The sequence below is a fragment of the Microcaecilia unicolor genome, chromosome 1, assembly GCF_901765095.1.
Source record: "Microcaecilia unicolor chromosome 1, aMicUni1.1, whole genome shotgun sequence".
NCBI lineage: Eukaryota > Metazoa > Chordata > Amphibia > Gymnophiona > Siphonopidae > Microcaecilia > Microcaecilia unicolor.
In genome coordinates this window covers 519328859-519617216 of record NC_044031.1, presented here as the reverse complement: position 1 = coordinate 519617216, position 288358 = coordinate 519328859, and the positions used below count along the sequence as shown (strand labels likewise).

The following is a 288358-nucleotide window of genomic DNA, read 5'->3' as shown; positions in this document are numbered from 1 at the left end:
TGACGCTAACAGAGACCACTACGCTACAACTAATTTTGAGGAAAAGAAGTAATAAGGTGCATCTAACACAGACCATATCCCCAAGTCATAGGTTAAGTCTTAATAACAAACTCTATTTTATATCTAATATCTTGTTTGCGGGACAAAATTGTATACAGAGAAAACATTGATATTTTGTATAACATCTTTCATGCAAATATAGAAAAAAAAACATTGTTTTGCTTTCATGGTGGGAAATTGAACAAAATTAATCAATATATGTCAAGGAGAGGGTGGTAAGAAAGGGAAGATGCACAGTGGAGTTGATTAAGAGGTTGAATACTAGACAGTGCAAGATTTTGATAATGATAATCAAGATGAATCACAGGCAGGGGACGAACTGATGATCTTGTAACTGAGATTTGGAAATAAAGAAAAATCAGGAATGCAAAGGGGAAAAGGGTGTCTGTTCCGAGGTTTTAACAGCCTTACACTAATAGTGGCTAAGGTAGCTAATCATGAACTGGTGATCAGATCTCTCTGGAAAATTAGGAGGAATAGGAGAAATTTTGAATTAGTAGCCCTGGATTCTCAAGTACTTGCCAAAAGGGATTTAGAACACACTTTTTTCACTTAGCTCGAGGCAAGTTATATTCGGGTACAATAGGTCAAATTCTGTCCCCAGGGGGGCTTACAATCTAAGTTTTATCTGAGTTAGAGGAAGGTTAAGTGACTTGCCCAAGATCATAAGGAGTTATGGTGGGGTTTGAACTGGGCTTCCCAAGGAGCTCTTTTACTAAGCTGTGGTAAAAGGGGTCCTGCGCTAGCAGCAGTGGTCAGTTTTACTGTGAACTGAGGCCCTTTTTACCACAGTGTGTAAAAAGCCCCCCCCCCCCCCAAAAAAAAAAAGAAATGGCCATGTGGTGAGATTGCACTTACCGTGTGGCCATGAGGGGGAGGGGGGGAGCACTTACCGCCACCCATTGAGGTGGCGGTAAGGGCTCCTGTTCTAACCTGGTGGTAACCAGCCAGCACACAGCACTGCCTGATTATCCCCGGGTACCCCCTACAGAAAAAATATTTTTCAAATATTTCCACTAGCACTGGAAATGTCGCGCACTGGGAGTGTAACTACCACCGGCGCCTGTGTTGGGTGAACGGTAGTTCCGGATTGCTATGCGGTAAGGTTGCGGTGAGCTTACCGATGCTTAGTATAAGGGCCCCCGAGTTTGCAACCTGTTGTTCTAATCAGGAGGTTATTCTCCTACTCCAGCTAGGATTATGGAAGAGAAAAGAACTTCACAATATGCCTTTCCTCAGCTGAGAGGTACCCAGCTCTACCACCGGCTGCCTTTCAGGTGCTGTGGAGGACTTGCAGCTCATCTGCATATCCTTACAGCCTTCTCCGGGGTGACACCCAGGTGCACTCTGATCCACTCAGGGCCTCCGCTCTAGGTGCCGCGAGCCGGGGCATTTTTCTCTTTACATCTAATCTTCTTCCCAGTTGCTAAAGTTCCTCAGTCGTTTATGGCCCCTATTCACATTCTCTTCCTAGCCCTGTCCCTTCCTAATATTTTCCCACCCCCCTACCTCTTTCCGCTACAGGAACTCACTGCCCATCCATCGACTTCATCACCTCACCTTTTCTCCTACCCTCTCCTCCCTCTTGGCTTTTAATCTCCGTCTCTTTCTTCCCTCCATTTTGCCTTCCCCTTTCCACCTAAATACCTCTCGCCTTCGATGCCTTCATGGCCACACCTCTCCTACTCTCCTCCGCTCTCTTTTACTCCTTCTCTTACTCTCAGCCGGCTACATCAATCCCAATCCTGGCCCTCCTCACCAACTATTATCCCAACTCTACAGATCTCACCGCGACCTCTCTAACCTCATCTCTATTCCTCTACTCCCCTCCTCTTCTCTGCCCTTCTCTTGCGCCCTATGGAATGCCCGCTCTATCTGTAACAAACTCCCCTATATCCAGGACCTCTTTATCTCACGTCACCTCCATCTGCTCATCATAACAGAAACCTGGCTCTGCCCTGATGACTCTGCTTCAGTCGCAGCCCTCTGCCATGGCAGTTATCTTTTTTCACATACTCCTCGCCCTGCTGGTCGCGGGGGTGGTGTTGGACTACTTCTCTCTCCCTCCTCCAGATTTCAACCCCTTCTTCCACCTCAATCTCACTGTTTTTCCTCCTTTGAAGTCCACTCTATCCGCCTTTTCTCTCCTCTGCCTCTTCGAATAGCGGTCATTTATCATCCCCCTGATAAGTCCCATTCATCCTTTCTCAGTGACTTTGATGCCTGGCTTGCCTTCTTCCATGATCCTTCCTCCCCCTCTCTCATCCTTGGTGACTTTAATATTCCTGCTAATGATCCTTCCAACTCTTATATTTCCAAGTTACTCGCTTTAACATCCTCCTTTAATCTCCAACTATGCTCCACCTCCCCCACTCATCAAAATGATCACTGTCTTGATCTCATCTTCTCCTCCAACTGTTCACCCTCTAGTTTCCTTGCCTCTGATCTTCCCCTCTCTGATCACCATCTTATAACTTTCACACTTAAATCTCCTCCCTCCCAGTCCCATCCTATCTTATCTAATTTATCTAGGAATCTTCACGATATTGACCCTTCATCTCTATCCTCCCATGTTTCAAACCTCCTCTCTACTGTGGCACCATCCACGTCTGTCAACGAGGCTGTTTCTTCTTACAACAATACTCTATCCTCTGCCTTAGACACTCTTGCACCTTTGATGACCCACCCTATAAGGCGTACCAAACCCCAACCTTGGCTGACTTCTAATATCCGCTACCTACGTTCCTGTACCCGCTCCGCCGATCGCCTCTGGCGGAAATCTCGGGCCCTTGCTGATTTCTTACACTTTAAGTTCATGCTGACCTCCTTCCAATCTGCTCTTTTACGTGCCAAACAGGATTATTATATCCAACTGACCAACTCTCTTGGCTCTAACCCTCGACTTCTCTTCACCACATTGAACTCTCTACTCAAGGAGCCCCCTCCCCCAACTCCCCCTTCATTATCTCCTCAGACCCTTGCTGAATTCTTTCACGACAAGGTTCAAAAGATAAACCTTGAATTCTCTACCTCGCCACCTCTCCCTCCACTAGTCCGTTCCCCTCTCTCTCCTTCCCATTCCTTTTCCTCCTTTCCTGAAGTTACTATAGAGGAAACTACACTTCTCCTTTCTTCCTCTGTTCCCATTCCCACCCACCTTCTTAATGCCATCTCACCTGCTCTTATTCCTTTTATCTGTCACATTCTCAACCTTTCACTTTCCACTGCAACTGTCCCCTACTGCCTTTAAACATGCTGTGGTCACACCTCTCCTTAAGAAGCCTTCACTTGACCCTACTTGTCCCTCTAATTACCGACCCATCTCCCTCCTCCCTTTTCACTCCAAATTACTTGAGCGTGCTGTTCACCACCGCTGCCTTGATTTTCTCTCCTCACATGCTATTCTTGACCCACTACAATCTGGTTTTCTCCACTCAACCGAAACTGCGCTTACTAAAGTCTCCAACAGGGGCGTAGCCAGACATCCAAATTTGGATGGGCCTGGGCCCAAGATGGGTGGGCAGAAGAACTCCGCCTTGTCCCACATGTGATTTGGTCTCTCCCTCTCTTGCCTGCATCCATATAGTCTCTCAAACATCTGTCCTTCCCTGAATACCTTTTAAATAGCAGATTTTCACCAACAGCGAGCTGCAACTAATACACACTGCTCATGCTAGCCCCACAGCCTTTCCTCTGATGCAACTTCCTGTTTCAGCATAGGCGGGAATACATCAGAGGGAAGGCCTCGGGGCTGGTGCGAACAGTGTGTATCAGTCGCTGCTTGCTGCAGGCAAAGATCTGCTATTTAAAAGGTATGCAGGAGGGACAGTTGGGAGTTTTCGGCTGGTGGGGCTGGAGAATCCCTGCCAGCCACATTATAGATGTGCTGCTACTGGGTGGACCTGAACCCAAAGTGGATGGGCCTGGGCCCACCCGAGACCACCCTTGGCTACGCCATTGGTCTCCAATGACCTGTTACTGGCTAAATCCAGAGGTCTCTATTCCATCCTCATTCTTCTTGATCTTTCCGCTGCTTTTGACACTGTCGATCACAGCATACTCCTCGATATCCTGTCCTCACTTGGATTCCAGGGCTCTGTCCTTTCCTGGTTCTCTTCCTACCTCTCCCTCCGCACCTTCAGTGTTCACTCTGGTGGATCCTATTCTACTTCTATCCCTCTGCCTGTCGGCGTACCTCATTGTTCTGTTCTTGGTCCCCTCCTCTTTTCTATCTACACTTCTTCCTTTGGTTCATTAATCTCATCCCATGGCTTTTCCTACCATCTCTATGCTGATGACTCCCAAATCTACCTTTCTACCCCTGATATCTCACCTTGCATCCAAACCAAAGTTTCAGCGTGCTTGTCTGACATTGCTGTCTGGATGTCTCAATGCCACCTGAAATTAAACATGACCAAAACCGAGCTTCTCATTTTTCCCCCTAAACCCACCTCCCCACTCCCCCCGTTTTCTATTTCTGTTGATGGCTCTCTCATTCTTCCTGTCTCCTCAGCTCGAAACTTTGGGGTCATCTTTGACTCTCCTTCTCTGCTCATATCCAGCAGATCGCCAAGACCATATTATAGATGTGCTGCTACTGGGTGGGCCTGAACAATGTCTGATTTTTTTGCTAGATCGAAGGACTTCAGATAATGCTCATTACTGTTCTTTAATCTTGTTACCTGAATGGCTGGGCTGAAGCAACAGACATTGGTCGTCAACATGGACATCAAAAAGGCATTTGATAGAGTTGAATGGCACTATTTGTTTCATTTATTAGCCTAGTTTGGTTTTGGGGAATAGTGTATATGAAAGGTCAAATTTCAATATGGTTTTCCAGAAGCTAGAGTTTATCTCATTGCATTGCTTTCCATTAAGATATTGCTGTCATGTGGTACTCAGAAAGAGTTGCCCTATGCCCCTTCTTTTGTTTGACCTGACCATTTAGCCATTAGCTCTAGCAATAAGACAGCAGCCTGGAATGTTGGGGATAAAGGATTCAACCTTGGAATGCAAGGTCTCTATGCAGGTGACCTCGTAGTTTCTACTACAGTGAATTCTAGTCCAAGTTTATTGTCTATTATAGATTACTTTTCTGTAATATCTGGTTATAAAATTAATAAATAGAAAATTAATTCCCTCCCTTTGAATGATAAGATGCTTCCTGTAGATATTCAGTATTATTCCTTCAATTGGTATGAAGATTACCTAAAGTATCTCAGAGTCTACCAGAAGAGACAATTTAAAAAAATATATTAAAATACTTATTTCTCTAGTTACTAAAGGGTAAATTCTATAAGTGGTGCCTAAAAATCTGCATGCTTAGTGTAATTCTACAAAAGGAGTGTGCCATATATAGAATTGCACTCAACACGAAAGTCAGCGTGAGCACTGACCAGAAGAGCTAAGTAATTGTGCCAACTTTCACGCTAAATGCGATTCTATATATTTAGCGTGAAAGTTTTGATCCATGCTGAAACTGAGCACTGACATAAGTGTGCAAAATCTGATGATGTCATCTAAGTGGATACAGTGTGAAAAATGGCCACTGTGAGGAGGCAGCCACACTTTTCTGATGAGGAAACCGGCCAGATATTTTATTATACTGGTCACAGAAAGAGGAGCTACAACTCTTAAGGGAGGGCCTGGCTATGTCTCTCTGAGACATACAATGAGTAATCCTCCTATCTCAGGGAGGTAACTGCAAGCAAGGGCGTAAGGAACAGGGCTGGAGAAACACTGGTTCATTAGGAAGTCAGAATTATCAACTAATGCTCAACACTAATTATACTCTTCACAAAAAACCACCAAAAGAGAAGATGTGGGGACTAGATCGCAGGAGCGTTTGCAGGATGGAAAGATATGTTAGTAGAAAGTTGGTGTAAGATGTTTTATTAATATTTTTGATAATGGGGGTTGTTAAATTTAAATCTTTGGTTTATTTTGGCTGTTTTATATTTCAGTGAGCCTCTTCCTTGAAAAAGCTTCACGCGAAACTTGGCCATGTCGGCGGGGGTTCTCTGATATCTCTGATATCTTCAAGCTGCTGCCTTTTAAGATAAGTGTTCTTAGAAACACTAGTTTTTTTCATGAGATTATATACTGTTTAAAAAAAGAAAAATAAGAATGAAACAAACAGTTGTAAAATAATGAGGAGAGCTCATGAGGATTTGCATCACACCATTTCGCTTATTGTGATGGAACAAATGTTTGTTCTGATGGTTGTGTGAGGCCGTTAGATCTGATGTTCTCCAGATACTAGAATGTTACTTATTATGACCTGTGCTCCATATTGATGTCTGGGACATGTTCATGTACAACACTAATTATATGCATCCAGTTAGTATTGAGCATTGGTCATTAAAAGGGTCCAAACGTTCCTGGCACATGCCCCCAAGAGCTGTGCAGTTGGTACAGCTCTTGTGGGCATGTCCAGGGATGATCAGACCCTGACTCCCAACCCCCTCTAACCTCCCTGATAGTCCAGCAGACCCCCTCCAGACCCCCGCACCCCTGCAGAACCCCCCCTAAAAATCCCTGGTGATCTAGTAGACCCCCTCCCAAGCTACCCCATGCAACTCAAATGCCATGGTGGTCTAGTGACTTTACCCCTTCCCCTGTCCTCCACATAAATTGTAAGGATTGGAGGTAGGAGCAATGTCTACTCCCTCCTGCCTGTGGGCCCGCCCTCATGTAGTGCTTAGCCTTTCCCAGTGCATGCACCGAGCATGGGCTGGGCACTGTCATTTTGAGAAGGGCAGGCCCACTTGCAGGAGGGAGTAGGCATTGCTCCTGTTCTCTTGCCTCCAAGACTTTCAAGGTATGTGGAGGGGGGTGGAGGTGAGGGGGTAGGGTCATTAGATCACCACAGAATTTGAGTTGCACAGTGGTGGGGAACTTGATAGGAATTGTTTTGTTCTGCAGGGGTATGGGGGAAGGGGGTCCACTGGACCACGAGGGATACCATGTCAAACTTCATGAGAGCTCCAGACCTGCTGTTAAGTTTTGAACGTTAAAGGTAGGTGCTCGGTGATTAAGAATGTTTATGCATCAGCCGGAATGCTCATTTTAATAATGATCACCTTGTAATAGATTTCCATAGAATTATTGATAGCTGCTATGGGAATCGTAAAAGGGATGCGGAACTCCTTTGCGCATTAGTTGTTAAATAACATTTGCTTTAGACTGGCTAAAGCAAATGTTGCAAGCATGGTAAACTTTGTGCATTGGCCCATACGTTTCATGAGAGCATCATACAGTTGTGACTCCTGTACACAAATACACACTTTTACATGCTACTTCTCTAACTTAGGCAATGGAGGATGAAGTGAATGACTGTGAGTGATAGGCCCTGGTGGGAGGATTTGAACCCATCATACCTGAATAATAAGTCAAATGTTTTAACCACTAGGCTATATCATCTTGTATGCAACTCTCAGACTCGGTCTTCTATACTGAATCTATTGGGGGACTGCCTGTTTATGTATAGTTCACTGAAAGCACCTCAACAGCCTTTTCCCTCCATGATGCCACTCCCTTATATAAAGCTCCACCTCAAATAGCAATGTAGCATTCTGAAACATCTATGATGTACCTGCAACTCAACCTTCTCCCTCTCACCCTCTGTCTCCATATAGACAGAAGATCTGAGAAAAAGGGGACAGTACCTGTGGCAGCAGAAGCTGTAGTACCTACTGGGTTGAGATGCCAAATGCAGGCGGAGCAAGGTGAATAATATTGTATTGTCCTATGAGCACACTACTGACTCCCTCTCCACTTTGTGCTCATAATGGTCCACAGTGTAACTGAGGAACAGCATGACTGTAACCTATGTCCATATTCTCCACCTTTGTAGCTTATCCACCAGCTATATCACCCCTCAAACCGGCTGCTGCAGGGCCGGCTCAAGCAGCCTCTGGAGAGATGGAGGAAGAAGAAGAAGGAGAGGAGGAGGAAGAAGAAGAACAAGAGGGAGGGTGAAATAGAAGAATAAGAATAAGAACGAGAGGAGGGGGAGAAAGAGGCAGCAGCTAACTCCTTAGCCCAACATCTCATACACCCTGTACTACCCCAGGAGCATCAAGACGTCCCTCAGGATGGGGATATCTCTGCAGGAGAGGACAATGGCATCCTGCATGTCTCTCCATCTTCCCCAAAATCAAGCATGGAACCAGAAGATTGGAGGGTGGTCAATGTAATGCCAATATTTAAAAAAGGTTCCAGAGGTGAGCCTGACATGAATGCTGAGCAAAATGGTAGAGACTATTATAAAGAACAAAATTACAGAACATATTCAAAAACATGGATTAATGAGACAAAGCCAACATGGATTTAGTGAAGGGAAATCTTGCCTCACCAATCTATTACATTTCTTCGAAGGGGTGAACAAACTTCATGAAAGACTCCAGAGGAAAATGGAGAGTCATGGGATAGACGGCAGTGTTCTATTGTGGATTAAAAATTGGTTAAAAAATAAAAAACAGAGAGTAGGGTTAAATGATCAGTATTCTCAATGGAGAGGGGTAGATAGTGGTGTTCCCCATGGGTCTGTGCTGGGACTGCTGTTTTTTTAAATATATTTATAAATGATCTAGAGATGGGAGTAACTAATGAGGTAATTAAATTTGCTGATAACACAAAGGAATTCAAAGTTGTTAAATCGCAAGAGGATTGTGAAAAATTACAAGAGGACCATAGCTAGAAGGTTGCTAGGCTGTATAGAGAGAGATGTGACCAGCAGAAGAAAGGAGGTGTTGATGCCCCTGTATAAGTCATTGGTGAGGCCCCACCTGGAGTATTGTGTTTAGTTTTGGAGGCCGTATCTTGCTAAATATGTAAAAAGAATTGAAGTGGTGCAAAGAAAAGCTACAAGAATGGTATGGGATTTGCGTTACAAGATGTATGAGGAGATGCTTGCTGACTTGAACATCTATACCCTGGAGGAAAGGAGAAATAGGGGTGATATGATACAGACGTTCAAATATTTGAAAGGTATTAATCCGCAAATGAACCTTTTCCGTAGATGGGAAGGCGGTAGAACTAGAGGACATGAAATGAGATTGAAGGGGGGCAGACTCAAGAATGCGTGGGATAAACATAAAGGAATCTTGTTCAGAAGCAAGGGATCCTCAGAAGCTTAGAGGAGATTGTGTGGCAGAGCCGATGATGGGAGGCGGGCTAGTGGTTGGGAGGTGGGGCTAGTGCTGGGCAGACTTCTACGGTCTGTGCCCTGAAAATGACAGATACAAATCAAGGTCAGGTATACACATAAAGTAGCACATATGAGTTTATCTTGTTGGGCAGACTGGATGGACCGTGTGGGTCTTTCTCTGCCATCATCTACTATGTTACTATCCTGCTTATTTTCGAAGGAGATGGGCGGCCATCTTCCGACACAAATCGGGAGATGGGCGGCCATCTTCCGACACAAATCGGGAGATGGCCGGCCCCGTTTGATTATGCCCCTCCATGTTACCTTTTGAGACTGGGAAACTGGGCATCCAAATGGCAGATGACATTTAATGTGTGTGAGTGCAAAGTGATGCATGTGGGAAAGAAGAACCCTATCTATAGATACATAATGCAAGGTTCTACATTAGGGGTCACTGACCAGAAAAGGGATCTAGGCGTCATTGTTGATGATATGTTGAAACCTTCTGCTCAGTGTGTGGCGGTGGCTAAGAAAACAAATAGAATGTTAGGTATTATTATAAAAGGAATGGAAAACCAAAATGAGGATGTTATAATGCCTTTGTATCACTCCATGGTGCAACTGCGCCTTGAATATTGTATGCAATTCTGGTCACCCCATCTCAAAAAAGATATAGTGGAATTTGAAAAGGTAGAGAAGGGCGACGGAAATGATGACTTCCCTATGATGAAAAGCTAAAGTGATTAGGAGAAAAAAACAGCTGAGGGGATATATGTTAGAGGTCTATAAAATAATGACTGGATTGGAACAGGTAAATGTGAATCACTTGTTTACTCTTTCCAAAAATACTAGGACTAGGGGGCATGGAATGAAACTACAAAGTACTACATTTAAAATGAATCAGATAAAATATTTCTTCACTCATTGTGTAATTAAACTCTGGAATTTGTTGGCAGAGAATATTGTAAAAGAAGTTAGCTCAGCGGGGTTTAAAAAAGGTTTCGATAGCTTCCCAAAAGAAAAGTTCATAAGCCCTTATTAAAATGAACTTGGGGAAAATTCACCGCTTATGTCTAGGATAAGCAGCATAAAATGTATTGTACTGTTCTAGGATCTTGCCAGGATTGGCAACTATTGGAAACAGGATGCTGAGCTTGATGTAGGCTTATGTAGTGGCAAGAGTGCACATCCAAGGGGACCAATTAAGGAATGAAGCTGCAAAACTCAAGTTTTTTTACATTTCAAGTTACCTTTTTATCCTCAAGAGAGATAAAAACAATTCTCCCCTCAAGTTCTCCTTCAACACCCAGTTCCAAATCAGTAGTTTGCTAACACCCATCCACAACTGACATTTTCTCAGCTATAAATACATTATTTGAAAATACAGATTATGCATATAGTTCAAAGGCTCGACCTATGCACACCTATAATATTTCTCCTTGAAATCCATGCCTGCCACACATATACCTAAAAGTAGTGCCTGTTCTAAAATTGCTACTTATATATACAGCCAAATGCACTCATGCAAATGGCCTTTGTTACATATTTAGGGCTAAATTCTAAATATGGCACCTGAAAATTCAGCATAGAAAAAAAATGCATCTAGGCACATTCTCTAAAGTACTCCTAAATTTTATATAATAAGCTTACAATTTTTGCACGGTATGTGGAATACACTGAATGCCTCTCCACATGACCAAGTTTAGTCACAGTCATTTACGCCATATTTTCCTTGGTGTAAATCCCGATGCCTAAATTAGGCACAGAATGGGTGTATTCTATAACAACACATACAGATTTTAGAAATGCCTATGTTCTTCCCATGGCCATGCCCCCATTTTAACTATGCAACTTAGAATTTACATGCACCACGTTAAAGAATATATCTAGCAAATTGTGCGTATAAATCTTAATGCCAATTTGTGCTGATAATTGCTTGTTAACATCCAATTGACAGTGCTGATTAGCTACTTAACCAATTAAGTTATGCTCATAGCTATAGAATGCACTTTGATTTCCACATGGAAATGAGGCGCAAAATATAGAATCCGGCAGATAACTCTTCTAAAATTGCCTCCAATGAATTTTGCTCAGTAAGAATTTCTCTACATACATAGGATGAGAACTGTTCTTTTCGTATAAGTCCCAATATCTTGTATTTCATTTTGCCACTAGTAGTAAGAATGTTTATTTCAAGATTACTTTTATAAAGCAAACCAAATATCAAAGCATATCCAATGCTGCGGGAAAGCTGAGTGCCTAAGGATTTGAGAAAGATCATTTTTGTTTGTTTTGATCAGTCCAAAAAATGTTTCTAGCATTCTCAACTCAGCAGACTCAGCATCCCAAATCTATGTTTAATTTAAACTATTGCCGCTCCACTCAAAACCTTTCAACATCCTTGATATAAAGAACAGGGGCAGAGGGACCTGTTTACAAGAAGCCCCCTTTATGTGCCTAAAGGCATCTTGCTATAGTCTAAATGCTTTTTGTCAGAAAATTATACTGACAATGTTCTGTAACCCAACAATATAAACATGTGCAATGTGGTTAACACAATTTACATACTGTATAATGATTTTTTTAAATTTATCGACAGATTTTATTGAGAATCCAGACACAATACAACAGGTAGAAAACAATAAAGTACAAAAAACAGTGTCCAAACAGTCAAGCAGCCGGAAAGAAAATGGCAATAGTTAAGAAAATTCCATGAGGTTAGAAGAAATGTCAGGTATTTAAAGAAAAAAAAATATTCTAAAGGACTCCATTGCTACATTTTTAAAATAATATTTATTTTAGTTTAACAGAATACTTCAACTCCTTCAAATTAAAGACTTCAAAATAATCTATCTATTTATCTATAACTGATGATTGAGAATGCTTGTTTCTAGGAAGGGCAGCGTAGGATGTATTATACTGTTTTGGATCTTGCCTGGTACTTGTGACCTGGCTTGGCCAGTGTTGGAAACAGGATGCTGGGCATGATGGACCTTCAGTCTGTCCCAGTATGGCAACATTTATGTACTTATGTACTTATTTCCATTTCCCTATTTCCTTAAGGGAAAGGGGATGAGTGGGTGGGTAAGAGCTCAGATGTTTGGGTTGCCAAATCCCTTTTATTCCCTTTATTGGGAGGGATGAAATTCGGAACTACAAAATTTCATCATTTAGGGGTCCTTTCGCCAAGCTGCGGTAAAAGGACCCCTGCGGTGGCATCAGCACATGGGTTTGCCCTGTGCCAAGGCCCCCTTTTACCACGGCAGGTAAAAGGAGTTTTTAGTTTTAAAGAAGGAAATGGCCATACTGTAAGTTAAGCACTTACCCCTATTCAGGAGGCGGTAACAGCTGGCGCTAACCCGGTAGTAACCATTCAGTGCTGCCTAATTACCGCCAGCTAAGCCCCCAGTGCTAAAAATATATATTTTCTGAGCACCAGAAATGGCATATGGCATATGCCAGAACTACTGCTGGACTCCTGTGATATCCTAGTGGTAGGGCCAATTTGCCATGTGCCATTGCTGTGATAGCCCTACCGCATCTTTGTAAAAGGACCCCTTATTTATTTATTAGGATCTATTTACTGTCTTTTTATAGAAATTTACCCAAAATGGTACACAGCAAGAACCATAGGCAATAGGCAATTACAGCAGTAAAAATATTCAAATTACGTATTATGGCATATTATGCTACTTACAGTATCAACACAATACACCTTAAAATATCTTATCAGATAGTATAGGGTATAAGCAGAGGAGGTACATACAGATAGATAAGATAGATTAAGAGGAGGGACTAATGTAAAGAAAGTTGCAGGTGAAGTCAGAAAGGCGTATGAATATGATCACAGCTACAGTAGGAATGGATAAGCAAGTACTTGCACAATATTTTCAGCTGTTACCAGTTATTGTGTGTGTGTGTGTGTGTGTGTGTGTGCGTGTGTGTGTGCGTGTGTGTGTGTGTGTGTGCGTGTGCGTGTGCATGTGTGTGTGTGTGTGTGTGTGTGTGTGTGTGCAACTATCTAGTTAGTTGGTGCTTCCATTAAAGGCTTGGCAGAAGAGCCTTCACTTGCTTTCTGAAGAAGAGATTGTCTGGCATTAAACAAAGCTTTTTGAGAAGTGCGTTCCAGATTTGTGTGTAGTGAGGATTAAGGACTATGAGGTATGTTAGGACCTTCATCTTTGTTGCAGGACTTAAAAGGAGGAGCACCCCCTTTCCTAAACAGTCCTTTGCTTTTGGACTAGTTAACATTCAGCATTTTTCTGACCGCTAAAATGGACATTACACTTTTTTGTGTGTGTTAACATCCATATTTGCATCAAAGCAACATAATTGAGGCAACATTTTAGTGTGACCTCTGTAAAATATTTGACATAGTAAAAAACAAGATGCAGGTGCTTTTCACTTCGCAGACTCTGCTGTATTTTCAAAATTAATGTCCATGCATTCTTTCATTTTGAAAATTACCTAAGGAAATTAGAAGTGCTATTTGGGAACATAAGCTTTCTGGTTTAAAATATGGCTCCTTTAAAGGGTGGTATTTATTGATAAAAAAGCACCAACATCTTTTCTGTTGTTTGAAAAGAAAAGAAAACTGCAACATCCCTAGAGTTAGGTTCTTGCAACCTGGATTGGCCAGGATACTGGGCTATGTGGCCCCTTGGTTTGACCCAGTAAGGCAACTCTTATATTACTATCACGTTTGCAAAAATGAACCACCGTCCATACGTATTAATCAAAGAGCACAAGCCCTGCACACTCCATACACACAGAGAGGGTGCTGCCCTTTGGAGAAGCAGTATTTTCAGTCAGTCCTTGCAGGATCACAGATGGATCTACGCTTCCTATATGAAAATGCGGAGGGCATGATGCGACCGACACATTATACGCCAGCTCCTGAAAACAGAGGGAGAATAGGCTGCAGAGGCTCAGCTGTCCAGCAATAAGAGGATAATTGTATAACAGGGTACTTGGTTTAAGAGAGCTAGAAGGAACCTATTTAAGCATTATTTTATAAAGGCAAATAGATGTGTCTTTGTTTTATTTCTAGTTATTCCTTTAAAGTGGACTACTATAGCAACCACCACTTTATAAAATAGTAGCATAAGCAGTAGAAATTGTTTCAGGCATGAATATTTATACCCGCTTCTGTCTAAAATATCCAAAGATTCATATGGAGGTCATTTTACTAAGGTGCACTGAAAAATGGCTTGCGGTAGTGTAGACGCGAGTTTTGGGTGCGTGCTGATCCATTATTCAGCGCACCTGTAAAAAATGGACATGCGGCAAAATCAAAATTGCAGCGCGTCCATTTTGAGTCTGCGACCTTAGCGCCAGCCATTGACCTAATGATAAAGTCTTATGCGGTAACTGGGCGGTAATGACCTATGCGCACCAAAAGCCACTTGGCACGCGGGCGATATTCATGTCAGAAAACAAAAAATTATTTTTCGGCAGCGCGTATTGGACGTGTGCCAAAAATTAAATCACTGCAAGAGCCACAGGGTAGCTGGGCAGTAACTCCATTTTGCCGCACGTTGGGCGCACTTATGCAGCTTAGCAAAAGGGCCCCATAAATTAGTACATTTTGGAGCCCTTTTACTAAGCTGTGCTAAGAGGTGGCCTATGCTATGACTAGCATATGGGTTTACTTGTACGCTAAGGATGATTTTCATTTTTGAAATTATTAGCCATGCTCTAATTTCCCAATTAGCATGAGGCCATTAGTGTGTGAGCCCTTACTGACCTATTTAGTAGGCAGAAAGGACTCAAGTGCTAATAATGTTCTAATTGGTAGGCAAATAGCAATTTAGCTGCGCTAACCGATTAGCGCTAAGTACACCTACTCTGCTCCCAAAACACGCCCCAGTGCTAAAAATGAAAAGTATTGGGTTTATAAAATTGCTTCTTTAGAAAATTTAGTTTTGGTTTAGTGATTTGAATTTGCCAGCTTGGGGATCTGAATGTGCCTCTTCTCTAGTATCTTTGTATTTTGCAGAGTAGAGGAGGAAATGCTTTTGTGTTTCTCTTTCGCTAGTGTTGTATTGAATGCAGAGTCTGGTTTCTTCAAGTTTCTTGTGTGATTTTGTCTGCACATTTCTATTTCTAATTTGTGGTTATTTATTCTGCATTTGGTGAAGCTCTTTTCCTGTTACATTATCCCCCAAATTCTATAAATGGAGTTTAAAAATTGTGTGTGCAAATTAATTGAGTAACAAGCCATTTAGCACTGTTAATTGAGCCCTAAGAATAAATAATCAGTGCTAATTGGCATTAATTTAAATTTAATCACACATATTTATGCGCCGCTCCAAGAAGGTAATGTGGCCATGGGAGCATCAGGGGCATTCTTCCAATTTATGCTCACTTTTAAAGAATAAAGGGGATTCATGTCTAATTTAGGCATGATGATTTACACTAGGATTTAGTTTATAAAGGGGTCCTTTTACCAAGCTGCAAGAAAAAGGGCCCTGCCCTAGTGGAGGGGATCGTTTTTCTGGTGCACCAGGGCCCTTTTTATCATAGCAGGTAAAAAGACCTCAGGCACACATGGCCATGCGGTAAGAGAACTCTTACCGCATGGCCATGTGATGGGGAGTCCTTGCCACCACCCACTGGAGGTGGCAATAAGGGCTCCCGCGCTTACCTGGCTGTAACCCTGGCAATACACGGCATTGCCCAATTACCCCCGGGTTACTGCCACTCAAGCCATTTCTGGGGGTTTTCTTTTTCCTCCCAGAAATGGAACACACTCTGGGAGAGGCTTGGGCTTACGTTGGGCTTACCGCCGCTCTGTAAAAGGGCCCCAGAATTTGGTCCTATATGTGACTAAGGTGAGGTATTTTGTAGTTCCTGTGCAGGGATTGCAGAGGTCTGCCATGTTTTATTCTCTGAACAAGTGCCATAGAATGCAGGGGGCCTGGCACCGGCACCTTTTTTGCTAGAACAAAATGCGCTGCATATATATATATATATATATATATATATATATATATATATATATATATATATATATATATATATATAACCCGGCGGTAATTGGGCATCACCACACTTATATATATACAGTATTTAAAGAGACAAAATGACAAAGAAGCTGGTGGCATTTATAGACTAACCAATTTATCGTAGCATGAGCTTCAAAGGACCAGAGAGGACTACAATACCTTAGATTGAGATGAATGTCAATAGATAAGGCTAATTGATCCTCACAGTCTATGGCAGTGATGGCGAACCTATGGCACGCGTGCCAGAGAGGGCACACAGAGCCCTCTCTGTTGGCACGTGTGCCGCCGGTCGCCTCAGCCCGTTCCAGCCCTCCGTCGTCCCTCCTACCCCACCCACCCAAACTCTGGTCCCGCCCTCATTTCCTGTTAGGGCAGGACCAGAGTTTGAGAGACGGAAGGCTGAAGGCGAGCCGAACCAGCAGCACGCTTTTCGCTGCTACTGCTGATGCCGCCTTAACTTGGACAAGGGAAGACTTTTAAATTTCGTGCTCGGAGGGAGGGAGAGATGGAGGCCAGGCAGGCTGGTGCCAGGTGGGTGGGAGGGAGGGAGGGAGGAAGGAATGCTTGATGCCGGGTGGGTGGGTGGCCTGGTGCCTGCTGCCGGGTGGGTGGGAGGGAGGGAGGCCTGCTGCTGCCTGCTGCTGCCTGCTGCTGGGTGGGAGGGAGGCCTGGATGGGTGGCCTGGTGCTTGGGTGCAAGGGAGGGAGGCAGGCCTGGTGCTTGGGTGCGAGGGAGGGAGACCTGGTGCTTGGGAGGGAGGCCTGGTGTTTGGGTGGGAGTACGGCCTGGTGCTTGGGTGGGAGTGCGGCCTGGTGCTTGGGTGGGAGTGCTGGTTGGGTGGCCTGGTGCTGGGTGGGAGGGAGGCAGGCCTGGTGCCTGGTGCTGGGTGGGAGGCCTGGTGCTGGGTAGGTGGGAGCGCTGGGTGGGTGGGAGGCCTGGTGCTTGGTGCTGGGTGGCAGGCCTGGGTGGGTGGCCTGGTGCTGGGTGGGAGGGAGGCCTGCCTGCCTGCCTGGTGCTGGGTGGGAGGGAGGCCTGCTGCTGGGAGGGCAGGGGAAGAGGAGGGTGGCTGGAGGGCAGGGGAGAGAGGAGGGTGGCTGGAGGGGAGGGCAGGGGAGAAAGGAGGGTGGCTGGATATTTGTGGCTGGAGGGGAGAGGAGGGTGGCTGGACATGGATGGAGGGAAAGAAATGAAAAAGAAAGGAGGAAAGTAAAGAAATAAATTGAAAGGAAACCCTGGAAACGGAGTTAAGAGAACAGATAGAGAGCAGCAGAATCAGTGACTAGGACCAATATGGATAGAAAAACAAAATCACCAGACAACAAAGGTAGAAAAAATCATTTTATTTTCATTTTAGTGTTTGGAATATGTCCAATTTGAGAATTTACATCTGCTGTCTTATTTTGCACTGGGTATACTGGAGCTGTAACAACTTACAGAAATGATTTATAATGAAAGAAAATCGTGTTATTTTTTTTTCTCCTATAGTAGTATAATATTTTCAATGATGTCTGTTTATATGTGCCATGGCTGGTGTAAGGGGGTGTGGCTATCATAGGGGTGGTCATATGTGGTTACCTCACCCATAATGAGTACCGGCACTTCGCAATAAATAATTAGATTTTGGGTTGCTGTTTGGGCACTCGGTCTCTGAAAGGTTTGCCATCACTGGTCTATGGTGATAACATAGGCCTAGGCAGTTCTTAAATGGGTCAGTGAATGAGAAAACTTACCCAAGGGCCCATGCAGAAAGTTCTGCAGTAGAGCCAACACTACTACAAAATTAGTGCTAGAAAAATCATGGCAGTAATCCTTAACTCATTGCTAAACATTGCAGCAACAGAACAGTGGAGATGACCAAAGAATCAGTGTGTAGGCAAGGGTATCTTCAAATAGGGTCCTTTACTATCAACTGCTCACATAACATTATTCCCTAATGGACTCGACATGGACCGTGTTTCGGCTATACTGCCTGCATCAGGAGTCCAAATATAAATCGTTATTTCTAAGTGCCCTAAATTGTCTTCAGTGGTTTCTCAGGGATCCAGGATAAAGCAGGATTACAATTCAGACATCCATGCTCTTCAGTGTCTTCAGCCCCTCTCAACTGCCATCCAAGCCATTGCTAATTGAAAGGGTGGTTAGAGAGGTTAAACAGAGTCACTATTTCCCTTAGCGATGGTTTGACTGGCAGTTGAGAGGGGCTAAAGAGAATTAATGTGTGAATTGTAATCCTGCTTTATCCTGGATCCCCCTGAGAAACCACTGAAGACAATTTAGGGCACTTAGAAATCACGATTTATATTTGGACTCCTGATGTAGGCAGCATAGCTGAAACACGGTCCATGCCAAATTCATTCAGCATGTGCTTTCTCATGTGTGTTATGTGAGCAGTTGTTAATAAAGGACTTTTTCAAAGATACCTTTGGCTGCACACTGGTTCTTTGGTTATCTCCACTGTTCGGTTGCTGTGCTTTGAGTTGTAGAGACTGGTTCCTCTTCTTTTTTTCCCTTCATTGCAAAAAATCACCTTTTCTGTCAGTGCCTGAGCGGAGATTGGCTTAGACATTGATAGGAAGGGTGACATCTTAAAAAAAAAAACCACAAGTATGCCATAGCATTTTGCATCAGCTCCTCACCCGATGCCCTGACAAACATCCTATCTCCCGGAAAATGTATCCCCTGGTGTCTAGTAACACCCACCCACCGATCACACACATGACTGACCCCTGGAAAATTCCCGGGCAGTCTAGTAACCCCCTCCCTCCCCCTATTTGCAAAAAGTTTCTCTGGTAGTCTAGTAGGACCCTGTGCCTTAAATGATGCCAATTCGCTCCTGCCTCTATCACCACCATCTGCAAAATGGAAGTGCCCTGCCCACAGGATGCACCAGGTAGGGGTCAATTTGCCATATAAGGGAATGTGTATACCCCCTTGCTATTATGCAGCATAGCACTTAGGAGCTACTTTATAGAATAGTGCCTAGTGCATATACCTGTGCCAATTATTGGCGCCAATGACATATGCAAGTGGCATGTACTACTTACTAGGTGTCCATTTATAGAATTGCAAGGGGATATACAGAAGAGTGGTCCATGGAAGGAGCATGGGCAGGGCTGCTACTAATGCACACAACTTACAGAATACTCTAAGTTATGTGCATTGTATGCTGCATTCAGACTTGCCCATTTACAGCTTCCATTGACTTTACATAAATGGGTCCGCATATATTTAGGTCTGACACTGAACCTTTACAGCTGTATTCTATAATGGAATCTAGGTGCCTAAGTGCCATTGTAAATAAGTGATTCTTATGCAATATTGGGCTATGTACACATGGTCATCCAGTTATAGAATTGCCCTATTAATGCTTAAGATATTTATATAAAAAGGACCAGAAATTGGCTAATCCTACTCCATATTTCAAGTACTTTTTCCAAGCCATGACAAAATATTTTATTTTTCTGCAAGCACCTCCCTCCTTGAAATATTTGCATATAGAACAGTTATTGTTTTTGTCAAAGGCCAAAAAAGATTGAGGATGAGCTGAATTATATGCTATTATGTCATAGCAATGTCTCTAAAATATACAATGTAAATGTAGTTTGCCAACCCAAGATCCAGCCTTACTTATAGTGCTCGCATAGAGGAACTAAAAAGTCATTTAGGTTTGTTGGTAAAGTGCAACTAATATATAACCCCAGATTTGGATTTCATTTGCCAGAACTGCATAAAACAGATTGACCAGTCATGCATTTTGTGGCAAATGAAACCCCGATATGAGATAGCACCTTTGCACATATTACAGTGTATTTTAATTGAGAACTTCCCAGGCAGCTCCTTGTGACTCTGGGCAAGTCACTTAACCCTCCATTGCCCCATGTAAGCCGCATTGAGCCTGCCATGAGTGGGAAAGCGTGGGGTACAAATGTAACAAAAAAAAAATATATATATATAGCTACTACCTGTCAGACTGGTGATAATGTTCTTTGTAGAGTTGAACAGCAGCTATATTTCAGCATTACAACAGAATGGGTTAAATGCTGGCACAAAAGCAATTCTAAAGTAGCTCATTTAAACTGTGCACTTATCTTGGCCTTTTAAACACCTTGATTTTGGAGGGTATGGAATGTCTAACAGAAGATACATAAGTAAGAAAAAACGTGCAGAAGGCAGGAAATAAGCTTTCAAACTGTAAAGATAAGTGCACAGGTAGGCTAATTGCTTTTACATTTGTTTTGTTCTCTTTTCAAAATAGAATCTGATATGGTTGGTCTTTTAATCAGTTGCATGCTATCGACTGTAGCAAGTTGCATGCTATAATACATAACAGGGTTGTATATGTTGCATGTTCTAATACCTGTTAAAATTAATATGTGACATCAATGACATGGGTGCCTTCATAGATAAACCATGTGGAAATTTATTGTTTAATCTTTTTCTTTTTAGTTTTTAAGGCACTGTAAGCAGCTGTGAAAAGAATCACAGCATTCCAAATATTTCTGTTGTAACTGAACAGGGTCTTCTTCTGGAAACTTCTCTGTGAGTTGTAGTCTGGGTAATTAATCATTAATTTTTGCAAATTTGACTAATAGGAATGAAACTGAACAAAACCAGCTGCCCAGTGAAAAGCTACACATTTTTTTTTCCGCCAGCTTTCCCATTCCAGATAGACAGTTAGTCTGAATGATGTCAACTGATTCATGTGTGCAATAGTGCTGGGGGTGAAGTGGAAGGTTAAGAGGATACTGGAACTGCAGTGCTACTCCTGTCCCCAGCTGGAATTGCTTCCATACCGACACTTTTTCTCCTTTCATTTTCTGACTCTTTGTTTTGTTTTGTTTTTCGTGTGTGTGTGTGTGTGTGTGTGTGTGAGTGAGAGAGAGAGAGAGAGAGCATCTGAGATCTGAGATGGTATTAGAACTCACATACCACTTATACCTTCATTAGATACCATCCATCTACATGGTTTGATAATATGAAAGCTGCATATAGTATTTAACTATTTGAAATATTAAGCTAAAGTCAAATGCAATTTATATACTGTATTACAGTGTATCTAATCCAACCCACTATACCTTTGTATCTAGTAGAATTGTTCATATTTACAATATGGATTACAGTTTCACTATTAACTGGTGCAATTTCTTTTTGATCTATATCATTTAAACAGCAACTTTCATCTTGAATCCAAGTTTTATGAAAATGCTTACAGCAATTTGCAGGATACTCAACATAGATCTTATGCAGTAAAATGCTTTTACGCTTAGGTATATGATGTTATGTGTGTGCATACATTACCTTCATTTAAAAGCCTATTTATGCAAATGCAAGATAGAGGGAAACTAATGCCTTCTTTAAAAGGATACCCTTTCATGAGAGTAAAGTGACAACTATCACAACATGCTACCTATACATGTGTATTGTAACTTCTAAAAATAGAAAACACTCTTTATTGTCTAGAATGGTTTTCTTTTGTCTTTTTTAAAACCACGCCTCGGTGCTTATAGCTTGTTGTTGTTATTATTTGTTCTTAAATTGTTTTCCCGCATCTGTTGTATTTCTTTTATCTTCCCAGTACTGCATATAATTTTTTTAACAGCAGCAACTGGTTGAGACTACAAATCTATGTAGTTTCATGAGATTCCTTTAACTTTCTTTGTTCAAGGGACATGTGGAAATAATTTTGCCTTGCCAAAAATCTGGGTTTGATTGCAGATGTTTAGAAGGTAAGTGAATAATATGCTTATCGTTACCCCGTATCCAGCAAGGTAAAATAATGATAGCAGCGCGGCTAGGAGCCAACGTTTTCCAGATGCAGTGATGTGATAACCAGCAAGCCAGAAAGTCCAGGACTCTCTGTTTTGTCTTCTTCCCGAGTTATTCAGTATTTATCACAATTACATTCTGAAAATGAATTTTTTTGACATTATCCAAAGTGGAACAAAAGTCTGGAATTTGATAATGCAGTTGTAAGCAGGGTAAAACTGAGACCATTAGAAACATCTTCATTTTTAATTAAATTCAACAAAGCACATAAGAAAAGCATGGCATGTGAAAACCCTTTGTTTGTTTTCTGAAATCAGTTCATTGTTGTGGTGAAATAGATTTCATATCTGATGGTTATACATGGTCTATGTCTGTTGGGTATGGTATTGTTCTTGTGTATTTTTACAAAAGAAAAGACGACTGTCATTGAAGCCAGATTCGAAAAAAGGGAAACTGTGAGGCTGTACTATGCGAAGGGCTGGTGAGATTTCTCAGGCAGACACACTGTGCTACATGGAAATCAAAGGCACAGGTGTGGGAAAGCATTCCTTGGTCACATGGCAACAAATGAATTTACATTTTCCATAAAATATAATAGACACCATTTTGCTGCATTCCCACAGCAGCAACAAAATGGTGGCAGAAAGAAGAACTGAGGCACCAGAAACACTCTAAACATCCCCTCTACCTCTCACTCTTTTGATCCCAAGAATATACATTCTTCAACTGCTTGCCTGATTACAAGGAATATTTTTTTTGTTTTGTTAAAAAAAAAAAAAAACAAGCACTAATAAATTATACACTTCCAGTGTTCAAGGTTAAGTGTGAAGCTGTGAAAATCATGCAGATGTTATTTGTCAGCTGTTACAGAGATGTGGCATATTATCAGTACATGTGGCAAATTCCGGCTGCAGATAAATTTCCCAGTTGTTGCTTAAAAATCAAGGGCCCAATATTCAAAAGGATTTAACTGAACAGGAGAGGGTCCTGTCAGATTCAATCATGCCGAATGCCTCAGGAAGGGTATTCAGCAGTACGTAACTGAGCAGTGCCACTGAATAAACCCTCTTACTAACGCAGCTCTATCCAGGCAGAGCAGGAGTGGTCTGTGAGCAGAGTCGGATTTGTCCCAGAAGTTATGTGGGCGCTGGCAGCATTCAGTGTCAGTGGTTGCATAGCTAACCTGGCAAGTAGGACCATTTAAATATCGGTCTTAACTTTTCCTGTGGGTACTGCATTCAATATCAGACGTGTGCATAACTTTCAGGTGTTGCCACTGACCTGTATGTTCAATGCTGCTGCCCGTACATGGACTGATATCACTATATATAGGTCTGACTTAATAGTGGTCAGCATTTTTTAAAAAATGCTCACTGCTGCTGGCTCAATATTAACCTACAAGATTCTATACATTGCATTTACTAGTAGTGAGATAAGAAATATAAACTTAATTTGTTCCACCATCTTACCTTAAAGTGAAAAAAATAGGCCAACGTATAAGACAGGATGCACATTTTCAACACCACATCTTAAGAAAAACCACAAGGGGGATCTCAAACCTTAACAAAATAGCAGGCATTAAACATACATTTTGGGGTTTTGGATTTAGCTCATGCTTTTTTTTTTCAGTTGTTCAAACAAGTTATATTCATGTTCAGTAGATACTTCCCTGTTCTCAAGGGCTTACATTCTGAGGAGTCATTTTACTAAGGTGTGCTGAAAAATGGCCTGTGGTAGTGTAGACACATGTTTTGAGCACGCATAGAATTATTTTTCAGCACACCTACAAAAAATGTATTTTTTAAATTTTTGCCGAAAAAGGACGTGGGGCAAAATGAAAATTGCTGAGACCTTACCGCCAGCCATTGGCTTAACAGTAAGGTCTCACACGGACCTATGCGTGTCAAATTCCACTTGACACGCGTAGCTGACACACGCCAGAAATTTACAAAATATTTTTCAGATGCACTTAGCAGATGCACACCAAAATTGAAATTACCACAAGGGCCACGTGATAACCGGGCAGTAACTCCAATTTGACGCACGTTGGATGCACGCAGGCATCTACACAGCTTAGTAAAAGGGTCCCTGAGGCAATGGAGGGTTAAGTGACTTGCCCAAGAACACAAGGAGCAACAGTGGGATTGAACCAGGCTTTCCTGGTTCTTAGTCCACTACTTTAACTATCAGGCTAAATAGTCAATAGGGAGTCTTCGAATACACTTTTGTTTATGGTTTTACTTCTTTTGTTGCCCCCATGAATATTGTGGGTCTGTCGATGATAATACAGATAGATCTGAGGACACAAGACAAAGAAACCAATGTACTAAAGTGTACTAATTCTCTCTCCAGCAGTAGCATGTGTTAAAGTGCTGTCAGCACGTGCAGTCTAGTTTATGAGGTATATTAGTGCTTTTAACCTGCATCGATTCATTTGTGAGTTTTAATGTGAAATGAGGTAATAGGACGCAAAACTGTAGAAAGCAGCTCATTATCTCTTAGTACACAGAAAAACAATGTACATTAAAATATACAAAAGTGAATGCAGACCCATTCATACAAGATACCGAGCAGCACTTAATAAAGATTTCGGAATACGCCTTTTGTTTCTATGCTAACTTTAAAGCAAAACCTATTTACATGTCATGAAGATGGACTGTAAAGGCAAGCTAATTAAGGCCCCTTAAAGGCCAGGGTTAACACACTTTTTAATACACCAGTCTCAACAATAAGGTGTACTTGTGAATCTCTAGTCACAATGGGGATATTAGTGACCACATCCATTCACTTTCAGTAAGGAGGGCTCTGGCCACTTCTGAGGTATCTGAAAATACGTTGAATAATCGATTCAGGAGATTTTAAAAGAAGCAATAATCCTTGTCTCTCTCTACACACACACGCACGCACACACACACAAACACCCCTTCAGTAATTGGGCATATTGATATATTTGGCAGGTGTGAACCTATGTTTATGGATTCATTTGAAAAAGTAATTTAAACAATATAGAAAACACAGTGTGCTATTTCGTAATTCTGTACAAAAAGCTGCACCCATGGTATTTCAAATGGGACACTAACCAATACTCTGTGGATGTGATTGTGGGTGAAATATGAAGCAAAGTGATATGGAAGAAAGAGGATGAGATCTGCAGTATGGCTCATATGAATTCTAAGATGTTTCCTTTTTATGGAACTTGTAACAGACAAAACTCAGCTAAATTCTAAGACTTAAATATTTCTTCCTTACATTTCTTTCCTGCCATTTTCAAATTTAATTTTATATCAAGCCTTTTTTTTGCACAAAAAAAAAACTAAGTTTGTCAATTCACATTATCTAATCAATGAATGGAACACAATGCAAAGATAAATCTAAAATGAATGCCTGGTTTATAACATTTTTTTCCTGACAGTTGTTTTTTTTAGATTGGGGGTGTCAGGGCTTCATGGAGTTTTGCAATTACCAGCCCTTGCTGGTCGCACTGGGATAGTAAGTATCTTTCCTGTTCCCATTATCATTGTATTCAATGTTGTGCTGCAATCTGTAGCCTCAATGGCTATATATTTCCATATCCCAGTATTTCAAGGAAGGAAGGAAGGAAGAAGAGCATTTCATCATTGCAATGCAGAATTTTGCTTTTAAATATTTCTTCAGTGGGAGATTTCTCCATTTTCCCCCAGGACAGAAAAGATTTGTGCAATTACATTGCTTAAGAAAATGCTGTTTGAAGACTTTAACAATAAATATCTTTATGGTGCATTCAGAATTTTTTTTTTTTGCTCATGTGTAGCATGGTGAGACAATTCATTCTGTAGACTGTGATGGCAGGTCACATAGGAAGTATGATATCTTTTAATTACTGTCTAATAATGCAAACTGTCAAGTGTAAAAAAAAAAATAAAGTCAAACTAGAAACCACCAAGCATGCTCGAACTAGCATACGGACTGATCATCTGGAATAAAGAATAGACCCCTGTTTGAAATTTTTAATTTGAAAAACTGTTTCTCTATTTCTATTCACTTCCATCTCTTTTTGATTTATTATCCTATTTCACGGAAGATGCAGGAGGTGTAGACATCCTTACTCTATATGTATGGAAAATGGATATACTGATATCTAAGGTATGTACTTTGGTTAAGGGCAGTATCAATACATTCTTCAGAAAATTATAAAGAAAAGAGTTACAAATCATTAACCAGATTCATGGCAAGTCATTATTTTCCTACAAAATATTATTGATAAATATTTGATATAATAAAATATAACTATCACTTTCCACAGGATTCTGCATTTGGTGACTAAAGTTACATGCACAAATCAGTTGACAGTGTAGATTTTTCACACATACCTTAATCGAGCAATGAGCTTAATCAGCGCCAATGATTTTATTCTAACAACCAATTATTACTATTAATTGGCCTTAATTGGGAGTTTTGCACATATCCTATTCTATAAGGATGAATGCAAAACTCCTATAGCATGTAATTTCAAGGGGGCATGTTCATGGATATTTCAGGGGGCATTCCAGGTGTGTTTTCAGAATTTATGCTTATTTTTTTTACAGAATAGATGCGATCAGTGTCTAATTTAGGTACCAGTATTTACACCTGCTTTCAGCAAGTATAATTGAGTGCCTAAAATTAGATATCATTTATGCGCTTAGGACTAGATTCTGTATATCATGCCTAAAAATTTAGCGCCAAAAGGAAATTCATCTAAGCGTATTCAATACAGTATGTCTTAATTTAGGTGTACTTTATAGAATGAGCCTAAATTTCCATGCAGTGTATAGAATATGCCAAACGGCCATGACCGCACCTAATTCTAGGTGCAGCCATTTATACCAAGTAAAACTTGGTGTAAATATCAGCACCTAAGTTAAGTGCACAGCAGGTGTATTCTATAACCCTGTGTATAGTTTTCTGGAATTCCCATGACCCACCTATTCCACACCCATAGCCATGCCCCTTTTTCAACAGTGTGCATTAGAATTTACATGCACCACTTTGCAAAATACGTTTAGCTAGTAGTGCACGCAAATTCTAATTCATTCCAATTAGTGCTGATAATTGCTTGTTGACATCCAATTATCAGCACTGATTGGCTTATCTAATTAGGCTGTTATCTAGTTAAGTTATGTGCATTGTTATGGAATATGCTTTGATTTCTGCACAGAAATCTTGGTGTGATATATAGAATCTCTGGGTTAGCGCTATTTTATAAAGGACATGGATCCTTTACAGAATAGCACTCAGCATATACATTTTTTGGTGCCGTTTATAGAATCTATTCCTTTATGATAACATTCACAACTAGAAACATACCTTCTTGAAATCAAATGGTAATAAACACCTTGGTAATTGCTTAGGGCCCTGTTTACTAAACTGCACTAGAGGCAAGTTAGCGTTTTTAGCACACGCTAAGCATTAGTGTGTGCTAACCGTGTAGACACCCATAGTATTCCTAGCTAAAAACACTAGCATGCCTTAGTAAACATGGCCCTTAATGTCAAATGTAATTAGAAATAATTATGTAAAACTTTCATAAAAAGAAGGGGATCATGATGTTAAACTACTTAATGGAAATGTTTATAAAACTTTTGCAGTATTTCCTAATTTTGTTTATACATATCTACAATTATGCACAGGGAGAATGAATTGTATGTATCCTCTAAGTATTTGAATTTTTTCTAAATCCAACCTAATGTATTTAGCTTATACTGCCATCTATTGCTGAAAAGGTATAACTACCCTTATGATCTGAATTCCTTTTCTAATTATGTTTTGAAGGTTAAAAGCTAATTGTGTGCTGATTATCACCTTTTTTGTTTCTAATGTAACTTGCAATGCCTATGTAGATATGTAAAATTTTTAGGGAAAACTTATGGTACATTGCATTGACTGCACTTAAGTGAAATTTGCATTGCAAAAGGACGAATAAAAGCTTTCCCCAAATAAAAAGAAAAAAAACATTTCAGCATGCTTTAAAAAAAAAAAAAAAAAACATTCCAAGCCCATCAATAGTGCTTTTAATTTCACTCCAAAGTTTTCAAATTGTTTAAAACTGGAATTGCTTGCATTGCTGAGACACAGTTGTGCCCTGTGTGGCATTCAAACATTTCTCCCAAAGCATGTTTCCTCAGCACTCTAACATCTGGAGACTCTGTTTTAACTTGCTTATTATTTAATAACCCATAACATTCTAGCAGAATGTGTAAATCTTTTCAGATACCCTATCATAATATATGATAAATATTTAATACTACTTACCTAATATCATGCAAATTACCCGATTTTCAGAATCTTCGGTACTGTAGCAAGCTACCTTAGCTCAGTTTTATATTATAATTATAAGGGGTTTGCATTAAAAACATCAACTTTCCAGAACTCAAAACATTGCAAATATTTATATTAAGTTAGCAACAGAAAGAATACAGTGCAGTCCTGAACTGTACAACGGTATTTTAAAAGAAGTAGTTTAATTTCAATAAATGATTATAAATGTTTCCTGTATATCAGTTCAAACCAGGATATTAGCACAGAACACTTAAGGATGTTACATAAAGGTAATGTTTTATATCAAAAATCACAGGACCCCTCTAGTCACAAAAGTTAAAATCTACAATTTGGCTGCTTTAAAAATGTACCAGTCTGAGATAATTATATTTAAAATATGTGTAATCCAAAGAGGAAATGATACAAGAATAGGATTTGATTTACTATTTTGTATAGGGCATATCAAATTGTATATGTCTTTTATTTTTTTTCTAAAATGTTTCAGATAGAAAAAGAGTATTTTTCTGCATTTAGTATTACCTTTTATTTTTCTAATTCAAGGATCAAAACTGTAGAAAATATGGTTCTTCTTTCACACAAAATTCCTTGTGTTTATCTAGTAAATTTCTGATTAGTAGTTAATTGAACAGGATCAGTATCAAACTGAAAGTTCTGCATAAGTAGATTCTATACATGTGTAGTTTCTTTTAACACAAAACCATTTGGAGACGTATAGGTGCAGGAAATGAATTTCAGGGTTTCTCCAAGACCCTCATCTGAAAAGAAGCAGTTCTAAATTCAATCGCAAATATTTTTCAGACCGCATTCAACATTAATGTGTTAATCATAAAACAGTATTACATGAATTTATATTACATACATATTTAAATTTTACATGGTAAAATAAATTATACATGTCTCATTTGTAAACATTTATTTACAAGCAGTGATTTGTTCACTGAATAATTATACCTGTTATAACTATAAAATTGAGGCCTAAAATCAGGTTTATATATAAATATTCCTCTATCTCTATGGATTGATAAAGAATGAATTTTTGTGCTTAAAAGCCACTTGTTGGCTATATTAGAACAAAAGTTGCTTTGATTGCTAAGGAAATAAAAAAAGAAAGCTGTTTCCAAAGTTATAATGTTTTCAAAGTCTCTCACTTTTATATTTTTATTAATGCCATATTCCAGTGTGTTTAGTCACTAGCATCGCATTGCACAGTAGCATTACATCCTAACCAAAATTCTGTTGGTATACAAAAGTCAAAAATAGACCGTTAGCAAGGCCAGCAGCTAACAATAGCAATGAACAGGTTACACCTAAGGGACATGCAAAAACATGTTGGTTATATAGATCTCAGAATATATAGTAAAATAGCATGGAAAATTTTAAAGCAATTTCTAGGTGATCCTTCACAAAATAATAATATAATTTAAGAATCATTTTGTGTTTGTAGTATATAGATTTATATTACAAATACTTTATTGTGAAATGAAGTACCATATTAGCACAATCATTTTCATATTTTAATGTCTACAGTCAAAACAGTAAAGCTTGTGAAAAAAATTCAAGCTTTCAGACTATATGCTTTTAATGTTCATATTTTGATCTGAAAATGTGGTCATTTGATACCTTGCACGTTTCCTTTAAAAAAAATGATACCGTTCATAAGCTCAACAAAATTCATGAGCTCTATTTCTCACAGCACCTGACTACAAATTATAGAGCACATACAGAGCACATGTAAGCAGACATGTTAAAATTCAAGATAAGGTGGTTAGATTTCAGCAGCCAATTCTGTTGTCACTTTCATAGCTTGGCTTTACTAGATTATTACTTTAAACGCACATCAGAAAAGCATTGGAACCATAGTTTCAACATTACATTTTCTCCATCAGCATTTCCAATTTATTTTTTTTCTTGCATTCCATCATTTTTAATGCAAAGCTTTCCTTTTCTTTTCAGTAAAATGAAATGATTAAGTAATCCTCAATGTTTTTTGTATGATTAAAGATGATGGATAAGCTTGGCTGGATAAAATCATGGCTACTAACAGAATCTATGTACCTCACATGTCAGAATCCTCTTAGCATTTACAAAGCTAATGGCAGTAAAACAAAACAAAAAAATGTATATATGCATATCTGTGGATAGCTCAAGAAAGACTAATACAACGGATTTTAATGATCTACAACATCTTTATTCCAAACTTTGAATCATTATTTTCAGTAAGTGTAATTTAGATTGGATTTAACTGTTTTGCAGGCAAACTAATACATGCATGTTTCGAAGGTTGAAAGGCATAAGTTTATCAAAATCCATCTCTATTCTACTGAAAAATATTGCTCTGTCACTTGCTGCTGTATTGCATGCATTAAAAAAAATATAACAATTGTAAGGAAATATATGTTACATCATTCTGGTAAATAACTATAACATCGTTTTAATCACCTAGCCACATATGGTCCGATTTAAAATCCCAGTAAAAAGAAATCTATTGATATTTACCAGTGTATTTCTTGTCTTTCAACAGCCCTATGCAATATGCGTTCATCCTTTTTTGGCTCAGACTAGTTAACTAAAAAGGGGCTATTGCAATACAGCAATACAGACTGCCATCGCCTCTAGACATATGACCCAAAATGATGCTAAGAAGTCTTTCTCTGACCTCCTGCTAACCAGCCTCTTGTGATTAATTCAGCATGTCCTTGAAAGTATCTGCTAGGGATCCTTGCTTTTTTAATTTAGGAGTTTCTGAAGCCCACCTATAGTTTTGCCGATGGATTTTTTTTTTTTAATCAGAGGAAAACCATTAATTTATGAACTGAAGTCTGCGGTAACAGTAAAGCACCACCTGCTAAACATTGGCCAAATAAAACCATAAATACCATAGTGTTTCCTGACCTAGGTTTTCTAGACATCTGTATGAAGATAGCTTTGCCTTTCCTTTTCTGGCAAATGAAATCACTATTCTTTCTTCTTCTTCTTCTCTTTTTTTTTTTTTTTTTTTTGGTGAGGTTATTTATCTGATAGTGAAATTTGGACCACAAAATGTTAATTTCTAACCTAACACCATGACAGCAATCACAGCCGTCACAAGAACGGAATAAAGAGAGCGATCTAACATCCAGGGATATGAATTTCTGATCAGTGGCTGGCAGACTGCCGTGAAGGCTTACAGTAATCCCATTGGACAGCTAGGGCTGATGAAGCCTGGGAACAGGCAGCCACAATGCAGGTAGTTCACAATTGCAAGCATTTGTCCATAATTTAAAGCTGTATGTGAAATGGAGGGCACTCATCTCAACAGCTATAATTTAACTATGATAACATTTGCACTGTTTTTAACATGGCATTAATATTCCCATACTGCCTTATCCTTAGTGAAATGCAGATATCAAAAGGTATTCTGCGAAAGCACAGAAATTTGACACTGGGGAAAAACTAGTTCAAGAAATCAATATTATTAAATACTTTTTTATTATGCTATATTTCTTGTAATCAGAGCAATAATCTAAAGCATTGCACTTTTTTGGCAGTCAAAACGGGTTTTGTACACCAATAACTTCAAATCCCTGTTATCACATGCTAAAACAGAAATCCTGTCTAGAACTCCTTAATTGACATTTTTTTTTCAGACTGTGGTCCTGATTGTTCTTTTTTGCACATGACTAGATATATTGCTAGATTTGTCTTGGTTTTTTTGTCCATCTATTTTTTGAAAGGAGTTGTCTTTACCCTCTTCAGATAAGCATGTGTAGCCTCCTTTATTTGCCCTGTATTTCCAACATCTATTTCTGTGCATAAGCTAAATACTTCAGTGACCAGATCTGACAGAGAGAGCAGAATTCAAAACACTGCAGAGCGCTTAGGGCTCTGACCTTGGACCATCCACTATGGTGGTTGTTTTAAGAACAGCATTTGTTTCAGCCATCTCAAAGGGAGCCCATGAGCACTATGCCATTCCTTTTAAGCCCAATGACCAAGAAGCTGAACTGGAAGTACACAGAGATCCTAAAATTTATAGTGGACCACACTGCCTCATGGGAAGTAGGTTCAGTACTTGGACGTCCTTAACGTGATCAGAAAGTTCAAGAACTGAATTTAATATCTGTGGTATTATAGTCCAAAGAGGCAAGCATCTGGGTCAAGAATCAGACCTTGCTGATGAATCTGGCAGTATGTTGTTCTATCAGAGCCGGTAGTGGGAGGCGGGGCTGGAGGTTAGGAGGCGGGGATAGTGCGGGGCAGACTTATACGGTCTGTGCCAGAGCCAGTGGTGGGAGGCGGGACTGGAGGTTGGGAGGCAGGGATAGCGCTGGGCAGACTTATACGGTCTGTGCCAGAGCCGGTGGTGGGAGGCGGGGATAGTGCTGGGCAGACTTATACGGTCTATTCCAGAGCCGGTGGTTGGGAGGCGGGGCTAGTGCTGGGCAGACTTATACGGTCTGTGCCCTCAAGAGCACAGGTACAAATCAAAGTAGGGTATACACAAAAGTAGCACACATGAGTTGTCTTGTTGGGCAGACTGGATGAACCGTGCAGGTCTTTTTCTGCCGTCATCTACTATATTTATATGTTACTATCATTGGTTTGACTACCTAATTCAATGATTGCACTTTCATATGTTAGAGATAGAGGGCCATTTTTGATATGGCAGCTAAATCTGATTTTGGACATTTTGCAAAAAAACATTTTAAAAACCTAGTAGCGAACATGGCCATTTTCAAACCAGAAACTTTTGGTTATGAAAATGGCCATTTGCTAGATATTTTTATACTCAGTGCATCTATCTTTTAGGACCATTTTCTGAAAGAAATAACAAAAAAATGCTGAAGGGAAAAACACACAAAAACAAGCCATTGGGAAGTCTGGTGGGGGGGGTCCAGAATTCTTAGCAGACTGGCCACAAATTTCCCAGGAGAGCAGTGGGGCACTCTATGGGGTGCTGAAGAGGACTTAACATAAAAGGTCCCAGGTACACATCTCACCATTAAACCCTTGTATTTATGGTGAACCCTCCAAAATCCACCATAAACCTACTGTACCCAACTATACGGCACTAAAATAGCCCTTATGCCTGCATGTGTCACCTATATGTGGGTACAGTAGGATTTTGGTGAGTTTTGGAGGATTCATGCTTTCCACCACAAGTGTAAAAATTAGAGTGGGATATGGGCTTGGGTCCCCTTCTCTACAGTGCACTGCATCAACCACTAAGCTACTCCAGGGACCTGCTTACTGCTCTAATAGGACTGGCCATAACAACTGACTCTGTCATAGATGCTAACATGTATTGTTGCTTTCACATCTTTGAGGGTGGAAAGGGGTCAGTGACAACTTGGGGAGTAAGGGGATTATGCTTTAATCCCTCCAGTGGTCGTTTGATCAATTAGGGTACCTTTCGGCAACTTATTAATGATGGGAAACGGATCTAGCCAAAAACATCTTAATTTTGGCCTTAGGCTTTTTCATTTTGTTCCATTATTGCAGAAAAATGTTTATCTTTTGGTGTCACCCATCTCCTGCCCAAAACATTCCCCAACATGTTCTCTTGAAAAGTGGATGAACTGTGGAGCAAAACATCTAAAATCAGAGTGTCAAAAATTGCAGCTTGGATGTTTTTGAGAGAAAAATATCCTTCTGCCACTTTATGATTTTTTTTGGATGTTTCTTTGTTTTGAAAATCAGCCCCATAATCTCTTATGAAAAACCTCCATGAACTGACCTTTGGCTTTACCATTTAACAAATAGAACTATTTCACATCCCAAAAAGTATGATGTCGTCTTTGTCACCTCTTTTTGATATATGTACACATATATTATTGTATAGGGCAATTCTGTTAAATATGTGCAGATTGTTACATGTTGATCATCTACATATGTTATTAGAATAATGACATGCATGTGTGTGTCTTAGATAGCATGTATTTTACAGGTAGGCATATACATGGGTGTATTTATTTATCTATTTCATGGATGAGCGACTTATAGGATACTATAATTTATGCATACAGTGGGGGAAATAAGTATTTGATCCCTTGCTGATTTTGTAAGTTTGCCCACTGACAAAGACATGAGCAGCCCATAATTGAAGGGTAGGTTATTGGTAACAGTGAGAGATAGCACATCACAAATTAAATCCAGAAAATCACATTGTGGAAAGTATATGAATTTATTTGCATTCTGCAGAGGGAAATAAGTATTTGATCCCCCACCAACCAGTAAGAGATCTGGCCCCTACAGACCAGGTAGATGCTCCAAATCAACTCGTTACCTGCATGACAGACAGCTGTCGGCAATGGTCACCTGTATGAAAGACACCTGTCCACAGACTCAGTGAATCAGTCAGACTCTAACCTCTACAAAATGGCCAAGAGCAAGGAGCTGTCTAAGGATGTCAGGGACAAGATCATACACCTGCACAAGGCTGGAATGGGCTACAAAACCATCAGTAAGACGCTGGGCGAGAAGGAGACAACTGTTGGTGCCATAGTAAGAAAATGGAAGAAGTACAAAATGACTGTCAATCGACAAAGATCTGGGGCTCCACGCAAAATCTCACCTCGTGGGGTATCCTTGATCATGAGGAAGGTTAGAAATCAGCCTACAACTACAAGGGGGGAACTTGTCAATGATCTCAAGGCAGCTGGGACCACTGTCACCACGAAAACCATTGGTAACACATTACGACATAACGGATTGCAATCCTGCAGTGCCCGCAAGGTCCCCCTGCTCCGGAAGGCACATGTGACGGCCCGTCTGAAGTTTGCCAGTGAACACCTGGATGATGCCGAGAGTGATTGGGAGAAGGTGCTGTGGTCAGATGAGACAAAAATTGAGCTCTTTGGCATGAACTCAACTCGCCGTGTTTGGAGGAAGAGAAATGCTGCCTATGACCCAAAGAACACCGTCCCCACTGTCAAGCATGGAGGTGGAAATGTTATGTTTTGGGGGTGTTTCTCTGCTAAGGGCACAGGACTACTTCACCGCATCAATGGGAGAATGGATGGGGCCATGTACCGTACAATTCTGAGTGACAACCTCCTTCCCTCCGCCAGGGCCTTAAAAATGGGTCGTGGCTGGGTCTTCCAGCACGACAATGACCCAAAACATACAGCCAAGGCAACAAAGGAGTGGCTCAGGAAGAAGCACATTAGGGTCATGGAGTGGCCTAGCCAGTCACCAGACCTTAATCCCATTGAAAACTTATGGAGGGAGCTGAAGCTGCGAGTTGCCAAGTGACAGCCCAGAACTCTTAATGATTTAGAGATGATCTGCAAAGAGGAGTGGACCAAAATTCCTCCTGATATGTGTGCAAACCTCATCATCAACTACAGAAGACGTCTGACCACTGTGCTTGCCAACAAGGGTTTTGCCACCAAGTATTAGGTCTTGTTTGCCAGAGGGATTAAATACTTATTTCCCTCTGCAGAATGCAAATAAATTCATATACTTTCCACAATGTGATTTTCCGGATTTAATTTGTGATGTGCTATCTCTCACTGTTACCAATAACCTACCCTTCAATTATGGGCTGCTCATGTCTTTGTCAGTGGGCAAACTTACAAAATCAGCAAGGGATCAAATACTTATTTCCCCCACTGTATATCTGTGACTTTTTTGAATCTCCCTACTGCAGAGTTAAGGCTTAATTAATTTGGCTTTCATTGTACCCAGTGCCTAATAAGAGTTTATGTTTAAGGGAGAGGCTGCTTCTTGGAAAGGTGGAAATCCTTAAAAGCAGTACAAGCCTGAAGTTAAGATATTTTTAATTTATATATTTTCAAATTTGTATTTTAGATTGTTTCATAAATTCTAGATTGCTCTCTTCCCTCTCTGTTTCTGAATAGATTTCTTGTAATCTGCTAACTTTATCTCTATCCTATATTAAAAATAAAATAAAACAAAAAAAAAATCCTTTCCTCTGACTTGGAGATCTACTGGTGCCTATAAGTTACTATATTTCTGTCCTTTTGACTTTAGAAGGTAAGTTCCCCAAACAACTGTGTATGGCAATCATGAAAAGCAAGCCATTTATCTATACGGAACTCTGATGGGCTTTAAGAGTGAGGAGAAGTTGGGGCCATTAGGAGAACGGGGGGGGGGGGGGGGGCTCAATAAGGTCGAGGTAGCTGGAAAAACTGGGGGAGACCACAAGGCAATTTGAATTGACCAAATACCAGATGACAGAGAGATAAGTCACTGTAATAAATCTATCTTCTTACCATCTTACTGCGATTGAATCGGATGTGTTGGCTAAGGGCTTATCATTTGTGCTCTCTTGTCAACATGATCCTTTTCAATTTTGTGTAGGTCTGGTTAAGTTTGTCCAAACTCTGTAATTAAAATTACATTTTGCAGAGTATATGTCTTATCATTTGACTTTTTCTGGTATGTGGCATAAGAGCTCTTGCAGGCTTATTTTCAAAAGAGGACGCCCATCTTTCGACACAAATCGCAAGATGGGCGTCCTCCTCACAGGGTCGCCCAAATTGGCATAATCGAAAGCCGATTTTGGGCATCCCCAACTGCTTTCCATCGTGGAGACGACCAAAGTTCATGGGGGCATGTCGGAGGTGTAGCGAAGGCGGGACTGGGGCGTGCCTAACACATGGGTGTCCTCGACCCATAATTGAAAAAAGAAGGGCATCCCTGTTGAGCACTTAGACAACTTTATTTGGTCCCTTTTTTGTTACGACCAAGCCATGAAAAGGTGCCCAAAATGACCAGATGACGACTGAAGGGATTCGGGGATGACCTCCCCTTACTCCCCCAGTGGTCACTAACCCCCTCCTACCCTCAAAATAATTATTTAAAAATATTTTTTGCCAGCCTCAAATGTCATAATCAGGTTCATCACAACAGTATGCAGGTCCCTGGAGCAGTTTTAGTAGGTGCAGTGCACTTCAGACAGGCGGACCCAGGCCCATCCCCCCTACCTGTTATACTTGTGGAGGTAAATGTGAGCCCTCCAAAACTCACCAGAAACCCACTGTACCCACATCTAGGTGCCCCCTTTACCCATAAGGGCTATGGTAGTGGTGTACAGTTGTGGGGAGTGGGTTTGGGGGGGTGGGGGACTCAGCACACAAGGTAAGGGAGCTATGTACCTGGGAGCAATTTCTGAAGTCCACCGCAGTGCCCCCTAGGGTGCCCGGTTGGTGTCCTGGCATGTGAGGGGGACCAGTGCACTACGAATGCTAGCTCCTTCCACGAGCAAAGGGCTTGGATTTGGTCGTTTCTGAGATGAGCGTCCTCAGTTTCCATTATCGCCGAAAATCAGAAATGACCAAGTCTAAGGATGACCATCTCTAAGGTTGACCTAAATTTCCAGATTTGGGCGTCACTGATCGTATTATCGAAAAGAAAGATGGACATCCATCTGGTTTCGATAATATAGGTTTCCCCACCCCTTTTGGGTACGTCCTATGAGGACGTCCTCAGAAAAACTTGGGTGTCCCTTTCGATTATGCCCCTCCACGTCCCCTCCAGGACTCGTTGATTGTGCAATTGACACATTTAGAACATTACTTTTGCTGGATGTTGCCAAATTGGAGCAGTAATTAGTCTTCTTTTCCCATAATTTGACATTACAAGGAATAGTGCTTTGGATACCATGAGACAGAATTCAGAGATAGTAATCCATTACACTGATAAGGGTGTAGCGCTAGTAGTAGTGGATAAGGTGGACTACATCCAAGAAGTGTTATGTCAATTTTAAAATCAGTATACTAAGAGTTAACTACCAACCCCATGGAAGATCTTCTGGTGCAAATCAAACTAATTACTTCAGAAATAATGACATTGGGGTTTCTATCTAAGAATGAATTTAATTTTTTAAATCATCAAAAGGCATAAATTCCAATTTTTTACACTCTACCTAAGGTACATAAGAACTTGGATCACCCCCCTGTCCACCCAATCATGTCTGTTCAGAATTCTCTCCTGGAAAGGTTGAGTAAATATGTGGACTGCTTCCTAGCTCCTATGGTCCCTGGAATCCCATCGTACTTAAAGGATACTACATATTTTCCTATGAAATCACAGTCTTTAAGTGATCTCCCTGAGGAGATATTACTAGCTACATTTGACGTCCAATCCTTGTACACTATGATACCTCAAACAGGGGCCTTGGATTCATGTCCCAGACCCTGGCTGGTGCCTACTGATTTTGTGGTAAAATTGGCAGCTATAGCCCCGAAAAATAATTATTTCATCTTTAAGAGTACTATCTATCTTCAACTTTCAGGGATTGTAATGGGGGCTTTATTTGTACCATCAATTGCAAATCTATTTATGGCCAGACTGGAACAATCTAAGATTTACCAGTTAGAAATTTTTAAATAAGTCATGATCTGGCGGCATTACATAGATGATATTTTCATCATATGGCATGGAACAGAGGAAATGTTGATTCAATTTTCTCATCAACTTCATAATTGCCATCCTACAATTAAATTTCAGTGTTCTTATCACCAGCGTGAAATTCATTTTTTGGATGTTAAGATCATGTTGCAAGAGGAGTTATTTAACTTATGATAACATGCATCCATTCCATACAAAAATAGTTTACCCTTCATTCAATTTTTGAAGTATAGAAGGGTGTGTGACTCAACTTCTTGATTTAAACAAGCTGCAGTTCAACTTGAAGCAAAATGAATGGACTGAGTTTGTCTAAGTAGAATAGTCAATCAAACCTATAAAAGGGTTCTTTTTAACAATTGGGATTTGTTATTACAAGAAAAAAAATAGTACTTCAGTTGAAGTGGTGATGTCTTGTATTCACAAGTACACTCATTTTCACCCAAAATTGCAAAGATTATAACATTGGGGAGTACTTACAATTCATGATACATTTGTTCAATCAAAATGCATGATTTCATATTCACAGTACGCCAATTTAGCGAATTCTCTTTGTCGATTAAACATGTAGTCAGATAAAAGTTTAACATTCACCGGTCATCACAAGTGTGTCAAGTGCATTATTTGTTCAGTTACTTTGAAAATCACAGAGATTTAGCGTGAGGCTGAGCAACGCATGATGCCTTTATGGTGTTCTATCACTTGTATTTCCAAGGCTGTGATTTACATGGTGCTGTGTCCCTGCAATTTAAGATATATCAGACAGACTAAATGCATGTTGAAAACTAGATTAATTGAACATAAAAGCTGCCTGGTCACCTCTAAGATTGAGGCTCCTGTGGTTTCATTGTCAGGAGCTGGGTCATAAGCTTGAAGATTTGCACTGTTTCACAAATGACTATCTGAGAGACAGCACCAGACATGGAGATGTGCCTAAGCAAGCGCACCAGCATGAACAACGCTGGATTTATAGATTGCAGACTGTTTTTCCCAAAGGCCTGAATGGTCTCATTGAATGTGAGACAATGTTTTTTTGATATTTGAAGTAGTCACTAGGAACTGCCAAATTTGTTGTGATAACAAATTATGTTTTAAGGAAGAGGTGGAGCTTTGTTGAACGCTGATATAGTTTCAGGCGCCATCTTTGTGATCTTTCTTTTGCAAGTTCTGTTTTCCTCCAGACACAGCACAGCAAAACAAGGGATCCCTCATCAAGGAGTTAAATTTCTGTGCTCAGCTTGAAGATTTTAAATCGGCTTCAGTGGAATTTAAAGCCCATCAGAGTTCCGTACAGATAAGTGGCTTGCTTTTCATGATCACTGTATACAGTTGTTTGGGGAAGTTGCCTTTGGCATGTTTTCTTTTTCTTTTTTTCAAGCCTATTTTGATTTTATTTCAGTGAAAAGCAATCTGGTTAGCATTCTTTAGAATAAGTGGAGTTGTTTTATACCACTTCTTTTTTTCTGATGCGCTAAAAAACTGGTGATAGTTGCCTTTTGGGAGTTAAGGGCATTTTATAGTTTCCCCCTGGGCTGTTGAAGTTTTATTGTTTAAAATTAATAATATATGCTGGCTCGATTTCTTCTTACTGACGATACTTTGTCAAAATCATTTTTGAAGATAGTGATAGTTGATATTTTGTCTCCCCTCCTTTTTTTTGTTTTTTACACATTTCAGTTAAAATGTAATGCCAAGAAGAACTGCAAAGTGATGGAGTGCAGAAATCCAAAGGAGATTTACCAGATAGGAGGAGAGAGAGAGTGATGAGCACAGCTGTGAAGAGGGACCTTGGGGGTGATGTTGTCTGAGGATCTTAAGGTGACAATCAATGTGACAGGGCAGTGGGCACATCCAGAAGGATGCTAAGCTTCATAGATGGGGTATAACCAGCAGAAGAAAGGAGGTGTTGATACCCCTGCACAAGTATCGGAGAGGCAACACTTAGAGTATTGTGTTCAGTTTTGGAGGCCTTAATTTGCTAAGGACGTAAAAAGGCTTGAAGTGGTTCAGAGAAAAGCGACCAAGGAGAGACTTGAAGACCTAAATATATATACCCTGGAGGAAAGGAGAGACAGGGGTGATATGATACAGATATTCAAATATTTGAAAGGTATTAATTTACAAACAGACCTTTTCCAGAGACAGGAAGGTGGTAGAACTAGAGGATATTAATTGAGGTTGTGGGGGTGAGGGAACTCAGGAATAATATCAGGAAGTACTTTTTAAAGGAGAGTAGATACCTGGAATTCCCTCCCATGAAAGGTGGTGGAGATGAAAATGGTAACAGAATTCACAAATGTGTGAGATAAACACAAAGGAATCTTGTATAGAAGGCATGGAACCAAACACGCTTAGTGGTGATTAGATAGCAACACCAGTAATTGGAAAATGAAACCAGTGCTGGGCAGACTTCTACGGTCTGTGCTCTGATCATGGCTGGATAGATTCAGCTTCCATAACTGGAGAACAAGGCCAATGCCAGGCAGACTTCTATGGTCTGTGCCCTGAAAATGGCAAAGATATCACACCTTATACTATAAGTTTATCTTTTGGGGCAGACTGGATGGCCTGTACAGGTCTTTATCTGCCATCATTTATATGATTACTATGGGGCTCATTTTCGAAAGGGAAAAATCATCCAAAAAGTGTCATAAAGCACCATTTGGATGGATTTCTTCTCAAAACATCCAAATCTGTATTTTCAAAACCAATTTTGGAGATGTTTATCTATACATTTCATATGCAATGCATCTAAATCACAAGGGGCCATGTTGGGGCATTTAAAAGACAGGATTATGGTGTGTCCAACTGTTGGATATTTTCAGCCATAATGGAACACAACCAAAACATCTAGAGTGAAAACTCCAACATTTTGGTCTAGACCCGTTTCCTAACAAATAAAACACAAAAAAGGTGCCCTAAATGACTGGATGACCACTGGATGGAATCAGGGATGACCCCCTTACTCCTCCCATTGTCACTGACCCCCTCCCACCCCCCAAAAAATGTGAAGCCTCACCAGCTTCTATAACAGCCTCAGATGTTATAGCAAGGTCCATTAGAGCCGCACTGTACCTAACTCTACCTGTTACACTTATGGTGGAAACTGTGAGCCCTCCAAAACTCACCAGAAACCCATTATACCCATGTATAGGTGTCCCCTTCACCCATAAGGACTATTATAGTGGTGTACAGTTGGGGGTAGTGTTTTTTTTATGTGTTTTGGAGGGCTCAGCAGGGAATATAAGGGAGCAATGTTGAGCTGTGTACCTGGGAGCATATATATGAAGACCACAACAGTGTCCCTTAGGATGCCCATTGCTCTCCTGGGATGTCTAGGGGACCAGTCTGCTAAAAATGCTGGCCCTACATCCCAATGACTTTATTTTATGCATTTTTAACTTGTGCATTTGTTTTCCGAAAATGGCCTAAAAAGATAAATGCACAAAGCACAAAACCTTATTCGAAACGGTATTTAAAAAAAAAGACATTTTTCTTTTTCGAAAATGGGTATATTTCCTATTCAGATTTGGTACGTTTAACATGAAATGTCCAAAGTCCAACTTAGACACACTATCAAAAATGCCCCTCTATGTATCTTATGTACTTAAGCATGCACTCTTCGCCAGATCTATGGCTGGTATAAGTGCTCATGTCTAAATTATTAGGTGCATATTTTACCATTATGCTAGTATTCTATAAAGGAAAGCAGGCATCTATTTTCCTTCATAGAATAGGCTTCTACCAGGTGCCCTCTGGGTGTCTATTTATAGGTGTTCAGTTATAGAATTTTCCCTTATGAGGGCAATCTACAACCAGGTGCCCCCATGCAATAGGAACCTATTCGTTATTAGAACCTGGATAGCTAGATTCCATTATAGAATACTAGCATGTCTCAGTATGTACACACCTGAAGATTAGGCACCCACAGTTACACCAGCTGTAAACCTGTCATACATAAATGATAAATGTGGCAAGGATATGTGTAACTTACAGCATTCTGTAAGATACACATATAAGAGGGAGACCAGCCCATGTGTGCATCCCCTCACAAATGTGTCTCATGTATTTGCAGAATAGTGCCTAGGTGCCCTTCTAGTACTTAAGTGTCACAAACATATATAAACACGTAAGTGTTACTATCTAAACATTTACAGGTGCAAAGGATGCATAAAAGTGGACGCCTAGACTATAGAACTGACCTTTACATGCATTTATTTACAGTATGTAACATTTATAATTAATAGGAGCAACATTAATAATGATATGAATAGCGCATTCTAGCTGCATTATGAAAACAATACACTCCAAAATCTATATAAGGTGTTCAAAATTGTGTGTGCAAATTTAGGTGCTCACCTAATGTGTGTGTGCAATTTAATTGAATAACAAGTGAATTAGTGCCAATAATTGGGTGCTAATAGTCAAGTATTGGTGCTAATTGGCAACAAATAAATTTTACACATGCATCTTCCTAGTCAGGATTCTATAGAGATGAATGCATACATTTTCCAAGTGGATCTGAAAAGGGGTGTGGCCATGGGATGGGCATGGGTGGATCAGGGGCATTCCTAGAATTTGCACACAGTGTTATAGAATATGGCAGATTCACACCTAATTTAGGTGCAAGTAATTAGACTAGGTTTCAGTTGGTGTAAATCCTTGCACCCAAAATTGAGCGTGGATCCTGGCACTAAGCACTATTCTATAAACATCAACCACATTTGCACAACATTTATAGAATAGTGCTTATCATTTTTTTTCAGTGTCCAAACCTGGGCACCATTTACATAATCTAGTCCTATAAGTGCCTTTATTAAATTTCATCCCTTATTGCTCCCTTGCAAATGTATACCTGCTCCTAGGCAGGTGAACGTTTATGCATGTATGTGCATGTAGGAGTTAAGAATAAGTACATAGTTAGTAAAACATGCATATAAGTGCAGATCCTGCCCATGCTCCACTCATTCTCCATCCTCAAGATTTCCTATTCCTATATTTCATAAAACACCTACTTTTTTTTTTGCATTCATACACTCAGGCAATTCGATAAATAAGAATTGGAGCATGTAAAATTCTGTTCTATACTTCAAGACCACTTATAAAATTATCATCATAATGGACAGTCCCTACTTCTTGGAATTTACAATCCAGAAAACACACAATAAAGAAAGAAGCTTTAAGCTTTGGTATTAGAATTAAGATGCCTGCTCTTCAAACAAGGGCTGCTATTGTGTCTTCATGATGTAGAATATTACAATAATGTTTTTTTTCAAAATTATAGATAAATAGAGAGATATAATCATATTCAACTATTTAAAAAAGATGGCTGCTGATATTCAGTCTACAGGTCTACTGTATCTAGTCTTGGGAACCCAAACTTTGTAGATATTTTAACATATCCTTTATAAAGGAGTGGAAAAAAAAACAGTTCCGATCTAAGCAAGAGACTGTGAGACAAAAGAAATGCAGTTAATACAGTTACTGCTGGGTAAACAATGGCACTACAAAGGTAAAAAAAAAATATTGTTTTAGCACCGGATATGGCACATGCTGGGTTGCTGTGGTTGCCTGGTGGTAGTTCTGGGTTAGCAAACAGTAAGCCCATGTTGGGTTAACCGTCATATAGTAAAAGACCCCCTTAGTCTTGTATTCTACAACATCCTCTTCAGTTCCATGCAGATCATAAAGCAGTAGTCTAGAGGTAAGTGCAGTGAACTGTAAACCAAAGGGCAGAGGTTCAAATTCCACTGTAACTCTTGTATTTTTTGGTAAATGTGATTCCTCTAGGAGCAGAAAAATGCATACTCTACCAGAATGAACACCATTTCAATAGCCTTCAGGCTTACAGGTGTCTTATAACTTTAGGTACAGTAAGTATTTTTCTGTTCCTAGATGAAGCCACACAGGAAAAATAAATTGAGTTACAGTGAAATTTGAACCTGTGTGGCCCATGATTTACAGTTTACTGCACTAACCACTAGGCTACTCCCCTGACCTGCTTGCTGCTGTCTTCAGAATAGCTATAATACCTGCAGCTGACATACAACCTGGTTTTCCTTTTTGGCTTCACTTTCAGGGAAGATGGGGGGGGGGGGGGGTAGTCTTAATTCCTCCAGTGGTCAGATGCCCAATCAGAGCATCTTTTTGTAACTTGTATGTGACTGAAACAGGTCTAGATAAAAACATCCTTCTTTTTAGACATGGATATTTCTTCCCATTCAAAAATCACTATTGCATGTCCTACTTATGGTCCCTCCCTCATCCTGCCCACAATGTGCCCACAACACATCCCCTTACTAATTGGACAAACTGTGGTGTGAAACATCCAAATTCTGACTTTCTAAAATAGGGAATTGGACATTTTTAGCAGATGAACATTTTTTAGGCATTTTGAAACATTCATCTGCTTTGAAGCTAAGCACCTACGCATCTCTAGAATTCATCAAAACTAGATCATAAATCCGAATATCATCTAAGAACAGCTGTAAAACGTTGAAAAACATACTCCCCAAGTACGCATTCCATCAAGTGCTGGAAGCTGGCGGGTGCATTGCAAAGCCCAAAACACATACGAGTCCACTCAAAGAGCTTGAAATGGGTGGTAACAGCTGATTTTTGTATATTCTGAGGCACCATCCCAAGCTGAAAATACCCAGCAGTGAGATCCAATAAGAAGAACCACTCAGCACCACCCAATGCATCTAGGGATTCATTGATGCATGGAAGTGGGTAAGCATCCTTTACAATGATATAATTTAACCTTCAATAATCAGTGCATATTAATCCTCCGATTAATATGTTTGTAAACATGCATCTTACATTTTTCAAAGATATGAGGTGAAACCTCTAAATACACTTGTTTTATTGGTAATGCATCTCCCGTTTTAATTTCATGAATAATAATAATAATAATAGTTAAGTAGCTGATATCCTGATCACCTTTAAAAAATACCCATTGATGCTTCCAGAACAACTGTTTCAGTTTCTGGACTTGTTTAGGCTTCAAAAGACTCCAATCTACTTTTATTTTGAAAGATATCAGTAATTTGCCAATAATGAAAGGCTTTACAATAGAGGTCAAAATCTGGGAGAGCAAGGCCTCCATTGCATGAGTAGTATTTCCTTCCTGCAGAGGCCACATAATTAAGGATGGCACCCAAGTTGATGGAAAATTTGTTCTTTAAGATTAACATCACTCTGCTGGATTTCCATGTCTGCAGGTAAAGTACACCCCAGTTTCCCCTCAATGACAAACACAATGGAGAAGACAATAATTGCAAAGAATTCAAAAAATTCTAGATACTCATTGCCATAATCATGAACGAGCATCACTGCAAAAAGAAAGTAAACTCTATCCACTCCCTAACATATTCCACCCACTTGTACTGGCTGGCCCAGAGGTTATAGAGTCAGGAAACCTGGACAGTACCAGGGAAGCAGAAGGAAAAATTGTGATTTGAGTGCACAAATTTCATCTAGCTGCAGCAAGCAAATTGACCAGACAAAACGCCTTGCAGGAATAAAAGCCAAAGTTTGGGGTTTATATACTGCTGGCAAACTGCAAAGGGAAAGTACACCTTAAACCTGCAGGGGGGGGTGGAGGAGGCATTGTCTGATGGAAACTTGCAGAAATTATTGCAAGCCCTGATTTTTGGTTTATAGCTAAAATTATTGAAATTACTAAGGAAACAGAAAACCAAGACTTTCTCTGGTAGTATGAAGGAACTAGACTGGGGGTGGCGGGGGGGGGGGGGGGCATTAAGGTTTTCTAAAAGTATTTGACATTGAAAGATAAACTTTGGAATTGTAGTTTTCCATATGTGAATCCTGCAGAGGCAAATTATCTGTGGAATCAAAAGCAGTAGTTGAATTCAAGGGAAGAGCGTGACATCTTACATAGAAAACAGATGAGGCATGTTCAAGGGGTGTTTGGTAAAAGTAATTTTATTGATTTCAGCCCAATTTCAACCAATGTAAATGTACAGATGAAGAGATTTAAAGTGAAGGGATCACATTTCACCAGTTATATGTTCTTCTGCACTCTTTGGGAGAGTTATTGACCAAACCGGGTATTTTAGTTCTATCATGTGCAGATGCTACTTTAATTCTATGTCCAGTATTAGAAACTTTTGATAAGACCATAGAACTATTAAATAAAAAAAATGTTTCTTTAGTAGACTCATGGACTAAGAATAATTTTCTAAAACTGAATAGACAGAAAACAAATGTTGCTTGGTTTGGTGGTTTTGAGTCAATTCCACAGAAGAATTTTATATTGGATACAGGAGAAATTTTGCATATAGAAAATAAATCAAAAGTTTTAGGTGTTATTTTTAATTCTAGGATGACTTTAGAAGATCAAGTTAATGTGTTGGTAAAAAAAAATCTGGTTATGACAATTGAGGGCTCTTCGATCTTCTTTAGGTCCCCCAAAGTTTTAGAAGTGTTACCCAAGCAGTATTATTGCTTTATTTGAATTTCTGAAATTCATTATGGAGCCCCTTTACGTGTGTAGCATGCACCAAATTGACACTACTGCCCAGTTAGCACACGCTGCTTCCTGTGATAGAAAATGGTTTTATATTTTCTACCATGGGGGGTGTTCCCGGGGGTAATTGGCAGTGCAGCCACATTGGCGCACACTGCAAGAGAACAACGCATGTAGCACATGAACCCCCCTCCCTCCCTCCCTCTCTCTCTCTCTCTCTCTCTCTCTCTCTCTCCCCCTCTCTCCCTCTCTCTCTCTCTCTCTCTCTTCTCCCCCCCTCTCTCTCTCTCTAACCCTCTCTCTCTCTCTCCCTCTCTCTCTCCTCCCCTCTCCCCCTCTCTCTCTCCTCCCTCTCTCTCTCTCTCTCTCTCTAACCCTCTCTCTCTCTCTCTCCCTCTCTCTCTCTCCCTCCCCCTCTCTCTCTCTCCCTCTCTCTCCCTCCCTCCCTCCCTCAACACAGGGATAACATTCTCAGGGGGGGTTTTGCATGTGTTGCCAAAATAATACATAAGAACAGTCATACTGGGTCAGACCAATAGGACTTGATATACCATCTTCCTGTGGTTTTTGCAGCTAAATTCAAAGCAGTATAGCATATGCAGGTACTTATTTCTACCTGGGGCATTGGAGGGTTAAGTGACTTGCCCATAGTCACAAGGAGCTGCAGTGGGAATTGAACCCAGTCCCCCAGGATCAAAGATTACTCCTCCAAGCCAATGGGCCATCTAGACCAGTATCCTGCTTCTGACAGTGACCAATGCAGGTCACAAGTACCTGGCAGAAACCCAGTTAGTAGCAGCATTACATAATACTAATCCCAGAGCAAGCAGTGGCTTCCCCTATGCCCATCTCAAAAACAGACTATGGACTTTTCCTCCTAGAACTTGTCCAAACCTTTTTTTAAACCCAGATACGCTAACCACTGTTATCACATCCTCCGGCAGCAAATTCCACAGCTTAACTATTCTTTGAGTGAAAGTATTTCCATGCAATTTCATTGAGCGTCCCCTGGTCTTTGCACTTTTTAAAAGAGTGAAATATTTATTCGCTTTTACCCATTCTACACCACTCAGGATTTTGTAGACCTCAGTCATATCCCACCTCAGCTGTCCTTTTTCCAAGCTGAAAAGCCCTAACCTCTTTAGCCTTTTGTCATATAGGAGGAGTTCAGTCCCCTTTATAATTTTGGTCGCTTTTCTTTGAACTAATTCCACTATATCTTTTTTGAGATATGGCAACCAGAATCGAATGCAATAGTTAAGATGAGGTAGCACCATGGAGTGACCCATGGAGGGGCATTTTCGAAAGGGACATCCAAGTTTTGATGAGGACGTCCTCACAAAACATCCCCATCCAGGGGCGGGGAAACCCGTATTTTCGAAACAAGATGGACGTCCATCTTTCATTTTGATAATATGGTCAGGGACGCCCAAATCCTGAAATTTGGTCGTCCTTAGAGAGGGTCATCCCTAGACTTGGTCATTTCTGATTTTCAGCGATAATCGAAGCCAAGGACGTCCATCTCAGAAATGACCAATTGCAAGCCATTTGGTTGTGGGAGGAGCCAGCATTTGTAGTGCACTGGTCCCCCTGACATGCCAGGACACCAACCGGGCACCCTAAGGGCACTGCAGTGGACTTCATAAATTGATCCCAGGTACATAGCTCCCTTACCTTGTGTGCTGAGCCCCCCAACCCCCCCCAAAACCCACTTCCCACAACTGTAAACCACTACCATAGCCCTTACGGGTGAAGGGGAGCACCTAGATGTGGGTACAATGGGTTAGTTGTGGGTTTTGGAAGGCTCACATTTACCACCACAAGTGTAACAGGTAGGGGGGATGGGCCTGGGTCCGCCTGCCTGAAGTGCACTGCATCCACTAAAACTGCTCCAGGGACCTGCATACTACTGTGATGGACCTAAGTATGACATTTGAGGCTGGCACAAAATATTTTTAAAGATTTTTTTGAGTTTGGGAGGGGGTTAGTGACCACTGGTTGAGTAAGGGGATGTAATCCCTGATTCTATCCGGTGGTCATCTGGTCATTTTGGGCATCTTTTTGTGCCTGGGTCATAAGAAAAACACAACCAGGTAAAGTCATCCAAGTGTTCGCCAGGGATGTCCTTGTTTCTTTCAATTATGGGTCGAGGAAATCCTAGTGTTAGGCATGCTTGTCTCACCTTCGCTATGCCTCCGATATGCCCCCTTGAACTTTGTCCGTCCCTGCGATGGAAAGCAGTTGGGGACGTCCAAAATCGGCTTTTGATTATACCGATTTGGACGACCCTGTGAGAAAGACACCCATCTTCTGATTTATGTCAAAAGATGGGTGTCCTTTTCTTTCAAAAATGAGCCCAATAGGCATTATAATATTTTTGGCCTTGTTTTTCATCCCTTTCCTGATAATTCCTAGCATCCTGTTTGCTTTTTTGGCTGCCACTATATATATGATCATATTTGAACTGAAGTGCAGACAAAAATCATGAAATAAAAAGAAAATTCTTTCCAGAGACTGTCATAGACAGAAAAAAATGCATTCAGCACAGATATATCTATAGTGGTACTGCACTAGTGAATAGGGAGCTCTGATAAGAATTGTGGACTTACAGCCAATAATCACAACATTAAAAAAAACCCCAAAACATTTCTCCAGTGCTGCAGCTGTGTCACACTGGCAGGGATTGTACTATGACGCATACATTTGTCCTCCTGATTTCTATGTGAAAAGGCAAAACATTGTCTATCTTAAACATATTATAAAGTCAACATAAGTGCAAATGTACCTTCACAAAATAGATGGTGGCATTCAGACCCACCACAACAGCATATACACAAATTTGCATTTTTTTCCAAAGTTGGTTTATTTCTGTGTATATTATCCATGCATAGTCATGCATTTAAAAACAATTCACAAATAAATCACAACCCCATCCATTCTCCATCCAAGCTATGCCCCCAAGATGTGATAGGATGTAAGTGCATGCCTTCTTGTTAGCATACATGGTTCCACAATTTTATATAACCCTTTATGCATGTAAAACACGCTTTTCACATAGAAAAAAAATGTACAAATACCTCCATATCTATATCCTCAGCCTTCGTACAACTGACAGCCTTGTGCCTACCTTCTCTAAAGGAAAAATTAAAAGCTCCAGCAGAAAACAACTGAGCACTGAGCAGGCAGGGCAAGAGAGTCTCCAGCTCCTAAGCAACTCTCTATAGCAAGTTCTACCACAAATGTTCACTATTTGTGCATGTGCAGACTTTCACGTACATGCAAAGTGTGCACAGTATTTGTCAGGAGTGCACATTAATGGCAAGCAGTGTAAGCATGTGCACGTTGGGGGGGTCTTTTACAAAGTGACAGTAAGCCCAACGTGCGTTTACCGCTCACTAATTTGGAACTACCGCTAGGCCAGCATGGCCGCCGGTGGTCGTTCTAGCTGGAGCGCGTGCTATTTCCATTGCTCTGGAATTCGTTTTTCTAGCATGGCGCTAACCCGGCAGTAATCAGGCATCACCATGCGCTGCCCGTTTACCACCAGGTTACCATGCTGGAGCCCTGCCAGCCACCTCAATGGGTGTCGGTAAGTGCGCCTCATCACATGGCCATGCAGTAAGGGTTATTTTACCTCAAGGCCATTTGGGGGAGGAATTATACCCACTGCAGTATAAAGGGCCCTGGTACGTGGGCAAAACAGCCCCCGCCACTACTGCAGGACCCTTTTTCCCGCAGCTTAGTAAAAGGACCCCATTATTTTTCAAAAGTATATACTATTTGAAGAGTGCATTATTAAAGAAATTGCCCCCAACAAAATCTTTAAAAAAAAACTCCAAAAAACTAGACAATGCAAATAACATGTGAAACTAAACAAACTGAAAATTGTTGCCTGCATAGCCCTAGTTAGAATGCACCTCTGATTTTTTTTTAAAGGATATATTACTAAATCTCTGCTACTGCCTAGGCCAAGAGTGTGTAGATTCCCAAGTAGCGAATCTCTGACTTAAAGAAAAAAAAAAAAAAACTATCAAAATATGTGTTCTTGAACTGGTGTCATCTTGATACCAGAGGAGTTCAAGTGACCTTTCAACACTTGGCTGTAATATCTGTGGGTAAGTAATAAAACTAGTGACTGTGAAGTCTACTATATAGCAGAACAGCAGGCTTTTTTTCCCCCTTACCTCTGAGGACTGTACCTAGGAAGTCTGTGGAACCAGTGAGCTTCTTAAACTAAAGAAAAGACTGCAGAAAGCCAAACTGAAAAGGGAACACTCGTTCTCTATGAAGTGTTGCCACAGAAGTCATAGTGCCCGATATTGTAGAAAACACTGTAGACCTGCTACACTAAATCATGACATACCTTCACCCCCACCCCACCCCCATATAAGATAGATTCACAATACTGAATAGAGAGCATGAAGTGTATATGCCTGATCTAGGTTTACAGTACATCATTCCCAAATTTATTGTGAATTTCTGTAAACAAAAAAAGCAAGAATGTCGGAGAGCGCTCCACTCATCAATTAGAAATTTAATGTATTTAATACTTATCTCATTTCAAATTTTTTTTTTTATACTGAGAAATTTTCTTTTAAAGAAAAATGGTTTATACAGTTCACTTCCTGCCATAATCAAGGTCTTTCTAACCTGATATCTGAAGGTTCTGCTCCAGTGAATAATTCAGTAGGTTAGTGAAACTGTGGCAGCAGAGAAAGTGCTAATCTTAGATGGAAGCTGGGAGGGATATTAAGAAACAATTGCAAAAACTGACATATTTAATAGAGAAAGATTACTCTGTGCTACATCTATTTAATTTGAATTGAATAAATTTTGATAGTATTTTATGAGATGCAGTCTGCAAATTATATGAGAAATTTATGGTGTCAGTGAAGTCTTGGCTCAAGAAAAAAAGGTTTTATCAAACCATTTTATTGTGATTTTTGAAGACTCCTTCCGTTTTCAAAAGAAATTTCAAAAGAAACTGAAGAATCATTCACTGCTGGACTTTATTAATTTGAATGAAGAGAGGAGATGGGTACTAAAAGGTGATTCTACAATAAGGTAAATAACAAGAGGCAATAGAAGGATCTCACGTAATGAGATTTCTAGAAATAACCGAATTCCTTTTGGACTGTAGCTGAGTTAGGATGGATATGTTTTCAATCTTTCAAGGGAAATTTAGACGATCTAGCTGAGACAAGTCTGAAATTATGAGAAAATGTGAGCTTGAAAAATGATAGGGTGAAGTTTTGGACCCTTAACCATGAAAATGTATTTTTCAAATGAGCTAATTCCTCACAGGGTTAATCTATTTTAACCATATACTCATTTAATATTTTTTTTAATTATGTTTAATAAACAAAACACTAGTAACACTGGGAGGAGCAGTTACTAAAGTGCATTAAAGGAATATCATACTATTTTTGTAAAATAATACACGTTAAACAGCAAAATTGTGAATTATTTCCCCTAAGCTCAAGTAATGGCTAGTAACTAGACATGAGTGATCTACAGTTGTTTCTGCCCTGTTGGCTGCTGGCTTCAAAATGATACATCTCAACCTCTAGCTCCTGATAGAGATTAAAATAATAACTAAGGGTGCATACCTTAATTTAGCAGTTTGAGCCCCAGTGGTACCATCACTAGGGGTTCAAGGGATGCTATTTTGAAGCTGGCAACTCAGAGGGAAGGAACAGCTGGGGACCACTTCTACCAAGACACTAGTCACCAAGGATCCCTCCTCCCCCCCCAGTAGGCAATTGAGGGATCGGGGGCTCAGGGGATGGATTATTGATGTTGGGGGGATTTGAGAGGAAGAGGAAAAAGGGGAAAGCATGATGTGATGCTGAAGGTGAATCATGAATTCAGGAGAATGGATATTGATGCTAGGATGACTGGGGTAGGGGATGGTGGGAATTGGCATTCAGTGGTATCAGGGATATAAGGGTTGTTTCGGATATTTGGCAGTTGGTGGTATCGTTGATGTTTGGAGTGTGGGTGGGAGTAATGCAACCATTGGTGCTCAGGATGTGTGTGTGTGTTGAGGGGGGCGGGGTAATTTATTTCACCACTGGCTTTAAAAGATAGGGGGCCTGACATAAGGTCTAGTCTGTGTGCTGTTGCAGCCAGGAATATGCTGTTAGTAACTGTAGCAACAAAGATGTATATTTACTGTACAATTGAATTGAACAGGCTATTGGATACCTTAATAAAGTCATATGTTGGTCTTAATTCCTAATAGAACATACAGAAATAAATAAAAGCAATAGAGAGGATTTATATCTTAACACCTGATTTTTCAAGAGAATAAAATAATCCCCACTTCCCAGACCCTCCAAACCCTGACATCTTCTCTGCGTCCTACCAGTGGTTTCTGCTATATTGTGGGGAGTAGGAGCAATCCTAAGTCACCACTACTCTGTCCAACTCCCAGGATCAACATGGTGGCTTCTACCCCTGGTGGTAGTCATGAGGTACTTGCCTTTAGGGTTCAAACAGTTAGGGTGGTGAACTTTGGTCCTGGGGAACTGAGGAACTAAGTTCAATTCCCACTTCAGGCACAGGCAGCTCCTTGTGACTCTGGGCAAGTCACTTAACCCTCCATTTCCCCATGTAAGCTGCATTGAGCCTGCCATGAGTGGGAAAGCGCGGGGTACAAATGCAACAAAAATAAAAAATAAATAAGGGGGCCCTTTTATGAAGCTGCGTCAAAAAGTGACCTTAGTGCGCCCTTATGTGGGTCTTTCCCATGCACTACAGCCATTTTTACTGCAGAGGTAAAATGGATGATTTTCAGATTTTTCTATTAATGGCCAAGCACTAATGTTCCCATTAGCGCATGGCCATTGCCACATGATACCCTATCACCAACTATTTTGTAGGCATAGGAGCTAATAAATGCTGATGTGCTAACTGACATGTATAGGCACGTCCACTCTCCATCCCTAGACATGCCTCATCCACGAAGAATAGAAAAATATTTTATCACACAGTTTGCGTGTACACATGCAAAAATTACCATGGGATGCCTCAGCTATTTTAAGCTGTGGTAAGCACACATTAGTGTTCACTGCAGCTTTGTAAAAGGACCCCAAGGAGATTTGTTAGGGATTTAGGGGTTCATGGGGGGGGGGGCAATTAGGTCTTGACTGACTTGGGGTGGGTGGATTCGGGGGATCAGGAGTTCTGATTGACTGTTGGATGGAAGGATCAGTGGATTGGAGGTCCCGATTGGCTGTCGGTTGGGGGAGTTAGGGTGGGGGGATAAATATTTACTATTGGGGATGATGGCAGGGAGATCAAGGGTGATGAGAATGCATCTACTACGCAGTAGGTAAATTGGTACTCGATGGCTGCACTTATTGCCAATTTTAGTAACAAACAAGGTGGTCCAGACACACATGTTGCTGATCAAATTCTTATATAGTAAAAACAAGAAAATATGATTTTTCCATACGTGAAATGCTATTAAAATATTTGGTGCCTGTGGTAGTTCTGAAAGTCAAAGTACTGTTGTGATATATGTTGCTAAAGCTTTGGGCCTCTTTTATAAAGCCGCGCTACCGATTCTCGCTGCGGCAAATGAGAGGAAGCCCATTCAATTCCTATGGGCTTCCTTTCATTTGCTGCGTGGGAATCGCCAGCCTGGCTTTGTAAAAGAAGCCCTTAGTGAGGTATTCACTATTCATTATAAATGTATTGCTAACATAAAATACCATGGTCATATATAGATGTTCTCTTATAAATTTTAAAGTATTAGGACATTTTAACCCTGTGACATAAAGGTAAAAGAGGGGAGGAATATAACACATTTGGGGCCCTGTTTACTAAGGTACGCTAGCGTTTTTAGTGCGTGCTAAAAATTAGTGCATGCTAACCACGTAGATGCCCAAAAAACGCTAGCGTACCTCTGGCTAAGGGGTCCTTTTACTAAGGTGCGCTGAGAAATGGCCTGCGCTATTGTAGACGCATGTGTCAGATGCACACAGCTCTATTTTTCAGCATGCCTGCAAAAAAAGGCCTTTTTTGGGGGGCCTGAAAATGGACATATGGCAAAATAAAAATTGGTGCATGTCCATTTTGGGCCTGAGACCTTACTGTCACCCATTGACTTAGCAGTAAGGTCTCATACGTTAACCAAGCGGTAATTGTCTGCGCACGTACAATGCCGATTACCACCCGGTTAGTGCCACATGCCGGAAAATAAAATACATTTTCCATCAAGCGTTGTGGATGTGCGTAAAAAATGAAATTACCACCCAGGCCACTTGGTTGCCAGGTGGTGGTTCCGAATTGGCATGTGCTGGGTGCATGTAGGCACCTAAGCAGCTTAGTAAAAGGGCTTCTTAGGGGCCCTTTTACTAAGCCATGTAGGCACCTATGTGACCCCAATGCACGCCAAATTGGAGTTACCGCCAGGTTACTGCATGACCCTTACGGTAATTTCAATTTTGGCATACATCCGCTATGCGAGTCTGAAAAATATATTTTTTATTTTCTGACGTGCGGCAGCTATGTGCATCAAAGTGGCATTTGACATGCTTAGACCATTACCGCTCTCCCTTGTGAGACCTTACCACTAGGTCAATGGCTTGTGGTAAGGTCTCAGACCCAAAATGGACATGCGGAAATTTTCATTTTGCTGCATGTCCATTTTTGGCAAAAATTTAAAACAGGCATTTTTTGTAGGTGAGCTGAAAAATAATTTTGTGTGCATCCAAAACACGCATCTACACTACCGCAGGGCATTTTTCAGTGCACCTTAGTAAAAGGACCCCTTAGTAAGCAGGGCCCTTGGTCACTGGTTATGCGGTAATGAAACTCTAGAGGGCACTCTAGAGTGTTTTAGAGAACACCGGGGTAAGATCTACTCAGTAGAATGCTAGAAGGTGTCATTCCTGTGAGTTCAGAAAGGTGGAAGTAATTGAATCCTTGCCATTTAATTAAAGAAAACACCAGGGAACTCTAAAGCCACCCAAGTTGCAAAAGGAAAACAGAAAGAGACCAACATGGAGGATGAGGCACCTACAGGCAGCATCCTTTATGGAAAGAACTTGTCAGGGAGTTGTGATAGGAAGTGTGTGGAATGGAAAAATGCTGTAGCAAGCCCTCCTGTGTTGGCTGGCTTAAAGAGGCTGCCTGATCCCTCACCTGTCCCTTTTATTGCTTATCTCGCCCCTCCTCTTCTCCTTGTCCTTTTCCTTAACCCTTTTGCTACCTGTGCCTATACTCTGACCCTATCTCTTTCTAGCCCCACTTTTCTTGCCCCTCCCTTCCTTACCTTTTCCCGGCTGGCCTTCCGCCCGTTTGTGTGTGGCATTCCCCGAATGGGCTCTGCCTTTTTCTAAACTCTCATATCATGCTCATCTGTAGTAAAGGTGTGCAGTTCCTGCTTCAGAGAGTTAACTAGAGGGATTACCTGATCACAGACCCCTTGTTGCATTTATCCTCTTCAGTGGTACCTTGTGTCACTATGATTATACAATGGAACACTTCTGCTATGCCATACTCCTACCTCAAAATCTAGCTACAACTAAAAACTGTAAGGAATAATTTCAGGACAATAAGATAACCTCATATAATAGAATATGTGTTTGAGATAAAATAAATTGATAAACATAAACAAAAGAATGGAAAATAATGTGATTTCTTTTAATTAACAATACATATTGTAAAATCCTCCTTCCTCAGGTCAGGACAATATAAGCAAAGAATGACTTTATCAGAATATATAAGGAAGTCCAATAAAACTGTATGAACTTATTTTTCTTTTTTATTATTTTAATTTATTTACTTTTAAAAGTGGACTAACGTGGCTCCCACACTACTTTATCCAAAATTAACTGCATAATCTCAGAAGAAAACTTACATATATTGCAAAAATAGAATGTAGGCTAATGAAATGTACAAAATAATGATTCTGAAGCCTTAAGAAATACACAGCTGCACAATATGGTTCTTATTTTAAAATGAGCATTACTTTTCCAATTGGTCTATTATGTATCTTTTTCAAAATGCAAGAAAAATGTTGTTGTATCTCCACCTAGTGGATAACAGAAAATGTGCACCTATTTTCATAGAAAGTGTTATGTATGATGTGGAGGGGCATAATCGAGAGGGGCACCCAAGTTTTCCTGAGGACGTCCACACAGGACATCCCAGTAAAGGGGTGGGGAAACCCGTATTATCGAAACAAGATGAGCATCCATCTTTCGTTTCGATAATACAGTTGGGGACACCCAAATCGCGAAATTTAGGTCGACCTTAAAGATGGTTGTCCTCGATTTTCGGCGATAATGGAAACCGAGGACGCCCATCTCAGAAACGACCAAATGCAAGCCATTTGGTCATGGGAGGAGCCAGCATTTGTAGTGCACTGGTCCCCTCACATGCCAGGACAGCAATCAGACACCGTAGGGGGCACTGCAGTGGACTTCATAAATTGCTCCCAGGTGCATAGCTCCCTTACCTTGGGTGCTGAGCCCCCCAAACCCCACTCCCCACAACTGTACACCACTACAATAGCCCTTACGGGTGAAGGGGGCACCTACATGTGGGTACAGTGGGTTTGGAAGGGCTCACATTTACCACCACAAGTGTAACAGGTAGGGCGGGAATGAGCCTGGGTCCGCCTGCCTGAAGTGCACTGCACCCACTAAAACTGCTCCAGGGACCTGCATACTGCTGTCAGGGAGCTGGGTATGACATTTGAGGCTGGCAAAAAATATTTTAAACGTGACCACTGGAGGAATAAGGGGAGGTCATCCCTGATTCCCTCCGGTGATCATCTGGTCACTTCGGGCACCTTTTTGAGGCTTGGTCATAAGAAAAAATGGACCAAGTCGCCCAAATGGTCGTCAGGGACTCCCTTCTTTTTTCCATTATCGGTCGAGGACGCCCATGTGTTAGGCATGCCCCAGTCCCACCTTCGCTATGCTTCCGACACACTCCCGTGAACTTTGGCTGTCCACACGACGGAAAGCAGTTGAGGACACCCAAAATCGGCTTTTGATTATGCCGATTTGGGCGAACCTGGGAGAAGGACGCCCATCTCCCAATTTGTGTCGAAAGATGGGCGCCCTTCTCTTTCGAAAATAAGCCTGATAGTGTTTCAATTACAATAGTTTCACTAAGACAAATTACATTTTTAATTTTTAAGAAAAGATAATTTTGTTATAATCAGCTTTATTTTACCCATTATTTAGTAAGTACTACATTTTAAATTGTAAACCAAGTGAGGCCCTGCTGCTCCACAGTAGAGTCTCATAAGATAGAATACATTGGGGAATAATCTATTTTGTTTTGTTTTTTTTAATGAATACATTAAAGGATTGCACTTTTATCTTAAAAAAAAACCCTTTCAATAGTACATGGAGAATTATATAAAAGTCCTATGAATGGTTTAAAGAAGAAGAATCACATCCTCTACTATCGGGCCAGCATTTGGCAAGCCAGTGAGCAGTAAAGTTCTCTGAATAACTTTAGGACATGCCTCCAATTCCACAGGACTTCATTGCAGAGGCAAATGATCAAATTAAAATAAATAATACAGTTAAATTTAGCCAGGCAGAGTTGAAAGCAATTAAAACAGTGATTCTCAGTCATACCATACCTTCGTCTTTCATCCTTACATGTAGACTGATATTTGTCAGCTATTCTTTCCATGCTTTAATGAAAAGATGTTCCACTTGAGTGACAGGAGTGGAAAGGATATCTCTTTTGCATACCTTGTAAAAGTCTCTGTCTTAATATCGTAGTATAAAATGTTATTGCTAAACCAAAACATTTGCTAAATATTTGCCAAACCAAAATATTTTGCAAAATCTAATTCTTTTGTTTTTAATTTTCTTGGTCACAAATTTGTCTCGTTTCAATCAAAGATGGCTAGATTGACTAAAGTGCATTACTGTATTCGTACTACTACTACTTAACATTTCTAAAGCGCTACTAGGGTTACACAGCGCTGTACAGTTTAACAAAGAAGGACAGTCCCTGCTCAAAGGAGCTTACAATCTAAAGGACGAAATGTCAAGGTTGGCAGTACTCACTACCAAAGTGCAATAGAATTTGCTATTAACCTGCTGTAACACAAGATATTGCTGTGTGGTTAGTGCAAAACTAATATAAGTAAAAGTGGGATGCAATCCTAATATAAAGTTGCATATGCTGCATTAAAGTATCCATTACCACACACTATTCTGGTTGCAATTAATGCAGAGACACTTTCAGAAACTCTCATTCAGGAGGCGGTAAGTGCCTCCGCATTAATGACATATTTGTTAATTAGCGTGTGGTATGTGCAGTGCATTAACCACAGTGTGCTTGCATCGCCCCTTGTCTGCCTATGCCCCGCCTAGTACACCCACTAACCTAGGGGTCCTTTTACAAAGGTGCACTGAAAAATGGCCTGCGATAATGTAGATGCCTGTTTTGGGTGCACGCAGAATCATTTTTCAGCGCACCTGTAAAATAAAATGCCTTTTTAAAATTTCTGCCGAAAATGGACATCTGACAAAATTGTTGCGCATCCATTTTGGGTCTGAAACCTTACCGCCAGCCATTGACCAAGCGGTAAGGTCTCACGCGGTAACCGGGCAGTAACAGTCTACGCGTGTAAAATGCTGATTACCGCCTGTGTGCCAGTAAATAAAAATATTTTCCAGCGCACGTAGCAGACGCATGTCAAAAATGAAGTTACCACAAGGGCCATGCAGTAGCCAGAGAGTAACTCAAAATTGACTACATTGGGCACACGTGGGCACCTACCAGCTTAGTCTACTACTACTACTACTTAACATTTCTAGAGCACTACTAGGGTTACGCAGCGCTGTACAAAATAAACAAAGAAGGACGGTCCCTGCTCAAATGAGCTTACAATCTAACGAACGAAATGTCAAGTTGGGCAGTCTAGATTTCCTGGGTAGAGGTGTAGAGGTTAGGTGCCGAAGGCGACATTGAAAAGGTGGGCTTTAAGTAGAGATTTGAAGATGGGGAGGGAGGGGGCTTGACGTATGGGCTCGGGGAGTTTGTTCCATGCGTGGGGTGAGGCGAGGCAGAAAGGGCAGAGCCTGGAGTTGGCGGTGGTGGAGAAGGGTACTGAAAGGAGGGATTTGTCTTGAGAGCAGAGGTTACGGATAGGAACGTAAGGGGATATGAGGGTTGAGAGGTAAGGAGGGGCTGCAGATCAAGTACATTTGTAGGTTAGTAGCAGAAGCTTGAATTGAATGCGGTACCTGATCTCTTCACCACCCTTAACTCCCTCCTCAAAGTGCCCTCCGCTCCCACCCCCCCCTCACTCTCTCCTCAATCTCTGGCTGACTACTTCTGCGACAAGGTGCTGATCAACCTCAAATTCACCACCAAGCCTCCTCCTCCCCTTCACCCTTTAATCCACTCCCTCAACCAACCAACCCAGGCCTCCTTCTCCTCTTTCCCTGATATCACAGAGGAGGAAACTGCCCACCTTCTCTCCTCCTCGAAATGCACCACCTGTTCTTCTGACCCCATCCCCACCAGCCTTCTTAACACCATCTCCCCTACTGTCACCCCCCCCCCCCATCTGTCATATCCTCAACCTCTCTCTCTCCACTGTAACTGTCCCTGACACCTTCAAGCATGCTGTAGTCACACCACTCCTCAAAAAACCTTCACTTGACCCTACCTGTCCCTCCAATTACCGCCCCATTTCCCTCCTGCCCTTCCTCTCCAAGATACTTGAACGCGCTGTTCACAGCCGTTGCCTTGATTTTCTCTCCTCTCATGCTATCCTCGATCCGCTTCAATCTGGCTTTTGCCCTCTACACTCAACAGAAATGGCACTATCTAAAGTCTGTAATGACCTGTTTCTTGCCAAATCCAAAGGTCATTACTCCATCCTCATCCTCCTTGACCTATCTGCCGCTTTTGACACTGTCAACCACAACTTACTTCTTGCCACACTGTCCTCATTTGGGTTTCCAGGGCTCTGTCCTCTCCTGGTTCTCCTTCTATCTCTCCCACCGTACCTTCAGAGTACATTCTCATGGATCTTCCTCCACCCCCATCCCGCTCTCTGTTGGAGTTCCTCAGGGATCTGTCCTTGGACCCCTTCTCTTCTCAATCTACACCTCCTCCCTGGGCTCGCTGATATCATCTCATAGTTTCCAATATCACCTTTATGCTGACGACACCCAGCTTTATCTCTCCACAGCAGACATCACTGCGGAAACCCAGGCCAAAGTATCGGCCTGCTTATCTGACATTGCTGCCTGGATGTCCAACCGCCACCTGAAACTGAACATGGCCAAGACCGAGCTCCTTGTCTTTCCACCCAAACCCACTTCTCCTTTCCCTCCACTCTCTATCTCAGTTGATAACACCATCATCCTCCCCGTCTCATCTGCCCGCAACCTCGGAGTCATATTCGACTCCTCCCTCTCCTTTTCTGAGCATATCCAGCAGATAGCCAAAACCTGTCGCTTCTTTATCTATAACATCAGCAAAATTCGCCCTTTCCTCTCGGAGCACACCACCCGAACACTCGTCCACTCTCTCATTACCTCTCGCCTTGACTACTGCAACCTACTCCTCACTGGTCTCCCACTTAGCCATCTATCCCCCCTTCAATCCGTTCAGAACTCTGCTGCACATCTTATCTTCCGTCAGGACCGATGTGCCCATATCACCCCTCTCCTCAAGTCACTTCACTGGCTTCCGATCAGGTACCGCATACAGTTCAAGCTTCTCCTACTTACCTATAAATGCACTCGATCTGCAGCCCCTCACTACCTCTCTACCCTCATCTCCCCTTACGTTCCTACCCGCAACCTCCGCTCACAGGTCAAATCCCTCCTCTCAGTACCCTTCTCCACCACCGCCAACTCCAGGCTCCGCCCTTTCTGCCTCGCCTCACCCTATGCTTGGAATAAACACCCTGAGCCCATACTTCAAGCCCCCTCCCTGCCTATCTTCAAATCCTTACTTAAAGCCCATCTCTTCGATGTCGCCTTCGGCACATAACCATTACACCTCCATTGAGGAAATCTAGACTACCCCAACTTGACATTTCGTCCTTTAGATTGTAAGCTCCTTTGAGCAGGGACTGTCCTTCTTTGTTAAACTGTACAGTGCTGCGTAACCCTAGTAGCACTATAGAAATGTTAAGTAGTAGTAGTTAGTAAAAGGGCCCCATAAAATATAATTAACTTACAACTTACCACGCACTAATGAATAATTCACTGCCCAGTCGGGCATTAGCTGTTAACAGCTTAATGTGGTTTAGTGAAAGGACCCCTAAGAAAGATACTTATTAAACCAGCAGCCAGCATGGGTGCTACCATGTGGCAGCCACATAATGCTGGGGGGGTCAGGGTTTGCTCTCAGGGAGGGAATCAGGGGTGTTGTAACATGTCCAAGTGGGGGATCAAGAGGGTCCTTTCATACTGGGGAGGGAATTGGAAGTGCAGGGGGCTCAGCTGACATAGCACTTGACCTGTGAACAGCTATGCTATGGGACTGACAGTAGTGCAGCTGTACTTAGCACCTTCTCTCGATTCATGTGCTAAAAGCCAACCACATCTCCACCTGCCCATGTCATGTCCAAATCCCATCCACTCCCTTGTTAAGCAGTTAATACAGTATTTTTACTGTAGTGGCTGCTTTTTTAATGCAGAAGACAGTAGTGCAGGTGTATAAACCACACATTAGCTGATTACTGCAGCTTAGTAAAAGGGCCTCATAATTTGGTTTGTGATGTCTGTGTGATATTTTTTTAGTATTATTTTACTATTGTATTATGCCAGGAGATGGAGTCCTTTTGATTTGTAAGCTCTTTGAGCAAGGACTGTCTTTCTTCTATGTTTGTGCAGCGCTGCGTACATCTTGTAGCGCTATATAAGTACATAAGTAATGCCATACTGGGAAAGACCAAGGGTCCATCGAGCCCAGCATCCTGTCCACAACAGCGGCCAATCCAGGCCATGGGCACCTGGTAAGCTTTCCAAACGTACAAACATTCTATAGATGTTATTCCTGGAATTGTGGATTTTTCCCAAGTCCATTTAGTAGCGGTTTATGGACTTGTCCTTTAGGAAACCGTCCAACCCCTTTTTAAACTCTGCTAAGCTAACCGCCTTCACCACTTTCTCCGGCAACGAATTCCAGAGTTTAATTACGCGTTGGGTGAAGGAAAATTTTCTCCGATTTGTTTTAAATTTACTACAATGTAATTTCATCGCATGCCCCCTAGTCCTAGTATTTTTGGAAAGCGTGAAAAGACGCTTCACATCCACCTGTTCCACTCCACTCATTATTTTATATACCTCTATCATGTCTCCCCTCAGCCGTCTCTTCTCCAAGCTGAATAGCCCTAGCCTCCTTAATCTTTCTTCATAGGGAAGTCGTCCCATCCCCGCTATCATTTTAGTTGCCCTTCGCTGCACCTTTTTCAATTCTACTATATCTTTCTTGAGATGCGGCGACCAGAATTGAACACAATACTCAAGGTGCGGTCGCACTATATAGAAATGCTAAATAGTAGTAGTAGTAGAAAAAAAGCCACAAAATAATAAATAAATAATATGAGACTATTTGAAATTCAGCATCATATTCCAAGCAACACTGACAGATAGAGACAGGAGAAAAAAAACTTCTAGAAATTAACAGAGTAATTCTATAAAGAAGGTGCTAACATTTACTCACTAAGCATGTATGTAAATTAATAGAATACTGGTATATAAGCACGTATAAATGAACATATGCACCTAAATGCAAAAATTTCACCTGAGCACTATTCTATAAATACGCATATATCTTACATAGCACATATTTGACAGGTGAGCTCACATGGGCAGTCCTAATAATTCCTAGCATCCTGTTTGCTTTTTCAGCTGCCACAGCATACTGAACAGAAGATTTCAGGGTATTATTTACCATGACATGTAGATCTTTTTCTTAAGTGCTGACCCCCAGGGGGAACCCTAACATCACCTAACTATGATTCGGATTATTCTTTCCAATGTGCATCACCTTGCATTTGTCCACGTTAAAAATTTCATCTGCCATTTGGATACCCAGTCTTCCTGCAATATTTCACAGTCCACACATGTTTTACAACCTTGAACAGTTTTGTGTCATCTGAAAATTTAATCACCTCACTATACTAGCATCCTCCTCACACCGACTGGGTAACAACTGCCTCTGGGTGAGTCTCTTACTCTCAAATTATCCCCAATGAGTTCTAGATTACTGAAGCCACACTCCCAGTGGTGCCATGGTTCCAGGAAAGCACTCACAGACCCAAAACATACACCACCAGGATCCTTTATCAGTCCAGACAAAGAGTCAATAAACTGAAAATTGCTTACTATCTTAAAAATTGAACAATGAACAAAAATGTGCAATCAGCAAACAGATAACTGAAATATGGATCAATTATAACACTAACTAAACATGTGTTTACTGTCTACAAAGTATCTTGGAAAATCAGGACATGTAGCTGCTCACAAGTTAACAAATGTAACTGTTTACAGGGCCTTAGCAAAGAGATCTGTCTCTCTCGTCTTCCTGGATAAGACTGGAACAAAAGCCAGTATTCTCCAAATGAAAATGACCTCCTGGGACAATCAGAGCCCAGAACAAGAAAATGTCAAAAATATACTGCTTACTGTTTATGTGCTAAAACTAAAGAAATGAACATTCATTTCTCTGTAACAGTTTTAGAGTAAGGAAACACCACCTACTGGCCAAATAGGAGAAATACACTTCAGGCAGCTTTTAAACTGTATCCAGATAGCGAGGTTGCAAAAGAGATCATAGTAGATCAGGTTTCCTTGAATAAAAAGAAAATCAGACAAAAGATTGCAAATTAACACTGTCAACTACTGAACAAGATGTAAATAGGAACAAAAACATAGTTTGAAATGTCTATATGTGAATGCAAGAAGCTTAAGAAATTAGATCGGAGAGAGAGAATATATTGCACTAAATGAAAAATTAGATATAATTTGCATCTCTGAGACCTGGTGGAAGGAGGATAACCAGTGGGACATTGTCATACCAGGGTACAAATTATATTGTAGTGATAGGGTGAATCGAATTGGTGGAGGGTTTGGATTGTATGTTAAGAAGGGCCTTGAATCAAATAGATTGAAAATTCTGCAGGAAACAAAACACATCTTGGAATCCCTTTAGATTGAAATTCCATGTATAAAGTGGAAAATGATGGTGATAGGAGTGTACTACCATCCACCAGGATGAACAGACAGATGTAGAAATGTTATCAGAAACTATGAAGGCTAACAAACTGGGCAACACAATAATAATGGGTGATTTCAATTACCCCGACATTGACTGGGTAAATGTAACATCAGGGCATGCTAGGGAGGTAAAATTCCTTGATGAAATCAAGGACTGCTTTATGGAGCAGCTGGTATAGGAGCTAAGAAGAGAAGGAAAAATTCTAGACCTTTTCCTTAGTGGAGCACAAGATCTGGTGCAGGAGGTAATGGTGCTGGGGCCGCTTGATAACAGTGATCATAATATGATCAGATTTGATATCAGCTTTGAAGTAAGTACACACAGGAAATCCAATATGTTAGCATTTAACTATCAAAAAGGAGACTATGATAAAATTAGAAGAACAGTAAAAAAAACATAGAAGAGCATTTGCGAAGGTGAAAAATGTACATCAGGCGTGAATGCTGTTCAAAAATACCATCCTGGAAGCCCAGACCAAATATATTCCATGTATTAAAAAAGGAGGAAGGAAGACCAAACGACAGCAGGGATGGTTAAAAAGTGAAGGAAGCTATTACAGCTAAAAGAAAATCCTTCAAAAAATGAAAGAAGGTTCTAACTGAAAATAATAAGAAACAGCATAAGGAATGGCAAGTCAAATGCAAAGCGCTGATATGGAAAGCAAAGAGGGACTTTGAAAAAAAGATTGCGTTAGAGGCAAAAACACATAGCAAGAATTTTTTTTAGGTATATTAAAAGCAAGAAACCTGCAAAAGAATCGATTGGACCGCTAGATGACTGAGGGATAAAAGGGGCAATCAGGGAAGACAAAGCCATTGCAGAGAGATTAAATAAATTCTTTCCTTCAGTCTTCACAAATGAAAATTTGAGAAACTGAATGGATTCTCTATAAACCTGCAAGATGTAATAGTACAATTTGACAAATTGAAGAGTAGCAAATTGCCTGGAACAGATGGTATTCATCCAAGAGTACCCATAGAATTGAAAAATGAACTTGCAGAACTATTTCAATTCTACTATTGTTAGTAATATGCAATTTATCTTTAAATTCAAGCACGGTACCAGAAGATTGGAGGGTAGCCAATGCAGCACTGAGTTTTAAAAAAGGTTCCACAGGTGATCCGGGAAATTATAGACCAGTGAGCCTGACGTTGATGCTGGACAAAATGGTAGAGACTATTATAAAGAACAAAATTATAGAGCATATTCAAAAGCATGGATTAATGAGACAAAGCCAACATAGATTCAGTGAAGGGAAATCTTGCTTCACTAATCATTTCTTTGAAGGGGTGAACAAACACGTGGATAAATGTGAGCCGGTCAATATTGTGTATCTAGATTTTCAAAAGGTGTTTCAGAAAGTACATCATGAAAGACTCCAGAGGTAATTGGAGAGTCACAGGATAGGAGGTAGTGTCCTTTTATGGATTAAAAACTGGCTAAAAGGTAGAAAGCAGAGATTATGGGTTAAATGGTCAGTATACTCAATGGAGAAGGGTAGATAGTGGGGTTCCCCAGGGGTCTGGGCTGGGACCAATGCTTTTTAACATATTTATAAATGATCTAGAGCTAGGAGTTTGTAGTGAGGTAATTAAATTTGCTGATGACATAAAGTTACTCATAATTTCATAATTGTTAAATCGAAAGAGGATTGTGAAAATTTACAAGAGGACCTTACGAGAATGAAAGACTGGGCATCCAAATGGTAGATGATGTGCAAAGTGATGCATGTGGGAAATAGGAAACCAAATTATAGTTATGTGATGCAAGGTTCCACATTAGAAGTCACTGGCCAGGAAAGGGATAGGTATCGTCGCTGAAACCCTCTGGTCAGTGTGCGGCAATGACTAAGAAAGCAAATAGAATGTTAGGTATTATTAGGAAACTAGTAAAAAAGGCCCGTTTCTGACACAAATGAAACGGGCGCTAGCAAGGTTTTCCTTGGAGTGTGTATGTTTGGGAGAGTATGTGAGAGTGACTGTTTGAGAGTCAGAGTGAAAGTGTGAGTGTGTGAGAGAGAGAGTGAGTCTGGGTGTGAGTGTGTTTGTGAGAGAGTGTGTGTGAGAATGAGAGTGTGTGTATGTGAGACACAGTGTGAGAGAGTGTGTGTGTGTGTGGGCAAGAGAGAGAGTGTGTGTGAGACACAGATTCTCTGTGAGAGTGAGTGTATGACACCAAGCGAGTGTGTGAGTGACTGTGTGGCACATAGAGAGTGAATGTGATACTGTGTGAGACGGAGTGTGTGAGAGTGAGAGTCAGAAAGACATTGTATATGAGAGAGAGAGTGTGAGCCGTGCCCTCCCAATCCATGGCCATCTGTCCCCTGCCCCCTCCATTCATCCTTTTCCAGCAATTCCCCTCTGTCCCTGAGCCCTGCCCTCCCAATCCATGGCCATCCATGTTTGTCTGTCACCTGCCCCCTCCATTCATCCCTATCCAGCATTTCCCCTCTCTGCCTGAGGCCTGCCCTGCAATCCATATCCATCCATGGCCATCTGTCCCCTCCATTCATCCCTATGCAGCAATTCCCCTCTCCCTGAGTCCTGCCCTTCCAATCCATGCCCATCCATGCTCCTCTGTCACCTGGCCCCTCCATTTTCCCTATCCAGCATTTCCCCTCTCTGCCTGAGGCCTGCTCTGCAATCCATATCCATCCATGCCCATCTGTCCCCTCCATTCATCCCTATCCAGCAATTCCCCTCTCCCTGAGTCCTGCCCTTCCAATCCATGGCCATCCATGGTCATCTGTCACCTGGCCCCTCCATTTTTCCCTATCCAGCATTTCCCCTCTCTGCCTGAGGCCTGCTCTGCAATCCATATCCATCCATGCCCATCTGTCCCCTCCATTCATCCCTATCCAGCAATTCCCCTCTCCCTGAGTCCTGCCCTTCCAATCCATGCCCATCCATGCTCCTCTGTCACCTGGCCCCTCCATTTTTCCCTATCCAGCATTTCCCCTCTCTGCCTGAGGCCTGCTCTGCAATCCATATCCATCCATGCCCATCTGTCCCCTCCATTCATCCCTATCCAGCAATTCCCCTCTCCCTGAGTCCTGCCCTTCCAATCCATGCCCATCCATGCTCATCTGTCACCTGGCCCCTCCATTTTTCCCTATCCAGCAATTTCCCTCTCTCCCTGAGTCCTGCCCTCCCAATCCATGCCCATCCATGCTCCTCTGTCCCCTGCCCCCTCCATTCATCCATTTCCAGTAATTCCCCTCTCTCCCTGTGCCCTGCCCTCCTAATCCATACCCATCCATGCTCCTCTGTCCCCTGCCGCCTCCATTCATCCTTTTCCAGCAAGTCCCCTCTCGCCCTTCCATGACCCCCCCCCCCCCTCGCATCAATGCTACTCTCTCTCCCATGTCCCAGCCTGGCCCGCCCTCTTCTCCCCCCCCCTTCGCATCCATGCCCCCCTTCGCATCCATGCCTCGCATCCATGCCCCCCCCCTTCGCATCCATGCCCCCCCCCCTTCGCATCCATGCCCCCCACCCCTTCGCATCCATGCATCCCTTTTTTTTTTTTTTATTCTTTTTAACTTTACCTCCGTGGCGGTTCGTGCAGCGAAGCGTCAGGGAAGGAGGTGGCGCTCCCGACGTCTAGCTTTCCCTTCGCTGTGTTCCGCCTTGTTTTGAAGGCGGAACACAGCGAAGGGAAGGGTAGACGTTGGGAGCGCCGCCTCCTTCCCTGACGCTTCGCTTCCGGATTTGTTTGTTTAGACGCGAGGGCGGGGCAGAGACGGCTGGATGGCTTCACACCACGAACACCACGAACGCCACGAACGCCACGAACCCTACAACCAGGGACTCAGGGAGTGACGTCAGATGGCTTCAGAACGTTGTCCTCATTAGAACGTTCACGGTGCGTTTTATTATATTAGATGAATAGAAAACAAAAATGAGGACATTATAACACCTTTGTATCTCTCCATGGTGCGACCGCACCTCGAATACTGTGTTCAGTTCTGGTCACTGCGTCTTAAAAAAGACGTGGAGGGCATAATCGAACGCAAGCGCCTATCTCCATGGGCGTTTATCTCCGAGAACGGGTCCGTGAAGAGGCGTATTTTCGAAAAAATGGACGTTTTTGAGTTGGGCGTTTGTTTTTTTTAGCGATAATGGAAACTAAAAATGCCCAGCTCAAAAAACGTCCTAATCCGAGCCATTTGGTCGTGGGAGGGGCCACGATTCGTAGTACACTCGTCCCCCTGACATGCCAGGACACCAACTGGGCACCCTAGAGGTCAGTGCGGTGGACTTCAGACAATGCTCCCACATGCATAGCTCCCTTACCACGGGTGCTGAGCACCCAACCCCCTCCCCCAAAACCCACTACCCACAAATGTACAACACTACCATAGCTCTTAGGGGTGAAGGGGGCACCTACATGTGGGTACAGTGGGTTTTGGAGGCCTCCCATTTACCAGCACAAGTGTTACAGGTGGGGGGGATGGGCCTGGGGCCACCTGGCTGAAGTGCACTGCGGTACCCACTAAAAGTGCTCCAGGGACCTGCATACACGCAGGCCTCTAGGACTGGTTGCTGCTGTATAACATTGGCACACCAGTTGACACCTGAAGACTAATCTGTCCGAAAACATCCTTTATTGGAATAACCGCGTTTACTCACAGTTAACTGCAGATCAGAGGTTGTGCCCCACTGGCAACGAGTCTCCCTGGTACTGAGATTAGCAGTAGGTCAGAGCTGGCACAATGGTGTACAATGCCCTCTTTCAGCCACATTCAAGGTAAGAACTAAGTTCTCTAATGTGGCTACCACATGAAACGGAACTAAAACTGGCTTACAAAATGGCCACTACTGCATGGATTACAACAGGAAACACAACAGGGCACACTCTGACCCAGTAGGCAGGGGGAAAAGCACCATGGGAGAAGAGCCTACCAACTACCAACATCGTGAGACTGTAACACAAGCTAATGAAATCACGGAGCCCAATACCCTACACCCACCACAATTCGATGTTGATGTGACCCTGTAGTGCACCCGAGAGCCACATCTGACCCAGGGAAAGGCTGTGACAGGATCAAACACATTCTACTGTCATGGAGGTGGGTACGGCATTTGAGGCTGGCATACAGGCTGGAAGTTTTTAAAGTGGGGTTTTTTTTGGTGGGAGGGGGTTAGTGACCACTGGGGGAGTCCGGGGAGGTCATCCCCGATTCCCTCCAGTGGTCATCTGGGCAGTTGAAGCACTTTTTTGGGACTTGTTCATGAGAAAAAAGGATCCAAAAAAAAGTGACCCAAAATCGCGGTCAAAACGCCTTTTTTTTTCGATTATCAGCTAAAGACGCCCATCTCTCCTCAGCTGATAACCACGCCCCAGTCCCGCCTCCACCACGCCTCCAACATGCCCCCATCAACTTTATTCATTTCCGTGACGGAGTGCAGTTGGAAACGCCCAAAATCGGCTTTCGATTATACCGATTTGGTCGCCCACGGGAAACGGACGCCCATCTCCCGAACATGGGCGTTTTTCCCCTTTCAAAAATAAGCAGGATAGTGGAATTAGAAATGGTACAGAGAAGGGCGACAAGAATGAGGAAAGGCTAAAGTGGCTAGGGCTCTTCAGCTTGGAGAAAAGACAGCTGGGGGGGAGATATGTCAGAGGTCTATAAAATAATGAGTGGAGTGGAATGGGTAGACTTAAATCTCTTGTTTACTCTTTCCAAAAATACTAGGACTAGGGGGCACACAATGAAGCTACAAAGTAGTAAATTTAAAATGAATCAGAGAAACTTTTTCTTCACTCAACATGTAATTAAAGTCTGGAATTCAATGCCAGAGAATGTAGTAAAAGCAGTTAGCTTAGTGGGGTTTAAAAAAGGTTTGGATAGCTTCCTAAATGAAAAGTCCATAGACCATTATTAAAATGGACTTGGGGAAAATCCACTGCTTATTTCTAGGATAAGCAGCATAACATGTATTGTATTCTTTTGGGATCTTGCCAGGTACTTGTGATCTGGATTGGCCACTGTTGGAAACAGGATGCTAGGCTTTATGGACCTTCGGTCTGTTCCAGTATGGCAATACTTATGTCCTTATGATATAATGCAAGAAAATATCCAATACATTTTACAAGCTTAAAACACACTGCTTCTTTACAGTCCCCGATTCAGGGAGATGGTAACTTAAGAGCCAAAAGTCGGTTGACCCACCAAGGCCTTTCCCATGTGAATATTGACAGTGTCTTGAATTAGGGAGGCCCAGCAGGTAGAAGGTTCATTCAAAGAAAGAAGTTTAAAGCCAGGAGTAGAGCTCTGAGGGTACAAAAGGTGCCAAGACTGTGACATCTTAAGGAGAAGCATCCAAGAGGATTGTGGAGGGTTATGTTATTCTTACTACTCCGAGTTGTGGATATTTCAAGGGATCAAGGAATCCCAGAGTCAAGACCAGTCACTCACAAGGACCTGTCTATGGTGGTCATCAGAGACCTAAGAGGAAAGCTGTCACTCTACCCAGGGGAGAGCTGCAGAAGGGTCAGAGAAAAAGGAATTGATATACGGGACAATGTTGTATTATGGATGTGAAGACCTTTTCCAAGTTGGGGCAACAGGAGCAACCATTAGAAGTGATGGTTGTTGTACTGCTCATAGATGGAGTCCAGGTTCTGCTACCTCCTACTAGATTTGATGTCCCTGTGAAGAGGAGAGTATGTGAGAGAGTGAGTGGTATAGTGGCAGATTTCCCTAAGAACACTCCCTCACTGGTGTTGAAATTAAACCACCTTACAGCAGATGGCGTTGAAATTAAACCACCTTACAGCAGACTCAACTAACCTGTTGAGTCAGAGGGGCAGGCTCATTCAGAGACGGTTAAATGCCCTAAACAGAACAGATCAGAGTCCCTGAGAGAAGATTTTTCCAAGAGGGAGGCCCCAAGGGAAGAGGTCTCCTAGATGGAGCTTTAAGTGAATAAATCTTCCCAAAGTGTTGGCTGGGCTGCAGTACCTGTGGTGGAGTTCCAAGGAAGCAAGGAATGGCACTAGCTCAGAGGTTTGTACCCTGTGTTAAAAAGTAGACATCCAGGGATTGCATGAGAAGAAACAGAAGACTGCAAAGGTAAAAGAGTACCTTTATTTATCTGTGAAGACCCAGGTCCTGAATGTCCCAGCTAAAATCAGGCCTGGATTTAGGTGTGAGTAACTTGAACTGTGCTGAGGAAGCCTGACAATATAGAACTGTTAGATGAAGAAATAATGTCAATGTGGTTGTTACCCATGTTTGAGCGCGAGTCTGTGCTATTGTGATTTTGTGCTATTGTGATTTGCTTTTAAAATGACCTCTTCCTTGCAGTTTGTCAGCTGAGAATGTAAAGTTACCATGGCTAAATATGATAAGTTATCTTAGATATAACTATAATAAATAATATAGGGTTGATCAGTATACCACTGAATGCAATTACTGCTACCAAGAGCAAACACAATCCCCCAAATTAAATATACATATACAAACCTCAACCAGACCAATATGAAAAAAATATTCAAACTCATTAACAAACTACTGAAAACCCAGAACACATTGGCAACAACTGAAACACTACCAACTGCAGACGTGCTTGCACATTACTTCAAAAACAAAATAACAAACACAAGATCAAACTTTGCAAAAGCACAAATAAACGTCAAAGATTACCTACAGAACTGCAAAACACACAACAACCACACCGCAGCAGAAAGAATATGGACCACATTCAAACCACCTCAACTAGAAACAGTAAAGACACTATTGATTAAATACGCACATGCATACTGCATACTTGACAAATGCCCCAACTACATGATGAAAAACCCATCAGATTGGTTCATTGAGTACCTCACCAAACACATTACATACATCATAGGAGCCAACTTTTCAAAATGATTGGGGGTGCTGAAATTATTTTTTTTTTACAGGTGGTGCATTCCCCCCTCTCCCCTTCTCCCCCCTCCTCTCCCCCTATCCCCCTCCATTCATATCCAGCAATTCTCCTCTCTCCCCTACCCTCACCTCTCATCCACGTCCAGCGAATTCTACTCTCTCCCCTGCCCTCACCTCCCTCCATCCATGTCCAACAAGTTTCATCTCTCCCCTGCTCTCTCTTCCATGTCCAACGATTTCTCCTCCCTCTCCTCCCCTCCATGTCCAGTAACTCACCTCAAACATTGTTACATTGAGTCTCTATTAGAGTCTTTGGAGTTCTTAGGCTCACTGATTTTTGCCATTTTCCTCACTGTTCTGGGTTTCCACTGCATGAGGTTTGCATCTTCTTTTAAACTTCCATCATGAAGTACTTCTGTGCATAAAATAGGAGTGGTACTTGGATGTGATCACATGTGATGAACTTAAAGTGGTCAACAGATTAAAAAAAAAAGTGATATTAAAAGCCAGAAGGATGTTTTTGTGCATAGGGAGAAGAATGGCAAGCAGAAAAAAAGAAGGTGATGATGCCTCTGTATAAGTCTATGGTAACAACTCATTAAGAGTACTGTGTACAATTCTGGAGACCACACCTCCAAAAAGATATCAACAGGATAGAGTCAGTTCAGAGGGTGTCTACTAAAATAAACAGTGACCTTCATCATAAAGTGTCTATAAACATACTTAAAGATCCAAATATGTATACTTTGGAAGAAAAGCGGAGAGGTGAGATATGACAGAGATGTTTAAATACTTCTGTGGCATAAATGAACAGGAAGGAAGTCTCTTTCAATTTAAAGAAAGGCCTGGAATGAGAGCATTGGATGAAGATGAAAGGGAACAGGCTGGAGCAACCTAAGAAAATATTTCTTCATGGAAAGGGTGGTGAATGCATGGAATGGCATTCCGGTACAGGAGGTAGAGATGAAGACTGTATTTGATGGGTAGACTGGATAGGCCATGTGGTCTTTATCTGCCTTCATTTGTCTATGTTTCTTTGTTTTTGTATTTCTATGATTGGCAGGAAGACTAGAAGAAACCACCATCAGAAGTGAAAAGTCACACAAAGAGAGGAATGAACACCCTAAGAGAATGGAAGAGGACAGAGCAGCACCAAAATTAGCAGGAGGACATCAAAGCACTTTGGAAGGTATAACATGTCACTAACATTGGCAGGAAGACTCTAGTCAGAGAAATAAAGCAGAAGTACTGTCCAGATCAGTGGCGTTCCTAGGGGCGCTGACACCCGGGGCGGTTGCCGATGCGCCCCACCCCCTGGGTGCAGCGCCCTGCCCCCCCCCCCCCCGGTGCAGCGCGAACCCCCTTGTCACCCCCCCACCCCGGCGAAAGAACCCCCCACCGGGTGCACGCCGCTTGGGGGGGGTGCCGCGCGCCGGTCAGCTTTGTTGTTTCCATGCTCCCTCTGCCCTGGAACAGGAAGTAATCTGTTCCGGGGCAGAGGGAGCATGGAAACAACGAAGCTGACTGGCGCACGGCACCCCCCCCAGTGGCGTGCACCCGGGGCGGGCCGCACCCACCGCCCCCCCCTTAGTACGCCACTGGACCAGATGACTCCAAAGCCAAGTGGATTAAAGTAGTAAAAGCTTTAACTAGAACATTAATTCTTCATTACTTTTTAAGCTGGGGCCACTTTGGATTCTAATGAGCTGAAGGAGAGCCACTAAATCATAGCCGCCGAGGGGGGGCAGGGGGGACAAAATTCCCCGGGCCTGGGCTTCCAAGGGGGGCCCGGTGTCGCAGTCCCACCCGCCCTCTGTCGTCGACCGTCTGCCACTGGGCCGGGTCCCCTGCATTGAATTCACAGCGCCTCTCGCCTCCGTGTGAAAGCCCTGCAGGCAGCAGGGCAGCAGATCGCCTCCCTTCGGGCCTCCTTCCCTCTCTGTGTTCCATCCTCGTCTGATGTAACTTCCACGAGGGTAAGACACAAAGAGGGAAGGAGGGCCGAAGGGAGGGGTTCTGCTGCCCTGCTGCCTGCAGCGCTTTCACACTGAGGTGAGAGGGGCTGTGATTTCAATGCAGGGGGCCCAGCCCGGTGGCGGATGGAGGGGGGAGCGGTGGTGACCTCAGGGGGTTGGAGGGGGAAGCGGCGGCGGCGCCTTTCCTGGGTCCGGCCCACTCTCAGCGGCCCTGCACTAAATATCTTCCCTTGTACGGCCATGGCACTGCTGACTAATATGTATCAATGACATCCATCCCCACCAGCCTACCTTCAAACATCAAAGGTGGGGGGGGGGGGGGGGGGGTGGGCATTCTCAAGGTTGTGAGCATTTCCATATGCATTCTCTTTTGTCTGTTCAGAAATGCCTCATCTTTTAATCATGAAAAAATGTAGTGTATCCGTATGTCCCTGGTAAAATAGTTATAAACTGACTCTCAAAAGAACCAGAACAATAATCTTCAACCAGTGGTATTTTTTATCAATAAATATTAATTTTACTTAAAGAACACCCTCAGATAACCCCACTAAGAATACTGCACAGTAAATTACTGTGACATAGTGGTGTAGCATCTCATTCATCGGGTTGCTCCTGTATATTTTGAATGTTCATTCGGAAGACTGCAGTTGGCGTTTTTGAGATTTGGACGAGTATGAGACCGCCTTAACCCTAGTCCCTGAGGAAAGATAAGTGAAACCCGCGGTGTCGGGCGTCTTCAGGGGAAGGCGAAGGACTGAATGTGATTTTGAGTAACGAGGAAGAAAGAAGACAAACTATTACAACTATGCAGTCACGGCACACCTCAGATGTATTATTCAGATAAGTGACTGGTTTTTGCTGAGATAGTACCTGCCTTATATATTTTTGAGGATAGAAGCACATTGTGTCACTAAGAGAGATTAAGCAGTGACAGAGAAACTGGTGCAATATATATATATATATATATATATATATATATATATATATATATATATATATATAAATTAAGTTACACAATAATATATTGAAATAATAGCACCAGTTTGGTAGCACTTGTATTGGGATTTAGCTTTTTTACAAAATAAACAGGAGCAACCCGATGAATGAGATGCTACACCACTATGTCACAGTAATTTACTGTGCAGTATTCTTAGTGGGATTATCTGAGGGTGCTCTTTAAGTAAAATTAATATTTATTGATAGAAAATACCACTGGTTTGATAGAAAATACCACTGGTTGAAGATTATTGTTCTCGTCTTTTAATCATGCAGCTCTTCCTCATATCTGCTTTCCCCTTTCTGTTCTGAGACTGAGTAGAGAAGCAGAGTAGCTGAAAAAAATTGGAGAGATAACCAGGACTACCCCAGAGGACTCCAGGGGCTGCCATTGGCCCCTGGGACTTGAATTAAAGAATACTGGGCTAGAAGGTGCAGGACAAAACACTGGAAGACTGCAAATATGGTATCTAAATTGGCTGCCAGGCTCTAAAACACCCAAAGCGTGCCAACACAGCAGCAAGATTTAATTTTTAATTTATTTAAATGTAATTTTAAAAGAACTTTTATCCCTCACCATCCAAATTCCATTACAAGAGCAAAGTTGGACATATGAACCAGGCAAGGAATTTGTGTGAAGTCAGCTAAGGTGTGCACCTGAAAGTTAGAGTCCTGGCATTGAGGACTTTGGTTCTAACATAGGAATCTGTGGTGGGGATCTTGCCATGATGGTTCAGGACTCAATCAACAACCAATATAAATTATGTAAATGAGAGAATCCCTTTTATTGTTGGCTGTTGTGAACTTTGTTTGGAACTGCAATCCATTAAGTCATGGAATAAACAAAACAAAATAAAAACCTGCCGTGCCAAAATGGCATTAACTCCCAGCATTCATACAGCAACAGCCATACCTATTAAAAGGCGCCCAAACAGCAATACAGCTCCTATGGGGGGGGGGGGGGGGGGGGGGGGGGGGTGGGGGGTGGAGAAGGGACAAGCTACGTTTCTACAGATCACTCCACAAACTATAATACATGCTAGAAGAATATTTTAGTCAGCCCAGTCTCACAAGGAGCCCAGACACCCTCATGAAATACAGAATAAGTGACTGCAACTGAACTGAACTGGAAACTACAAGAAGTCACAATGTGATTAAGTTATAAATGAACATCATCATTTCACAATTTTAAAAAAACCATTAAATCCTATGAAACATCTTAATAAATATAGTATATACAATTAATACAATGTTAAACAGAACCAATAAATAAAATATAGGCTTTGACAAATTCCATTCAGCAAGTTACTATGGTGCCTTACTTAAATCAATTTCTAAAAAAGCTACTCCAGACTTTAAAGGATATTCCCTAATCTTGAATTTAAAGGGTCAATAGGAGGGGGAAAGATACGTTTTAAATGATCCTTTTCATAATGTTAAAAAGCATACTGAAATAAGTATTTTAAAGTTACCAGCAGAACAACAGACAATTACTTAGAACTCATAAATATTGTGAAGGGGAGGATACGGGTTTTTAACAGGTGGAAGTGGAGGGGGGAGAAGGAAGGAGGCTCAAGAGCTGAGGGAGACAGAGCAGAGCCTTACCTTTAATCATTCCTCAGAGAGAGAGGTAGAGAAGGGAAAAAGTAGTCCCCCCTAGAAAATGGAGGTGGGAGAAGGACTACATTTCCCAGCATCCCCGGGGAAAACCCTGGTATAAGGATTATTGGCCCCAGCATTCCCCGGGAGAAGGCTCTGACAAGGCAAGGGAGGGGCACCTGGAACCTAATCAAGTAAGAGAGGAACAGCCGCCCAGAGGAGAGGAGAATGAGTCCATGGACTGGCAGGCTGCTGGAGAGCAGGAGCAGGAGGCAGGTTCTGAGGAACCCATGGACCTTTCTGCCTGGGCTCATGCCTTGAAAACTAAACTGAAAAACCAGGTGAACTCTTGGCGTCAGAGCTGGACTGAAAGGGGAAAGGTCATGCGGGAGGAGGGTCAGTGAAGTAAGAGTGACCCTGAATGGGTGGGATCTTTTCCTCTTTCCCAGGAGAGTTCAGGCTGTGTTCCTTGAAAGACTGTATGCCTGAACTGAGTGCTAAGGCATAAGCACTGTGGGTTTTGAACTGTTGGGAAAACAAACCTTCTTTTGTGTGGGGGAGGGGAAAGTAAGTTACATTGTTTTTTTTTTTTCTTTTTGTGGCTGAGGCCCACAGACCTGTGTGTTTTGGACTGTTTGCAGAAAACCGCACTCTCTTCCAGACACTCTCCCAGACCAGTGTAGAGCAAACCCCAGTGACAGCAACTTCTACCAGTAGTTGTCAGCTTTCCATATAAGGGCAATTTGCCTGAAGACTGACACATAGCGGTAGTACCATGAGACTACTGCTAGAGGTAGTGGTAACCATTTTAAACCCTAAGCCAGCATGAGCAACTGTGATTTGCTTTTGCTGGCTTACCCCTTAGACCACCAGGGACTTTAAGTTAGGCCTGGGGGTTCTACAAAGGAGAGGGAGGGAGCTGGGGGTGGGAACTGCTCTTGCAAGATGAGTGGTTCAGAGAGGGCATATACTCTGAGAGGTTCGAGAGGGGGACTATGATCTTGATGAAAAGTTTTGGAAGAGGCATATGTCCTGATTGGGTGGGTTTGGGAGAAGCATCGTAGGAGAAAGAAACTTGATATTCAGCCCAATACTTGGTAGCTAACTGGAGAGCAGACTGAATACTCTGGAATGCACTGCCTGAAAGGCTCCACTTAACAAAAGACCAGGGCTTTTTTTGAGGGGGTACGTGGGGGTACTGAGTACCGGCATCTTTTCCATTGTCTGCTAAAATTGGCCCATGGACCCTAAGTTTTAATGAAAGAAAGAGCTCAGGCTCTACACACCAATTCTGCCATTTCAGATTCTGTGACTGGTTGCAGGGGACCTGACTATTGTGGGATGGGTCCCTCAGTGATCACCCTACCCATGAAGAGTGGCCTGGCGTTTGAGTACCGGCACCTTTTTTGCTAGAAAAAAAATGCACTGCACAAGACTATCTCTACTTCAGGAAGCAGGTGAAAGCTGGGCTCTTGAACCAGGCCTTTAATGGAAGAAGTAACTAGTCTCACTCACGCACACAAAGAGTGACACAGGCTGCACATACTGCAGCAGGACATGTTTATCCACTCCTACCCTAGCTGAGATAATATTAATCCATCTCTGACCTCATGTGCAACTTTCTTTAAATGATTCACCTTACTTTCTAACTGTTCTTACTCTCTTTCCTATCTATATGTTCCATCTTTGCTTTACCCTTCACTATCAATTAAAATGTTCTGTTATGTATTGCGTTTACCTTGTAAGTAGTATACTAACAGGCTTATTTTTGAAAGAGAAGGGTGCCCATCTTTTGACACAAATTGGGAGATAGGTGTCCTTCTCCCAGGGTTGCCCAAATCAGCATAATCGAAAGCCAATTTTGGGCATCCTCAACTGCTTTCCGTCATGACGACGACCAAAGTTCAGGAAGCATGTTGGAAGCATAGTGAAGGCGGGACTGGGGCGTGCCTAACACATGGGCGTCCTTGACCAATAATGGAAAAAAAGAAGGGTGTACCTGACGAGCACTTGGGTGACTTTACTTAGTTCATTTTTTTTTACGTCCAAGCCTCAAAAAGGTGCCCGAACTGTGCAGATGACCACTAGAGAGAATCAGGGATGACCTCCCATTAAGCCCCCAGTGGTCACTAACCCCCTCCCATCCTCAAAAAAAACTTTTTAAATATTTTTTGTCAGCCTCTATGCCAGCCTCATATGTCATACCCAGCTCCATGACAGCAGTATGCAGGTCCCTGGAGCAGTTTTAGTGGGTGCAGTGCACTTCAGGCAGGTGGACCCAGGCCCATCCCCCCACCACCTGTTACACTTGTGGTGGTAAATGTGAGCCCTTCAAAACCCACCACAAATCCACTGTACCCACATGTAGGTGCCCCCTTCACCCCTTAGGGTTATGGTCGTGGTGTACAGTTGTGGGGAGTGGGTATTGGGGGGGTTGGGGGGGCTCAGCACACAAGGTAAGGGAGCTATACACCTGGGAGCAATTTCTGAAGTCCACTGCAGTGCCCCCTAGGGTGCCCAGTTGGTGTCTTAGCATGTCAGGGGGACCAGTGCACTACGAATGCTGGCTCCTCCCATGACCAAATGTCTTGGATTTGGTCATTTCTGAGATGGGCGTCCTCGGTTTCCATTATTGCCGAAAATTGGGGACGACCATCTCTACGGTCGACCTGAATTTCGCGATTTGGGCGTCCCCAACCATATTATCGAAACGAAAGATGGACGCCCATCTTGTTTTGATAATACGGGTTTCCCCGCCCCTTCGCCGGGACGTCCTGTGAGGACGTCCTCAGGAAAACTTGGGCACCTCTTTCGATTATGCCACTCCAAGCCATACTTTTGATTATTTGAATATTTTTACTGCATGTTTGATCTATTCTTACTGTACACAGCTTTGAGTGAATTCCTTCAAAAAGGCGGTAAATAAATCCTAATAAATAAATAAAATATTGCACCTACCCAGTTGTATTCTGGACATGGATAGAGGCCAGCTAGAACTAAATATTCAGTGCCAGTTCCTGCATAGGTGCCAGCACTGAATATTGGGGCCTAACACTGACTGCCACTAGTTAAATATTGCCCAGAAAATTTCCATCTCTGTTGTATTAAAACTCAAGAAACGCATGGGATGTTCAAATAACACGAGTACTATTAAGATAAGTGATTTTGAAGGGCAGAGGTGTAGGCGTCAGAGCCAATGTGATTTGATGTTAGTGAAAAAGAAGGAAATGTGTTAAATTCGCCTCTCCGGTACTATGTAAGCCACATTGAGCCTGCAAATAGGTGGGAAAATGTGGGATACATATGTAACACAACAATGCTGTGAAGGCGAATCTAATCATACACAATGTGCAGGGTAACAATTTTGTTACCCTGCACATTGTATATGATTAGATTCGCCTTCACAGCATTGTTGTATTACACAACTTAAAGCGAATCTCCCCCTTTTGCATTTGTTACCTGGATACAAATGTAACAAATAAATAAATAAAATTTGCATGTGGTGAAAATAAAGTGATTGTTTATGCACCGTCCTAGATGCTTCTTTCCAGCTTCTATCCAGCTAGTGTAGGTTCTATCCTGCCAGCCTGGAACAAAGTCTTCCAGATAAGAGATGGAAGTAGTAGAAAAATAAGTCCTATCTTTCAAAATTTTTGATCAGACTTTAAGCCACAGAGCCACAGTCAAGCCCATGATAACATTCCCTGAGTGTTTCAGACAATGGCAGCCAAGGGATCACCCTAGAGGATGCCCCTCCAAACAGGCTCTGCTCCATCTGGACCCAATTTTTATGCATATCATGTACCCAAGAAGTGAGGTACTTGAGTTGTGCTGCTTGATAATAAAATTTGAAATTAGGTACTGCCATACCCCACTGCTGTTGAAGTTGATAAAGCATTTTTCTTTGAACCCTAGGGTTTTGTTTCCGCCCTATGTAGCTAAACACCTTCTTATGCAGCTGCCTGAAGAAGGTCTCTGATAGGGGAACTGGGATTGCTGTACAAAAATATAATAATTTCAGGAGTATCCCCATCTTAATGGCCTGGATACGTCCCACCCAAAATATATTGAGATGTTGCCATCTATCCAGCTCTTCCCAAAGTGATTTTAGTAAAGTAGGATAATTTGCTTGGTATAGTTTATCTAGAGTTGCGGTTAAGTTTATCCCCAGATAACGAATATGATTGATTGCCCACTTAAAGGAAAAGTTTTTAAAATTTCCTATTGCTTTCAAGTGGACGGCGAAATACTTAATAGCTCAGATTTAGTGGGGTTGATAGAAAAGCCAGAGACTTCCCCAAAAGCCGGGAGTAGTGACATAACCTCTGACCGAGAGGATAAGGTTTCCGAGAGGGTAAAAAGCACATCCTCTGCAAAAATTTAAATCTTTTGTTGAATTCACCCCACAGGTAATACCCCAAATTGTCTCATTCAACTAAATGTGTTGAGCTAAAGGCTCCATCGCCAAGGCAAAGAGGAGCTGTGACAGTGCACAACCCTGGCGTACCCCTCTCACCAGGCTGAAGGTATCAGTATAGGTCCCATTAATGCACAAGCTAGCTAGGGGATCCCTATAAATAATTTGAATCCAGTGTAGGACTCTCCCTGATATACCCACTTTTTCTAAGGTCAATAACATATATGGCCAATACACCCTATCAAAGGCTTTCTCTGCATAAATACCTAACATCAGTGCAGAACCATGCCCATGATTTGTCTGCTAGAGGAGGTGACATACCTTTCTAATATTATTAAATGTTTGGCAAACTTGAATGAAGACTGCTTGATCGTCATTAATCAACTAGGGCTTATAATGATGTAACCTATAGGCAAGAATGTTAGTAAAGATCTTATAAGTGATGTCTAGGAGTGAGATTGGGCAATATGAGCCACATTGGTCCAGTGTTTTCCCACCCACCCACCAACCTCCATGAATCAGGGTGGACAGCTCCTGTCTCCCAACTATTGAATAACATTGTCAGGGGAATTACTAAGTATGACTTAAAAAGTATATAAAACTTGGCTATAAAGCAATCCAGCCCAGGCATCTTCCCCAGCAGCATGTCTTGGATAGTCTATCAAGTCTCCTCTTCAGAGATGGGCTCACATAGCTATGAGGCCTCAGCTGGGGTTAGGTGAGGTAAAGGAATCAAAGTTAAATAATGGTCAATAGCAGTGGAGGTTGACTGGTGTTCAGTGGTATATAGCTTTTTATAAAACTGTTAAAAAAAAGCTGCTAATAGTCTCCCTGACCTATTGGCAGTTTCAAAATATTTGTGCCATAATGATTCCAGATTTGCATTAATCTCCTCTAGATCTAGTGCTTGCAAATCAGTACTCAGTCTGTTAAGTAATAAAAAATGGTCAGGGGACAGGTGCCCGGACTTGTGAGTGTGTTCCAATTGATATAGCTGTTGACTTATTTACTCTGTTGTGCTTTGAGCTTCTTATGGTAGGAGCTCAAAGCTATTAGCTTTCCCCAGAGTACCGCTTTAAGAGCCTTCCAAAAAGTCCATGAGGACACATCAGAGTTAGAATTAAATTCAAAATATTATTTCAGGGCAGTCTCTATCTGGGATACATGTTGTGGGTCTAGCAAGGTGCAATCATGAAACGTCCAAAATTGTTTACCTTTATCAGGCTCAAGGCATGGAAGAACCACACATACTGGTGCATGGTCAGTCCAGACCTTGGCCTCAATGGCAGAGGGGCGTACCAAAGAAAATCCTTCCCCACCAGCCACAGATCAGTTCTAGAATGGAAGTTGTATACCCTTGAATAATAAGTAAAATCTCTCTCCATGGGATGTTGGAATTGCCATATACCTATTAAATCCTATTCAGTTAAAAGTTAGTGGCAGCACCTTCTACAGTTTTACCATACTCTACTACATGAGCTGTATTATCTTGTGATGTCTTAAGGGTCATATTGAAGTCTCCCCCAATCAGTAGTTTACCGACAGCTCTTTCTAATAGAAGCCAGCCAAGTTGCTGATAGAATTTGCCCTGATCAGTATTAGGGGCATAGGTATTCAACAGAGTGTATAAAAAGCTACCAAGTTCTATATTAAGCAGCAGATATCTCCCTTCTGGATCTTTACAAATATCTCGCACTGAAGGACTAAAATGGTTCCTAAAACAATAGCCACCCCATTGGTTTTAGTTTTTTTTTTCTATTGGAAGCAAACAAGATCTTTTGGTAATTCTTATGATGGAACAAATGCTCATATTTGGTAAGCAGGTGAGTCTCTTCGACAAACCCCACTGTCATATGTAGCCAGTCTGCTTCCTTAAAATATAATTGTCTCTTTTGGGATCCAAGATGGTGGATTGAACCAGTGAAGGGGTGGTAGTCCTTTTTCCTCTTTCCTGTGTCTTGAGAATTTGGCCATGCTGAAACGAAGGGGAAGGCAGACCGACATGGGGACCCCGAGCCAGCCTCCCATTCCGACGGCAGGTCCTATTGAGTCCTTTCTGCGGAGGTCTGGAGTGCCAATGTGGTCGAAAGGCAGCACGCAAGTAACACCCAGGATGAGTGGAGATCCAGGGGCGACACCTGTGCTGGATGTGACCTTGAGCCCTGACCAAAGAGCTCCTCCCCCGCAGCCCCGCAGCATTAGCTCTCTAATTTTGGCGGCACTCCCTCTGCGGTCTGGAATTGAAGCAGAGAAGGAAGGTTTGGGGCCTCAAGAATGACAATTGGAGAGTAAGGGAGTCAAAAAAGTTTCTGATTCCCAACATGCAGCGGAGAAATCTTCTGTAACTGTGAGTAATCAGCTGGCTACAGGTGAAATATTATCAACTGATCAGGTACAAACTTTAGTTTTTCCTAGTTTTTTGGAAGAGAAACCAACTGAGGTTACACTTGAAAATTTATGGGCTTTAATTGCAAACCTGGGTAAGGCTATATGTCCGCAAATCCAAGTTTTGGAGACACGTATATCTAAAATGGAAGAGAAAATGGAAATGGTAGATACTGGTATGAAACAGCTTTTTGAGAAAGAATGGGTTAAGACTCAAGATACTCAAATAACGATTATTAAGGATATAACATATTTTAGAAGGAAAATTGAATACATGGAGAATTCTTTGAGAGTCAACAATTTGAGATTTTTGAATTTCCCTAGGGTACTATCAGTGACACCTAGGGAAATGTCACGAAGATATTTAAAAGAAGTGTTTGGGGCTTCGGATGAAGCTATTCCCCCATTCTCCCAGGTATACTATTTACCAGGCAAGCCACTATCAGCTCAATTGAATGGTGATCAAGCTGACCAACCTTTGGATGTGTCAGCAATTTTGGAATCAACAGATATAGACTTAGTGTCCACATCTACTTTATTGGCTACAGTGGCATTGACCAAAGCTAAAACTTGGATAATGAAGATGTCCTTCAAGAATAAGGACAAGGAATTTATGGGACATGAAATATGCATTTTCCCAGATGTAGCTAAAAATACGTATAAAAGACAGCGTCAATTTCTTTTGTTAAAATTGGGGGTACTTCAAATTGGGGCAACTTTCTATTTGCGCTATCCATGTAAATGTGTAGTACGTTACCAATCAGTAAAATATGTTGTTTTTTTTGATCCATCGCATTTTACAAAATTTCTTGCAGCCAAAAGATTAATGGAGTAAATAATGTTAATGACTAAGTCATAGGGGTTATCATTAGAGTTGTTACATTATATTGACATTTGTTAAAACAGGTTATTTTGTTAATTTTCAGATGTTACAATATTTTCCTTATATGTCCACTTTTTGTAAATCTTGTATTTCAAAATGGAAGACTTGAGAGTATATAATTTACTATTTTTGTTGCTTCTTTATTAATTATATAATTTGTAGCTGGGTTGCCCATCCAGAAACCAGCCAGGCTCAACCCTGCTTAGCTGCCTCTTCCTCCACACGACTGTTGCCTTCACTCCACAGCAATCTGGCTCCTCTGAGCTTTGGCTCCAGGCCCTGTGAACTCCCAGGACTTCCTCCTCCCTCCGTTCCTTTCACAGAGGCACATTCAAAACCCAATGTTTATAAGTAAGAGCTTTTATTTTCTTGCTTCAAATCAACAAAACACCCTTCACTCCAGGTTGTTTAGGCTAGCAGCCCAGAGCACAATTCAGGTTCAACACAGTCAAATTCAGGTTCAAAAACAGTCCATATAACTTCAAACTCAGGTTCAAAAATAGTCCATATAACTTCACTTCACTTTAGCTCAGATTACTTCACTTAGGGAACAGTACATTATCAGAGGGAAAAACCAAATAGCTTGGTAGGTTGCAGCCCAGACCTTTTTAGTATGAAACAGTTTACACAGTCTTTCTTACAGCACGGTTACACAGCTTTATTCCCACCTGGTTCAGGCTGGGGTTTCAATTGTGCCCAGCTCTCTTTCTCTCACACAGGCTGCACCTGTTTTCTCTTTAGTAGAGATATCCCCCAGTGCCTCAGCCTCTCTCCTCCGGTCTTCCACCAGTCTCTCCAAGGTACAGCTAGCCACCCTCTTACAGCAGCTTTTTGGGTTTGAGCCAGGGCTCCAATCTCCATCTGTTCCTCCTCTAGTCCTTCAGTAATCTCCATTTTATCCTCCTCTTCAACTTCCCCCGCCCCCAATCTCTCCAGCTGGCCTTCATCACCTTCCTCAGAGACCATTTCCCAATCTATCTCCTCCCCTAACTCTTGCACAGCCAGGTGGGGAAGAGAAGGATTCTGGGACTGGTAGTTCCTCCCCTCTTCCTTAACCCAGCCAACCTCTCTGCCTCCGGTAGCCCAGCTTTCTGAATGTGGGTGTTGTGCACATGAAATCTGCCCCGTTGGGATTCCCCGGCTCCCTGTACCCCCTTTCTTCGTGCCTTCCTGGATCCCCTTTCACCTGTACTCTCACAAATTATAATTATTAGAAATTGAAATTTATGTGGAAAAGTATACCTTTCTGTACAAGTGTTTACTTGAATTGAAAATTAAATGATAATAAATATTTTTTAAAAAATTGTCTATTTTGGGGAGAATTTAAACCCCCAAAGTTTGTAGATACCCAAGTCTGTGGGTAATTCATATCTGGATAATAAAAAAAACATACAGGGGGAGTCAACATGACCCCACAAAATCAATAAGGGCTATATCTCCTTGGCTTAACCCAGATTGAAAACCCCAAACATCCATCCTGTAAAACTGAAAAAAATTTGCAACCTCTCCCCATGTAACCTTCATCTACCCCACCCCCACAAACTCCACATCCCTCCTCCCCAACCCACCCTCAAAACAAAGATGATATCTATATATCTGGCCAATAGGAAAGTAACTCCATCTCCTCGGTCTCACAGCCATCGACAGCAATAAACCCAACAGAGCTGCAGAAGATCCATCAGACAATTAGCTATGACCCCCCCCCCCCCCCCCATATTGAAGGAGACCGAAAAACAATGATAACCATAAAATAACAATAACAAGGACCTCCAGTCATACAGTCTTACAGGGGGATATGATCCCAACAGGCTGCATCCATACAAGGAGCAGCCCATGCACCGAAAGCCAGAGGATATTAAAGAAGAAGAGAATATTATAGGACAGTGTCTCTGCATTATTGCTCAATCAGGTGGTAGATCAGAAGGTAGACTGAGGTCTGACTGATGCTACATGCATTTTTTTCTGTTCCTCCTGCCACATCTCTGACTAGCAGGAATCCTCAATATAGACTGGTCCCTTCTGGGACGTGGCAATTCCTCTAACCATAATGCAGACTCCTGAAAGATCAATTGGGCTTTATGCAATTTATTATTCACTGCAAAGGAGAGGCAAAAGGGGTAATGCCATCAATATCTAATTTTATGCATGTTAAGACACCGTGTGATCTCTCAAAATTCCCTTTGCCTCCGTAGAATGTTAGCTGATAAGTCAGCAAACAGTTAAATTGTTGCACCTTTAAATACAATATGGCCCACCTGGTGAGCTGCTTGCAAGACCCACTCCTTCTAGGGAAAACAGAGGAAGCACGTGATGATATCACAGGGCTGATCTTATAGATGAGGCTCCAGGGCCCGATGTTCCCATTATTTATTTATTTATTTATTTATTGCATTCGTATTCCACATTTCCCCACCTATTTGCAGGCTCAATGTGGCTTATATAATAACCGTGATGATGATCGCCAGTTCCAGTATAGCAGATACAGAGTGACAATGTAGAAGGTTCGTGTAGGATAAACACATCAGGGAATAAGGAGAAAGGGTTGAGTTGTGATCGAGTCTTAGTTTCATTGTGTTGTGGGATCGAGGCATTTAAGTTTGGTCATCAGGGTACGCCTTTTTGAATAAGTATGTTTTTAGTGATTTCCGAAAGTTTGATAGGTCGTGCGTTGTTTTCAAGGTGTTTGGTAGTGCATTCCATAGATGTGTGCTTATAAATGAGAAGCTGGATGCATAGGTTGATTTGTATTTAATTCTTTTGCAGCTTGGGTGGTGCAGGTTATGGCATGTGTGTGTTGATCTTGTGGTGTTTCTGGCTGGAAGGTCAATGAGGTCTGTCATGTATCCCGGGGTCTCACCATAGATGATTTTATGCACTAGAGTGCAGATTTTGAAGGCAATCCGTTCTTTGATCAGGAGCCAATGTAGTTTTTCGTGTAGGGGTTTGGTGCTTTCGTAATTAATTTTTCCAAAAATCAGTCTGGCTGCGGTGTTTTGAACAGTTTGGAGTTTCTTTATGATTTGTTCTTTACATCCCGCATAGATTGCATTACAATAGTCTAGGTGATTGTACCAAGTTGCGGAATATTGCCTTCGGGAAGAAAGGTTCTATTCGTTTGAGTTTCCACATTGATTGGAACATTTTCCTTGTTGTATTTTTCAATTGGGTTTCTAGCGTGAGGTTTCGATCGATGGTAACTCCAAGAATTTTTAGGTTGTCAGAAACAGGGAGGGTGTAGTCTTTGGTGTTAATATTGTTGGGTGTGTTGGTACTGTATTGGGATGTAAGGATGAGACAGTGTGTTTTTTTCTGCGTTTAGTTTCAGTTGGAATGCATCTGCCCATGTGTTCATGATTTGCAGGCTGAGTTTGGTTTCATTCATGATTTCTATTGGGTCATGTTTAAAGGGGATGTATATCATGACATCATTTGCATAAATGTAGGGGTTAAGTCCTTGGTTGGATAGGGATGCGACTAGTGTGGTCATCATTAGGTTGAATAGGATCGGTGATAGTGGTGATCCTTGAGATAATCCGCAGTCTGTATTCCATGATGGTGATATGTTCAATTTTCATTTGACTTGATAAATTCTGGTGGTTAGGAAGCCCTTGATCCAGCTGAGTACACTTCCACCAATCCCGAAGTAGTCTAAGATGTTTAGTAGTATTTCATGGTTAACCATATCGAACGCACTTGACATGTTGAATTATAGGAGAAGTAGGCTATTGCCTGCTGTGATTTCTTGTTTGAATTTGGTTAGGAGGGTAATTAGTACTGTTTTGGTGCTGTGGTTAGAGCGAAATCCAGATTGTGACTGATGTAATATTGAAAATTTGTTTAGGTAGTCGGTAAGTTGTTTGCTTACCATGCTTTCCATCAGTTTGATTACCAATGGGATACATGCTACCGCCCTGTAGTTGGTGATTTTGTTTGATTTTTTCTTTGTATCTTTCGGTATAGGGGTAAGTAGGATATTTCCGTTTTCTTTGGGAGAGTCCATGTTGAAGCAGGTAGTTTAGGTGGGATGTGAGATCTATTATGAAGCGTTGAGGAGCGGATTTTATTAAGTAGCTGGGGCAGGTGTCCAATTTACAATGAGTCTTGGCGAATCTTTTGATCACCTGGATGACTGTTTCGGGGGTGAGGAGGGCGAAGTTTGTCCAGGTTCTGTCCGCTGGGTGTTCATCGAGGGTTGGGTCGAGGCATTCAATGAATTTCTCTATGTCAGTGGTGTTCTGTGGTAGTGTGTTGCGTAGGTTTACAATTTTTTCTTTAAAGTATTTAGCAAGTTCGTCCACAGATGGGATGTCTCTGTTGGTTGTGGTGACCAGTGTAGTGTCTAGTAGTTTGTTCATGAGATGATACAGTTTCTGCGTATCCTTGTAATCGTGTCCTATTTTGGTTATGTAGTATGATCTCTAGTTTAAACTCAAATGGCAGCTGTTCCAATCCCAGATGTGCCGCTTCAGAAAGAGATAGCATATCTGATGCATCAGAGAAGCCACATCCTCACCCTTGTCACATTCTGGGATGTCTTTCACCCAAATATTGTTCCTTCGTGCCCTATTCTTCCCATCCTCTACCTTTAGCAACAGGTCCTCGTATTTAGTACCATGAGTGTCACATCATTTATGCAAGTCCAGCACATCCTGATTGTGTATAATGACACGCTCTTCAAATTTGTTCAAGCGCTGCTCCATGTCATTGATTTTTTTGTGAAGGCCTTCCACATTTGCGTGCAAGTCTCACTTAATGCTAGGAATCTCAGCTTTTAGCTTAGACATCCAAATTGAAAGCTCCTCTTTAGAGGCAGGAGCCTGCTGCAAGCTCGTAGCTGTGGCACAATCCGATATTCCCCTATCAGGATCTGTCTGAATCATCCCCTGTAACACTGTAGCCACCATTTGCTGTGGCTCAACACTGAATTTTAGGCTAAATCTGGAGGTCCTCCTGACATGTTTTTTTTTACACCCCCATCAGCAAACAGCTCACCTCCACAAAGTATGGGGATGTGTAGTTGATACAAAAAACTAGTCAGGAAAGCTTATTATAGCTAAAAATAAGCTGAGTCAGTGGGAACCCGAGGACTAAGCAGCCATACAGCTGGGTGATGTCACTTCCTCCCCATCCATCAGGGACTATTTTGATGAAGCAGTGTTGCATACCTTGCTTCATGCCCTATTGTTGTCCAGGCTAGACTATGGCAATGTGGCCTGAAGCATCTACAGACATTCTAGAATTCAGTTGTATGCCTATAGGGGGCATGTTTACGTATGAACAAGTGACGCCATTTTTTGGTGCATTGTCATTGGTTCTCAATTTGTTATAAAATTTGATTTAAAATTCTTGTTTTGGCACATAAGGCCTTGTATGGACCTATGCCAACTTATTTGGTGACTTTGATTCAGGTTCATGTACCTAGGAGAGTTCTTCAGTCTGCCTCGGCTCATAGTCTATCTATTCCAGCTTCTGCCATGGCTCATTTAATGTGCTTTTTATCTTGCCCTTAGTCATTGGAATCAACTCCCAGAGTTTATCTGAGGTGAAACTTCTTTTTAAAGAATTAAAATTATTTTAATAGCAGGCCTTTGGGTCAACAGTGGTGGGTGCCGGCCAACCTGGGGGGGGGGGGGGGGGGGTTCTCTGACTGAATTTGTGGTTGGAAGCATGTTTATCATCTGTTTGTTTTCTGTTTTATATTTTACTAGTAAAAAAGGCCCGTTTCCAAAACAAATGAAACGGGCGCTAGCATGTGTTTTGTTTTGTTTTTTGTTTTCTTTTTCTGTTTGATATTAAGGGATATATTTTTTTTTAAAAAGGAAAAGTTTTTTTTTAAAGTTGTAAAGTCTGTATGAGTGTTTGTGGTTTTGAGGGGGGGGTTGTGGGGGTCTATGGATGTATGCTATTTTTTGGGGGGGGGAGGGGTGTTTGTGGGGTAGGGTAGCGTTGTTCTGTATGAGTGTTTGTGGTTTTGAGGGGGGTTGTGGGTGTCTGTGGGTGTGTGTGCCATTTTGTGGGGGGGGGGGGTGTTTGTAGGGGGGTGTTTGTGGGATAGGGTTGTTCTGTATGAGTGTTTGTGTTTTGGGGGAGGGATTATGGGAGTCTGTGGGTGTTTGTAAGAGAGAGATGTAGGTTTTTACTGTTTCAGTTTTTGTATTAAGGGGGTTGGGGGAGGGAGTGTGTGTGTGTATGAGTGTGAAAACAAGATGTTGTCTGTCCATGGCAGTGTGTGGCATTTTGGGTGGTGGGCAGTTTGGTTGTATGTATGTGTGTTAGTGAGTGATGCTGATTGTCCATATTAGATGTGGGGTTTTTTTTGTGGCTGGTAGGGGGTGATTCTCTACGTGTGAGTGTGATACAGTAATCTTAATTCAGCAGGGCACTCTGATGTGGTATTTGTAGGCACTTGTATTTTTGTTGAAACCAGAGGGATCCGTTGCAGGCAGGCAGTAGGAGTAGATATGGGGTTTTTTCGAGTGTGGAATGTGGGTGGTGGTCTGCAGGGGGGGACGGGGCTGAGGGCGCATGTGTCTGGAGGTCTCCTTGTAGGCACTGATTTCAGCTGGGCACTCAGGTGGGCTGTGATCCGGTTTTTTTTAGGGGGGGGGGTTGGGCGCCGGAGGTTTCCATTTGGGTGTTTTTTTTTGGGGGGGGGGGGTTGGTTTGGTTTTAGTGTGGAATGTGGGTGGCGTTCTGTAGGGGGGGTGGGGTTGAGGGCGCATGTGTTTGGAAGTCTCTGTTGTAGGCACTGAACGCCAGCTTGGAGACTCACCGCATGAACAGCTTGCAGAGTAAGGTCCGCGATGTAGTGGTTGTTTAGTGGCGTTCTTCGTCCGCGCTTTCCTCGCGGTTGGTCCCCATGCTGGTAGCTACCCCCTCCTCAGGAAGGGGCGGGACTCGTGTGTGTTTGGTTTTTTTTTTCCAGAACGCCACTGCATTTTCTTCGCTGTCCCACTCCTGCTCCTCTGCAGCACCGGTCCCAATCAAAGGCTTGGTGGTTTCTAAGTCCATGTGAGTGTTTGGGAGGTGGAACCGTACTTTGTGTGCATCACCTGAGGCACAGCCAATCAGCAGCGCGTGGGCGGAGCAAACACTGATGTTCAAAAAGTGGTCTCTGCCGCCTCACTTTAGAACGTTGGGAAAGTGAGGCTTCATTAGAATGTTGGAGGTGCGTTTTATATAGAGAGATGTATTGCAAACTGCGTAGATCCTTGCAGATTAACAAGTATATCAAATCTGAATAAAACATAAAACATGTCACAGAAATATTTTATAAAAGTTATTAGTCAGGTTCATCATCCAGAATCCTAAGGTTACCCCATTCTAGGAATGTTATTCTTGAAACTCCTAGATTTTTGAAAATCCTAACCTTGGACCTGCAGCACTGATTCCAAAGGATAGAATCAGAGAACATTAATAGCATGTCATACTATACCATATAAGTTCAAAACCAGGACTGACTAAAATGTTTCACTCCTGGAACTGGGAAACTTGGCATCTCTGCTAAAGTAATTTAGGTGAACAGAACCCTAAACACTTTGCAGTCCCCAGATAGTCCACTGTCTGATCAGCTTATGTGGCACAGCTGATGCTGTAGTGAGAGATACACAGTATAGTTAATAGCTTCATGCCACACAGGGCATTTTGGAAAAAAGAAATTTGAATTGGTGTTTGAAGAATTCTTACAATTCATAGTTCAGTGCTCTCAGTTAACCAACAAGCCATGTTTCTATTAGAACTTAAGATATAATGTTTTTTTTTAATACCAGTACTGTAATTCCTTCTCTCACCCCAACATGACTGAATGAATTTTCATAAAAATGACTGTCCTGCAAAAAAATTCCATTTTTCAGATGCCTGCCTTTTGTAATCTATTTGACACAAGTATCTAAAATTGAAATTATGCATCAAAAGACAAATCCAATCCTACCTACAGAGTACATTCAATTTATTTCAAACATATATATATTTTTTTATAACTGAACCTCAGATCAGCCATTCGGTACGTGATTGGGATTGTGGTCAACAGACAAAAGAATTCCTATATAAAAATGTTACTGGCATATTAGATTTAACAAGCTAAAATTTTAGGAAGAACTATGAGACAGGGAATTGCAAAGATATGATATGTGTGTGGGGGGGGGGGGGGGGGAAAGGGGGTTGGTTGTTGTACCATACAGTTGTGCTTACATTCAAGTTACTGCATGCATCTTCCTATATATGCAAGATACATAGTTTGAATAAATCAATATTCAATTATGTGTGTCATGTAATATAGTTTTATTATTTACGTAGATTTCCTATGCTTAAGATCCCACAGTGGGATGGGGAGGGAAGTATACTGAATACTGGGTTGTGGGAAAATTAGAAAAATCAAAAAAACAGGGCAGCAAACATATCAAAAGCAATAAATACTAATTTTTGCTAAACCACACAGAGTGTGATTGCAGCTGGCTATCAAACATGCTAAATATTAAACAAAAGAGACCTCAAATCTCTGGGTAATCAGAGGACAAAACACCCAACCCCCAGTGGGAGTAAGCTACTATCAGTGGTCTCAAAAGGTGTATGGAAAAAAAAGAGCAGAAGCAAAAAAACTCAAATACGAGAAATAAATCCTGCTAAAAAAAAAAAAGAAGCAATACACCTAATGTGAGCAGAAAAAAAAGCCAAAAAAACCCCACTTAATTTTAAACTTGTAGATGTTCACAGATCGCAATTCCAAATTCAGTATTGAATATTCGGTGCGCCCTTTTCTAAAGTTCAATTCATCCACACAGTAATGCAGTAGCTGGCTTGATTAACGGGGTTTTGGGGTTTATTTTGGCTTTTTTTTTTTAGCAGGAGTTTTTTCTCCTAGTTGAGTTTTTTTGCTTCTGCTCTTTTTTTCCATACACCTTTTGAGACCAGTGATAGTAACTTACTCCCATTGGGGCTTGTGAGAAAATTAACCAGGTATCTTTACTCAGTTAACTTTCCTCAGATAACTAACAGCACTTAAGTGCAGCTGAATACAATTTAGGACAACCTTTGCCAAAGACCAGAATTTTCTAAGTTTAATTGTATACCCCCTGATTCCATGTATGGCGCTTTAAGTGGCATGTGCACATTTGGTCACATGGTCAAATTGTACATACAACTTAATTGAATAATGAGCCAATCAGTGCCAATAATTGGGTGATGACAAGCAATAACTTGCACTAATTAGAAATTTATGTGCACATCTATTTAGGCATATTATATAAAGAGGTGAGCCTAAATTCTAGTGCACACATCAGAAAACGGGGTGCATCAGAAAATGGGCAGGTCGTGGACATGGACAAAAGATGCATTCAGTATTATAGAATTTGGTGGAATTGTGCCTAAATTAAGCATGACAAATTACACCTGTGGAAACCTGATATAAATCATTGTGCCTAACAAGAGAATGCGGATCCTGGCATTGGGTGCTATTCTATATTTGGCACCTATGACTTCATGTCCTACAGTTGAGTAGGATACCATTCCTGTGGAGTTACCTGTTGTAGCTTAGGGTTATGATACATTTCCTGTTGTGCAAGCCCTGCCTTTCACTTGGTCACAGCTACTGACTGGGCTTCAAGTCCTGCTGTAGCAGCTGGTCAGCATACACATCTCACCCAAATTATCTGGCTAGAGTGAGGCCATGAGGGATACAGAGATTTGTCTCATAGAGAAATGCGTGTTTTGGGAAACCCAGACTGTTTAATGTGTCATATGAGTATGGGTGTGGATGTGGGTGGGTGAGGGATAAATGTACACTGAGCATACATTGATGCTTTGTGGGAGCTGTTCTGTGAGAGGCCTCTAAGAGAACCGTCTATAGTAATCTTTGCGATATTGTATGGAGACAAGGGATGAGAAGGAGGCTGAGTCATAGGCATGTAACAGATGTTTCACAATAGTAATGTAATACAGTAATATCATGCCTTACTTGTTCTTCACAGTGGGGTATGACATCATTGTATTACAACACTCTTCCTCTCTCCCCTTCCACATTCCATTAGTTTATTTCCAGGGCATTACAAATATGGAAATGGCAATCTCAACCTCGTAGCTGAACATGCTGTCCTCCTAATAGATCTGTGCAGATGACTGAGACAGTAGGCTACATAGCAGATGAGGTAGTCTAGTGGCTGGTTGACTTATCTGTAAGGGGTGGTGGGTTCAAATCCCACTAGTAGTACCTTGTATTGGGATTACTGCTAACATGGCATCAGTGACAGTCTATAAACAGTATGGAAACTGCTACTAAGCATAATTCTGTTAACAATACACAGCCACTTTAGAATTATGCTTAGCGGCTATTTTTTTCCACACCAATTTTTTGTGCCATTTATAGAATCTGGCCACACTCATACTTCTACTCACAGAAAATGTATACCATATGCTTTCTTGTTGTTATGTACTGTCCCTTAGTTTCCCGTTGTTCCCCCATTGTTTCACTGCTCTTTTCCATTGTTATATTCCTTAATGATACTCTGAGTTTGTCTCGCATAACTCCTCACAATGTAATCCATAACCGAGTAGTAACAAATTGTATTTCTATCACTCACAACTTATTGTAAGCCACACTGAGCCCGCAAAAAGGTGGGAAAATGTGGGATACAAATGCAATAAAATAAATAAATAAATAAAAAATATGTCAGTGTATCTGGCTAAAATCTAAAAGTCCTCCAGAATTCTTCAAACTTTACATAACCAGATATATTTTGTCTGACTGGGAAATTGACTAGAAAAAAATTAAACATCCATTGGAAGTGGGGGAATTTGAAACAAAAAAGATTAATCAAGGTGACTTTCAAACTTGTCTGGATAAATCTTTGGAATATTGGCCTCACTGTGGTAGCATATAAGGGGAAATTAATGAGGTGAATATTCAGGACCCCTTTTACCAAGCTGTGGCAAACGGGGTCTTGCGCTGGCATCGGCAAGTGGATTTTGAGTGTGCCGAGGCCCCCTTTTACTGCAGCATGTAAAAGGAAAGTCTCTCTTTCCTGCAGTACATGGCCATGGGGCAAGTAAAGCACTTGCTGCATGGCCATTTTAGGGGGCAGCCCTTACCACCACCCATTGAGGTGGCAGTAAGGGCTCCCGCGCTAATCCAGTAGTAACTTGGCAGTGCGTGGCACTGCCCGATTACTGCCGGGTACATTCTAGCCAGATATGATGGCGTGCTAAGGGTGGGAAGTACTACCAGGCTGCTATGGTAGCCCGGCAGTACTTCCTGTTTAGCGAGCACATTGGGCTTACCACCGCTTAGTAAAAGGGGGCCCTCAGTGAGGTGGTCTATGTATCAAAATATTGTCCTTCCAACCAGAAACATGTCTGAATCTTCGTGAAATTACCTCAACCTGCACTACCCCAACTGCAAAGGACTCAAGTACAAAACCTATTATGGATCCAACTTCTCCTTCCTAGGCAGCCAACTCTGGAATGCCCTCCCCAGTCCTATCCGATCAATTTATGACTATTTGCCCTTCCGGAAAGCACTGAAGACCCATTTATTCACGCAAGCCTATCCTAATGACCCAGTCTAATCTTATGAACCCATCTACCTAACACATATCCATGTGACAACGACATTGACCTAGGCTATATCCTTCTCCATTCCCTATCTCTACCTACTCATCTTTTCTATTATTCTGGTATATTTAACTTTTACTTTCTCCAACAATATTCTGTATTCCCTATTACTATGTAAGCCGCATTGAATCTGCTTTGAGTGGGAAAGCGCGGGATACAAATGTAATAATAAATAAATAAATAGTTCCTTTCTATCTTGATTTTATGTTTTTAGATTGTGAACCATCCAGTTCTGCAAGTCAGTTTGAGTGGTATACAAGTTTTAACAAACTATTAACTATAACAATGCATGGATAATCTATCTGCTTACCTTTACAAGGATTTGCAGTTCTATCCATAAGCAGGATGACTACATATGTAGGCCTAAATGTAAATAGATGTTATACATTTAAATTAGGATAGCAGGCATAGTTATCAATATGGGATATTAAGATGTTATTTTACTACTAACTGTGTGTGTGTGTGTGGGGGGGGGGGGGGGACAACATGGACGTCTGTTAAAACAGGTTATTTTACCACAAGTCATGGTATTACCATAGGGTCTTATTGCATCAAACAGGACCCTGTGCTAGTATATCACAATTTATGGTAAAATAGTCCATTTTATCAGTAGCCCACATTGAAAACTTCTCCCCTAACCTGTACTATTCACAGCTACTGAATAAAGGACATCTCTTATGCTTGCTTATGGGGACTATGATATTCAGCTGCTTATAGCTCATGATACTTGGAATAATCTTTTCCAACAAAACCTAAAGCTTAAACCTAAACAGATTTGCTTCCTGGATTACCTCTCATAAAAAGTTTCTTAATCCTCCTAAATCTGTGGCAATGTGGCTTTCTAGAAAATAATCAGTCTCCTTTGTTCTGCCATCAAATCATGTATATTCAGATCCCTGTCAAACATGCCATCATGCCATTGGGTGTTTTGTTAGTTAGGAAAATCTTTCTTTGCCCTCCATGAGATTAGATCATTGCAAACCCTTATACATACATGTGTGGCTGATGGCTTAGATTATTGCAATTTTTTACTAGTAGGACCACCTCACTACCAACTAAAGAGGCTTCAGCTGGTTCGGAGCACTGCTGTCAAGAGGATATTTATGTATTTATTTATTTATTTATTTATGATGTTTGGTTCTAATACCAAAAGTCCTACTTACTAAGCCACTCTGTAGGCACTAGATGTATGCAGCGCTTTACACTTGAACATGAAGAGAGACAGTCCCTGCTCGACAGAGCATACAATCTAATTAGGACAGAGAAACAGGACAAAGTTGTAACATATAGATGAGTAAGAAAGTAGGAAGAATTTGATAAATAAGGTGACTGATTTGAAGAAAGCTGCATATGAGGTCAGAGAGATGGTTAAATATTATCTCAGCTAGGGTAGGAGTGGATAAACATGTCCCGCTGCAGTATGTGCAGCACGAGTCAATCCTTGTGTGTGTGAGTGAGACTAACAAGTTAGTTACTTCTTCCATTAAAGGCTTGGTTGAAGAGCCAAGCTTTCACCTGCTTCCTGAAGTAGAGGTAGTCTTGTGCAGGCCTTATTTTGAGGGGGTACTTGGGGGTACTGAGTACCAGCACCTTTTCCACTGTCTGCTAAAATTGACCCATAGAACACAAGTCTTAATGAAAGAGCTCAGGATCTACACACCAATTCTGCCTTGTCATAGATTCTATGACTGATTGCAGGGGGCCTGGCAATCGTGGGGTGGATCCCTCAGTGATCACCCCACCCATAAAGGGTGGCCTAGCATTTGAGTACCAGCACCTTTTTTTGCTAGAAAGAACGCACTGGTCTTGTGTTAAGCAGAGCCTTTCAGGTAATGCATTCCAGAGTGTGGGGCTACTCCGGAGAAAGCTCGCTTGCGGGTATCACATCATGTAATGTCTTTTGGAGAGGGTTTAGTTAGAGAAAGTCCTTGGGAGGACCTTAGTGTCCTTGGCAGTGTGTGGAGGATCATCCTATTCTTCAGATACTCGGGGCCATTTCCGTTCAGGGCCTTGAAGATCAGACATAGAGTTTTAAATTTAGCCCTGTATTGTACTGGTAGCCAATGAAGTTTTTGCAAAAATGGTGTGATGTGGTCGCATCACTTGTAACCTTCTATGAGTCTTGCTGCTGCATTCTGAATCAGCTGGAGCTGGTGCAGGCCTTTGTAGTCAGACCATTGTATAGTGCATTGCAGTAATCCAGTCTTGATATTACCATGGCATGCACAACTGGGATAAGATTTACCTTCTCGATGTAAGGAGAGAGGCAGCGTAGCTGTCGCAAATAGTAGAAGCAGCTCTTGAAGGTTGCTTGGAATTGGGGAATCAGAGTAAGTGTTGAATCTAACTGTATTCCAAGGTCCCTGACTTGTGATTTGAGGGGGAGTTCATACTTCCCAAAAGGGATTTTGATGTCAGGTATGTATCCAATTGTGTTAGGGACTCAGAAAAGCTCGGTTTTACTTGGGTTCAGGCAAAGTTTGTTGTGTTTAGCCCATTCTTGAATTGATGTTAGACAAGTGATCAGTATATTCAAGGCTGTAGGTAAGTTAGATCAGGGCCGCAGAGAGGCTGGGCCGGGCCCATGGCAAGGCTGCCCCCAGGGCCCCGCCCCTGTCCTGAGGCCACCGCCGCTGCTCCCCCCTCCACTCCCCCAGAGGTTGCCGCCGCCGCTACCCCCTCCACCCGCCCCCCTCCATCCGACACCGGGCCTGGCCCCCTGAATTGAAATCAAAGCGCCTCTCACCTCCATGTGAAAGCACTACAGGCAGCAGGGCAGCAGATCGCCTCCCTCGGCCCTCCTTCCCTCCTTGTGTCCCACCCTCGCAGAAGTTATGTCAGACGAGGATGGGACACAGGGAGGGAAGGAAGGCTGAAGGGAGGCGATCTGCTGCCCTGCTGCGTGCAGCGCTTTCACACGGAGGTGAGAGGCACTGTGATTTCAATACAGGGGGTGCGGCCAGGTGGCAGACGGTCAGCAAAGGACGGTGGGTGGGACTGTGGCACCGGGCCCCCTTGAAGGTCTGGGCCCTTGGAATTTTGTCCCCCCTGCCCCCCTCCGTGGCAGCCCTGAGTCAGGTTCAATGGGTATAAGTAGCTGCACATCATCTGCATAGATGTAGAACTGAGTGTCCATTGACTGAATCAGCTCAGCTAGTGGCTTGAGGTAGATATTGAACAGAATAGGTGACAGTATCGATCCTTGTGGTACCACACAGGTCAGTGTCCATGATGGTGATGAGTTGCTGCAATTCATTATGGATTGTTGCCTGTCTGATAGATAGGATCTGAACCAGGCAAGTACTGTACCATTGATACCTGTTTCTGTCAGTTGTGCTAGCAAGATATCATGATCCACAGTGTCAAAAGCTGCTGAGAAATCTAGCAGTACTAACATCGAGGCAAATCCCTTGTCTTGGTTTCTGTGAAGATCATCTAGCAGGGATACGAGGACCATTTCTGTTCCATAACTAGGTCTGAATCCAGATTGACATGGATCTAGCCAGTTACTCTTTTCTAGCCATTCATTAAGTTGAACACAGACTGTTTGTTCTATGAGTTTCCCTAGAAACGGGGTGTTGGATACTGGCCTGTAACTTTCAAGTTTGTCCTGGTCAAGGTTTTTTTTCTTCAGCAGAGGGTGAACAACTGCCCTTTTTAATGCTGTTGGTAGTTGCCCATTAGAAAGAGAGGTGTTCACAATTTTTGTGGTGCCTTCTATAAGGCCCATACTTGCCTGCTGCACTATCTTTGATGAGCAGGGATCGAGGGAGCAGGTAGTTTAATTTATCCCTGGATCCCCTAATAAAAATGCTAAACCGTTCACCGCAGGTAACAGGAGTGAAGATTCGGGATCAGACTATAAAGACCCTAGCATATGCAGATGACTTATTGATAGTGCTAAAAATAAAAAAAACAAAACAGCAAAGGTGACAAAAAATAGGTTGATGCTTCAGATAGAAATCCAGATAAAAATTCAATGTTTATTGATCGATGAACAGAACTCGACACAGCTATGTTTCGGCCCACAGGGCCTGCAACAGGAGTCTTTCATGATCATATAAGTCAATTCTTGTATTCGTTTTCCATTTGTTGATCTTGTAATGGAGCTACAGCGTCTCTTGCAACAAAATAAAGCAGTGCTTTTGAAGAATTTCTAATCTCAAGTGTATACTTAGATCTGTTTTTTTACATTATTGATAGTGCTCACATCACCACAGGAATCGTTTCCCCACATTCTATGCATACTTCAACACTTTGGTATACTTTCAGGGTTTATCCTTAATTATGAGAAACCTATGGTGCTTGCCTTGGATCCAGAGATAAGAAGAAACTGGCAGGGTGATTTCCCTTTCTCGTGGGAAGAGAGGGCATTGAAGTGTTTGGGAGTCCTTATCCCACTGGATCTCTCTACTCCAAGATGATAGAAGGACCTGAGGAACAATCTTAAACTCTGGCAGGTATACCCTTTTTCATTATTGGGGAGAATAGCTCTTTTTAATATGCTCCTCGACCCGTAGTGGTTATAATTCTTTCAACAACTTCTCCTATTTTTGAGGGTAAGGGAGGAACGAAAGATAGATAAATTATTGCAAGAATATATATGGAAGGGTAAAAAGCCTAGGTTGCCTTTGTCTATACTTCATACCCCTAAAAAGCAGGGGCCTTGCATCAAGAAGACGGAATTTCTAATTTTTGAGTGAACAATGTCTGAAACTGAAGGAACTTTCAAACGATACTGAGTGGAAGAGCAGAGGGATCAAGATGAAACATATTGAGATATTAGACAGGTGAGAAATGGGGGATCTTCAGGGGACCGTATCTTGAAGACCATAAGTAAAATCTTGTAAGTAATGTGGTAAGAAAGAGGAAGCCAGTGAGATGTGTATAGCAGTGATGTAATGTGGACGTATTTGCAAGCATCATGGATGAGTTTAATTGCAGTGGGGTTTTTTTATTTTATTTATAACAACTTAATTTTACAAGCACTAAGATAACTTGCCAGAAATACAGAGAAAATAATACACAAGAATTATTTCAATCAGGTTATTCTATACTCTTCCTTAGACCATAAAATAGGGAGAGCGAAACAAAACAAGGAGATCAATTAAACAACAGTAAACACAGAAAATGTGGTATTAACCTGATCATCCCCAGTTATTATTTATCTGAATCATTATTCCACATTGATCATCTGGTTGGCTTCTTCAAACCCAAAATGGTGTATAGTCAATTTATTTAGTTGGAAACATACTTCTTGTCCAATATTAGTGGAAATAATATACCTGATTTCATTTTTTTCTCTTTTAAAACCAGAAATTATTTAACAATACAAACATTTGAGTCTCTAATCCAATTCCCACTGATTAAGGTAATCCCAGTTTCACAGGCTTCACTCCTTTTGAATTAATATACTAAGAGAAATCATTTCAGAGGAAAAAAACTTTAGGAGTCATAACCGGAACTCTGGGAAAACAACAATCTCAATATTAATCATCTGTAATAATATTCATTTTGTTCAAATTTTTCTGGTCTATTATCATTTTCAAAATCTTAACCGTTTTCTACTCCTGTTGAACTTCATTTGCTTTTCTCGTAGGGGTTTAGCACTTTCATATTTTGTTTTACCGAATATAACTAATGATCTATAGCTGCTGTCCTACTAATGCTGTAAACCACACTGAACCCAATACAGGAGATATTAGCGATATATAAGACCTAAATTGAATTGAATCATGATGACCTGCCTAGACTAAAAGAGAGAGAACCAGATGAAATCCAAGGGTATTAAAGGAGCTTAGGGAATTTCTGCTGTCTGACCCCTTCAATGGAGTGATGCCAGTGAAACCTCTTCAATGCTTCTCTAGAGTCAGGAGTGATGCCAGTGAAATGGAAACAGTCAGATACGGCTCCTCTCTACCAGAGTGGAAGGGAGAGTTTGGGAACTATGGGCTGGTTATTCTAACATCTTTGGTGAGTAAATTAATAGAAGCACTACTAAAACAGAGGATAGTGCAGTTTTTGGAATCTAGTGGATAGCAGCATCTGAGACAACATAATTTTACTAGAAGTAGGTTTTGCCAGACAAATCTGATTAATTTCTTTGTGTGACCAGAGCAGTGGATCAGGGAAGAGTGTTACTATTGATGTACTTAGATTTCTGCAAGGCCTTTGACACAGTTTGGCATTGTCAATAAATAAATGTAAAGCTGTTAGTATGTGCCCCTGTGTGACTGACTGGGTTAGAAATTGAATTGAGCATATTCTGTAAACTGGTGTGCTTACATTTTAAGTTGCATAGTTGAAAAAGAGGTATGGCAATGGGTGGGGCATGGGTGTTTCTAAAAATCTGTGCACATTGGTATAGAATACATCCGCTCAGCACCTAATTTACGTATCAGGATTTACGCCAAGTAAAATATGGCATAAATGGTCATGACTAAATGTGGTCAAGTGGAAAGGCGCTCGGTGTATTCTATATACCATGTAGAAATTTAAGCCTATTCTATAGGCATACTTTATAGAAGACACGTGAGGTATATTGTTTTTTTCTGCGTGGAATTTTCAGGCGCCATAGAATCTAGCCTTTTATGGCTAAAATATATCGGTTGCCCATATTAACATGTTTAATAATATCTTTATGCAATCAGCTGCCAATGCTAGCTTTGTAAAGATTTTTGAATATCGACACTATATATGACTTCAGTACTCTATGTGAAGTACCAAGAAAATGTCCATGGACTACAATACCTTAAATTTGATAGTGTACTGTAATACCTTTTTAACGGAATAATTTAATATTATATTTTGTATCCACATTTACATCATTCAGTTTCATCTTGAAGGCTGAATCATCTTGAAACCTATGAAAAATTATTATTTTCAGGTACTTAACATTTCAAGATGGATAGAATTAATGTACTGTAAGATTAACACAGATGGTTCCTGCAATTTTCCAAATAACATACCTCTTTATTTTATTTCAGATGTTTGTCTGGGAATGTATTGTTATGTGTAGCATATAGCACTTACAAAGCAATCATGGTGTCAGAGCTTTCAACATCTCAGAGGGGCCTTGAGTTAAATAAAGCAGTGCAAAGTTTCATTAACAACCCCCTTTGACAGTTACATTCTTAAGGTGTATGTATAGCAATAAAGGCAACAATGCCTGCATCAACAGATGATATAATGATTGTAAATTGGCAATTCAAGGCTGAAAAGTTATTAACTATACTGATAGTTTATAAACCTAAGATATAATTATGTTATCCGTTATTTAACTTTATATAAAAGATCAACTCTACATATTTTCAACAAGATTATACAGAAAGGCTCTTTGTGAGTTGACAGATGCCTAAAAGTTGCAGTCTAAAACAACATGTATCGAGTGTGGAAATGTAAAATGTTGCATGATTAAAAAGAGGAGGCTCGAATGTTGTAATAATTGATGACTTACACTTGATAATAAAATTATACAACCTGATTGGTTGAAAGTGGAGCTTTGGTCATTTGCCCGGTATTAATAGTTATTAAAGATTAGTGACTCACCTCTCTTCTACAGAACATTTGGAAAGTACTTAAGACTGTCAGCAAAGAACATATAGGTTCCTTATACCTGTGACATTAGGCATTGAGGGGCAATTTTGTAAATAAAGTGCCAATATTTATACGCCAGATGCATGTATAAATCATTAGAAAACTAGCATATACACATGTATGTTTGTATGAACAGATGTGCCAAAATGTAGAACATCTGCTTAATCATTATTTTGTAAATATGAATATATCTAATATAGTGTGTCTTTAAAAGATGGAAGTACACATAGGCAGAAGATGGTGTATCTCCAGCATTTAGGCTTGATCATTCACATCAGCTCTATGGATGGTGTAAGTGCTTAGGCCTAGTTGAATATGCACATATATACCTGGTTAAGGTAGTATTCTGAAATGGAAAGTAGGTGCCTATTTTCCTTTATAGAATAGACTCCTAATATAGGCAAACTGTTATAGAATTGCACTCATTCAGGGTAAATTTATAAACTATTTTTACATGTTAAATGCTAATGTATGCTGTAAAAGCTTTGTAAAATACAGGTAGGCTTAAAAGTATGTGGCATAATAAGGTAGCGCCTACTTTGTTGCTAGGGTAAAGGCTAAAGGGAGAGAGTTTGGGCAAAGCATAGGCGGAGTTCAGAGATATGAGCATAGAATATTTATTTATTTATATTTTGCAATACATTCACAAGAATTTCTTGCAATAGAAACATGAGGGTAACATCTAAATAATACAAAGGAAATATATTTACTAAGAATTAATCCTCTCTTCTTAGACCACAAAAATGAAGGGGAGTTCTAAAGTTGAGAAGAACACTAATATATAATTTTAACTAAGCAAATAGGCCTGAACGCTAGTCCACGGTTAAACTATATTTCACAAATCTATCCCTAGGAGTTACTTGACAATTTTCTTTAATTCAACAAAACTTTTCAGCTGGTCCGGATCATAAAATATATATTTGTTGCCCTTATATTTTACCAAACATTTACACGGATACGATAGTAGGAAGCTAGCTCCCAGCAATTTAGTCTCTTCTCTCAATGCGAGAAACTTTTTACGTTTTTCTTGGGCAGTTCTTGTCACGTCCGGGTATATCCACACTCGCGCTCCAAGAAAATCTTTAAGAGCATTTTTAAAGTATAACTTCATAATTGAGTTAACATCCTGCTCAAAGACAAAGGATATAAACAGAGTAGTGCGAAATTGAACATCAATCACAGACTGTTCTAAAAAAGCTGTCAAATCTTGCAGTCCAGGAGATTGTTGAGGTTGATTTTCTGATTTTCTCTTCTGCTCCTCTTTTTGCGGAATTGGGAGATAATATATTTTGTTAATCGGAGGCATCAAATCTGAGGAGTAATTGAGAATTTCAGAAAGGTATTTTTTAAATAGTTCAAGTGCACTCAACTCTGGCATCTTTGGAAAGTTTATTATTCTTAAATTAAGACGCCTGTTAAAATTTTCAAGCTGATCTAATTTATTATGTAGAATAATTTTATCCTTAATCAAGCTCTCTGTGGAATTTTTTAATAAATCGATATCTTGTTGAAAAACAGTTCTCTGGGAATTCACTTCCTGCCGTATCTTTTCTAAAGAGTCATTCAAGGAATCAACTTTTGTTACCAGAGAAGTTGTATCTGAAGCAGCTTTCATAGTAATCTTAGTTAAATGCTGTAACATTGCCCAGATACTTCCCAGGGTTACCTCCGCTGGAGCAAAAAGCTCCCGTTGTAAGTCTTCTGCAGTCTTTCTGGGTGAGGTTCCATCTACTGAGGTTTCTTCGGCGCCATCTTCAGACGCTGCCAAAAGCTCCACCTCGCCCCTTAGATCTGCAGGACACGGAGGAGGATTGAGATCCGGGGAGGAAAGTGTGGTATCATGCTCCAGGGGAATCGTCGCTCCTCCGAACGTTCCCTCAGCAGAGCTCCCTTTCGCCCTCTCCCGTGGAGTACTCGTGGCGAAACCATCGAGGGTCGTCTGGATTGTTTGGGCAGTCGCAGTCGCAGATGGTAGGCTTTTGACTACCCCCTTTCTTTTTGTATGCGGCATCTCTAATCGGAAAAACTTTTAAGTAACAGGTAAATCCAGGGAGCCTCGATGAACGCTAGCGAGTAGCGTCCGCCATGTGCATAGAATATAAAATATGCTAATCTGCACATGTGCATGAATAATCAAGGTATGGACATTTCCAGTCAGGTGTCTATAGGAGTAATTCTGTCTCACTATACCTAATATGGGCATGGGTGCTTACTCCATTCATAGAGCTGATACAAGTGTTTCTACGTAAATATAGGAAATATGCATATAGGGCTAGATTCTACATATAATGCCTAAAAAATTGGTACCCAAAAAATTGCTATTCTATAAGCCACACTTAAAGTTAAGCACAGTTTATAGAATAGCGCTTATACCAGGGTGTTGCACCTAACTTTAGGTACAGCCTTTTGTACCAACTGAAACGTGCAAATCTACACACCTACATTATGATTTATTTATTCATTACATTTATACCGCACATTAGCCTGAAATAGACTCAAGTTCTTTAGCTGCATATCCACCATATTCTATAACAAGGTGCATAAATTCTAGGAATGACCTCATACTACCCATAATCCTCCAATTTATGTGTCCCTTTTTTTGGACTTATGCCTAGATTTACACATGTAAGTTCCAATGAAATATAACTAGTGCCAATAATTGCTTGTTAAAATGCTAATTATTGGCACTAATTATCTCATTATTCAATTGAATTCCATGTGCAAATTGGGCATGAGCCCAAATTTATGTGTGCAACGTTTGGTAACTTTTATAGAATTAGGGGGGCATATTTTATAGTATTATATATGTTATATATATGTAACATTCATCCATATTCTGCCCAGACTTTACCCATATGGGCTTCTACCTGCAAAATATTCACTATGTAAGATAATGCGTGTATTTACACAATAGCATTTAGGTGGAATTTTGGCATTTATATAAGTCTGTGCAGACAAATATGTATATTGTTCTTTTCGTAGATAAAAAAAATTATTACATAAGTACATAAGCATCGCCATGCTGGGTCAGACCAAGAGTCCATTGAGCCCAGCACCCTGTCACCGACAGCGGCCAAAAGAACAAGCCATTTGTCCCGCCCATCCTAGAAATACTGTATTATTCCCTTGTCCATTCAATAACATTCTATGGCTTTTTCCTCCAGGAAGCTGTCCAACCCTTTTTTTGAAGTGCGCTAAGTTAACCGCCTTAACCACCTTTTCCGGCAGCGAATTCCAGAGTCTAACTACGTGTTGAGTGAAGAAAAATTTCCTCCGATTCGTTTTAAATTTACCACACTGCAGCTTCATTACATGCCCCCTTGTCCTAGTATTTTTGGAAAGCGTAATCAGATGCTCCACATTGACCCGTTCCATTCCACTCAGTTTTTTTTATAGTCCTATATCATATCTCCCCTCAGCTGCCTTTTCTCCAAGCTGAAGAGCCCCAGCCTCTTCAGCCTATCCTGATAGGGAAGTCGTCCCATCCCCTATATCATCTTTGTTGCCCTTCTCTGCACATTTTCCAATTTCACTATTTTGTCTTTTTTGAGATGCGGCAACCAGAATTGAACACAATACTCGAGGTGCAGTCGCACCATGGAGCGATACAACGGCAGACTAATATCCTTATTTTTGTTTTCAATCACTTTCCTAATGATACCTAACATTCTATTTGCTTTCCCAGCTGCAGCAGCACATTGAGCAGAAGTTTTCAACGTATCATCAACGACGACACCTGGATCCCTTTCTCGGTCCGTGACTCTCAATGCCGAACCTTGCATGACGTTGTTATAGTTTGGGTTCCTCTTTCCCACATGCATCACTTTGCACTTGTTCACATTAAACATCATCTGCCATTTAGACACCCAGAGGGGCATAATCGAACGCGAACGCCCATCTCCATGGGCGTCTATCTCCGAGAACGGGTACATGAAGGGACGGGACAAACCGAATTTTTGAAAAAAATGGTCGGCCATCTTTTTTACAATAATATGGTTTGTGCCAGCCAAATGCATCGGATTTGTGCGGATTTGAGCTGGGCGGTTTCGTTTTTCAGCGATAATGGAAACCGAAGGCACCCAGCTCAAAAACGAACAAATCCAAGGCATTGGGTCATGGGAGGGGCCAGGATTTGTAGTGCACTGGTCCCCCTCACATGCCAGGACACCAACCGGACACCCTAGGGGGCACTTGTAACAATTAAAGAAAAAAAGTGAACTACCTTTGAAGTCCATAGCTCCCTTCCCTTGGGTGCTGAGCCCCTCAAATCCCCCCCAAATCCCACTCCCACAACTCTACACCATTACCATAGCACTTATGGATGAAGGGGGGCACCTACATGTGGGTACAGTGGGTTTTGGGGGCGGTTTGGAGGGCTCCCATTTACCACCGCAAGTGTAACAGGTAGGGGGGGATGGGCTTGAGTCCACCTGCCTGAAGTCCACTGCACCCAGTAACAACTGCTCCAGGGACCTGCATACTGCTGTGATGGAGCTGGGTATGACATTTGAGGTTGGCATACAGGCTGGGAAAAAAAAGTTTTTAAAGTTGTTTTTTTGGGGGGTGGGAGGGGTTAGTGACCACTGGGGGAGTCAGGGGTGGCCATCCCCGATTCTCTCCGGTGGTCATTTGGTCATTTAGGGCTCTTTTTGGGACTTGTTCGTGAAAAAAAAGGGTCCAAAAAAAGTGACCTAAATTCACGCTAAAAACGCCTTTCTTTTTTCGATTATCGGCCGAGGACGCCCATTTCTCCTCGGCCGATAACCATGCCCCAGTCTGCCTTCACCATGCCTCCGACATGCCCCTGTCAACTTTGGTCTTTTCCACGACAGATTGCAGTTGAAGACACCTAAAATCGGCTTTCGATTATACCGATTTGGGCGCCCACAGGAGAAAGACGCCCATCTCCCGATTTGGGTCGAAATATGGGCGTCTTTCTCTTTTGAAAATAAGCTGGCCAGTCTCCCACTTGTAAGGTCCTCTTGTAGTTTTTCACAATCTTCCCGCGATTTGACTACTTTGAATAACTTTGTGTCATCGGCAAATTTGATTACCTCACTAGTTACCCCCATCTCTAGGTCATTTATGAATATGTTAAAAAGCAGAGGTCCCAGCACCGATCCCTGAGGGACCCCGCTAACTACCCTTCCCCATTGTGAATATTGACCTTTTAATCCTACTCTCTGTTTCCTTTCAACCAGTTTTTAATCCACAGTAAGACACTACCTCCCCAAGGAGACACTGTAGTGGGCTTCACCTAAAAGCTCCCAGGTACACATCTCACCATTGCTCCTTTATACAGTATTGTATAGTGAGCCCTCTAAAACTTTATTCAATTGTACGTCACTAGAATAGTCCTATTGTACCCATATTGGGTATGTGTAGGTACAGTAGGTTTTTGGTGGGGTTTAGAGGGATCACACTTTACACAACAAGTATAACAGAGTAGATTATTGACCTAGATCCCCTTCTCCACAGTGCACTGCAATTACCACTAGCCTACTCCAGGGACCTGCTTGCAGCTCTAATAGGACTGTCCATGACATCTGAAGCTGTCAAAGGGGGTGGAATTTACTTTTTTCTTTCACATCTTTGGGGAGTGGGAAGGGGCCAATGAACACTGGGGGAGTAAGTAGGTCATTCCTTTATTCCTTCAGTGGTCATCTGGTTATTTAGTGCACTTTTTGATGACATAATCTTTCAAAAAACAGGTCTAGCTCAAAATGTGTTAGTTCTAGTTCTGGATGATTTCATTTTGTTCCATTTGTGGGCGTGTTAACATGCCTACAAACATGCCCTCCTTGAGATTTGGACACACAAGAACAGCATAGAAAAATGGGTTTCGAAAATACCAATTTGGACATTTTGGTGAGAAAGACAGTTTATGCCACTCTTTAAATATTTTTTTTTTTGTTTTGAAAATGAGCCACTCAGTCTTTCTCAGATGCTCTTAACTTGATGCACTTATCTCTCATCCTCACCTCAGCAAATCATCTAAATGACATATAGATGCACCTATAACTACCAGTTGTTCATTAGTACCTTGAGAAAAAATTTGGATGGAAAACAGAGATGTTTGTTGCTAAAATAAATACTTTGGCTTAATGTGCTTGGATTATGTTAATCACTTATGAAAGGATTCTTTCGTCATTGACTTAGTCAACACAAGAAGAAAAATTAACAGAAACATTAACCAAAAGTATTTTATTTCCATTATTCAGCATTACAAAATATTTCAGAACTGAAACATATAAAATATCATCATAATCTATAGTATTTAGGAAGATTTAACATTTTTGATTTTATACAAAAAATGTCTGATTTTCTTATAAAAATAATTTCATGTTTACAAAATAAATCAATGGTTCACAATAAATTATGTCAATTTTCATTAATTGAAAGTGTCAATAGATTACATAGGGGCCCTTTTAAAATCCATTGCTAAAAAGTGGCCTTAGAGCACCTTTATTGCATGCTAAGGCCATTTTAGAGCAGCAGTTACATGGTCTATTTCTGAATTTTTGTATTAATGGTCATGTGCCAATATTACCATTAGTGCAGGGCCATTCAAAAAGATTAGTGCATAAGCCCTAACAGCCATTTATTTTTTAGGCGGTAAGGGCTCACATTCTAATCACGAGCTAATCAGTTAGCTCGCGGCAATGTAGCTGCACTGATTATCATAGACACACTCATTCACCATCCCTCAAACATGCCCCATCGGCGGTAAAAATACAAATGTTTTTTACCACATGGGGGGAATTCTATATATGGTACGGAAAACATTTCCGCCTAAGCGTATTCTATAAGCAGCGCATAGATTTAAGCGCGGTATATAAGTACATAAGTACATAAGTAGTGCCATACTGGGAAAGACCAAAGGTCCATCTAGCCCAGCATCCTGTCACCGACAGTGGCCAATCCAGGTCAAGGGCACCTGGCACGCTCCCCAAACGTAAAAACATTCCAGACAAGTTATACCTAAAAATGCGGAATTTTTCCAAGTCCATTTAATAGCGGTCTATGGACTTGTCCTTTAGGAATCTATCTAACCCCTTTTTAAACTCCGTCAAATATAGAATATGCTTAGTTGATATCCCAGTGCCTAAAACTACACGTCCCCATTTATGCCATTGAAAACATGGCATAATTCCCGGCATGTAGATTTAGACACACTGGGTCATATTCTATAACTATGCACACAAATTTTGGAACACTCATAAAACTCCCATTTCCATGCCCTTAACCACACCTTTTTTTAAACTGCACACATTAGAAGTTAGGCACAGTGTATTACAGAATACACTTACTCCTATGTTTACTAAGGTGCGCTATAGGAGCGTTAAATGCCAACGCACCCATAGAAATGTAGAGGTGCGTTAGCGTTTATTGCGCCTTAACTTTAAAGGCATGTTAAAAAATGCTAATGCACCTTAGCAAGCATACCCTTTAGTGAGTTGTGCGTGTAAATTCTAATTACTGACAATTAATGCTCATTATTGCTTAAGAGCTGTTAACATTAATTAGCTTGTTAAGCCAATTAAGTTACACGTGTTGTTATACAATTTGCCTGGATTTCAGCGCGGATCTCTAAGCACGCTATATAGAATCTGGGGGATGATGTGTACACGCTAACCTGAAACTTACCAGAGGAAGCCTGAGCACGCCCTGCTGTAAGTCCTTTTAAGCCTCAGTAAGCATGTGCTAGAGCTTACCACAGCTTGGTAAAAAGACCCCATAATATGCTAAAGAGAAAGAATCAGAAAATGTTCGTGGATCACATATTCCCATTAAAGAGGATTTTTGTGTTGAACAGGCCGTGTAGATCTATCTTAATTTATTAAGAGTATTACAGTATAAACTTCCTAGTTGACAGTGGCCTGGAAAGGAGCTTCTATCTATTTTGGCAGAGTATTAAAAAAATCATGAATTACTATATTTTCAATCTACAAGGTATAAACTAAATCTATTGATATTATAACATCAAGCATCCATGGGTTTGAAAGTATCACTTCACAGTTTGTAGGCTGAATGGCAGAATACAGTAGCAACATTTCAACTTCTTTTGAGTACATTGGCTAATCACTTGGTATGTAGATGGAATGCGCTGAACACATGCAGTCCCTTACATATATGTTTACTTACTTGCAGCTGACAATGTTGCCTGCACTTGAAGACATGTTTAGAAAAATACAGTTCACTAAAAAGGAGAATGAAAACAACTGTACATATTTACATAAGGGCTTTTTGTCTTATACAGCATTCCAGAGAGTTTTCTAGACATGTTTAAACAGAGGTATTATTGGTTCAATAAAAAGACATTTTTATGCACAAATAAATAGGATGTTTAGTCTTTATTTTAAAGTTCAATAAGTCTAACTTTACCCCAACCATGCTTAGGTGTATGACTTTATCCAGTCAACGTTGATATGCTGAATAACAGCAATGAATGCATAAGTAAATAAAACTAAAACAACATTTTTTTCCAATGAGAGTTGTGTATTCACGGAACTGATTTATCTGTGGAAAATCTGCTAGGAATTCACCATGATTCTCTATATCTTACCAACACTAGGTGATGGTAGATCTGAGATTGACTTTAAGAAGATGCAGCTTTAATTTTACAGCAACTATAAATCAATGGATTTCTATCAAATAAAGCATGGTCTGCTTAATCGTTATACAGACTATGCAATCACCTGGAGTGGAAGACAGTAAAGAGCAGCTGCGGTTAAATGATAGAAGTCTTGAAAGCACAAACTTGAAGAACCATCAGCACATACTTTTGCTCGCAGGGAGGGTGGACAGTTTCCAAATAAGTCAAAAGTGGAGTCGATCAACAAAAGTTGGAAGCAGCTGTGTTGGGTTTCCCTCATTTACAGTTGCTGAGCAAAAGAAAAATAAAGAATCATCCGGTTCCAACTTTTGTTGATAGACTCCACTTTTTGATTGATCTTTCGTTTGTTCCATTTGTGCAGATTTCTTCCTTCTTCTGTTTTGATGTAACAATTTCAAAAAAAAAAAAAAAAACCATCTACTTGTGTAAATAGCTTTTGGATATTTCTCTCGTAATGTATATACTCTATGTTCAAGACATGAATATTTAAAAGTATGATGTTCAATTATGCATTTTTATAGGCTCATTCTGGGAGGAGTACAGATAGGGTGATTATGATCTTAGAGTTTAATTATCAAACATCGAAGAAGGGAGGGGGCTAACAGCCTGGAAAAATGAACTGGGGGGGAGGGGCACCGCTGAAGGTCTGCCTAGGGCATCCAATATGCTTGCACTGTCCCAGAAATTAAAGAGACAATCTACTAAACTGATGTTGGTGTTAATGTAAAATCTATGTTAATGAATGAAAATGATACTAAACAGCTCTTTACTGTTAAGTGTAGTGAATAACAAGGCATGCAACATATTTAATGCAGATCCCTTAATGCAAAAATCTTTACTATACCTCCAGGAGGTTTGAGTTAACTTGCAGCATTCAAAGCCAAAGTTATGCTTACTGATGTGAACGAGATACATTAAACAGTGCATCAAAATGTGTTAATGGATGGTGTTGATACACTTTAGTACAGTAGACATTTTGCACTTCTTAATGTTAAATGCTTAAATCACAGTCTTTCTAATGTATACACTAGAAGTTGACATAATCTGCGTTGTTCAATTACTAATTCTCCTTTCTGCATGCATACATACCCAATGTCTATAATAACCTACATAAAACTAGCATATGATAAGTCATGCCACTGGATTGCTTCTGTACCTAAATAAACAACTAGATGTTGTGATTCATTTATTTTTTTTATTTTTATTTTTGTTACATTTGTACCCCGCACTTTCCCACTCACGGCAGGCTCAAAACAATATTTTAATAGAATAATTACCAGCATATATATTAATACATTTGTTGACTCATGGTATCCATTTGAACATGGAAGTTCACTTTAGCAATAGCAAAAGGGTGGTAGAGTGAGAATAATGGCAAGGCAAGAGGTCAAAAATGCAGCATGGGTAGGCAACCCAAGGCTGAAAAGCATAGGAAACTAGTTTTCCATATGCTATTAGTGAAGGAGAAAGGGAAGGAGGAAAGAGTGGCAAGAAAGGGAAAAGAAAAAGGGCAAGATGTAAGATGAAGGAGAAGAGAGGTTGAGAAGCAAGATAGGCAAGGGAAAGATGAGTAAGGGGAGAGATGGAATGGATGAAGAGTGATGGGAGGAGTTTAAAAAAGGGAAAAAAGACACTGACCTAACCATTTAGGAGGAGTCAGATGCACAAATGGGCGACAGCCTAGCACAGCTAGGGAAGGGATCCTGGGGGGAGGGGGCAACAGTAGGAAGGGAGGCCAGAAAGGAAAATTGGGAGACTTTGAAGGGGACTTAAGAGGGTCAAGGCAGATAAGAGGAAGGATTGGAAATAGGAGCTAGGTGAGGACAGAAGGGGGAGGGGTAGTGACAGGAAAAAAGGAAATACAAAAGGTGGGAACAAGGGTGTGGCCACTAGGAACACAAAGAGGGACATTTGCAAAGGGTATGATCATCATTTTGCCAGCCTCTCCAATGGCTCACTGGCTGCTCTATTCTGGTGGTGCCTATTTTGTTTTTCTTTCCTGCTCTTACCTTTTCTGCTTATCACTCAGACGTAGTGTTCTGGACTCATGCTCTGAAGCATTCCACACTCCTCCAGATCATTGTTCTGTGAGGATATGAGTGCAGGAGAAATGAGTGCAGTGTTTAGCTGAGTAGTACCGCTGAGTAGAGAGTGCCAGTGAGTAGCACTCAGCGCGGTTGCCCCCTTACTTTTGGGCCATTGGTAGCGGGCTAGGAAGAGAGTGCTCAGGCAGCTAATGGCAGTTTAAGATGGGAGTGCAATCTAAAGACTTGTACAGTGCTGGATGTACTGGCTGGCAGTGTTGATGTCCCAGAAAGGAGTGCAGAGACAATTATCAAGAGGCCTCAAGGCCCCAGATGGCAGCGTAGTGATGGAACAGGGCAGCTCTGGCCACAACGTTTGGCAGTAGCTGACAGCCTCAAGGCCACAACAAAAAACAAAAAAGAAGGGCTGCTAGCACAGGCCAGCCAATTAGTCAACCTTTGCGGCCATCCCAAAAAATGCACGACCCTGTTCCTTAAAGCCCCACATTTACCTCGCTTCTAGAACAGGAAAGACAGCGTTAAAGATGAACCCATGGTTAAGCCCCATATGGGTCCTATGCATTTCTTTTTTTTTGTTTTGTTTTGTTTTGTTTGTTTTGCACACCATATGAAGTTTTGCAACAGGTGCAGAAAAGCAGCTTTGTGATCTTCTTGCTGGTTTCGTGTGCATATTCTTCCTCGTGCCCGGTTGCCTTCCTCAGCCATGTGCGCTTATGTTTGCAGTGTTGCCTTGGTGGTGCAGCATGAGTGGCCAGTCCAGGACTGTTTTGGTGATCATTTTCCTCATCCCACCACTCTCCCTCATGGAGAATGTACAGTGGTTGTCGAGTGCCATGGTCAAGTCACCATCAGCTCTACTGTTGGGAATAGTTGCGTAGACGTGGTTTGGATGATTGTGCAGCCATCTGTGGTTGCTGGAAACAGGGCTTTATAATCTACTTCCACCTGGAACATGTTGCATTTTAATAAGCAAGAATTTCACAACAGATCTGGTACATATTACTGGGAGTTGATTAATTAAAATCATCGAACGTTGTTAAATAAGCATCTTACTGCAGATCCTGCCGCTAATGTACTTGGTTCCTCCCCTCCCAAAACATGCTTCACTGCAAATTGCATTAAAAGTAAGTTGTCCTCCATGTTGCTCACATTTAAGCCTATGCCACCAGTAGACGGCCATCTGGATGATGTGGATGCTGCTGAATGCTCATGGTGCAATTCAAGGTCATTTTCCTGTCAGATGCTCTTTCTTCCATAAGAAGCTTTCATGGCATAATTTGGAGGCCATAACAGGTATACTCTGAGTGGAGAACATATCAACTGATTACTTAGACAATAGCCAAATTCATTCATTACATCAAAACAAAATAATAAATAATTATGTTATTGTCTATGTGATCTGATACATTTTGAATAATCTACATAATAGGTGATAGCAGCTGTAAACTATACAATTTTAAAAAATGAGTACAGTATTATGTTTCTAATTAATGGAACTTTCTTTAGTGTTGTGTTGCCTCCGGCTACTTATAACAGTGCCAGTACACACTCACGGACATCAACGCGAGATCATGCAGCTCTGCCCAGGGCACAAGGAGTTCAACCCAATGCTTCCCAGGTTTTTCCAAGCCAGACACTGTACTAGATCTTCTTTTGCTGAATTGGCAGGTACAGAATCATCCTTGATTGCTGTTCTATCTCTGTTGCTTTTAAGACCTAATACCATTTCGGTGGGCATGCACAGTCTAAGAGATACTGATTATGTGTGTTTTCTAGCATAGGTCAGCTGGAGCAAATTGTTTCACTAGAATACATCCTACTACACTGTTTCTTTCTGAGTAAGGCAGGTACTTACTTTAAAGATATAGAGGGCTAAGATACAAAAGGCTTGAGAATCCGAATTAGTGGGGATTTTAGAAACTGAATTAGGATTTCAGAAACCAAATTAGTGGTTATTTCATTCACATCATGATGCATTGCTTCATCAGGGTACTTCCACAAATCAGCTCTCAATTCTATCTGCTCTCCAAAGAGCAACACATTAAAGTATTAGTTTTCATTTACACTGAAGGGATTTTCTATACTCTGTGTGCAGTTCCATCAGGCTTCAGCCATTTCCATCAGGACATTAGTTTGCATTGGCATTAATTGGATTTCTATTCTCCACAAAATGCCTCTGTCTGTGTATTCATGGAAAGGGTGCACATCGATGTCTTTCCTGCATTGCCTCAGAACATTAGGCGCAGAGGGAAGGGAGTTTTAGGACTTTTTTCATGTCTGATTCAGGAAAGGAATACACTGCAAACTTACCTAGTTGCATTTACCTCAGAGCATCAGGCTGTTAACCAAAGGATTTCTGGAGTGTAATTGTGGACAGAAGTTGGAACACATACTCATGACATCATGTTTCAGGTGCAGAAAACATGCTTTCAATCTGGTTCATTATTACAAGACGACATGTAGAAGCTGTCCATTGCATTCCCCATGAGGTTAGTGGCAAACCGGTTGGCAGTTTGATGTATTTATTCCAAGAAACACTCATAGAACTGAGGTAGTGTTAGTTACATTGGCACAGCAGTTTTTCATTAGTAAAACGGTTTTCAGCGTTCAGTTCACTGCATACATTGAAGAATTGTGCATCGAAGTTGTTATAGCATTCCCCTCAAGGCAGCAGATTGTATGTCAGGTATATACACTGAATTGATTATAGCAGTCACCTCAAAATGACAGGTGCTAATCTGGGTTACAATCAGTATTCATTCAAGTGAGCTAGCGTATCAAAGTTGTTTTATAAAAGGTTCAAAGAAGAGCAACCAAAATGATAAAGGGGATGGAACTCCTCCCATATGAAGAAAGGATAAGGAGGTTAGGGCTCTTCAGCTTTGAAAAGAGAAGGCTGAGGGGGATATGATTGAGGTTTATAAAACCCTGAGTGGTGTTGAACGGGTAAAAGTAAATCGATTTTTCGCTCTTTCAGAAAGTACAAAGACCTGGGGACACTAGAAATTGCATGGAAATACTTTTTAAAAAATAGGAGGAAATATTTTTTCACTCAAAGAATAGTTAAGGTGTGGAACTCGCTGCCGGAGGATGTGGTAGCAGCAGTTAGCATATCTGCGTTTAAAAAAGGTTTGTACAATTTCCTGGAGGAAAAGTCCATAGTCTGTTATTGACATAGACATGTGGGAAGCCACTGCTTACCCCGGTATTGGTAGCATGGAATGTTGCCAGTAATTGAGTTTCTGCCAGGTACTTGTGACCTGGATTGGCCTCTGTAGGAAGCAGGATACTGGACTAGATGAACCATTGGTCTGACCCAGTACGCTTCTTATATTCTTAATTTCACCTGAGAAATACAGGTTCTATGTCAGGTACGTATTTTCAGTTCTGTGTGTCCATCATAAGACCTAGATAGCTATTTTGCTTATCATCAGTAAATGAAATGGTTATTAATACTGCATGCTGTATGCTGGACCAGCAGGGGCAACACACACTGTCCATTATAAGGCCCATAGCTAGTTTGTAAAAGAGAAGGCTGTTAACACTGCATGCTTGATCAGCTGGGAGTGACGCATGTTGCAAGCAGGAAATGCTTGAGCAACAAACACACACATATACACCAATGCATATGATAAGTATACACACTGCATGCAACCATTAGTATTGCAGGGCCTGCTTGCATTCAGTTCTAGGTGTCCATCATAAGACCCAGATAAACACTTTAAATATTGTCAGTAGAAGAGATGGCTGTTAACTCAGGATGCTGAGTGTCCATTGACCGAATCAGCTATGCTAGTGGCTTGAGCTAGATATTGAACAGAATAGGTGACAGTATCGATCCTTGTGGTACCACACAGGTCAGTGTCCATGGTGGTGATGAGTTGCTGCCAAACATTATGGATTGTTGCCTGTCTGATAGATAGTAACTGAACCAGGCAAGTACTGTACCATTGATACCTGTTTCTGTCAGTCGTGCTAGCAAGATATCATGATCCACAGTGTCAAAAGCTTCTGTGAAGATCAGCTAACAGGGATACGAGGACCGTTTCTGTTCCATAACTGGGTCTGAATCCAGATTGACATGGATCTAGCCAGTTACTCTTTTCTAGCCATTCATTAAGTTGAACACAGACTGCTTGTTCTATGAGTTTCCCTAGAAATGGGATGTTGGATACTGGCCTGTAACTTTCAAGTTTGTCCTGGTCAAGGTTGTTTTTCTTCAGCAGAGGGCGAACCACTGCCCGTTTTAATGCTGTTGGTGGCTGCCCATTAGAAAGAGAGGTGTTCACAATTTTTGTGGCACCTTCTATAAGGCCCATACTTGCCTGCTGCACTGTCTTTGATCGGCAGGGATCGAGGGAGCAGGAAGTTGGTTGAAGGTCTCTTAGGAGTTTGTCAAGGCTCTCCTCTGTCATTAGGTTAAAAGTGTTCCATCTGTCTCTGTTAGGAGGGGGCAAATTTGTGCCCACCTGGTTGACTGGTTGGGCACTGGGTGGGATTGCCTGTAAATCCTGGTGGAGACTTTTAATTTTGTTGACAAAGTATGCAGCAAAATCATTACAGTTCAGTTTAGACTGGGGAGGCTGGTTTTGTTGTGGGGCTTGCAGTAGACTGTTTACTATACTGAACAGCTGCTTGGTTGAATTGGCAGCCTGTGCAATGCATTGAGAGAAATACTGTTTTTTGGTTGCTGTTAAGGCTTGGAAGTACTTTGCCAAGTGCTTCCTGCAGTTTAGCCTGTCTTCATCCAGGTGAGATTTGCGCCATCTCCTTTCCAGTTTTCGTCCTTCACGTTTAAGGATCCGAAGTTCTGGAGAAAACCAAGGTGAGCGTTTGTGAGTGGGGCATAAGACCTTTTTTAGTGGTGCTGTTCTCTCTAAGGTCTTGGCTAAGTGTGTATTCCAGATGTCAACTTGTTCTGACACTGTTGTCTTTTCATTTACACGTGGATAGTCCAAGACCTCTAGGAAATTCTCAACGGTCAGCTTTTTTTTTGTCTCTGATCTCCTTCCAAACTCTGGGAGGTGCCATTTGTTTCAGGTGGTCACTTAGGGAGAATTTAATTAGAAAATGGTCTGACCATGATAGGGGTGTTATTTCAACACTGTTATCCCAGAATTCTGGGATATCCACCCCCTTTGTAGAATACCAGGTCTAGTTTGTGACCCTTTTCGTGGGTTGGCGAATTGATCACCTGTGTAAATCCTAGTGCCTTCTTCGTGTCCAGAAAGGCAGCTGTGGTGGTATCTAGGGTTTTGATGTGTAGATTGAAGTCTCCCATGATCACCAACCTAGGGTCACTTGATTAATTAGGTATAGGAGTTCTTGCACAGATAATGTGTTGTTACGAAGTGCTCTGTATACCATGAGCAGCCAGATTGGCTTCTCCTCTTCAAGTTGGATTAAAAGAGATTCTGATCCATGTAGCTGGGGGATGGATATTCTGCGCAGTTTGATTGTGTCCTGAATCAAGACTGCTACCCCTCCACCCTGTCTTCCTGGTCTTGGTTGATGTTGGATATTGAAACCTGTTGGGCATAGTTCAGCTAGTGGTAAACCCCCACTTTCACCTAGCCAGGTTTCACTTATTTCTAGGCAGGGGCATATCTAGAACTGACATTTTGAGGGGGCCAGAGTTAAAATGGGGGGGGGGGGGGCACTAACCCCACATCACCCAGCATCGAGTTAACTCTGCAGTTCCCACAGTTCTACAACCCACACAACACCAGCCCAACCCAGCATCACTTCACCAGTGTCCCCAAAGCTTTTTGTTTTGTTTTTGTTTTTTTTACCTGGAGAGTCTGGATTCTCAGTCTGGACTCTGGAGTGGACAGAAGGCAGGGCAGTGTAGAGCCTGGAGGACTACTGGTGCTGCTGCTGCAGTGATAGGCAGGCTAGGCAGCGGATGGTGGCTCTGGTTGGTGGTGGGCTCTTCAGTGCTCCAGTCCTCCTTCTCTGGTGAGTGGTAACTGGTTGTCGCGAAGTTCACGAACCCGAAGTTGTGAGGCATGAGGTGGGTCACGATGAGCAGCCAGCCAGGGCGGCAGTGAGGCACGATGAAGCGGTGAGCAACAGGGTGGCAGAGGGAAGAATTGTGGAGTTGGACAGCTGCTGACCTGGACCATCTAGCGGCAATGTTTTTAAAAACCTTATTTAGGCCTTTCTTATTTACTATAGGTATAATTGGAAAACTGTATGTGCAAACTAGTTTCCGTTTTACACCGATCTTCATAATGATTGGTAAAGACCGGTAATAGAAAAACACTGTTTTAAAATTAGTTGAATTAGTTCTGCTCTTATTCAGTGCCAAAAGTCAGAGTACATTCACAGAGAATGCACCTGGTAAACATTATTTCCTGAGATAAGTTTCAATCTTGTCACTCAACACCTGAAGAAAGATTTGTTGATCTGCACATATATGCACATTGCTGACCCCTCAAATAACAGTTCATGTTTATTAGCTGAGATTTAAGTAATACACATATTATTCATAATCAAAAACATACTCCCCCAATATTCAGCCATGGTGATCAGTGTTTGATTTAAATATGGGCCGCCATATATTTGGATATTCTGTGCAATATCCTGATATCAGCTGACACTGAGTATTCTGAGTATAACCTGGCCACAGGCAATTATCTGAATATTGGTGATTTTCAAACTTGTACAGAGATAACTGTCCGTATAAAGTTAGGACAGCCTTTTTGCTGATTAGTAGTTACCTGGTTAGCAGACCGAATATCACTGCTAAGTGGGTAACTAGAAACTCTGCCTAGGCTCCACCTCTGGACCACCCTGGCACTGCCTGGATAGTGAGAAAATAAGGCAAATGTTTCACCAACTCTAACGTGGAAGATAAAATCTAAGAGAAACATAATAAGAAAATAAACAGTCTTTATTTAAAATCCAAAGGTTCCCAGAGATTTACACATCTGTGCCCGATATGGCTATGTTTTGCCTTGAAACAGCTGCTCCAGGGGCTAAATTACCAGCTGGTGGAAAATTACAAACTTCAACATGTCTAGTCCAACCAACAAAATTAAAGGCAATCATCCATCCTCTGGGAGCCTTAGGATTTTAAATAAAGGTTGTTTATCATCTTATTATGTCTGCCTTTTGCTTGCATAGTGCTAGGGTGGTCAGAAAGGATTTTCTGACTATACAGGCATGGTCCTGGTGAATGGCACTTATCTGGGTTAAAGTTGCTTTATGAAGATAAGTGCCACTAAATATTGAGCCCACTGTTCATTAATTTGTGGAACTGCAATGAAAAATAAAATAGTATTTACAGAAGTTAGTTCCTTGATAATAATTACACAATTTTCATCTTATCTTACAAAATTACACTGGTTACCAATAGCTGAAAGAACTAAGTTTAAATGTGCCTGTCTAATCTTCCAGATTTTTCAAGGTGCTACCTCTGAACTGCTGATTAAAATCTCATCTGTTTGCACTGTTCACTACGATAGACTGAAAGAACAATTGATCTTAGCCCAACCATTCTACAAGGGAATCCGATCTCAGAAGATCTTTAACTCGCTCTTCTTAGTATCAGGGATCACATTATGGAACTGACTCCCTCTGGCTATCAGATCAGAGAATAACTACCTCAGCTTCCAGAAGAAGCTAAGATCTTTCTTCTTCCCAAAGACTGCTATATAACAATCTCCGATCATCGTTCCCCCAACGGACTTTTTGAACTATCAAATGTAACTCTGACAACAATTACACACTATAACGCTTTATAACATTATATCTAACCAATAAGATTGTATTCACCAAATGTCCTTCTTCTTATATTGTAACTGCTGTTCCACTAATGATGTAAACTGCACTGAACCCTAAATAGGGGATATTAACAGTATATAAGACCTAAATTGAATTAAATTGAATTGAATTTTCCCTTTTTCATAAAACAGTTTTCTTCCATAGATAGAGAATGGTAGACATGCAGGTCCAAGGCTAACAACTACAAAAGGCAACTTAAATTTAATTCTGTTCAGTTCAACTATCCAAATGCATTACAAAGAATGGAATGCTACACAATAAAGGGATATAGTATATAAATGCTATGATATATAGTAACTCGTATAAAAAATGACATATGGTATCATACATTTCGAGATAGCCTAAGCAGTAATCATGGAAATGTTACTGTACATGCCAGTCATGACATCGTTGGGTAAAGTGTGGGGGTTTTTTACGCTGTCTTCATTCTGAGACACTCCAGAATTCAGCTGCTGACCACATACAGTACAGTGGTTTACATTACTTAGTGCATGGACTGAGGTTGCAGAATCACAGTGCTTTGTGCTTTGGAATTGCTTGCTGTGCTATATGAGAAGCCTGATTTGAAGATATTTTGTATTGTTCTTGTCCAGATCCTTGTAGAGGAGAAGGCAGAGGAGTTTCTGGAGTGGCTATAGTAGAAGGATATATATAAAGAAAACATTATTAATTATAATGTTTATCGTAATATTTACCTGTTGTTACTTTACCACCTGGAAGTAAAATTCACAACAAGAGTGGTAGATCCTTGCATCCAATAGGAATGCAGAAGCCCAAAACAATATTTTCTTATAGCCGCTTGAGTTGTTTATGGGAGTTTTCATTTGCACATAATTACTTATTTATTTTTTGACTCTGTTTTTGATATTGCACTCTGTTGCTCAAATAGTGCATATTATTTTACAATAGTGTGTAATATTATTCTTCAATAATTTGCATATCAATAGTATGCATTATTGAGCAATAGTATGCAGTACTGATGGCATGGAAACACGTTTGTTTTTTTTTTTTCTTTCTGTCATTTTGGGTTGAAAACATGAAATGACGTGGGAAATATTGACGACATTTGTCGTGTTGTTTCAGTTCAATGCATTTTCATCCATACATCTTATCGCACAAAATCAAGCAAAAACATACTTTATATAGAAATATTTAGAAAACTAAATAGGAAAAAAATAAATGATCTTGGTTAGTTAAGTTTACATCTGCTTTTACTTTTGTAGAAAACTATATACTTTAAGCACTGGTGTACTGAATTGCTTTCCAGTGTCAGGTAAATTGGACCACTTATATTAAATTGTATTGATTCAGTTGATAACAGAGTATATCCTGAAATTCCTGTTGGTTCCCTCTGTTGTAGGTTGCAAATATAACTCCAGACTAAAGTTATGAAAAGACAACAGGTTGCAGGATGGATATAGATTAGGCTGTCCCTCCAGGATAGAGGGCCCTTTTATTAAAGGGCTTTAAACCCTAATAGGCCTTATTCTTTAAAGGCTATGTGCCTAAATTTACGCTCCTAAAATTTATGCTCCTCAATCTAGGCCCCAATTATACAAAACACTTAGTTGGCACTGATTTCAGCGTCGAATTTTAGGCACCATATATAGAATCTCCTCCATGGGCTAGATTCTATATATGGTGCCTAAAAAAAATTGGCGTTGAAATCTGTGCCAACTAAGCATATTCTATAATCAGTGCCTAGATTTAGGCTTTGATTATAGAATACGCTTAGCTGATATTTCAGCACCTAAATCTATATGCATCCATTTACACCACACTGGGCTGTATTCTATAACTAGGAACATACATTTCAGAATGTCCATGAAATGACATGCTTATAACCATGCCCCTTTTTGCCTGTGAACATTAGATGGTTGATGCACATCATTACAGAATATGCTCAGTGACTTGTGTGCCTAAATTCTAATCAGTGCCAATTAGTGCTCATCACTGCTTGTTAAATGCTGTTATCAATTAAGTTACGCGTATTGTTATAGAATACGCGCCGATTTCGGCACAGATCTCTAGGCATGCAATATAGAATCTGGGGGATAACCTCTACAGAATAAGGCCCAATGTGTGGTGAAAGATCCAAAAAAGCCTACCGCAAAATGCATTAAAGTGTTTTGCAGTAATTTGCCTATTTGTGCATGCTAATCAGGCATTATTTATATTTTTGTATTTTTTCAGGAGGGTGCATGATATGGGCGGGGAATGGGCACATCAGCGTTATCCAGTTATTGCATTCTGATTAGCATATGCTAACTGGATAATGCAGACTTAACATGGGAGCACTTAGCAGCTCCTGAATAGGAGGCAGTAAGTGCTCCCGAATTAATTTTTTGCAAGTCTGGAATGCTAATGGAAATATATGAGCTTAATGCGTGGGAATGTCCTGATTTAAAAACCTGCTAAGTCCATATTTTATCATAATTATTAAAAGGGCTCCTAGGAGATAGAGCAAGGAGACTGATGAAGGAAATCAGAGACCAGTGGCAGTTGTGGGTTCTATGGCAAGCTGGCCAAAATGAACATGTAACGATATCCTAAGAACTCCACAAACTGGTCCTCTATGAAAGTGTGGTAATAAGAAAGCTACTACTCAAGGAAGTCTAGTTTGAATCCTGTTTGAAGTATGAAAAGTACATATATATGGCGTTGTCAAAGGATTCAGGAATTCTGAATGGAAAGTGATGGGGGCGCATTTGGGTGATATGTTGGGCGTGTCTTGCCTATGACTCTGAGAATGAGTTTGCTAGATGTAATTGAGGACCTGCATAAAGGTAAGCAAGTTGCTGCATTATTCATTTGTAGGACCTGTTTAATAGCCAAGTAAAGCTTTAAGATGTGTTATTTCTCTGTTAACAAGTGTTAAAGGGCCACAACACTGCTTAACTAAAAATAATGTGATAATATTGAAGTTGCCATGATTTACTCAGTAATGAGATGCAAAATATGGAAATGCATGTTTTGCATCTCATTACTACGCAAATACCCTACCACGGCTTGTGGTTATACACCACAAATTGTATTAGAGCGCTAAAATCATGGTAAAATAACGTCAGCTTTTTGCTGTGGTTCTTTCACTGCACGGGAGCATCAGGCCACAAAGCTGTGACCAGATGCTCCTGGGCCATAGAGCAGGGTTCCCCCTGGGCAGTTCACTCCCCAGCAGAGGACCCATCAGCAGAGGCCTCCCTTTAACCACTCCACATGGGCATAGTTAAATCGCAAGAGGATTTTGAAAAATTACAAGAGGACCTTACGAGACTGGGAAAATGGGCATCTACATGGCAGATGATGTTTAATGTGAGCAAATGGAAAGTGATGCATGTGGGAAAGAGGAACCCAAATTATAGCTATGCAATGCAAGGTTCCACATTAGGAGTCACCAACAAGGAAAGGAATCTAGGCGTGTTCTTGATGATACTTTGAAACCCTCTGCTCAGTGTGTGGCGGTGGCTAAGAAAGCAAATAGAATGTTAGGTATTATTAGGAAAGTAATGAAAAATAAAAATTAGGACATTATAATGCCTTTGTTTCGCTCCATGGTGCGACCGCACCTTAAATATTGTGTTCAATTCTGGTCACTGCATCTTAAAAAAGATATAGCAGAATTAAAAAAGGTACAGAGAAGGATGATGAAAATGAAAAAGGGGATGGGAAGACTTCCCTATGAGGAAAGTATATAGCAGCTAGTGGTCTTCAGCCTGGAGAAAAGATGGCTGAGGGGAGATATGATAGAGGTCTATAAAATAATGAGTGGTTTAAAATGATCTGTATGGAGAAAAATGAGTTTAAGAAATCAGCGAATAAGCTAGCTATTGATTTGCACAAGCAGGGATATCCACCATCTATAGTAAAAAAAATCATATACCAGAGCAAAATTTAACAATAGAGATCTTCTGTTAACGGACAAGAGGGAATCTCTAAACATGATAGAAGAAGAAGAAGAAGAAGACGATAAGAGAGAGGTCTTTATGCTGCATTTTCTAGAGGAAGGGAAGAGGTGGGCAATATAATTAAGAAAACACACCCATTATTCCAACGTATTAATCTCCATTTCGCCTTTTCTAGAGGACAAAATTTTAAAGAGATTTTAAGTCCAGCCCAATTAAAACCATGTTTGGAAGAGGATGTACCTCATGGACATGTAAAATGCGGCAAATGCAGTACTTGTGCTATAACGTTGGAAAGCAATGACTTTATCAATCCAGTTGACCAACAGAAATATCACATTAAATCTTATACAGACTGTAATTCCAGCTTTGTGGTTTACATTTTACAATGTCCCTGCAACAGATTGTACATTGGGAAACCACAAGGAAGTTGCACACGAGGCTGTTTGAACATGTCATTATAAAAAGATCCAAAATGGGATCCCCATTGGTAGCACACTGTAATTTAACCAAACATGATTTCACTCATTTTCTGAGTTTTGTCATCGATCAGGTGAATATTAATGTAGGAGGGGGCAATCGGGCTAGATGCCTCCTCCAGCTCGAGCAACACTGGATCTTTAAATTGCAGGCTCTAGAACCTAAAGGTTTGAATACGGCGATCCAATGGATAGTGTTCCTTTAAATGTTTAAAGGGACTAATATTAATGAGCGTCTTCTTTTTTTTGACACTGTGGATTAACAAGAAGAAGGAAGAAACTATAGTACAAGTAAGCATTGTTTAAATGTGTAGTGCTTTTCAGAGAAGAAGTTTTAGATACCGGGCTGCTTTAGGAAATATTTGACAGCTAACAGGTTTTGCCATTGAATTTGAATAACTTTGTGTCATCAGCAAGTTTAATTACCTCACTAGTTACTCCCATCTCTAGGTCATTTATAAATATATTAAAAAGCAGTGGTCCCAGCACAGAGCCCTGGGGAACCCCACTAACTACCCTTCTTCATTGAGAATACTGACCATTTAACCCTACTCTCTGTTTTCTATCTTTTCACCAGTTTTTAATCCACAATAGAACACTACCTCCTATCCCATGACTCTCCAATTTCCTCTGGAGTCTTTCATGAGGTACTTTGTAAAACACCTTCTGAAATTCCAGATACACAATTTCAACTGGCTCTCCTTTATCCACATGTTTGGTCACCCCTTCAATCAAATGTAGTAGATTGGTGAGGCAAGATTTCCCTTCACTAAATCCATGTTGACTTTCATGTCTCATTAATCCATGCTTTTGAATATGCTCTGTAATTTTGTTCTTAATAATAGTTTCTACCATTTTGCCCGGCACCGATATCAGACTCACCGGTCTATAATTTCCCGGATTTCCTCTGGAACCTTTTTTAAAAATCGGTGTTACATTGGCCACCCTCCAATCTTCCGGTACCACGTTCGATTTTAAGGATAAATTACATATTTCTAACAATAGCTCCGCAAGCTCATTTTTCAGTTCTATCAGTACTCTGGGATGAATACCATCTGGTCCAGAAGATTTGCTACTCTTCAGTTTGTAGAACTGCCCCATTACATCCTCCAGGTTTACAGAGAATTCATTAAGTTTCTCCGACTCGTGACCTTCAAATACCATTTCCGGCACCGGTATACCACTCAAATCTTCCTCGGTGATGGTGTAATGTAATATGTATGTGTATATGTATATACTGAACAATATGTAAGCCGCATTGAGCCTGCCATGAGTGGGAAAGCGCGGGGTACAAATGTAACAAAAAATACACAAATTGGAAAAAAGTAATGTAAGATCACTGTGCCAGAATATTTTTAAATAAATAAGTTTTAAAAGTCTTTCAAAATAAAAAATAAGAAGGCAAAGCTCATAGATCCAATGGCAAAAATAAGAAAAAATGAATAGCCTGATAGTAAAACAGAATCCTCTAGAATCCTTTTAAAGCACTCATGAAAAAGGGAAGAATTGACCTATAGGTGTCTCTAAACTTCAAGAGCCCACAATCCATAGGAAAAGAAACCAATCTGTGAAGGTATTCTGGAGAAGACTTGTCAAATAATTTAAAAACCAAACAGGCCAATTTAAAATAAACTTGAGCTTACACAGAGAGCCTGTGAAGCAACATTAAAGCATGAATAGTGCTGTCAAATTTGCTCATATGTCAGACAAGCTTAGCAAGAGTATTTTGGAAAAACTGAAGCCTATTTCATAACCTAGCTGCAAGACTATTGCAATAGTCTAAATGGGATAACAGAAAAATTTGAGCTAAGATGGCCAAATAGTTTTTGTCAAAATAGTGATGAATACTCCTTCATTGACAATATTTAAAATAGCCGACTTGAACAAGATGACTAACCTGAGATTCTAAAGAGAGGGTGGTATCCAAAATAACACCAAGAGCTTTAGAAGTGCATTCAACTTTTAGAGACAGTCTAGTAGGTAAAGATAAAGGGTCACTTTTAAAAAGCCGCACTGCCGATTCTCGGTGCGGCAAATGAGAGGAAGACCATTCAGTTCCTAAGGGCTTCCTTTCGTTTGCAGTGTGGGTATTGCTAGCGTGGCTTTGTAAAAGAAGTCCATAGAGAGGCATAATTGAATGAAAACGTCTATCTCCATGGGCGTTTATCTCTGAGAACGGGTCCGTGAAGGGGCGGACCGAACCGTATTTTCGAAAAAAATAGACGTCCATGTTTTATTCGACAATTTGCGAGCTGGGTGTTTTTGTTTTTCAGCGATAATGGAAAATGAAAGCGCCCAGCTCAAAAACAAATAAATCCAAGGCATTTGTTCGTGGGAGGGGCCAGGATTTGTAGTGTACTGTCCCCCCTCACATGCCAGGACATCAACCGGGCACCCTAGGGGGCACTTTTACAAAAAAAAAAAAAAAAAAGGTAAAAGAGCTCCCAAGTGCATAGCACCCTTCCCTTGTGTGTTGAGCCCCCCAAATCCCCCTCAAAACCCACTGCCCACAAGTCTACACCATTACTATAGCCTTAAGGGGTGAAGGGGGGCACCTACATGTGGGTACAGTGGGTTTGGGGGGTTGGACGACTAATAAGCATTAAGCAGCACAATTGTAACAGGTAGGGGAGGGATGGGCCTGGGTCCACCTGTCTGAAGTCCACTGCACCCCCTAATAACTGCTCCAGTGACCTGCATACTGCTGCCAGGGAGGTGGGTATGACATTTGAGGGTGAAAATAAACAGTTGTGAAACGGCATATTTTGTGGTGGGAGGGGGTTTGTGACCACTGGGGGAGTCAGGGAAGGTCATCCCCGATTCCCTCCAGTGGTTATCTGGTCATTTAGGGCACTTTTTGGGGCCTAATTCGTGGACAAACAGGGTCCAGGAAAAGTGCCCTAAATTCTCGCTAAAAACGCATATTTTTTTTTCCATTATCGGCGAAAGGCGCCCATCTCTGATCAGCCAATAACCACGCCCCAGTTCCGCCTTCACCACGCCTTCGACACGCCCCCGTCAACTTTGTACGCTTCCGCGATGGAGTGCAGTTGAAAACGTCCAAGTTCGGCTTTCGATTATACCGCGTTATTCGTTTTTGGGAGATAAACGCCTATCTCCCGATTTAGGTCGCAATATAGGCATTTTTGTCTTTCGATTATAAGCTGGATAGTCAACTAATACAATCATATACCACAGAGTGGCAGTATAACAAATTTACATATTAGGACATACTACTCACCATTTGGTGTCTTCCCTATTGTCTAACATAACATGATAGATAAAAATTAAAATTGGTAACTGCATGACCCTGAATGAACAAGAACTTACTGTAACCTAAAATGCAATTAAAAGTATCTATACAAACCTTTGGTGCATATAACTGGGATGGATCTTTTATTGATTATTCAATTTACTGAATTCATTGTGAAAAAATGTCTTCTTGAGGTTTTAGTGAGACAGTAGATTCAGGGCCAGATTAAAGCAAAGGAGACATATGTCTGAGAGTACATTTATTATACAACAGGAGGAAATTATAGACTGGTGAGTCTGACGGTGCCGGGCAAAGTGGTAGAGACTATTATAAAGAACAAAATTACAGAGTTTATTCAAAAGCATGGATTAATGAGACAAGAGGGGCATTTTTGAAAGGGATGTTGAAGTTGCGATTTGTACGTCCTTGTAAAACAGCAAAATCCAGGGGTGGGGAAACCTATATTTTCGAAAAAAGATGGACGTCCATCTTTCATTTTGAAAATATTGTCAGAGACGTCCAAATCCTTAAATTTGGCCATCCCTAGATTTGGCCGTCCCTAGACATGGACGTTTCTGACTTTCAGTGATTTTCGAAACCAAAGACGTCCATGTCAAAAATGGCCAAATGCAAGCCATTTGGTCATGGGAGGAGCCAGCATTTGTAGTGCACTGGTCCCCCTAACATGCCAGGACATCAACTGGGCACCCTAGGGGGCACTGCAGTGGACTTCATAAATTGCTCCCAGGTACTTAGCTCCCTTACCTTGTGTGCTGAGCCCCCCAAAGCCCACTACTCCCAACTGTACACCACTACCATATACCTTACGGGGAAGGAGGGCACCTAGATGTGGGTACAGTGAGTTTCTGGTGAGTTTTGGAGGGCTCACTGTTTCCTCCACAAACGTAACAGGTGGGGGGAGATGGGGCTGGATCCATCTGTCTGAAGTGCACTGCACCCACTAAAACTGCTCCAGGGACCTGCATGCGCTGTCATGGACCTGAGTATGACATCTGAGGCTGGCACAACATATTTTTAAAGATGTTTTTTGAGGGTGGGAGGGGATTAGTGACCACTGGGGGAGTAACAGGTCATCCCCGATTCCCTCCGGTGGTCATCTGGTCATTTCTGGCAACTTTTTGTGCCTTATTTGTAATAAAAACACATCCAAATGTTCATCAGGGATGTCCTTGTTTTTTTCGATTATGGGTCAGAGACGTCCAAGTGTTAGGCACGCCAAAGTCCCTCCTTCACTATGCCTCTGACACGCCCCCTTGAACTTTGGACGTCCTTGCGATGGGCTGCAGTTGGGGACATCCAAAATCGGCTTTTGATTATACCGATTTGGATGACCCTGGGAGAAGGACGTCCATCTTCCGATTTATGTTGAAAGATGGGTGACCTTCTCTTTCAAAAATGAGCTGGGCCTGGGGCAGGACTGCCTCTCCCACCTGGGCTGCTGCTGTGCTGTGCCCCCCCCCCCCCACACACACACACTCGGGCCACTATCCCCACCCACCCCTTTACCTTCCTTTGTGTGACTGCTGCTCCCTCGGTCTGTTGTCTCCTGCACCTGTGTGCTGGGATCCAGATGATTGCATTAACGCAATAACCCAGGTTATTGCATTAATGCAATCATCCAGTCCTGGCATGCAGGAACTGCAGAGATACAGTCCCAGAAGCAGGCAGACAGGAAGAAGCTTGCCAGCACCGCACCCCCTCCCGGAGGCCAGGTCTGGGGAATTTTGCCCCCCTCAGTGGTCCTGAGAGGAGTTCCATCTCCTTTATCATTTTGAGTGCTGTTCTTTGAACCTTTCCTAATTCCGCTATATCTTTTTTGAGATGCGGTTACCGAATTGAACACATACATACATACATATCTATCTATATCTATATATCTATATAGATAGATATAGATATATATAGAGAGAGTGTGATATATATCTATATATATGTATCTATATAGATACATAGAATACTGTATTAAGAAACATGATAAACTGGCTTTGAGATAATTAATTTGCACAGTAATTAAAAATGGTTCTTGGCACAATGCAAATAAAAACATTAACAAGTGTTATGAAATTAATGGACAATTACTTACCCAATCGCTCTGTGTGTGCAGGGGCAGACATCGAACTTATAAGTAATGCTTGGCCAGTTAATGCATCCTGTGCTAAATGTGCCTGTGCTGTATGATGAAGGTGACTAGCATCACTGGAAGCGCCTGCAAAAATGATATAAAATGAGCAACTCACCTTAGGTGAACATTCACTTATTAGTAACTCCTATGCTGTAGTTCACTGGTTCTATTACTTCACATGTACAATGCTGAGAGTTCTAATCATTGCCTTCCAGGTATTGTATTTATTGAATTTACCAAGCAACAACAACCTGAAATACATTGTAGCATTGATTTTCTCCAGGTTAATAGTTAAGCAAAAGAACCCTTTTCTTAAGCATTATATAGAAGTACTGAATTTCAAAGTACTGGATTTCAGATATGGGGGAATAGCTGATGAAGGAGCTGGCAACATGGGTAGGCATAGGAGAAGTGGAAGGACAATGGGACAAGATGAAAGCTGCTACAAATATGAAACAGATCTTTATACAAGGAAAGTAAACATAAACAAGAGAAATAGGAAGCCTATATAGTTCTACAAACAAGTGGCCAAAATATTAAGGGCAAAAGATATGCAGGGTTTAAGAAATACAGAATAATGCAAAAAGAAGATAATGGAAAAGACGCAAAGAGGGAAATATGGCTAGCAAAAGCACAGGCAGAAGAAAAATGGTTAAACGTAAATAGAGGTGACAAGACTTTTTCAGATATACTGGGAAAAGGAGAAAAGCTAGGAATGGACTTGTAAGACAAAGATGCTGCTAAACACTAAGTGGAGAGTGATGAAGATAAAAGAATGTGCTAAACAAATACTTCTCTTCAGTGTTCACAAAAGAACATCCTGGAGAAGAACCACGGTCAGTTGCCAAGTGTATATCTGGGAATTGAGTGAATATTGCATTGTTCACAGAAGAAAACATTTATAAACAATTTGAAAATCTAAAAGTGGACAAAGCTATGGGGCCAGATGGGATAAATCCCAGGATACAGGATAAAAATATAGGAGATCTCACTGAAGCTGAACATTTTAGACCAGTGGTGAGTATTCCATGGATAGAGAAACTCGAGTTTCTGGTGAACTATCAATTTTCACTTTTTTAGAGGAATCTATGGGCACTGTTTACCAAGAACATAAGAGTAGCCTTACTGGGTCAGACCAATGGTCCATCTATCCCAGTATCCTGTTTTCTAAACAGTGGCCAAGCCAGGTCACAAGTACCTGGCAGAAACCCAACTCATAGCAACAGTCCATACTACAAATCCCTGGGCGACCTGTTGCTTTCCATGTCTGTCTCAATAGCAGACTATGAGCTTTTCCTCCAGAAATTTGTTCAAACCTTTTTTTAAACCCAGATACACTAACTGCTATTACCAGGTGTGCTAGTGTTTTTAGCACATGCAGAAAATTAGTGCACACTAACTGTGTAGGCGTCCATAGGAATGTTGTAGGCACCTAAAGCGCACGCTAAAAATGCTAACACGCCTCTAGCGTGGCTTAGTAAACAGGACCCTATGTATTTACATTCCTCACAGTACAGGTTTCACCCAATGCATAGCATGGAGACAATGCTTATAGTGCTTATAACAGAAACAAAATAATACATAGCCTTGGGTAAGGAAGCTGTCCTATTGCACTTTGATATTTCTGCAGCATTTGATGCAGTGGATCATGCTTTCCTGTTTATTAGATTGAGTGAAATGAATATTGGGGGATCAGTTCTTAAATGTTTTTCATTCTTCCTGGGAAACAGACAATGTAGTGTTTTGTAGCATCAAAGGGTTGGAATCCGAACTGCGGTGTCCCTCAAGGGTCCCCATTGTTGTCTCAACTTTTTAATGTTTACATGAGCCATTTGAGAGATTACTTACAGTCTTGAAACATATTTTCATTATCATATGTGGATGACAATTTTGTTTTGCGCCCTGTTCAAGATTCTTTGGGGAATATTTTTTCATCACTAAGGCATCATATAAACATAGTAGAAGATTGGGCTTCAGCTAACTTTTTTAAACTTAATACACAGAAAACAAAGTCAGTATGGTTTGGTGACCAGCAGAATGTCTCTTCTGAAATAATACATTTTTCCTCAGGTACTTCTTTAACATTTGATAATAAATCAAAAGTAATTGGTATAATTTTAGATTCCAAGCTATTTTATCAACACCAGATTAATTAATTTATGTACTTATGTATTTATTTATTTGTTGCATTTGTATCCCACATTTTCCCACCTATTTGCAGACTCAATGTGGCTTACAATATTACATCATGGCAGGCGCCATTCAAGAGTAGATAAACAATTGGTTACATACAAAGAAACAAGTGTAACATAATGGATATAATCAATTCAGTAAATCAGAAAACAGTCAAACTATCAAGTAAGTTGAGAGTTATTAGGGCATCCTTAAGCCCTGGTGGATTTTGAACAATAGCACTGGCAATTTTGCTTCCATTATTGGATTATTGTAATTTTTTATATTGCAGCATAAATAAACAACAAATGTGGCAACTCCAACTTCTATAGAATTCAGCCGCTAGATTAATCTTTGGATCAGACAGGTTTTGTAAAGTTAGCTGCCTGTTGAATAATTTACATTGGCTAAGATTAGAACCTCAAATTCAATTGAAAATAGCTTGTCCGCTCTATAAATATGTTTTTGGTGATAACTTGCGTATATTCCCAAGTCATAGAGGGCATTTAAGGAGTTCTAAAAATCTGTATCTTGATGTCCCGTCTATAAAGAAAAAATATGATTGAAGTCTGTTTGGGAATATTCTTTTGCCTTCTGAGGCACAAAAATATGGAATAGTCTACCCATAACAGTTTGCTTAACTATTCTTTACAGGTTTTGTTTTTTTTTTGAAAGGTCTTAAAAATGTATTTGTTCATTTCTTAATGTTAAGTTTTATTAAAAAATACTTGGATATTTTTTATTAAGATTAGATTTGATTTTAATGTAATTCTATGCAGTTGGGATACCTTTATGCATTGTATAGGGGTGTAAACAGAAAAAAAACATATTTTTATTCAGCGCATTTTATTCTTTTGTTTTTTTGCCCTTTTGAGACACACACAGGGGCATAATCAAAAGGGACGCCCAAGTTTTGCTGAGGACTTCCTCGCAAAACGTTCCGGTGGAGGGGCGGGGAAACCCGTATTATCGAAACAAGATGGACGTCCATCTTTCATATCGATAATACGGTCAGGGATGCCCAAATCTTGAAATTTAGGTCAGCCCCAGAGATGGTCGTCCCTAGACTTGGTCGTTTCTGACTTTCAGCAATCATGGAAACCAAGGATGGCCATCTCAGAAACGACCAAATGCAAGCCCTTTGGTCATGGGAGGAGCCAGCATTCAAAGTGCACTGGTCCCTCTGACATGCCAGGACACCAACTGGGCACCCGTGCTTATAAAGGAGAAGCTGGATGTATACGTTGATTTATATATAATTGCTTTCTTTGACGCTGCAGCAGAGGGCACCAAAGCATTGCCAATGACGACCCCCAACATGGAACCCCGGACCACACAGCTACAGCTCGGGTTCCTCCCTCCCTACTTATTTGACTCCTTATATTGTTATGCTGTGTTTGTTTATTACCATTTTGGTTTTAATTTTGATTTTTGTGTTTTTAGACCCCTGAAGAAGGCTTGTTGCCGAAACATGGCTTGTGTAGGGTTTTTTGGGTTTACCTCTTGCGAATAAAATTTTTGGACGCACTTTCTCCTTTTTGTGTTGGTCATTTGGAAGTTGCTTCGCTTTCATCTCCATTGTTTTGTGCTTGCTTCTCTTGTGAAAGTCGTGGACCCCCTTTTTTCTCTTCTCACCTGGCTTATGCCCCTGACCTGTCCATGCCCCCCATGGAGTTGTATGCTCTGGAATTTGAGCATACATAACTTATAGAATACTGACTAAGGGCAGTTACTTGCAAAATTGCCATTTAGCACTAATGTGATGGAGTTTATAGAACATTGCCCTTCCTTAAGCAAAATCCCTCTCTAACTAGCCTGAGCCACCTTAAGAGCACTGATCCCACACCAGGAGGAAGTGAGCCATGAGGGGTGGAGATAATACCTGACAGTTTAAAAAAACAGGGCCTGGCTAAAGTTAAGGAGGCCCAGAGTGGGAGGATTCAAATCCCCACTGTATGCTGCTGATGCTCTTGTTCCATAAACTTGACCTGGATGAAGTAAGTCATTGTTACTACTGGACTGAATATTGCAAGTTTTGCTTTGAGGTCTGGCTGAAACCAGACCTGGACCACAGAGGGAAACCAAGAACTTATAGGCTGTGTTTGGGGTGTGGCAACCCCAGCAGTCATAGACTGTGTTAGGCCTGCTGCTAGAACCTTGCTTACTAACTGTGTTTTCCTGATCCGCAGAGGTTTACCCACCCTATGTCTCGGGTCCTCTGAAGGAACAGGTCTGAGGATTCCTTTACCTAAATACTTATTTAGTTTTCATCTCTTTTGTCTTGCTGAGATTTCATTGGTCCACTCCCAACCCTTTCTAGGGGTGTCACAAACAATTATAACCAATAATTGGTTTGCACACACAAATGTGTGTGCTAGTCAGAAATTTGGGTGCACAACTCACTAGAATTAGAGGGATAAAGGGTATTTCTATAACTGGGCAACTGCATTTACGAGCCACTTGTGCATGCAAATGTAGAGAATATCAGCAGTTTCATGGGTAACTGTATATACACATGTAAGTGGCAGCAAAGCAGCTAAGTGCTATTGTTAAAGCATGTGTCTAACCAGTATAGCATGTAAATGGGAGGGGGGGCATTTGTATAGGTGGAACATGAGCAGGATGTGGGTGTGCCTCCCACTTACATGTACAACTTACAGAATACTGCAATTTAAGCATGTCATTGCCACATTTAGGTACCCACATTTATGCCACACCAATGGCTGATTTAACGGTGATTGCCTAGATTATAGGCAAGCTAATGCTGGGATACACTAGTATCCTATAACAGAAACTGCCATTATAGACTAGGTGTACCTAAAAGGGGAAATGGAGCTTGATATACCGCCTTTCTGAGATTTTTGCAACTATATTCAAAGTGGTTTACATATATTCAGGTACTTATTTTGTACTAGGGGCAATGGAGGGTTAAGTGACTTGCCCAGAGTCACAAGGAGCTGCAGTGGGAATTGAACTCAGTTCCCCAGGATCAAAGTCCACTGCACTAACCACGAGGCTACTCGTCCACTAAAAGGATGTGCCCACCTAGAGAATTGCCACCATCGTACTTTGAAAATATCTAAAACATCCTTGTAAATACATTGGTAAAATAACTTGCCTCCTAGTAGCATCTCCTGAAGCAGATTGTCAATTTTCATCATTCCAAACAGCTTTACAAATTGTATTGCCTCAATCATTTGCCATGTAATACTCTGGAGTGTGGGGAGTAGTAAAAGAAGTTCTCCAAATCTCCCTCTGGAATCGTACTGTCGATCATTGATATAATCTTCCAAACTCACTTGCACTTGGTATCGGGTGTTCTTAATCTTCAATGGGTCACTTAGTCCTTTGGCATCTAGACATCAAAATAAATAATCTCAGATTTTGAATGCCTCATATGATTTACAGTAGTTATAATACTTACAAAGAGCAATTAGGATGCACCCAACTGTAGATGGACAAAGTGTTGAAGCTCTATGTCCATATAACAAAAGTAGTCCTTGTGGGGGGGATTTTGTCTGATGATTAAACAGCTGTCACCCTATTAGCCTTATTCAGACCTGATCTCTATGACACAAGCTTTGCAATTCTGTATTAATAGGGTGCTCTAAGATGGCGATCCATCAATTGCAACTATTCTTGGACATTTGAAGCACAAAGGGTGCAAATTATCAACATGGTGATACCCTGTGTTAAAATAACCCAACTTGTGGTAAAAATGACATGACTTAACACTAGCCCACGTTGATAACTTCTCTCCTTAGATCCCATGGACTAGGCCTCCAAGATCATGTTCCTTCACTTCTGAAACAGTTATGCTGGTTTCCTGTTTAGCTGAGGATGAATTAAAGATTCTAACATTTGTATTTAAGATTCAGCTAAAGTAAGGGTCAGTTTACTTGCAGAAGTAGTTCATCAGTGCTGCTGAATATATAGCTCTGACCACCACGGCACTTTATCATTTAGTGCCAAGGCAGTCTGGAGCAGAGTTGGGTTAAAGATGGGAGTTATGCAGGCACTGTAATATTCAGTGCTGGTGTCCACATAGAGAATTGTGTATGAAGGACTGCACAAAAGATAGTTCTAACCAGTGCTTTTTTCTGAAGGAAAAAAGGTACTGGTACTCATTATGGGTAAGCTTAGGGGCGGGGTCACCATCTATGGCTCTGCCCCAATGGTAGCCATAGTAGGCACATCCCTTTTTGCCAGCCATACCGCATATAAACAGGCATCATTGAAAATATTACACCAGTATAGGAGAAGAAAAATAACTTGTGATCTTTTTTCATTATAAATAATTTCTGTAAGCTATTACAGCTCCAGTACAGCCCAAATGACACAAACCAAATTAGCATATAGACCTGAAATTAGGAGAACAGTCTTGCCAAATCTGAAACACAATATGTTATCAAGGTCTCAGAATTTAACAAACAGATCCCTATTTATACACTTGGCCTTGCAGTCACACATGCAGAACAGAGATAGCCCAAATTCTTCCAAATTTAACCTGAAATCCTAAGAAGCAAGACTCTGCATCCAGCACTATACCAGGGAAACAGCAAGAAACATTTTTCCTCCTATACAGTGCAAAATAAGACAGCAGATGTACATTCTCAGATTGGACATATTCCAAACACTAAAATGAAAATTATTTTTTCCACCTTTGTTGTGTGGTGACTTTGTTTTTCTGATCACGTTGGTCCCAGTCTCTGATTCTGCTGCTCTCTATCTGTTCTCTTAACTCCATTGTCAGGGCTTTCTGTCCATTTATTTCTTTAATTTCCTCCTTTCTTCTTCATTTCTTGCCCTACATCCATAAGTAAAAGCTGGGTCCTCCGTGGACTTGACTGGAGAAGGTATAAAATGGATCCAGCTTTTCCTATTTTCTCCATCTATATACAGTCTTTCTCCTCTCTTCTCTTTTCCTCATCTCCATCCTTATGCACCTTCTTCTTTTCTCTTCCCTTCCATCCATCTATGTCAAGCATTTCTCCTCTCTCCCATTCCTTACATCTATGTCCAGCATTTTCCCCTACCCTCCATCCATGTGCATCTCCTTCCTCTCTCTTCCCTTCCTTCAATCCATGTCCAGCATTTCTTCTCTCTCTCCCCTCCATTCGTATCCAGCATTTCTTCTCTCTCCCCTCCCCTCCATCCATAATCATCTCCCTTCCTCTCTTTTGCCTCCCCTCCATCCTTGTCTGGCATTTCTCCTCTCTCCCCTCCATCCATGTGCTTCTCCTTCCTCTGTCTTCTTTCCCCTCTATCCATGTCAAGCATTTCTTATCTCTCCCCTCCATCCATGTCTAACATTTCTCCTCTCTCCACCTGCCCTCCCCTCCATCCATGTACAGCAATTCTCCTCTCTCCCCTGCCACCCCTTCATCCATCCATATTCAGAAATTCTCTCTCCTGTGTTCACCTCCATCTATCCACGTCCAGCAACTCTCCTCTTTCCTCTGTGTTCCCCTCCATGCCCAGCAATTCTCCTCTCTCCTCTGTGTTCCCCTCTATTCTTTCATGTACAGCAATTCTCCTCTCTCCTCTGTGTTCCCCTCTATCCATCCATGTACAGCAATTCTCCTCTCTCCCCTGCCCTCCCCTCCATCCATTCAAGTCCAGCAATTCTCCTCTCTCCACTGCCCTCCCCTCCATCCATGTCCAGCGATTCTCCTCTCTCCACTGCCCTCCCTTCCACCCATGTACAGCAATTCTCCTCTCTCTCATCATCCCCTCCATCCTTCCATAGCAGTTCTCCTCTTTCCCCTGCCATCCCCTCCATCCATCCATGCCCAGCAATTTTCCTCTCTCCTCTGCCCTCCCCTCCATCCATCCATGTCCAGTGATATTCCTCTCTCCCCCTGCCTTCCCCTTCATCTATGTCCAGTAATTCTTCTCTCTCTCCCCTGGCCTGGTCTCCTCTCCCATCCATGTCCAGTGATTTTCCTCAGGAGAAACCAAGTCCCTCTCTCCCTAGGTTCTGAACCAGGACCAGAACACCCCCCCTCCCGCTAACACTCTTGTCTGGTGCAATTTTATAATAATAATAAGAAACCAAATCCTTGACTCTCCCGAGACCTGATCCTCTGTGCCGACACCAGAATGCCCCTTACTCATGTCCACCCTTGAGGAAGAAGGAAGTTACATCAGAATGGGGGTAGGTCGTGGCATAGAGAAGTTCTGGTATCACTCAGTGCAGTGGATCAGGTGGTCTCAGGTGAGTAAGTGCGCTATGCGGACCTGGTTTTGTCTTCTTACAGAATTGCACCAGACAGTGTGTTAGTGGGAGAGAGAGGGAGCATCCCATTCTTAGACCCGGACCCAGTGAGTATGGAGGAGAGAGAGAGGGATGTTGGGCATGCCACGGGGAAGAGGGGGGGGGGGGGGTAAAAAGGTGCTGGCACTATGTAGCAGCCTGTACCAGCACAAAAAAAGCACTGGTCCTAACTTTGCCTGATTAGCTATGTGGGTATGGCACTGAATATCTGTGATACTCACATAACTTCTGGGTGCCACCAATGACCAGGATATTCAGAGCTGGTGCCACTGAATATCCAGGTCTAATTTTTCAGGCTGTGGTCAGCATTTAAAGATATGCTGACTGCCGCTGGATGAATATTGGCCTGTATGCACTTATGTTTTATTTTACCTAGAAATCTGCTAAACTTCATTCATTACTGAAAATATAAACATAAGAATAGCCACACTGGTTCAGACCAATGGTCCATCTAGCTAGTATCCTGTTTCCAACAGTGTCCAATCCATGCCACAAGTACCTGGCAGAAATGCTACCAATCCCAGGGCAAGCAGTAGCGTCCCCATGTCTATCTCAATAGCAGACTATGGGCTTTTCCTCCAGGAACTTGTCCAAACCATTTTTAAACCCAGATATACTAACCCAGTTTTTCCCAAGTCCAGTGCTGGAGTACCCCTTGCCAATCAGGTTTTCAGGATATCCACAATGAATATGCATGAAACAGATTTGCATATAATGGATGCAGTGTATGCAAATCAAGTTCATGCATATTCATTTGGTAGATATCCTGAAAACCTGATTGGCAAGGGGTACTCCAGAACTGGACTTGGGAAACACTGTGCTAACCGCTGTTACCATAGCATCCAGAAACGAGTTCCAGAGCTTAATTATTAGTTGAGTGAAAAATTGAAGGAAAAAACCTCAGGCATGTCTCATGCTTATATCAAGCCTCAGTGTGTTTCATTCATTATTGTTACCAACTTGGAAAATCTGAAAGCAGAATATTTTTTTTTTTTTTTATGCCAATGATTAAACTTGCTGAGGCTTGATTTAAGCACAATCCCCACATTCTATATAGGGCAATTTGAGTCACATGCACAAATCAGGTTGTATTCTGGTTAGCGTGCACAAATTATCTTAATAAGACAATCATTGCCAATAATTGCCACTTAACAAGCAATTATTAATACTAATTGGCATTCATTAGAATTTATGCAAACAACTTTCTAAGTGTATTCTGTACAGTGATGTGCATACATTCTAAGATGCAGATTGGAAAAGGGGGCTTGGCCATGTGTGGGTCATGGGCGGTCCTAAAATCTATGAGCGCTGTCACAGAATGCACCTGCTAAATTTAGTCACATGGATGGTTGTTAGGTGTTTTCTATAAATCGTACCTAATTTAGGCGTAGTTTATAGAATACTCCTAGGCATATTTTTTTCAGCACTAATTTTTAAGATGCCATATATAGAATCTAGCCAAATACGTGTCTGAGGCTTTTTTCTTCCATTTTCAATAATGTGTTACAGGAAGCAAGCAATCACAAAATCTTTTTTTTAAATTTTAATCATTATTTTAAATTTACAATCACTTCAATATATCAGTGATAAAATAAGCTCTCCAGAAGTCAAGGAAATTACAATTCAAAAGAAAAATAAATCAGGAAAGGTAGATCCAAGATGGGAAAATAAACTAGTGGGGTGAAGTAAAAAAATATAAGTAAACATAGGGGCCCTTCTACTAAACCACGTTAAGCGCTAACACGCACTCAAAACAGAAAACAGGGTTTACCGCAAGATGTGATAGATCAGCAATAATTTGCCTGTCAGCACATGCTAATTGCATGCCATTGATGGAGTGTCTTATGGGCAGGGAATGGGCGTGGAAGTGTTATCCAGCTAGCACATTCACATTAGCTTGCACTAAATGGACAATGCAAACTTAACGTGGGAGCACTTAACAACTCCTAAGTAGGATGCAGTACATGCTCTAGCATTAATATTTTCACAGGCTTCACATGCTAATGGAAAAATTAATGCAGGACCTACAAAACTGAAAAAAAGCCCTATTTTTGGGCCACATTACAAACGGGCTTAGTGCATGGGAAACACCTATGTTAAAATGTGCCAAGTTCATTTCTTAATATAATGAACATAGCCTGTGCTAAACAGTGAAATACAAACTTAAAGTAATGTGGAGGGCCATTTTCGATATGACGTCTAAGTCTGACTTTGGACATTATGCAAAAACATCCAAAATCTGAATAGGAAAGAAGGTAATTTTCAAAAAAAGAAAAACATCTATCTTTTTTTATTCAAAAATACAGTTTTGAACAAGGTTTTGTGATTTGGACCCAAAATGGACGCGTGGCAATTTTGATTTTTGCTGCACGTCCATTTTTGGCAAACAAAAAAGAGGTATTTTTCACAGGCACGCTGAAAAATGAATTGGCGCACACCCAAACCCTGCACCTACACTACTGCAAACAATTTTTCAGTGTGCCTTTGTAAAAGGACCCCTTAGTGAGTTGTACACGTAAATTCTAATTACTGCTAATTAGTGCTCATTATTTCTTGTTAAGTGCTGTTAAAATGTTGATTGGCTTGTTAAGCCAATCATTTACATACATTGTTTTACAATACGCTTGGATTTCGGTGAGAACGCTAGGCGCGATATATAGAATCCCCGGGTTAGAGTCAAAAAACAAAGTTTTACCTTTAAACAGAATCTCACAATTATAAGAAAATGTCATTACAAAATTAGCACCTAAAGCTATCACTCTTGGCTGCAAGGTTATGAAAGCCTGGCATTTGAGTAACTCTAGATAAGTCAGGAAAAAAATGCACTTTTTTTTCACTCAAAACAGCTCATTGATATTGCAGAACTACAAATGAAGGATATTGTTGCAATCTAGCTCCAGTGTAAAAGTTACTTTCAGTGTCATCATCTGAGTAATCACATACAAGAGGATACTAAAAAGACTGTAAGATCTAGACCAGGTATAAGCCCCTCCTTGATTTCTCAATGTATCATGCCTCAAGAATCAGTAAAAGAGTTTCAGTTGGTTTTTGAGTATTTCCATTAAATATTTCCTCACCATGATGCCCTTTTACTAAAGTTTAGCGCTCGCTAAATGCTAAGAAGATCATAAGTGTCAAATGGGTTGTTAGAATTTAGCATACACCAAGCTTTAGTAATAGCATCCCATGTCTACCAGAGTCATTAAATGGAACCTAGGACAATTCAGAAATTTCAGGTTGTTTCTTGCTTTTTGATATTCAAGATATTCAGCTCCTGGTTCAAAAAAATATATTTGTCTCTCAAAAAAAATCCCAGTCCGATCTTGAATATCTATCTTAGTCCCAAAGGATACCGACTTGCTAATCAGGCTTATTTTCGAAAAAGAAGGGCTCCCATCTTCCGACACAAATCGGGAGATGGGTGTCCTTCTCTCAGGGTCGCCCAAATCAGCATAATCGAAAGCCGATTTTGGGCGCCCTCACCTGCTTTCCATCGTGGGGACGACCAAAATTCATGGGGGCGTGTTGGCAGCGTAGCGAAGGCGGGACTGTGGTGTGCTTAAGAGATGGGCGTCCTCGGCCAATAATAGAAAAAAGAAGGGCGTCCCTGACGAGCACTTGGCCGACTTTACTTGGTCCATTGTTTCTTACAACCAAGCCTCAAAAAGGTGCCCGAACTGACCAGATGACCACCGGAGGGAATCAGGGATGACCTCCCCTTTCTCCCGCAGTGGTCACCAACCCCCTCCCACCCTAAAAAAAAAACTTAATTTTTTTTTGCCAGCCTCTATGCCAGCCTCAAATGTCATACCCAGCTCCATGACAGCAGTATGCAGGTCCCTGGAGCAGTTTTAGTGGGTGCAGTGCACTTCAGGCAGGCAGACCCAGGCCCATCCCCCCATCTGTTACACGTGTGGTGGTAAATGGGAGCCCTGGTAAATGTGAGCCCTTCAAAACCCACCAGAAACCCACTGTACCCACATGTAGGTGCCCCCCTTCACCCCTTAGGGCTATGGTAGTGGTGTACAGTTGTGGGGAGTGGGTTTTTGGAGAGGGTTTGGGGGGCTCAGCACACAAGGTAAGGGAGCTATGGTCCTGGGAGCAATTTCTGAAGTCAGCTGAAGTGCTCCCTAGGGTGACCGGTTGGTGTCCTGGCATGTGAGGGGGACCAGTGCACTACGAATGCTGGCTCCCTCCACGATCAAATGGCTTGGATTTGGTCATTTCTGAAATGGCCGTCCTCAGTTTCCATTATCACCGAAAACTGGGGACGACCATCTCTAAGGACGACCATCTCTAAGGTCGACCTAAATGTTGAGATTTGGGCGTCCTCGATTGTATTATCGAAATGAAAGATGGAAGCTCATCTTGTTTTGATAATACGGGTTTCCCCGCCCCTTCACAGAGCCGTCCTGTGAGGACGGCCCCAGGAAAACTTGGGTGCCCTGTTTGATTATGCCCCTCAATATATCCCATTTCCTGGGCTTGAGCAATAATCACTTCAGAAGTTATATTTATAGCACCTATATATTTACCTAAAAATTTAAGAAGGCATGATTTAAGGTCCTGTATGGGAGAAGTAGAAGGCAACACATGACTCTCAAGCTGAGAGAATTTCAATGCAAACTCTTTATTAGGCACCAAAAAGTAAAAGACCTGAAGCAGGCACTTTTTAACGTTCACTTTTGGTGGGTTTTCGATGCTGCTTGGCAGTATTTATAGATACCACACACAGACAAGGGAATTCCATCAAGTCTTGTGAACTCTGAGGCAAGCAGCCTTCTGCCGAAACACAAACCTGTGTCGGGTCTTTTACTTTTTGGTGCCTAATGAAGAGTTTGCATTGGAATTCTTCTGGCTTGAGAGTCATGTGTCACCCTCTACTTCCCTTTGGTTATTACCTGTCTTTCGTAGAGGGTGTCCTCCTGTTTCTCTACGTTTTAAGGTCCTGTATCATGTATCAAAGATTCTCATGCTTAACAACCTCATGTTTCACAATAAGGAGTGACTGAGGGAGTCAATTAAGGTTTCCAATTCTTTAGAGCAATGTTTTCAGCACTAGACTTGTTCTGCTAGTCTTGTTCTGTGGATAAATATTGTGCTTCTGAAAGCTGACCTAAAAACAGGAGAACTTTATAATGATCTATGTAAGTCCATGTTTTATTTTGAAGTCTGAATTAATGAACAAGGAATCAACATACCTGGATCAAAAAACACAATTGCCTTCAAACAAGCATACTCATTGTCATCTATCTGAATTTCCTGGAATGGTCGTACAAGCTCATCAAGAATTCGGTTGGCCACTCTGCTGATCTCTATTTCAGAGCTATTACGGAGAATAACATAGCCGTTCCCTTAAGAATAAAAAAGGCATCATCAATACCTGTTTACTATAAAATGAAGCTTCCAGTAAGACAAAATAGTGCAGGAATTAGCTTCAAAATTGCACTCAAACCAATGTATTATGGATGCTGTGATAGTCTACAAAAAGTAGACTATCACAGTATGTAGGTGAAACAAGATGTAGGTGATATCTGTTTATTAGACTACCTCAATATATATGTGATTAAAATTCAAGAGCTATGCCTCCTTCATCAGGATGTTGAGAAACCTTGAACAAATTCAATAATTTTGTGACTCACGTTTGAGAGACATGATCCCTTTGTCTCTTGCTTCAATAAAGCTATCACTTGCAACTTGCTTTTTTGAACCACATTTACAATGGACCTCTTTTAAAAAGCAGCAGTAAGCCCAAAGCGGGCTTACCGTTTGCTAAAAAGGAAGTACTGCTGGGGTACTGCAGCAGCCTGGCGGTAGTTCCCACCCACAGTGCCCGTCATAGCGCCGGTGTGTACCCAGCAGTAATTGGGCAGTGCCACGCGCTACCCAGTTACCTCCGGGTTAGTGCGGGAGCTCTTACCGCCACCTCAACGGGTGGTGGTAAGGGCACCCCCTCCCCCCCAAAAAATGGCCGTGCAACAAGTGCTTCACTTGCCACATGGCCATTTCCTTAAAAAAAAAAGACCTACATTTTACTCAATGTGGCAAAAGAGGGCCTTGGTGCATGTCAAAAACAGCAGGCCCCCTTTTGCCACAGCTTGGTAAAAGGGGCCCAATGTATTCTAAACTTTAATTTAAAAAAATCCATTAATCAGATTTACATTAACCAAATCACATTTTTCTCACAGAGATAATAGACTGAAATGTTTAGTAGTTAACTAGGGCTAATGATTTCAATTTTAGACATAAGCTAGCTAATAATTTTTAGAAAGCAACAAAACCTAATAATTGGTCATTGCTTATTTTGTTGTTTCTCTGTAGTACCTGCAGTACCCAACACTGTGTAACATGGTGCCATGTGTTAACAGTCTACCCTCCCCTTTCCTGCATTAACCACACAGGCTTTGCAGTTACCACTTGCTAATTTTTGCTTTAAGGTTTCAGAAAGTGCAAAAACTATTTCATTTTAATAAAAGGGCCTCTTAATTATCAGGATACAATTTAACATAGTACCATAATAACTGATGGCAACTAATAACCTATTCGCCCATCTGGTCTGTACTGCTAAGGACATATATCCAACTTACCAGCTTTGAAAGCTTTACTGCTTGGTATTATACTTTAAATAAATTATTATTACTGTCCTTCTCTTTGGGCTTCTACCGGCCAGTATGTACCATCTCCACCTGTTATCACCTTAGATTTGTACAACTGTACAATGAGATTTACTCCTTATGTGGAAGAATGACCCCTAGTGGTGGTATTGCAAGACTACCACAATGGTCGTGAACACCAGTTTGGATTCAGACACTGATTCAGGTGTCCGGCAAAGAAGGACTGTTGCTGCCCAGGACCCACTACCCCATCAATGCTGACCCCTCTCCCCAGGGGATCAAGGGTAAGGAGGGTAGGGTTCGGGGGAGTGGGGTAATTGGTTAGAAGAGTGGTGTTTCATGAAGGGGCAAGGTTTGCATATTGGATTTTGCCCTTGTAGGGCAGGCTTTATGTCAGAGATGGGTTCTGAATTGAATGGGGGGATCAAGTTTGTATCAGGGTTTGAGTGTTGAATGAGGTGATCAGGTTGCATAGGGGGGCAGTGGATCAGAGGATACCCTGCTAAACCACCACTGACAACATACTGCACTATCATGATGTTCATCGGACCATGTGGTATATTTGATTATCTGTCCGTGCCCTAAGATCTATGTGGGCGAAACCACCCGCCCTCTATGAAAACGCCTGTCTGAACACAAAAGCTGTCTCAAGAGATCCAGACTGGAAGCGCTGATTGTGATACACTGTCTTGAGATGGGACATGATTTCTCTTCCCTCCAGGTTTTTGCAATTGATCAGATTCCAGCCAATACTCCTGGCAGACTCAAGAAGTTACTCCAGAGGGAACAATTTTGTATCTTTGCATTGAACACAGAAGAACCCCATGGCTTGAATCTGCGACTGGAGTGGAGGACCTTTTTTTGAACAGAACCATTCACAATATTACTCCCCCTTTTTTGAACAGAACTATTCACAATATTACCCAAGGTTTCTTTATTTTTTGCCTTATTTTTGTTTTATTTTCACCCGATTTTAGAAAGTGTAAAATTTTCTTTGTTTAGGTATAATATCTGGTCATTATTTTACATAGAATACGGTACCTGATGAGCAGGGTGATTCCCCCCTTGGTGGGACAGGAAATGAGATTACTGATTCCCAGGATGTGACATCACTCATTCAAGAATATAAAGGAGAGAAAAGAAGCCGCGGCCATTTTGTGGCTTGGTGATCCCATTATATTAAGGCTAAATGTGCCTGATATCATTGGCAAGTATTTTCTTTTGAATTATTTATCATAATCTTTGACTTGCTGGTTTGATTTTTTTACTTTTAAGGTTTTTTCTACACTTTAAATGTTTTCACGTCTAGTTTGTTTTTTGATTGTTTGATTGAGAAGGGGTTTTTTACATGCTTTTCAGGTCCTCTATGCCTTGAGACAGCTGATTGCGAAACTCTGGCCAAAGTCAGTGTGTTGGACTGACTACTTGCACATTACCTGTTCTACTTGATAATTAAGTTAAGTAAAAACTGTTTTAATGTTTGGGGATCCACTTCAAGTCAGTTCTCTTAAATCAGCATTTTTACATTATAGTTTTGGAGTTAGAAGGAGTTTGTTTGGAGCCCGTGAAGATTAAATGGCCCATTGATTTCTTTCCACCCATGTTGTTTTTCAACATTGTTTTCAGGTGGTTGGTTGGGCTTTCAGCTGAGGATTTTTCCCCCTTTTCTCCAAAAGGAAACATTGAACTTTACAGCTAAGATTTTCTACAATGCACTTCACAGAACCATAGTCATACATATATATAAAAATACTTTGGTGCCAACATATGAGAGAAACTTTTTAGGGTTATACAGTAGTAATATATAACCTGTCATTAAAATTGTCCGTAATACCTGAAGATTGGAGGGTGGCAATGTAATGTTGATTTTTAAAAAGGGTTCCAGGGATAATCCGGGAAATTACAGACCAGTAAGCCCGACGTTAGTGCCGGGTAAAATAGTAGAAACTATTACAAAGAATAAAATTACAGAACACATAAATAAACATGGTTTAATAGGACAGAGTCAGCACGGTTTCAGCCAAGTGAAGTCTTTACTCACCAATTGGCTTCATTTCTTTAAAAGCATGAATAAACATGCGGATAAAGGTGAGCCGGTTGATGTGGAGGGGCATAATGGAATGGCGCCGACCAAATAGATGGTCAGCCATCTATTTGGCTGGTGCTGCAAAGAGCAGTCCTGAACCGTATTATCGAAAAAGATGGCCGGCCATCTTTCATTTCGATAATACGGTTGGCGCCGGCCAAATGTCAGAGATGGCCGGGTTTGAGATGGCCGGCATCGGTTTTCGCCGATAATGGAAACTAATGCCGGCGATCTCAAACCCGGCCAAATAAAAGGCATTTGGTCGTGGGAGGAGCCAGCATTTGTAGTGCACTGGTTCCCCTCACATGCCAGGACACCAACCAGGCACCCTAGGGGGCACTGCAGTGGACTGCTGAGCCCCCCAAAACCCACTACCCACAACTCTACACCACTACCATAGCCTTATGGGTGAAGGGGGGCACCTACATGTGGGTACAGTGGGTTTTGGGAAGTTGGAGGGCTCCCATTTACCACCACAAGTGTAACAGGTAGGGGGGATGGGCCTGGGTCCGCCTGCCTGAAGTGCACTGCACCCACCAAACACTGCTCCATGGACCTGCATACTGCTGTCAGGGAGCTGGGTATGACATTTGAGGCTGGCATAGAGGCTGGCAAAAAAATATTTTTCTTTTTTTTTGGGTGGGAGGGGGTTGGTGACCACTGGGGGAGTAAGGGGAGGTCATTCCCGATTCCCTCCGGTGGTCATTTGAAGCTTGGTCCTGAAAAAAAGGGACCAAGTGAAGCCGCCAAATGCTCGTCAAGGCCGGCTTTCTTTTTTCCATTATCGGGCGAAGCCGGCCATCTCGTACCACGCCTCCATCCCACCCCCGTCCCGCCTTCACTACCCTACCGACACGCCCCCTTGAAGTTTGTCCGGCTCCGTGACGGAAAGCAGTTGGCGCCGGCCAAAATTGGCTTTCGATTATACCGATTTGGCTGGGTTCAGGAGATCACCGGCCATCTCCTGATTTGTGTCAGAAGATGGCCGGTGATCTCCTTCAAAAATAAGCTGGATAGTGTATCTAGATTTTCAGAAATTTTTTTACAAAGTTTCTCATGAGAGACTCTTGAGAAAATTAAAGTCATGGGATAGGAGGCAATGATCTGGTCTAGTTTAGGAATTGGATATTGGATAGAAAACAGTGGGTAGGGTTAAATTATAATTTCTCTCAATGGTGGGGGGTGGAATGCCAAAGGGATCAGTACTGGGACAGGTGCTATTTAACATATTTATAAATGATAAGGAAATCGGAATGAATAGTGAGGTGATTAAATTTGCAGATGACACAAAGTATTCAAGGTTGTTAAAACACTGCAGGAAGACTTTAGGAAACTAGAAGACTGGGCATCCAAATAGCAAATGAAATTTAATGTAGACAAATGCAAAATGATGCACATTGGAAAGAATAATCTGAGTCATAGATACCTGATGCTAGGATCCACCTTGGGGGTCAGCACCCAAGAAAAAGATCTAGGTGTCGTAGATAATACGCTGACATCATCTACTCAGTTTGTGGTGGAGGCCAAAAAAAGCAAACAGGATGCTTAGAATTATTAGGAAAGGGATGGTAAATAAAACCGAAAATACTATAATGCTTCTGAATCACTCCATGGTGCAACTTCATCTTGAGTATTGTGTTCAGTTCTGGTCGCTGTATCTCAAAAAAAATATAGCAGAATTAGAAAAGGTTCAAAGAAGAGCGACTGCCATAATAAAGGGGATAGGACTCCTCAAGTATGAGGAAAAGCTAAAGAAGTTAGGGTTGTTCAGCTTGGAAAAGAGATGGTTGAGGGAAGATATGACTGAGGTCTACAAAATCCTAAGTGGTGTGGAATGAGTAGAAGTGAATCTATTTTTTACTCATTCCAAAAGTACAAAGACTGGGGGGCACTGGAGGAAGTATGGAGTGTTGCCACAATTTGGGTTTCTGCCAGGTACTTGTGACCTGGCTTGGCCACTGTTTGGAAAACAGAATACTGGGCTAGATGGACCATTGGTCTGACCCAGTATGGCTACTCTTATGTTCTTATGTTCTAATAAAACTGAGAATTTTGGATATATGCTTTAATTATACTTCTCAAGAGAGTATATTGATTTTTTTCTTATTGTAAACCGCTTTGAACCTTTGGTGTAGCAGTATATAAGTATAAATAAATTATAAATTGTACTATGTATTAGATGAAAAAATGAATGTAGTAAATGCAGGTGGCATGTCCAGCATCTGTCCTGTATTTACTGCATAGGGTAGACACTTATCACACAGGCCTGGTGTTACTTGTAGTGCCAGACAGCATGGGAGCACAACACAGTATATAATGTAGTGCCAGCTCATAGTGAATTTTTGTCATTGCACCTATTTGATCCATCCCTGGATCTGAACCCTCCCCCAGACCCACACTTCCATATCTGATCCCATCATAATCAGGGCCACCCTCAGATCTACTCCCCCCGAATCAGATCCCCCCCCCCCCCCACCTTGAATCAGTTGGAGGCTAAGAAAGCAAATAGAATGTTAGTTATTATTAGGAAAGGAATGGAAAACAAAAATAAGAACATTATAATGCCTTTGAATTGCTCTATGGTGCGACCGCACCTTGAATACTGTGTACAATTCTGGTCAACGCATCTCAAAAAGATATAGTAGAATTAGAAAAGGTACAGAGAAGGCCGACAAAAATGATAAAGGGGATGGGGTGACTTCCTTATGAGGAAAACCTAAAGCGGGTAGGACACTTCAGCTTGGAGAAAAGACAGCTGGGGGGAGATATGGTAGAGGTCTATAAAATAATGAGTGGAGTGGAACGGGTAGACGTGAATTGCCTCTACTCTTTCCAAAAATACTAGGACTAGGGGGCACGCAATGAAGCTATAAAATTGTAAATTTAAAACAAATTGGAGAAAATATTTCTTTACTCAATGTGTGATTAAACTCTAGAATTCTTTGCCAGAGAATGTAGTAAAAGCAGTTAGCTTAGCAGGGTTTAAAAATGTTTGGATAGCCAGTGGCGTAGGAAGGGGGGAGGTGGGGCAGTCCGCCCCGGGTGCATGCCGCTGGGGGGGTGTCAGCTCCGCTGGTTCACTGCTCTCTCTGCCCCCGAACAGGTTACTTCCTGTTCTGGGGCAGAGAGAGCAGGGAACCAGCGGAGCCAACGCAGCTCCCAGCGACGACATGCACTTGGGGTGAAGCACCAGTGGTAAGAATGCGCTCCGAAGGGGGGGTGCGCCGTGCTGCACCCGGGGGGGGGGTGCAGCAGCGACCCGCCCTGGGTGTCAGCCGCCCTCGCTACGCCACTGTGGATAGCTTCCTAAAAGAAAAGTCCATAAGTCATTATTAAATGGACTTAGGGAAAATCCACTGCTTATTTCTAGGATAAGCAGTAAAAAATGTATTGTACTGTTTTGGGATCTTGCCAGTTACTTGTAACCTGGATTGGCCACTGTTGGAAATAGGATGCTGGGCTTGATGGACCTTCGGTATTTCCCAGTATGGCAACACATGTTCTTATGTGCTTATGGTCCCCTAAATCATCCTGCTCCAAATCCAGCCCCTAGAACTGATTCTCTCATTCCTATCTTCCCCAAATCAGACCTCCCAGCATCTACTTCAGACCAACCTGTGTATTGTCAAACTCCACCCCTTTTGAAAAGCCCTCTAACATTTACCTGACTATCCCTAACCCCCTCCATGAGAACCACTGTTCTCTCTAAGCTGAGCGGGAGTCCTACAACTGCATTACTGTCAATGGAGGATGGTGCTTCAATACTGTGTTTTCAATCGCTAGGGACATGCAGGTTCCCTGGACTCTTACAGAGCTTGTCTGTCCCTCACTATTGGAATTGGCAGGACTGTAGGTGAAGTACTCAAGCTCAGCTTAGAAGGAACAGAAATGAGAATCCCCTGGGACTTATTAGGGGGATCATCCCTGGGGTTCTAGTGGGACAGAGTAGGAGCATTCCCCCTCTGCTCCCTCCTCTAGTGGCTCCAGGTGCAAAATGGCACCTGATGGTTCCTAGAAGTAGTCTTGCAATACTACTATTAGGGATCAGCTAACCATATAAATAGCTAGATCAACTCTGAGTACAATAATGGGTTACAATGGTATACAGCTAATCAGTAAGACATTCTAATTTCTAATGAGCAATTTCTAGTTCCACACACTATTACATTGCATTTACATTTATTTCTTATATTCCACTAATACCAAATTAGTTCAAAGTGGATTACATTAAGAGAGATTAAGGGGTCCTTTTACTAAGCTGTGCTAAAAAATGGCCTGCGTTGGTGTAGATGCATGTATTGGACGCGCTCAGGTCCATTTTTCAGTGCACCTGCCTGCAAAGAAGGCCCTTTTTTTTTGGCCGAAATTGTACATGCGGCAAAATAAAAATTGGTGCGTGTCCATTTTGGGCCTGTGACTTTACTGCTACCCATTGACAGCGGTAAAGTCTCATGCATTAACCGGGTGGTAATCATCAGCATGTACACTGCCAATTACTACCCGGTTCACGCCACGCACTGGAAATTTTCCGGCATGCGTAGTGTACACGCATAAGAAATTAAATTACTGCCTGGGCCATGCAGTAGCCGGGCAGTAGTTCCAAATTGGCGCATCTTGGGCACGCATAGGCGCCTACACAGCTTAGTAAAAGGGCCCCTCAGACAGTAACCCAAGAATTATATTGCTACAAAATGTTTTAACAAAATAACATATATTTACATTCAACATCTAACTATCAGCAGGAAAACCATCTATCTATAACATATTTCTGGAATAGAATAGTTTTTACAGATTTCTTAAACATGTAGTTAAAATGGTTTTGTATGTGAGCAGGTAATACATTCCAAACCCTTGTTGCTTGATAGAAAAAGTATGTTATATATCTCTTATATTTAATTCCTTTGGGACTTGGAAATTGTAATGATAAATAATTTCTATCTGACCGTCTACTGGAACTAGAAAAAAAGATGAATCAGATCATACACATAACTAGATGCCTGACCATTAATGATCTTAAAGATAATACAATATAATTTATGTAATACCCTCGCTTCAATTGGCAACCTATATAATTGCCTATTTGAAAGAGATACTCTGTTGTATTTACTTGACTGATAAATGAGTTTGGTGAAAGTGTTCTAAATTGTTTGTAATGATTTCAGTAATGATTTAGTACAATCTAAATAGGTAATGTTACAATAATCCAATTGGGAAAATATCAAGGAATGTACCACCAGTCTAAAATGTTAAAAAATTAATACATTTATATATTCTTCTCCATGTCCGTAAAGTCAGAAAGGACTTAAAGAATTTATTTGCGGTTCCATTGATAACCAATCAACTATTATGCCTAATTTTTTTAAAGATTGAACAAGATGGTACTATGCTACCTAATTTAAAAGAATAATTGGAATGTAGATCTTCAGTTGCATCGATTAATAGAAATTTTATTTTATCTTTATTTTAATTTCAATTTATATTTAATCTACTTAAGTTACACCTAAATGTCTTCACATGACTTGATAAGGTATTAAGGAATCTGAACAAAGGAAATATTCATAAAGGATTGATGCTGTAAATACTATTTATTCAGGCTGCTATTCAATAAGCCTATGTTAGACAATAACATATGGCAAAGGATTATACATTCAATCACACGTTCTATGCATTTCTTTCTTCCTTTCTTTCTTGTTTACTTACTATGTAACATTTCCTTTCTTCAGTTCAGGCCTTTTAAATCTGGAATGATCCTTTAGGTGCAAAATATGTAATTCAATAAAATATTTCACCTATTGAAAGAGATCTATATTTACCTAGAAGTAAAATATCTTTAAACAACATAGATCGTTTTGCTACTCCAAGAAGAAGGTGTTCTCCAGCATGTGCCCTCAACAAGGCAACCTTTGAAGAGAAGATATGGAAAATTAAAATGAATTACTAGTAGATTCAGCATTTTCAGCATTCATCTTTTGCCTAGAAATGCCCTTCTTTTCTTAGGGAAATCAGAGTGATAATTGCACATGTGCAAGGTGGTCAGCCTTTTCAGGATGACCTGGCTGAAGTAGCAATTCGATCTGGAGACATGCTTCTGGTCATGTTTCCACATGAAGAACTGTTGTAAGCTCATCTTTTATATCTGCCCACATTAGAAAGATACACATGCATATATTTTGTTAAGCAGATTTTGTCATACTTTCAAAATAAAGGTATGCATGTATTATCACTGTGAAAATTTCCTCTGGCAAACTATAATAATTAACCCATCGTTCCATAACAAGTCACCTAAAGTTAGGTGGCAATTGCACATAAGTTATAGAATACTAGTAAAAAAGGCCCGTTTCTGAAGGCAAGGAAATGGGCCCTAGGCAGGCAATTTCTCCCCCCCCCCCCCCCCATGCCGGTGAAAACCGCCCCCTGCCGCGGCGGCGCCATTCTGGACTACCTGTGTTGTTGTGCCCTTCGCATTGTTCATCTTCTCTGGAAGTTCCTCTGCGTGCGTCTGCATGTGTCTGACGTCAGACGCACGCAGAGAAGATGAACAACGCGAAGGGCACAACATCACTTCGGCTGTCGGGGGTTTGGGTCCCCCATCAACACAGGTAGTCCACAACAGCGGCGGGGAGCGGTTTTCAGCGGGCCGGAGGGGTCGAGGGGGTCGTAGCGTGGGGGGTGACAGTGACATCAGTGCGTGTCTGCCTAGCAGACCACCACCTCCAGGGAGCCACGGTCCCAAGCACAGAACGTTGGAGGTGAGAATTATTATATAGGACTAGCACTTATTTGTGAGACTGTTATACTTACAATCATCCCCCCACCCCCCACCCCCATATTCAGCACTACTTACAGGCCAGAAATGACTCCTGGCTGGTTAAATAGCACTTAACCAGCTATCCATGAATATTCAACATGTGATAGTCAGTTATCTAACAGTGACTATTCCAGGTCAGCACTTAGCAGCTAACTGGTTATATCGCGTGATATTACTGGCTAACCACTAATATTCAGCGCATCGTCAGCCTAGTTTGACAACCCAATCAGGCTGCTGAAATAGCAGGGTCTCTCTTTGGCCAGTTTAAACTTAACCATCCAGCACTGAATATTGGCTTGGGAGGTTAAGTTTAAACCAGCCAAAAATAAACTGGACATTCAATGCTGGTCTCCAGAAACGGCCCAGCATTGAACATCCTGTCTCACTGCTGACTGTGGAAGTTAGCTGGGCTGCCTCCCACAATCTAAATATCAGCCCCATAAGTGCTAGTTGGGTACTAAGTGGTATTTTTCAACTTTAGTGCACAATTTGCTAGTGTGTAAATGCAGGGTGGAGGGGCTGCACAGGGGAAAGATGCATGGGCAGGGAATGTGTGGGTATCAAATGATCTACTGTGGTGATATGTAGGTCACCGCAGGTTATATATTAATGAGGTGCATGTAAAGCAGCTCATCACTATGTAAAAACCATAACACATAACAAGTTCTGCGTTTACATCTGCTATTGATATGGCATAAGTGGGTGCATCTAAAAGTTAACGTATAAATGTCAGCTTATACTATTAGGGGGAAACTCTATACGTGGCACCTTAAAAATCAGCGCCGTAAAACCACAGGGTTAGCATGATTCTATCAACTACAAGTAAAATTTAGGTGCACCCATTTAGCTCACCTAAAACCATACCTAACTACCTGTGCCTAAGTTAGGCACAGATCAATTGTGTTCCAATAATAGTGTGCATAGTTTTTTTTTGAATACCCACAACCAGCCTATTCCATGCCCATGGCCATGCCCCCTTTTTGACTGTGCGCATTAGAATTTATGTGCACCGTATTATAGAATACGCCTAGAAAGTTGTGTGCATAAATTCTAATTAAAGTCAATTAGTGCTGCTATCGGCACTAATTGGCTTGTTAATCAATTAAGGTGTGAGCGCACAACATCAGGTGCGGTATATAGAATTTGGGGGTTATTCTATAAGAGGATCTTGGCAGCAGTGTTTCTATGTAGTGTGTTATAACATTAGCATGTGACCATTAATTTGGAAAATGGAAAATTGGCTATTTTCCCCAGCAGCAGTAAGAATGGCCTTAGCACACGGGAAAGATCCGAATATGGGTGCACTAAGGCCACTTTCTACTGCAGCTTTGTAAAAGGACTCCTTAGAGTCAAAGAATATGTAAACATTTTGAAGGATAGCATAGAAAAAGAAAATTCCACCTAAGGTGATTACTGCTTGTAGCCTCTATAAAAAGAGCTTAAGATCAAGTCTATAACTGGGCCCCCATATTTACCTGCCACTTGTGTGCATAAATGTACCAGTACTTCAATGGGTAAGTGTACATATGCATGAAAGTGGCAGCAAAGCAACGAAGTGCTATTTTGTAAGCACACATGTACATGAAGGGACATTTTTGATATGATGTCTAAGTCCGAATCAAGACATTTTGCCAAAAACGTCTCAAAAACATATTTAGCTCACAGCCATAATCAAACAGATAAATGTCTAAACTGGTTTGATTATGGCTTTGAGCTAGTCATTTTCATGCTCAACACATCCATCTGTAAGTACCATTTTGGGGGAAAAAAAGTCCAATAGAAAAATGTAGAAAAACAAGACATAGGGACGTCTGGTAGCATTCCTAGTAAACTGGCCACACAGACATCCCAGCAGTGCAGAGGGGAAGCCTAGTGGCCAGTGCAGTGGACTTCACATAAAGGGACCCAGGTACAAACCTCATCTAAACCCCTTCATATTGTACAGTGGGCCCTCCAGGAACAGAGAAAACCTACTGTACCTAAAGGTCCACCACTACAATAGCACTCGGGTTTGCAGGTCACATATATTTAGGTACAGGAGGTATTTCTATGCTCCAGGAGGCCTACATATTTGTATTGAAATGAAAGAGTTAGAATGGGAATTGAACCTGGGTCCAGTTGTTCATTGTCCACTAGGCTACCCTGTCCACTAGCTTGCTGCTTTCTTAGGAATGGCCTTAATGTCTGGAACTGTCATAGAGCCTGGTATCTACTGTCACTATCAAATCTTTTGGCAGTGGGAGGGGGTCATTGACCACTGGGGAATTAAGGGGGATCATGCCTTTATCCCTCCAGTGGTCAGCTGGTCAGTTAGGACACCTTTTTCTGACAGTGACGGAACAGGTCTAGATAAAAATGTCCTTCTTTTCTGCTCTGGACCTTTTTTTTTGTTCCATTATCACAGAAAAAGTCCAGATTGTAAGCCAACCTAAGTGTCACCCAAAACATACCTCCAACACACCCCTTGCTATTTGGTCAAAAAATTGTGATTTAGACGTTTTGGCGAGAAAAACATCCATCTGCCACTTTGTGCCGCTTTTGAGCCATTGACACCATAGTATGTAAATTTAAGGGGGTGGAGCATGGGAGAGGCATAGGCAGAGCTACCACTTATATGTGCAGCTTAAATTTATGTGGTTAATTAGCCAGTTAGCAGACTAAAAATTGCTGATAACCTGCTTAGGAAATCATTGTAATTTTGTGAACGCCAACTCCCTTGATGCAATGGGTCATCCTTCCATTAGAGGTCAGTTGATGCCATTTTCCATAAGCTCCTTTATTACCACCATCCTCAAGCAAAACTAGGCCCAGGTTCCTCCAGCTGCTCTTAACTGAGGTCTAGTTCTTTGGCTACTGAGCTTTGTTTCTGTTTAGAAATATAACACTGCTCTAATTTTGATTTTGAAAATAGATTTAAGATAGTTTGTATACCACGTTATTAATGATCTTTGAGAAAGTATACTTCCTGACACTTTGGGCACAATTTTTTGTTTCTCTGTTTTAAATATAATTTGTCTCTGTAATGATTTGGAAAAGGTACATTGTATACCAGGGTAAAAATGCTAACGGCATCATTGGGAAACTAGTCAATGTATTTACTGATAAGTCTGTGGTTAGTTAGTTCTCCAATAGGAGCATCTGATGATCATTATTACATCCTAGTATTATACCCTACTAAGCAGTTGGCGAGGAGTAATACAGGGAGAGAGGGGTCATCACTGTTAAAAGTGTTGGAAACTTTGCCTTTACTCAGAATCATCAAAATTTATTGGGAATTGCAATTGAAATAGGCTAAACGTTATAATAACTGTGTAGAATCACATGTCCCCATTCTCATAGGCTATATCAATGTGTGATCAGTAGTAAATAAAACAGAAGATTAGAGGTTGGATAGAAGAGGAACAAATTGGGTTGACCCTGATCACAGAAGAATGGTTACATTACAATGATGATCCAGCACTAAATGACATATGCCCTCCGGGATATAAAATTTTACATTTGACTAGAAATAAAAAAAAGAGGGTGTGGGATTGCAATTATTTATGTCCTTCTTTAAAGTGGAATTAGGTTCTGAGAACATATCACCTTATCTTGAAATTCTAGCATGCAAAGTAGGCAACAAATCCCTACTTGAACAATTATGTCTCATTCTATTCTACTGACCTCCAGGCTGTTAATACGTTGCTGAAGGGGATTTTACAGAGTTCGTATCTAATTTCTGTGTTAATTTTGCAAAAGTATTATTAACTGGGGACATCAACTTACACTTAGATAAAATAGAGGATATTAAAACCAAAGGGAGTTATGACTTCTTAACATCATGGAAGTTTACAATACCTCGTGCAACTTCATCCCACACTAAGGCCATATGTTAGATCTATTTGTATACAAATTCATTGACCAAATCAATATTTTTATCTCTGAAATAAATTGGATACCTACACCTTGGTCAGACTATAGTAAATTAATATTCAGTCTTCTTAACTGGAAAGAAGCTGAACATATCAACAAGGCTAAAGCCACTTCCTCCACTTACAGAACTAGGGGAAAAATAAACATAAAGGAATTTTGGTCCAGAGTTAGACAATCAACTTCACTCCATATCAGATTCTGTAGATTTCCTGTTAAGATGGAATGAATTGAGACAATATTAGATGATTTAGCACCAGAAAAAAATCTAATAAAGAATCAAGAAGAGGTGCTCCCTCTGGTTCAACCAAGACTTGCACATCATGAAAAGACACTGTAGGCAACTCCCTTTTCTCCAAGGACCTCTTTTTCCCAGTTTCTCTGGTCCTTACTTCCAGCTCCAGGAATTCCTTCCTATCCCAGTCTCTCTTTATCCTTGTACCATCTGTAAGCTCTGATCTCCTCTAGGTCTCCCTTCCTTCCTGTAACTGGCCTCCAACTTCTATTATGTTTCTTTAAGGAGGAACATCCAGCAGCCTCACTACAGCTGCTAATCCCTATCTCTTCTTCAGGAAATCCCTCAGCTCACTCCCTGTCAACAGGTTCACTAGGGCTTTTTCTCTCACCCCCCCCCCCCCCACCCCAGCTAGTACAAGAGCACCTCAGGTCTCTTTCTGTAAGTCTTCTATTAAGGTTTCCATCTTTCTTTTTTTTTTTCTTGGGCCTTTGCCCAAGGATTTGCACATGCCTTTCTCTCACTGAAGACTTATTTTCTCTTCTCTGTTCCTTTCCTCTTTCTCTGTCAGCAAACTCCCAATATACAGGAAACACTGCTCAAGAAGGCATTCAGCCCTGCCACCTTTTACTGTAACAGTTGGAGCCCCTAATTAACTCTTCCAGTTACCTGTGGGAAAGAAGAGATTTACACTATACTTCTCACAGTTCCTATGGGTTGCCCAGGAAAGGCTGAATACATAGCCTCTTGTGCACTGACTCCTTTTGCCCTTCCTCCTTGCTTCTGTCCAAGGAGGTTTAATTGACAGCAGACAGCATCACATGACAAGGCTGAAGCTATAGCTGCCATCCTGATAGACTCAAACCAAACCAAACTATTGGTCCATGCCAAGCCACATATAGGTAGTCCTTATTTCTAATACACATTTGCTATTGTTTTGGGTGACTCAATATGGCAGCAAGCTTTGCCTACTGGCTTCAGGCCAGATAATGGGCCAAGCACACTCTCACCATCTCCTGTCAATTAAACCTCTTTTCTTCTGCCTGCTTACATTATCTGGCTACTCCCAGGAGCAAGAGTGTGCAGATTTCAGGTAACAGTGCTTTTCTGCTTGGTTTCTTTCCTGGTAATAGGAAACCCTCTTCTTTTCTCTGAGAGTAATTCCTGCTCTTCAGCCACTTCACATACTGTGAGAGGTTCAACTTGATCACAATGTGTAAGTGCTAGGTGCTATTCAGTAAACACGGTGTGCATTGTCTCTTAGCACACAATTGTAATAGGCCATATTTTCAGTGGAACATAGGCATATCATGAGTGTTCCACCTAGTGGCATGTACAGCTTATGAAATACAATGAGATATGTGTGCTGCAAGGCACACTTTAGCACGGCAACGTATACCTGCCATTGATATTGCATAAGCAGTCATGCCTAGATAATGGTGTGCCAAGGCGGCTTATAGAATTGACACTACATGTGCCCCTTTGTGGCACCAATATTTTGTCATGACTTTATAGAACTGCCACTTTAGTGGTGTTTGATAAAGTCCCTCATGAAAGACTACAAAGGAAATTAGAGGGACATGGGATTGGAGGTAGTGTCTTACTGTGGATTAAAAACTGGTTGAAAGATAGGAAACAGAGTAGGGTTAAAAGGTCAATATTCGCAATGGAGAAGGGTAGTTTGTGGGGTCCCTCAGGGATCTGTGCTGGGACCTCTGCTTTTTAACATATTCATAAATGACTAGAGATGGGGGTAACTAGTGAGGTAATCAAATTTGCTAATGACACAAAGTTATTCAAAGTCGTCAAATCGCAGGAAGATTGTGAAAAATTACAAGAGGACCTTACGAGACTGGGAGACTGGGTGTCTAAAGGGCAGATGACGTTTAATGCGAACAAGTGCAAAGTGATGCATGTGGGAAAGAAAAACCCAAACTATAGATACGTCATGCAGGGTTCAGCGTTAGGAGTCACGGACCAAGAAAGGGATCTAGGTGTCATTGTTGACTGCTGTGGTTAGGAAAGCAAATAGAATATTGGGTATTATTAGGAAAGTGATGGAAAACAAAAATGAGAATATTATTCTGCCATTGTATCGCTCATGGTGCGACCGCACCTTGAGTATTGTGTGCATTTCTGGTTGCTGCACCTCAAAAAAGATGTAGTGGAATTAGAAAAGTTGCAGAGAAGGGCAACAAAGATGATACAGGGGATGGGATGACTTCCCTATGAGGAAAGGCTGAAGAGGCTGGGGCTCTTCAGCTTGGAGAAAAGGTGGCTGAAGGGAGATATGATAGAGGTCTAAAAGATAATGAGTGGAATGAAAAGGGTCGATGTGGAGCGTCTGTTTGCGCTTTCCAAAAATACTAGGACAAGGGGGCATGCGATGAAGCTGCAATGTAGTAAATTTAGAACGAATCGGAGGAAATTTTCTTCACTCAAGGTGTAGTTAGACTCTGGAATTCGTTGCCGGAAAAAGTAGTAAAGGCGGTTGACTTAGCAGAATTTTAAAACGGGTTGGACGGCTTCCTGGAGGAAAAGGCCATAGAATGTTATTGAATGGACGTGGGAAAAATCCACTATTTATGGGATGGGCGGGACAAATTGTTTGTTCTTTTGGCCGCTGTCGGAGACAGGGTGCTGGGTTCAATGGACCCTTGGTCTGTCCCAGCATGGCGATGCTTATGTACTTATGTAGTGTGTGAATTAGCATATCGTAACTGTTAGCACATGGCCATGGCACATTACATAACTAATCTCTTGGGAAGCACAAAAACAGAAAATCTTATTCAAGAACTAATTTTAACAAACTTCATAAAAATATAAGTTTTTACATTTTTCTTGAATAAGAAAAAAATATAACTGAGCAGCAAAACAAATATAAAAATCACTCTAGGACCTTGATGCTTGAACTGCAACACATTCTTTCAGACAGTTTAAATCTCTTTACTCCCTCAAATTGACGGAAGGATGAAAAGTGAATTGTGAAATGATCTTCTACCCCTATTATTGGAAATGGTAACCATTTGCCATGCTGGTATAACAACACATGTTAATTTTTGGTCTAACTGCATAGCCTGTTAAGGGGCACAGAATGGTTGTGAACTGTGCATTACTAACTATATACCGTCACCAATGCAGATAGCACAGATGCACTTGAGACACCCCAACAGAAAGTGGTAAGGCCATCCACACTTATTTATTTGTTACATTTGTATCCCACATTTTCCCACCTATTTGCAGGCTCAATGTGGCTTACATAGTACCATAATGGCATTCGCCAAGTCCGGTAAAGAAATAAATATAAGGTGCTATTGTGGTCGAATAAAGGTACCTGTGTTTCAGGTATAGTGCGGATTGAGGAGAGGAAAGGTTATGTGGAGGGGCATAATTGAACGGTTCCAGCCAAATAGATGGTTGGCCATCTTCGGGGCCGGCTCCGCAAGGGGGCGGAGCCAACCATATTTTCGAAATACGGTTGGGGCCAGCTAAATCGATCGCTGGGTGTAGAGGAGATGGCTGGCTTCATTTTTCAGCCATAATGGAAACCGGGCCCGGCCATCTCAAACCCGGCGAAATGCAAGGCATTTGGTCGTGGGAGGAGCCAGCATTTGTAGTGCACTGGCCCCCCTCACATGCCAGGACACCAACCGGGCACCCTAGGGGGCAATTCTAGAAATTAAAAAAAAAAATTGCTTCGAGGTGCATACCTCCCTTACTTTGGGTACTGAGCCCCCCAAATTCCCCCCAAAACCCACTCCCCACAACTGTACACCATTACCATAGCCCTAAGGGGAGAAGGGGGGCACCTACATGTGGGTATAGTGGGTTTTTTTTTTGGGGGGGGGGGTTGGAGGGCTCAACATTAACCAGCACAAGTGGAACAGGTAGGGGGGGATGGGCCTGGGTCCACCTGCCTGAAGTGCACTGCACCCACTAAATACTGCACCAGGGACCTGCATACTGCTCTCAGGGAGCTGGGTATGACATTTCAGGTTGGCATACAGGCTGGCAAAAAACTTTTTTTTTAATTTTTTTTTTGGTGGGAGGGGGTTGGTGACCACTGGGGGAGTAAGGGGAGGTGATCCCCGATTCCCTCCGGTGGTCATCTGGTCAATTGGGGCACTTTTTTGTGACTTGGACCTAAAAATAAATTGACCAAGTGCAGCGAGTGAAATGCTCATCTGAGCTGGCCATCTTTTTTCCATTATGGGGTGAAGCCAGCTATCTCGTAACCACGCCAACACCTGCCCCCCATCCCGCCTTCTGTACCCTCCCTTGAAGGTTGGCCGGCTCCGCGATGAAAAGCAGTTGGGGCTGGCCAAAATCGGCTTTCGATTATACCGATTTGGCCGGGATCAGGAGATTGCCGGCTATCTCCCGATTTGTGTCGGAAGATGGCCGGCGATCTCTTTCAAAAATAAGCTCAGTAATATCCATTACGAGCTTTGATTTTGCTGTGTTGCAGAGTTTAGGTATTTATGTTGGGTCGGTGTTGCCTTTTTGAACAGGTTGGTTTTTAGTGATTTCCTAAAGTTAAGGTGGTTGTAGATTGTTGTCACAGCTTTTGGCAATGTGTTCCATAGTTTTGTGCTTATATAGGAGAAGCTGGATGCATAGGTTGCTTTGTATTTAAGTCCTTTGCAGTTTGGGTAGTGAAGGTTTAGGTATGTTCGAGATGACCTGGTTATGTTTCTGATTGGTAGGTCTATGAGGTCTGTCATGTATCCTGGGACTTGGCCGTGGATAATTTTGTGGACTAGGGTGCAGATTATGAAGGTAATACGTTCTTTAATTGGAAGCCAGAGCAGTTTTTCTCGGAGGGTTAAAGTGTTTTCTGTGCAATAATTATATTGGAACATCCTCTGAATGCTTCCAGCAATATACAGGTTTTGCACTTACCCCACAATGGGGGTCCTTTTACCAAAGTGGCTGTCCCTGTGATTACAGTGTGGGTTTGCTGCGTGTTCCGGCCACTTTCTACTGTGGCTGAAAAATAGCCATGCTTTATTATTTTAATGGCCCCGCACTAATTTCCTCATTAGCACATGGTCATTACTGCCAGGAGCCCTTACTGCCACCTATTAAGGAGGTGGTAAGGGTTCCCACATTACTCCTGCGCTAATTGGGTAGCATGCGATAATGTGCCCGCACTACCTGATTAGCACAGACACACCTATTCTCTGCCCCCCCCAGACACGCCTCCCACAGCAAAAATTAAAAATAATTTTTTACTACGGGAGTAGCGCACCCTGATGGCCAAAGTACTACGGGACGCCTCAGTGCATGCCGCGGTAGTGCCCTTTCACCATGTGGTAGGCCCGTCTTAGGCCTACAGTGCCTTAGTAAAAGCCAATGGTAAACCCAAGAGCTTACTACAGTTTAGTAAAAGGACCTTTATTTTAAATAATTGTCTGTTTTGAAGTAAAATGTTTGCTAGACAGTTAGGAAAATATACAAACTATTAGGCTAAATTCATCAAGCTAGTAGAAAACAGAAACTTTGCCATCACAAAAAGATGCTTTTCTTTTTTTTTTTTTTTCCATATGCATCGAGGTTGCTTTGAAGGCCAGAATAATAAAAATCATGCCTCTTTTATCCTAACTCAATTTAGTTTCACTGTCCTACCACTTAAGAGTAAGACATTACAGCACAATGCTCAGCTTAATTGGATATGCATTATTAAAACTGCGTATCCTATAGTTACAAGGTGAAGTCTGCTTTTACTAGTCAATTTGATTTATACCTGATCATCCAATGGTAATTCACAAAAGGCTGGAATATATTTTGCCCATTCCACCAGGACCAACAGCTGCTGCTTCATAGATTCAGAGACATCACTAATGCTGGCAGTTTTCTTTATATTTATGTCAGTATTTGCACTGGAGCTTGAAACAGTGATCTGTCCAATAGAATATAAAAAGACTCTGTTAAACTACCGCTGAAAAGTGGTATTTCATTGGTTGAAACTCTTTTTAAGCAAACCCCACAAAAGCAATCATGCAAATAACTAAAAAAGCATCCTATGGAATTATTGAGGCCTACAACATGCATGCAAATTACTACATCATTGCTCTAGTTATTGCTGCTGTATATTCTGCTGCAAAAATCTATAACACTGTCTTTTTTTATTACAAGCCATTAGATTCTAAGAGGATCTCCAGGCAAGAAAGTCTTTAATATGCAGTAACTTTTCAACACCATAAATGGACCGTTTTAACAAAAACGTGTTGATGGTTTTTTTATACTGCAAATCTCAAGGTTGAAAACTAGTAAGAAAAGATAATGACCACAGCCAAAAGAATACCATGATGTATAAGAAGCGGCCAAACAAATAGTAAACAGGAAGTGCTAATATCTTTCTACAGTTCGTCAGTGAAACTTGATCTGAAGGAATTGGAGGTAATTTTGTAACATTGCATCTATATATAGGTGCCCAGAGAACAATTGATAGCCTATTGCATAAATGAAAGTAGATACCTACATTCCTTTATGGGTATATACGCACTGATGCATTTAGACATGAGTGCTTATGCCAGCCATTGAGCTGGGGTGTGTGCCTTAGTGCCTGCGATACATGCATAAGTTATATTATTCCATAAATTATATGCATAAATGTGTACCCTGCCCATACTCTGCTCAGAGTCTGCCCACGTGGACACTCACCTGTAAGATATGTGCTCTGTAAGATAAGCATGTAATTACTGAATAGCACATTAGCACATATCCGGCATGGAAAAGTGTATATGTTTGGCACCTCTGTCACCAGAGGACGCGGTCGACTGTTATGAAGTATTTACGCTGCTTGATATTCCAGTTTACAGAATTCAGAGAGAAATTAGTTTACATATCCCACTGCAGTACAGACTCCTGATGAAGGCAATTCTTCCTGCCAAAACACTGCAGTTTTCAGTTTTCTTTATTTGAAGTACCTTCTGTATACCGCTTTCAAAGACTACCTTTGGTGATATTTTGTATATATTTTTCTCTAGAAGACTTTACTTGTTTTTATTACTGGAATAAACTGAGCCCTTTTGGCTACCTGGCAGGTTGTCTTGGCACCTTCCACTCTTTTGGTTTCATTTTATTTCATCCGTGGAAGGTTTGATTTCCTCTTTTTGCTTGTTCATTCAAAAAAGCTGGCACTGTTACATCTCTGCTATCATCTTGATAAAAAGGCAGTGCCTGACCCTGTGCAGCACATCCTGGATGTACTGAGAAGGGTCAGTCTGCCAAATAAGGAACTTTTTCACTTACTTGGTAGAATCTGCCTACAATTCCATCATTTATAAACCCTGAACTTTGAAGCTCGGCAAGGCTGCTGTGGGACTGGAGGGCAAGCTAGGATACCTTTTATATATACCTATCCCTTACTTTACTACTATTACATGGTGTTCTTCCCCCTTTCCCAATGTGGATAGTATGTGTTGTCCAGAATTAACCCCCTTCAAACTTTAAATTTTAGACTGTATGCTGCCTAGATGGTACTTCTTATAGGTGGTATAGAAAATGTTAATAAAAATAAGCTTGAATACCAAATAAAGGAAAAAGGTCCCTTATTTGGCAGACTGACCCCTGGTCAGTGCATCTCAGGTGCCATCATTTTTATTATGGTGTTGCAGGGACATGAGTAGTCATTGCTTCTGCCTCTTTGAAGGTATGGGGAAGGGAGGTTTCTGTGAGTGGAGGAGTAGTTTCTTAATGATTAGTGTAGTGGCCTGATAACCTGGGGAACCAGGTTTGATTCCCACTACTGCTCCTTGTGACTCTAGACAAGTTGCTTAACCCTGAAACACCCCTGACACAAAATAAGTACCTGTATATAATATGCAAACCACTTTGATTGTAACCACACAAAAAAAACAGTAATCAAATCCCCTATCCCTGGGGTGGGAAGGTGCCCTAGACACCAGAGATACTTTTGAGGTGTTGAAAGCAGGGGGGTCATTCCAAAAGGGGAATCAGTTAACACTGGGGCTCAAACAGGGATCGGTGGTATAGGGACTGGGGGAATCAATAAGCTGACACTTTTTGAGGGGCACAGGGAAGGCTATTAGCTCGTCTGCCCCAGTGAAGAGAGTGAGCCAACCATTCTACACCACTTCAGACCTGGTAAAATATTGAACTGTGCTGCTCATTTTAAAATAAGCTCTGTACTTCTCGGTATCAGGACAGAATATCAAATAGCCTGATTTTAATAGGCTGTGAACCAATGTCTACTGCATGACCTGACTCCTGCATGTGCCTATTTATATCATGCAGCCCGTAAACTGTGCACATACCCAGTGTTAACCACATGTTGCTCCTGTGATAGCTCTCTGTATCAGCCCCCTTATGAACAGAGCTTAGCTCTCAAAAGCTAATCACAAATGTATTAAGATGGTCCAATAAAAAGACAGCATGTCATATACATTATCTATTTACCCTCATTTCTATATGGATTTAACATGACAGTTAGAACACTTTTTTTTCAGAATGAGAATTTTGCATTTAACTCAAACCAGGTTCAAGTGTGACTGCGAATTGTTCAAATTTTATAATAAGGTTGCAGTGCTATTCTTGTAGAATCCTACAGTAGATTTTTCGTACCTGGTGAGAAAGCAATTCAGCCTGCGACAATGTATTAATAGAGGTCATGTTGCGTCCTTCAAATGTATTTCTTCTTGTACTTATCCGATCTCGCTCATTCTGAACAGCTATAAAATATATAATTATATAATTTAATTGATTATAGATATTACTGCTCCAAATTGTCTACGAGTCATTAGCAATCACTTCTTGAGTGTTCAAGTAAATATCACTTATCAGGTGATTTATATTGACCAGTTTAGGAAATATAAGTGGTAAGTATGAAACAACTAAAAGTAATTGATATGATGTCAGTTAAATCTCAAAAAAACTTAAATACCTAATAACTGCTTTCAAAACAGTTGAAATTGGTGGCACCACATTGATAGGCTGATGTATTTACCAATGACAATTATGTGAGATACGTCTACGGGTTGGTTTTTCAAGATGGTATCAGTGGAGCAGGAGCAACCAAGGATTGTTCCTGATCCCCTACTTTTTTATTAATTGTATATTTTTTAAAGCATTTATACTAATTCCAAGAATAACTCTTGTACAGAAAAAATAACAACGTAAGAAAAAAAACACTATTATAAGCACAAATAGAACAATATTAGGAAACAATATTCATGAGCCATCTCTAGCCCACCATTATCAACATGGAGTCAAGGCACAATTCAAGGAAATAAAACATAAAAGTTAAACTAGGACAATAGAAAGATCTTAAGACAATAGAATGATCTCTCAAGGCATATCTTACTACTACTACTTATTTCTATAGTGCTACTAGACATACGCAGCGCTGTACACTTGAATCTTCAAATATTATGGAGTAGATGTAACAGATATTACAGATGGTGGAAGAGAAACTATTGACATCTTACTATTCAAAAACATCTCAAGATGATTATGATCAAAGTAAATATATTTAATAGAACACAATTTAATTGCACACTTACAGGGAAAGTTTAACCCAGTCCTCCCAACTGCAATATCCTAGACCACAACTTTAGGAACTGCTGTCTTCTTTTTTGGGTTGTTCTAGAAACATTAGGATAAACACTTATTTTACTATTGAGAAATACGTCCTCAGAGTTCTGGAAAAAAATATCGTAGTATTCAGTCCCTATCAGGTTCCAGTAGAAATTTCACAATCAAAGTAGATGGTTTAAGACCCATGGAGGGGCATAATCGAACGGGGTGCCCAAGTTTTCCTGAGGACGTCCCCACGAAGGGGCGGGGAAACCCATATTATCAAAACAAGATGGGCATCCATCTTTCATTTCGATAATAGGGTCAAGGATGCCCAAATCTTAACATTTAGGTCAACCTTAGAGATGGTCGTCCTTAGAGATGGTCATCCCTGATTTTCGGCAATAATGTAAACCGAGGACGCCCATCTCAGAAATGACCAAATCCAAGCCATTTGGTCATGGGAGGAGCCAGCATTCATAGTGCACTGGTCCCCCTCACATGCCAGGACACCAACTGGGCACCCTAGGGGGCACTGCAGTGGACTTCACAAATTGCTCCCAGATGCAAAGCTCCATTACCTTGTGTAGTAAGCCCCCCAACCCCCCCCAACCCCCCCCCCAAACCCACTCCCCACAACTGTACACCACTACCATAGCCCTTAAGGATGAAGGGGGCACCTAGATGTGGGTACAGTGGGTTTGTGGTGGGTTTTGTAGGGCTCATATTTACCACTACAAATGTAACAGGTAGGGGGGTGGACCTGGGTCCGCCTGCCTGAAATGCACCGCAGTACCCCCTAAAACTGCTCCTGGGACCTGCATTCTGCTGACATGGAGCTGGGTATGATATTTGAGGCTGGCATAGAGGCTGGAAAAAATATTAAACAATTTTTTTTAGGGTGGGAGGGGGTTAGTGACCACTGGGGGAGTAAGGGGAGGTCATCCCCGATTACCTCCGGTGGTCTTCTGGTCAGTTCAGGCACCTTTTTGAGGCTTGGTCGTAAGAAAAAAATGGACCAAGTAAAGTCCCCCAATGCTCGTCAGGGACACCCTTCTTTTTTCCATAATCGGTCGAGGACACCCATGTGTTAGGCACGCCCCTGTGAACTTTGGTCATCCTCGCAATGGAAAGCAGTTGAGGACGCCCAAAATCGGCTTTTGATTATGCCGATTTGGGTGACCCTGGGAGAAGGACACCCATCTCCCAATTTGTGTCGAAAGATGGATGCCCTTCTCTTTCGAAATTAAGCCTGATAGTGTCATCTTTGATTGTCTGTGTTAAATTCAATTCTAATTTATCAAATGAAACATTTGCTCCTTCTGCTACTGGTTGGCCAGACTCCTTCATAATAAATGATGGTAAATAATAAATTTTTCCCACTGGTGGATAAGACTGCTCAGGTATCTTTAATATTTTAGAAAGATGTTGCTTGAAAATAATTAGTAGAATAACAGCAGAAAGTTTATAAAATGAAGTGTTTTACTCCTACATTTTCAATCTTATTCTGTAAAACGGTTTTCCTATAAATAGTAGATGCCTTGTTTACTAAGCCGCACTAAATTGTTAGCACGTGCTAACGTTAAAGACACCCATAGGAATATATGGGTGTCTTTAACATTAGCACATGCTAGAAACACTAGCGCACTTTAGTAAACAGAGCCCTAAATGTTATTTCTTTATGAGAACTTTAATGTTCTTCATGTGATCATCCAAAAGTTTCCCCAAAACTACTACTTAACATTTCTAGAGTGCTACTAGGGTTACACAGCGCTGTACAAACCAACAAAGAAGGACGGTCCCTGCTCAAAGGAGTTTACAATCTAAAGGACGAAATGTCAAGTTGGTGCAGTCTAGATTTCTTGAGTAGAGGTGTGGTGGTTAAGTGCCGAAGGCGACATTGAAGAGGTGGACTTTGAGCAGTGATTTGAAGATGGGCAGGGAGGGGGCCTGGCGTATGTGCTCAGGGAGTTTGTTCAACGTGTGGGGTGAGGCGAGGCAGAAAGGGCAGAGCCTGGAGTTGGTGGTGGTGGAGAAGGGTACTGAAAGGAGGGATTTGTCTTGAGAGCGGAGGTTACGTGTAGGAATGTAAGGGGAGATGAGGGTAGAGAGGTAAGGAGGGGCTGCAGATCGTGTGCATTTGTAGGTTAGTAGGAGAAGCTTGAACTGTATGCGGTACCTGATCGGAAGCCAGTGAAGTGACTTGAGGAGAGGAGTGATATAAGTATATCGGTCCAGGCGGAAGATAAGACGTGCAGCAGAGTTCTGAATGGACTGAAGGGGGGATAGATGGCTAAGTGGGAGGCCAGTGAGGAGTAGGTTGCAGTAGTCAAGGCGAGAGGTAATGAGAGAGTGGATGAGAGTTCGGGTGGTGTGCTCAGAGAGGAAAGGGTGAATTTTGCTAATGTTATAAAGGAAGAAGCGACAGGTCTTGGCTATCTGCTGGATGTGCGCGGAGAAGGAGAGGGAGGAGTCGAAGATGACACCGAGGTTGCGGGCAGATGAGATGGGGACGATGAGGGTGTTATCAACTGAGATAGAGAGTGGAGGGAGAGGAGAAGTGGGTTTGGGTGGGAAGACAAGAAGTTCGGTTTTGGCCATGTTCAGTTTCAGGTGGCAGTTGGACATCCAGGCAGCAATGTCAGATAAGCAGGCCGAAACTTTGGCCTGGGTTTCCGCAGTGATGTCTGGTGTGGAGAGATAAACCTGGGTGTTGTCAGCATAAAGATGATAGTGGAAGCCATGAGATGAGATCAGGGAGCCCAGGGAAGAGGTGTAGATTGAAAAAAGAAGGGGTCCAAGGACAGATCCCTGAGGGACTCCAACAGAGAGTGGGATAGGGGTGGAGGACAAACCATGAGAATGTACTCTGAAGGTACGATGGGAGAAATAAGAGGAGAACCAGGAGAGGACAGAGTCCTGGAATCCAAAAGAGGACAGTGTGTCAAGAAGTAAGTTATGATTAGCAGTGTCAAAAGCGGCGGATAGGTCGAAGAGGATGAGGATAGAGTAGTGACCTTTGGATTTGGCAAGGAACAGGTCATTGCAGACTTTAGATAGTGCTGTTTCTGTCGAGTGCAGGGGGAGAAAGCCGTATTGAAGTGGATCGAGGATGGCATGAGAGAAGAGAAAATCCAGGCAACGGCTGTGAACGGTGAGTTCAAGTATCTTGGAGAGGAAAGGTAGGAGTGAAATGGGGCGGTAGTTGGAGGGACAGGTAGGGTCAAGTGATGTTTTTTTGAGGAGAGGTGTGACTACGGCATGCTTGAAGGTGTCCAGGACAGTTGCAGTGGAGAGAGAGAGGTTGAGGATATGACAGATGGGGGGGGGGGGGGTGATAGTAGGAGAGATGGTGTTAAGTAAGTTGGTGGGGATGGGGTCTGAGGATCAGGTGGTGCATTTCGAGGAGGAGAGGAGATGGGCGGTTTCCTCTTTGGTGATATTAAGAAAAGAGGAGAAGGAGGCCTAAGACAAAGAACTCTAAAACTGAATAGACAAAATCAAAAGTTTCTAAATAAAAGATTTTTCCATACCCAAATAGCATCTGAAGTCACTTTAGTGGGCTTAGCTGGAAGTAACGACTTACTTAAGGAAATTTCTTCTGGCAAATTCAAATTCACAGGTTGTGCAATCTTGAACCCATCTGCTGCTCCCTGAGAGACGCTGACCAGATTACAGAGCATACCCTAAGGGGTAGCTTCTTCTGACAGTTGCAAGAGAGTTGATTAGGCCTCACTCCTAGTACTGCAGGAGCCTCTCCGGGAACACCAGGTACAGGTAGAAGTTGGCCCGCAGCTGCAGCATTGCTGGCAGAATATGCAATTCTGGATTTGTTGACTCCAAGCAGCAAGGACGGCTCTCCTTCCCCTGCCCCTGCTTGCAGCAGAGAAGTAAGTCTGGATTCCATCTGAAGCCTGTGTCAGCGAATCAATGATTCAACAAAGGAACCAGCAGCATTGTGGGGACAAAGAGTTGCCTTCCTCTCCTCTTAGACATAGTTTTAAGGTAATATAGATGCAAAGAAAAGGGGTTAAGTCAGGAGCTCGCCAGAGCATCTCACACACATTCTCTCAGTGGCCATCTTGCCCCTTGTTCCTAATCCCCTATGGGCAGCCCTGAAACTTGATTTAACCTCTTGGAGGGTTGGTACAAAGCAAGAGCTTGCAACCCATTTTTGGATTGTGGACAGGACCTTCAAAAAGGGTAGAATTTTCCTAAAAGACAGGGTTCTTAATTTTTTTTTTGACATGGTGCTGAAGGGGGGAATGGCCCACTTACTGCAGCAATGTTTTATTGTAGTCCGTTATTGATTATGTTTTTGATTAACAAATTTGGATGTTTTGTTGTAAGACACCAAGAATTTATAGAGTGTATGGGTTAGAAAATGCTGTAATACATAAATAAAGTGATAAGCAGGGGGTTTGCCCTCAGAAACTGTGCCAGACAGCAAGGAATAGAGACTTTTTCTTTCCCAGGGCATGCACCAAACCCGTAGGAAAGGGGGAAACCCAGCATGGCCTCTGGAAGGGATGGCCCCCAGACCTCTAGCTCCTTCCCAGAAGTGTAAGAGTCAGTCCTTGAAGCGGGCCACAATTCAGCTATAGTCCAATGTCACTGGCCTACTAAAAAATGTGTAAATGAATCATAGCAGGAATCACAGAAAGGCTGGGGGACAGGTGGAGCTGTCTGTGCCTTACAAGAGAGACATTGACATAGAGAGAAGGGGGGGAGAGGAAGAGGTAGAAAGAAGCTCACTCTGAGCTGGCCAGCTGGAGCAAATGGGCTACCCAACCAGGGGCAGTGAGGACCACAACGTAGAAACCGAGCCAGGAATAAGGTACAGAGCATGGAAAAGCCAGGAATGTGGCCAAGCCTACCCTGAGTACAGAGAAGGGAGGATCCCTTATCCCTGGGATTCCTGAAGAGATGATGACAGTCTCAGAGAGGTCAGTTGACCAGAGAATAATACCAGAGGAGCTCAGAACAGAAATATTGCAGGAGTGGGACCTCTGTGGGCATGTGTGGACGGAACAAAGCAAAAGGTGCTTGGTGTTTGTTTAGCCTGCATACTAGGAGGCTGTTATGCTGAAGTTGCTCTGCAAACTAGAGATCAGAAATCAGAGATTCTAAACAATGCAAAGGTGTAATAATTGCCAGGTTTTCCTTGCAATCCTGGTTAGAAGTTACAGGCCTGAAGGCCAGAGCTAATTGACTCAGCTGTGTGAAAAGGGTCCTGAGAAACTGTGGGAGTTTGGTTGGACTTGTGCTACAGTTTAACTGAAAGCTTATGCTTGCTGCCTGCAATCCTGAACCAGTGGTAAACCAATCCTGAGTGGATGGAAGATTGGTTGCCCACTGGAATGCTGATGATGGGTGAATGATGTGTTTAATTGAGGGGTTTATTTGGGAAGTCTTGGGACTGTGTATAAATGCCCCAAGGGCCATGCCAGTCAGCATGGGGAAGTTGGGATGGTTTGGGGGAAGTTATCCAGTACCTCATAATGGGACAAAAGAAATATGTTCAAGTATTGCCCTGAAAAATAAGGCTGCATATTATTTGTGTTTATTTGGAGCTTGACTAAAGCTCTGCTGGGTTATAAGGGAGCAGTTATAAACTCTTTCCTCATGTGCTTGAGAGTTTAGCCTGGAAAGCTTGCTCAGTGATAACCCAGCTGTAATCAGGCATTGCCGCATGCTGCCCGGTTACCACCGGGGTTTGTGCGGGAGCCCTTATCGCTGCCTCAGTGCTCCCAGCTGCATGGCTATGCATTGAGTTATCTCAATGTGTGGCCATTTTTTTTTGGGGGGGGGAGCTTTTATTATCAGGAAGTCTAAAGGAAATTAGAAGACTGGGCATCCAAATGGCAGATGATGTTTAATGTGGACAAATGCTAAGTGATGCACATTAGGAAGAATAATCCGAATCATAGTTACCTGATGCTAGGGTCCATCTTGGGGGTCATCAACCAAGAAAAAGATCTAGATGTTTTTGTAGACAATACACTGAAATCTTCTACCCAGTGGGTGGAGAACACGATGCTAGGAATTATTAGGAAACGGGTGGTAAATAAGACCAAGAATACAATAATGCCTCTGTTTTGCTCCATGGTGCAACCTCACTTTGAGTATTGTGTTCAGTTCTGGTCACTGTATCTCAAAAAAAGATATAGCAGAATTAGAAAAGGTTCAAAGAAGAGCGACCAAAATGATAAAGGGGATGGAACACCTCTCATATGATGAAAGGCTAAAGAGGTTAGGGCTCTTGAACTTGGAATAGAGACTGCTAAGGGAGATATGATTGAGGTCTACAAAATCCTGAGTGGTGTAGAATGAGTAAAAGTGAATCTATTTTTTACTCTTCCAAAAAGTACAAAGACTAAGGGACACTCAATGAAGTTACATGGAAACAGTTTTAAAACAAATCTGGGGGAAGGGTGGCAGGGGTAGGCCCTTTTTTTTTATTGGTCTGACCCAGTATGGCTACTCTTATGTTCTTATAGTGGTTAGTGTATCTGGGTTTGGACAAATTCCTGGAAAAAAAGTCCATAGTCTGCTATTGAGGCAGACGGGAAGCAACTGTTTGCCCTGGGATTTGTAGTATGGAGTGTTGCCCGATTTGGATTTCTGCCAAGTTCTTGTCACCTGGCTTGGCCACTGTTTGGAAAACAGGATACTGGGCTAGATGGACCATTGGTCTGACCCAGTATGGCTACTCTTATGTTCTCACTCAACAAATAGTTAAGCTCTGGAACTCTTTGCTGGAGGATATAGTAACAGAAGTTAGCATATCTAGGTTTAACAAAAGTTTGGACAAGTTCCTGGAGGAAAAGTCCATAGTCTGCTATTCAGAAAGACATGGAAAATCCACTGCTTGCCCTGGGATTGGTAGCATAGACTGTTGCTACTATTTGGGTTTCTGCCAGGTATTTGTGACCTGGATTGGCCACTGCTAGAAGCAAGATGCTGGACTAGATGGACAATTGGTCTGACCCAGTATGGCTATTCTTATATACCGTTCTTCATCCCCTGGATTGTTCCTTCACACACAATTAAGCTTCTCAGCACATACTCCCCAAGACCAACCCCCCCCCCCCCCCCCCAAAGTTGTACATCCTAAGGTGAAGCCCCTAACATCATGCCCAAACTTCTGGGATTCATTTGCAGGTTCCTTGGCAGTCTAGACCCAAGACGTTGGAGCAGACTCCTGATTTCAAAGTGGTGCCTTGGGGGGGGGGGGCTACTACTCGGGGGTCTTGGTCTTGAGGCAGTATATGTTGGAATTCTCCATGTCTTTCTGACTAGCAGACTATTGGCTTTTCCTTCAGGAACTTGTCCAAACATTTTTTTAACTCTATAATCTAACCACCATTAGCATATCCTCCAGCAATGAGTTCCAGAGCTTAACTATTCTTTGAGGGAGAAAAATATTTCCTCCTATTTCTTTTAAAATTATTTCCATGTAATTTCATTAAGTGCCACCTGCTCTTTGTACTTTTTGAATGAGCGAAAAATTGATTCCCCTCCACCCATTCCACACCACTCAGGATTTTGTAGACCTCAATCATATGCCCCCTCAGTGGTCTCTTTTCCAAGCTGAAGATCCCTAACCTCTTTAGCCCTTCCTTATATGGAAGTATTTCCATCCCCTCTATTGCTCTTCTTTGAACCTTTTCTAATTCGGCTATATCTTTTTTGAGATATGACAACCAGAAGTGAACACAATACTCAAGGTGAGGTTGCACCATAAAGCGATACAGAGGCATTATAATATTTTTGGTCTTATTTTGCATCTCTCTCCTAATAATTCCTAGCATCCTGTTTGCCTTTTTGGCTGCCACTGCAAATTATTGTAGGTGATTTGAATGCTCATTTAAATAATTTAGAAAGGGTAGCAACTATGGAGGTTATATATTTTTTAGATAGTATTAACATGTATATAACTTCCATCAATCCACCCATGAGAAAGGACATCAACTAGATTTTATGGCTTGTACAAAAATAAAGACAGATACATGGAACATTGAGGACCTAGGATGGTCCCCATCATTATGTGTTACACTTCATGGTCTATTGGAAAGAGAAAAAGTTATGAGCAAAGGAAAATACAGAATCAATATAGTACCTCCAGGGGTAAAATAGAGGGATTGACTTTCTGGTCAAGAATATATTCAACAATAGTTCAGTGGGATAGATGGCCATTATCATTGGTAGATAGAATGAGATTAGTAGGGAAATATTAGGTAGCATCACCCCTCTAAAGACACAAAAGTGATCAGTACATAATATAAGTCCCTGGGTTAATGAAGAACTGTTGAAATTAAAACATTTTAGGAGAATAGAAAGGGTATGGGAGAAAAACAGAGATGAGAAAAATAAGGCTAAGTGGAGAAAAATGTTTAATCAGTACAACCACTAAAACAAATTAGACAGTACTATTCAGATCTGATAAAGATGGAGAAAATAGATACAAAGAGATTGTTTAAGTTGGTTAATTTTCTCAAAAAACCAGATGACATTATTGCTAGAAATACTAATATAATAATACTAATTGCAGACCAATTAGCCAATTACTTTAAAAGTTAAATTGAGAATGATAGAATAACCACTTTACAGGAAGATCCTAGTTGGGATAAGTAAGATATCAAAATAATCACTGTTGATGAGAGTATTCTGGTTGATTGAATATAGCATATGTTTAAATATAAATTATTTGATGATGTACAGAGAGCTATTGCAAAATAATCCCTCTCATTGTATTTTTGATGTGTCCCTCTTTTTAACTGAGAAAGATTTCTTCCAGATTTCTATCAATATTAGTACGTTGAGTTGCGGAAAAATTTAGAACTGGAGTTTATCCAGAGTATTTTGGTAAGATTATACTAACACCAATTGCAAAATATGGAAACGGAAATTTGCAGGAAGTTGCAAATTATAGACGTGTTGCATCAATCCCTATTTTAGCAAAGGTTATGGAAAGTATTGTAGCCAATAAATTAGCAAACTATTTGGATCAATTTAGAGGGGCGTTTTCAAAAAAAGTCTTTAAAAAAATGCCCTGCTCATGGTTCCAAAAAAACCATCCATCTCACAACCATAATCAAACAGGAAAAGCATCTAGATTTCCTGTTTGATTCTGGCTGTGAATATTTTTGCACTGAAAACATCCAAAATGAATAGCCATTTTCCAAAGTGAAATGTCCAACTTTTGAATGACAAAAAGTAACAGGGACATGAACGTCTGTCTGGCATAATTTTCAAAACTATGGCCACACAAGTACCCTACAGAACAGAGGAGACGCCTAATGGTTAGTGCAGTGGACTGTAAACCAAGGGACATAGGTTCAGGCCCTACTAACTTTTTTTTTTGTAAATGTGATCCCTCCAGGACCTGAAAAATACCTACTGTACCTGAATTACACCACTTCAATAGCCTTCAGGCTTGCCGGTGTTTACATATCTAGTAGGGCTGTACTGAATAATCATATTCAATAGAATTCGACTCCAAATAGTGCCCCAAATATATTATTCATATTCAGCTGATTAGTGATTTAAATTTGAATACGATTGTTTCCTGCTGAAACAATCACTTGAGCTCTAATTTCATGTTGCTTCTTTTATTATTTGTTACATTAAAGCTCAAAGCCCATTATTCGTATTCAGTATTCATATTTGGCAAAATCATATTTTTCATTATTCGTATTCAGCCAAATAGTATCAAATGCTATTTGGTACAACTTTAATATTTAGATACAGTAGGCAGTTTTCTGTTTCTGGAAGGCTCAGAAATTAAAAAAATAAATAAGAGTTGACTTGGAACTTGAACCTGGGTCCCTTGGTTCACAGTCCACTGCATGAACCACTAGGCTACTCCTCTGACCTGCTTGTTGCTTTGTTCAGAATGGCTACAATACCTGCAGCTGAAATAGAGCCTGGTTTTCCTATCCAGTTTCACTCTAAGAGGAGAAGGAGTAGGACAGCAACCAGTGGGGGATTAAGGAGGGGTCATGCCTTAATCCTTCCATTGATCAGCTGCTTAATTAAAGCAATGTTTTGTAGTGATATACCTAGGATATTTGACACCCAGGGCCGATCATTTTTAACACTCCCCTCCAAAATCCAGTACTAGGCACACTGAGAATACAGAACACTCAGGACCTACAGAGCAATTCTACCATAGAATAAGCAGTAATTTCTATGAGTCACACAAGGGTGTACCTAGGAAAAGAAGCATCTTAAACATTGCAGTGAGCACTAGAACATCAATTCACCTATTGTAAAATTAAACCAGCATAGGCGCCCCGTATAAGAGGCTTGGAGAGGCTAAGCCTCCCCAGCCCAGTTGTGACCTTCGCCACCTGCCTCCCGCCCCCCCCCCCTCCTCCGAAATTTAAAACTTGATACCTGCTCGAGGTTAAGGGAAGGCAGCGTCGGCAGCGACACAGCACATCAGCACCAGTGAAACGCGTGCTGGCTCGGCGCGCCTTCAGCTTCCCTTCGTTCTGTCTCTCAAGCGCTGGTCCCGCCCTTGACACAGTTTGTTGTGTCTGGTTTCTGCTTTCCTAATCTTCCCTTCACTCTCTCCCTGCCATCCAGCATCTGCCTTCTCTCTCTCTCCCTGCCATCAAGTGTCTGCCTTCTCTCTCTCTCTCTCTCTCTCTCTCTGTCCCTGTCATCCAGTGTCTGCCCTCTCTCTCTGTCTCTCTGCCCCCTCCATCCAATGTCTGTCCTCTCTTTCCCTTTCATCCACCATCTGCCTTTTCTCTCCCTCTGCCCCTTCCAACCACTATCTGCCCGCTCTCTCACTTCCATCCAGTGTCTGCCCCTGTCTGCCCTCTCTCTCTTCCCCTTCCAGATGACATAACAAATTTATATCCCATTTACAAAATCCCAATCAAAATCTGGCATATTAAAATGTAGAAATTGTGACTGAGGCTTCTAAATTAACCCATCATGTGAATGTCAGTGTGGAGGTTTCCTCATCAGACAGCATTCCAGCGTACTGGAATTAGTGAAGTATCTGGCATTATTGCAATACATCACCTTCATGCACATCAGCAAAAAAAGATGATAATTTGCCTCCAAGGCTTTGGGCCACAGCCTTCACTTACATTGTTCTAGTAAAGTCCTATGAGCTCAGTGCAATATGCATACCAAACCATATTTGGTCTACATTTGATATAATAGCAGTTGTACTATTTAGCCTCTAGCATTGAGTATTATGCATGAACCATTTTTCAAATCTTGCAGCTCCATTAGTAGTGTATTGCATGGCTATGCAACACACATCTAAAGAACTTTGATGGTCTGCAATAGACTGTTTCATCCTAGATTGGAAGGTGGAGATTGCGAAGAAATATTGAATTACAGAGAATATAATTGGATCTATCTATTGAACACCATGGTGCTTGCTGAATTGAATTTAGACATAGAATGGATGCCATTGCCTTAAAACAGGGGTTCTCAACCTAGTCCTCAGGACACACCTGTCCAGTCTGGTTTTCAGGAAATACTCAATACATTTGTATGAGATAGATGTGCGTACAATGAAGGCAGGTCCCAAAAAGCACATAGGCAGGTGGTCTGCAACATCCAAAACAGCAGAAAGGAAAAGCAGACCCACGTGGTAAAATAAAACAAAATGTATTAATGCAGATACATAAAATCAGCCCAACATGGCCATGTTTCACCCTCTCAAGGGCTGTGTCAGGGGCTTAACATGAAACTAACAGGAACAGTCCAATGTTTTCCCTGTCTGGTTAGTGCAGTGTAGCACAGAGAATAATGCTCACAAGCAGTGAGCTGTCTTAAGTACATAAGTATTGACATAGTGGGACAGACCAAAGGTCCATCAAGCCCAGCATCCTATTTCCAACAGTGGCCAATCCAGGTTGCAAGATCCCAAAACAGTGCTATACATTTTATGCTGCTTATCCTAGAAATAAGCAGCTACAGCCTAACACAGGCTGCTCACAAATGCAGGTTAGAAGCTGCCTAGAATTGTGAGCAGCCTGTGTTAGACTGTAGCTGGTTTCATGTTAAGTCCCTGATGCAGCCCTGTGGGTGAAACATGGCCATGTTGGGCAGTTAGAAGAAAGTTATATGCTGATTTTATGTAACTGTGTTGAATAAATTTTGTTTTATTTTATTTTACCACGTGGGTCTGCTTTTCTTTTCTGCTACAATGAAGGCAGCACATGCAAGTCTAGCTCATGCATATTCATTTGAAATATATTGAAAACCAGACTTGCTAGGTGTGTCCCCAGGACTGAGTGAGAACCCTTGGTTTAGATAGTCAGCTGTGGCAGGAAATTGATTCTGATTGGTTATTTGCTATATATTAAGAAGATCCTAAAAAATGACAATACCATTTTGTATTGCAAAATCTTAAGTGGATGGACACTGTATTGTGAGATCCCTGAAGCACAACTTGAAACATGGTATCATGTCAGATGCCTCACAGCAAACTGAAGATTTTATATTAAGCTAAATGATTATTTATTTAGTTCATGGCATTTGATATACCGCCTTTCATAGCAACATCAAAGCAGTTTACAATCTATTATAAATTTTTGCTCACTTTGATGTACAGTTATGACAACCATTATTTAAATAAAATGGACTAAACAGAAAAAAAGGTAGGAGACTGGAACTGCACCACAATAATCTACCTTAAACAAAAAATAATTGAGAGACAAAAGGAAAGGTATTCAAGAGTAATCCAACATTCTACTCTAAGTTAAAGGGTTTGTCGAAAAAGCAAAGTTGTAACTCCTATTTTAAAATCCTTATAAAAAGAATCCTGTTGGAGATGAAGGGGAAGCAAGGTTGGGCATGGAAGTTAACATTTTTGTGCTAAAAATTTTGAAAAATGGAGAAACTAATCTGAAATGTTATTGCATTTGGACTGGTGATATTAGTGGCAAATGCTGGATAGTTTTTATGATTTGGCTATTTCCCACCCCAATATTCCTCTAATTTTATAAAGTTGGGCACTCAACTTTATACTTATCATCTAAGTTGAAAATGCAACGTATAGAATAAGGCCTGATATGCATCTAACTTGTTTAATTAGATGATAATAGGCTTTAGCAATCAATAATTGTCAACTGTTGATGTTGGCATAACTGACCAATAGTTGGTATTCTATAAACTGGGCATGCAATTTCATCTGCCATTTTGTTTATGTTTTCTTAGTTAACAAAGAGATAGAACTAAACAAATAAAAAGCACAACCAATAAAAACATGCTTCAGTTCTTGCCTTCAATTAGAGGAAAAAGCAACTCCTCAGAAAGTTCACAAATTGCCACTTCTATGAAAATGAAAATAAACTTATAAAGCATTTGATGTGGCAACTAAATGTGTTTACAATAAATAAACAAATAGCTAAGTTGGCAAGCAAAGTTTTTCCTTTATTAGCTCAAACACAATGGCAGAATCCTTAGCTCACATTTATCAGACTCTACTCCCCCCACTTAGTAAGTAGCTGAGAGTCAGTCTCACAATGATCTACTTAAACTTTCTGAAGAAGCTCATGTGCTAATTGATTGGCCTTTCATACTAGTGGAAGTACAGGAGACAATAAAAACATTAAAGCAAAACAAATTGGCAGGTCCAAACCTTTTGCAGCACTTAATCAAACTGCATCCAGCCAATTCTCTCCACTGCTAGTAGTATTAAATGTGATTTTAGAAAAGGGAATGCTGTTTTCCATATTTCTATCCTCCGGCATGTGCAAATTATAGGCCAATCTCATTTTTAAATACCGTTTACACAGTTTTTATAAAAATAGTATCAGCAACATATCCCTACTATTATTTATCCTGACCAAATAGGATTTATAAAAGATAGACATGGGTCAGACAATGTTAGAAAATTGATTAATGTGATGCATTACACCCAATGCAATGAGATTCTGCCTGCTATAATGCACTTACATACTGAGAAGGTTTTTCATAAAACAGAATGGCTTGTTTTATTTGTTGTACGTATCTAAATTTTACTCTGACACAAAACCTTTTCAGGTGGATTAGACCTATATATACACATTTTTTTTGGCCTCAGTATTAGTCTACAGTTGGCACACGGCAGGGTTGCCCACTTTCAACATTACACGTCACTCTTACTCTCAATCTATAGCTGCGGCAGTTAGCAACACTGGTGATAAACATGGTTTTATAGTAGATAAGGAAGAAAGCTCAGTATTCTTTTATAGTGATGATACCTGATTCTTCCTAATAAAGATTAAAAAAAAATCTCTCCCTGCTTTGCTTGGAGGAGTAGCCTAGTGGTTAGTGCAGCAGACCTTGAGCCTGGGAAACTGGGGGTGATTCCCACTGCAGCTCCTTGTGACTCTGGGCAAGTCACTTAACCCTCCATTGCCCCAGGTACAAAATAAGTACCTATATATAATTTGTAAACCACTTTGATTGTAACATCCCACCCCCCTTGACATTGGTGAATATGGTAATATGTTGGGTTTTACAGTGAACTTCAGAACATCTTTGCTTATGCCCTGTAATGTAACCACACAAAGATTAAAGAGTTGGGTAATTTTGGTCTTAAAGTAGATACCAAATAACACTTAGTTATTAAGAACTTCAGTTACTCACAGAATGTATGCAAATTAAACTATACAACTCTACTGATAGAGATTGTGTAGGAACCAGAAAGTTATAGTAACAAAACAGTCACTTGGGAATCCTTATCACAGCTTAAAAAGAGCTTTATCATGGGATGCACTCAGGCAACCTGCAGTATATTCCCAATCAGCAGCATGCACTACCCGAATGCTAGAAAATATTTAACGCCTTAAATTTAAAGGTACATTAGAAATGCTAATGCACCTTAGTAAACATACCTCTATGTGTAAATTAGACATAGATTCCCCTAATTCTATAAGAACACACATAAGATTGAGGAATTCCCCTGACCCGCCCATGCTTGTCCCATGGCCATGCCCTCTTTTTGAATGCACACACTAGAATTTGTGTGCACCTCTTTATAGAATATGCCTAAAAAGATATGCACATAAATTCTAATTATTGCTAATTAACGTTGATAACTGTTGCCTATTTTTCAGTGCTGATTGGCTCTTTATTCAATTAAGTTGAGTGTGGAAATTGGGCGGGATGGGGTCATTGCATTTTTGCTAGGCTTTGGTGCATAAATGTTAGCACCTTCTTTATAGAAGTGCAAATGATTAGAACACCAGTCTATAAGCATGTATATGCCAAAAATCCCCTGCATGCTATTCTATAAAAAGGCACCAATATGCGATGGCATGTAGCTCAAAGCTGGGCATACATATGAATAATTGTTCAGATCACGTTTTGTAGATCTACCAGTGATTTTATGCACAATTCAGGGAAAGTCAATGGATTTTCTGAAAGTGTCTGGGATAAGTTCAACCATGCTGAAACTGAAAGAGTTTTTCAGCTTTGAAGAGTTCTCAACTCTGGTTACTTTAACAGTTTCTACAACTTGTTCTAATATATCTTTTATAACACACATTAATATGAGGTTATGATGCTGGAACCAAGTACTTACTAAGATAATTTATTATGCTGTCGCAATAGACAAAAAAAAATTCACTTACCTTCTTTCTTCATTCCTGCTCGAAAACACTTCTTTAAACGGCAGTATCTACATTGATTCCTCTTGTCTTTGTCAATAATACATTGTCGACTAAACCTAAATGACAAGTTTAAATACATTGGAGCTCTATTGTAACAAACAAAGATTTTCAAAAGCTCTGAGAGCTTCAATGAAATCTTCATGTTCATAACCTTGAAATATCATTTGATTATTGATACAAGATCAGTTCTATGATACAAATCTTTACTTTTGCCAGTCAATTAACAACAGCTCTTCACTACTCACAAAAAGAATCATATTGACCCCTGTATTTAAGTCAAGGTGATGCCTTAACAGAACATTTTAAATACCTGCAGGAATAAACGTGACTTTTCCGTATGCTGCGTCTGAAGAACCCCTTGCACCCATCGCAGCTGGATGCACCATAATGTTTGCCAGTCGCTCTGTCCCCACATATCGCACAAAAAGTGTTGCTACCATTGTCTGCTGTATTCATGTTGTATGGTTCTGCTGGAGAAGTATCTGCTGATAAAAATGGATAACACAATCTAGTGAGGTGGAAGGGCAAGTACATGGCTACGAAAACACTTTTTGTTATTTGTGATTTGTTTTGTTTTTGATCTGAGGTTTGAGATGCATTTTATTTCTGTGTAAATAACTTTGTAATCCGCCAAGAACACGGGATTGTGTGGAGAAAGAAAGAAAGAAAGAAAGAAAGAAAGAAAGAAAGAAAGAAAGAAAGAAAGAAAGAAAGAAAGAAAGAAAGAAAGAAAGAAAGAAAGAAAGAAACTTTGACAACTCAGGCAAGTATGAAAGAAAAAAAGAGAAAGAAAGAGCGAAAGTTTGCTAACAGGCAAGTATGAAAGAAAGAAAGAGAAAAAAAGAGAAAGAAAGAAAGAAACTTTGCTAACTCAGGTTGCTGAATCTCACGTAACAATGCACAATAAAATAACCCCAACTTTGGGCTGACAGAGCTGGGTCCTCCCTCCCCTTTATTAAGTCCAACTTCCCAAGCAACACCGTTGTCTGGCCTTGCCCCCCCCCTCAAGCAAGACCCCCCATGTTCCTATCCCACTCAGAGGCTTTTTACAGCATTGTTGTCCAGTGGGTGGGGAGTTCAGGGGGTCTTTAGAGGAGTCATCTGGGGTTCCAGGGAGTTCTAAGGGGTCTTTAGGCAACACTGCTCCCAAAATGGCATGACTACTGCTAGTGGTCAAATTTCCATATACAGAGATATCTCCTTATATGGAAATCTGACCCTTAATGGTAGTCATGTGAGACTTCCACCAGGGCAACATTTTTAAAGCAGTGCTAGATAGGGCTTGAACGATTGGGCATTAGTCCTGCCTGAAAACACCTTGGACCCCTATACCCGCAGATGACCCCTGGAAGACCCTCTGGACTCCTACCCCCTCCCACTGGACCACCAATGCTGTGAAAGGTAGACCCTGTGGGGTATGGGGCAGGGGGCTTGATCGGAGGGAGGGGGACTCAGCCCGGGAGCATTGGGCTGTGATTTTGTGGCCCAATGCTCCTGGATGGTAAAATAACCCCATCAAAAAACTGGGGCTATTTCATGTGCAAATCATGTTAGGGTATTTGAAATTATTTTAATGTGTAAGTTGCATTAGGGTATTTGTGTACTAATGAGATTCAAAATATGCATTTGCATATTTTGCATTGCATTACTCCCTAATCAATTTTGCCATGCTATTTGGCAGTATTTTAAGTCAAGCAGTGTTAGGGCCAAATAACACTCATTAAGAGCCAAATAACTTGTGTTATGGCCCAAACACCACTTGATGAACCCCCCCATAAGTTGTATAACACATACAGGGCCCTATTTACTAAGGTGCATTAGGTTTTTTAGCACGCGCTAAACACAAGAGACACTCATATATTCCTATAGGTGTCTCTAACGTTAAATGCTAAAAATGCTAGTGTGCCTATAGCATGGCTTAGTAAACAGGCCCCATAGAGGGGCATAACCGAAAGGGACGCCCACGTTTTCCTGGGAACATCCTCGCAGGACGGCTCCAGTAAGGAGCAGGGAAACCCGTATTGTCGAAACAAGATGGGCATCCATCTCTCATTTCGATAATACGGTTGGGGACGCCCAAATCAGCAAATTTAGGTCGGTCTTAGAGATGGTCATCCCCAGGACTTGGTCATTTCTGATTATCTGCGATAATGGAAAGTGAGGACACCCATCTCAGAAATGACTAAATCCAAGCCATTTGGTAGTGGGAGGAGCCAGCATTTATACTGCACTGGTCCCCCTCACATGCCAGGACACCAACCGAACAACCTAAGGGGTACTGCAGTGGACTTCATAAATTGCTCCCAGGTACATAGCTCCCTTACCTTCAGCCAGATGCACTAACTGAATGGAAAAAGCCCATCCCTTACCGATCCCTTAGCGCAGGGGTAGGCAACTCCGGTCCTCGAGAGCCGCAGGCAGGTCAGGTTTTCAGGATATCCACAATGAATATGCAGGATATAGATTTGCATACCATGGAGGCAGTGCTTGCAAATCTATCTCCTGCATATTCATTGTGGATATCCTGAAAACCTGACCTGCCTGCGGCTCTCGAGGACCGGAGTTGCCTACCCCTGCCTTAGCGATTCGGAAAGAAGCGGACATGCATGAAAGAAATCGCATGCAAATGAGATGTTCGCTGTTAGCTCATTTGCACACGATTTCCTTCCTAAGGAGGGGAAGCCAGTGCAGAGCAGCCAAGTGTTATGCGTGGCTGCTCTGTGCATGCCAAAGATGGCTTCATACATGCAGACAAGCTGCATGTATAATAGTCGTCTACAACCTTAGAAAAGCACAAGTCCAGATGAAAATGTCCAAGTGCTTGTCAGGAATTGGTTTTTTTTTAGAGTATGGGTGAAGGACATCCTTTGCTATGCCTCCATCCCTGTGATGGGCAGTTGAGGACATCCAAAATGTGGATGTTTCTGTGAGAAGGATGTCCATACCTTTGCTATGCCTCTGCCACCCCCTTTGTTTATTTATTTGGATTTTGGATCACAGGTATTAGCAGTGGGATTTGAACTGGCCACCTCTAGATCACAAGACCAGTGCTCTAACCACTAAGCCACTCCTCTCCCTTGACATTTGGCTGTCTCTGTGGGGGGGCAGTTCAGGATGTCCAAAATGTTTGAAAGAAGGACATCCACGCCTTCACTATGCCTCCGCTGACACACACACACCTCCCCTCCCAGGGACCTGCATACTGCTGCGATGGACCTGAGTATGACATTTCAGGCTGGCAAAAAAGTTTTTAAAGTTGTTTTATTGAGGGTGGGAGGGGGTTAGTGACCACTAGGTGAGTCAGGGGAGGTCATCCCCGATTCCCTCCGGTGGTCATCTGGTCAGTTTGGGCACCTTTTTGAGGCTTGATAGTAAGAAAAAATGGACCAAGTAAAGTCGCCCAAGTGCTCATCAGGGATGCCCTTCTTTTTTCCATTATCGCTCAAGGACGCCCATCTGTTAGGCATGCCTCAGCCCCGCCTTTGCTACGCCTCTGACACGCCCCTGGGAACTTTGGTCGTCACCGCAACGGGAAGCGGTTGGGGACGCCCAAAATCGGCTTTCGATTATGCCGATTTGGGCGACCCTGAGAGAAGGACGCCCATCTCCCGATTTGTGTCGAAAGATGGGCGCCCTTCTCTTTTGAAAATAAGCCTGATAGTATCTCTATATGCATTTTGATGTAACAATCAATGTTTATAAAACTGCACCTTAAACTTGCCATCATTTGCAGGAACATATGATGCACCTGGCAATAATTTTCAATATATATATTTTAAAGCTTATCTAGCAAAAACAAGAAGAGACATATAATAGTGAAATTATACTATGATGTAGTTTAAAAATTTGTATAGCTTTATATAACAACAAAGCAGTGGAATCAAATGTATTTATTGGAACAATACCCGACGTGGCCACGTTTCGCCCTCAGGCTGCGTCAGGGGTATAAACTATCAAAAGTGTATGTAAATATATCATACACACTAGTAGTTCCAAAATCTAGTTCCATTTATCTGCTACTTCCAACTGAACTGATATGTGGCGAAACGTGGCCACGTCGGGTATTGTTCCAATAAATACATTTGATTCCAGTGCTTTGTTGTTTTTCATCTACTGTTTTGTAAGCAGTTGTGTGCCTTTTTGTTTTTTTTTAGCTTTATATAACAGAAATCATTAAGGGGTCCTTCTACTAAGCTGCGGCACAAAAGTTGTCCTTAGTACTTTTTTTTTTTAATTAATGGCCATGTACTAATTTTGCTGTTAGTGTATGGCCATTAAAAATATTAGCGTGTGAGAACTTACCACCACCTATTTTGTAGGTGGTAAGGGCTCAAGTGTTAATTCTGCACTGATTAGCACAGAAACAACCATTCTCTGCCCCCAGACATGCCCCCTCTGTGCTAAAAAATAAAATATTTTTTTAGTGTGGGTTTGCGCACACAAATCCAAAATTTACCCCAGGTTGCCCGATCATAGGTTATTGTTTACAAGCTACAAATAATTTTTCCTATGTTTGGGAGTATTTTATGGATTTAGTATTTTATAAACTATAGTCTCAGGAAGCAAGTAGACAAGCAGTCAACAAGGGCCAGGCCAGCAGGAAAAGTGAGCAGACCAAAGAAATGGAAGTTAAGAAATCCATGCTATTGTCCAGCAGAGAAAGTACCAGGTAGGTATGAGAATGGCGTGAATCCAGTCTGGTTAAATGTCTCCCTTCGTTTCAAGCAGTGAACCATTGTTCTCTGGGTAAGAAAACATTATTTTGTTCTGTGCTTTGATGATTTAAAAATGGGGATAAAAGAAATCGTAGGCTTACTGATAAAATCAGTTTGATTTAAAATAAGCAAATGTCATTGATTAGTTTTAATAGTGTAAAACCATTTTTCCCATAGTTTTAAACTTGAACTTTCTGTCAGAGGTTGAAACTTAACTATTACAGTCTTCAACATTGACATTTAACCTCTAGAATGCACAGCAGGGCCTAATTCAGTCTTCATTTTCATGCCCCCCAATTCCCACCCACTCCGGCACATCTGTTCATTTATAGTCTTTGTTTATAATCAATTATTCTATTTATTAATTTTTATTTAATTATTAGGATTTATAGTGCACGTCGGCTAAGTGCATGCACTGTTTAACTGCATGCCGTACTTCGGTCACATTTTTGGCACCATCAATTTCTATGGGGACAAACTTTGGTTTAGCGCACCACTGATAAGTGCAAAATTTGCTTATATGCATGGTTTAAGACCGCTCCTCTGCAGGAAAGACTCTGCATAAGCGAGCACATGGAATATGGAAGCCGATTGGTGCGTGGCAACCAATGAGATTTCAAATTTACCGCCCCTTTAACTGCCACAGGCAGAATAAGCGAAAGAATGTTGTTAGTGTACACTGGAGTCGTCGTCGTCGCACAACTGTAAGACTTTAACACTGGCTGAACGAATAGAAGTTCTTCAAAAATTAGAAAACAAAGTCAAGCATCTATTGCTAAAGAACATGGTGTCAATCCCAGTCAAATTTCACGTATCTTGAAGCAGAAAGACCAGCTTCTGGAAGACTGGCAAAACAATACCAATCCACACAGGAAACAAAAATGGGCGGGAAAAGCTGAGGAGGTAGAAGATGCTCTTCTTCAGTGTTTTTCTCAAGTCAGGAGTAGACAGTTTCCTGTTAGTGGTCCACTGCTTATGGAGAAAGCTAATAAGCTAGGTGAAAGTCTTGGACTAATTGAATTCAAAGCCACTGTTGGATGGTTGGAAAGATGGAAGGAGAGGAACAACATAAAATTCAAGAAACAGCATGGTGAAAAACAAGATGCTGATGACTTTGGTGCTGAAAATTGGGTTGTTTCAGTTCTTCCTACCATCTTGAACTAGTTTTCACCTCGTGACATTTTCAATGCTGACAAAAATGGTCTCTACTGGCAGGAGGGGGTCGTTTCCAAGATGGCGGATTAGACTTGATGGTGGTCGGAGCGTGTTTGAAATCCTTTCGTTTTACCTGTATTCTAGAACGGTGATTGTATTGAAAAAAAAATGCCACATACTAAAAGAAAGGGCGTTGTGAAAAGCATACCGCCGGCAGCTCCAGGTACAACGCAGATTCAAACAACGCTGGACCGATACGCCACAAGCACCCCACGCTTGACCGGCGAAAGTGTACCCGCAGTATGGGCAGGTGAAGGAGCATCTGGCCCACAGGGTTTGGAAACATCGTTGTCCTCGCCGGAAGTGAATCCTCCGCCGTGCCCCGCTGTAGCCTGGGCGTGTTCGGAGACCCAGGAGCACTCGGAAGTCGTTGTTCCAGGTTCTCCGGTCGGCGGGGACACCCCCAGAGAAGCGGGAGGTAACAGCAAGGGAGAAGTTATAACTCCACCGGCGTCAACACTGGAATCTATTAGTTTCGCGATTCAGTCCTTAACATCTATGGTCTCACAAACTGCCCAGGAGACAACGTCAATAGTGAGTAAACTGGATTTACTAACAAACGCGTTTGAGTCATTGAAACAGGAGTTTGTATTAAATAAAGCACAGGTTCAACAGGACATTTCTTCCTTGACTAAAAAAACAGACTCAATGATTAAAGATAAAATGATAATTCATCAAAAATTGGAGAATTTTGAAAACTATAAGACGTTTGAACCTACGGATTCTTAATTTTCCCCATTCTTCGGAAATAAATGCAACTGAGATGTTCAAAAATACCTAACTGAAAACCTATCTGTTTCCTCAAACTTAATACCTCCTATTAATAAAATATTCTATATACCTATTCCTAAAAAGAAAACAGATGGGAATCAGCAATTTCAGGATTTGACTAATTTTTTGGAAAATTCTAATGATGGGATATTTGAGAGGCGAACTCTTCTTGTCTCAATGGTTTTCGAACAAGATGTGAACATGATTAAAAAACTTTACTTTCGTAACTTTGCAAAACCATTTTATGGCGAAAAACTTTGGATTTTTTCTGACGTTGCGAAGATTACCCAGGAGAGACGTCGGTCTTTCCTGGCAATGAGAGATGAAGTTAAGGCTTTAGGAGCCAGTTTCATACTGGCTTATCCTTGTAAATGTCAGTTAAAATATTTGGACAACAAATATTACTTTTTTGATCCTGGACATTTGAGAAGTTTTATAGATATGAAAAAAGTGAACAGATAGATCTGGTGCTAGTTTAAGATCAGTAATTCACAATGTGTGTGTTTGATGGGGTGATCCAGGCCATATTCTTGTTAAAAAAATTTATTCTGATTTAACTCCTTTTAAATTTCCAGCCCCCTTGTCTCAATTTTGTGGTCTAAGAAAGAAGTTTAATTGAAATGGGGGACTATATATATTGAAGTAGAATTTTTCTGTTTCTGTTTTTCCTAAACAAGATGTAATGCTTGTGTTATGTTCAAAAAACTTATAAATAAAATATTTTTTTTAAAAAATGGTCTCTACTGGTGAGAGATTCCTGATGGAACACTTGCATTCAAACAAGCTGAAACTATAGGAGGTAAAATGTTGAAGCACCGACTGACGATCCTCCTTTGCTGCAATATGGATGGAAGTGAGAAGTTGGAACCACTTGTCATTGGAAAGAGTAAACAGCCCCGTTGCTTCAAGAATGTTAAGCGACTTCCTGTGTCATACGAGGCTAACGCAAATTCATGGATGACTGGGGAAATTTGGAAGTAGTGGCTAAAGAAGTTAGACACTAGAATGCGGGCACAAAAGCGTCAGATTTTGCTGCCTTGAGATAATGTGCTGCACACAGGGATGATGTCAAGCTGTCCAACGTCAAGATGGTCTTCCTGCCACCAAACACTATCTCTCTGATCCAACCTCTGGATCAGGGCATAATAGCCAATTTCAAACAACATTATCGGGCTCTTGTGCTACGTCGTCTGATGAGCATTATGGATGACCAGTCTGGCAAGGATAAACGTGCTGTTGAACTGGCTCATAATCTATCACTGTTGGATTCCCTACATATGCAGAAAGAAGCCTGAAATCATGTTACACAGGCAACCATTGTGAACTGCTACAAGCGGGCAAGCTTTGTTAGGGATGTGGAGAGGGACGAAACAGATACAGCTGTTGCAAATGCATCAGATGAACAAGCTAGTCACATCCCAGCCTGTGTTACTGAAGAGGAGTTCCATCACTACGTAGCTGTTGATTACGATCTACAAACAGCTGACGACAGCATTGATGTCCAGATATGTGCCTACACACAGGCAACGGCTGATGATGAAACAGATGATGAAATGAGCAGCGAGGCACATGCTGACAAAATTCAGCAACCTACTGTCACTTTTGCAAGAGCACTGGAGAGTCTCAACACCGTGCGGACCTATCTGGAGGCCACTGGATGTCAGTGCTATGACAGTTTTTACCGTCTGTCAGACGTAGTCTATGGAACTCACAGACACAAGAGTGTACAGAGGACTATGACTGATTACTTCAAGTAAGCCTAATGTCAGTTAACTGAGACTGTATACTGTATGTATAATAAACAGTACTGTACATATGTTTATCAGATGTCAAGCTTCTTTGGGTCACAACGGTTAAGTGCACGCTCCGGTAAACTGCATATATTTCTGAGGTCCCAGACCATTGCACTTAAGCGGATTGCACTGTATTTACCGCTTTTTTGAAGGAATTCACTCTAGGCGGTGTACAGTAAGAATAGATCAAACATGAGCAATAGACAATTACAGCAATAAAAATATTTTTAAAAAATACAAAGTATGGCATGGTATACTACTTACAATGTCAACACAATACGTAATAGAACATTATAAATGATAGTGAAGGGTAAAGCAAAGATTTAACATATAGAGAGTAAGGAAGTAGAAAGAGTTAGAAAGTAAGGTGATAGATTTGAATAAAGTTGCACATGAGGTCAGAGAAATGGTTAAATATTATCTCAGCTAGGGTCAGAGTGATAAGTGGTGAGTTTGTCATTACAGAGTATAGTCATCTGAAAGTAATTGGCTTAAATACTTGTTGAGAAGCAATCATACAATATATCATAACAGTAAATCTGGTTGTGGACGCACCCCAGCCAGTCAGGTTTTCAGTATATCCACAATGAATATTCATGAGCTATATCTGCATTACAGTGGAGGCAGTACATGCAAATTTCTCTCATGAATATTCATTGTGGGTATCCTGAAAACCTGACTGTCTGGGGTGCCCCCAGGACCAGGTTTGGGAATAACTAACATATAATCTTAAGGCTCTTTATATTAGTCTAATATCCCTAGTACCTTAACAAGTTTTAATAAATTAAACAACTCAACAGTACTAAGATACAGACAGCAGTCTAGCAGTGAGAGGGGTGCCATCCAGTCTTTTGCATTGAATATTACATATTTTATTTATTTATTTATTTGTTGCTTTTGTATCCCACATTTTCCCACCCATTTGCAGGCTCAATGTGGCTTACATATTACCGTTAGCCAGGGGCATATCTGTAATGGGGCCAACGGGTGCCTGGCCCCTGTACATTTGGCCCTGGCACCCGCTACTGCCGCCAACCCCCCCCCCCCCCCGCGCCGACAATGGAAGCCTATGGGAGGGAGCGAAAAACGGCCCCTGCACTTCAGGCTCTGGCCCCACCAGGGAAAGTCAAATACACCCCTGCTGTTAGCGGCGTTAGATATATTATTATCTCCCAGTTCGTGAGAAATTATATGTGTGTGCTTGATGCAAAGACTGTGAGCATTAACAAAATGACTGTGAGGGAGTGGGAGTTTTTGTTGATGGGGACATTGTGTGGCAGGGAGCCCAGGATGTGAGGGACCATCAGTCTGCCCTCCTGACATTTTAATTGAGTGTGGTTTTGTAGATAGTTGGTGTTCACTGGGGAACTCTTCATCTTTGGTGGCTGGAGTTGGTGGGGGACGTTGTCTCAGTGATGATTGAGTGACCAACTGTAATTTGTAGATTGAATTTTGGGTAGTTTATGAAAAATCTCAGGGTGTGAGTGAATGGTTCATGTGTGGCACAGTCATGGACTGGGGAGGTGGAGGGTCAGATGCTGTTTCTGGCATTACCTCAGACCCTGCAATTGAATTTGAATATCATTCCTTTTAAATGTTTATGGTTAATTTGTTAACATCTAACTACAAAGTTGTTATTTCTTATGGAGTTGCTATGTCATTATTACCGGGGGAATTGAGGGTTGATAATATTAAAATGTGTTGTTATTTATAATTAATAATGATGTGACTCGTTTTGCTACTTAATTTAATGGTTGCCTCATTTTGGTGTGGTTGTGGATTGTGGAGGTATGAGCATGCCAGTGACAATGTTATGGGTTACTGTTGTTGACATTTGCTTTGTCATTTCAAATGAATGTGCATCCTTTATAAATTTGTGGGCTGTTACATACATAAGGTGTACTTGTAGAAACATAGAAACATGACGGCAGATAAAGACCATATGACCCATCCTGTCTGCCCATCCTCTGTAACCCCTAATTCTTCCTGTTCCTAAGCGATCCCACATGCTTATCCCATGCCTTTTTAAATTCTGGAACAGTCCTCGACTCCACCACCTCCACCGGGAGGCCATTCCACGCTTCCACCATCCTTTCTGTGAAATAATGCTTCCTTAGGTTACTCCTAAGCCTATTCCCTCGTAACTTTGTTGTATGCCCCCTCATTCCAGAGCTCTCCTTCATTTGAAAAAGGATCTTTTTCTGTACATAAATGCCCTTGAGATATTTAAACGTTTCTATCATGTCTCCTCTCTCCCTCCTTTCTTCCAGCGTATACATGTTGAGGTTCATAAGCCTGTCCCTATAATTTTTGCAATCAAGATCGCTTACTAATTTCATAGCCGCCCTCTGGACTAACTCCATCCTGTTTATATCTTTCTGTAGGTGCGGTCTTCAGAACTGCATGCAGTACTCAAAATGGGGCCTCACTAGAGACTTATACAACAGCACTATCACCTCCTTTTTCCTGCTGGTCATGCTTCTCTTTATGCATCCAAGCATCCTTCTGGCTTTGACCGTTGCTTTTTCTACCTGTTTGGAAGCTTTAAGGTCATCAGACACAATCACCCCCAAGTCCCGCTCTTCCTTCATACACTGAAGCACTTCACCCTCTATACTGTACTGTTTCCTTGGATTTTTGCGACCCAAGTGCATGACCCTGCATTTTTTGGGATTAAACCTTAGTTGCCGGATATCGGTCCATTCCTCTAGCTTCGCTAGGTCCTTCCACATGTCATTCACACGTTTTCTTTAGAAACTGCTTGGCAAAATTATCTGCATACAAGTATGAGCATAAATTAAAATTCTGCCCAGACAACACCCTCTAAGAAACCTCTATGGAAAGAAATTAATAATAAATGTATCTAGAGTTTAGGAGCACATATTTATCCATGCATCTTCTATACCAGACCATTTGTATAGGGAAGCACTTCTTTACCCATAGAAAAGTGTTTTAAAATTACCCTCTAAAATGAGTCCAAAAGAACTCGAGATTATTTCCTGTAAAAAATATAGAACAGTAAATGAAGCAAAGTAGATAATAATATAAATATATTCAGCAAATCATTAATAGGTGTGGGGCTGCTACAACTCCACCAATGCCTCTTACCCTATTCGGAACACAAATCACTCCAGTCACTAGCTTTAAATACTGGGCATTATCTAGGACTCTGCCCTCTCTTTCAAACCTCAAATTGCACATCTATCCAAATTATCTTTCTTTCTTTTTCAACAGCTTAGAGCTGTTCATCACTATTTTAATCACAATGCCTTTCATGTGATATCACTCTCTTTTTTTCAGTTCCCGATTGGACTACTCTAACATTGTATACATAGGTCTACCACAGTCATCGTTGAAAAAGCTACAAACACTGCAAAATACCACAATCAGACTATTATGTCATGCCCGCCGCACAGATCACACAACCCCTCTGCTAAAACAGCACCACTGGTTACCTATCAAGCAGCACATTACTTATAAAATAGCAGTTCTAACATTTCATGCTTTCTGACTTGGATTTCCTGATTATCTCTCCACCCTTACAATTCTCCTTCTCATCTACTCTGTTCTTTAAATGACCACTGCCTGGTTCTTCTCAGCCCTAAAATGGCCCACTATGAATCTGCTAGACAAAGTGCATTTTTCTTCCTTGCCCCCTACGTGTGGAACAAATTTCCCCTCTCCCTTCGCTCAGAATCTTCCTTTAAAAAGACTTGATTATTGCTTTTGAGGGATCAGATTGATCGGCTGTTCTTCAAATTACCCAGCAGGAGGACTTTATCCCTCGCCTCCCTCTCCTCTCTTTATATTGCTCTATCTTCTATAGTGTAATTGCTGAACTTTCCTGTTAAAAATGTGGAGTTCTTTTTTTAATTTATTTTGTTATTAGTTCTGTACACTGCTCTGTACTGTTTTATCAGCTAGAGAGGTTTAGCAAGTTACAATTAACTATGAACTATTGCAACTTGGACTACAGCACCGTGAGTGATGAATTGGGATACAGGTACTTCATATTTGAGTAATTGGGGCCAGTGGGGCTTGGACAAATAATAGAAGGGGTATGATTGTGCTCAGGAAACATATTTGTCATTTTACTAAACAAAACCCTCAAAACATAAAGTAGTGTTCGTGTGAATGCAAAGGTATGTTAAAAATTGTACACTTTAATTATACATGTTTTCCTCAACTCATGTGTTTCATACTGCATTAATTAGACCAAATTATATTAATTTTCTAAATCTAAAACATTAAGGGTCCTGTTTACTAAGGTGTGCTATAAATTAGCATGCACTAATAATAGAGACACCCATAGGAATATATGGGTGTATATAGTATTAACGCGTGCTAATTTTTAGTGCATTAAAAATGCTAGTGTGCCTATAGCGTGGCTTAGTAAACAGGGCCCTTAATGATATTAAGTGCAGGGATTTCAAAAGCATTCTGGGCTTTTGAGAAATGCTGCAGTAATGAACTGAAGTTCACACAGCATTACAACTCAAACAACTCGTTAAAGTGTTACTGCAGCTAAATAACCTGCAGCTTCACTTGGCTAACCATTACCTTGGAATGAAACTAACTCATCAAATAGTTCTTTCCTGTTTACGCATTGTTGATCTATGGAAAGACTGGATTAAATTATATTTAAACAAGATATTGATTCGTATAGAGTAAACAGACATTAAAAGACACAGGACCTTGCTGAGAATGATCACTAAAGTCTAACAACCTCAAGGAATAATTTTTACCAATTATGATTTTTTTTTTAAATTATATGCTCTTTATTGTACAAATTGTCAGTAATAATTTAACTGCTGACTTCCAGAACATTATTCCATCATTAGATGAACTATTTGCTCTATTTTTATTTCTCTGTGATAACTTTTTTGATAGTCTATCTATTAAGTAATTAATATTCCAAATAATCCATTTAGGAGAGTTATCATCTTTCTGCTTACACTTAATAAAAAGATATAAAAGCAGAAAAATAACTCAGTGGTTCTATTACTAAGCTGCAGTAAATAAATGGCCTTTGGTGTGCGAGCGCATCTTTTGGGCGCACGCTGGGCCATTTTTTACCGTGTCAGAAAATGGGGCCAGAAAATGGACGTGCGCTACAACTGAAACCAGCAGGTCCATTTTTAGCCTGAGACCTTACCGTTATCCATTGACCTGGCAGTAAGATCTCACGTGCTACCCACGGGAAGCATGCAGCATGCACCAACTGCTGTTTACTGCCGGGTAAACGGTCTGCAGTAGAAAAAAAGAAAATGATTTTCTACCAAGGGATTCAGCATGTACCAAATTCAGAATTACACTAGCCGGGCAGTAGTGACGATTTGGTGCACGCTGTACATGCATAGGCCCTCCCACGCCTTAATGAGTAGTTTACCACCACCTTCTAAAAGTATCAATTTCTTTTCTTTTTAAATAATTACTGTTTCTTTTCTTTTTCTTCTCTTGTAATCTAACTCACCATTGCCATTGTACAGCATCTGCACTGCTTCAAACTCCAAAGAGGTGTACATTGGATCTAAGGCTTCGCTATAATTTGCCATTTCCATGTCCATTATTGGTTCTGAAAGCCTCATTCCTGAATTTGAAAACAGCAGGTGATGAATGGTGTCTTGCAAGTTTTGAGATGTCCTCTCTTTTTCAATCAGTGACTTGTATGTGTGTGCCTTCTGTGAAGCAATGGGAGGAGCTTTACTACTGGTTCTGCGTGCCTTGCTCTTCCCGGGTCTGTTTTTATGACTGGCTGAAGTCATTCTTGATAGTCTTGGAATGTTTCACAGAATATTATCAGACCTTTGCTGGTTATAATGTTTTAGTAAAACTTAAAGGATATCAACTAAGCAGTTATGATCATTTGAGTGGGTTGATAAAAGGTTCCTACTTCAGTTATCCTGACTTCTGCTTCCTTCAGCTTTGACAGTTAAAAGCATTTACACAGTGATACATACTGACTATACAACATGGTAAAATTTAACAAGGCTGGTTGGGCCTATTTCTCCCATGTACTATGTCGCTATTAGGACCTATGGAGTAAAGTGAACATAAAAATAGTGTGCTATGTTATAGAGCTTATTGCATATTCTAAAAGAAATCACCCAACATGTTAGTGGGATTATGCTAAACTTAACACATGCCCACAAGCAAGTTTATTTGTTTGTTTTTCTACTGGTATGTGCCTATTCGGCTCATTTTCAAAAGAGAAAAGCATCCAAAAAGTGGCATCAGTGTGCATTTGGATGTTTTTCTCACAAAAATGTCCAGTATTTTCAAAACCTATTTTTAGACATTTTTTCTCTGAAGTCCGTTAGAAGTGCATCCAAATCTCAAGGAGACGTACCAGGGGTGTGTTCAGGGTGGAACTTAGACGTTCCTAAGACTTAGACGTTTTTCAGCCATAATGGAACAAAACCAAAACATCCAGAACTAAAACTTAGATGTTTTGAGCTAGACTTGTTTTTATAACAAATAAGGCACAAAAAGGTGCCCTAAATAACCGGATGACCACTGGAAGGAATCAGGAATGATCTCCCCTTATTCCCTCAGTGGTCACTAACCCCCTCCCACTCCCCAAAAATATGATGAAAAACATTACTTTCCAGCCTCTGTGCCACCCTCAGATATTATACTAAGGTCCATCAGAATAGCATGCACCTGGAGTAGTCTAGTAGTGGGTGCAGGCTCCTAACTCCCCCTACCTGTTACACTTGTGGAGGAAACTATGAGCCCTCCAAAACTCACCAGAAAACCACTGTACCCACATCTTGGTGCCCCCTTCACCCTTAAGAGCTATGGTAGTGGTGTACAGTTGGGGGTAGTGGGATTTTGGGGGCTCAGTAGATATGGTAAGGGAGCAATGGTGAGATGTGTACCTGGGAGCATTTTACGAAGTCCACTGTAGTGCCCCCTAGGGTGCCCTATTGCTTTCCTGGGATGTCAGGGGGACCAGTCTACTAAAAATGCTGGCTCCTCCTACATCCTAATAGCTTGATTTTGTGCATTTTGCACTTGGACGTTTTTTGTTTGAAAATGGACCAAAAAACAAAACATCCAAATCACAAAACGTCCAAAGTCGAACTTAGACATCATATCGAAAATGCTCCTCCACATCTATTAAAAGCACATTTCCTGATGGATTCTATATAGCACACCTAGAGATTCACGTCGAAATCTAGGCGTATTCAATAACAACACGCATAACTTAATTGGCTTAACAAGCTAATCAGCATTGATAACAACACTTAAGCAATAATGAACACTAATTGGCAATAAGTAGAATTTACACATACAACTCACTAAGAATATTCTGAAATGAACTGCGCCTAAATTCTGATGCACACAACTCAAAAGGGGCGTGGTTACTGGTGGGGAAATGAGTGTTCCATGGACGTTCCTAAATTTATGCACATAGTTATAGAATATCTACAAGTAAGGATTTATGCTACATTTTCGTTGGTATAAATGGAGGCGCATAGTTTTAGGTGCTGGGATATTTATTTATTTGTTACATTTGTATCCCACATTTTCCCACCTATTTGCAGGCTCAATGTGGCTTACATACTACCGTAGAGGCGATCGCCAATATCGATTTGAACAAATACAAAGTGAGGTTGTGGTAAAGTTAGTTCTTAGGTGAGTCATAAGGAGGAAGAGTTAAGTTATGTCCAGTATGAGCTTTGGTTTTGTTGTGTTGCTGCGTTGAGGCATTTACGTTGGATCGTTAGGGTACACCTTTTTGAACAAGGTAATTTTTAGTAGTTTCCGTAAATTCAGATGGTCAAATGTTGTTCTCACGGCGTTTGGTATTGCGTTCCATAGCTTGTACTTATATAGGAGAAGCTGGATGCATAGGTTGATTTGTATTTGAGACCTTTGCAGCTTGGGTGATGGAGATTTAGGTTCGTGTTGATCTTGATGTGTTTCTGTTTGGCAGGTCTATAAGGTCTGTCATGTATCCCAGGGCTTCTCCGTAGATGATTTTATGAACCAGGGTGCAGATTTTGAATGCAATACGTTCTTTGATAGGGAGCCAGTGTAGTTTTTCTCGTAGGGGTTTGGCGCTTTCGAATCACGTTTTTCCAAATATAAGCCTGGCTGCTGTGTTTTGAGCAGTTTGGAGTTTCTTTATGATTTGTTCTTTGCATCCCGCATAGATTCCATTGCAGTAATCCAGGTGGCTTAGTACCATAGATTGTACCAAGTTGCAAAATATTTCCCTTGGGGAAAAAGGGTTTCACTCGTTTGAGTTTCCACATTGAGTAGAACATTTTCTTCATTGTGGTTTTCACTTGGTTCTCTAGTGTGAGGTTTCGGTCGATTATAACACCGAGAATGTTCAGGCTGTCTGAGATAGGGAGGGTGTAGTCTGGGGTGATTATGTTAGTGGGTTTGTACGTGTTATATTGGGATGTGAGGATGAGACTGTGTGTTTTTTCTGTGTTTAGGTTTAGTTGAAATGTGTTTGCCCATGCGTTCATGATGTTCAGGCTGAGTTCGATTTCTCTGGTGATTTCTGTTAGGTCATGTTTGTAAGTGTATATGGTGTCATCGTCTGCTTATATGAAAGGGTTAAGGCCATGATTGGATAAGGACTTGGCTAGCGGGGTCATCATTAGGTTGAAAAGGAGTGGTGATAGTGGTGAGCCTTGAGGTACTCCACAGTCTGCTTTCCATGGTGATGATATGTTCAAATTTGATTTCACTTAATATGTTCTATTGGTTAGGAAACCCTTGATCCAGCTAAGTACACTTCCACCAATCCCGAAGTATTCTAGTATGCTTAGTAGTATGTTGTGATTTACCATGTCAAACGCACTGGACATGTTGAATTGTAGGAGAAGTATGCTTTTGCTTGTTGCAATTAGTTGTTTAAATTTGGCTAGGAGAGTAATTAGTACAGTTTTGGTGCTATGGTTGGAGCGAAATCCTGATTGTGATTCATGCAGTATTGTGAATTTGTTTATGTAGTCAGTTAGTTTAGTTACCATGCTTTCCATCAGTTTGATTACGAGTGGGATTGATACTACTGGCGATAGTTGGTGATATTGTTTGTTTTTTTATTGGTATCTTTTGGTATTGGGGTGAGTAGAATGTTACTGTTTTCCTTAGGAAAGAGACCATGTTGGAGCATGTAGTTTAAGTGAGATGTGAGATCTGCTGTGAAGCAGTGGGGAGCGGATTTTAATAGGTAACTAGGGCAGATATCCAACTTACAATGTTTCTTGGCGAACTTGTTAATCGCTTGGTTGACTGCTTCCGCTGTGAGTGGAAGGAAGCTTGTCTAGAATCTGTCCGCTGGGTATTCGCCGTGGACTAACAATCCAAACAGTCCAATGACTGTCAATGAAATTTCCGATGTCAGTGATGCTCTGAGGTATCGTATTGCGAAGGTTTACAATTTTTTTCATTTAAGTATTTGGCAAGTTTGTCTGCAGGTGGGATGTCTGTGTTGGTTGTGGTAACTATGGTGTAGTGTATAGTAGTTTGCTTATGATTTGGTATAGTTTTTTCGAATCTTTGTAGTCAGGCCCTATTTTGGTTTTGTAGTATTTTGTATATCAACAAAGCATATTCTATACACCATGCCTAAATCTAGGTGCCGCTTATAGAATACAGTAAGGTGGAATTGTTTACTATGTGGATATTTTTGGCACTTTATGGAGAATCTGGTACTTAATTCTTGCATTGATTCCTGGAAAATGAAAATAAGACAGGGGTTTGATAGGGCACACAGTATCTGCTCTGATCAGTCTTCTCCAGCCTCACATTGTCCCTTCTTTTTGCTTGCAAGGGACAGAAGAAAGTTGGAGGAATAAGAACAGAAGGGGTTGGATTAGGAAGAAATGTAGCTCTTCTATGCTCTAGCTCACCTCTACCCTCCTGTCCTCTTCAAGGAACAGGAGGTAGAGATGTGCATTCAGATTCCGGTTTTGATTTGGAAATTTTTAAGTGCATAAAGAGCGTTCACACAGTTGGCTCATGAAGGACAATTCTATAAAGGGGGCCTACATTTAGGCACCTAGAATGTGCCCTGAATACAAACAGGCCAAAAAACTAAAAACACATGTTAATGCTTGTAAAAAACTAAAAACACATGTTAATGCTTGTAAACAATTTTTATTAATTTTTCTCACAATAATATTAATGTGAATTTAAAAATGGAGGGAAAAGACCTCAGTGGGACCGGTACAAATCAGTATCATGATTGCTTTTCTGCCACCTTCAGGACTCCCGGTTCCAATTATATGTCAGAAGACCTACAAAATAATGCACTTTTAATAATCCAATACTTCTACTTGTTTATTTATGTCTAACTTATTTTATACCTTCTGCATTTTTTTTCATTTTTATTTAAGAGCTGCAATTATGTCTAATTTATAGAAATGATGGCAATAGTGCAAATATACTATCTTCATATCTTCAAGCCATGTTTTTAAAATATGGCAGCAGTTCATCAGTTCATCAGTTCAAAAACATAGAATTTATCTTATATATACCAACATAGACTTCTGTTTCACCAAGGCTTCATCGGAGGAAAGGGAAAGTGGTGTAAACAAAACCATTGCTGAATTTTTTTGTAAGCAACATAGGTTTGGCAGTGGTTTTGTGTATGGCACTTCTCCTTCCCCCAATGAAGCCTTGGTGAAAGAGAGGTCCCCATTGGAATATATAAGATAAGTGCTTCGTTTTTGAACTGATGAGTTGCTACCATATTTTGAAAAGATTATTTTCTGACCACTGCCAGTATTTAACCTGGAAATTCAATGCAAGGCCATGTTCAGGTACCAGCATTGAATTTCCGAGTTTCCAGAGTCAGCTAACACGTATCTGGTTGTGTGATATTCAGCACTTAACCGGCTATGAGTTACCACATAAAGGGGTCCTTTTACTAAGGTGAACTGAAAAATGGGCTGTGCTAGTGTAGGTGTGTGTTTTGTGTGTGTGTGTGTGTGTGTGTGTGTGTGTGTGTGTGTGTGTGTGTGTGTGTGTAGATCCATTTATCAGCACGCCTGTAAAAATGGCCTTTTTAAAATTTTTGTTGAAAATGGACATGTGGCAAAATAAAAATTGACATCAGCCAGCAAGATGGTGTTAAGTTGCAAGCATCTAAATGTGTCATGAACTCAACTAACTTACAGTATTCTGTAAGTTACACATTGAGGTGGGAGCCCCACTTATGCCCCACCCATGTATACACCCCTCCCCACTGCCTTACAAAAATGTGCTATGCAAGATAGCTGCAAATTTGCAGAATAGAGCTTCAGTGCCTTGCTAATACCTGCGTGCACGTACTCGCATAAGCACTAGTATTCTAAACATTTACTCATGCACTGGGTAAATAAATGTTAACATTCAGTTTATAGAGTCACCCTTTTTATGTTCAGTATGCTGATCTCAATGTTTAATTGAATCATCTACTTGCCTCTCTTGCCTTTTATTTACCAAAAAAGTAAATCTTTAAAGTGGGTGCCAACGTTATATGCTAGATGCCGGTGTAAATGTTCAAATATACACATAAAAGTTGGAAATCCACTTAAGTATTATTCTGTAAATATGCAAAATCTTTACAGAATCCATATTTTAGAGGTAAGCATACATGGGTGGACTCTGGGCAGAACCCATACATGTAATTAAACAAGACTATATGTCATTGGTTCCCAAACCTGGTCCTGGAGGCACCCCAGCCAGTCAGGATTTCAGGATACGCACAATGAATATTCATGAAAAATATTTGCATGCACTGCCTCCACTGCATGCAGATATATCTTATGAATATTCATTGTGGATATACTGAAAACCTGACTGGCTGGGGCACCTACAAAACCAGGTTTGGGAACCATTGCTATACGTTATTCTCTGGATTATATAAGTAAAATTTCAGCATGGATCGTAGACATACGTGCAAATAAATTGTTTAACGAGCCAGTTAACATCAGTTAAATGATATTAACAACCATTGAAGTTAATTGACAATGATTTGAATTTGTGTATGCATTTGCCCACATTAACAATGTTTTAAAATCACAATGGGGGCCTTTTACCAAGCAGCGCAAAAAGTAGCCTGCAGTAGCTCCAACATGGGTCTTTCCCACGTGCTGAGACCACGTTTAGAGCAGCAGGTAAAGGCATATTTTTCCAGTAATGGCCACATGCTTATTTCCCATTAGCATGTGAGTCCTTACTGCCACCTATTTTGTAGGCGGTACGGGCTCATGCACTAATCTTGTGCAAATCAGTTAGCACGCAGCAATGTCCACGTGCTAACCGATTAGCATGGCTGCATTCATTCTCCACCCCAAAACACCTCCAGAGCTAAAAAATAAATGTGTTTTTTTTCAGCATGTGGGTAGCATGCACACATGCGAAAACTACCATGGGTCGCCTGAGTGCACCCCATTGTACTGCTTTTTAACCTGCAGTAAGACATGTTAGTGCTTACCAAACCTTAGTAAAAGGACCTCAATGATTTTTTTATTCAATACATATTTTAAATCCATACCAAAGAAAGGTTCATTAGCACTTTAAGTTCTGTCTACCTGCACTGATTACCTGTTAAAGAAAATGATACTAGTGCTACTATCTTATCTTTAGGACTATTAAGCTGTGTGTATCAAAACTAATCATGTGCTCTGCTGCAAGATCATGAGATAAAACAGCATAAAACTGCACTAATAAAATCAAGGTTATTTCCATAAAAGTATATTCCTGGAATCCTAATCATTAATATTTGAAACATTTAATATAAAAGAAAATAATCCTAAAAGAAACTGTTCAGCAGACGCTCAGGGGGTGTTATATCATGGCTGAGCTTCCTGGGGAGATCTATGGAGTTTTTTTTTTTTTTTTTTTTTTGGGGGGGGGGGTTGTTTCTTTTTTAGATGGGGAATGGGGAGAGGCAGTGGGCAATGGTTAGCAGCAGGAAAGGGATTCCTTGGACTGATGACCAAAAAAGAGTGAACTGCCAATTAGAGGAAAGCTCTCTTGAGCAGGGACTGTCCTTCCCCATGCTAAACTTGTACAGTGCTGCGTAACCCTGGCAGTGCTATAGAAATGCTAAGTAGTAGTAGTAGTAAGTGGTATGCTGGGTTTTGATGGGTTCAATTGTTCTGTGAGCCTGGGCAGTGAGAGGTTGTTTGTTTATTTTTTTAATCCAGCCCATTTGGAGGGGCGATTATGGTGTTCTTTGGTTAGAGGGTGGTGAGTGGTGGCTTTGCTTGAAATGAAGGATGGGGGGAAGGGGGGTTCTGTCACAGCGGTGTTGAAGGGAATTCTCCTTCCACAAGTTGGGAATACAAAGTTTCAGTATGGAGAAGAAGATAGGGAAAGCGCACTGGAATGGTCAATGTGCAGTACCACAATGGGCCTGATGGGAGGGTGAAGGGCTCAGCAGTACCGTGGACCATGCCTGTGGGACAGTGAATAGCTCATTACCATCTGACCATGGAATATTACAATTTTGGATTTTACAAGTTCGAGTGGTTAAAATGTTAATTATTGTGAAGATAGTGTTAGCATAAGAATAGCCATAGTGGGTCAGGCCAATGGTTCATCTAGCCTAGTATCCTGCTTTCCATCTGTAGCCAATCCAGGTCACAAGAAACCCAATTAGTAGCAATATTACATGCTACCATTCCCAGGGCAAATAGTGGCTTCCCCCATGTCTATTTCAATAACAGACTATTCTTAATAAAGCTTAACTGTTTGTGCCACAAGTGGTGTCTGGAATGGTTAATTTCTGGTAGCTGAAAGTTGTGGGAAGAAGGGTGTGTGAATGCCAATGTTATGAAAAACCTTCATAGCACACAATATCTTCATGACTGGCACCTCTAGTAAGAAAAATAAATCTTTAAGAAGTTGCTTTATTGACATTCAGGGCCGTGCCAACACGGTAAGTGGGGTAAGTATGGCAGGGGGCCGCCTCCCTCTGGGGGGCACCACCGCACCATGCTCACCTCGCTCGCCCTCCCGCTCCCATTGTTCAACTGCCCGCCTTCTTCTCCCCCCCCCCCAACATCCCTTTTCTTTTTTTTTCTTTTTAAATTTACCTCCGTGGCAGTCCAGCAGCGCAGCGTCAGTGAAGGAGGCGGCGCTCCCGACGTCTCTAGCCTTCCCTTCGCTGTGTTCCACCTTCTTCTGATGTCAAGGAAATGACGTCAGAAGAAGGTGGAACACAGCAAAGGGAAGGCTAGAGACGTCGGGAGCGCCGCCTCCTTCACTGACGCTGAGCTGATGGACCGCCACGGAGGTAAATTTAAAAAGAAAAAAAGAACAGGGATGTTGGGGGGAGAGAAGAGGGCGGGCAGTTGAACAATGGGAGCATGAGGGCAGGGGAGAGACGAGCATGGATGCGAAGGGGGAGGGGAGAAGAGGGCGGGCCAGGCCAACTGGGACATGATGGGAGCGGGAGGACAGAGGAGAGAGGAGCATGGATGCGAGGGGGGGGTCATGGAAGAGAGAGAGGGAAATTGCTGGATAGGGATTAATGGAGGGTGACAGAGGAGCATGGATGGGAGGGGCAGGGCTCAGGGGGAGAGAGGGGAATTGCTGGATAGGGAATTAGGGATGAATGGACGGGACAGAGGTGCATGGATGGGAGGGCAGGGCTCAAGGAGAGAGGGGAATTGCTGGAAAGGGATGAATGGAGAGGGCAGGGGACAGAGGGGCATGGATTGGAAGGGCAGGGCTCAGGGAGAGAGGGGAATTGCTGGATAGGGATGAATGGAGGGGACAGATGGCCATGGATGGAAATGGATTGCAGGGCAGGGCTCAGGGAGAGAGGGGAATTGCTGGATAGGGATGAATGGAGGGGGCAGGGGACAGAGGAGCATGGATGGGAGGGCAGGGCTCAGGGAGAGAGGAGAAATTGCTGGACATAGAGGGGAGGGAAGAGAGATGAAGGAGATGAAATGAGGGAAAAGGAAGAGAGGAGAAAAACTGCACATGGATGAAGAAAATAGGCAGAAGCTGAGGACCAGAAATGAAGAAGAAAGGAGGAAAGGAAAGAAATAAATGGAAAGGAAGCCCTGGAAACGGAGTTAAGAGGACGGATAGCAGCAGAATCAGATACTGGGCCAGCATGATCAGAAAAAGAAAGTCACTAGACAACAAAGGTAGAAAAAAATCATTTTATTTTCATTTTAGTGTTTGGAATATGTCCACTTTGAGAATTTACATCTGCTATCTTATTTTGCAATATATATAGCAATTTGTTTCTAAGAATATTGCTGACAATTCCTGTCAGTGTGGCAAGCGGTGAGCGATCATTTTCACGGGGGAGGGGGGGCCACCGCCAACTGATAGTCTGCAGGGGGGCGCCAGAGACCCTAGGCACGGCCCTGTTGACATTTCTCATGAAACAGCTATTATAAAGTCCTTATATCCTAGAAAAAATTAGTGCATTATGAAACCATTTTAGGAATCTTGTGTTCTGTTTGCACATGTAAATTCTGGACTCACATGCATAAAATAGATTTTAATTGCTGTTTCCACAGAACTAAACTGCAACTCTTTAGGAGCACCCAGCACATTTTAATCAGGATTGTAGAACAATTCATTTGGAACCCCAATACGAGGCACTTGGTACACTCAGTTTGATTTATAAGAGATACTAGTAAAAAAGGCCCGTTTCTGACACAAATGAAACGGGCGCTAGCAAGGTTTTCCTCAGAGTGTGTATGTTTGAGAGAGTGTGTGTGAGAGTGACTCTGTGAGAGAGAGACAGTGAATGTGCGAGTTTGTGTGTGTGACAGAGAGAGAGTGAGACTGGGTGCGAGTGTGTCTGTGAGAGAGAGAGTGTGTGTGGTCCCCCCTCCCTCCGAGTTCCAGGGTCATCCCCTCCCTCCCTCCCTCTGAGTTCCAACGTTGTCCCCTCCCTCCGAGTTTCAGGGTCCCTCCCTCCGAGTTTCAGGGTCCCCCCTCCCTTTTGTTGCGTCCCGCTGTCCTCCTCCTGTTTTTGTTAAATTATGCGAGTGCGGGACACAAGGAGGGAAGGAGGGATGCCGGAAGGGAAATGATCAGCTGTTGCTTGTTGCAGCTTGGTTTGTGTGTGTGTGTGAATGTTTGTGTGGGGGGGGGGGGGTTTGGCAGGGGATTTGCGAACTGTGAGGGAGTGGCGGGTGACTTGGAGGGGGGTCAGGCCCTTTGTCTGTGGGGGAGCTGGCGGGACTCGGCTGCTGGTGTGTGTCACAGAGGAATTTTGTTTGCCTTTTTGATGCGTGCCACTGTCGTCCTCTTGTTTCCCTCCACCAACCTCAGTTTTCTCCAGTTCTCTGTGAGAGACAATTATTTTATGTTTATCTGCTTCACCGTCCACTGCACTGCCTTACGCCTATGCGGTCGCTCCACTTCCGTCCTCTAAGCTCTGTACCTGGCAGTTGAGAATAACTTTGTTCTGAGTCAGCAGTGTCACGCGCTTCCCGCCACCATGGGTTTGTGTTGTGTTGCAATGACGGACCAGGCAGGCATGTTGGGCGATTTTTTTCACACCGTTGATTGGTTCCTCTTTCTTGTGACATCGCATTTGTTTGCCTGGCAACTATGCAGCGTTCCCTTCCCTCTCAGTCTTGCGCTCTTTACGTCATAACATTTCTACATGAGGGCAGGACAGTGAGAGCCAATGAAACGCTGAATGACAGACTTAAACCAGGGACGACCATCTCTAAGGACAACCTAAGGATGAACATCTCTAAGGTCGACCTAAATGTTGAGATTTGGATGTCCCCGAACGTATTATCGAAACGAAAGATGGACGCCCATCTTGTTTCGATAATACGGGTTTCCTTGCCCCTTCACGGAGCCGTCCTGCGAGGATGTTGCCAGGAAAACTTGGGCGTCCCATTTGACTATACCCCTCCACGTGTTACTGTAACAGTAATGATTGGATCTGGGTAAATTATACAATTACGACTTAAAATACCCGCCAGCACTATTGAATACGCCACACTTCTAGTGTCTTGACCCAGAACATGGAATATACCCAGCAGACAGAACCTGGGCCGAATTTGAATTACTATCAGAAGACCTCATCTCTGGAACACTTAAAAGATTTGCTAAATCATACTGCAAACTTGACATATGCCCAAACAACCTCATGAAATCAGCTCCTCAACAATTCATAATAGACCTAACGAACCACGTAAACTTCATGCTACAGAACGGACTTTTCACAAAGGAAAAAGGAAAAATTTTACTCACCCCAATACCCAAAGGCACAAAGAAAAGCGCAAACGAAATAACCAATTACAGACCAGTAGCATCCATACCACTAATAACTAAAATAACCGAAGGGATGGTAACAAAACAACTCTCAAACTATCTAAACAAGTTCTCAATACTGCATGATGCCCAATCAGGATTCCGGTCGAATCATAGCACAGAAACAGTATTAATCACCCTAATGACTAAATTTAAACAAATGATTGCAACCGGCAACAATATACTCCTCCTACAATTTGACATGTCAAGTGCCTTTGATATGGTTGACCACGGAATCCTATTACACATACTTGAATATTTCGGCAACGGAGGAAATGTCCTAAACTGGTTCAAGAGGTTCTTAACCCTGCGTTCTTATCAAGTCACATCAAATTTAACCATGTCTGCTGCATGGACACCTGATGTGAGTACTGCAAGGATCACCTCTCTCACCAACTATTTTTAACCTAATGATGATCCCCTTGGCAAAACTCCTGTCAAATCATAACCTCAACCCATATATATATACGCCGACGATTTAACAATATACATCCCTTCCAAACAAGACATTAAAGAAATCTCCAATGAAATTAACCAAAGACTGGGAGAATGGGCGTGCAAGTGGCAGATGAAGTTCAATGTTGACAAGTGCAAAGTGATGCATGTGGGTAAGAGGAACCCGAATTATAGCTACGTCTTGCAAGGTTCCGCGTTAGGAGTTACGGATCAAGAAAGGGATCTGGGTGTCGTCGTCGATGATACGCTGAAACCTTCTGCTCAGTGTGCTGCTGCGGCTAGGAAAGCGAATAGAATGTTGGGTGTTATTAAGAAGGGTATGGAGTCCAGGTGTGCGGATGTTATAATGCCGTTGTATCGCTCCATGGTGCGACCGCACCTGGAGTATTGTGTTCAGTACTGGTCTCCGTATCTCAAAAAAGATATAGTAGAATTGGAAAAGGTACAGCGAAGGGCGACGAAAATGATAGTGGGGATGGGACGACTTTCCTATGAAGAGAGGCTGAGAAGGCTAGGGCTTTTCAGCTTGGAGAAGAGACGGCTGAGGGGAGATATGATAGAAGTGTATAAAATAATGAGTGGAATGGATCGGGTGGATGTGAAGCGACTGTTCACGCTATCCAAAAATACTAGGACTAGAGGGCATGAGTTGAAGCTACAGTGTGGTAAATTTAAAACGAATCGGAGAAAATTTTTCTTCACCCAACGTGTAATTAGACTCTGGAATTCATTGCCGGAGAACGTGGTACGGGCGGTTAGCTTGACGGAGTTTAAAAAGGGGTTAGATAGATTCCTAAAGGACAAGTCCATAGACCGCTATTAAATGGACTGGAAAAATTCCTCATTTTTAGGTATAACTTGTCTGGAATGTTTTTACGTTTGGGGAGCGTGCCAGGTGCCCTTGACCTGGATTGGCCACTGTCGGTGACAGGATGCTGGGCTAGATGGACCTTTGGTCTTTCCCAGTATGGCACTACTTATGTACTTATGTACTTATGTACACATCATGAACACCTGGGCAGATGCATTTCGATTGAAACTAAACGCAGAAAAAAACTCAATGCCTGATACTTATCTCCCAATACAACACGAATGAATTCACCGCCATAAACACACCAAAACTAAACCTTCCAATCTCAGAAACTTTAAAAATCCTTGGAGTCACTATTGACCGCCATCTAACAATCAAAACTCATGCAAATAACACAACCAAAAAGATGTTCTACTGCATGTGGAAACTGAAAAGAATAAGACCATTCTTCCCTAGATCCGTCTTTCGCAGCCTAGTGCAATCCCTTGTGCTCAGCCATCTGGATTACTGCAACTCACTATACGCAGGCTGTAAAGAGCAAATACTGAGGAAACTTCAAACAGCCCAGAACACAGCAGCCAGACTCATCTTTGGAAAACCAAAATACGAAAGTGCAAAACCCTTACGAGAGAAGCTACACTGGCTCCCACTTAAGGAACGCATTACTTTTAAAGTATGCACATTAGTCCACAAAATTATTCACGGTGAAGCCCCAGCCTACATGTCTGATCTAATAGACTTACCACCCAGAAACGCTAAAAGATCATCCCGAACTTTCCTCAACCTCCACTTCCCTAATTGCAAAGGCATAAAATACAAGGTGCTGCACGCATCAACCTTTTCTTACATGAGCACGCAGTTCTGGAATACATTACCATGCAACCTGAAAATGATCTATGAACTGACCAACTTCCGCAAACTGTTGAAGACTCATCTTTTTGATAAGATCTATTGAAAGGATCAAAACACATAAAGTCCACACTCACTGTTCAGCAATGCATCAATACACTCTCTTCTGAATTCTCATCCCCCGTAATGTCACCACATTCACACCTTTACTCATAGAAAAATGTTACACCGAATGTTCTCTTGTTATTGTCTTGTTGCTCTATCAGTTTCCCGTTGTTTCTTTCCAATGTTCCATTGCTTTCTTCCATTGTTTTGTTCCCTTAATGATACTTTGACTCTGTCTTCGCATAACTTATCACAATGTAATCCATAACCAAATTGTAACAAATTGTACTCTCATCATTTACAATGTATTGTAAGCAACACTGAGCCCGCAAATAGGTGGGAAAATGTGGGATACAAATGCAATAAAATAAATAAATAAATAGTACGGTTTCTTATATTGACCCCTTAGCAACAACATAGCTGACATCCAACCTGGAAGAGGATGGTACCAGATAATCAATAGGAGGCAGAAGATTCCCCATATGAATCAGCCAGGCAGGCAGAGTAGGTGGCTGCTGTTCTGGGCAGATGGAAGGTCAGCAGCAGTTGCTACTGCCTTTATCTTAGATTTCCAATATCTGCTTGTGAATCCTGTTCTTGCTTTTGACGTACAGGTCCTGAATGTTTATCAAAACAGTCTTGTCCATTCCAGATGATATGACTTGAAGGACCACAGCTTTGACCCACTTGCATCATACAGAAGGGTCATCTTGATCATGACCCATTATTAGGGTTACCATATGGCTCCAGAAAAAGGAGGACAGATTGAGCCAGTCTGGGTTTTACTTCCATGGCTTTCAATGGAAGCAAAACCTGAACTGGATCAATGTGTCCTCCTTTTTGTGGAGCCAAATGGTAACCCTACCCATTATTATCCAACCTCAGCCATTTTCAGGATTTTCCCAATGAATATGAATGAAATCTATTTGCATACAATGGAGATAGTACATGTAAATAGATCTCATGCATATTCATTGGGGAAATCCTGAAAACCTGACTGGATTGTGACCCTCGAGGACTGAGGTTGGATAACCTTTTCCAAGAAGGATCATAGCGACAACAACCAGCATGACTCATCATAATCTTGAAGTCTCTTAAGAAGAAGGTCATGGTTTGCTTAGTAAAATGCAGACAAAAAGATCTAATGAAATAAGGATACCCATTCTACTTTGATCAATGTGTAAGGATAATAGAACAGAAGAAGTGACTGCAAGGCAAGATCATTAACAGATGGCAGAGAGAAGCTTATAGGTAAAGTAGATCTGTTATCAGTCAAAGAATTTAGAGTTTAGCAGAGCTGGAAGCAGAAACTATTGTTTGGAAAAAATAAAGTTCATCTAATAGCCTAAAGTGTCTTTTTATAAGTTAACACCAACTGTTTTCACACCACAGGATTATCTATTGTGTGATATGTTCTAAATTTCTGCTTTTTATGACCTAGTTGGAATTTCAGGAGTTTAAATTCAGGAGTGCATCTAGGTTCAGGTTTCCTCTTATTAGAGTGTACTGATTTAAGCGGTGCTGTTTTTCCTAAATCTGTGGTTAGTGAGGAGTTCCACAGACCAGTCCATTCCTCAGGAGGCTGAGCTGAAAACTCCTCAAAATGTAAATCAAAGCATCAAATGTTTCTATTTTTCAAGAATGAATAGCTCTTTTGTGAGAAATGTATTTTTGAGGAACAGTAGTCTGTATAATTGGATGAATCAAACTGAATTTAATTAGTGTGTTGACTGTCCAAGAAAATGGTATAAATAAATCCAGTGTCTCAAAATGCACCAACACATGTTAAAGAAATAGGAGGAAGCCTTAGAATAATATAGCTCATATCAGACCTACCATGTAAGCAACATCTTCTTGTCACAATCAATATGATTAGCACCTTAAGAGGTATTAGGATCCTTTTCAAATCATCAGCATACACCTCCTATATTTACATGTCCAGTATGTAACATGCTTAATCTGCTTAATGTGTTGAACTGCATAATTCAAACATTCTTTTATCGGTACTGCTGGGTTTATTCACACATTATAAAAGCCAGCAAGATAATAGTATCCCATCAAATATATCTAATGATGAGGGCAGACAAGCATTTAGTAAAATAAAGCCAAGAGTATGAGCTGTATGTGGTGGTACAGATAGAGCAGAATTAGAAAATGCACATAGAAGACTGATCAAAATGATCATGAGATGGAATGAATGAGGGTGTAGAAAGCATGAGAAAAGATCTAGTGAAGCTCAAAGAATGGTCCAAAAAATGGCAACTAAAATTTAACTGTAAAAAATTCAAGCTCATGCACTTTGGTTATAAAAATCCAACGGAATGCATAAAATGGCAGGTGAAGTACTTGAGGGTGATCATATCAAAATGATCTTAAGATGGCCAAAGAGGTTAAAAAGGCAACTGTCAAAGCCAGAAGGATATTTGGGTACATAGTGTGAAAATGAGGCTACCACCTCAGGATCCCAGGTCCCTCTTTCACTCAGGGTGAGCTGGTTCTCAGTATGCAGATTTTATGTAAATTAGTCTACTACCCCTTTTTACTCGGGGTGACCTGGTTCTCAAAAAGGCAAACACACAGTCCCTCTTTGAACACACAGTTCTTATACTTGATACTTCCTTGTAGCACCCAGTTCTTATACTTGATACTCTAGGGCCTTCTTACCCCAGCCAGCTTCCTTCTTGGTAACACACAGTGCTAGACACACAGTCTTAAGGGCACAGCCAGTACTTCTCATGGGGATCCTCCTGCTCACAGCCATTACTTCTCATGGGGATCCTCCTGCTTCAGCTATCCTCCTGCAGCTGCTAGCTCTCCTCTCTCCCTCACAACTCAGGTGGGGTATTAAGTGGTTAATGGCCAAACAGGACCCAGCTCATAACCTGCTGCACCTGTTTCTATCCCCACGACTCTCCTCGGTCCTAGTGACCTCCTGCTATACACCCCTTACTGGCTCCCTTTAGTGACTCACCCAGCCCTTCTCCCTGGACATTTTAGAGGAACAGCACCCTCTAGGGGCCTAACCAGGGTAGGACAGCCTCTTCCTTCTCACAATAGGGAGAGGAATGGCCAGCAGGAAAAAAGAGGTGATAATGCCCTTGTGTACGTCTCTGGTGAGGCCCCATTTAGAATACTGTGTACAATTCTGGAGACCACACCTACAAAATGATATAAACAGGATGGAGTTGGTCCAGAGGGCAGTGGTCTCTGTCATAAAGCATATGGGGCAGACTTATAGACCTCAATATGTATACTCTGTAAGAAATGCGGGAGAGAGAGGCTATGATAGAGATGTTTAAATACCTCCATGGCATTAATGTATAGGAGGTGAAACTTTTTCAAATGAAGGTAAACTCTGGAATGAGAGGCATAGGAGGCATAGGATGAATCTAAGAGGTTATAGGCTCAGGAGAAATCAAAGGAAATACTTTTTTTACAGAAACGGTGGTGGATGCATGGAATAGTCTCCCGGTGGAGGTGGTAGAGAAGAGAACTGTGTCTGAATTTAAGAAAGTGTGGGACAGGTATGTGGGATTTCTTAGGTAAAGGAGGAGATAGTTGTTGCTGAGGACTGGCAGACTGGATGGGCCATTTGGCCCTTATCTGCCATCATGTTTCCATATGAGTAAATGTAAAGAGGTTAAGGTTCAGCTTGGAAAAGAGACAGCTGAGGTGGGGGATATGAAGGAGATCTACAAAATCCTGACTGGGGAAGAACAAGTAAATATGAATTGATAATTTACAAGGGCAAGGGGACACGCCATGAAGTTAAACAGTAGTACTTTTAAAATAAATTGGAGGAAAGAGGAAGTGATGTCACCGCTTGCGATGGCAGCCTAGCTTTTCGGCTCCTGCTCCCCGATGCATAAAATAGCGATAAAAAGCAGCCATCAGCCACTTTTAAATCGCCTGCAGTGTTTCCCAACACTCTCGCTTGGTTGCAGAATGAGCAAAGCGTCTTCGGCGCGATCTAAAGACCCGGAAAAGGCAGCAGGCGGCGGGACAAGCAAAACCGCGAAGTGCCACGAGGCAATGCCGTGGGCGTCTCCATCTGACTCTGATTCTGCGTTGTCACTGGCGGAATCACGGAGGCCACCTGCTAAAAAAGGTATCTCGAGCAAACTTCGCCAATTACTGTCCGGCATCCAGGAGGACATCAAAAAATCAAAAGATGATATTTTTGACCGGATGGAGACCCTAAGTTCCGACCTCCGTGAGCTGGGAAACAGAGTAGAAGATGCAGAAGCAAAATTGGACGAGCACTCTGAATCCCTGCTCTCACACGAAGCACATCTTCAAGCGCTGGATCAAAAGAATATGGAACTTACATATAAGCTTGATGATCTTGAGAATAGGGGAAGGAGGAATAACCTCAGATTTTGTGGAGTTCCTGAGGGTGGAGAAACCGAGGATGTCCCACTCATTATTCAAACAATGTGCGCTACCCTGCTGAGGGCCAAGGCTTCAGCAGCGAAGATAGAGATTGACAGAGCACACAGAGCCCTTGGTCAGCGGCAGGAGAACATAGCGAGGTATATCATTGTTCGGTTCCACCGCTATGAAATTAAGGAGCACTTGCTTAACTGTGCCCGGAAAAAGCCCGACTTGGAATATGGAGGGGCCAAAATCCTTGTTTATAAAGACCTCTCGCAGTTCACCCTACAACAGAGACGCCATTTGAAACCAGTCCTGGAAATCTTAGCCAAAGAGCGGATCCCGTATAGATGGGGATTTCCTTTTTCTTTGAACTACACACTACAGGGAGTTAAAAACAGAGTTACTTCATTGCCTGAAGCTTGGACATCCCTGCATGCAGCGGGCCTGGTGAAAATGAGTGTGCCCCCGGGCACAATGGTGCCCACCACGAAGGCGAAGCTACAAAAATGGCAGCAGATCCCTGGAACACCTAAACGGAGCAATCTGAAACGACGGGCGGCAGTGGAAGAAACCTGATCTGCAGAGGTATACTGGCTGATATACTTTACGTGATGTCTTCTTTTCGTGAGGATATCGGAGGGACTCTGATCATTTGGGTGGTAAGGGTTGTCCTGGCCACAGGGAGTTACAAATGTTATGATATGTTTACAGTTTTCCTGTTATCCCCTGCTAATGGAACTTTAAGCTTACTCTTAATAACTGATAAGGAGGGGTACTGAGGGGAGGGGTCTGATGTATATGATGTTGTTAAGTTGCCCATGTTTATGAGGGAGTAGTTTAGTGGGGTGGTTGGCGTGTTGGGGTTCAATAACTGTATGATTGATGTTGGAACGGTAAAGCAGGGTAGTAGCCCCTGGTGGCCACATGGGGGCAACTTGGGGGAGTGGAGCGGGGGGGGGGGGTTGGGTTGTCTGGATTCTGGTGGGCAACTTTCTCTTTTTCCCACTTAGGGGACATGTGTCCCCTGGTTGGTGTTAGTCAGGGGGGGAAGGGGGGGTTTAGGGTGGGTAGGGGGCTGTTGATAAAGGGTAGGGGGAAGGGTGTGGGACGGGGCACCATTGGTACTGGGGAGCACATGTACATGAAGTGGGAGACATCTGTCTGTTGGAAACAGCTAGTTTGGTATTTCAGTGATGAGTGCAGATTTAAAGATTATATCATACAATGTGAAAGGGCTGAATATGCCTCAGAAAAGGCAGAAGTTATTCAAGGAGCTACAGCAACTAAAACCGCATATTGTCCTGTTGCAGGAGACACATCTCCGCAGAGTGCATGAGCGACTTCTCTCCCACCCGGACTATCCCGGTGCCTTCTTTGCTTCCTCTGTTGAGTGGTCTAAAAAGCGTGGAGTGGCGGTGATGTTTCACAAGTCCTTATCGGCCCAAATACTGAAGATTAAACGAGACCCGAGAGGGCGCTTTTTGTTTTTGCATATAGCTATAGATCAAGTGGACCTCACCCCCGCCTCTATATATGTACCTAATGAAAGTCAGGGGGCCTTTTACACCAAAGTGAAGAACTTACTAGCTACATTTACCCAGGGTTCCCTGATCTTGGGGGGGGGGGGGTGACTTTAACAAAGTCTTGGATCAGGCTTTAGATAGATCTGGGAGTTCTCAGCATTCGGGGTCTAAGGACTCTTTGGCTCTGGGTTCCCTGGCATATTCGCTGGGGACCCTAGATGTTTGGAGGCTCAGTCACAAGAATGTGAGGGATTATACATTCTATTCCCCTGTACATAAGACGTACTTGCGTATTGTCTGCATCTTTCTTGACGTTGCGCTAGCTGAGAGGGGTCCGACAGCAGGAATTGGTAGTGTGACAATGTCTGATCATGCCCCAGTATGGGTTACTCTACCCACAATTAGAATGGAGGTTAAGGATAAAAGGTGGACACTTAATACTGATCTGCTGCAGGAGGGGGAAGTGGCTGTAGGAAGGTTCTGAAGGAGTATTTGGAGTTCAACATGGAGTCGGGCCCACCCCTTAGTGTTGTGAAGGACGCCATGAATGCAGTGTCGCGAGGTTACTTTTTACAGATAGCTAGCAAGCGTGTGAGGGTCCGTAGGGCCCAGGTGGCACGGTGCCTGGCCCGGATCCGAACCCTGGAGGTGCAGCACAAATTGGGCGGTTCCCCAGATGTCCTGGAGGAATTGTGTGGGCAGAGACTCCAGCTGGACTCTATTTATTCTGACCACCTAAATTGGGTACAAACCAGAAATAAGGTCAGATCATATGAATTCACCAATAAAGCAGGACGTCTCTTGGCCATAAAGTTACGCAGGCGGAAGATAGATCGGGCGGTCACTCACATTATAGATGGGAGGGGCAATCTGTTGAACACTTCAGAAGCTATAAGGCGGTGCTTTAGTGAATTTTACCAGGAGTTATACGCACGGGAGATTAATCCTCCTGCAGACTCTATTTTAGACTACCTAGCTGAGAGTGACTTGGCTTCTCTGATCATCCAACAGAGAGCCACACTAGATGCGCCGGTCACCCCAGTTGAGATCCAAAAAGCTATCCAACATCTGCCTTCTTGTAAATCCCCGGGGCTGGACGGCTTCCCCAACGAATTCTATAAGAAATTTGCACTTGAGCTGGCCCTGCTATTGGCTAATTTGTTCAATTTGATTGGGAAAGGGGAGTCTTTACCCACCACCATGTTGGAAGCCTGGATTGCAGTATTGCCCAAACCGAACAAAGATCATGCGGAATGCGGGTCCTCTCGCCCAATTTCCGTTTTGAATGCTGATGTCAAAATATTGGCCAAAGTCCTGGCCAATCGTTTGGCACCCGTCCTTCCAGCTATTATCCATCCTGACCAGGTGGGATTTGTCCCATATAGAAAAGCAACAGATAATACCAGGCGGGTGGTTGACCTAATGTACTTGGCCAAGAGAACGAAGCAGCCTTTGTGTCTCCTTAGCCTAGACGCCGAAAAAGCCTTTGATAGGGTGCATTGGCCATTCATGTATAAAGTGATGGAGGCTTTTGGGATAGGTCCACAGTTCTGTAGGTGGATCCAAGCATTCTATAGCTCTCCTAAAGTGTGTATCCGAGTCAATGGGGGCAACTCCACAATGATTTCCTTACATAGGGGTACTAGGCAAGGTTGCCCCTTGTCCCCCTTGTTGTTTGCCATGGTTATGGAGCCATTCGCATCTAGACTTAGAACCAACCCAAATATCTCAGGACTTTCCATAGGTGGGAGACATCATAAGCTATCTCTCTTCGCGGATGATGTGTTGTTGTTTGTCACTCGTCCTCTGTCCACCTTTCCTGGGCTTCTGTGGGAGATAGAGGAATACTCGGCAGTGTCTGGATTTAAAGTGAATATGTCAAAATCTGAAGTATTGAATGTAACCCTTCCTGAGGACCTAGTGCATTCATTGAAGGACTCCTACGCCTTTCGTTGGTCTAGCAAGGGCATCCGTTACTTGGGTGTTAATTTGACGGCCCATCTCTCAGACATCTTCTCGGCAAATTATAAGGGTTTGGCGGGGGAGCTTAGTGAGGATTTGGGTAAATGGGGCGATCTTGACCTCTCTTGGTTTGGCCGAATAGCTGCAGTAAAGATGAATGTCTTGCCGTGCTTGCTATACCTTTTCAGGCTCTCCCAATCAAGATGCCCCGCAAATTCTTAGCGACATTGCAGGACCGCATTCTGCGTTTTATCTGGGTGGGAAAACGCCTGCGCTTGGCGCGTTCTGTCCTGTATCAGGATAGGAGGAGGGGTGGGCTGGGGGTGCCTAACCTGGCCTGGTATTATAGGGCGGTCCAGGCACGCGCGGCTGTGGAATGGTTCCAGGATTACCCTGACCGACAATGGGTGCAGGTGGAACAATACACTTTAGGTGTGAGGCCCCTGGGGGCATTTATGTGGCTTCCGAGTTCGCTTAGGTCTCTGGGGAAGGGGCTGTGCCCCTCTATATATGTTACCTTCTCAAATTGGGACAGTCTGTTTCCACATCGACACTCTATACTGTCTCGTCTATCCCCCATAGCCCACAACCCATTGTTTTACCCCAGTACGACAAGGGGAGTATTTACAAGATGGCATGAGGGAGGTGTACGTATGTGGGGTCAGCTGTTTGAGGGGAGTCCTTAATGTCCTACCCAGAGGCCCTGGAGAAATTCCCGATAGTGGGGTCCGATGAGTACGCCTAGCTTCAGCTATCGTATTTCCTTAAAACACGGGCAATGTGGGAGGTGGTGACTAGAGAAAAAACTGCCCTTGAAATTGTCTGCGAGGCTCCAGCTAAGACATGTGGGCTGGTGTCACGCCTTTACCACATTGTCAATCGGAAGTCCTCTACCTACACACTCCATAGGAAGAGTTGGCAGAGGGAGTTGGGCATAGAATTGGAGGAGGCGACATGGGAGAGGCTGGAGCGGTCTGTGGTGGGAGTGTCATCTCATGTACCTTTTAAGGAGAATGCGATAAAGGTGTTGTTTCGATGGTACTTGATGCCAGAGCGTCTTCAGCGCATTTATCCTACTCTGACAGGATTGTGCTGGAGGGGCTGTGGGGTTAAGGGCACAGCGGGACATATATGGTGGACATGTAGGAAGATCAGTGCTTACTGGAAATCAATTCGTAGTAGATTGCAGCTGTGTCTAGGAGGCCTGATACCATGGAACCCGACCTTTTTCCTGTTTTCTGCAGGGTCTGTGGGCCTCCCCTCCATACGGCAAATCTTCCTGAAACAGGCTCTTTGTGTCGCCAGAGTTGTTATTGCAACTCACTGGAAGCAGCCTTCTACCCCACCGTTAACCAGGTGGCTCCAAAAACTGAGGCATGTCTGTGAAATGGAGAGACTATTAGCGGAACGGCACAACCAATTGGGTAGATGGCATTTGATCTGGGATCCCTTTATCCTTCATGTATAACTTGGTTGCTGAAATAGGTTAAGATGGTGCGGGGGGGGAGGGTTTGAGTTTCGGGTGGTATGGGGGGGAGTTGGGGCTTAACACAAAACCTATAAAAAATGAAGTATTGGAAGGTATATATGGAATAATTGAAAATACACATATGTTACTTTAGATGTGTTCCGTTGGTTCATACTGAAAGGCTTATCATACCCTGTACTACGTGTTTGATACAGTGCTAGAGACTTAAGCCATGTTCAGCTAGACTGCAATATGAAACAATGCTGTATTATGCTTCAGATTATGTATACCTCTTTTTAATAAAGACTTCATGAAAAAAAAAACCAAATTGGAGGAAAAAAATGTTTTCAATGCATTATCAAGCTCTGGAATTTGTTGACAGAGAATGTGGTTCAAGCAGCTAGATGAGCTCTTAGTGGTAAAAATCCATAAACTATTATTTAGGTAGATCCAGGAAAAGCCACTGCTCATTTCTGTGTGTAGTTAGAATGGAATCTTGCAACTTTTTGAGATTCTACCAGATATTTGTGAACAAGAGCCAACTTGTCAAAATTATTGCTGGTACTAAACTCAATGGAAATTACCTCTCTCTGGACACAGTCAAGGAATTTGTTCAATACTGGGAGTGCTATCTTTCTATCTATCTATATCTATATCTATCTATATAGAGAGATATAGATATAGACATAGATAGCACCCCCAGTATTGAACAAATCCCTTGACTGTGTCCAATTTCTTTGTAAATTTGGAAATATCAGTTAATGACCCCTAGGAACTATCCTATATAATAATTTGCACCTCCAACCTTCCATGTCTGGCTGCCTGGGTTCATAACATCTCCTGGCTGCCTGGGTTCATAACATCTCGAAACATCAGCTAGCCTCCAGTGTTCCATTCCCCCTCACTGTCCCACCATTGCATCAAGAGGTAATGACAAGAGAGGGCGGAACAGTGAGAGGGAAGGGAATGCTGGAGGTGAGCTGATGTCAGGAGGCATGTTACGAACGGAACGTAAGCCAGCGCCAGCCAGCCAAAGAACATTCAGGTACAAATCGAGGGGAGAAGAGAATCGCGGGACATCGAGGGGAGGGAGAGAGGAAGGGAAGGGGAGGGCAGGGCAGAGGAGAATTGATGGACATGGATGGGATGGGAGGACAGTAGAGGAGAGAATCGCGGGACACGGATGGGAGGGCAGGGAAGAGGAGAATCGCTGGACATGGAGGGGAGGGAAGAATTGCTGGACATGGAGGGGAGGGCAGGGGAGAGAGAGAAAAAAAGCTTACATGACAGCCTTCCTAGGGCCCGTTTCATTGTTGAGGAAACAGGCATGGTTCTACTAGTATTTTATATTCTGCTGGGGGAATAATACCTTTATCTATGGTCCTATCTATATCTACATCTCTCTATATATTCATATCTATATTTCTCTCTCTCTCTCTCTCTTTATATATATATATATATATATATATATATATATATATATACACACACACACACACACACACACACCTCTCTCTGGACACAGTCATGGAATTTGTTCAATATTGGGGGTGCTAACTATCTATGTATCTATCTATCTATATAGATAGATATAGATATATCTATCTATCTATCCATAGATAGATAGATAGATAGATAGATAAGTATTGAACAAATTCCTTGAGTATGTCCAGAGGGAGGTATATGGATTTATTTATTTATTTATTTATTGCATTTGTACCCCACATTTTCCCACCTCTTTGCAGGTTCAATGTGGCTTACAATACATCGTGGATAGTGGAAATATGAAGAGAATAGACATTTGGTGTTACAGAAGGATTTTGGGTTACATGGTAATAAAATACATGATAGTAATATATAGTAATATAACGGAAGGTATTATTAAACATTTCTGGATATATGTGTGGAGTTTTACATGTCTAAATCTTTATGGTATATCTTGTCAAAGAGATGGGTCTTCAGTAGTTTGCGGAAGTTGGTCAGTTCATGGATCGCTTTTAGGTTGCGTGGCAATGCGTTCCAGAATTGCGTACTCATATAGGAAAAGGTTGATGCGTGCATTAATTTGTATTTTAGACCTTTGCAGTTGGGGAAATGAAGATTAAGGAATGTGTGAGATGATTTTTTAGCATTCCTAGGTGATAGGTCTATCAGGTCTGACATGTAGGCTGGGGCATCGCCGTGAATGATTTTGTGAACTAGGGTACATACTTTGAACGCAATGCGGTTTTTTTTTGAGTGGGAGCCAGTGTAACTTCTCTCTTAGGGGTTTTGCACTTTCGTATCTTGATTTTCCGAATATGAGTCTGGCTGCCGTGTTCTGAGCGGTTTGGAGTTTTTTAAGTATTGGCTCTTTCAGCCAGCGTAGAGTGAGTTGCAGTAGTCTAGATGACTGAATACTAATGATTGTACCAGATTACAGAAGACGGTCCTTGGGAAGAAAGGTCTTACTCTTTTTAATTTCCACATTGAGTGGAATATCTTTTTGGTTGTGTTTTTTGCATGATTCTCAAGTGTTAGGTGCCGATCAATGGTAACTCCAAGAATTTTTAGGGTTTCCGAAATTGGTAGATTTAGTTTAGGTGTGTTGATGGTGGTAAATTTGTTTGTATTGTGTTGAGAGGTGAGTATTAGGCATTGAGGTTTTTCTGCATTAAGTTTCAATTCAAATGCGACTTTGGTTGATGCTGTTGGAAATTTCTTTTAGGTCTTGTTTGAATGGGATGTAGATCGTTACATCATCAGCGTATATGTATGGGTTGAGGTTTTGGTTTGATAATAGTTTGGCCAAGGGTATCATCATTAGGTTGAATATGGTCGGTGAGAGGGGGGATCCCTGTGGAACTCCACATTCAGATATAGATAGATATTTTATATAGATAGATAGATAGATAGATAGATAGATAGATAGATAGATAGATAGATAGATAGATAGATAGATAGATATAGATACATACAGATATATATATGTAGATATAGATAGGACCATAGATAAAAGTATTTGAAAAAAGGAATAACATTCATTCCCTCTGCAGAATATAATTCCTAGGGGTCATTAATTGATATTTTTAAGTTTACTAAGAAATTGAGTGTCATGTTTTCTCACAGCAGATAGATCTACAGATAATTCAGTCCTTAAGAGTGAATCTAAATGCATACCATCTAGTCCAGTGCATCCTGCCATTCTAACATATCATCAAGTAGTAATTAGGGAGATTACAGTATTGAAGCAGAAGAAATCACATTTTTTTTAAAGAATAATATGAGCAAGGATGAAAACGAGGCTACTAGGGAATTGAGAGACTACAAAGACATTATTATAAAACCTGCAGATAGTGGGGGGCGGGGACGTCAAGGCCAATCAGCATTTCAGGAATGGCTGAAGAACAGGATCAACTCTCAAAACACCCAGCAGATGTTTCTATTGACAAGAAAAATATAGGAGACCCAGCAGAAAAATTACTCTTACTTAAATGCTGCACTCAATAAACTGGGGAACACCACATAATGTAAGCCAGCAGAATCCAAGGGGAAGGGGTAGGAGGAGGCAGGACATGAAAGACTGAGCAAGCAGGCAGCCCAGAAAAGGAAAGAAGACCTTTAAGAAGTTGGCCAAGGCATCTCATGAAGTGGGGATGGGGTTGATTGCCTCCCTGAGCAATGCTAGCCATATAGTTGGAAGAAGAAAAGGAAAGTCTTAGGTAAAAGGCTTGCAGGAAGACAGCTGAGCAGCTCCCTGATTAAGCTGAGGGAGGGGGAGGAAAAGGATATCCCTCCATATAAAAGGCTGCCAGGGAGAGAGCTGAGGAGTTTCCTGCCTGAATCAGGAGAGATAGGTAGAGCTGAGGTGCTCCCTGCACAACAGGAAGGGCTTAGCAGCTGATGCTAGGCTGATGGATTTTCTTCTTCGAAGGAAAGTTTAACAGAAAGTTAGTCTCTTGAGAAGTGGGCCAGCTGAAGGAGAAAGGAGAGAACCGGACTCTGCCCCCTCGACATAGCTGGTTTGAATTCAGCACTAACTGGTCATTTTCAGTGGCACTAACCAGTTAAATGCTACTGAAAATGACAGGATAGCCACAAACAAGTGAGTTAACCAGTCAGCGGCTATTCCCGGCCGGTTAACTTGCATTGTACCAGTCAGTTACTCTAGTATTCCCTTCTTATTGTTAATATTAGAGAAAATTCATGTATTATGAAACAGTTAAAAAAAATTCAGTCATACAGTTTGATAGTAATTAGAAATTAAGGAGCCATTTACTAAGTTGCACTAAGCCCTAAACCCCCAGAGTCCACGTGTACCTAGAGATCTGCGCCAAAATCGGTTTGGATTCTATAACAATGCGCCTAACTTAACAAGTTTAACAAGCTAATGAGCGCTGATAACAGCACTTAACAATCAATCATGAGCACTAATTGTCACTGATTAGAATTTAGGCACACAACTCGCTAAGTGTGTTATGTAACGATGTGCACTGAATTAACACATGCAGGCAAAAGGGGGCATGGTTATGGGTAGGGAAATGGATGTTTCATGGACATTCCAAAATTTACGTGCATAGTTATAGAATATAGCATAGTGTGCCTAAATCTACGAGCAGGGATTTACACCAAGTTTTCATAGGTGTAAATAGATGTGCATAGATTTAGGTTCTGAAATTTGAACTAAGCGTACTGTATAACCAGTGCCTAAATCTTGGCACTGATTATAGAATATGCTTAGTCGGCTCAGATTTTAGTGCCGATTTTTTAGGCGTCATATATAGAATCTCCTCCAAAGTGGCTTAATGCACTGAAAAAGGCTTACTGCAGGATGCATTAAAGCATCTTGTGCTAAGTTTCCCTTTTGTGCGCACTAAACATGCAGTTTTTTAACATTTATTTTTGGATGAGGCATGTCAGAGGAAGGGAATGGGTATGGAAGCGCTGTTCAGATAGTGCATCCACATTACCACATGCTAACTGAATAACACGGGGTTAAAACTGGAGCCACTAGCACTTTCTAAATGATAACATTAGTAGAAAGATCGGTACCTGGTCAAAAGAGCCCCGACAAAAAAGCTCCAAACAAAAAAAACTCTCGACATAATAGTCCCACATAACAGCCACTATCAAAACAGCCTGCCCACAGTATAAACCTTGACAAATTAGCACCCAGACAAAAGGGTCATATTATGCTGCCCAGAATATGGAACTGCATTTTTTTTCTAATAATCTTACCTTGCCAAACAGGATAAGGTTGGCAAGACTATGAAAATGATGACAATATTGTTTTGGTTTATTTAATTAGCATGTTGATGGAAGAATAGTTTCTTTAAATAGCAGAACAGATCATGAATACCAGTTTGTAGTTATAGAATTTTGATTATTTATATATGCTTTATTGAATTGAATGCTGGTAGGAGTCTTTATCAGTGAAGATTTCAGTTGTAGTTTATTATATTTTTTGTGATGTGTTAGTTTTTCTTAGGGAGCTGTTTTGATAAGGGGGCTATTTTGTGTAGGAGCTATTTTGTCAAGGATTGTTTTGTGGGAGGGGCCATTTTGTCAAGGGCTATTTTGTTAGGGTGTAAAATGTCAAGGGTTATTTTGTTACAAGGCTGTTTTGCCAGGGCTTTTTGTCAGGGCTATTATGACTGGGTGCCTGCAAAATCATTAGATAAAATAAACTGAAAATGCCAATTTTATGGACATGTTAGAAATAGGCTTATAATGTGGGAAAAGTCCTGTGTTAGAACACACTAAGTCCATTTAGTGGCACATCTTAGTCTAAGGGCCCTTAAGCAACTTAAGCATTCCTAACAAAGTTGCAAGCTTTGAACCTGCATTTCAACAAGGGCCAGAAAGGCCTTTAAAAGTGCTAGTGCTAGCAGATTAAAAACATAACAGCAATGAGCGTCTATTATTATGTTAACTTACCTAACATTAAAATCATTAAGGTAAACCTGAAAACTAGTTGGATGAGGAATACACCTATATTGACTTGAATTTATAACAGGACACCAGTGTGAGAAATCCAAAAAGGCATTTATGTTAAGCCTATTATATAAAAACATTAGCATCTGCTTGCTTTTATAAAATTATAGGCTCCCAAATCCAGCCCCAATAATGTACAAATGGCAAAGTATTTATTTATTTATTCGCATTTGTATCCCACATTTTCCCACCTATTTGCGGGCTCAGTGTGGCTTACAATACTTTGAGAATGATGGAAGTACAATTGGTTACAGTACGATTATGGATTATATTGTGATGAGTTATAGAAACAGAGTAAATACAGGATATCATTTGGGAATAGAACATCAGAAGATAACAATGGTGAGTCGAGAGGGGGACAAATAATATCGAGGTAACATCAAGGTTTAACATTCTTATTTTTGGGTAGGGTTTTAAGGGTGGTGAGGATACGGGAGAAGAGACTTCAGGATGGAGTGTTTTGGTGCGTATCTATTGGTTTGTATGGACTTCATGTGTTTTGATTCTTGCCGTAGATTTTCTCAAACAGATAGGTTTTCAGTAGTTTGCGGAAGTCGGTCAGTTTATAGATCGTTTTCAGATTGCGTGGTAGTGTATTCCAGACTTGTGTGCTCTTGTATGCGAAGGTCGATCCGTGCAATGCTTTGTATTTTATTCCTTTGCACTTGGGGAAATTGAGATTGAGGAAGGTTCGGGAAGATCTTTTTGCGTTTCTGGGTGGTAGGTCTATTAAATCAGACATGTATGCAGGGGCTTCCCCATGAATTATTTTATGGACTAAAGTGCATACTTTGAAAGTGATGCGTTCCTTGAGTGGTAGCCAGTGTAGTTTCTCCCATAGGGGTTTTGCACTTTCGTATTTTGGTTTTCCGAAGATGAGTCTGGCTGCTGTATTCTGGGCTGTTTGAAGTTTCCTCAGTATTTGTTCCTTGCATCCTGCATATAATGAGTTGCAATAATCCAAGTGACTGAGTACGAGTGATTGCACTAGACTGCGGAAGACAGATCTTGGAAAGAATGGTCTAATTCTTTTCAGTTTCCACATGGAGTAGAACATTTTTTTTGTTGTGTTGTTCGCATGAGTCTCGAGTGTTAGGTGGCGGTCAATAGTGACTCCAAGGATTTTTAATGTTTCTGAGATTGGCAGATTTAGTTTAGGTGTGTTAATGGCAGTAAACTTATTCGTGTTGTATTGGGAGGTCAGTATGAGGCATTGAGTTTTTTCTGCATTCAGTTTCAGCCGGAATGCATCTGCCCAGGTGTTCATGATGTGTAGACCTCGGTTGATTTCGTTATAGATTTCACTAATGTCTTTTTTGAATGGAATGTATATCGTTACATCATCGGCATATATGTACGGGTTAAGGTTCTGGTTTGTTAGAAGTTTTGCCAGGGGGGTCATCATTAGATTGAAAATAGTTGGAGAGAGGGGGGATCCTTGCGGTACTCCACAATCAGGTGTCCATGCAGCTGACGTAGTTGAGTTTGATGTGACTTGATATGAGCGTAAGGTTAAGAACCCCTTGAACCAGTTTAGGACATTGCCTCCGATGCCAAAATATTCGAGAATGTGTAATAGGATACCGTGTTCTACCATATCAAAGGCACTTGACATGTCAAATTGTAGGAGGAGTATATTGGTGCCGGTTGCAATCATTTGTTTAAATTTGGTCATTAGGGTAATTAATACTGTTTCTGTGCTGTGATTTGACCGGAATCCTGATTGAGAGTCATGTAGTATGGAGTATGTTCCAATGAAGATGTAAATGTGTTTCTGTATTCAACTCATGTACACATGTATTTTATTACATAGACCAGTACATTATTTATTATCATTATTTGTTACATTTTCCCACCTATTTGTAGGCACAATGTGGCTTACATTAAAGACCGTAATGGACATATCCTAACTCCCCCTCTTCTCTCTAAGTTCCCCCAATGAACCTACCATACATGAACCTTACTCTACCATAATATCACCTTGTATTTGTTCAAACCGGAACCGGCAAACGCTGTTACGGTACTATGTAAGCCACATTGAGCCTGCAAATAGGTGGGGAAATGTGGGGTACACATGTAACAAATAAAATAAATAACTACATACATACATAGTACAGGAGAGGCGTACATCACAACCCTGTCTTCCTCCATGTAAACTATGCAGTTTGTATACAGATAAGTACCTGTCAAATACACACTATGTAAGATGTTGTATTTAAGGACTAACACTTAGGCAGATTATCAGCATTTATACCTTCTCCCTAATTCTATAAAAGTCACCAAAAATTGTGTGTGCAAATTTGGGTGTGCGCCCAATTTGTGCATGCAATTTAATTGAACAACGAGCAAATTAGTGCCAATAATTGACTTTTTAACAAGCAATTATTGGCACTAATTATATTTCATTGGCATTTATCTGCATAAATTTAGGTGCAATCTGAAAAAGGGGGTAAGATCATGGGCGTAATGGGGCATTATAGAATAATGGAGATATGTACCTAATGTAGACGCATACATTTGTACCACATTTCTTTTGATGCAAATCACAATGCCTAAATTTAGGCACGATTCCTAGGAGTAAACCTTGTCTAACTTTAAGTGCTGCTTTTTTCCAATGCTGAATTTGTTTGGCACCATATATAGAATCTAGCCTCTCATGTGCAGGTATATATGCATTTATGCCAATATTCTAGACATTTAAGTAAGCAATCAGCATGTGTTAGCACCTCCCTTACAGAATTACCCTGATACCTTTCATGGTTATACTTTTTACACATATATGCATTTGCACAATTTTATAAAAAAAACCTTTTTCTGTATGTAACACAGGTTTTACATAGGGAAAAAGCTTATATAATTATCCTCTACAAGACTACTGGGCCAATATTCAGTGTGCGTTAACTGGCTGGGAACGGCCACCAACCAGTTAACTCATTTCTCTGAGGTTAACTGGTCATTTCCTGTGGCACTTAACCAATTATTTTTGCTGAAAATGATTGATTAGCACCGAAGTGCAAGCTGGCTGGCTATGTCAGGGGCTGTTCCGGAGGCATTTTGGGGGCAAAGTCCAGTCAGCACCTGATTTTCAGAGCTAACCGGCCAGTGTTAGCACATACATTTGACTGCATAAATAGCAGTCCTATCTTTATGCACTAATGAATGGCCAGTTAGCTCAGAATATCGAGTTAACTGGGCTTGTGCTAGCTGGCTACAAAATGGAATTCAATGCCCGCAGTCAGATATGGCCCAGCATTGAACATCCGGGTTTAACGCTGGTGGCAGACATCAACAACGCTGCTTGCTGCCTGCTGAAAATTGGGAAGGGGGGCAAAATTTAAGAATGCAAACTTTCAAGATTCCAAAGTCCCTTCAAGCAATGGTTGGTTCAGCATAACCAAACCTTACATCTTTACATAATCCTTATGTAACTATCATCTCTACCCAACTAGATGTTGTTATTTCTATCTGTAAAGGTAACAAAATTAACAAAATATCCATCAACATTTTTCAAAAAACTGCTTTGTCCCATTGTCAGAGTTCACCTGAGGAATCTGTCATAGATAGTTCCTGTGAGTCGTCGGTACCTTCTGTTTATGAACTCTGCATGTATATTTTCAAAAACCATAGACCTATTTAGTAGTGTAATAAAATGGCATAACATAAGCAAATAGCAATAAAATAATCATATTCCAACATGTTTGTTTAGTTTGCCTCTTAATGATAGAGACCTTCGTACCTGGTAATACCTGGAGCCACACAACACCAGCCAAGAATTGTTAAAATTATACAGTTGTTTTTGACACAACTTGTAGTAGATATAAGTTATGTCAAAAACAACTACTACATGTCACCAGGTCTTTCCCTCAAAGAATCATAAAATATTTCTAGTCTGCTTTTTTTCTGCCATTGTCCTGGTAAAATGAGCACTCAATATACGCATAAAGTAACTATAAATCTGATGAACAATGAATGTTTTTCTTCTATATATCACATCTGGCAGACAGTTGTATTAGAGCAAGCAGAATAAATAACATCTTATCCTACTACTGTAAAATTCTTCTGCTAAGTCAAATAATTTTTAACCATTTCTTTTTTTTTTTGACATGACATTCAAATAAAACAAAGGCATAAATAATGCAGAAAAAGTAAATATTTTTCAGTGGAAAGGGAATTTCAGGACAAGAGGTCACGAAATGAGGTTGGAATTGGGTAGACTCAGAAATAACACATGGAAATATTTTGTTACAAAAAGAGTGATGGATTATTGTCCAGCCTAACAACAGAAATTGTCCAAACGACATGGGTTAAACAGAGAAAAACTTTCACTATGGAAAATGAAAAATAAACCTGAAACCAACCAGTTTCTGCAGCATTACAACAGGATGGGAAAAGGCACTCTACAAGTTTTATTTGTCAGCATATTCTGTGTTCAGTCTTCATGACTTCTTCTAGAAATGTTTAGTAGGGGCAAACACATTTTTAAGAACCTGAATATAAAATATACTGACATATATTTTTCTTAAAGATATTACTATTTTTTTTTTAATGTGTTGTGTCTTTAAATTTCAAATTAATTTGGGTTAGTGTTGTTACCCTGTTCTAGAAGAGATTCATCCCCACTGTACCAGGTGTTAGTAGTTGTGGAAAATACCAGGACCTAACTCTGACCTGGTCAGGATTTCACAAATAAACTAACCTTTAACGGAAGAAGTAACTAACGTGTTAGTCTCACTTACATACACATGGAGTGACACAGGCTGCACATACTGCAGCAGAACATGTTTATCTACTTCTACCCTAGCTGAGATAATATTTAACCATCTCTCTGACCTCATGTGCACCTTTCTTTAAATTAGCCACCTTAGTTTGTAACTCCTCTTATTCTCTTACCTATCTATGGGCCCTGTTTATTAAGCCGTGCTGTAGGCACGCAAACATTTTAGCACATGCTAAAAATTAGCGTGCACTAATGCTAGAGACTCCCATAGGAATATAATGGATGTCTCTATCATTAGCGTGGCGCTCCAGCCCAGGCCCAAAGCAGGCCATTTTCTTGGTAGCCGCCAACACGGAACCTTCATTCTGGGCTTGGACCATGTCATTTCTGCCACAGCTCCCAATGACCCCCCGAAGACCCAAGAGGACTCCCAACTGCAGACCAATGCAGATAATGGGCCACCAAGAGCCCACTGATGCCACCCAGAATACCCAGGTAATTTTTTTAAAACTTTAAACCCAGGTTAAATTAGTATATAGCAGGGGAAATGGCAGGAAAATATCTGAAATTTCAGGTGGGCATTTTTCACAAAGAGTGTGCCCTTGTGCATATACCCTTATTTCTGTAATCTTATGTATCTAACTTTATACTTAACATGAAAAATTGTGTGCACAGGTCATAGAATACCCACAGTTACAGTATGCATGTAACTTAATTGACAAATTAGTTGCTAATTGGCATTAACCACCAACTATTGACAATAATCAGTGTTAATTGGCACTAATTTGCAATTATGCACATAACTGTACATAGGGGAGAAGTTATCATTTTATTCATTGACACCCTGAGCTAAAATAACCTGACTTTTGGTAAAATAATCCAACTTAACAATAGCATACATTGATAACTTCCCCCCTTAGCCAGTATTCTATAGACTTAGGGTCCTGCTTACTAAGCTACGCTGTAGGTGCACTAACGTTTTAGCGTGCACTGAAAATGAGCGTGCGCTAATGATAAAAACACTCATAGGAATATAATGGGTGTCGCTATCATTACCGTGCACTAAAAAAACGATAGTGCGCCTACAGCTCAGTTTAGTAAACAGGGCCCTAAGTGCACAAATTCTTACAGTGTGAGGGGCATAGCCAGATCAGTGGCGTGCCTTGCACGTATGCCCTAAGGTTTTAGAATACTGTCAGTGATGCGTGCAACTGACAGCATTTAGGTGCACTCATTTACACAAGCCTTTGACATGGTATAAGTGGTTGTGCCTAAAGTTAGGTGCATAAATCTTGACTTATGCACGTAATTGCCAATAAAGAATTCACACAGCGTGCATCATCCTAGCACCTAACTTTAGGTGTCCTGTAAAGAATTACCCCTGTAGAATGCCCATATGCATATAGCATGCTCATGTGAACAGAAAAGAGTATGCACAGTTCCGAAAGAGGGCAAACTACCATGTTATTGCTGCCATAAAATAATAATAATAATAATAAAGGGGAAAAAAAAAATAAAAAATGAAAGTTCCTGAATTCAACATGGAAAATGGCACAAAACAAAAATCTGAGGGCTGCACACCCTAGTATATAGCACTCATTTTTAGAAAGCATAATTCTAGACAAAATTATATGAGCTTTCAAATAAATACTCTTCCTACACTAGATTGCAAAATCATAAAGATTCAGATATCATGGATGTAGTGTTTGAGGTGGATTGGGGAATTGTATTTGTTGGTGGTTTTGTGGTTTGGTTTGAATGTGTGTGTGGACTTGAATGATTGGGCAAGAGGGGGAGTATTTCAGTTGTTTTGGGATAGGGAGTTCTTAAGATGAACCAGATGCATACTTTTTATATACTAAAAAAATTTTCTATCTTTGGGTTTGGCATAAACTTCCGTGCTCAGATAACTGCCTTCTTTTTTAATCCACGCATCTAGAAAATTCAAATGTTCATAATAGAAATTACAGTCAAACTTGATGGTAGGATAACATCCATTAAGTTCTTCCACAAACAGGGTCGGTCCTAGGGTCTCTGGTGCCCCCCTGCAGACTATCAGTTGCCCCCCCCCCCCCCCCCGTCTAGCATCTTCTTTCTCTCTTCTCCCTCCCTCTTCTCCCACCCTTTCTCTGCCCCTTTCCATCCAGCCGCACATGTGTCTGCCCGTTCTCTCCCTGCCTTCTGCGTATACCCCCCTCTCTCTGCCCATTTCCATCCAGCATCTGCCCCCTCTCTCTGCCCCTTTCCATCCAGCATCTGCCCCCTCTCTCTGCCCCTTTCCATCCAGCCGCACATGTGTCTGCCCATTCTCTCCCTGCCTTCCGCGTATACCCCCTCTCTCTCTGCCCCTTTCCATCCAGCATCTGCCTCCTTTCTTTGCCCCTTTCCATCCAGTGTCTGGTCTGCCCTTTTTTCTCATTTCCAGCGCCGTCCACCCCTCTGTCTGTCCCCTCCATGCTCCATCCATCATCATTCTTCATGCCCTCTTTCTCTCCCAACCACCAGAGTAGTGTTCTTGCCCCCCCCCCCATCCTGACCTTTTCACATTATGACCCCGTCAACACCCCCCCCCCCCCCCGGGCACCCCGACTGCAGCTTGCTGCTCTAGTGCTCTCATCAAATCAAACTTCTAGCAGCACTGACTGCAGCAGCAGAAATAAATAAATAATAGATCCGTGCCGCCACGGGGCCATTACCTGGCTTAAAGAGAACTTGAATGAGAAGATTCTTCTTCTCTTCTGCTCTACTGAGTCTCGACTGGTGGAGTGGTGGCCCGTGGACGGCAGGGGTGGAGGAGTCAATGCACTAGCCAGTGCAGGAAAGGCCAGGGCAGGGGCGGAAGCTTAGGGCAGTGATGAGCAGGCAGTCAGCTGGGAGCCTCAGCGCCTGGGACGGAAGAGCGAGCTGGCCGGAGGACTCGGACTCGGAGATGCGAGATGCTTTGGTTAGGCTAGGCAGTTAGGCTACTCTTACTTCAAGGCCCGCCAAAACCGCAAGAGGCACTGGCGCGCACGCGGGGTGCCGCAGGGGAGGAGGCATTGTTGTGTGACTCGTGATGTCATAGCAGAGCCGCTGGCCAGGCTAGAAGGAGCACTGCGGAGGTGTAAGCATGCGCACCGCCACGTGCACTGCAGCATTATGGGAGGAACTGTCTGGAAGCGGGAACGCAGTACGCAGGGGGAGGAGGCATCGTCGTGACTCCAACTCATGATGTTAGAGCAGAGCCACTGGCCAGCCTGGAAGGAGCGCCGTGGAGGGTGCAGCATTATGGGAACTGTCTCTGGAAGCAGGAAGGCCGTCGAACAGCTGGGCGGGCGGGCGGACCGCGAGAGGGAGGCGCCTGCTGCACCCTTGAAGGCAGGCACCCCCCTGCAGTGCTTACCCTGCTTACCAGGTTGGACCGGCCCTGTCCACAAATTGGAGTAACTCAGCCAGTAGTATTCCGTAACAAAAATGTCATCTATGTAACTCCCCCAGTATACAACCTTATTGTACCCTGGTGTGGGATAACCACACCTGATTCACTTCTACCTCATTTGACCACAACACAATCTTGTATTTGTTATCAACCGAAATGGCAAACGCCATTAGGGTACTTTGTAAGCCACATTGAGCCTGCAAATAGGTGGGAAAATGTAGGATATAAATGTAACAAATAAAGTATACATCAGTGGTTCTCAACCAATGTTTCGGGACATACTGATGTATCCCCAAAAGTTGGGAGGTGTATCGGAAAAAAATCTGATGTAAACACAAGCCTATGTTTCCTTTACATCCATCACTACACACAAGCTGGGAAGGCCAGTTCAGGTTCTTGAAATCCCATAACTGCTCCCTGTTTCTGCTTCCCCACTGCCCTCAGCAATATATGCTGCCTCCAGCTTCAACTGAACATGTTGCAGATCTGCTCTTTGCTAAACAGTTTCTAAGTAGCATATTTGCAGGTTTTTCTGTTGCTTCACAGTATCTGGCAGTGTAGGGATTTTGTGTTGTTGTTACTGATGTGACACCAGAATATGAATATATGTTTTGGTGTATGACAAGTGAAAAATCTGGGATTGATGTGTTGCATACAGCTTTTTGATATGGGATAGGAAAATTCATTCTAAACAAATAATTACAAATGAAATATTTAGGCGTGCTTTGTTCAGCTGAGAATTTTTGTGCTCAATGTGTTACATATATGAAATTTGTCAGGTGTGTCGCAACAGAAGAAAGGTTGAAAACCAGTGGTGTAGATGATGCTTTGATAGGTTTGCCCAGTGTGGAATCTCTGGGAACATCAATGTAAGGTGGGGAAAATAGTTTCATGGAGGAGGGGAGTCTTAGTGTTCAGATGATTTTTTTTGTCCCTTTGTGAATTGATTAATCAGTAGAATAATGGTTGTGATGGGTTGGTTTGTCTTGACTAAATAACTAGAGTAATTGGATTGTTTAATTCTACTTTTGTAATTCCTGGGAGGTTGTCCCGGTCTCTTGAAAGAGTGAACTGCTTAGAACTTTATGGTTATAGCAGTATATAAATATCACTGTTATGTTATATATCCATTGTTGCTTCATTGTTTTTATTTTATCGGCTCCCAGATCCTCATGCCATATATACTATTTTTAGTGGAAGGTCTGGTAGCAGCCTCTGCTGGTCTAGAAACAATTGTAGTACTGAGGGATTTTGATGTACATTCTGACAGTAGTGATAACTTCCTGGTGACATCATTTATCATTGCTATGGTGGAGATTTTGGTCTTATCATCCCTACTCATGTTGCTGGTCATTTGTTGCATCCTTTGCTCCTAGGGCATAGAGGGTCCATAGGCTCTGGCTGAATGTATATGTCAACCAGTCCCTTTGATAGATCATATTTTGATTTGTGCTTGGCTGAGATTTCCTATTTCACAGGGAATTTCTGATGGTGGGGTAATTGATGGAATATTTAGGAAAGGAGAAATAGGTGTTCTCCGCAGTGGCGTAGCCACAGGTGGGCCTGGGTGGGCCAGGGCCCACCCACTTAGGGTTCAGGCCCACCCAACAGTAGCATATGTTTAGTGGTAGCTGGTGGAGATCCCAAGCTCTATCAGCTGAAGACTTCCCTTTGATGGTAAGCCAAGATGGAAAGAAGTGTTTTCTCACCAGCTGAGATACTGTTTGGGTGGTGGTGGTAGTGGTGGTGAAGAACACTTGGTGCCCACCCACTTCTTGCTTAGGCCCACCTAGAATCTGTTGTCTGGCTACGCCCCTGGTTCTCCGAAGCATTTTTAGAGGCATCTAGATGACATATCATTCCATCAGGGTGATTTGGTTTCAGTGATCCAGTGACTGATGTGTGGGATGTGTCTATTAGAGGGGCATTTTCGATATATCTAAGTCCGATTTTGGTCGTTTTACACAAAACATTCAAAATCCAAATAGGAAAGGTCATTTTCCAAAAAGAAAACTGTCTCTCTTTTTTTTTTCAAAAATATTGTTTTGAACAAGATTTTGTGCTTTAGATGGGGTATTTTTGGTCCATTTTTGAAAAAAAAAAAAAATAAGTGCAAAACAGAGATTCATTCCATTGGGATGTAGGAGGAGTCAGCATTTTTAGTAGTCTGGTCCCACAGACATCCCATGAGAGCAATGGGGCACCTTAGGGGGCACTTCTGTGCACCTTGTGAAAGTGTTCCCAGGTACACATCTCACCTTCGCTCTCTTATCTTGTCCCTTGAGCACTCCAAAACCCACCAAAAACCTACTACCCCCACTGTACACCACTACAATAGCCTTTATGGGTGAAGGGAGCTCCTATATGTGGGTACAGTAGGGTTTTGGTGAGTTTGGGAGGTGTCAGAGTTTCCACCACAAATGTGTCAGGTAGAGGGAGATAGGGACCTGGGTCCCCCACTGTGCACTGCACTGACCACTACACTATTCCAGGCTCCTGCATGCTGCTCTAATAGACATGATTTTAACATCTAAGGCTGTCACAGAGTATGGTAAAAATCATATTTTTATTCACTTTTTTGGGGGGGGGGTTGGAGGGGGTCAGTGACTACTGGGGGGGGGGTACTTGGGGGTCACCCCCGATTCCCTCCAATGGTCAGATGGTCATTTAGGGCACCTTTTTGTGCCTTATTCATTCTGAAAACAAGTCTAGACCAAAATATCTTGTTTTTTTACAGGACATTTTTGTTTTGTTCCATAATGGCTGTAAAATGTCCAAGTGTTAGGCATACCCAAATCCAGCCTTTGAAAAACTCCAACATACCCCCTTGTGATTGTAATGCACTTTTGATGGATTTCGTAGAAAAACACCTAAAATATGGTTTTAAAAATACCAATTTGGACGTTTTTGTGAGTAAAACATCCAAATGCGGCTTTATGCCACTTTTTGGACATTTTTCTCTTTTGAAAATGAGCCCATTAATGTAGTTGTAGGTATTATTGCTCCATGAAAGGAGGTTAAGGAGAGGAATTATAGGCCCAGGCATCTTTCCTGGTATTCTGTGACATTGAAATCACCTAAGCATGCAATAAAATAAGTGGAGCATTGTTGGTAGCATAGCTGATATATGTGCGAAAAGGAAGACTGTGAGTAATGGAGATTTATCACAATTTGATACAGCAGATGAAGAAGGAATATTTTGTATGCCAGATATAGAGCCCCTTTGATGACTTTAAACATCCGTGTTCAGTAATAAAGGGAGAGTAGTAAGATGTGGTCATCAAGGTATGAGGGATGAGAGCCCTATGCTGATTTGCATGCTGATGTTCTTTTGTTAGGTCACTTTTCTTCATGCTTCAGTTGTGCCTGTAGCCGGAGTATGCTCTCCTATGATGGAAGTCCTTCAGGCTGCACATTGGGACACTTTAGAAATGTGTGAGGAGATGAGGTAGCCGGTATTGTCAAGCAGTTGCCCATGATTGACCACACTTGATCCATGTGGTCATGAGCTTTTACAAAATACATTAGCTGTGATGATTTCTCCTGTAATGATACTGGTGAATAGCTTTGCAGATAGGATTCTTTTAGGTGTGGGCTTGTCATTTGTAACAACATAGGCCATGTCAACCACATAGCCTATCTTATATTGTTGTATGCTGTTACCAAATGAAAACAAGCTGAAAAAGCCTCGTGCCATTTCATATGTTGTCATTCACCAATAATAGTACGCACTATATAGAAAGTGGACACACTGTATCAGAAAGAGCGCATACTCTTTCCTGATAATGGAACCATTGCATATGTGCACTAGTTTGTGCACGTGCAAACTACTGCGTGCATACGTACCCCCACTGGGAAATGTGTACCTTCTTTCTGAAATAATTCACTCTCTTTCCAAATAGTGTGCACTTTTTTTCAGAAACTAACAAAACAACAAAATGGCCAGAAAAAACGTAATAAAATGAAAATTCCTATAAAAACAACACAGGGAATGGCACACAATGAGCTGACTACCCCTAAATTCTATGTCCCAGCACTGAATTGAATACTTCAACTTTGCTGAAGAAGTCTGGATTAAATTGGAATGTTCTAACTTTCACCCAGTATCTAATTTTAGTGGTGCTTTTGCTAAGCTGCAGTAAAAATCGGCCTTAGCGAGCTCCCTTTTGCAGGTCTTTCTTGCGCACTTAGGCCAGTTTTACCACAGTCATACAAACCCTGATTTTCTATTTTGTTTTCCATTAATGGCCATGCACTAATGTTTCCATTAGCATATGGCCATTTTTAAAAACTACAGTGGAAGCACTTATCTTCACCTCTTAAGGAGGCGGTGAGAGCTCCTGCATTATCCGTGCATTAACCAATTAGCACACAGTAATGTATCTGTGCTAACTGATTACCAAAGGAATATCAAATTGTAATCATATGGATTGGATGCCCTGTCTTAAAAGAAATCCTTATTTTTGTCAGCAATATAATAAGCAAGGATTCTGTGCTATGGTTGTTCCTAAACCCAAATTGAGATTTATGCAAGATAGAGAATTTATCCAAAAATCAAGTTAATTTAGCATCACCAACAGTGTCTACTATTTTAGAAAACAAAAGGATGTTAGCAACTGGTCTATAGCTAGAAGGACAGATAATGCTAGACAAAATTTCAGTGAATCAAAAATGAGTTATAATACTAACAATAAGCTGAAATGTGCTTAACTAAGTCAGTCTTCTTCAAAATACGTGGTATCAAGTGAATACCTTCACTTTTTTCTTATTTAAAGTGGAGAAACAACCTCAGTAATCACCGCGTGGCAACAGTGTGATGATCACACTCAATGCCAGCGTTAAATTGACTCCGTGATTGTCACTGGTCTACTCACACACAAGTGGAGTTTTCAGACCGGTGATAATAACGGAGTCAATTTAACGCTGGCATTGAGTGCGATCATCACACTGCTGCCACGCGGTGACTACTGAGGTTGTTTCTCCACTTTAAATAAGAAAAAAAGTGAAGGTATTCACTTGATACCACGTATTTTGAAGAAGACTGACTTAGTTAAGCACATTTCAGCTTATTGTTAGTACTATAGCTAGAAGGAACAGATCTATCTAAATCATTAGATTTCAATATAGGAGTAAATACAATTTGCCCTAATTCTTTTGGGAAACAACCCAGCTCTAGTAAAACGTTGATCAAAACAGATATCCAAATCATAATAGAACGAGGAGCTTGAGCTAATAGATGTAAAGGACAGCTATCTAGTACACTGTATTTAGGAGAAGAAACTTCATACTAAGAAAGTTACTTCCTTGCATGTCACAGCTTCAAAAATGCACCAAAATACACCAATAATGATCTACAGGGATTCCTCTAACCAATCTCCCCCACCCCTGTTCAAGGTCCTATTTAATTGTCCAGAAAATTGCTGCATACCCAATTCCTCTTATGTACCTTAGAGAAAAAGAAGTCAGCAAGTGATAGAGCAATAGGCTCTGCAGCTTGAGTCACAGAATTTAATTCAGGTGGACAAATCAACGTATTAACTGTTCGAAAAAGCGTTTTTGATGATAATGAGTTAGATTCAATAACTTCAACATAATACTTCTCTTTTTGCTGGTGAAACCATAGATTTATATCTTGAAATCATAGATTTAAATTGGTTCATCCTAGTTTTCCAATAATATTTTTAAAGTCATGTGTATTGAAATATTAACAACGTAAGCATAACATGGACAAAGACACTTCTGAACATGATATAATACAAATCCTCCCAATCCCCTCCCTCCCCCCTCCAACTTCCCAGCACTAACTCCTCCTCCCCACTCACTTGATACAAACCACTCCTTATCCATTAAATATGCAACTTCAGGCCACGGGGGTTAAATAATCTCAAAAGGGGGACCAGTCTTGCAGGAAACAGTCTCCCACAGAGCGCTAAGCAGAATCATAGATGACCACCAGTGAGATAGTGTGTGTGCCTTAGGCAACAGCCAGAGGCTCAAAATGTTCTTTTTCACCATCAAAATGGATCGCCGCAAAAAGGTTCAAGAGCCAGCTGGGCGAGGCACCTGCAACCTAAAAACATCAATCAGTTGAGAGGGAGATGGCGTCCAATGAATCCACCAGATCAGGGAGACATGGAGGGGCATAATCGAACGGGGACGACCATCTCTAAGGGTGCCCATCTCTAAGGATGTCCCGGTGAAGGGGTGGGGAAACCCGTATTATCGAAACAAGATGGGCGGCCATCTTTTGTTTCAATAATACAGTCGGGGATGTCCAAATCTCAACATTTAGGTCAACCTTAGGGATGGTCATCCCCGGTTTTCGGCGATAATGGAAACCGAGGATGCCCATATAAAAAATGACCAAATCCAAGTCATTTGGTCGTGGGAGGAGCCAGCATTCATAGTGCACTGGTCCCCCTGACATGCCAGGACACCAACCGGGCACCCTAGGGGGCACTGCAATGGACTAACTGATGCACTAACTGAATGGAAAAAGGCATGCAGTGGTCACTAACCACCTCCCACCCTGAAAAAAAACAACTTTAAAAACTTCTGTCTTTTTTTTTTTAGAGTATGGGTGAAGGATGTCCTTCGCTATGCCTCTGTGAAGGCAGTTGAGGACGTCCTTTGCTATTTATTTATTTTTTGCTCACACCTTTTTCAGTAGTAGCTCAAGGTGAGATACATTCAGGTACACTGGATATTTCTATGCCTCTGTCCCTGCAATGGCAGTTGAAGACTTCCAAAATGTGGGTGTTTGTGAGAAGGACATCTATGCCTGGATGTTTCTGTGAGAAGGACGTACATGCTTTCCATGCCTCCAATACCCCCTTTATTTGTTTGGATTTTGGATCACAAGTAGCAACAGTGGGATGTGAACCAGCCACTTCTGGGATACAAGACCAGTGCTCTAACCACTAGGCCACTCCTCTCCCTTGAAATGTGGCCATCCCTGTAGTGGGGGGGCAGTTGAGGACTTCCAAAATGTTAGAAAGAAGGACGTCCACGCCCTCGTTATGCCTGTGCTGACACACACATACCTCCCCCCCAGGGACCTATATACTGCCCCCCCCCCCCCACAGGAATGGCCAAATTTCAAGGGCATGGAGTGGTTAGAGCACTGGTCTTGCAATCCAGAGGTGGCCAGCTCAAATCCCACTGCTGCTACTTGTGATCCAAAATCCAAATAAATAAACAGGGTGTCAGAGGCATAGCAGACATGGACATCCTTCTCACAGAAACATCCAGGCATGGAAGTCCTTCTGACAGAAACATCCACATTTTGGACATCTACACAGACGGAGGCATATCAAAGGATGTCCTCAACTGCTATTGCAGGGACGGAGGCATAGAAAAATCCAGTGTACCTGAATGCAACTCACCTTGGGCTATAGGCGCCGAGTCCATGGGTGCTGTGGGTGCTCAAGCACCCCCAATATTTCACCCACCGGAAGTTCCTTCCCTCCGAGTTCCAGGGTCATCCCCCCCTCTGAGTTCCAGGGTCGTCTTCCCTCCCTCTGAGCTCCAGGGTCATCATCCCTCCCTTCAAGTTCCAGTCCTCCTCCCTCCGAATTTTAAGTCATCTTGACTTACCTCATCGGGGTTACGGCGGCCGGCAGTAGCGGTAAAAAAGCTGCAGGCTCGGCACTTACTTCAGTTTTCCCTTCTCTCTCTCTCAGCTCTGGTCCCGCCCTCATATCCTGTTTCCGCAAGAAACATTCATGCGTGTATCCCACAATTATCCAAAAATGAGTTTCGGTTCAATGTGATTTACATTTGTTATTAGAGATTACGTTGATGTGTTTCATTTACAAGGTTGTTTGGTGCAGTGTTATTACAGAATGATTAATGAAGTATTGTTGTGTGCATAGATTAATCCAGTGGCATAGCCAGAAGTCAATTTTTGGGTGGGCCAACAGGTTGGATGGGTGGGCACTAGACAGTGGTTTGCTGGTAAATGTTTAACAGCAGGCTCTCTCCCTGGTCCACCTCTGCACCCCCCCCCACCTCCCCTCAAAATTGCAGAGCTGGCTATAGCCGGGGCGAGAGCCTTGGGGGGGGGGGGGGGGCAATGCATTACTCTCTCCAGGAAAAAAAATAAATGATCCCAGGTTCCAATCTAATTCATGTTTAATGTGAGATAAAATGCCATAAATAAGTAAATAAATATAAACTTTTAATGTTGAACACCTGATTCTCAAAGTGGACATATTCCAAACACTATAATGAAAATAAAATGATTTTTTTCACCTTTGTTGTCTGGTGACTTTGTTTTTCTGATCATGCTGGCCCAGTATATGATTCTGCTGCTATCTGTCCTCTTAACTCTGTTTCCAGGGCTTCCTATCAATTTATTTCTTTACTTTCCTCCTTTCTTCTTCATTTCTTGCTCTACATCCGTAAGTAAAAGCTGGGTCCTCCGCAGACTTGACTGTCCAGTGGATCCAGCTTCTCCCTATTTTCTCCATCCATGTGCAGTTTTTCTCCTCTTTTCCTTTTCCCTCATATCATCTCCTTCCTCTCTCTTCCCTTCCCTCCATCTATGTCAGCATTTCTTCTCTCTCCCTTCCCCTCCATCCATGTGCATCTCCTTTCTCTGTCTTCCCTCCCCTCCATCCATGTCCAGAATCAAATAGCTGTTGATTTTGGATGTTTTCAATGCAAGAACATCCTTCTCATGTATTTTGAACAGGAAATCTCAATGTTTTCCCTGTTCAAAATTGGTTGAGAGATGGACAGGGTTGTTGTTTTTTGTTTTTTTTGGGGGGGGGGTGGACATTATGAGCAGGTGTCCAATTCTAACTTGGATGTTCTTTCAAAAATGCCCATCTATGTAACATAGAGGGGCATAATCGAATGGCACCGGCCATCTATATAGCCGGCCATCTTCGGGGCCGGCTCTGCAAAGGGGCGGTGCCAACCATATTATCGAAAAAGATGGTGTGCCATCTTTTCTTTCGATAATACGGTTGGGGCCGGCTAAATCTCAACATTTAGGTCAAATTTTGAGCTCTCAGGGTTACAGATGGCTGGCTTCAAAAAAGTGGAAAAAAATTCAAGTGCTCATCAGGGACATCCTAAATCAAAATTATCTTTGCTTGACTTTTTTAGTAGTAGCAGTGGGATTTGAACCAGCTATTTCTGGACTACAAGACTGGAACCACTTGGCCACAGCTCCACTTACTTGGATGGCTAGGCCTTTTGATTATGCCCCTTCAGGTCTCTCTCAGCCAATCACAGACAGGGGTCTCTCTCAGCCACTCACAGACAGCTAAATGCGCTGTGATTGGCTGAGAGAGACCCCTGTCTGTGACTGGCTGAGAGAGACCTGAAGGGGCATAATGAAAAGGGAGGGACAGCCAAGTAAGTGGAGCTGTGGCCAAGTGGTTAGGGTACTGGTCTCGTATTCCAGAGATGGCCGGTTCAAATTCCATTGGTACTACTGAAAAAGCCAAGCACAAATAGTTTTGATTTAGGACGCACTTAGATTTTTTTTTGTTGGGGGGGGGGGATTGGTGACCACTGGGGGAGTAAAAGGAGGCCATCCCCGATTCCCTCGGATGGTCATTTGGTCAGTTGGGGCTCCTTTTTGAAGTTTGATCATGAAAAAAAAGGGACCAAGTAAAGCCGGCGAAATGCTCGTCAAGCCTGGCTTTTTTTTCCATTATCGGGTGAAGCCGGCCATCTCGTGAGCACACCCCCATCCTGCCCCGTTCCGCCTTCACTACCCTACTGACACGCCCCCTTGAAATTTCACCGGCTCCGTGACGGAAAGCAGTTGAAGCCGGCCAAAATCGGCTTTCGATTATACTGATTTGGACAGTTTCAGGAGATCGCCGGCCATCTTCTGATTTGTGTCGGAAGATGGCCGGTGATCACTTTCAAAAATGAGCTGGATAGTCAGTCAAACAGTCCACTATAGAGACCAATGAAAGCCGGTGGTTTTTGTTCCAGCCGAAATCAAATCTGCGGCTGAAATCCGTGGCTCGGTTTTGGCTGGAACCAAAGCCAAAACCAAAAAGTCATGCCTGCTCCTCCCCCACCCGCAGCAGAAGATGCTGCTCCCTGTGCCCTCCCCGACAGAATCAATCCCTGTGGGCAGCCACCACCACCACCCCCAGCTGGTGATAAACGCTGAGACACCCATAGCAATTTAATGGGTGTCTCGGTGTTAACCGCCAGCTGATTTCTACCGTGGCTTAGTAAAAGACACCCTGACATAAGACACTTCTTCACTATATTTTTAGGAGGTTTATGAAGTTTATGTTGTAGGTTGGAACCTTCCTTAAAATAGAGTGAGGGGTTTTTTGTGAGCGGTTAAGAGATGGAGTGTCCAAATCAGTGAGTGGAGGAGTGGCCTAGTGGTTAGGGTGGTGGACTTTGGTCCTGAGGAACTGAGTTCAATTCCTAGCACAGGTAGCTCCTTGTGACTCTGGGCAAGTCACTTAACCCTCCGTTGCCTGCTGCATTAAGCCTGCCACGAGTGGGAAAGTGTGGGGTACAAATGTAACAAAAAATAAATTACTGTTGTAAAGCACCAGGTTGTTGTCTTAGCTAGTTTGAGTTGTTTCTGAGCTGTAAGTAGTACTATTACATAGTGTAATGTAATTGACATACATGACCACCACCATATTGCATATATAATAACAACTCCCATATAGTCTACTGACAAACAAGCAAGTTTGCAACCACATCCAAAGCATTTTATCTGGGGCAGCAGAGGGTTAAGTGACTTTGCCCAGAGTCACAAGGAGCTGCAGTGGGAATCGATCCCAGTTCCCCAGGACCAAAGTCCACTGCACTAACCGCTAGGCTACTCTGCTGTGCCCTGAAAAAGACAGGTACAAATCAAGGTAAGGTATTCACAAAAAGTGGCACATATGAGTTATCTTGTTGGGCAGACTGGATGGACCGTGCAGGTCTTTTTCTGCCGTCATCTACTATGTTACTATTCATAAAAGTAGACGTAATGTTCAGTTTGTTAAGAGGGGGGAAAAAGGTCTTATAATGTCACAGGGATATGATTATCTTAACATCCAATACATGGATGAATCTCACTTGTGACTGATATAATCATCGACAACTCCCCCACCCCACACACACACATACACCAAATAAATATTTATATATTTTTTACCATTTTGTATGTATCTGAATTTTTGAGCTTGCAGATAAATGCAGATAAGTGACTCCATTCTTTTGATTTTTGTGCTAACTGCCTGACATTCTGTTTGATGGTTATAAAAATCTAAAAACATTTGTAAAAAATTAAATAAAATTAAGAATTCAGATAGATACAAAATGGTAAAAAAATATATAAATATTTATTTTAGTAGGTGGGGGAGGGGGTTTGTCGATGATTATCAGTCACAATTGGGATTCATCCATGTATTGGGTGTTGATTAAGATAATCATATCCCTGTGACATTATGAGACCTTTTCCCCCTCTTACCAAACTGAGTGAACATTACATCTACTTTATTGAATTAAGTTAATATATAACTCCAGCAGAAATTTATAAATGGAATGTTGGAGCTGTTGAGCCCAATTGATTGTTAGACACAAGCTAGTGTAGGTATTTCTTGTTTTTATATGGTAGGTGGACACTTTTTTTCCCCCTTCAATAGTTTGCTTTTGTTACCATAGCTTTTGTTCTCTGTTATCACATTCCCTTTTTTTTTTTTAGCATATGTTTCACAGTACTTTTTTCCCCCTTTCAGCTTCTATGCTAGGCATTTTGGCATTTACATGTTTTTATGCTTTCATGGCTGGCTCATAAGGTATGTTCTTTCTCTTGCATATTCATATTTATTATTATAAAGTTTTCATGATATTCCTATAAGTTTATTGAATATTTCTTGGACTAATATTTTTGTTTACAAACATATATGTTTTTCTTATCTTCTTGATTGATTTTATTATACTTTAGTTTGTTATTGTTTTTAGCTGTATATGTTATCTTTTACATCATATATTGTCCTGTTATGTTTTTATATATTTATTTATGTATTTATCTGTCAAGAACTCCTGACGAAGGCTTGGGTACCAAAACACGGCCCATGTTGGGTTCATAATTTCAGCACCATTACATGTTATATTAGCTATATGCTAGAGCCATGAAAGTTAGGATAGCTGAACATTTAAGTAATTTGCACTCTAAAAGAAATGAAACTCCTTTAGTTCAACATTGGATATCAGGCAACTAAATTGTGAGTGATTTGTGTTTTACTACACTACTTCAGGTCACATTACCATGAGGAGGCAACATATCAAACATTTTTCTCCATAAAAACAAATGATGATTTACAAATGAGGAACTATAAAACCAGGGGATTGAACAGAGAAGTGGAATGGCAGAGTCTACAGAAGTCAATCATGGATAGTCACGTCATTTAATGGTGTGATGATATATTTGGAAGAGAGGCTTAGTAATTAGTGTCTTTTGTCCACTGGAAAGGAACAGAGCTGAAAATGCCTGCAGTGTATATCATAGTAAATTATTTTTGATATATTGTTTTTGTATTTTTAAAAATGTTTTAGAGCATGATTTTTTTGTTTTCTATGCCGTGTAGGTGCCTACGCACGCCCAATGTGACCAATTAAGAGTTACCACCCAGCTATCACATGGCCCTTGCAGTAATTTCATTTTTGGCGCACATCCACTATGCATTTCTGATAAATAATTGCTATTCTCTGGCATGTGTCAGCTAGGCACTTCAAGTGGCATCTGACATGTATAGGTCATTACCGCCCGCTTAACGCATGAGACCTTACCGCTAAGTCAATGGCTGACGCTAAGGTCTCAGAACCAAAATAGATGCGCACCAATTTTTGTTTTGCCGCATGTCCAATTTTGGCAAAAATTTTAAACAGGCCTTTTTTACAGGTGTGCTGAAAAATGGATCTGCACGCACCCAAAACCCATCTACATTACTGCAGGCCATTTTTCAGCGCACCTTAGTAAAAGGACCCCTAAGTGTAGGAATGTAATTTTCACCCCCTGATGAAGCAATTTGTGAAACTAAGATTCTTGTTGGAGTTATATCCGTATCTATGTCAGCACCCAATGTGAAGATTTCTCCCTTGATTTGAAGTTGAGAATTTACATCACCACAGACAACAGGTAAGTGCTTGTTTTTCTTCAAGAAATGATATTGTTTTATTAAATGATCATTTGAGATTGTGGACTGAAGATTAAAACTATTAGGGCCCTGTTTACTAAGGTGCGTTAGTGTTTTTAGCGTGCCTACACTTAGCGCATGCACCAACCATGTAGGCGCCTATAGGGATATTGTAGGCACATACATTTATTATTATTTATTGCATTTGTATCCCACATTTTCCCACCTATTTGCGGGTTCAGTGTGGCTTACAATACATAGTGAATGATGGAAGTACAATGTATTACAGTACAATTATGGGTTACATTATGAGGAGTTATGGGAAGACAAAGTCAAGTCAAAATCGTTTGGGGCATAGAAACCCTGGAATGTTACAATGGGGAAAAGATAGGGCGATAGAATAATAGTAAGAGAACATACAGTGGTGGAAATAAGTATTTGATCCCTTGCTGATTTTATAAGTTTGCCCACTGACAAAGACATGAGCAGCCCATAATTGAAGGGTAGGTTATTGGTAACAGTGAGAGATAGCACATCACAAATTAAATCCGGAAAATCACATTGTGGAAAGTATATGAATTTATTTGCATTCTGCAGAGGGAAATAAGTATTTAATCCCTCTGGCAAACAAGACCTAATACTTGGTGGCAAAACCCTTGTTGGCAAGCACAGCGGTCAGACGTCTTCTGTAGTTGATGATGAGGTTTGCACACATGTCAGGAGGAATTTTGGTCCACTCCTCTTTGCAGATCATCTCTAAATCATTAAGAGTTCTGGGCTGTCGCTTGGCAACTCGCAGCTTCAGCTCCCTCCATAAGTTTTCAATGGGATTAAGGTCTGGTGACTGGCTAGGCCACTCCATGACCCTAATGTGCTTCTTCCTGAGCCACTCCTTTGTTGCCTTGGCTGTATGTTTTGGGTCATTGTCGTGCTGGAAGACCCAGCCACGACCCATTTTTAAGGCCCTGGCGGAGGGAAGGAGGTTGTCACTCAGAATTGTACGGTACATGGCCCCATCCATTCCCCATTGATGCGGTGAAGTAGTCCTGTGCCCTTAGCAGAGAAACACCCCCAAAACATAACATTTCCACCTCCATGCTTGACAGTGGGGACGGTGTTCTTTGGGTCATAGGCAGCATTTCTCTTCCTCCAAACACGGCGAGTTGAGTTCATGCCAAAGAGCTCAATTTTTGTCTCATCTGACCACAGCACCTTCTCCCAATCACTCTCGGCATCATCCAGGTGTTCACTGGCAAACTTCAGACGGGCCGTCACATGTGCCTTCCGGAGCAGGGGGACCTTGCGGGCACTGCAGGATTGCAATCCATTATGTCGTAATGTGTTACCAATGGTTTTCGTGGTGACAGTGGTCCCAGCTGCCTTGAGATCATTGACAAGTTCCCCCCTTGTAGTTGTAGGCTGATTTCTAACCTTCCTCATGATCAAGGATACCCCACGAGGTGAGATTTTGCGTGGAGCCCCAGATCTTTGTCGATTGACAGTCATTTTGTACTTCTTCCATTTTCTTACTATGGCACCAACAGTTGTCTCCTTCTCGCCCAGCGTCTTACTGATGGTTTTGTAGCCCATTCCAGCCTTGTGCAGGTGTATGATCTTGTCCCTGACATCCTTAGACAGCTCCTTGCTCTTGGCCATTTTGTAGAGGTTAGAGTCTGACTGATTCACTGAGTCTGTGGACAGGTGTCTTTCATACAGGTGACCATTGCCGACAGCTGTCTGTCATGCAGGTAACGAGTTGATTTGGAGCATCTACCTGGTCTGTAGGGGCCAGATCTCTTACTGGTTGGTGGGGGATCAAATACTTATTTCCCTCTGCAGAATGCAAATAATTCATATACTTTCCACAATGTGATTTTCCGGATTTAATTTGTGATGTGCTATCTCTCACTGTTACCAATAACCTACCCTTCAATTATGGGCTGCTCATCTCTTTGTCAGTGGGCAAACTTACAAAATCAGCAAGGGATCAAATACTTATTTCCACCACTGTAGGGTATAACATTTTATCTGTGGGTGGAGTTTTAAGTGTTGTGAAAATATGGGGTAAGAGAATTCAGAACAGAGTGTATTGATGCATTTCTATTAGTGTGTTTGGACTTCTTGTGTTTTGATCCTTGCAATAAATTTTCTCAAAGAGATGTCTTCAATCGTTTGCGGAAGTCGGTTAATTCGTAGGTCGTTTTCAGGTTGCGTGGTAGTGTATTCCAGAATTGCATGCTCATATAGGAGAAGGTTGATGCATGCAGTACTTTGTATTTTATGCCTTTGCACTTAGGGAAGTGGAGATTGAGGAAAGTTCGGGATGATCTTTTAGCGTTTCTGGGTGGCAGGTCTATTAAATCAGACATGTATGCAGGGGCTTCACCATGAATGATTTTGTGGACTAAGGTGCATACTTTAAAGGTGATATGTTCCTTGAGTGGGAGCCAGTGTAGTTTCTCACGTAAGGGTTTTGCACTTTCGTATTTTGGTTTTCCGAAGATAAGTCTGGCTGCTGTTAAAAATGTTAATTGCCTATAACGCTGCTTAGTAAACAGGGCCCTTATAGAATGGTGAGACAATTGGAACCAAGTGCAATGATGAAAACAGGGTGCATTAGTCGTTATGGACACAGCTTGCACGAATTTGTTTTTGAGCACTTTATTCACTTGTTTCACATACATGTAGGAGATTATATTGTTTTTCATATTAGATTTATTTGGCGCCTGGTGTATTTTATTTATGTTGGAAAATATTTTCCAGGATAATATATAACAATAAGCAATTTGTTTTCTTTTTACAAAGATTTTTTATTGTGGTCATTATAATGTATGTCAGGCAGTACTTGTCTAAGCATCATTCACTGCTGGTGGCATGCACCCTGGAGCAAACCTTGGATAACATAGTAAAGGAACTGGAAGAGGTCCATCAAGCCTCTAACTTCAAAGTGCACTTTCCATGCTGCAACAAGGCAGAGGTTGAGCCTTTGTGTGTAGAATCAGAACAACAATTTTTTAACCCTCATTGTCGGTCTGAACTCACTAAGGAATCTATTCAACAAGCTTATACCACCCACTGTCTTATTGTAGACATCAATCATTTGAAGACATGGCACCATGATCTGCTTCTTATGTGCGCTGGAGTGCCTTTGTTTTGACACAGTAGTATTTTGTGTGAAGCCATTTAGTGGCAGACCTGCTGAGATGATAAAACCATAGACTACAAAACCCAAGACTGAACACAACGTTGAAATTACATCAATATCATGTAATCATACACCACCCAGAGGGAGATATGATTTCTAACAATGATGGTGATGACATCTGAAATGAACACTAACATGTCATAAAATAATAGGCTACAACCATGAGTGTTTGTTCAACAAAAACAACTTAGAACCCATTGGATGGCAATTTGTAAAAACAGCATGCACCTCTTTGGGCAACTGTTTCTAAAAAGAACATAAAAATAAACCCCTAATTCTATACATTGTGCTCAAAGTTCCACTTACAAATTTGGGCACATGCCCAAATTGTGCATGAAATTAAATTGCATAGGGTCCCTTTTACCTGCTACAGTAAAAGGGGGGCTGCGCTGGCATTTGCACGTGCTTTTGACGTGTACTGAGGCCCACTTTTACCATAGCGGGTAAAAGGGTCTTTCTTTTTTTTTTTTCAGGAAATGGCCATGTGACAAATGAAGCACTTGCCACATGGCCATTTCGGAGGGGAGCCCTTACCGCCACCCATTGAGGTGGCGGTAAGGGCTCCCATGCTAACCCGGTGGTAACCTTTACCGCCCAGTACACACCGGCACTACAAAAATAAAAATATTTTGTAGCACTAGATGTGACACACACTGGGGGCTACTGCGGTGGCCCGGCGGTACTTCTGTTTTAGCAAGCAGTAAGCCTGCATTGGGCTTACCACCACTTTGTAAAAGTGGTCCTTAATGAGCCAATTAGTGCTATAATTGGGTGCTAACAATTATTGGTGCTGATTGGCATTAATTGGAATTTACATGTTGCTCTTCATAATCATCATTATTCTATAAAGATGTGCGTGTAAATTTTTCCTTGCAGTTCCAAAAAGGGGTGTGGCTGTGGGAGGCGCATGGGTGAGTCAGGGCAGTTCTAGGGTTTGCGCCCAATGTTATGGAATTCAGGGGATACTTGCCTAATTTAGGTGCAGGGATTTACACCAGAGTTCAGTTGGCGTAAACCCTCAAACCTAAAATTAGGTGCAGATTCCGGTGCTGCTATTATATAAATGGCACCCAACTTTGAGTACCATCTATAGAACAGCACTTAGCATGTATTTTTTTGGGGCCACATTTACAGAATTGAGTCTTATATGTCCAAAATATAAAAGGGGCTTAGTACATGAATTTCAGGTACATTTCATATGTTCTTCATTCCAAAATATACAACTAAAGGATTAGCTGTAAAAGTATTTCGAATGAAGGCCAGTATATGCTTAATGTAATAGCAAAGCTCACCTGGAAAAATTAAAAACAATATAATTAGAAAATAATTTCTCTTTCATTTGAAAGTGTCAAAAGATTATGATACACACAATATAAGAAAGACAGAGAAGTTTGCAAACTGCTTACATCATAATGGGTATTGTGACAAATGTGAGGGGCAGGGTAGATCTAGAAACCAGGACTGTGGAACAAGACACTGGAAAGGCAGACATTTGCAGGAACTATGGATGGAGTACAACTCCCAGCTTCCCCAGGTGGATCACCTGACTCCTCTACAAGGGTTAGCCCACACTACAATGCCCAGGATTCCCGGAGGGGGACACTGGACTCTCCCATAAAAATTAGACCAGACTACAAATCCCAGGCTCCCAAGGGAAAGTCCCATGACCTTTTTGAGCAAGCTAATGTTAAAGATTACGAACAGCTGCGGGGGAAGGGAGGAGAAATAGAGCCCATGGAGTGGTTGCCTGCAGAGAGGATTTTAGAGACTCAAGAGGTGGAGGTGGGGACTGAAGTAGAGACCATGGACACTTCTGACCTAGCCCAGGTAGAGGGGGCAATCTAAAGGTTTGTTAGCAACTTTGGTAGTTAGTTTGATTCAATACGTGGAGAGAAAGTTTAACAGAATCATCTGAACAGATTTCCTGGAAATGTATCAGAAGCCTGTCACTATACTCAAGTCAGACCCTTGGGGAGGATACCAGGAGTGAATTGCTGGTGTGAAAGGGTGGGGGTCTCCTTTCCTCAGGACATTTTCTGAGGGGAAGAGTACAGAAGGCTTTGAATTCGATTTTGCTGAATGAACTTTTGGGAACTGCTTTTTGAGTTTGGGGAGAGCAGGGGAGCTGAAGATTTTGCTGCTGCTGCTAGTTGAAGAATGTTCCTCTTTTGTTGAAAACTCCTGTTGATAAAGTGAGACTATGAGCTGGCTGCTTCCATGAACTGAGCTAGTGGAAGCCTATAGTCTCGGGGGGGGGGGGGGGGGGGAAGACCGTTCCTCATAAGACAAACAGAACTTTGTGTTTATGTTTTGACATAGTTTAAGTTATTGAGTGACTGAAAGGTTCTCTGGAAAACCTGAGGTGGAGTCGTGCTCTGGGACTCGACAAAGGCAGAGCACAGCAAGCCACGGAGGAGCGCGACAAGTGTGACAGTATGTATGTTTGATGTTCTTAAACACTGATTGAATAACTACTTGCATAAGTGTGAATCCTCCCTCATCCCAACTCACCTATATGCGTGCTGTCTATATAAGATATGCAAATATACAATAGCACTTTGATGCATATGCCACTATTTCAATGCTTCTCAACCCAGTCCCGTCAGGTTTTCAGGATATCCACAATGAAAATAAATGAGACAGGTTTTACATACCAAGGAGGCAGAGTGCATGTAAATCCATCTTATGCATTTTCATTGTGGATATCCTAAGAACCTGACAAGACTAGGTGTGTTTCAAGGACTGAGTTGCAAAGCACCACACTATTCTAATGACATATAAGACTGTGTACTTTATAGAATTGCCTTGCATATTATGCAGGTAACTCTGTAAGGGGATACACATTTTTAGCGGTAAAATATGCACCCATTTTGGGATATTTCAACCATTTATATGAGGATGTGGCATCATACACATGTAAATGATGCTGAAGAATAGCAACTAGTTAAAAGGTATCACAATAACATGATAGCATATACGTTGATGATGGGCATGCATAGTTGTGGGGTCTGGGTTGGGCATGGCCAGAGCATATGAGAATGCACACAGGTCATAAAATACTATAATATACATGCATACATAACAAATATCAGTGTGGACATTTACACCTGCTCTGCAGCCTACCTTTCTTTATAGAATAACATCTAAGTATTTATTTTCTTAGGGGCCCTTTTACGAAGGTGCGTAACTGTGTACAACATCATGTGCGTAGTTTGACTGATTCATTTGGGGGGGGGGGACAAAGGATGGGGCGGGGCACATTAGCATATTCATTTGTATATATCATACATATTCATTATGGTTATTCCCCAAAAAGCCAGCTCTTTCTCCCTTCCTGCCTTCTTTCCTCCTTATCCAGAACACCCCCTTTCCCATACCATGCCAGTGTACACCTTAGAAATGCATAAGCTCTATATGTAGATACTTCAAGAGGTAGTGTGTCATGCCAACAAATAATCTCTCCACTGCAAAACACTATACACAAACTTGTGCAAAAACATACTCAGAACCTTACCAAACCATAACAGCACTACTTCCAAGGTCAGGGTGAGCTACAACCTTATGCGTGGAAAGCCAGCAATGTAATTACACAAGGCTCTAAAACACCAGTACACTACCTCGTGAAAAAAAAAGCAAAATAAAAAGGACTGCAAATACTACATGCTAGCAGAATAGTGCACCTTAATCACACATGAAAAACATATGACACAACAGATATGACACAAGGAACTAGAAATCAAAAGATATGAAGGCAAAATACTAAACTAGAAAGTTACCGCAAGAAGTCAGACTCGGCATGCAGCAATACTAGAGAAATTGAAACTTTAAAGCAAAATATCACAGATGCACATTTCCAAAAGCTGACATATTCCAATTAATAAATTCTGAATAAAATACTTTTTTTACCTTTGCTCTTTGAGCATTTTGTTTTTCTATCCGCTTTGGTCCCAGTGTCTTCTCTTTTATGCAGTGTCTTCTTTCCATTTGATATTTTTTCTTTCTACTACTACTTAACATTTCTAGAGCGCTACTAGGGTTACGCAGCGCTGTACAATTTAACAAAGAGAGACAGTCCCTGCTCAAAGAGCTTACAATCTAATAGACAAGTGAACGGTCAGTCCATTAGGGGCAGTCAAATTGGGGCAGTCTGGATTCACTGATGTTCACCATCCTCCTGTGTCCTTATGCGTCATCTACCATCTGTAGCATTGTCAGTATCCTTCCTCCAGTTTCAGCATCTGCCCTCAGTGTTCCTATCCAGCCCTGAAATTGAGCAGTTTCCCCATCATCCATATCCAGCATTTCTCCTCATTCTCCTCCCTCCATCTATGTGCATCTACTTCCTCTATCTTCCCTCCCCTCCATCCATGTCCAGCATTTCTCCTCTCTACCTTCCCCTCCATCCGTGTGCATTTTCTTCCTTTGTCTTTCCTTCCCTCCATCCTTGTCCAGCATTTCTCCTCTCTTCCCTTCCCTCCATCCATGTGCATCTCCTTCCTGTCTTCCCTCCCTCCATCCATGTCCAGCAACTCTCCTCTCTCCCCTCCATGTCCAACGATTCTCCTGTGCCCCCTATCCTCCTCTCCCATCCATGTCCAGTGATTTGCCCCAGCCCCCCACTTTTCAGCCTCCGGCTTACAGTTCCAACCCAGCCCCACCTGCCTGCCTTCAGCTCCCCAACAGCCCTCCTTTCCATTCCTGCCACCCTGCGTTTAAACCTTAAGTCACAGCAGCGGCAGTGAAAACGGCCCAGCAGGCTCGCCTCCAGCCTTTCCCTTCCCTCTCAGTGTCCTGCCTTCCTCAAATGATGTATTTCCTGTTTCTGCGAGTGCAGGACACTGAGAGGGAAGGGAAAGTCTGGAGGTGAGCCTGCTGGGCCATTTTCACTGCCGCCGCTGTGACTTAAGGTTTAAACGCAGGGTGGCAGGAATGGAAAGGAGGGCTGTTGGGGAGCTGAGGGCAGGTAGGTGGGGGCCGGTAGCTGCCTGCAGCTGGGGCTAGAGCTGTGAGCTGCCTGGCGTCAGTAGCGCTTAACGGTTGCGCCGGCCCTGTGTTTTGGAGTCAATACCCCCCTAAACTACACCCATGCACAACATGCATCAAATTGGAACTACCGCCTGGCTACCGCATGCCCCGGGCAGTAATTTCATTTTTGATGCGCGTCCAAAATATGCAGTAGAAATTTTCTACAGTGTGGTGCTTACCCAGCTGTAATTGGCAGTATACGTGTGCTGACGATTACCACCCAGATAATGCGTGAGACCTTACCGCTAAGTCAGTGGGTGGCGGTAAGGTCTTAGGCCAAAAATGGACGCACACTGGTTTTAATTTTGCCGCATGTCCATTTCCAGCCACAAAAAATGGCCTTTTTTGCAGGCATGCTGAAAAATGGACCTGTGCACATCCAAAACACATGCATACACTAGCACAAGCCATTTTTCGGTGCACCTTAGAAAAAGGGCCACTTAACCTCTTATCCTAGGTGCCTCTATAAGCTTTTATAAATGTATTAATTGTCTACTAATGCTGTAACACAGCTTAGTAAATAAGCCCCTAAGTTTATACCTGAAGTAACAGAAGGTGAAGTGACTTGCCCAACGTCACAAAAGTGTTAGCATGAACAGCAGTGAATAAATTATTGGGGACCAAGCCGAAGCGCAGCTGATAGTGAAGAATATAAGAAGGCTTCAGCTCCTATATGCTCTTTACATATTTTTTTCCATCACTTTCAAGTAAGATTTTGAGTATTTCAAAACAGCCGAACAAGTTGTGCCTGAATATTCTCTTTTATGATGGGGGCTAATGGGAGTAGAGTCGTTAACATCAAATTGTAGCTATCTAAGCATGTGATTATGCATGAAAAATGCTACATGGTGTATATGAGAAAATGCGACCTGCTTGACTGCTTTGCAATTAAATGACATAATGTTTTCAATTCACAACAAATTATTTGCTTTATGTTTTTCACTTTTCTGCCTGACAACTCTCTCTACTAGGGATGCAATCTAAATTACCTGGGATTTTTCTTGTTTTTCACACACTGTTACTTATCATGAAATTATCCTTCTAGTCTTGAGATTTTTCTTCTACACAATACTAATTAATAGGAATGTGAAAACTAATTAAATCATGTCAAAAACAAAATCCATGCATTTGTCAGACTAGTTTGAGAACCTTTTGGGGTCAATATTCAGAATAGCTTAATCAGACAAGAGGCTACTGTCCATTAAAAAAACCTCAAAACAACCACTAAACAGGCCATCCCCAAATGTTAGCGGTATTTAACTGACTGCTGTCACTGAAAATCCAATGGGACAACGAAAGTGTTCACTGATTAATGTCGGAGTGGTCCAGGGTAAGAGTCACAGAGGTTGTACTTGTTTGTTACTTCTGCATTGGACTTAGATTGCTTTCCACAAACAACAGGGAATATTGTTCTAACATCGAAACAGGTGACCCCCACTTTAGTTTCTAATTTTAGACCTATTGCTAATATTCCATTTCTTGCTAAGTTCCTAGAATTTGTGGTAGGATTGCAACTAAATGATTATATTGAGAAGCATAATTTTTTACACAATTCCCAATATGATTACCATCCTTTTCATAGTATGGAGATCTTATTGTTGTAGATTTTGTGCAGTGGTGAAGAGATGTCCCAGACACTCTCACTTTGCCTTTGCAATGGGTCCTACTGCCGTGTCTTGGTTAGTTTCCAGTCTCGTTCCTGTGATCTTCAGCCTTGTTTCTGCAGTCTCCCACTATGTTCCAGTTGTCCCCAACACTTGGTCTCCAGTCTCGTTCCTGTGGTCTTCAGACTTGTTCCTGCAGTCTCTCGCTTTGGTCCAGTTGTCCCCAAAACTTGGTCTCCAGTCTCATTCCTGTGGTCTTCAGACTTGTTCCTGAAGTCTCCCGCTTTGTTCCAGTTGTCTCCAGCCTTGTTCTGGTTGTCTTCTTCCTTCTTTCTGCTCCCTCTTGCCCTGTTCCCGTCTTCTGTCCCGGACCCGTTCCTTGCCTACCCCATCCCAGCTTTGCTTACCCCATCTGTGTCCACTGTCTCATACCTGCCAGTGTCTGTTTACGTCATTTGTGGTTTCTGCATCTCCTGGCCCCGACTCCATCAGGCCAGTCCCCAAGGACTCTTCTAAAAGCCACCTCGGTCTCGGCTCTGCTGGGGTAGACTCGCCTGCCACTAGTTGGGGCCTACCTTGACTTTGGGTTGGGTGGGTAGCGCAAACTCAACTGTGGCCTAAGGGCTCACCCACTTCGAGCATGACAGCAGCTTAGTAAAAAGACCACTAAGTTTGTGTTATCCAGTTAGTGCACACTAACGTGAATGTAATAGCTGCTTCCTTGCCCATGATACATCACCTCACAAAAATATATTTTTTTAAAAATAACATGGGATTATAATGTACAATCTGGAAAATTACTGTAAAACACTTTAATATGTTTTGCGGTAAGCCTTTTTTCACATGCTAAGACTTAACGCCCTTTAAATGAATGAATAGATTGATAGATAAAAGGTGTACAGGTGTAGATTAGTGATAAGACTAATCTGGTTCAAATCCTACAACTGCTCCTTGTGATCTTGGTCAAGCTACTTCTCTCCATTGCCTTAGGTACAAACTTCAGGCCCCTTTACTAAGGTGAGGTGAAGTATAGGCATAGCGCATTCTAGTGCAAGACTTTCCTGCATGCTATACCCAGATTTACAAAACCATTAGAGTTGGGCATTGACTTTTTTGTTGTTTTTTTGCAGGTCATGCATTAACATTCCCATTAGTATACAATACCTGCAAAAAAATATGGGATTACATAATGCCTCCTGTTTAGGAGTTAGTAAGTGCTCCTGTGTTAAACCTGTGTTATCCAGTTAGCGCATGCTAATGCAAATGTGCTAACTGGATAACTTGAGAGTGCTCATTCTCTGCCCCTGACATGTTTTTAAAAAATAGTCAACATGTGTTTAGTGCATGCAAAGAAGCACAGTATCACAAAGGTGCCCTTTTACAAAGCTGTGGTAAACACTAACATGTGCTTACCGCAAATTAAAAAGTCACTACCACAGGACGTGCTCAGGCATCCCATGGTAGCTATGGAATCGATGCACGCTACCCATATGCTAAAAAATAAGTTTAACTTTTTAGCACGGGGGGGGGGGGGAGCGTGTTTAGAGATGGAGAGTAGTCATGCCCTGCGCTAATTGGGTAGCACAGATAAATCGCTGTGCGTTGCCTGATTAGTGCAGGAGCCTTTACTACCTAGTAAATAGGTGGTAACAAGGGCTCATACACTAATGGCCATGAACTAATTGGATAATTAGCACGTGGCCATTAATGGAAAAATAAAAATTGGGACCATTTCATAGCCACGCTAAAAGTGGCCTCAGCATGTGGGAAACCCATACGTTAAAAATAGTGCAGGCTAGTTTTTAGCGCAGCTTTGTATAAGGGCACCAAAATGTTTTAACGTGTTTTGCAGTAGCCTGTTTTTCTTGTGCTAAGTGTGTGTTAGGGCTTAACACCTTTTAGTTGAAGTGCCCCTTAGATTGTGAGACCTCTGGGAACAGGGAGAAACCCAGTGTACCTGAATGTAACTTACCTTGAGCTATTACTGAAAAAGGTATGAGTTAAATCCAAATAAGTACATATACACTTTCTATTTACATATGTCCTCAGTCTCTAGGTAATGCAAAAATTCACAAGTATTGCAGTTTGGAAGTGTACAGTGAGAATTCTGTCAATCCATATTGGTATGATAATTGGTGGAAGTATCCTGAACTTGGGTGACGTGGAGGGGCATAATCGAACGGGGGCGACCATCTCTAAGGGCGCCCATCTCTGAGGACATCCTGGGAAAGGGGCATGGAAACCGCTATTATCGAAACAAGATGGGCGTCCATCTTTTGTTTCGATAATACGGTCGAGGATGCCCAAATCTCAACATTTAGGTCGATCTTAGAAATGGTCGTCCCCAGTTTTCGGCGATAATGGAAACCAAGGACGACCATCTCAAAAAAGACCAAATCCAAGGCATATGATTTTGAAGGGCTCACATTTACCAGCAGAAGTGTAACAGGTAGGGGGGATGGGCCTGGGTCTGCCTGCCTGAAGTGCATTGCAGTACCCACTAAAACTGTTCCAGGGACCTGCATACACCTGGGTATGACATTAGAGCCTGGCAAAAAAAAAATATTAAGTTTTTTTTATTTTTTAGGGTGGGAGGGGGTTGGTAACCACTGGGGGAGTAAGGGGAGGTCATCCCCGATTCCCTCCGGTGGTCATCTGGTCAGTTCAGGCACCTTTTGAGGCTTGGTCGTGAAAACAAATGGACCAAGTAAAGTCGACCAAATGCTCGTCAGGGACGCCCTTCTTTTTTCCATTATCGGCCGAGGACGCCCATCACTTCACCACGCCCCCGTCCCGCCATCAGTACACTGCCGACATGCCTCCGTGAACTTTGGTCGTCCCCGCGACGGAAAGCAGTTGAGGATGCCCAAAATCGGCTTTCGATTATGCCGATTTGGGCGACCCTGAGAGAAGGATGCCCATCTCCCGATTTGTGTCGAAAGATGGGCGCCCTTCTCTTTCGAAAATGCCCCTGTTAGTACAAATGCAATGCAAGATTTTTATGATAGGCATGGCACCCTTTGGTAATTGAACTCCTTTTAATTCCTCAAAAGTAGAAAGATTACTTAAAACATTTCCAATAGAGCCAGGGAATCAAATAACGTATATTAGCAGTCTATCTGAGACATACAGACACTAACGTATGGTAATTGTCATGCTACAGTATGCAAAGTATTTCTTCGTCCCCTAGACCACAGATAGAACTTAGCCTTGCAATGAGATTCCAGTACAGGCTGGTCATGTCTGTCTGAGTGTGAGGAATTCTTTTGACAAGATACCAGAATCCAACAATTTAAATTCAATCAGCTCTTCAAAACAATTACTTCATATTATTTAAATATTTTCACTGTATATTCTCTATTACAAATATCTGACTTTTCTAATGCATGGATTTCCTTCATTTTGCAATTGGATAGTTGCTTTCTTGATTGTTTGTACAACATTTCTCAAAAATCAATGCCAATTATTCATCATATACATCAGAGATCTGCATCATCCCACCTTTTGTTTACAGGGCATTGATTTTAATGAGCAAACTCCTTAAACCAGGACATTCTATTCAATTCTATTAAATATACTTAAGTTCTCAGAGCAATAAAACAGTTTCAAATGATAAAAGTGGATCAATACTAAAGACTGTAAGTTAAGGTCAATTCAAGGCCCCAAAATTCTCCTTATTGCAGGGCCTTAAATAGGGTTGATTGAAAGAGGCAGACAGCCAGGGTGCCAAGCAGGGGCGTAGCTACGGGGGGCCATGGGGGCCTGGGCCCCGACAAATTTCATCTGGGCTCCTGATTTGACTGGCGGGGGTCTCCAATCCCCGCCAGCTGAAGCCTTCAGCGCCAGTCTCTAGCGCAGCCGCGTTCGCTGCCCTGCTCTTCTTTCTTCTTGCTCCTCCTGTGCACCCTGATGCTCCTTTACATGAAACTGAGAAGGAGCATCAGCGTACACAGGAGGAGCAAGAAGAAAGAAGAGCAGGGCAGCGAACGCGGCTGCGCTGGAGACTGGCGCTGAAGAAGGCTTCGGCTGGCGGGGGTTGGGGACCCCCACCAGCAAAGGTATTTGTGAGGGGAAGCGGCAAGCAGATGAGGCGGTGGAGGGGGGAAGACAAGGCGGTGGAGGGGTGGCACTCAAAATGTGCCCCCAACCTCGGGCTGTGGCCCCCCTCCCACCGTGAGGTCTGGCTACGCCCCTGGTGCAAAGTTCTTTGAATAGGAAAAAATGACTGAAACGCAATTACAAATTGGCAGCAAATGAAAAGTCAAGCCTTGGTCAGGCTCCATGGTGCGACCACATTCCAAATACTGTGTGCAATTCTGGTCACTGCATCTCAAAAAGATATAGCGGAATTAGAAAAGATACAGAGAAGGGCAATAAAAATGATAGAGGATGGGATGACTTCCCTCTGAGGAAAGGTTAACGCAGCAAGGGCTCTTCAGCTTGGAGTAGAGATGGCTGAGGGGAGAAATGATAGAGTTCTATAAAACACTGAGTGGAACAGGTAGACGTGAATCGCTTGTTTACTCTTTCCCAAAAATACTAGGGCTAGGGGGTATACAATGAAGCTGCTAAGTAGTAAATGTAAAACAAACCAGAGAAAATATTTCTTCACTCAATGTGTAATTAAATTCTAGAATGTATTGCTCCCAGGTGCATAGCTCCCTTCCCTTGGATGCTGAGCCGCCCAAATCCCCCCAAACCCACTCCCCACAACTCTAGACCACTACCATAGCCCTAAGGGGTGAAGGGGGGCACCTACATGAGGGTACAGTGGGTTTTGGGGGGGTTTGGAGGGCTCACTTTTACCACCACAAGTGTAACAGGTAGGGGGTGGATGGGCCTGGGTCCACCTGCCTGAAGTGCACTGCACCCACAAAAAACTGCTCCAGGTGCCTGCATACTGCTGTCAGGGAGCTGGGTATGACATTTGAGGCTGGTAATAAAATGTGTAAAAAAAAATTTTTTTTTGGGGTGGGAAGAGGTTGATGACCATTGGGGGAGTAAGGAGAGATGATCCCCGGTTCCCTCCGGTGGTCATCTGGTCAATTGGGGCACTTTTTTGAGGTTTGGTCATAAAAATAAATGGACCAAGTAAAGCCGGCGAAATGCTCATCAGAGCCGGCCATATTTTTTCCATTATCCTGCCTTCTGTACCCTGCCGAAACGCCCCCTTGGAGTTTCGCCGGCTCCGCAACAGAAAGCAGTCGGCGCCTGCCACAATCGGCTTTCGATTATACCGATTTGGCCGGGTTCAGAAGATGGCCGGCGATCTCTTTCGAAAATAAGCTGGACAGACAAACATTGCTGCTATTGCTTCTCCCATTTCTCTCTCCTCCCCCTCCCCCTCAGCCCTGTCTTTTCTTTGTGGTGTGTTTTCTATTTTCATTTTTTAAATATGTTTTTGACATTAGTAAAGTAATTTCTGAAGCTGTGGTTTTTTCTATTCCTATTATATGGGCGGTATCTTCAATTTTAAGCAATGTCACTCCCCTAGTTGGCAAGGCAGGCATAGTGAGGCCCAATTTCTTTTTTCTCTCTATTCGCTTATGGCCTTTCTGTCAGGCACTGTCAAACTGAGAATTAAATTAAAGCCTCACGTGCATTACCATGCTGCAATATATAGTGGGTTATGGCCCATAGAAACAAGGCCTACTCTAGTTTTTTCTCACCATCATGCACTTGCTATTATGTTAGCAAACCAGCAAAGTACCTCTCCAATGACTCTCCAGCTTCCTCTTTCATAAGGGGGGGGGGGGGGGGGGGGGAAGAACTGCAGTTGTGGTTTTCCTACAACTTGTATCCATTCACAGATGCAATTTTCAAGGATGAGCCACCCCTCCCCCTGGAAATTCATCATCCTCTGCTGATTTGCCCAACTCCCAAACTCCTTAGGCTCATATAGCAGCTGTCTGTATGCTCAGTCATGGAACGCCTTCTCCAGGTTAGTTCTGGTACAGTTGGCTAAGCCACCTTCTTACAACAAGGCAACCTGGCAGAGCTGGGAAAACTGCCCAACCCACTGCCGCAGCGGTGAAAAACCACCCAATTATCCATGACCCACAACCTTCAAAAATCCTCCCACCGCATGTCATGGAAAACCACCCAATTCCACATTTTTACCATGGAACTGGCACAACCAGAATAGAACAGCTTATAATTTAGAAAGTCCACCATTGGTTCTTCCATGGTCAGTGTGCAGCTTCCAGCATCTCAGGTTTCCTACTCCCAATTCTCAAGGCTAGAGAAAAGCCTGTCCAATGCTTATTTCTGCAGGCTATGGGACACACCCTTTCCCTAACTGGCTTCTCAGACTCTCTCTCCCTCAGTCAGGACACCAGCAGCTTTTCAGTGCACCTTGCTGAGTCCCAGCTCCACCCCCTACAGCCTCACGGGAACTGTAGTTCCTTTGGATGCCATCTTTCCTCAGCAGTTCTATAGTTTTAAAGGAAACTTGGCTTTCTAGCACTGCCTATTTCTTAAGATGGGGGGGATTTCCTCTACAGTTTTATAACTTCTCCCTGGATCTGGGGTGATACATGCTAGCTGTCCACCACAGTAAGTTGAAGTCATGAGGTACATAATTTTTTTCTGGTATAATATGACCACATTATTTAGAGCCAGAGAGGATAGCAGGAGGTTCAGTCAACCATTTTCTATGGCTTGCTAGAACCTCCTCCTCTTGCTTACCACAGCTTAAAAGGACTTAAAATGGTGCATGCCGAGGCATCCTGTGGTAAATTCTGAATGTGGACGCTGTAATAACCAGTTCTTGGAGTGCAGAACCTATTCCCAGCAATAGGTGCACTAGTTTGTCCCAAACACAGACTAGTACCCAAGGTAGATCAGATCTGGCCTGTCCCAGGGAAAGGATTCATATGCAGCATTCCAGGTTTCCCCAAAGCATACCCACCAGTCTTCTGGCAGGGGAAGGAGTTCAGATGAGGTTGTTTCCCTGGGTGACTAAGCAATATGTGCTAGAACCAGAGAGGAGGGAAAAAGGAGGGGCAGCTAAATGCACATTGGGAAAAAGCCTTCAGAAAAGTATCAGAGCAGCAGCCTGGAAATACTTCCCCTCAGCTGCTGGAGCAAACCATGGAAGTTGTGGAGGATTAGGAACTCTGTCCTGAGGAACCAATAGAGGTCATAGCAAAGTGAGTGTCAGCTTAAACTGTGATTTTGAATTTCCATTTGCTATCATTTAACAACCAGCCCGATGGGTGACTACCAGGTGACCAGAACCATAAAAACCTGGCAAATGGGTGGTAGGCTGCGGACACAACTGTGTGCAGTTGTGACCCCAATTTTCTGTTGGGAAAGGACATTTTTGGAATTGCTATTGCAGGAGAGAACTGTGTGGCAAAGAGAAGGGAAAGGAAAGCTTTAAACTCCCTTTTCTAGCTTACCTTGAAGAAAGATGAACGATTCTTCAAACCTACAGTTGCCAAAATTAAACTCTATTCTTAAGGCTTTTTTTTTTTACTGTTATCCCAGTTATCAGTAACTAGGGGGTCCTTTTACTAAGGTGTGCCAAAAAAATGGCCTGTGCTGGTGTAGACGCGTGTATTGAAAGCGTGCAGGTCCATTTTTCAGCACTCCTGCAAAAAAGGCCTTTTTTGCGGGGTGCGAAACTGGACGTGTGACAAAATAAAAATTGGTGCATGTCCCTTTTGGGCCCAAGACCTTACCACCACCCACTTACCTAGTGATAAAGTGTCACAGGTTAACCAGGCAGTAATGGTCTAAATGTCAATTACCAACTGGTTAGTGCTGTGTGGCGGAAATTTTCCGGCGCGCCTAGTGGACACACGTAAAAAATGAGATTACCGCCCGGGCCTTGCGGTAGCTGGGCGATAGTTCAAAATTGACACACCTACATGGCTTAGTAAAAGGGCCCCCTAGGACTCGTATTATTTTACCACTGGTTCCATTTTGGACAACAAATCTTAACAGTAACCCACCTTGATACGTACTCCCCTTAGATGTTTATGCAACATAAAAATCTAAATGCTAGTTTATCAAGTCTAAATGATGAATAACACTTCTGAAATAATCTCCTTAAAAATAACACTGAGTTACTTTCAAATTAGATTTTTTAATATAATTTTTTCATATTTATTGGCTCTAAATGGTACACATACAATATCACGTAATGCTTCTATATTTCTACATGCCATTGGATTTAGAATGCACAACGATTAAATGTTTTATCCTAAAGACTGGTATTTTCTTCATTTTGGTAGATCTGGTAATCATTATACTATGTATTTTACCACAAATGCTTTTGTTTCCATTTTTTATCTACATTATAGATTATCTACATTTTCTAAGGTTTAGTAACCTAATATGCCTTGGTGGCATATTCCACATTATAGCCTACATATACAGTGTAAAATTTGAAAGTATTCAAAAACTTATGAAGTAATAAATCTCTACTTGACAGTTTGAATACCAAAGCTCCCAACTACCCACCACCATAAAATCACAATCTCCCCCTAAAGTTGACCTTTCTTTTATCTAACAGGATTAAAGTACCAAATATTTACAGATATTTGGACAGGCACACAATACAGGAATATTACAGAACTAAAGCCACAGTGTCTTTCTATTGCAAATACATTTTCTCTATTGCATGTGACATTTTGAAAATGTAAAATGTCCACTATAATAATAATGATAAAAATACATAGCATCAACATGAGTTTCTAGCATCATAATATATATATACTTTATTGCAACCAAGCTAACATTATTCTTTGCTACATCAGCAAAAGCGATGAAAATTGTGTCCCTTCTCCCTTTCCCAGCAACTACTGAGCTTACTTTAATTAAAAATGCACCACATGTGTGTGGTTTCACGCATGCGCGGTCCCACATAAACAAATAAATGCAGCCACAATAATCAAACCCTTTCTGGGTCACAACAAGCAACCTCCATTATATTTTTAACTAAATCATTGGTGGTGCAGCATTCCCGAAGCTCCGGTATACCTCTGGCATGCGTGGGTGACATCATTGATGATGTCAGTGCGCTTCTCCAGCGCTGTCCCCATACCTGCGCCTGAGTGCTGATCGATTCCTGACACTCAGCAGGCCTCTACAAGTCGGGGGACTTTTCCTGCCAGCCATGCCCTGCTCCCTTCAACTCGGCGGTGGCCCAGAACCCTGCAGTTCACTTCGGAAGCACGGTCCGGTATACCTCTGGCATGCGTGGGTGACATCATTGATGATGTCAGTGCGCTTCTCCAGCGCTGTCCCCATGCCTGCGCCTGAGTGCTGATCGATTCCTGACACTCAGCAGGCCTCTACAAGTCGGGGACTTTTCCTGCCAGCCATGCCCTGCTCCCTTCAACTCGGCGGTGGCCCAGAACCCTGCAGTTCACTTCGGAAGCACGGTCCCGCAGCGAACCACCACAAGCTGCAGACAAACCCTCAGAGCCCCCTTCCCCCCTCAGAGCTCCCAGGGCCAGGTATATAAAAATATATATATATATATATATATATATTTTTTTTTTTTTTTTTTTTTATTCTGGTTACATTCACCCTTGTTTTCTTTGTGGGTGGAAAAATGTTCGAATTAAAAAATCATTTAAAACCTGTTTCTACCATATTGACAATTGGTCAAATTCTATAAATGGTGCCTTAAAAATTGGTACTGAAAAACCATGTGGTTAGCGTGATTCTATAAACTACACCTAAATGCCTGCGCCTAAGTTAGGCACAGATCGGGTGTCTTTCATCATAGTGCGCAGAGCATTTTGAGATGCCCCTAAGCCACCCGTTCCACACCCATGGCCATGCCCCCTTTTTGACTGCACACATTAGAATTTATGTGCACCACGTTATAGTATACGCCTAGAAAGTTGTGCATGTAAATTCTAATTAAAGCCAATTAGTGCTGCTAATTGGTTAAGTACCAATTATTGGCACTGATTGGCTTGTTAATCAATTAAGTTGTGTATGCAATGTAGCATGCAAAACGTTAAGGCGCCATATATAGAAGTTGGGGACATATGTCTCAATAAAATAATGCATACGATTGAAAGATAGCAAAAAAGATACATGCCATAATCTTACTGCTTCCATGAGGCTAAGCTTGTTTTCACCTGCACACACCTACAGTTCGCTGACAAGAAAGTCACATGATACCCTTAAAGAAGCCATGGTGTTCTCTCTCTCACACGCACACACACACACATACCGTTTGTGCAGATTCATTGTTTTAAAAGCAACTAAGCAAAACACACAGTAAACTGACACTTCTCTTGAAGCCAGTGCATGAAAAGTTAAGCTGTCAGCACCTAGTGCACATTTAAGACACCAGAACAGGGTAGGAGAGCACATCGGAAACGTACCTTTTCAGAATTTTCACCGTCTTCCAATCAGCAAATTAGCATTCTTCTGTATGAATTCTCAGGGTGTTTCATGTCTAGGATGGGGAGTTCTCCTTTTATTTTATTTTTTCACTAAACTAGGGGGAAATGTTACCATATGCTTTAAGAATATCAGCTTTTCTCAATGGCGACAGGGCAGCCTACCATAGATCGATTTACTAAACAAACTGAAATGTGGGTGGAGATGTTAAACAGTAACTAACTAACCACATGAAAACCTGAAAGCTGCCATGTCCTCTGTTCCAGAGCTTTACCTTCCTGCTGACAACAAACTGCGTACAGTAGGAGGGAGACCAGAAACTGACTTGCTCTCCTCTCCTGCTCTAAGCCATCTGCAATGAGCACAAGGACAACAGCAAAGAACAATAAATATTTTTAATTGACCAGTTTAGAGAATATGAAGGCAATTCTATAAAGATGATGCTAGTATTTATTGCCAAGTTCACAGGTAAATGATTAAATAATGGCATATACAGGCAGATGTGCATCCGTGTGCAAATGCAAAAATAGTTCCTAAGTGTTGTTTATAAGAGATGTGCTTACGTGTACAGTGTATAGTTTGGAAGATGGGCAGACACATGAGCAGTGTTTGGGTGCACAGTTACACGCATAAATTAGATCATGCACATGTTTCAGAATTTAGAAGTGAGCATTTATACCAACTCTATGGATGGCATAAGTGTTCGTGCCTAAATTATAGGCACATATTTTCTTTGGTAGAAGACACCGAATAGGTGCACTCTAACTCCCTAATTCTATAAACTTGGGTGCACAATTATGCACTTAGCATGCAAATTGCATGTGCAAGTTATAAAATAGTGTTAGGTGGGTAGCTTAATTTAATAATTAGATGCTAATTGGCTTTAACAGCTAACTATTGGCTATGACTGGTGTTAATTGGCACTAATTAGGAGTAATTAGCAGTTACGCCTTAATCGGGATTTTACAAAATGTGCATGCAAAATCCATAGTCTGCAACTGCAAGGGGGCATGGATGTGGAAGGGACATAGGCAGGTCATGGGCATGCCGAGCACTTATGCACTAAGGGTTTGGCTTTTTTTTTTAAAGACATGCTAGCATTTTTAGCGCATGTTAAAAATTATTGTGCACTAAACACTAAGGACCTTTTACAGAGTGGTGGTAAGCCCAATGCGGGCTTACCGCTCGCTCTTCCAGGACTGGCCGCCGGCGGTAGTCCCACCCCGAGGTGTGCGCCATTTCCAGGGGAAAAAGAAAACCCCCCGGAAATGGTTTGTGCGGCGATAACCTGGCAGTAATCGTGCATCGCCATGCGTGTCCGGTTACTGATGGGTTAGCACGGGAGTCCTTATCGCCACCATCAATGGGTGGCGGTAAGGGCTCCCTGCCGCATGGCCATATAGTAAAAGTTCTCTTTCCTCATGGCCATGTGTGCTGAGGGCTTTTTTACCCACTGCGGTAAAAAGGGCTCTGGTGTGTGCGGAAAAACATCCCCCGCCGCTAGCGCAGGGCCCTTTGTCCTGCAGCTTGGTAAAAGGACCCCTCAGGGCCTTGTTTACTAAGCCATGCTGTAGGCACGCTAACATTTTAGCATGCACTAAAAATTAGCATGCGCTAAAACTAGATACAAACATAGGCACCCAGGGGTCCTTTTTACTAAAGGGTTGCCGTGCAGAAACCTGGAACTACAGCTGGACCCAATGCAGCCACCGGCAGTAGTTCCTCTTCGAGCATGCAGCATTTTCGGCGCTATGGAAAATAATTCCATAATTTCTAGCTCCTCATCTTGGCTAGTTACCGCTGGGTTACTGCAGGAGCCCTTACCACCACCTCAAAGGGTGGCAGTAAGTGCTACCCCGCACATGACCACACGCTAAGAATAAGCTTACCACATGGCCATGTCTCTTTTAGTAGCTTTTTACCCGCTATGGTAAAAAAGAGCCCTGGTATGTGGCAAAGACAGCCTCCGCCACTACCGCATGGCCCTTTTTACTACAGCTTGGTAAACGGACCCCCTAGTTAAGGAAGCTATTAGGCACCTACTTGGGTGCTATTTTATAATTACATAGTAACATAGTATATGATGGCAGATAAAAACTCGCATGGTCCATCTAGTCTACCCAAAAAGGCAGCAGAGCTGCTCCTACCACTCTGTACAGGTTACACTCCATCGTGTTCAAATGCTGGCACCATAAGTAGGGTAGTCAAACAACCTAATGCTTTATCCCAATATGTTACTCGTGGTTCTTATGTAATTATTACTCATGTTCTTATGTAATTATTAATTGTAACTTTACGCTGCTTTGGCGATGCCAGAGCGGAATATTGTAAGCCACATTGAGCCTGCAAATAGGTGGGAAAATGTGGGATACAAATGCAACAAATAAATAAATAAATACAAAAATCATCAACACAGCAAAAACAAAGATCGTTCTGGACATTATATAACCTCCCCTATCTCCGACCCCTAATGTGCCTGAAACATACCTACCTATCTGACCTTAACATCACACTGCATTTGTCTACCTTATTCGACCTCAACATTACATTGTATTTGTTCCTTTACCGGACTTGGCGAACGCCTTACGGTTCTATGTAAGCCACACTGAGCCTGCAAATAGGTGGGAAAAATGTGGGATACAAATTTACAAACAAACAGACAAACAATCATGAAGATTTGTTTGTTTTATTATTATTATAATTTTGGTTGCAGCATAGTCACACTCATTGCCAATATTTGATTAAACGGGCAATCCACAATGTTGCAAACTGACAATATTTATTTGCTATCAATCTTAAGTTGTCTCCCCTCCCCCTCTGAGATGTACTCATAGCATATAGTATGAATGAGCTACACTTGTTCTTGACTTTTTCCCTGCATATTCTGGGTCATCGACCATATAAATCTACCCAACACTGGTCCTACTTTCTAATCATAGAGTTGCCATCAAAGGCCACTTCAGCCTATCCAAATCCATCTTTCCATAAAAGTCTGCCCTGTTTTGCCATATTTGGGGAACAAACTGTAGAAATATGCCCAGTTACTGGTCTTAACTTTCCTGCTACCGGAATTGCCATCTAAGACTGACAAGTTTAATTTTGATTTTATACTTTTCACATTTAAGGATCCTTTGTGTTTATCCCATATATTTTTGAATTTTGTCACTGTTTTTGACTCCACTACCTCCCCTGGCCATCCACACACCCAGCCATCCAGTGCCCTCTCTGTGAAACAGTACTCCTGATGTTACTCCTAGCTTACCACCTGTAATATCAATTCATGTCCTTTAGTTCCACCACTTCTCCATCTCTGGAAAAGGTTGTATGTATAATGATACCATTCAAGTATTTAAATAAATGTATCATATCTCCCCTATCCTTTCTGTCCTTTATGATATATATATTCAGGTCCTCAAGCCTCTTCTCATACATCTTTTGTCGCAAACCTCTTATCGTTTTTGTCACTTTTCTCTGGACTGTTTTATATCTTTTTATGTATTTAGCTAGATATGGCCTAGAAAACTGAACACAGTTCTCCAAGTGGGTCTTCACCAATGACTTGTATAAGGGCATTAACATCTCATTTTATGCCACTGTGCAGCTGAGCATTCTTTCCAACTTATAGCCTTGGATGCTTTTCTTTTGTTCCTTATGTCCAGAAAAAATGTCCAACAAGTTTATTTTTGAAAGTGATCGCCGGCCATAAATCGGGAGATGACCGGCGATCTCTCAAAAAAGCGGCCAAATTGGTATAATCAAAAGCGGCTTTTTTGACAGCATCGCTGCTTCCTGTCACCCCTCGCTGGCGAAAGTTCAAGGGGCATGTCCGGCGGCGTAGCGAAGGCAGACATGGGCGGGCATGGGTGTTGGCTACCAGATGGCTGGATTTCATGGATAATGGAAAAAAAAAAGCAGCGTTCAGCAGTATTTCGCCGGGTTTACTTGGTCCTTTATTTTCATGACCAAGCCTCAAAAAAGGTGCCCCAACTGACCAGATGACCACCGGACGGAATTGGGGATGACCTCCCCTTACTCCCCCAGTGATCACCAACCCCCTCCCACACTAAAAACAATAAAACTAAAACCTTTTTTGCCAGCCTGTATGCCATCCTCAATGCTGTACCCACCTCCATGACAGCATAATGTGTTCTATCCTCTGACAGCCTTTCCTTGGTTGAGATGTGGCTCTCGGGTGAGTGTGACACCTTTTCTGTTAGGTGCACTGCAGAGTCACATCAGCATGCTTGTGGTGGGTGTAGGGTAGTGGGCTCTACGTCCGTGGTGCTTTCCTCCCTGCTAACTGGGTCAGAATGTGTCCAGTTTTTTTCCGTAGTCCATGAGGGATGGCCATTTTGTAAGCCTGTTTTAGATCCCTTTCATGTGTTACCCACGTTGCTGAAAAGAGAGCATTGTACACCATTCTTCCAGCTCTGACCTACTGCTAATCTTAGTACCAGGGCGGACTCTTTGCCAGTGGGGCACAACTTCTGATCTGCAGTTAACTGTGAGTAAACGTGCTTATTCAAATAAAGGACTTTTTCAAAGAGAATAGTCTTCAGATGTCAACAGGTGTGCCAAGGTTATACAGTAGCAACAAGTCCTAGAGGCCTGTGTGTATGCAGGTCCCTGGAGCACTTTTAGTGGGTACCGCAGTGCACTTAAGGCAGGCGGACCCAGGCCCATCCCCCCACCTGTAACACTTGTGCTGGTAAATGGGAGCCCTCCAAAACCCACTGTACCCACATGTAGTTGCCCCCTTCACCCCTAAGAGCTATGGTAGTGTTGTACATTTGTGGGTAGTGGGTTTTGGGGGGGTAGGTTGGGGGGCTCAGCACCCAAAGTAAGGGAGCTATGCATGTGGGAGCTTTTTCTGAAGTCCACCGCACTGACCCTAGGGTGCCCAGTTCGTGTCCTGGCATGTCAGGGGGGCCAGTGCACTACGAATGCTGGCTCCTCCCATGACCAAATGCCTTGCATTTCGCCGGGTTTGAGATAACCAGCAGTTTTTTCCATTATCGCTGAAAAACAAAACCGGCTATCTCAACCCCGGGAACTCTGGCATTTGGCCGGGCTAAACTGTATTATCAAAAAAAAAGATGGCCAGCCATCTTTTTCGAAAATACGGTTGCGGCCAGCTATTGCACCGCTGCCAAAATAGATCGCTGGCGATCTATTTCGCCGGCGACGTTCGATTATGCCCCTCCAAATGTTAGTAATGCCCAGACCTCGCCCTTAACATGCCCCTGACACACCCCTTGTGATTTGAATGCACTTCTGATGGACTTCATAGAAAAACATCTAAAAATTGGTTTTGAAAATACTAATATGGAGATATTTGTGAGAAAAAAATCTAAATGCAGATTTATGCCATGTTTTGAACATTTTCTCTTTTGAAAATGAGCCCCCTGGTCTACTATGGTCTCTCTTGCAACCTCACCTCACTATTGGATACTCTATCTTCCCTGTTTTGGTGATACCTTTGAAAGATATCTTTTTCCAAACCATGCGCTTTTGAACAACTGCTGGCCTTCTCCCAGTTTCTAGTTTAAAAAGCTGCTCTATCTCTATCTCCTTTTTAAATGTCAATGCCAGCAGCCTGGTCCCACCCTGGTTAAGGTGGAGCCCATAATTCTAGAATAGGCTCCCCCTTCCCCAGAATGTTGACCAGTTCCTTACAAATCTGGAATCCTCCTTCCTGCACCATTGCCTCATCCACGCATTGAGACTCCAGAGCTCTGCCCTATGCGTGGAACAGGGAGCACGTCTGAAAATACTACTCTGGATTTCAGCTTTCTACCTAAGAGCCTAAATTTGGCTTCCAGAACCTCCCTTCCACATTTTCCTATGTCATTAGTATCCACATGTACCAAGACATCTGGCTTCTCCTTATGTGGTGATGCCTGAGGTGCTCCACCTTCACACTAGGCAGGCAAGTGACCAGGCAATCATCATGTCCACCAGCCACCCAGCGATCTACATGCCTAGTAATCGAATTGCCAACTACAACAGCCATCCTAACCTTTTCCTCCTGGGCAGAAGTTCCTGGAGACATATCCTGAGTGTGAAAGGATATTGAATCCCCTGTTGTATTGGTCCTGCCTACAGGATTACTTCCACATTCACCAAAGTGATGCTGTGCTTTTAAGAGACCTCCCTCCCCCAAGGTAGCACAGGGGCTGCCAGACTGGAGGTGGGACTTCTCTACAACATCCATGTAGGCTTTCACTATGTACCTCTCTGTCTCCCTCAGCTCCTCCAAATCTGCTATTCTAGCCTCAAGAGAACAGACTCATTCTCCGAGAGATAGGAGCTCTTTGCATTGAGCACACACATATAACCTCTCACCAACTGGAAGATAATTGTACATGGGACACACAGTTCAAAAGACTGGATAGCACCCCTCTTGCCTCTGGACTGCTGTCTCCAAGTATTATGGAGTTGTTTAATTAAAACTTCTTGAGATACCAAGGATATCATTAAATATAAGAGCCTTAAGATTATATGGTATAATGTGTAATTTTGTGTTTGCTTTTAGAAACCAATTAAATGTAATTAAAACTCTAATAAAAACTCCCCTCTTGTCCTAATTAGAATAATTGACTGTAAATGAAGAGATGAGCTAGGGGTGGGTGGGAGTTGGGGAGAGGAGTTGGGAATGAAGGCTGAACTTGGCTCTGCTGTGCCTTCTAGAGTCTGTCTGTTAATGCTGTGGCAGAAAATTCAAGTTTTAAAACTATCGAGAAAAAGAATCAATGATTCTTCCAGGACTACAAATAATAAAAGAACCCAAGATCTTTGCCATGGATAAACAATTTATGGATAAGTGGACTGCAATTCTCAATAGATGTAGTTGAGATGTGATGGTCTTATTAATGGAGACCACCCCATCTATTGAGGGTGAATTAAAAGTGTGGAAATAGAGGCTGATTTGCAGAAGCGATTCAACACAGATGACTTCACTAAACAGATGAATGAGATGCGACAAGAACTTCAGAAGTTTAAAGATATCATTCATCAAACAAAAATAAATAAGTTCAAACACGATGATAAAGGATTACCAATTAGATTGGGTTTACCTTTGGGCTAAGGAGAAACCACATATTGGTAAAAAGAAAAGGGTTGCATTTGAAGGCTCATCAGGAAATCAGATGGCATTAGTGGAGTGGCCTAGTGGTTAGGATGGTGGACTTTGGTCCTGAGGAACTGAGTTCAATTCCTGGCACAGGTAGCTCCTTGTGACTCTGGGCAAGTCACTTAACTCTCAGTTGCCTGTCACATTGAGCCTGCCATGAGTGGGAAAGCGTGGGGTACAAATGTAACTAAAAAAGAAAGGGATTCAGGGTATCCCAATCAGCCATACCTATCACCAGCAACAGCAAGAAAAGGGCAAAGGATGATCCAAAATCAAAGGAACAGGAACCACAAGGTGTGAAATCGGGTGCACGTACAAGGACATGTCAATAATAAATTTAACATCTGATCAGTTAACGTCTGAACAAATATAAGCTCTGTCATTGGGCCTGGATTTTGTTCCGGCCATGCGATACAATCCATTTAGGCTTCATATAGCATTTTTTTTTCAATTTCTAAGGAAACTACAATTGAAGCTGTATTTTTTGGGATAACCCTTCAACCCCTGATATTTCTGTTTGTAGCTTGCCATCATGATGGTGTCCTCCTGGGGCTGCTTCTTTAAAGAGTTCCTTCCATGGAACTATAACTTTGCTTGAACTCAGTGTCTTTGGTTCAAATAAATCACCTTGTTAAAAGTATATTCTGTCCAATCTTGAAATGTGCTGTTTATGTATGCACTGCTGAAGCGCACTTATCTGATTTCCAATGTCTTATTTTCTCTGTAGCATTGAGGCTGGCCCTTCTTCTTCTTCTGTTCTTTTCTTCATCAGGGGATGATCTTCTATACCTGGGACTAGCTTTACAGAAAATTAAAGAGAAAAAATATCTTCTTATTTATATGTGTGCACATTAACTTCCTGTTCTTGTCAGAAATCTGGATTCCTGCACAGTGGAAAACCTAACTTTCCAAAATACAAATAATTATATTGCTTCCTTAACTGTTTCCTGTTCTATTCTTTACTTATGGTCCCTAATCTAATCTATCCATCTTCTGTTCTCGTCAGAGAATTTCTTCTCCACATACACCTATCACATTCTACATGTGCAATCCTCATGATTGCTTGACCAGTAAGTTCCACAAATTCAAGACTACTACTACTACTACTATTTAACATTTCTATAGTGCTATAAGGCATACGCAGCGCTTGCTCAAAGAGCTTACAAACTAGATATTACTACTACTTAATATAAGATAATAGGAAAATAAATAGTCAAAAGTATTTCCAGAAACCAATACTTTATTCACACCAATCCTTACTTAAGATTGAGTCAGAATCAGTCACTCTCTGGTTCACAAATGTCTTTACTCCAGTTTGTAACTTTCACAAGTGAAGATTTCTTTAACTGTCCCTTTTTAATTTACACCAGATTTCTTCCAATGCCTGCAGTTCTTTACAAGAAGCATATAACTTTCTTCCAAGAATTTCTAAAGAACTAGATCAAATTTCTAGGTGAATAAATTCCTGCTCCCTGTATCAAAATCCTGAACTACATTCAAATTTTTATGTGCAGACTTCACTACTGCAACTTCCAGTCCAGCCTTTCCCTCACAATGCAAAATTCCCAGACTTTGTTTAACTTCTCTGAAATCACAGAATTATTATCTCACATTTCATTCAGAGGTAATTATAAGCAACCTCTATCAAATATTCAAAATTTATCTAAGGTTTTACTCTCATCCTTAAAGATGACTGGTGATAAGGTCTCAGACCCAAAATGGACGTGCAACAATTTTCATTTTGCCGCACGTCCATTTTTGGCAAAAGTTTTAAAAAGGCATTTTGTACAGGTGCGCTGAAAAATGATTCTGTGCGCTCCCAAAACACGCATCTACACTACCACAGGCCATTTTCAGTGTGCCTTTGTACAAGGACCCCTCAGTTCTTTTCTCCCTATAAGTTTTAAAACTTACTTTTATACAAATTTCCTCAGACCAAACACACAAACAGTAATCACACAATCCTTCTTCTTTCCAGTCCCACGCGGCACTAAACTTCCCTTGAAACAGGTTCCTTCTGAGAGCTGTGCAGCCAATTAGCACTCTCCTTTTATACACACTTCTGAGGGCTGTGCAGCCAATCGAAGTCTAGCTATGCCCATGAGTGAGCTGTGCAGCAAATCAGAGCTCTGTTTTCATACACACAAATACTTCTGAACATTCCATTTCTCTAATATATAAAATAACCTATAAAATCCTTGTTTTCTTTTTTTTAACAATATAAATCAAGTCAGGGCAATGCCCTTCTCTGTTTTATGTACACATCTGCATTTTTAAACTCTTATTACCCCAAAATGAACAATTTAAATTTACAGTGTTCTACATACAAACAGGGCTTCAATAGTCACAAAGATGCTAAGTTACCCAGTTCTATGCTGGAGATTTTGGGAAAGTCCTGGATTTCTGACCATCCCATCCTGGTGCATTATGGGACCCGCAACACTGATTTCAATGGGTAGGATTAGGTACTACAAATCCCACACTGATTTGGGATTTAAGCTCCAAACCAGGACTGGCTAAAAAGTCTCCAGCCTGGAACTGGGTAACATGGCGTTCTGTAGTCATGGCACATGTCTGATGGGTCTACACGCACAATTTCTCTACTTTATAACATTACAAATACCTTTAGAATCATTTAGGGGTCCTTTTACTAAGGTGCGCTGAAAAATAGCCTGCAGTAGTGTACGCGCATGTTTTGGGTGCATGCAGAATCATTTTTCAGCAGTCCTGCAAAAAAAATGTCTTTTTAACATTTTTGCCAAAAATGGACATGTGGCAAAATGAAAATTAACGCGTGTCCATTTTGGGTCTGAGACCTTACCACCAGCCATTGACCTAGTGGTAAGACAAGATATTCTCTATGATGAAAAAGCATTACAAGGGGATAATTCAATAAGATTATTCATATACTAGTAAAAAAGGCCCGTTTCTGACAAAAATGAAATGGGCGCTAGCAAGGTTTTCCTTGGAGTGTGTATGTTTGGGAGAGTGTATGTGAGAGTGACTGTGTGAGAGACAGAGTGAAAGTGTGAGTGTGTGTGAGAGAGAGAGAGAGTGAGTCTGGGTGTGAGTGTGTTTGTGAGAGAGTGTGTGTGTGAGAATGAGAGTGTGTGCAAGTGTGTATGTGAGACACAGTGTGAGAGAGAGTGTGTGTGTGTGCGAGAGAGTGTGTGTGAGACACAGATTCTCTGTGAGAGTGAGTGTATGAGACCAAGCGAGTGTGTGAGTGACTGTGTGGCACATAGAGAGTGAATGTGATACAGTGTGAGACAGAGTGTGTGAGAGTGAGAGTCAGAAAGACATTGTATATGAGAGAGAGAGTGTGAGCCCTGCCCTCCCAATCCATGCCCATCTGTCCCCTGCCCCCTCCATTCATCCTTTTCCAGCAATTCCCCTCTCTCCCTGAGCCCTGCCCTCCCAATCCATGCCCATCCATGCTCCTCTGTCACCTGCCCCCTCCATTCATCCCTATCCAGCAATTCCCCTCTCTCCCTGAGCCCTGCCTGCAATCCATATCCATCCATGCCCATCTGTCCCCTCCATTCATCCCTATCCAGCAATTCCCCTCTCCCCTGAGCCCTGCTCTCTCAATCCATCCCCATCCATGCTCCTCTGTCACCTGCCCCCTCCATTCATCCCTATTCAGCAATTCCCCTCTCTCCCTGAGCCCTGCCCTGCAATCCATATCCATCCATGCCCATCTGTCCCCTCCATTCATCCCTATCCAGCAATTCCCTCTCTCCCTGAGCCCTGCCCTCCCAATCCATGCCCATCCATGCTCCTCTGTCCCCTGCCCCCTCCATTCATCCCTTTCCAGCAATTCCCCTCTCTCCCTGAGCCCTGCCCTCCCAATCCATGCCCATCCATGCTCCTCTGTCCCCTGCCCCCTCCATTCCTCCCTTTACAGCAATTTCCCTCTCTCCCTAAGGCCTGCCCTCCCAATCCATGCCCATCCATGCTCCTCTGTCCCCTGCCCCCTCCATTCTTCCTTTTCCAGCAATTCCCTCTCTTCCTTCCATGACCCCCCCTCGCATCCATGCTCCTCTCTCTCCCATGTCCCAGCCTGGCCCGCCCTCTTCTCCCCCCCCCCCTTCGCATCCATGCTGTCATTTCTCCCCTGCCCTCCTGCTCCCATTGTTCAACTTTACTGCCCACCTTCTCTCCGCCCAACATCCCTTTTCTTTTGTTTTTTTTTAAATTTACCTCCGTGGTGGCGGTTCCGGCAGCGCAGCGTCAGGGAAGGAGGCAGCGCTCCCGACGTCTAGCCTTCCCTTCGCTTTGTTCCGCCTTCTTCTGACGTCATCCTTGACGTCAGAAGAAGGCGGAACACAGCGAAGGGAAGGCTAGAGACGTCGGGAGCGCCGCCTCCTTCCCTGACGCTGCTGCCGGAACCGCCACCACGGAGGTAAATCTAATATACTAAAACGCACAGTGCGTGGGTGCGATCAGTTTGTTTGTTTTTTTTCCGCCCTCGCAATCCGTTTTTTTTTCCCGCCCTCGACGTCATGACGTTTGACGCGAGGGCGGGGCAGAGACGGCTGGGTGGCTTCACACCATTAATCCACGAACCCTTCAGGAAGTGTTTGAGTGACTTCAGAACGTTGTCTTCAGAACGTTCACGGTGCGTTTTATTATATTAGATGATTGATCTTGATCAAACAGGATTTGGTGAATAAAAACATATAATTTGAACGATATTCTATCACTTATTGGTAACCAATGTAGCTCATATAAAAGAGGAGTGGCATTGGCAAAGCAAGGAGATCTACATATAAGACGAGCAGCAGTATTTTGAGCCATTTGTAATTTTTTTGAGAAGACCACCTTTAAGTCCAGCATAGGTGAAATTGCAATAGTCAAATTTGGTGAGGATACGGGATTGAACCAAAGTATGAAAGACAGATTTAGAGAAAAATGGCCTCAATTTCTTTAGCTTCCAAAATCAGTGAAAGACACTCGCGGTCAACTTAGAGCCTTGGTTGTCAAGGGTGAGGAAACGATCCATTGTGAGTCCCAAGACTTTCGTTTTGTTCTTAATAGTAAAGTTACTAAGATTCATAGGATGGTGAGGGTTAGTTATAATTAGAAACTTAGTTTTATCTGTATTAAGTTTTAGTTTGAAATTAGAAGCCTATGATTCCATAAGTTTTATCCCTAGACTAATCATGTCAAGTAATTCCTTAGAAAATGGGATATAAGTGGTGACATCATTAGCATATATGTATGTCAAAAGACCATGTTTTTCTAAAAGTGACCAAGAGGTATCATTATAATGTATAAACAGGATGGGGGGAAAGAGGGGAACCCTGAGGGACCCTACAGCCAGGAGACCAAGTGGAAGAAAGTACACCTGATTGTTTGACTTGATACAACCTAGATCTAAAGAAGACAGAAATCCATTTCAGGACAACTCCACTGATTTTGTAATAGTCAAGAATATTAAAAAGAATATTATGATCAACAGTATCAAAGGCACTGGATAGATCAAATTGAAGTATCAATATTTTGTTTCCAAAACATAATTCTCAAACTTAACTAAGAGGATGGCAATCACAATTTCTATATTGTAAGAGGGCCTAAACCAGATTGTGAACTATGCAAAATGGCATGAAACTGGAGATACCCCATAAGTTGGTGCATGACAAGTCCTTCAATTACTTTAACAAGAAGATGAAATGAGGCTACTGGTCTATAGGTATAGCAGTCAAATAATATTGCCATTGTCAGAGGGAAAGAAACCTTTAGACAGCATCAAAGTAAGATTGAATGCAAATGATGTAAGAATAAATTAGGAGCTGACGAGGAGATAAGTAGGGCACATATCAAGCAGACAATGTGAATTTACATATTGCGTAATGTGCGATTGACCTGATCAGTAGTGATTGGATGAAAAACAGACCAGATTCTATCTGCTTGAGAATGAGGCAATGAAGGATCATGTAAACAGAGGAAATAGTCTATAGATGAAGGGGCATTGTTAAGTTGTAGTCTTATTGTATCTATTTTCTGTTTAAAATAAGTAGCCTAGTGGACGGCAGTAGGTGTGGGATCAGTTGAATGGTTATTAGTTGAGTGTCCAATAAACTATTAACTAATGAGTAAAGTTTCCTTGGGTTGACTACTGTATCACCAATGAATTTGGAATACTAGGAGGTTTTTGCTTTGGAGATCATACTTTTGTAGATTTTCAAAATGTTTTTCCAAGCAATCCATTGTTCAGTGGATTTCTCCTTAGCCCAAATCCTCTCCTGTCTTCTGCATTTACATTTCATTTGTGAAAGACCATCATTGAACCAATGAGATAATCTTTATGGACAAGATTTGGCAGTCAGGGGTTCAAGTATCATCAAGGACTGCTTTACAAGTATCACTACTTTGTTGAATGAAATTCAGGGAAGAATTTGAGGTAAGTAATGCACCGAAGGGCTCATTGGATCAGAATTTTAATAGGTCAATTTTACCTCTCGTTTTAAAGGAATGTAACAAATTTCGGGATTTGGAATGACAATTAATTTTCTTCCAGTGCAATTAAAAAAAGAGACTACTATGATCTGACCAAGGTATTGGGATCCAATGAAATCTGAGATGGAAAAGTAGTTGGGTTTGTAAATTTAGTTGGTAATATATCTAATTGATGACCTTTAACATGAGAGAACATTCCGTTGAAAAGCGAGAATTGCCAACCAATAAGGAATTTAGGAAATTCTTGGTGTATTGGTTGGTAATGTTTTCAAGATGTAAATTAACATCTCCAATCATATGATATCATTATTAATACATGCATTGGAGATGAATTTGGTAAGATCAGTCTAAACTAAGTTCCAACAATTAGGAAGACAATATAACATTAGAAAGCAGATAGGTTTTAAAAATAGAATCGCAAGGTATAGAACAAGTAGCAATTTCCATATTAGGAGATTGAAATTCAGAGATCATTTGTACCTCAAATAAGATTTATAGATGATAGCTAAACCACCTCCCCTTTTTTTAGCTCTAAGGAAATGAAGAACTGAATAACTGGGTGGGCATACATCTAGAATAATAGGATAATCTTTTGCAAGTAACAAATCAAATTGAGCATCAGTTATCCAGTCTTTAATAATTACAGCTTTGTTAACAACCGATCAAGCATTGACATAACCTACAGACAGAGAAAAATAAGAACAAGTAAAGTTGCTCGACAGTGGGACTTTAATCAAGTGGCATTTATTACAATAGGTTTTGGAGCTTTTTTAGTATGATGTTAGTAGAAGGCACAATGTTCAGATCTTTGTGATTCAATAGCTAGGAGCAAAACCAGAGGGATTCCTTTGGTAATAAGTTGGTAACCAAAAAGGTTAATAATATGTTGTAGAATTTATCACTGGGATAGTAAAATAGGAATCAAACCTATTAGTAGAATGAATTAAGTGTCTACATAGAATGAGAAAAGAATTAAACAGTACAGCAGAACTCTTAGCATTCTTTAAAGAATACTTTGAAACAAACACTCAACATCTGTGTAAAAGCAAGTATTTTATAAGCGTAATGAAAGCAAAATAAAAAAGAAGCAGTTGTGATTTAATTATTCAGCTAGAATAATAACAGATTTAAAAGGTAAGAAAATATAGAAATGGCAATGACGAGAGGCCTCCAAATGCTGACAAAGCGCCAAACTAAGGGACGCACTCAGGGACGTGCCCTTAGGTGTGCCCCTTCAGTGCTACGCCTGAGGTGGGCTGGTTGCTATGGTCACCTCCTGCTGACATCAGCAACTGCTCCCACTATGGAAGCAGGAGTGACAGGAAACAGCTGTGAGTTCAGTCAGCAAAACTGCAGCGATTTTAAAGCCCTGAAGAGTATGCAGGAAAGAAGTGAATCCAAATTGCTCAGTTCAAATTTCATAGCACAGGGAGGATTCTGACGCCTCAGAGGTGGGCTGGTTACTATGGCCACTTCCTGCTGACATCAGTAACCTCTCCCGCTATGGAAGCAGGAGTGACAGGAAACAGCTTTGAGTTCAGTCAGCAAAACTGCTTCTTGATAGAAGCTGTTAGGGCTCAGGGCCGGTCTTAGGCAGAGGCGACCAAGGTGGCCGCATAGGGCCCCGCTTAGGGGGGCCCCGCGCTTAGGGGGGCCCCGCACGGCATGCCTGAACTCTGCCTCACTCCGACCGACCCCCGCTCGGACGACCGCATCATGATCCCGCTCAGCCGCCGCCGCTCCGCTCCTGCCACGTTGCAGCACGGTGCCCACCCACCCCACCCCCGCTGAGCCCGCTGTCAGCAGCCTCTCCGGACCCCGACAGTTGCACCGACAGCCCCGACAGACAGTTGCAGCGCCAGCGCAACGGCCCCAGTTCCCGACAGAGAGTTGCAGCGACGGCTCACCCCAGCGTTTTACTTCCCGCTCAATGTCCCGCCTTCTGATGAGGTATTTCCTGTTTGGCGGGCGGGAAAGCTGTCTGGAGCCTGGTCAGAGGTGAGCCGGTGTGCGAGTGAGTGAGACTTAAAAATAAATAAAGACAGTCAAGTGGAGCTGGAGCAAGTTTGTGCCACTGCCATTCAAAGGCAAGCCAGGTATGATGATAGCTTTTCTTATAAGGAAGAAGGAAGTTTCAAACCCTTTTGTGCCATTTTAAAGGTAAATACTATTGCAGAAGTCTATTATTCTCCCATCAGTGATTAAGTCAAAATTCAGTGTTTTATGAAGGGCAGTGACAGGAAAGATCAAGAGGTTAGCTAAAGTGGTGCGTGTATGTGAGGGGTGGGGACAGGGGCAAGTGGAGAGGGCTAGTAGTGTCAGACTTTACTGTTAATTTGCCCAAAGTTATTGAAAACCTAAAGAATCCCAAGTGGGCAGACTAAAAATTGTCCATCTAAAGGTACTTATCTTGCTGGCTGGCCAGATCATGTGTATTTAGGAGAATTTGAGTTTCCAAAGCAAATAGCATTGTAGCCTCAAGAAAGAGGGGCATTTCTCAAGCATGTTCAGCTTAGGAGAGGAAAAGAGCACATATAAAATCCATTTCCAAGGAACCTTTTTAAATTAAAAAATAGGGGAATTTGAAAGTACTGGATCTTTTCTTAGTATTTTTCCTTTATTCTCCTTTGTTATGAGAATTGGAACTACTAATTGTAGTGGACTTGAACTGAATTTCTGGGGAGGGGGGGTTCATGATAGCATTGTGCTTATTATTTCAATCAGTTTTTTTGTACAAGTTATACAAGTTTAGCTTCATTTGTCTTTATTTGAAATTTCATAAATAAAAAATTTCTAAAAATGGAATAATCTTATCAATGGGGTGGAGCTAGGGTGGGGGTGGAACTAGGGGGGGCTAGGTGGAGGCAGGACTAGGGTGGGGAGGGGCTAGGATGGGGCCCCACCAAATTGGTCTGCACAGGGCCCCACACTTGCTAAGACCGGCCCTGTTAGGGCTTACTACTCCCTGACCCCCTTGGTATGCATGGCATTGGAGGCTGATGGTAGATGGAGCGGGTTGGCTGTTGGGATGTATCTCCCAGGCTTGAACCATATTCTCCATCTTTTCACACAGTATTTTCATTCTGCAGATCATTGTTTACATCACCTACACCTGTTTCAGCTGCATTTGTTCATCTGTGCTATCTGCCACTCTATTACCAGTATCCTTTCCTATAATTCCAGTTTAATCTATCTGAGCCATTAAGAGGCTTATTTTGAAAGAGAAAAACGCCCAAATTCCGACCTAAATCGGGAGATGGACGTCTTTCTTGTGGGTGCCCAAATCGGTATAATCGAAAGCCGATTTGGGCGTTTCCAACTGCACTCCGTCGCGGGAACGCATAAAGTTGACGGAGGCGTGTCGGAGGCGTGGTGAAGGCGGGACTGAGGCGTGGTTATCGGCTGAGCAGAGATGTGCGTGCTCGGCCGATAATGGAAAAAAGAAAGGCGTTTTCAGAGAGAATTTAGGTCACTTTTGTAGGACCCGTTTTTTTCACGAACAGGTCCCAAAAAAGTGCCCTAAATGACCAGATGACCACCGGAGGGAACCGGGGATGACCTCCCCTGACTCCCCAGTGGTCACTAACCCCCCCACCAAAAAAAACCGAATGTTAAACACTTTTTTTCCAACTTGTAAGCCAGCCTCAAATGTCATCCCCAGCTCCATGACAGCAGTATGCAGGTCCCCGAAGTAATTTTAGTTTAGTTAGTGCTGTGCGGGACCCATGCAGAGAGGAAAAATTGGAAGAAAAAAACAACAAACAAGCAAGTGCAGTCAGGGACGTCTAAATTACCAGGATAGTAAAAGGGGGAATCAAACCAG

At 41.8% G+C, this 288358-nt stretch overlaps 1 protein-coding gene across 1 annotated transcript; it reads right to left on the bottom strand.

The window, feature by feature from the left end:
- Positions 1 to 121583: 121583 nt before the first annotated feature.
- HNF4G (hepatocyte nuclear factor 4 gamma) lies at positions 121584 to 270980 on the bottom strand. Its single transcript, XM_030215667.1, has 10 exons — positions 270923 to 270980; positions 186508 to 186679; positions 186159 to 186253; positions 169612 to 169718; positions 166769 to 166924; positions 155884 to 155971; positions 146572 to 146724; positions 138212 to 138448; positions 132883 to 133005; positions 121584 to 123776 (listed from the first exon to the last, which is right to left on the bottom strand). The coding sequence occupies exons 2-10, from the start codon at positions 186651 to 186653 to the stop codon at positions 123655 to 123657; spliced, it is 1227 nt and encodes a 408-aa protein (XP_030071527.1). The 5' UTR covers positions 186654 to 186679; positions 270923 to 270980; the 3' UTR covers positions 121584 to 123654.
- Positions 270981 to 288358: the final 17378 nt, after the last annotated feature.

Excerpts from the sequence above, each read along its gene's own strand:
- HNF4G (XM_030215667.1), bottom strand. The coding sequence starts at position 186,653 with ATGAATACAGCAGACAATGGTAGCAACACTTTTTGTGCGATATGTGGG. Across the intron at positions 186,254-186,507 it reads AGTCACGTTTATTCCTGCAG|GTTTAGTCGACAATGTATTA; the intron begins GTATTTAAAATG and ends CTTGTCATTTAG. Across the intron at positions 133,006-138,211 it reads TCAGGAGATGCTACTAGGAG|GCGCTTCCAGTGATGCTAGT; the intron begins GCAAGTTATTTT and ends TCATTTTTGCAG.